A 243,793-nucleotide genomic window follows, 5' to 3' on the forward strand; every position below is an offset into this window, starting at 1 on the left:
GGTCTGGGAGCAGGCACCGTCTCTACGGGGATGGGGTAATAAGGGGATGGCAGGGGGAGAGAAGCTGCAGAGAGGTGTATAAGACCACAGCTCTGCCTCCTGGTCCCAACGCTAGACAGTCACAGTTTGGAGGATCCAAGAAAATTGGCCAGATTTCCAGAAATGAGAGCTGCTCCCTCTAAAGTGGGATGGATGCCGTCTCTCCTAACAAGACCAGGTTTTCCCCAGAAGCTTTGCCAATTATCAATGAAGCCCACCTCATTTTTTGGACACCACTCAGACAGCCAGCAATTCAAGGAGAACATGCGGCTAAACATGTCACTCCCGGTCTGATTGGGGAGGGGCCCAGAGAAAACAACAGAGTCCGACATTGTTTTTGCAAAGTTACACACCGATTCAATGTTAATTTTAGTGACCTCCGATTGGCGTAACCGAGTGTCATTACTGCCGACGTGAATTACAATCTTACCAAATTTACGCTTAGCCTTAGCCAGCAATTTCAAATGTCCTTCGATGTCGCCTGCTCTGGCCCCCGGAAGACAATTGACTATGGTTGCTGGTGTCGCTAACTTCACATTTCTCAAAACAGAGTCGCCAATAACCAGAGTTTGATCCTCGGCGAGTGTATCGTCGAGTGGGGAAAAACGGTTAGAGATGTGAACGGGTTGACGGTGTACACGGGGCTTCTGTTTAGGGCTACGCTTCCTCCTCACAGTCACCCAGTCGGCCTGCTTTCCCGACTGCACGGGGTCTGCCAGGGGGGAACTAACGGCGGCTAAGCTACCTTGGTCCGCACCGACTACAGGGGCCTGGCTAGCTGTAGAATTTTCCACGGTGCGGAGCCGAGCCTCCAATTCGCCCAGCCTGGCCTCCAAAGCTACGAATAAGCTGCACTTATTACAAGTACCGTTACTGCTAAAAGAGGCCGAGGAATAACTAAACATTTCACACCCAGAGCAGAAAAGTACGGGAGAGACAGGAGAAGCCGCCATGCTAAAACGGCTAAGAGCTAGTAGCTACGCTAAGCTAGCGGATTCCCAAACAGGGAATCCGACACTAGACAGGCTGTGGAGCAGCACAGGTAACGCACGACAACAGTGCTAAAATAAAATAAAAATCCACTAGACAGGCTGTGGAGCAGCACAGGTAACGCACGACAACAGTGCTAAATAAAAATCCACTGGACAGGCTGTGGAGCAGCACAGGTAACGCACGACAACAGTGCTAAAAAAAATAAAATAAAAATCCACATGTCAATCACATCACTTTTTTTGAGATATGAAAACACATTTCTTGTATCAAACACTGAAACAAAAGTTGCAGTCTCACACACGTCTTTGCCAATATTACAGCTCTTCTTCACTTTTTGCAAACCTGGTTTAAAAACTATGCTTTTGTGCATGATTAGTGGCATCAAATTTGAGAGGGAATGAGCAACTTTTGCGTAATTTGTCAATAGGAAACATATAGATTGCAAAAACATGTGATGTGATAGAGGAAATCTGATCTTAGATTCGGATTCAGCACCCCAAACATGACCCTAAATCAGCTCTCAAAGTCCATGCTGCCCAGTTTTGTGCCCCCCTTTTTTTCCTAAGCCTTGGGGGGGATGGATGTTTACCTTTGTATATTTTTGTTGTTGTTGCTGTTGTTGGTATGTTATGTATGTTCAGTTAAATGTGAAAATAAGAAAATAAAGTGTTAAAAAATGTTGACCAGTGTGATTAACCCCAAAAGAATTCCATTTCAAAAATAAAGTGTAATCAAAGAAAATATTTATTTTGTTTAGTTTTTAATGACGAGTACTTTTTATTGTCCTTTTATTGTTTAATATCTTTGCACTGACATTCATGCCTTTAGGTCCTCAGCCTTTGCGATTGAGAGATTCACAAAACACTCACAGAACCTGTTTATACAATACTGTGCAAAAGTATTCGGCCTCTTGGTATTTCACACATTTTAATATATTTATGCCATTTCAAATAGAAAAAGTCAATCAGGCTTCTCAATATAAATATTTCTAAAATTATCTTCCTTAAATTCAAACTCAAAGCAAATCTCTACAACTTCATATAAATTAATTAAAAATATAAAAGCCAAGATGATGGATTGCATAAGTAATGGGCCCCTTTGATATAATACCTGTATTTCATCAGTTTTATTGCCAGTTTTCTTCAGAGAAGTCAGGGGATGAACACATGAACATTTCCAAGACACTGAATATGTCTTGGACTTTATGTGCATCCGTTATGAAGAAATACAAACAGTATGGCACCTTATTGTAAATCTGTGTGGAGCAGACAGTTCTCAAAAACTGAGTAACTGTGCAAGAAGGAGAAGAGTGAGGAAAGCCACCAAGACCCCCAGACAACCCAGAAGAAGTTATATACTTCTGTGGCTGTGACTGGAGAAATTATGCACAGTGCATGTTTTGCATTTTGTATCCCCAGTTATACTCGTACAGCTTCATGATGAAGTGGTGCAGAGGATGATTTTCTTTAAAAAAAAAAGACCTGAAAGTTCAGCTACAATTTGCCAGAAGGTACATCTGAAATGCAAGCCTAGATTTGATGTTTTGGTGAAAGAAAATCCTCCTCTATACCTTTTCATCATGAAGCTCTATAAGTGGCGATCAACATAAGATGCAACGAAGCATTGCTGATTTTCATGCACGTGTTCACCAGGGACTCAGAGTGAGGATGTGGTCAATGGTTGACTTCTTGTTTGCAAATCCACACTGGTCCGGGTGCTGTATGGCAAGTAAGTTGGTCTGAATCCTGTTAAGATTAATCTGTGCACAAAGAGCAATGCACTCTGGAAAGGACAGGGTTTCTACCAGACTGTACAGATGATACCTGTATTCCAGATTGAACAGCATCTCCACCTTCCTGGAGGAGCACAGCTCCAATACCACATAGACATGGAACTTTCCTGGCACCTCACTTCTTCTGTGCTGAGGTCTCCTTGTTTACTCTCTCTCAGGGCCATCACAGCCCATTTTCTGAGGTCCTGACTCAGCCTGGACTTTCCATCAAGCCATGATCAATGATTGCCTTGCATCAGTGAGAAGTTGGATGTCTAGAAACTTCCTACTTTTAAACTCTGATAAGACTGAAATGATGGTTCTTGGTCCAGTGTGACATCGGCATCAATTTAACACTCAGCCTAGGCTCGTGTGTCATACATCAATCACACTGACAAAGTGAGGAACTTTGGGGTAATTTTTGATCCTACATTGTACTTTGACCTTCACATTAGAAATATTATGAGGACTGCTTTCTTCCACCTGCGAAATATAGCAAAAATTCATCTCATCCTGTCTGTGGCTGATGCTGAGACCCTGATCCATGCATTTATCTCTTCTAGATTGGACTACTGCAATGTTCTATTTTCTGGTTTATCACAGTCCAGCATTAGGGTTCTCCGATTGGTTCTAAATGCTGCAGGCAGACTTTTGACACGAAGCAGAAAGTTCGACCACATTACACCCATTTTGGCATCCCTTCAACGGCTTCCTGTCCCAGTGAGATCAGATTTTAAAGTTCTGCTACTAGTCTATAAAATTTTTCACGGACTGGCACCTCCCTACCTAGCTGACCTAATTAAACCTTACGTACCTGCCTGGGCTATGCATTCTCAGGGTGCAGGACTACTTTGTGTCCCTAGGGTGAATAAGAAGTCTGCAGGTCACAGAGCTTTCTCTTATTGTGCCCCTATTCTGTGGAAGTTTTCCTAATATGGCTATATATAAGTCTTGACTTTAGAATGATCTCCCTGCATCAATAAAACAGTCAGATTCTGTAGAGACTTTCAAGTCCAGACTAATGTTGGGAAAGTGTAAGTACACGGACCCACAACAGGGGGCGCAAATGAACGGACAATGGAATAGGTCAAATAACAACACTTTACTGTTGTGAACGTGCACAACCAATACAACAAATTACAACAATGGACAAAAGTCAATTCACAAAGGTGTCGTGTGGGCAGGCTCGAAGATAGGAGACGCCTCTCCAAAGTAGAACCGGAACCACACGGTTTCCTCCGCCACAGGACCCCGGGAATACTGGAGCCACCAAGTTCCGAACTCCCAGGTGGCCACTGCCTCCGCGTGTCAGACCTGGTACTGCTGGCGAGGAACAAGAACACAATTAAACGTGGGCGCATTTGCACCCAGCAACCTGCACGGCAGGGAAGCTACCTCCACCTCTCGTTGGAAAAAAAGTCTGCAATCACTCACAAAAATCACAAAGGTTACTGTCAAGCAGTCAGCTGAGATTATTACCTTCCAGGTAGAACGATATCTCGGCAAAGAGGTGGAGACGTCGTCCTGCTGATATACCCCTGCCGATCAGATGATTGGTAACAGCTGTTGCCGGTGATGCGTGACAGCTGTCACCCTGGCTGCTCCTGTGAGGCGGCTGCGCCCTCTGGTGCCTGGAGCCCGCACTCCAGACAGGGCGCCCTCTGGTGGTGGGCCAGCAGTACCTCCTCTTCTGGCGGCCCACACAACAACTAAAGACGCACTTATTTTCCCTTTTGTATGGCTAGCATACTGGCATTAGTTCTGCGCTTTTTATTCTTTTAATTCATTTTATTAAGAAACGGAGCGTGCTGCGGCCTCAACTTTACCTAAATTCTGGGTCTTTTAGTGAAGCTTAGTGCTAGTGGCCCGCGATCACCTTAGTATTTGCTGTTTTTCTTGTTGTTTAATGCTGGCAAATTATACTGTATTTCTTGTCTTTCTGATTCCTGATTATGTTTTTTCTCTCTGTTTAAGGTGCAGCTCCATCCAGAGATGGGTGTGGTATTTGTACTGGAATACCGCCTGCCCTGTGCACCAACAGCATTTCCTGTATATTTATTTTGTGAATTGTTCTGTAATTTATGTCTGTAGAATGGCCCAAGCAGAGGGTCACCCCTTTGAGTCTGGTCTGCTTGAGGTTTCTTCCTCAGAGGGAGATTTTTCCTTACCACTGCTGCTCTGGGGGTTAGTAAGGTTAGACCTTACTTGTGTGAAGCGCCTTGAGGCAACTCTGTTGTGATTTGGCGCTATATAAATTAAAATAAATTGAAAATTGAAAAATTATCTTTGACTCCTCTGGATGATATTCAGAGTGCAATCATGAAGGAAACATCTCCTCCGATGGACGCCGGTAATTTCAATTCAGTCCCCTGCAACTCTTAGGCTCTTGTCATGGAGGAACTCTCAACACCCATTTGAATCAAAAGTAGACGATTTTGTTTAGTACCAAAACTGTCTTGGGCCAATACTGATTGCCAATCACCAAGACCAAGCAATTTGCTTTCTTTACTTTTAATAAAGAAATAATGACTAATAAAAATAAATAAAAAATAAAAAAATCTATTTACTGTATTTGTTCTCTTCTAACTGGGATCATTATTCTATGCGAACAGTAGCACAATATTACAACAAAAAGTACGCCATCATACTGAGCAAAAGTTTTCAATCTAACATTAAAAATAGGCCAGTATATTGGTTGTTAAGGCATAAAATATATTTATTTTGGACAGTGATTATTTCAATATGTAATGAGAACTCTGAAGAACTTTAAGTGTCAAGAACATACTTGTTCAGGTAGATTTCACAGTTTGATCAATTTACTGGTCCAGCTGTGTTTGTGTATTACTTATCCACCAATTGTTTTAACAACTGATGCATTAATGTCTAGACTCTGGATCAGGTTAAACATGGGTTTGCATGATTTTTGCATAAATTATTGGAATGGTATATCCTTATATAATGTGTCCAAACAAAACATGTCAAGAAGTCACAATTTTGAGGTTGTGGATTCTACAACCCCTGGCAAAAATTATGGAATCACCGGCCTCGGAGGATGTTCATTCAGTTGTTTAATTTTGTAGAAAAAAAGCAGATCACAGACATGACACAAAACTAAAGTCATTTCAAATGGCAACTTTCTGGCTTTAAGAAACACTATAAGAAATCAAGAAAAAAAGATTGTGGCAGTCAGTAATGGTTACTTTTTTAGACCAAGCAGAGGAAAAAAATATGGAATCACTCAATTCTGAGGAAAAAATTATGGAATCACCCTGTACATTTTCATCCCCAAAACTAACACCTGCATCATATCAGATCTGCTCGTTAGTCTGCATCTAAAAAGGAGTGAACACACCTTGGAGAGCTGTTGCACCAAGTGGACTGACATGAATCATGGCTCCAACACAAGAGATGCCAATTGAAACAAAGGAGAGGATTATCAAACTCTTAAAAGAGAGTAAATCATCACACAATGTTGCAAAAGATGTTGGTTGTTCACAGTCAGCTGTGTCTAAACTCTGGACCAAATACAAACAACATGGGAAGGTTATTAAAGGCAAACATACTGGTAGACCAAGGAAGACATCAAAGCGTCAAGACAGAAAACTTAAAGCAATATGTCTCAAAAATTGAAAAATGTACAACAAAACAAATGAGGAACGAATGGGAGGAAACTGGAGTCAACGTCTGTGACCGAACTGTAAGAAACCGCCTAAAGGAAATGGGATTTACATACAGAAAATCTAAACGAAAGGCATCATTAACACCTAAACAGAAAAAAACAAGGTTACAGTGGGCTAAGGAAAAGCAATTGTGGACTGTTGATGACTGGATGAAAGTCATATTCAGTGATGAATCTCAAATCTGCATTGGGCAAGGTGATGATGCTGGAACTTTTGTTTGGTGCCTTTCCAATGAGATTTATAAAGATGACTGCCTGAAGAGAACATGTAAATTTCCACAGTCATTGATGATATGAGGCTGCATGTCAGGTAAAGGCACTGGGGAGATGGCTGTCATTACATCATCAATAAATGCACAAGTTTATGTTGATATTTTGGACAATTGAAAGGATGTTTGGGGATGATGAAATCATTTTTCAAGATGATAATGCATCTTGCCATAGAGCAAAAACTGCAAAAACATTCCTTGCAAAAAGACACATAGGGTCAATGTCATGGCATAGGGTCAGTGTAAATCAGCAGATCTGATTTGATGCAGGTGTTAATTTGGGGGATGAAAATTTACAGGGTGATTCCATAATTCTTTCCTCAGAATTGAGTGATTCCATATTTTTTTCCTCTGCTTGGTCTAAAAAGTAACCGTTACTGACTGCCACAATCTTTTTTTCTTGATTTCTTATAGTGTTTCTTAAAGCCAGAAAGTTGCCATTTGAAATGACTAGTTTTGTGTCATGTCTGTGATCTGCTTTTTTTCTACAAAATTAAACAACTGAATGAACATCCTCTGAGGCCGGTGATTCCATAATTTTTGCCAGGGGTTGTATACACCAACACAGAGAGATGAATGATGACCACAAGCCAACAGACTCCACCTCACCAACACTACCTTATCCACCATCGCACCTAAAACATCACTTCTTGTTACTAAGCCATAACACAGTCTAAGGGCCCCTTCACACATAACACGATTCAAGCTAACTAGCGCACGAAGGAGGAATTGCATGCCATTCATGTAAAATCACCTCATACATGTGTCGCTACAACTATTCGGACACACCAGCGGCTGAAAGAGAGAGAATGCCCTGTGAGAGCTCAACTGACCCCTCTCCTGGCAGGTGTCGGCCTGACACTTAGAAAATATTGACCATTTGCGCTGTTAGCATGAAAACAGTGAGCAGATGATCACTTTTGCGCTGGATGTGAAATTTGTCTGTACCACAAGTCTGGCGTTGCAAAAAGAAACACACATGTGGTGCATGTGTCTCGCATGTATGCGCGTGTCATGCCGCCCCGCCCCGCTCCCTTGGAACACATGTGGCGTATGTGTGTTTCGCACCCACCCCCGCCCGCTCTCCCCTAGGATCCGCCCTGCTCTCCACCCCCTCCCCTGCAGAAAATGCTTATATGTACATACAGACATGAACACATGCGGGGCCGGACAGCCAGGTGGGTGGCATTTATTTTTTTTCACAGCAACATGTGGTTACACATGCTCCAGTTGCTTGCACTGTTTTCCCACTGTGATTGTTTCATGCACGAGTGTGCACAAAACCGTTGCAGGGGATCGTTCATGCCTGCCCGACCACGTGTCCCTCACAACGTCGGCTCGATGTTTTCGTGGTTCTCTCATACAAGCTGTTTCGCCATGATTTGCCCACATTTGTAGTTATTCGTACTATGTGTGAATGGGCCCTAAACAGTGACCACAAGTACATTTGGCACATCCAGTTCCACTCTGCTATTTACACAGTATGTAATTTCAGTACAAGGTAAGATGCGTGGTGGAGAAGCAGTTTACTCATCTCATCATGTCCACATCTGCTAGTGCGTGTCCAGCTGGCCCACGTGTCTTGTGGATGGCACGCCGCAGGACTGACACTGTGTCATGTGTAACAGAGCTCACGTGGGTGACGTGACAGTCAGATCACTCGCTGCGTGTTATGATCTGACAGTCCGTTTCAACCTGGGGGCAGCCTGTCAAGACTGCAGCCCGTCACCACAACGATATATGTTTTTATTTATGTCCACGTGATGACAGCAAGCAGATACGCACGTCACAGTGGGCAGTTGTTAGTCCATGTCCATCCAAACAAAGTATGTGTTGTCCAGTTGGGATGTCCAGAACAACATATCTCCACAGCCGCTTCCGTTGGCGGCCACACCTCCTGTCAGTTCAGTGCATACACCAAAGCCACACTCGTGGGGCACTTAGACAAATTTCACTGCCAGCACGACAGTGATTGTTTGCTGACTGTTGTGTTAATAGTGCGAATGGCCACACATTTTCTAAGTGCCAAGCGAGTGGTGTTAAATGTTCGTGTGTGTCAGCTGGAATTTGGCCGACACCTGCCGTGGGAGGGTTCGATGGGCTCTCACAGCGCACACTCTGTCTTTCATCCACTGGTGTGCGCAAATAGTTGTAGCGACAGGTGTACGAGGCAGCTGCAATTTTACACATTTTGCACGATTCCTGCTTCATGCGCACTTTATGCGCAAATCGACCAAATTCGCACTATGTGTGAAGGGGCAGTTAGACATAACAGCTGAGTTGAGTTGAGTGCTCTTGTAAGTTAAACAATGTGGACACTGTGCGTAAAAATTACAGCTGCGTTATTCAGAAACCAGCACTATTAGTTTCATGGCATTGCAGCAGAGGTAAGACAGTGCTGACTGTATTTGTGGAACACACACACATTAGCTTCACTGATGACATATACACACTTTGGTTCTGTGACAACAAACAAGTTTTCATTGAGCTTCAGTGTTTGCTGTTTGCCTAACTTATAAAAATCTTCCAACATTTTTTTTTTTGATTCATCCACATTATATATACTCAACAAAAATATAAACGCAACACTTTTGGTTTTGCTCCCATTTTGCATGAGATTAACTCAAAGATCTAAAACTTTTTCCACATACACAATATCACCATTTCCCTCAAATATTGTTCACAAACCAGTCTAAATCTGTGATAGTGAGCACTTCTCCTTTGCTGAGATAATCCATCCCACCTCACAGGTGTGCCATATCAAGATGCTGATTAGACACCATGATTAGTGCACAGGTGTGCCTTAGACTGCCCACAATAAAAGGCCACTCTGAAAGGTGCAGTTTTGTTTTACTGGGGGGGGGGGGAAACCAGTCAGTATCTGGTGTGACCACCATTTGCCTCATGCAGTGCAACACATCTCCTTCGCATCATCCGTGAAGAGAACACCTCTTCAACGTGCCACACGGCAGCGAATGTGAGCATTTGCCCACTCAAATCGGTTACAACGACGAACTGGAGTCAGGTCGAGACCCAGATGAGGACGACGAGCATGCAGATGAGCTTCCCTGAGACAGTTTCTGACAGTTTGTGCAGAAATTCTTTGGTTATGCAAACCGATTGTTTCAGCAGCTGTCCGAGTGGCTGGTCTCAGATGATCTTGGAGGTGAACATGCTGGATGTGGAGGTCCTGGGCTGGTGTGGTTACACGTGGTCTGCGGTTGTGAGGCTGGTTGGATGTACTGCCAAATTCTCTGAAACGCCTTTGGAGACGGCTTATGGTAGAGAAATGAACATTCAATACACGAGCAACAGCTCTGGTTGACATTCCTGCTGTCAGTATGCCAACTGCACGCTCCCTCAAATCTTGCGACATCTGTGGCATTGTGCTGTGTGATAAAACTGCACCTTTCAGAGTGGCCTTTTATTGTGGGCAGTCTAAGGCACACCTGTGCACTAATCATGGTGTCTAATCAGCATCTTGATATGGCACACCTGTGAGGTGGGATGGATTATCTCAGCAAAGGAGATGTGCTCACTATCACAGATTTAGACTGGTTTGTGAACAATATTTGAGGGAAATGGTGATATTGTGTATGTGGACAAAGTTTTAGATCTTTGAGTTCATCTCATACAAAATGGGAGCAAAACCAAAAGTGTTGCGTTTATATTTTCAGGACTTCCTGTTCCGGAGCACAGCGGTGTTCTGCTGTATCTGTTAGCTGTTTGAACTGAGCTGTTTGAGTTCTTTGAATTAACAGTCTTTTTCAAGACTTTTTTACTTTTTTTTACTTTTTCACTGTGCTCCAACGCCTAAGGAAGACCTCTAACGGTCGAAGCATCGCGACGGAGCTCTTTTATCAGCTGGCCTTCATCAGCGTTGGCAGGCTAACTAGCTTGCTAACGCTTTCGTTTTTATTTTTGTTTTATTTTTTAGCACTGTTGTCGTGCTGCTCCACAGCCTGTCCAGTGGATTTTTATTTTATTTTTTAGCACTGTTGTCGTGTGTTACCTGTGCTGCTCCACAGCCTGTTCAGTGGATTTTTATTTTATTTTTTAGCACTGTTGTCGTGCGTTACCTGTGCTGCTCCACAGCCTGTCCAGTGGATTTTTATTTTATTTTTTAGCACTGTTGTCATGTGTTACCTGTGCTGCTCCACAGCCTGTTCAGTGGATTTTTATTTTATTTTTTAGCACTGTTGTCGTGTGTTACCTGTGCTGCTCCACAGCCTGTCCAGTGGATTTTTATTTTATTTTAGCACTGTTGTCGTGCGTTACCTGTGCTGCTCCACAGCCTGTTCAGTGGATTTTTATTTTATTTTTTAGCACTGTTGTCGTGTGTTACCTGTGCTGCTCCACAGCCTGTTCAGTGGATTTTTATTTTATTTTTTAGCACTGTTGTCGTGTGTTACCTGTGCTGCTCCACAGCCTGTTCAGTGGATTTTTATTTTATTTTAGCACTGTTGTCGTGTGTTACCTGTGCTGCTCCACAGCCTGTCCAGTGGATTTTTATTTTATTTTAGCACTGTTGTCGTGCGTTACCTGTGCTGCTCCACAGCCTGTCCAGTGGATTTTTATTTTATTTTTTAGCACTGTTGTCATGTGTTACCTGTGCTGCTCCACAGCTTGCCTAGTGGATTTTTATTTTATTTTAGCACTGTTGTCGTGTGTTACCTGTGCTGCTCCACAGCCTGTTCAGTGGATTTTTATTTTATTTTTTAGCACTGTTGTCGTGTGTTACCTGTGCTGCTCCACAGCCTGTTCAGTGGATTTTTATTTTATTTTTTAGCACTGTTGTCGTGTGTTACCTGTGCTGCTCCACAGCCTGTCCAGTGGATTTTTATTTTATTTTTTAGCACTGTTGTCATGTGTTACCTGTGCTGCTCCACAGCTTGCCTAGTGGATTTTTATTTTATTTTAGCACTGTTGTCGTGCGTTACCTGTGCTGCTCCACAGCCTGTTCAGTGGATTTTTATTTTATTTTAGCGCTGTTGTCGTGCGTTACCTGTGCTGCTCCACAGCCTGTTCAGTGGATTTTTATTTTATTTTAGCACTGTTGTCGTGCGTTGCCTGTGCTGCTCCACAGCCTGTCCAGTGGATTTTTATTTTATTTTTAGCACTGTTGTCGTGCGTTACCTGTGCTGCTCCACAGCCTGTCCAGTGGATTTTTATTTTATTTTTAGCACTGTTGTCGTGCGTTACCTGTGCTGCTCCACAGCCTGTTCAGTGGATTTTTATTTTATTTTTTAGCACTGTTGTCGTGCGTTACCTGTGCTGTTCCACAGCCTGTCCAGTGGATTTTTATTTTATTTTTTACCACTGTTGTCGTGTGTTACCTGCGCTGCTCCACAGCCTGTTCAGTGGATTTTTGTTTTGTTTTTTGGCACTGTTGTCGTGCGTTACCTGTGCTGTTCCACAGCCTGTCCAGTGGATTTTTATTTTATTTTTTACCACTGTTGTCGTGTGTTACCTGTGCTGCTCCACAGCCTGTCCAGTGGATTTTTATTTTATTTTTTGGCACTGTTGTCGTGCGTTACCTGTGCTGCTCCACAGCCTGTCCAGTGGATTTTGATTTTTATTTCATTTTTTTTTAGCACTGTTGTCGTGTGTTACCTGTGCTGCTCCGCAGCCTGTCCAGTGGATTTTTATTTTATTATTATTATTTTTTATTTTTTTATTATTTTTTTTTTTTTTAGCACTGTTGTCGTGCGTTACCTGTGCTGCTCCACAGCCTGTCCAGTGGATTTTTATTTTATTTTTTAGCACTGTTGTCGTGCGTACCTGTGCTGCTCCACAGCCTGTCCAGTGGATTTTGATTTTGATTTTTATTTTTTATTTTTTTTTGGCGCTGTTGTCGTGCGTTACCTGTGCTGCTCCACAGCCTGTCCAGTGGATTTTTATTTAGCGCTGTTGTCGTGCGTTACCTGTGCTGCTCCACAGCCTGTCCAGTGGATTTTTATTTTTATTTTATTTTATTTTTTAGCACTGTTGTTGTGCGTTACCTGTGCTGCTCCACAGCCTGTCTAGTGGATTTTTATTTTGTTTTAGCACTGTTGTCGTGCGTTACCTGTGCTGCTCCACAGCCTGTCCAGTGGATTTTGATTTAGCACTGTTGTCGTGCGTTACCTGTGCTGCTCCACAGCCTGTCCAGTGGATTTTTATTTTGTTTTAGCACTGTTGTCGTGCGTTGCCTGTGCTGCTCCACAGCCTGTCCAGTGGATTTTTATTTTTATTTTATTTTTTAGCACTGTTGTCGTGCGTTACCTGTGCTGCTCCACAGCCTGTCTAGTGGATTTTTATTTTGTTTTAGCACTGTTGTCGTGCGTTGCCTGTGCTGCTCCACAGCCTGTCCTGTGGATTTTTATTTTTATTTTATTTTATTTTTTAGCACTGTTGTTGTGCGTTACCTGTGCTGCTCCACAGCCTGTCTAGTGGATTTTTATTTTATTTTAGCACTGTTGTCGTGCGTTACCTGTGCTGCTCCACAGCCTGTCTAGTGTCGGATTCCCTATTTGGGAATCCGCTAGCTTAGCGTAGCTACTAGCTCTTAGCCGTTTTAGCATGGCGGCTTCTCCTGTCTCTCCCGTACTTTTCTGCTCTGGGTGTGAAATGTTTAGTTATTCCTCGGCCTCTTTTAGCAGTAACGGTACTTGTAATAAGTGCAGCTTATTCGTAGCTTTGGAGGCCAGGCTGGGCGAATTGGAGGCTCGGCTCCGCACCGTGGAAAATTCTACAGCTAGCCAGGCCCCTGTAGTCGGTGCGGACCAAGGTAGCTTAGCCGCCGTTAGTTCCCCCCTGGCAGACCCCGTGCAGTCGGGAAGGCAGGCTGACTGGGTGACTGTGAGGAGGAAGCGTAGCCCTAAACAGAAGCCCCGTGTACACCGTCAACCCGTTCACATCTCTAACCGTTTTTCCCCACTCGACGATACACTCGCCGAGGATCAAACTCTGGTTATTGGCGACTCTGTTTTGAGAAATGTGAAGTTAGCGACACCAGCAACCATTGTCAATTGTCTTCCGGGGGCCAGAGCAGGCGACATCGAAGGACATTTGAAATTGCTGGCTAAGGCTAAGCGTAAATTTGGTAAGATTGTAATTCACGTCGGCAGTAATGACACTCGGTTACGCCAATCGGAGGTCACTAAAATTAACATTGAATCGGTGTGTAACTTTGCAAAAACAATGTCGAACTCTGTTGTTTTCTCTGGGCCCCTCCCCAATCAGACCGGGAGTGACATGTTTAGCCGCATGTTCTCCTTGAATTGCTGGCTGTCTGAGTGGTGTCCAAAAAATGAGGTGGGCTTCATTGATAATTGGCAAAGCTTCTGGGGAAAACCTGGTCTTGTTAGGAGAGACGGCATCCATCCCACTTTAGAGGGAGCAGCTCTCATTTCTAGAAATCTGGCCAATTTTTTGGGATCCTCCAAACTGTGACTGTCTAGCGTTGGGACCAGGAGGCAGAGCTGTGGTCTTATACACCTCTCTGCAGCTTCTCTCCCCCTGCCATCCCCTTATTACCCCATCCCCGTAGAGACGGTGCCTGCTCCCAGACCACCAATAACTAGCAAAAATCTATTTAAGCATAAAAATTCAAAAAGAAAAAATAATATAGCACCTTCAATTGCACCACAGACTAAAACAGTTAAATGTGGTCTATTAAACATTAGGTCTCTTTCTTCTAAGTCCCTGTTGGTAAATGATATAATAATTGATCAACGTATTGATTTATTCTGCCTAACAGAAACTTGGTTACAGCAGGATGAATATGTTAGTTTAAATGAGTCAACACCCCCGAGTCACACTAACTGTCAGAATGCTCGTAGCACGGGCCGGGGCGGAGGATTAGCAGCAATCTTCCATTCCAGCTTATTAATTAATCAAAAACCTAGACAGAGCTTTAATTCATTTGAAAGCTTGTCTCTTAGTCTTGTGCATCCAAATTGGAAGTCCCAAAAACCAGTTTTATTTGTTATTATCTATCGTCCACCTGGTCGTTACTGTGAGTTTCTCTGTGAATTTTCAGACCTTTTGTCTGACTTAGTGCTTAGCTCAGATAAGATAATTATAGTGGGCGATTTTAACATCCACACAGATGCTGAGAATGACAGCCTCAACACTGCATTTAATCTATTATTAGACTCTATCGGCTTTGCTCAAAAAGTAAATGAGTCCACCCACCACTTTAATCATATTTTAGATCTTGTTCTGACTTATGGTATGGAAATAGAAGACTTAACAGTATTCCCTGAAAACTCCCTTTTGTCTGATCATTTTTTAATAACATTTACATTTACCCTGATGGACTACCCTGCAGTGGGGAATAAGTTTCATTACACTAGAAGTCTTTCAGAAAGTGCTGTAACTAGGTTTAAGGATATGATTCCTTCTTTATGTTCTCTAATGTCATATACCAACACAGAGCAGAGTAGCTACCTAAACTCTGTAAGGGAGTTAGAGTATCTTGTCAATAGTTTTACATCCTCATTGAAGACAACTTTGGATGCTGTAGCTCCTCTGAAAAAGAGAGCTTTAAATCAGAAGTGTCTGACTCCGTGGTATAACTCACAAACTCGTAGCTTAAAGCTGATAACCCGTAAGTTGGAGAGGAAATGGCGTCTCACTAATTTAGAAGATCTTCACTTAGCCTGGAAAAAGAGTTTGTTGCTCTATAAGAAAGCCCTTCGTGAAGCTAGGACATCTTTCTACTCATCACTAATTGAAGAAAATAAGAACAACCCCAGGTTTCTTTTCAGCACTGTAGCCAGGCTGACAAAGAGTCAGAGCTCTATTGAGCTGAGTATTCCATTAACTTTAACTAGTAATGACTTCATGACTTTCTTTGCTAACAAAATTTTGACTATTAGAGAAAAAATTACTCATAACCATCCCAAAGATGTATCGTTATCTTTGGCTGCTTTCAGTGATGCCGGTATTTGGTTAGACTCTTTCTCTCCGATTGTTCTGTCTGAGTTATTTTCATTAGTTACTTCATCCAAACCATCAACATGCTTATTAGACCCCATTCCTGCCAGGCTGCTCAAGGAAGTCCTACCATTATTTAATGCTTCAATCTTAAATATGATCAATCTATCTTTGTTAGTTGGTTATGTACCACAGGCCTTTAAGGTGGCAGTAATTAAACCATTACTTAAAAAGCCATCACTTGACCCAGCTATCTTAGCTAATTATAGGCCAATCTCCAACCTTCCTTTTCTCTCAAAGATTCTTGAGAGGGTAGTTGTAAAACAGCTAACTGATCACCTGCAGAGGAATGGTCTATTTGAAGAGTTTCAGTCAGGTTTTAGAATTCATCATAGTACAGAAACAGCATTAGTGAAGGTTACAAATGATCTTCTTATGGCTTCGGACAGTGGACTTATCTCTGTGCTTGTTCTGTTGGACCTCAGTGCTGCTTTTGATACTGTTGACCATAAAATTTTATTACAGAGATTAGAGCATGTCATAGGTATTAAAGGCATTGCGCTGCGGTGGTTTGAATCATATTTGTCTAATAGATTACAGTTTGTTCATGTAAATGGGGAATCTTCTTCACAGACTAAAGTTAATTATGGAGTTCCACAAGGTTCTGTGCTAGGACCAATTTTATTCACTTTATACATGCTTCCCTTGGGCAGTATTATTAGACGGTATTGCTTAAATTTTCATTGTTACGCAGATGATACCCAGCTTTATCTATCCATGAAGCCAGAGGATACGCACCAATTAGCTAAACTGCAGGATTGTCTTACAGACATAAAGACATGGATGACCTCTAATTTCCTGCTTTTAAACTCAGATAAAACTGAAGTTATTGTACTTGGCCCCACAAATCTTAGAAGCATGGTGTCTAACCAGATCGTTACTCTGGATGGCATTTCCCTGATCTCTAGTAATACTGTGAGAAATCTTGGAGTTATTTTTGATCAGGATATGTCATTCAAAGCGCATATTAAACAAATATGTAGGACTGCCTTTTTGCATTTACGCAATATCTCTAAAATCAGAAAGGTCTTGTCTCAGAGTGATGCTGAAAAACTAATTCATGCATTTATTTCCTCTAGGCTGGACTATTGTAATTCATTATTATCAGGTTGTCCTAAAAGTTCCCTAAAAGCCTTCAGTTGGTTCAGAATGCTGCAGCTAGAGTACTGACGGGGACTAGCAGGAGAGAGCATATCTCACCCGTGTTGGCCTCCCTTCATTGGCTTCCTGTTAATGCTAGAATAGAATTTAAAATTCTTCTTCTTACTTATAAGGTTTTGAATAATCAGGTCCCATCTTATCTTAGGGACCTCGTAGTACCATATTACCCCATTAGAGCGCTTCGCTCTCAGACTGCGGGCTTACTTGTAGTTCCTAGGGTTTGTAAGAGTAGAATGGGAGGCAGAGCCTTCAGCTTTCAGGCTCCTCTCCTGTGGAGCCAGCTCCCAATTCAGATCAGGGAGACAGATACCCTCTCTACTTTTAAGATTAGGCTTAAAACTTTCCTTTTCGCTAAGGCTTATAGTTAGGGCTGGATCGGGTGACCCTGGACCATCCCTTGGTTATGTTGCTTTAGCCGTAGACTGTGTTTCATAATTATTGTATGGCCTTGCCTTGCAATGTGGAGTGCCTTGGGGCAACTGTTTGTTGTGATTTGGCGCTATACAAGAAAAAAGTTGATTGATTGATTGATTGATTTTTGTTGAGTGTATGTCCGTGTCTGTGGTGTTATATGTACATTTAGAATGTGTGACTTTTCTCCAGTGAAATGATTTTGGATAAATGCGACTGTGTATGAAAATATATTTTAATATTTTCTCAAAATAGTGACCTGAATTTTTTTTTTTTTTTTTTTTTTTTTTTTAAAGTGTATTTCCTACTTTGGATGCTCCTTGGATACTGCTGGACTTTGTCCAGTGGTTACATTTGCAGACTTGACTGAGTCATATTACTTGCAGTGAGAGGGAACATCAGCTACATTTTGGAATTTGGTGCTTTTCTTCATACGTAGGTGCCTCAGTGTTGAGGACTCCAGCAGCTAGAGAAGGCCAAGAGATGCCCAAATTCTACCTGGTAGTTAGATTACTTTTGAGTTGCAGGGATTGATCGGTTGTCTGCCTGGGTAATTGCTATCCAGGGCCCAAAGTGGTTCCGTGATATAGTAGATGTGGCAAAGTGCATCCTCCCAAACCCTTCTTAAAGCACTGTGTCATTTTTGTCATTTTTTTATTTTATTTTGAATAGTGTTATGTCACATTATGGTATTAGTAATCCATTAAAAAACCTAACTGAGTCAAGTGTTGAAGTCTAAAACATTGTTTTATAAATGTTATATTTTATCCCAATGATGACTTTTCAGTGACATGTAAATGTTTTAGGCACATTAGAATTTTGTTAGAAATGTCATATTAATGTTTTCTTAAAATTTATATAACGGCTGACTGGATCCTTGTCATTTGATTGGTGCTTGTATGCCACGTGACATGAATTATTCGTCCCATTTGTGTTGCGTTGCATTTAGAGTGCAAATTTGGTTCCATTTAACATGTAAATTTGGTTCCATATGTTTTGTACCATTTCACGCTGCCAACCCCGCCCATGCACACACTAGTGGGGGTGGTGTTTTGCTAAACATGGCAGAGTTTATTTTGCTGACGGACGATGATTTGAAAGAGCTAACTGATGGACTGATGGTGCTAATTCTTCTCACACACACACACACACACACACACACACACACACACACACACACACACACACACACACACACACACACACACACACACACACACACACACACACACACACACACACACACACACAAAAACCCAAATCCACTAAGTCATCTAGAGCCATGAAGAGCCTGTAGAGGAAGAAGTTTGGATGAAAACTTGGATAAATTTCTGACACAGTTTTTCACTGGACTGAGGAAGTACACAAAGTCTTTTTTTTTTTCTTTTTGGAAGTACACAAAGTCAGTGCACAGTATCATGGACTACATCGTCAGAATTATTTTTGAACTATTTTTTTCCAAGTTAACTGAGAACAATTTTGGACTCTTATTTAAAATTCGTGTGGACTGTTGACGTCAAAGCACCAGTGACAAACACCAAAATATTAGTCCCTTTTCTGTTGTTTATAAATTAATATAATATCAAATGACAAGGATCTATTTTAACTGTTATATAAAACAAATAATGAATGTATTTACATTCTTTCAATGTAACAAATATTTATGAAATACTTGTTACATTGAACTCATAAACATTTGTTATTTGTGGAACCATTTCAGTTTCAACAAAAAATCAAATGTAAGGTTAAAAAAGAAAAAACAAACAGACACTGTTGGACATGAAACATCTATGGAAATATATATACAGTTTTGTATAAAATACTTTTTTCTGTTTCATTAAAGAAAAATAAACTTAAATCATTGTCAAGTTACAACCACATTAAACAACAACAGTGAAAACAGATTTTTTTTTTGGGTGCACTGCCTGGAATACAAAAAACATTTATCATTCAACTGTAAAACAAATGCTAAAACTGGATGAAATGCACCCATTTATATAAAAAATTGCAGAAGACCTCAGAAAAGAAATGGTACATTTTCAGAAGTGAAAAATGTTCACATATTTATCATCTTCTTTTCTTTTAAATGTATTTTTGTAGCTATATTGTGGCTTTTTGACATTTTGAAAATCTTCAGGCAGATTGAATGCGCGTCAGTCTTTTGCACAGTCCTCTATGTGCTGTGACTGGCTGACAGCTGACCGGACACCTCTGGAGGTCACTTCTGAATGTTTGGTGCTGAGGAGACGAGCTGCAGGCTCACTGTGGCACAGACCATCCTGGTTTCAGGTGCTTGCTGATTTTTCTTTGTTTTAGTGAACTTTATGAGCTGACTGAAGGTCAGCATCTACTGTGTGACTTGTCTCAGTTTGTTAAGAGCAACGTCATCACTAAAGACGGATTAACGCCCAGCACCTCAGCTTCCTTGGATACCAAATGCAAATTAGTGAGCATGGAAATGTTCTGCACTGACACATGAGGGAATTTAAAGCAAACACAGGTCATTGTTTTCCTTTTCTCAGTTGACAGGCTGTGGCTCACATCCTGACACTAACTGCCATGATGAATGATTCTGTCGTGTAACAATAAATATTTAAATGCGACAAGACACACAAAGCTCACAGCCCTATGTTAACAAATAATGTTTGTAGTTTCATATTTATATGAATTCATTTGGACTTAATAATGTCATCAGTCTGACACCACAGTAAGTAAGGTCATGATTTAGAACTAGAAATTTTGGGGGGGGGCAAAGTGCGAGGCCCGCACGCCAGAAATCACTGACTGCTCTGGTTTTAAACGTGTCACCAATATTTTAAAGCTAGTCAAGCAGTATTTTATTTATTATATATTTTAAGAACAAAGATAGGGAGAAGATGTCTTGATAAAAATCATGGTGATAAACTCTACAAACTCAAAGGTTTTTAATTCAAACACAACATTCAAACCATGATGACTAAGTTTTCTTTTTTTACAATAAAAAATAAAATAGGCCTCTCTTGTTAACAACAGTCTATCAAAATCATCTTCTAGGCAAGGGGACTTTCCATCCTAATGTATGAATGATGAATCTGCATGTTTCACCTCCATACAATGAGCTACATTTTAAATGCAGAAGTAGACGGACAAAGCAATAAGGAAAAGTAAAAGTACAAAAATGTTACTATCAAAATATATTATAAGTACAAAAAAGTAAAAGTACTCATTATGTACAACCCAAATTCCAATGAAGTTGGGATGTTGTGTAAAATGTAAATAAAAACAGAATACAATGATTTACAAATCCTCTTCAATCTATATTCAATTGAATACACCACAAAGACAAGATATATAATGTTCAAACTGATAGACTTTTTTGTTTTTGTGCAAATATTTGCTCATTTTGAAATGGATGCCTGCAACACATTTCAAAAAAGTTGTATGGACATAAATTACAGAACAACTCACAAAACGAATATACAGGAAATGCTGTTGGTGCACAGGACAGGAGGGTCTCCAGCACAAATACCACACCCATCTCTGGATGGAGCTGCAACTTAAACAGAGAGAAACAACAGAATCAGGCATCAGAAAGACAAGAAATACAGTATAATTTGCCATCATTAATCAAAGAAAATACTAAGGAAATACTAAGGTGATCGCCGGCAACTAGCCCTAAGCTTCACTAAAAGACCCAGAATTTAGGTAAAGTTGAGGCCGCGGCATGCTCCGTTTCCTAATAAAATGAATTAAAAGAGTAAAAAGCGTAAAACTATACTATGCCAGTATGATAGCCATACGAAAGGGAAAGTTAGTGCGTCTTAAGTCTGGACTTGAAAGTCTCCACAGAATCTGACTGTTTTATTGACGCAGGGAGATCAATCCAAAGTCCAGACTTATATATAACCATATTAGGAAAACTTCCACATTGTGGACAATAATTTTTTCATATTGTGTCATATTGTACCGTACTGTATCGCATAATATTATTGAATTCATCATCAGGTCGAGGTAGCTTGGTCCTCCACCAAATTCAAGAGGAGACATACAGTGTCTGAGCATAGTTGCCCATATAGGTTGTTGTTGGCCGACCAACATGGGAGCAACCTTGTCTAGTCGTACAGAGCAAAAGGTTGCTAACTAGCTCTTGTTTAGCACACCAGCAGTGTCCAGCAAAGCTCTTGAGACTTTCAATAATAACTGATATGGCTGGAAATTCTCCATATAATTTGTTCTTTGTGGGGTTCCTTCTCCATGTAACACTGAGTACAACTCTGAGCATGCTGGCATTACTTCAAGGTGTTAGAGTACATGCCGTTGTACCGTCTAACAGAACTGTTTCAATAGTGGCACAGAATAAGATGCATTTAAGATTATCTGGTAGATTCAATTTTCATACAATGTTTGATTTATTTAAGGCTGCCCATGCCTTGGGGATTTGAAGTGTGACATCTTTTTCTTGATAAAAGGATTATTAACCAAGTGCGACATCTGTACGGGACAATATCAGACTGAGGTGTAAGTACGGGCCAAACGTCAGTGACGTCTGTGCGAAAAACACCAAGTTTGATAATCCCATGCAAACCGAACAACCAAGGTTAATAATTCATTTATTATGTGGCTATTATATATATACAGTTGTATGTAAGGTTTGGGCACCCCTGATGGTTTCCATGATTTTCCTCTATAAATCATTGGTTGTTTGGATCAGCAATTTCAGTTAAATATATCATATAGCAGACAAACAGTGATATTTGAGAAATGAAATTAAGTTTATATGATTTACTGAAAATGTGCAATAATTCTTTAAAGAAAACTAGACAGGTGCATAAATTTGGGCACCCCAACAGAAAAAATACATCAATATTTAGTAGATCCTCCTTTTGCAGCAATAACAGCTTCTAAATGCTTCCTATAACTTGCAATGAGAGCCTGGATTCTGGTTGAAGGTACTTTGGATCATTCTTCTTTACAAAACATCTCAGGTTTGTTGGTTTCCAAGCATGGACAGCCTGCTTAAAATCACACCACAGATTTTAAATAATATTCAGGTCTGGGGACTGAGATGGCCATTCCAGAATGTTGTACTTGTTCCTCAGCATGAATGCCTTAGTACATTCTGAGCAGTGTTTAGGGTTGTTGTCTTGTTGAAAGACCAGCCCCCGTGCAACTTCAACTTTGTCACTGATTCATGAACATTGTTCTCAAGAATCTGCTGATTTTGACTGGAATCCATGTGACCCTCAACTTTAACAAGATTCCCAGTAACTGCACTGGCCACACAGCCACACAGCATGATGGAACCACCTCCAAATTTTACTGTAGGTAGCAAGTGTTTTTCTTGGAATACTGTGTTCTTTTTCAACCATGCATACAACCCTTTGTTATGTCCAAATAACTCAATTTTAGCTTCATCAGTCCACAGCACCTTATTCCAAAATGAAGCTGGCTTGTCCAAATGTGCCTTAGCATACCTCAAGCGACTCTGTTTGTGGCGTGTACGCAGAAAAGGCGTCCTCTGCATTACAGCATCATACAGCATCTCTTTGTGCAAAGTGCGCTTTATAGTTGAACGATGCACAGAGACACTATCTGCAGCAAGATCTTGTTGTAGGTCTTTGGAGCAGGTCTGTGGGTTGACTAGGACTGTTCTCACCGTCCTTTGCTTCAGCTTATCTGGGATTTTTCTTGGCCTGCCACTTTGGGCCTTAACTAGTACTGTGCCTGTGGTCTTTCATTTCCTCACTATGTTCCTCACAGTGGAAACAGTTGAAATCTCTGAGATAGCTTTTTGCATCTTTCCCCTAAACCATGATCTTGAAAAATCTTTGTTTTCAGGTCATTTGAGAGTTGTTTAGAGGCTCCCATGTTGCCATTCATTAGAAGAGATGCAAAGAGGGGCAACATTTACAAATGGCCACCTTAAATATCCTTTCTCATGATTGGATTCACCTGTGTAAGGAGGTCAAGGGCCAATGAGCTTACCAAACCAATATCAGTGTGTTTGTCTGCTATATGATATATTTAACTGATATATATATGAAAACTGCTGACGGCTCGTAGTCAGACCTATTCACTTCACCTCAGTGAACAATTTGCTAACAGATGGTCTGGTCGCTAGCTGTTAAGCTTTCAATCTGTGTTTTTTTCCTGTGCTGTTCAGATATTTATGTTCATGTCTGACTTGGTTTTTCTCATCGCGTTTTTAGCTTTCTGGTTCATAACGAATGGGATACACGTTTCAGACTGATTGTCATGAAAATTCAGTAAGATATATCATCTATTATACATTCCAAATCTAAGGTGGAACTCTACTAGTGTATACTAAGGTACACCTAAATATCTTTTTTTTTAAAAAGAGAGCAGAGCCACTTAGGTGCCTGGTCTTGAGAACCAGGGATGGTAGGTTTCTATCCCATGGGAACTCTCCCTACCCACATAAGCAGCTCAAGAATATGGACAGCATGTATATAAGTGACATTTGCACAATCAGAGCAGTAAACAACATATACAAGAAATATAGTTATTACATAATGGTACATCATGGTAACCAGTTGGATATGGGAAAATATCAGACTGGAAATCAGCCAATCAGAGCGCGTGTAGTATTTGCACTTCATGTTATGACTATGCACAATGCAAATACCGTTCTAATAAAGTGGAATGGAAATTTACAATGAAATCATTTTGAATCAATTTCTACATGACGTTAAAAGCACAATGTCATCAAAATGTTCTCAGCTTTAATTTTAATTTGCAGTAACGTATGTAAAATATTGCAATATATCGCAATACTGTACACACCGTGCAACAATATATCACTATCAGGTTTTATCCTGGTTCATGTGTGGTGATGCATATCGTATTATAGTGTCCCTTCTGACACCCACCCTTAATCTAGGGATTCATTTACATACATCAACTATTTTGTGTGGACACAGGTTTCCTCATTTTCGGTGCAGTTGTCAGTGGATTGGTATTTTGATATTTACTCATTTTTAAGATATTCAGCACTTTGTATCAATATTGTGATAATATTCATAACTGTGATAGTTTTCATTCTGATAATCATGATATGAAATTTTCTATACCTGCTCACTCCCATTAAGGGCAACGGGGGGACTGGAGCCTGTCCCAGCAGTCATAGGGCGTGAGGCAGGGTACACCATGGACAAGATCTATCGCAGGGCTAATTGCAACATGATAGCATTCATTGTTTCTGAGTTATTGTCTACACAAGCAGGCTGGGATGAAGCCACTCATCCAGTCATTTACATTTTTCTAACCAAGCTCTAGGCTCTTACCACCTCAGGGAATTTAAAGTTTAGAAAAATGTGATTTGATTTGAAAATGTGATCTGCTACAGGTTTCTTGTTGATATTCATGGATTTCTTTTTGAGCAGTTTGTGAATTTGAAATTGTTAAAGGTGAGGGAGAGCACTCTAGATGCTTGATTTCTAACAATGTGGCAAAAAAGTAATTTTTTTCTTTAATATCTTTAACGTGAACTGAAATATTAATAAAGAGTCTCATGGAATGCCAGTATCATTAAGACCAGAAAAACAGAACTTTTATGGCTGGTTCCAGCTTTCATGTGTTGCATCCTGTGTAATGAATGGAAGTGTCAGTGACTGAAGTAATTAGACCTTGTTTTGGTCTGTCAAATATTTTACTGTTTGGTCTAAAGTGTACACTGTACAGGTTATGATCTTCTGTTGTTTGATCATCATAACAGACACTTCTACTCTGAACTGGGGTTCCAAAACCAGACTGCAGAAAGCATTTAGACGAGTTGTGAAACATGTTGAAAACTAAAGCAGGAAGTCTTGCTACTTCAGAAATCATGTAGTAATTTGGTGTGTGTGTGTGGGTGTGTGCGTGTGTGTGTGTGTGTATGTGCGTGTGTGTGTGCAGAAGGTACACTTACTGCATCGGTGCAGTCAGGATGACAGTGAAGTGTTACACATTTTAAACAGAACTCAAACCACGTGAGGGACGTCATTCATCAGAGGCCAGGTTACATATGCAACAGTACACGCAATGTGTACTCTCATTGTTATTATACTCTAAATTTTAGCACCATGAAGCTCTAAAAGTACTGAACAGATTTTCTTGCAACTGCTACCAAAAAGAAAGAGCCACTCATATATGGAGGTATCAAAATTGCACTTTAGGGTCATGGGTTGGGGGGGGGTGTGTGTGTCTGTAGCTGGAGCAGTCATGGGCTACGTTTACATGCTGTTAATATTTGGGATAAGGTCAATATTCCGGTTTCTGAATCATTAGGAATAACTTGTTTACATGCTTAAGCAGACAGAGTTACTCCTGTATACATGGTCATTGGTATAATTTGGAATATCCCCACCCAGCGACGCACGTCTTTCACCGGTGCTTGATTTGGTCTGGCGTTCCTGCAAATCCTGCTTCGCGTAACTTTTCGGCCACCTTCTTGTAAATGTTGCTATCTCGGTACTTTCTACCGTCAATAAAAGACATTATATTTATGTCTTTCACGATACTAATGAAGTACTCGGTTTCCTCCTCGCTCCAAAAGTGTGGTGCTGTGCTGCCACGTCTGGATTTCCCCATGCTTGTTTACCTCTGATTCTGTGGTGTCCGGTGGGTTGCGCGTGCCGCATACAAGTAGTTGCCGTACTCAAAAGACCAAGATTCCTTGCAGACAGGACATGCACAGAACACAAAATAATGTTCCTTTCTATGGGGATATTCCGATGCACGTTTATATGACCTGATATTCGGGTTAGAAAAGGAGTAACCCAGGGGTCATATTTGGGTTTTTAAAAACCGGAATATGAGCATATTCGGGTTTTTGCGGGTGTTTACATGGCCGTGCGCAACCGGGTTATTGCTAATATTCCGGTTATGAAAGGGTTATTGGCTGCATGTAAACATAGTCATGGTGCGTGAGGCAGGCTACACCCTGGATAGGATGCCAGTCTGTTACAATATTAATAGTAGGTAAGCAAGTAAGTCCCTTCGGCTGCTCCCCTGTTTGCACTTGAGGTCGCAGAAAATCTGAGGTGGATCTGCAAGTTTTACTCCGGATGCCCTTCCTGATGCAACTCCACATTACATGGAGAAATGTGGCAGGGGTGGGATGTGAAACAGGAACATCCGCACTGAAACCAACTGCACTAATCACTTGGCCGCCATTGTGTTGTTGTTGTTATTATTATAGTTGTTGTTATTGGTATTGTTGTTGTTTTCTCTATGACTCTTTTGTACAAAAGGCACTGGGATGGTACAGTAAATAGTGCTGGACCAATATTCTCCAGTCTTTGTCCCTTTAACCCTAACCCTAACCCATGCTTGGTTTAGCCATAACGCACCCGTTAACATTTTTGGACATTATGTACTATCTTCTGAAGTACTCCTCTGATTTGCACAAAACTGCCTGCAAATGTCATGTAAATTAAAAGTGAGCATTTTTGCTTCTAAAATATATATGATCAGATGTAGAAGTATTTCACAATGCCCTTGTGTTTTTTTCCTGTAAATTTGCATACGATGGCTGTTCTTGACAAAAGCAGTACCAAAAACAAGCACTCCCGAGAACTCATAATATAAGATATGTGACTCACATTGTGAACCAAACTTTACCTGGATCTGGATTCCACAATACAATGCAATAATTGAATACCAATCCAGAAAGGTCCGACTGATCAAGATGTTGCTATCTGATATTTAATTCAAAAGTGTTTTCCTGATCTTGGGTTTACATCGTGATGTCGCATCAGTGAAGAAGTTTTGACGTAATCCTTCAAAGCCTATATAAAGTGAAATCATGATCCAGAATCCGGATCCGGGTCACCTCCAAAATTTAATGGAGTCTTCCATGACCTAATATCTATCTATGGCATAAATTTGGTGAGAATACGTGAAGTCCGTTTTTTTAAACGTAATCGTTCAAAGCCTACAAAAAGTGAAATCTTGATCCAGAATCCGGATCCGGGTCACCTCCAAAATTTAATGGAGTCTTCCATGGCCTAATATCTATCTGTGGTGAAAATTTTGCCAAAATCTGTGCAGTAGTTTTAACGCTTCCCACCTATTTTATACCCCCCCCCCCCCTTTTATTGTTTTTGCAAAAACGTTGGGTTTCCAACACTCAAAATCTTCAACACTGATATCGCTGTCAGTGCTTATAGTATGGTTTTGGGTAGTTGTGAACTTTGACCCAGCCCAGCATGCACCGCATAAACTGAGATGCTGAATTGGCTTATTAGTCATTTTCAGTTGCACTCTGTGTGCTATTTTTGTTTCCTTGCACCACTCTGGCAACACAGTAGCAAAGCTCCAGTTATACTATTATTTTTGGTGACTGTTTTTTTTTTTGGGGATTTTTTTTTTTTTTTTGTCCAAATTGCTTGTGTGTGTGTGTGTGTGTGTTTGTTGTGGGGCTGTTGGGTATATGCTGCTGATGGATGTCCTTGCATCCTGCCTTGCGTGACTGGTTGGCCAGATAGCCATCAGTACCCAAATAAGTTCAGGTCAGGCCCCCGTGCTTCTTTCCAAACCTCATTTGGTATGCAAATGAAAAACCTAAACAAAGCAAACCTTTCAAAGCAATTTACTAACTACTACCTCTGATGTCCAGTGAAAGACAAAAGATATAATAGGTTACTTATCAAACTGAAGAACTGAATTTCTTGTATGAATAAATAAGCCTTTCTCTGTGTGTCTGACAAACTTTAGGAAATAATACAGTTATAATATAAACAGTTTGTTCAGGTCATTTAAGTGTAACTTCAGTATATCAGTACTTTTCTTCTCTGCATTACAGGAATGTTTCATAAATATTCTCAGTATGGTTGGAAAGCCCAAATTACAGGAGCAATACAACATTTTTCTCATTAAGACTTATACGAGGTCTCTTAGATAATAAACCGACCCTTTTATTTTTTTTTTAACTATATGGATTTGAATGACATGCGATTACACCAATCATGCTTGAACCCTCGTGCGCATGCGTGAGTTTTTTCACGCGTCGGTGACGTCATTTCCCTGTGGGCAGGCCTTGAGTGAGATGTGGTTCAGCCCTCTCGGCTGAATTCCTTTGTTTCACACGCTGCTCGAGACGGCGCGCGTTACTTTATCAAAATTTTTCTGGACCTGTGAGGAATATCCGAGTGGACACTATTCGAGAAATTAAGCTGGTTTTCTGTGAAAAGTTTAACGGCTGATGAGAGATTATGGGGTGTTTCTGTCGGTGTAAGGACTTCCCATGGAGCGGGACGTCCTGCAGCGCTTCCAGGCGATGTCGTTGACCTGTTTCGAGCTGAAAACATCCTAATTTAAGGCTTAATTCACCCAGGACATCGTGAGAGAACAGAGAAGATTCAGAAGAGGCCGGCATGAGGAATTTATGCGGACATTCCACTGTTTAAGGACATTTTTTTAATGAAAGACGTACGCGCAAATTCGCCGAGTCGTTTCTGTGACGACTCGGCAAATCTGTGTGCGCCGCGACAGGAAAAACACCTCCGTGTTGAAAACCATTTGTAGAATTCAGGCGGCTTTTAATGGCTTTCAACAAGTGAGTAACTGAGAAATTGTTTAACAGCTTGGGCATGTTCCAACTTGCCCGTTAAGATTTCCAACGGAGGTGTTTTTCCTGTCGCGACCCCCCGCGGTCGGGTCCAGCCCGACATGCGACTCTGCCCGCACGTTCTTTCATTACAAAATGACCGTTAACAATGGAATGTCCGAATAAACTCCTCATGCCGACTTCTTCTGAAAGTTCTCTGTTCTCTGACGACTTACTGCGTCAACAGAGCCTGAAATGTGGAAGTTTTCAACTTGAAACGGCGAGACGCTGCCGCCTCGAAGCGCAGATCGCCGTCAGGCGCCGTGGACCGTCCTTAAAGCGACACTACCAGACCAAAATCTCTCATCAGCCATTAAAATTTTTACCGAAAACCAGCTGAATTTATTGAATGGTGTCCACTCAGTTGTGCCTTACAGTTTTGAAAAAATTTTTATCAAACAAAGCAACAGTCTCTGAGCCATTCCTAAACAATGAAAAAAATCGACGAGCGGGTGGACGACTCCTCACTCAAAGACTGCCCACAGGCGAATGACGTAACCGACAGGCGTGAAAAAACTCTCACATGCCCACGAGGGTTCAAGCATGTCTGATGTAATCACACGTGATTCAAATCCATATGGTTTTTGAAAAAATAATAAGGTCGGATACTTTTCTAATAGACCTCGTATACCACCAGAGCCCAGATCTGCTCATTATCTGCTAAAAATGCAATCTACCATTGTGAATCAACTTCAGTTTTGTTCTAATTTAATGGAAATATATGTTTTTTCTCCAAAGATTACAGTACAATAAAAAAAAAAAAAATGAAAGTCATAGTTGTCTATACATAACATCTGACTATTTTACTGTTATAACAGATTCACAGCAGCATTTCAAAATACAAATTTGTATTTTGAAATGCTGCTGTGAATCTATAATGTGTTTCAGTTGCATTATCCACGGTAAGTTTGTGAACTAAGGCTAAGCATTATATCACTGCCCTTTCCAAGTACTGAAAACTTAATGTTTTATCATTTATTTGATTTTAATACCAAACTTCAGTAAAAATCCCCTCACCTATATTGGCCAACTGGTGCCACGCCCAACATGAAACAGGATATGGCGCTGGCATTGTGCTCATTGTTCACAGGCTAATCCTGAGAATTACACCTCAAGACCGAAAGTGGCTGCCTTGCCCACCATTCAACCAGGCCTTGGGCAGATTTGGATTATGCCCTGTACCCTCTGGGGGCAGAGAGATCAGTTTCAGTCCCCACCAGTCCTTGGTCCCATTTCTGCAACAGGTTAGATGGCCTTTACAGGTTGCAGGAACGTCTGTCTGAGGTATTGCTCACCTGCACTTTGTTCACCTGTCACTGCTGTAACCCAGTCGGGGTATTGTTGAGTTAAAATAGGTGTGTGGAAATAATGAGCGGTACACGGACATAGCAGAGCAAAGGGCAAGTATTTCAGGTTATTGCAGACTTCCACAGTTGAGAAATATGTCTGTGAAGTGCTATCACATGTGTAATCTTTAGCCTGTGATATTGAATCACGTTTCAGGCTTCACAACTGATTTCCTGAGCTGGCTGTGCACGGTCAGAATGGCGGTGAACAGCAGTTGGGGATGATGATTTTTTAAGGTGTTGTAATAGGAATGGAGGAGGTTGTTCCCACAGAAGCCTGAGCTGACATCATGAAAAACACAACAAGGTACCTGGGGGCTGATGGGGAGGGTGGAGGTGAGCGAACCGGTGAGCTGGGAGGGCGTGGAGAGGTTTCGTCTCAACTGCTATTGGCTAAAGACAGTGCGTTGGACACACCTGTGAGTGCCAGAGGCTAAGGAGATTGGCTGCGACCTGAAAATTACACCTGTGGGGGGGGGGAGGTGGGGGGTAGGCTACATGTAAACCCTTTACATATTCTGTGTCTGTCTTGTTGAGGAGCTAAACCGCCGAACGCCACCACCGAGAGCTCTTGGAAACAACCAAGTTGTGATCAAGCGACAGAAAGATAGCTGACGCGCTACCAACTGGTTGATTTTTTTTTTCCGGGTATGGCTGACGCTACGGCTGCATTTGCCGGAAAGGGATGGACTTTTTTTCTAACTCAGCAACAATTCAGAGGTTGACCCTCCTTCACCAAAACAGGAAAGAGGAAGACCAGCCAACGAGGCGTCAGGCACCCTCACACAATGATGCCTCTTGTCTTGGGTTTCTGGATCGGTGATCGCACCTGGAAAAGACGGGGTAAATTCACAAACGTGATCCACTCGTTGTCTTCATTCTGCATCTTTAAGCTGCTGTCATAACCTGTTGATCAGTGAGGACGTGCTTAAAAACTTAAGGACATTTGTTCTTTGACCAAGATCAGGAAAGTAATTAGGTCATCGCATAACAAGCTCTTTGACTGTGTGCTAGAAAAGGAGGGTCTAGGTAGTTTCGATGGGAAGCGAAAATCATGCGTATCAAATTCCAGCTCTTTTTAACCAGGGAAAAAGAAGAGGAAACAATAGAAGCCAACGCTCATTCCTAAACTGGATAGACCAGTAGGGGCAGGTACAGGCAGAGTGCCAGACTTGTCAAAGAAAATGAAGACAGGCTGACTCCGTCTGTTGAGTGCTAAAAATGTTCTTTACCTCCATGAAATGACGGCACAAAGCACATTTAAAAAATCATATGATAACATTAACTGCTTTGCTTGAAGAGCGCAGTGTTACTTGATAAATCAAAGTAATTACAAGCATTTTGGGAGCTTTTCCTTCCAACCTGTTGAACCATAAGTTGGATTGTTTGATGGTTGAGATACTTTCTTGAGACTTTAAGGTTTAATCCTGTTGCTGCTGTTCACTTTAGGATATAAAAATATATATTTGATGGAACAGTGTCTGGTCAGCACGCTGTTCACGGTGTAAAAATGGAAGTCTTTGATGAAGTGGATAAGTGCGGAATGGAAAATGTCTGCTCATCTGTTTTCATAGCTTCTGAGGCTCGGCTGCAAGTTGAGACAGACTTATCACAGGCAAGAATCTTTACTAGAAGGTACACTTTGTGGATGTTTCTGAGCTCCGTTGTAATGTTTTTAAGCACAGTGGAAGTCTGGGAAGGAGAAGCGAAATGGAGGGAAAATGTCGGACACTTACTGTACTCGGGCGAAGGCAGAGTGAGGTGGAAGGCTGTGATTGGTGGAAGGAGAAACATTTGTTCATTTCTTTCATTCCCATGAATAAGTAGAAGTCACGTGAGTGCTCGATGCCGTGCCACCTTGGTAACAGGGTAGGAAGGACAGAGCAGGATTTGAACAGCTAGTGAGACAAAATGGTGGACTGATGTGACACCTTTGTTGGTGTTTGAATGACACAGCTGAAATGAAAGGGAACTTGCTGCTGTTATCACCTGAGGTGGTGAAAGGTGAACTTAAAGCTGCCAAAGGTCTGGTAGCATGAATGACACAGCATTATAGGCCAGGACCATTGAACACCATTTAATCTGATTAAGGCTATGATCACACCGTTTAAAATTTTAAGGCTATGTTAACACCATTTAAGATGATTAAGGCTGTGTTAACACATTTAAACTGATTAAGGTTATGCTCACACCATTTAAAATGTTTAAGGCTATGCTAACACTATTTTAAACATTTAAGGCTATGCTAACACCATTTAAACTGATTCAGGCTATGCTAACATAATTTGAAATGTTTAAGGCTATGCTAACACCATTTCAAATGTTTAAGGCTATGCTAACACAATTTAAACTGATTATGGCTATGCTAACACCATTTAAAATGTTTAAGGCTATGCTAACACCATTTACACTGATTCAGGCTATGCTAACATTATTTGAAATGTTTAAGGCTATGCTAACACCATTTAAACTGATTATGTCCTATGCTAACATTATTTGAAATGTTTAAGGCTATGCTAACACCATTTAAACTGATTATGTCCTATGCTAACACCATTTAAAATGTTTAAGGCTATGCTAACACCATTTAAACTGATTATGGCTTATGCTAACACAGTTTAAACTGATTATGTCCTATGCTAACACCATTTAAACTATGTCCTATGCTAACACCATTTAAAATGTTTAAGGCTATGCTAACACCATTCAAACTGATTATGGCTTATGCTAACACCATTTAAACTGATTAAGGCTATGCTAACACCATTTAAAATGATTACAGCTATGTTAACACATTTAAACTGATTATGGATATGCTAACACCATTTAAAATGTTTAAGGCTATGCTAACACCATTTAAACTGATTAAGGCTATGCTAACACCATTTATAATGTTTAAAGTTATGTTAACACCATTTAAACTGATTAAGGCTATGCTAACACTTTTTGGCATCAATTACGACAACTTTAAGACATATACTGGTACATTTTGTGGCATACATGGAGATGCTAATATGCTAATTTTAATATTGTATTTATCAATTGTTTTAATTATTATTATTGCATTATTATTAATTTAACATACAGAAAACACTTAAGCTGCTATTAACATTCAGGAATGAAGGGAAAATCCAGGTTACGCTGATAAGAAAATTAGCTGACTATTTGAATCCTTAATTTGACATATTCAAAGAAAAGATCTGGGAGGGGCGGAGCTATGCACTGTGATGTGACACATGTAAATCTAGTTTGTGTGTTTAGAAACACTTTGGAGTAACAGCAGTAGCACTGGCGATAAGGTGCTTCACGGCCTAAACGTCACTGTCAACAGGCCGCTCCTCTTCCCTACGAAGGCCCAATTAGGCGGTGCTAAGATAAGGCGCGGACTTAAATAAGGTTTTGGGTTTCCCCACCTTTGTTTTCTCACAATGACAGCAGCTATTGATTAAGGGCCAGGCTGGTTTACCTATCGGGTTGTTGGCTTCTCAGTGGAGTTGCATTCCAGCGCAGAGGGCAGAGTTACCTGATCACGCCTCACTTCCAACAGGAAAAAGTGCTGGCAGCTGCTTCAGACTCCCACTGCAACACAGCGCCATGCACAACAATGGGAAAACTGTGCATCAGCTAACCGTAACTCGGACCAGACAAGGAAGTATTTATAGACAAATGGAGGACAATCACAAAGGAAGTTTTTTGGTCGGAGTGGGGGCTATTCTTTGAAAAAAACTCGGAAGTTGCTCTTCTTTGATCAGGTATTTTTATTTTATTGGTGGCTACCATCTTGAATTTTCTGGGCTAATCTTTTTCACTCTTTCTCTGTCCCTCTTTTTTTCCTCAGCACGCCTGCAGCACTGGTTTATAATGCTGATGATTAACTAAATAGAGTCTGGGCGAGCAGGTCTGCTTGGTTTTCTCATTTCATGTGTCCTGACTGACCCGGAGGAAGACGTCGACTTCTCAGGCTGGAAATTCAAGACCTTTTTCCTTTTTCTTTTTCATCCCACTCCCTCTTACACTGGTTTTGTTACATTCTTTTTTTTTGGGCTACCTTTCATGACGGTAAGGTTACAGGTGTATTCTCATTTTCCTTCTCCACCTTCTTGCCCTGAACTATTCCCTCCCTTATACACTTCTCCTGCTCTTGCTCTACCTCCCCCTCTAGCTATTCTACTTTTGCTTACAGGATGACAAAAAAATAAAAAGCAAAAACCTTTTTCTCTTAAAATAAAACCCAGTAACGCTCCAGTTTTAAATTTAGCCCTTTAAGGACGAGAATGTTCCACAATGTTAACCTTTGACTAAAATAAAGAACCTTCTACTGACCCATGTTAGTGGACATGGTGTAGGGAATATTTAGGTTAAACATTATGTTATTTTCACCATGTTCTATAAAGTAGAATAATATTTGGATACCAGACTTGTGAAGGGCAGCATGGGGGTGAGGACTTGTTGCGGTTTACCTGAGAATGAGCTGTTATTCAGTAAAGGAGGGCTGTGCCGCTGACCTTCTGCATACAGAGAGTCAGCTCAGGTCGGGCTGAGCAGCATTCCATCAGCCTTTCATCACTCGGCAAACACAAAGACAACTGGCCGAGAGAACAAACCAAAATCTCCTTCTCCTTTCTTATGGTCCACAGAACCTCTGTTGAACTGGACTTAAAAATGCAACTTTAACGGACCTTAAACTTTGTGTTGTAACGTTAAATCCGGGATGCTGTAGTGCAACAGAAATAACTCCCTCAGGCAGATGCTTGACTTAGTGACATTGTGGTGAGGAGGTACACGATGTGCAACGTCTGAAATTCGTAAGGGTCATGTGTTATGTGAAAAACAGCCCTCCCAGACTTGCCAGGCCATATATTTAGACCAGTCACAACAGGTTTGGGCAATCATTAACAACTACTCTGGCCCAGTCTTCTGTGACAATGAGTTTAAGCTCAAAATCTCAACAAGGGCTCAACAATGATATGACACAGAGATGGCTTCCAAAGGTGGACTTCCAGTTTTTTTCTCCGTCACAAAACCAGATTTAACCAGGAATATTTTCCCTGAATTAGTTAAACCAAGCGACCAAGCATGCGTACCTAAGGTAAAATTCCTTTTGTTAGCTTCACATTAGACGACACTGTCTCTTCATGACTATGCGCACATGCACATAGAAGAGGTATAGCATTAGATGTTTGGGTGATGATCTCCATCTTACGAGGCAGCATTGGATATCATCAGTTTTTCTAATACTGCCTGGTAATGATGATGCTAGTCATCCGCTGACTGCACCATACCAACCACTTTAGCTTCGTTCGCATCTTGGGCATTAAGAGAATTGGCTCTCAGGATCCATCTTACCTGACAGTGCTGGATTGTACAACTGTTGTTCTAACACTGTCTGGTAACGATGTTTTCTGGGTGGTCACATTTCACCGTCTGACTGAAAACCTGCCCTAAAGCGTTGGCATATCTCTTTCTCATTGTGTGTGGTTGCGACGTCAGATTTTCAACTCCAGAACAAAGTAAGTTAATGGCTGTTCAAATCTGTGAGGTCCCTGTTGCCATCAGTATCCAAGGGAGTGCACAGATGGGTACAAGTCAATATTAGGTGTCGCAATACAGAAAAAGAAAGACAGGGACACTCTTTAAACTTTTATCCAAATACACTCCTAAAGGCCAAATATTGTGATCCCTGCCCCTATGTCCCTTTTGTAAGTTATATTGTTGCCCCACCCAACCCACACTAAAGAACAGCAGTCGGTTGATGGTTCCACCGGTCCAGCAGGCCCTTATTTCCTTGTTCCCTCCCCTGCACAGTGTTGGTCTTTGTACTATGAAGCAGTGATTGGTCCAACTAGCCTTACCTGCGTGGCACATCCTGAAACTGACACTGCGGCTCGCCTCAGACAAGGGCTGCAGACTCTGCAGACTCCTCCTCCCAGCTTCCAAAGGGTTTTAACCTCAACGGGACAAACAAATGATGAGAAAATAAGGACATTCTGCAACAAAATACTAATTTTACACGCATCAGATATGTAAACTGTACACTGATTTTTAGTATTCTTCCTGTAAAATAACAGATTAAAACCTAAACAAGCGAAATAAGTTGTTTATTTGGTGTTTTCTTGTGTGCTTGGGCAGAAATGTGAATTTAATGGGTAAAGCCTTCAAACATACATCAGAAACAAATGCAAATAACAGTTGTGGAGCTTGCACAAACCTAGTGTTTGTTTAAGGAGGGAGAATTACCCCGCAAATATTGAGCCGCGCCTTTATTTGCCCACCCAGCTCCATTATCCGAGGCACAGAGACATGAAATAGCAGTGTTTTTCCCCCGCTCGGCCGCCTCCTTTGTATTAACCTCACATATTTGTGTATTACCGTACTGATGTAGAGTTTACCCTGCTTACTTTTTTCCTCAGTCTGTTTGCCTTTGGCTTTATCCTCTCTCTCTCTGTGTGTGTCTGCACGCATGGCCACGACATCGTACACGTTGTGATTGTGACAAAAGAGGAAGTGCTCATTTCAAACTGTTCCTGCCACACTGTTCTGCTCTCCCTTCTTCCTCTTTGCACAGGTGAAAGGTGACAGAGGTCGTCCTTCCAGCCTGTTGATAGGCGTCTTACCAGACATGGTTAGATGTAATAAATGGTATCTAATACTGTCTGGTAATGCCGTCCATTAAATGGCGTTACCTGCTGCTGTCTCACTTCCCCCTGTCGCTCTCATGCCTCTCACATGCAACGTGTTGACAAAGGCCATTCCAGGGACACGCTTCAACATATTAATAGCGGCAGCAGACGGGATGGCCGATGACGGGTTTGATGAATATGAAACTATGATCCCGGCACTGGAAGAGTGGTCGATTTAATTTGGGTTTCTTCCATGTGTCTTGAGTCAGAGTTTCTGTGTTAAGCAGCGGTCCGCACCAGCCAATCAGATCCCGTAATACACTGTATGTATTGTAAATGAGGTGCTGGGAATATTAACGTGAATATTATGTGTAAAAAGAAAAAGGAACTGCTGCCTTCCTCTTAGCTCAGTGACTGAATTCCTCCTGCTAATGTGGTTTTTCTCTGGACAATTTTAGAAAACCCATGTTGTACCTGATTTCATGTTTTGTGAAAAGATGCAATAAAATGAGCTAGAATTTAAAACATCTTGTCATGTTCTCTTTCTGACATCTTCTCCATCAGCAAAATTTTCACTTGATTTTTGCAGCAGGTTTTCCCATCAGTGCAAACTCTTCCCTGGGTCAGACCGGAATGCAGAGCCCCAGTCAGGTGTGGATCAAATTACCAGCTGAACAGAGCTCCTATTTAAATACCTCAATTTACCCACCAGGTCTCCCCCCTGACCAGCTAAGCCCTCATTGTGTCCCGCTCTATGGCAGCGCACAGTAGGCCGGCTTGATAAACGGGGACACACAAGGTGCGTTTTCACTGCTTGGACCCGAGTGAATCCACCGCACACTCGGCTGCTTTTGCTCGCTGAAATCCATACACTTATTTTACATGCTCACTGGTTACTTTTCGTTTTTTAATGAGTGCTGCTTTTCTCCTATCTCCGCTTCACAGTAACTCACAGAGCTAATAGCATTTGTGAGGCGTTTAATTAGGCCGGCTCACTCTGGGCTTCAGTTGACTGCTTAAATGCAGCTCTGATTTTATCAGTTGGAACACAACAAGAAAAAACGTTTAGCTATTTAGCATAAGAGGCCCCAGGCCTCTGTGAGCTGTGGGTGCCAGGAGGCTCACATTCATTTATTTTCACATTTAAGCGACAAAAAACAAACAAACAAACAAACAAATATAAAACCAAAACAAAACAAAAAAACAATCTGAGACAAAACGTTTTTCTGTTCATGACATTATGATTATTTCAGTTTATTTCACATTTATTTTCAATCAAACGTGTGTCCTTTGTGCAATAAAATCATTTAGGCTGTTTCAAAATTTGCTTTTTGCCGTTCACCACTTACAAACTGAATGAACTTTTAACTAGAGGTGAATTGATTAATTGATTGACAGAAAAATATTTTGATAATTGTTAAAGCTTTTTATCCAAGAAAAATATTGCATTTTGAAGTGTGACAGCTTATCAGTGTCTGTTTTTGGCTTTGTAAATTAAAGATATACCAGTTTTTCACTGTTAAAGATGTCATTTTCATCTGTGGAACTGTTATGATGTGACTTTTTTGAACAATTAAATTAAGTATTCTTTAAAAATGTTGCAATGAATAATTTACATTCACTATAAAAGATCTAGTTCGCAACTAGATCTAGTGTGGTGGATGCAGAGGGCAGCACCAGTGAATGCTCCCAGACACGACTTGTGTCAGTGATTCACAGCATCACATCCTGAAAACATTATGACGTACATCATTTTATTGAGCTACTATGAAAAAAAGAAAGACAGAAAAATTAGCATATGTAAAGATGATTTCAAATTGTACTGATATTATAAAATGTTCAGTTGGTGTAAAACGGAGCAGCAGAACTCAACCTGAAGCATTCAGATCTGGACTTCAGTCCTGACTCAGTTAGTTCAGGGTTGCCAACTCCCTGAAAAATAAAAAATAAGGGACACTTTGTTAGCAAGGCCGGTTGACCCGATTGCCTTCACCCCTCCTAGCATGGTGAATTTTTTTCTTATTTTTTTGCCTTTTTTGTGTGTGTGTGTGTGAAATGATTTTAAAACTATTTGACACACACTTTTGTTTCTAAATGTGGGACAATTCTTTTTTTCAAGGGATGGTTGGTAACCATAGCAGTCATTAAAGTGTCCAGATCCTGTGGAAATACGTTGAAATCACACCAATATTCCATTCAGGCATATATATAAGAGTTTGAAAATTAAACAGAAAAAAAAAAAAATACAGCACTTTTTAAAAACATATCCCCAAGTACCTCTGTGATGATTTTCAATTTTTTTTTTACTGCAGTGGTTTTTGATAGTTGCAAACTAAAATCATTTGCTGACTCCACCACATTTTTGGAACAGCATGTTTTGAACAAGTTATTTGATAAATTTCAACTTGTTTTACTACAGTATTTTTTTAAATAATTACATGCTGAGCTAATGCTTTGATTTGATTTTAAAAATGGAATGCACATACATATTGTGTATGATTTTTGCCTTTAATTATTAAAATAATTCTGCAGTAAAACCACGTGCCAATCACTACAGAGGCCATTGGGGACATGCTGTACAAGAAAATAGTACTTATAATGTGATTAGATTTTTTGAAATGATTTTTTAAAAATCTGCCTATGTATAAATGCTTAAGATATTTTGATTTTAAAGTGTAATTATTAAAAAAAATGTTCCAGTAAACAAATTGAAAATCATTACAGTGATACTTGGAGACATGCTGAACAGTACTTTTTTTAAACACTACAACTTTCCTTTTAAAAAATAGAATTTTAAAATAATTGCCCACAGGCTGTCTCTGTGGGAAGGAAAATGCAGGTATTAAAACTTTGAAAGAATTATCTGAAGGTGATAGAATGATGCCAAATATAATCTACCTCAAACAAACTTTTTTTAGGTTCCTGCAATTTTCATTCAGTATCAGACCTGGGCGTATATTTAATTTGGAAATGTCACCAAATGAACTATTACTGAATAAAATATGTAGTAATAAGTTTGTAGTAGACACTGCAATGAGGCCCTTTATAAGTCCAGTAAAGTAAATGTGCAAATCCTTCAAATGTGGGCTCAAGATCTTGGATTGGAGCTAGATGAAGCTACAGGGACGTATATGGGACTGTGGTAGTAACATATCTAATAGAACAAAGGAACTGCAATTCAGGGTACTGCACCGTCTTCAGATATCACCTCAATGTTTACATAAAATGGACCCAGAAAACTCAGATATGTGTGTTAAGTGTAGTAAGGAGATTGGTAGTTATATACACACGATATGGACCTGTGCCCATATTCAGGATTTTTGGGTAAAAGTAGTCTCAAAGTTAAATCTAGTTTTCAATAAAGATACTGGTCTGGATCCAGTATGCCTTCTTCTAGGTGTGGCACACCCACAAATCAAAGGGACTTACAGAAGAAAACTGCTGTATACACTCCAAAAAAGGAACTGCTATCTCAACGAGAATTGATTGATGTAACAATTTGCATAGATTTTTTAAAAAGTTATTTCAACTTAGTTATTTCAACTTTCAAATGAGTTAATGCCACTAGACTTCTCTAGTTAAGTTGGAAAAACCTTAGTTAAGTTGAAATAACTTAAAAAAAAATTTTATAGTGTATGTTAACATACGCCGCACACAACAACATATTGTTAAAATTGATATCAAATAACACGCAAACACTCTCAGACTGGCATAAGATCTACTCATTGAATACCTGATGTACTGGGCTAAAGGTAAAATTGGTATATTTTATGCTATATGGACTCCATTCTTTAATTATGTGGGATGTAGGATATCTAGTATATTCAGTAAGACACTTCCTAAACCACGGAGTGATGATTGAATTTTTAAAGGAGCCTTGGTTGTCTGTAATTCGCTTTTTCTTTCACTCTGTTTTTTGAGAACATTATGTGTAACTACACTATAGAAAATGAACTGCTGTCTCAATGAGAAAAACTGATGTAATAATTTGCATATATTTTAAAAGTTATTTCAACTTAGCTAACATTATTTCAACTTAACTAGAGAAGTCTTATGGTAGTAACTCAGTTGACAGTTGAGATAACTATGTTGAAATAACATAAAGAAAATTGATGAAAATTGTTACATAACAATAAAGATATGTTTTTTTTTTTTTTAAATATTCACCCACATAGGCCTAAATGGGAAATTGTCATTTTTTTCATGATTTTTTAAAATTAACTAATTATTAAATATGCTCAAATGAAGGAATGTTAGCGGCAGTTTTTGTATTTAAGCTGGAAAACAAGAGCAAAGAAAAGTTAAACATCCCCATTTTAAATAAGCAGTAGTGAATGTATTATGGACATCAGTCATGAGGTCCCCTGAGTTCAGTATTGAGGAAACTATAAGGTGTCGCAATTTAAGCAGTTGAATAAACTGAAATTAATTCAAATTTATCCATGCTTCATAACGGGCTTGTCCTAACCAAATGGAAAATTACCAACCAGCTGTAAACGTTAGTACTGTGAGTATATGGTTACTGGATCACTACATTTATTTATTTCACAAGAACATATAGTGCACAACAGTGAACCCAAAAGAAGATAGGATGTTTATGAATAGAAAAAATGGCTTAATTTGAGAATAAATGTAATAAATGCCACAAATAATCTTAATTATCTGCTCTTAAAAGTGATTTGTCAAGCTGTCGTGCATCTGATTGAGTGTGAAGTTGTTGTTTTTGGCAAACAGACACACTGACATGGAAGAAGCCCTCACACAGAGTACAAGATCCCTTCCTTGCTGCGGTGACATCACAGGGCTCAATCACATTCCTGTCGGGCAGAGAGTGTGTAAAGGATTCCTGCATTCCTGCTGGCTACGGATGAACACACCGTGCTCGAAGGGGTGGAACCGCAGCACAACAGAGGCTCAACGGCTGCGGCATACCTGGAACAGGCGTGCTGACGTAGGCTGTCACACACTCACAGAGGGAACTCCTTCACGTTCCACAGGTGTGGAGAACACGTGGAATCCAATAAAATCAACTCCAACTGCCAAAACGTCTAAACCTGTTATATATATATATATATATATATATATATATATATATATATATATATATATATATATACGAGGGTAGGCTGAAACGTTCTAAGGCTCCCCATGAAGGAGTAATGCATTAACTGCATTATAGTGAGCCTTAGAACGTTTCAGCCTACGCTCGTATATATATATATAAGTACATTCCCACTAATATGAAATCACTTTTTTTTCAAGTTTAAACAGATCACCTTGACAATCTGGCTCCCGACCTAAAGCGACAGTGACACATGCTGCATCTCAATCTTAAATCTAGCCTTTCAAAAATCAATCATTTTTACAACACATCAGTTAAACGGATCAAAATGATACCTGCCAGTCTGATGGGTAAATCAACACAGCCGCCAACACTTTGTGAGGGCTGGTCCCAAAGCAGGGCTAAGCACAGGCAGCAACAGCGAGGCCGCGCTCACAGAGTTGGCAGAGCTTGGCACGGAGTTGGCAGAGCTTATTCAGACTGCCCAATTTAGAGTGTTTGGTAGATGATATGTAGAATGAAGCACATCAAGTCTGTATGTACCAGAGCAGCTTCTGAACTACTTCACAGCCTTCATTTCAGTACAGTTTATTTTATTTATAAAGTGTCAAATCACAACATAGCTGCCCCAAGGTGCTTCACATGGGTAACCCCCCCCGAGCAAGCACATAGGCAACAGTGGTAAGGTAAAACTCCCTCTGGCAGTCTTGAGGAAGAAACCTCGAGCAGACCAGACTCAGAGGAGTGACCCACTGCTTAGGCCATGACCCTGTTTAGCCTTAAAACCATTTGTTGCAATGACATGCAGGGTATGCATTGCTCCTCTGATACCCTTCATCATCATCATCATCAACATCATCATCATCAATAGTAGTAGCGGTACTAGCAGCAGCAGCAGTAGTAGTAGTAGTAGCAGTAGTAGCTGCTGTTCAGCTACAGTGAACAACACAGTGTAAGACACGATAAGTCCCAGTGTCCAGCACAGTGTCTTAGTGGTTAGCACTGTTGCCTCACAGCGAGAAAGTCCCAAGTTCACGTCACAGCTGGCCCTTTGTGTGTGGAGTTTGCATGTTCAAACCTTGCTTGTGTGGGTTCCCTCCAGGTGGCGTGCCTTCCTCTCACCTCTAAACACATGTAGGTTATGTGACTTTGAGAGTCTAAATTGACTGTAAGTGTGTATCTATATTCTAATAGCCAAGTGGCCTCTGTGTGTGTGTGTGCATGCGTGCGTGTGTATGGGTTCAATCATAGAGAAACTGGGGAGAGCTGGTTTACCGGTTGGTATGCTTATGTAGTTTGAGTCAAGGATGAACGCTGTGAAAATGGAAAGTTGATAGGAGAGAAATTAGTGCATGGGACTTCGGGGTCAAGACCACACAGAACACTAGATTATGGTAACACTAATTTGCTAAAAATGAATTCACATGACTTGCTGTCAAAAATATAAAGCTTGAGTGTCTCTGATGACCTCTTCTCCTTTTACACTGTTAATACTTTATATTGTGGTGGTCAACAGTGGCAGCAGTGAAATTCAAATAACAGTTAACACAAAGAGAGCAAAAGGAATAACTGCACGTCCTCCTGGTGTAGTGATGCAGAGGAAGTGTTAACAGAGCTTAACAACATCTGCTTAGTGACTCCATTAGAAAGACTTTATTGAATGCTGATCTTCAAATATTCCAGGAACTCCAGGATTGTGATATAAAAATCTAACCAGCTGTCTGGGAATTTCAACAAAATACCATTCACACTGTGGCCAACATTCTGAGGGACTGCCAAGGTGCACGTGAATGTCAAAGCTTTAAAAAACTTCCTAATGAATCGTGCTTCATTACCCGAGGCCATCATATATGGTCATTGGGTATTGCGAAGACTTTGTGTCAGAGAACAGAGAACATTTTTGGGACAAAGACCTTGAACAAGTTCAAAGAAGGCTAACCTTGACCTATTTTAAGTGGTATTTTAAGAGGTTAAAAAGTCACATTCTGTTCCTTTTTGTTTTCGAGGGACGGGGTGATAGCCAATCAAAGTAGAGCGGCACTGTGCTGTCAGTGGCTGGTCTAGCTAAATGCAAACTCTGTTTCGTTTGTGTGTAAATATAACCTGTTTGTCATATATTATGTAAAGGCTAAAGAGAAATAAACACTTCTAAAGCTGAAAACGCTGTTTTTCGAACCTGATAACACCTCTGAAGTTATTTACAAGACATTTTGCGGACATTAGCGTGGTGACGTCACAGGTTGGACTATAGCTACCTGCAAACTCTGTTTCGTTTGTGTGTACATATAACCTCTTTGTCATATATTATATTAAAGCTAGCAAGAAATAAACACTTGTAAAACTGAAAATGCTGTTTTTGTAACCTGATAACACCTCTGGGGTGATTGACAAGACATTTCGTGGATGTCAGCGTGCAGTGTAACATAACAAAATGTAGAAAAAGTTAAGTGCTGGGAATATTTTCCAGATGCCCTGTACCCTGTGCTGTCCGCTGCTTGTCCCAGGTGTAACACAGGACCCAAAATCTTTTTCTGCATTGAGAAGCTTACTTACGATGGCAATGGAGAACTTTGGATCTGATCTTGAAAAGTAGGGTGTTTGTCATTCATTTGGACCAACATTCATCAAAGATGTGTGAAATTTTGACTCACTGGGCCTCATGTATCAACGTTGCATACGGCGATATTTGAGCGTATGTGTGTACGCCAAAATGGCTGTGCTACTTGGCATTTATCAATGTGGTCGTTGGCGTATGCTGCGCTGAAAATATACACCAGGTCGAGAGGTGGCGTAAATATACACCAAAATGAACCAGCGCTGGAATCCACATAAAAATGATCAACATGATAAACAGTGCGATTATACAAATCAATGCATATGTTACATAAATAACACTTTCCTGATTATACTACATAATAATCAATACAAATCCCGCTTTTGCGGGATTGTTATGGAGCACGATCCGTGGTTACAGCGCTGACTGCAAAGATAGCGCTGCTCACCCTTTTCTCCAGACTTCGAGCCTGGAGCAGCGCTGAGCTTAACTTCATGTGGTGTGATCGTTTTAGACTATGAAATTGATAATAACAACTGTAGTTTCGTCATTCCCTTAATTCGCCCGTGCTGCAATCAGGTTTTGTCGTCTCCATTCGGTTGTCACAATAAAATAAATACAGAAATACATTTAAAAAATAAAGAAATCTGACAGATTAGGCGTGTCTTATTAATTGAGCGAGCAAATATCCACATGTCAAGAATTATTGACATGTGAAAAGAGAATACAGTGGTCCCTCGCTATAACGCCGTTCACCTGTCAGGGCCTCGGAGTCTCGCGGAGTATTTAGTCCAATTTTGCATGCCTTTTTTTTTTTTTACAGTGTTCTGTGTTCTGCGTATCTGTTTATAAGAATCTTGTCGCCCAGAAGAAAAAAGAGCGCCAACAACTACTCATAACTGTGTTTGTCACATGGAAACAAACACCTGCAGCCAGGTGTGAGTGGAAAAAGGCGCAGCGTCAGGACGCAGAGGCCCGATCTGTAACATACTGGTCAGTCACTATTAATAATTTCTTATGTGTCCGACCTCGTTCGTTGATCGTTAAAATTAATTCGTTAGTTCTAAATGCCATCATAATTATTTATAGGAAAACGTTCTATTTTTATTTCTCAAACAAATGTTTGGGCCTGAAACAGTTTGGTATTATTTTCCTACTAAGGTTTGAACTTTGAGAGTGTTTACACACGAGAGAAAAGTGAGAAAATGTTCATGCCTGATTGAGAAAGTGTATAAACTGTGTAGTGAGGGGTTTTACAGCTTTGAAACGTCTATAATAATTGTAAAAAATAACGCTGCCTAACGTCGCGGTTTTGCGTATTTCGGGCTATTTTTTAGAACATAACTCCAGCGATTAATGAGGGACCACTGTAACACTTTATTGATTATATACTACAAAACAACTGATACGACGGCCGCTTTTGATGCTCTATTGGCACGCGTCGTGATTGGTGAAGTTCTTTTTCATTGCCATCTTCCTGGCTTCTATGTCATAAGATGAGGGTGTGTCTGAAGCAGAGTCTGAATATTTATGGGCGTGTTTATTATAATTACGATCGTTTCCACCCGCCGCATTTATCAAGATCACGTCAGGCGTACGCCAGAAATGGGCAGGTGCGCACTGCTTGATACATGTCACGGCGACTTTGGTGTATTTCAAGTTTATGCCGTAAATTTATGCCACAAGTGCGCAACATTGATACATGAGGCCCACTGAGTGCAATGTTGAGAAATGTTGGTTTTTCAGAATGCAGAAGATGGAGAACCATGCCCTACTTTGTCTCGGTGAGGCTCAAAACTTCTCAGTCAACCACTGTATTACAACAAGTATTTCTACAGTTTTGTTTGAGTTATGTTGCCAGCAATAGGCTATCATACAGAACATATTTTGGGTGGTGTATGGCTTTTCCAATTTGATTTGTGGTGAAATTTGATTTCTTACCACCTCAGCAGTAGCTAAAAGGCCCTGGGAACACTGAGTTGCCTCCGAACCTAACACCCCCTCTACTGAACCGATGTAATTCTGTAAGGAAATCATGAATAGAGGGAGCGTATTGAGATGAGCCTTTCTTTGTATTGTAACTTAACTCCGTTTCTTCCACGCAACATCTCGATGAGAAGAATCCTTCCAAATAATGGGTTGTGTAGGAACATCATTGCTGCAGGCTGCAACCTTGTAATTGCTGAACGCTTCCTGATGGAGGAGGATGTTGAGATGACATGGGAATGGATGTGTCCCAGAAACACACGCCTTATCATGTCATCACCCTGAGACACCTTCTGTAATTTAACCTTCAGAGCTGGACTGGGACAAAAATTCGGCCCGGACTTTTTGGCCCACACTGGCCCACCACTACAATCTGCGTGCTTATACTGTGCCAAATTGCCCCTCCACTGAAGTTCATATAAACACACAAGCCCAATAACACTACGATACCGAACAATATCCTTTTTTATTATGTGGCTGTGACCCTACGTGTGCATTGATTGGCTGATTTCAAATCTGATATTTTCCCATATCAGATCATTACCAGGACAATTGGTCCGGATCGCGTATCAGATTTGCAACTTTGTTTACAATTTTCACTGTGTGAAATAAAACAAAACAAAAAGCAGACAAAGAAAATGGAGGCATTAACAGCAAACAAGCTCAAAGTGGATGTGCAAAATGAAATGCAACAAGATGGAAACGCAACTCCGAACAGTCATAAACTGATTGAAAACTTTGCTACAAACCAGAAAGCTAAAAACACGATTATACAAACCAAGTTGGACGTGAACATACTCCATAAATACTGTATCTAAAACCATCAGAAAAAACACACAAATTGAAAGCTTACCATGACCGGTCCATCTGTTAGCAAGTTCTTCAGGGACATGAAGAAATCAAACAGATCTGACTACGAGCCCAAAACTGGCAGCACCTTTCATATTCGGGTGATACCAGAAGTTCATATGTTTCTATGTATATAATATGTATATGTCTTGGACATGAAGGAGTGAAGGTCTTCAGCATCTCACCATGTCATTTGGGTTCTTCTGACTTTTTTTTTCAGTAAATGCTTTTGGGGAGCATTAGCATGACTAGAAAACTTTAGCTTTTGGTGGGCTTCCCCCCCCAACTATCACCCTCTCAACCCTCTTATCATCACCCCCTTATTTTAACTGTAGATGCAAATTAATTTTCAAACTTTTCAGTTAGTTGACAGTAGTGCTGCACAATATGGCCAAATTATTATATCTCAATATTGAAGCCAAATATTATATCTGTATTGATATGATATACGATATGACTATGATTTCACACAAAGTGCAGCAACAGTGAAAATTAAGCATTCTTAAACAAAACAGTAATAATACCACACTCATTTTGCACTAATCATATGGTTAGGATCCATCCATCCATCCATCCATCCATCCATCCATCCATTTTCTTCCGCTTATCCTATGTCGGGTCACGGGGGCAGCAGCTCAAGCAAAGCCGCCCAGACCTCCCGATCCACACACACACCTCCCCCAGCTCCTCCGGGGGATCCCCGAGGCGTTCCCAAGCCAGCTGAGTGACGTAGTCCCTCCAGCATGATCTTGGTGTTCCCCGGGGCATCATCCCGATGGGACGTGCCTGGAACACCTCTCCAGCGAGGCATCCAGGGAGCATCCGGAAAAGGTGCCCAAACCACCTCAGCTGGCTCCTTTCGATGTGGAGGAGCAGCGGCTTGACTCTGAGCTCCTCCCGAGTGACAGAGCTCCTCACCCTATCTCTAAGGGAGCGCCCAGCCACCCTGCAGAGGAAACTCATCTCGGCCGCTTGTACTCGCGATCTTGTTCTTTTGGTCATGAGCCAAATCTCATGACCATAGGTGAGGGTTGGAATGTAGATCGATCGGTAAATCAAGAGCCTTGCTCCCCTGCTCAGCTCTCTCTTCACCACGACAGTCCGATACAGCGACCGCATCACTGCAGACGCTGCACCTCGAGGGACACGGTCAAACGCCTTCTCCAGATCCACAAAGCACATGTGGACTGGTTTGGCAGCACCCGATGGAGGGTGTAGAGCTGCTCCAGTGTGCTGCGACCAGGACGAAAACCATACTGCTCATCCTGAATCCAAGGTTCAACTGGTTAGGATACAGTGCCCTCCAAATGTGGATTGCTTGGTATTTCACACATTTTAATTTGTTTATGCCATTTCAAATACAAGAAATACACAATAATACTGTATTAAAAATTAAAAATTTCAAAAATTATCTTCTTCAAACTCAGATGGAAAGCAAAGCTCTAAAACTTGATATAAATTAATTAAAAATATAAAAGCCAAGATGATGGGTTGCATAAGTAATGCTACGCTTTGGTATAATATCCGTAAATACGAGGTCTGTGAGAAAAGTATTGTACCTTTTTATTTTTTTCAAAAACTATATGGATTTGATTCATATGTTTTTACGTCAGCCAAGCTTGAACCTTCGTGCGCATGCGTGAGTTTTTCCACGCCTGTCGGTTGCGTCATTCGCCTGTGTGCACGCCTTGTGGGAGGAGTGGTCCAGCCCCCTAGTCGGATTTTCATTGTCAGGAAATGGCGGAATGATTTGGGCTGATGTCCAGCTCTTGTGATAACCAGAGAAATTGCTCACGACGGTCCCGGCTCCACACAGCCATCTATTTAGAAATGATCTGGTGTTTTCTGCCTCTCGATGGAGGCTTGGAGCGCGGCGCGCCGTGCGCCATTGTGGGGCATCCTTAAAGCTGTAGCAACAGTCCTTATTCTCTGTGAAGCCCGTAAAATTTTCACCAAAAGCCAGATACATTTTTCAAATAGTTTCCAGCTGCTTGTCTCTAACAGTTTCTGAAAAAATTCTGATGGAAATAAAGCCCAAATCATTCCGCCATTTCCTGACAATGAAAATCCGACGAGGGGGCTGGACCACTCCTCCAACAAGGCGTGCTCACAGGCGAATGACGCAACCGACAGGCGTGGAAAAACTCACGCATGCTCACGAAGGTTCAAGCTTGGCTGACGTAAAAACATATGAATCAAATCCATATAGTTTTTGAAAAAAATAAAAAGGTACGATACTTTTCTCACAAACCTCGTAATAATCAGTTTTTTTTTTGCTATTTTTTCTTCAGACAAGTCAGGGGATGGATACATGAACATTTCCAAGTCACTGATGTCTTGGACTTTATTTACATCAGTTATGAAGAAATACAAAATTTTCTTTCACCAAACATCAAATCTAGGCTTGCATCTCAGACGTACTTTCTTGCACTTTCTTGAACTTTCAGGTCTACTTTTTAGGAAAATCCTCCTCTGCACCACTTCATCAGGAAGCTGGATTTTATATTTTTAATTACTATGTATCAAGTTGTAGAGATTTGCTTTCAGTTTTTTTGTTTAAGGCAGATAATTTTAGATTTATTTTTTGAAATGGCTTAAACAAATTAAAATGTGTGGAATACCAAATGTTCCAATACTTTTTAGGGCAATTGAGAAACACTCAGGGGCATGTGTATTTTTAAGTGAAACTGCATCATCCAGGTGTCACTCAGAGAGCAAAATTAAAATGTTTTTTTTTTAAGTCCTTCAGAGAGCAAAATTAAGAGGTTATTAATAAAGTCCTTGCAGTCCTTGTTGGACTTATTCTTCTAGATCGCGTTTCTTCAAATAATTAAACTAACTGTCTTTACTTATCAATAAAAGACTCAACTTCGAGATGTGTTGTCCTGTTGAACGTAACCGCTGAGAAACAATCATTAAATAAGGTGTTACTGATCTAATTCACTGTATTTCTTATGGTCACCACTCACCTCGCTCCACCACAGCTTGTAACACAACAGAACTGTGGTGAAGTCCAGAGCTTTTATACAGAACAGAGGAGTAAAGTAGCTGTATTTCATTCAGTCCGAGCATCTTACATGTCATATAAACCAACAGAGCATGAATCATCTGGCTGTCTGGTAGTTTTATTAATCGAAAATCACAGGAGTAACATGTACATATAAGAAAACCAGAATTAAAGGAGAAATACCGCTTTTAACAATCTGGACCTCATTTCTGGCATAAAATACAATCATTTACTCAGCGATATAACTTTGGTGTCATTAGGAGTCTGTGGTTCAGACGACATGTTCAGGTTCAAATATGGCTCAAAGATTTTTCTTTTTCTACTTAGGTGGATTAGAACGTTTTGTGATATACAGCACCAACTACTGTACAGGAGGGACTTAGCAGTCAGTATGTGTCACCGATTTCAAAATGCAGCTGGCTCTTTTTTCAGAAACTTTACTAAAAATAAGTATACAATCAAGTATGCAAACATAGAAAACATAGAACAAAGGAAGAAAAGATGGGGGTCTCAAACAAAACTATTCAATGAGGTACATATAGTGACAGTTTTTATTGCCTTTTGTTTGCTTGATTTAGAAATTAGTTTGACATATTGTATAGTCTGCAGCTGGCTCTTTTCAACCAGACGTGTGGGGCTGTGACATGTCAATCATCTGAGGTGGCACCTGGGGTGTCGAATTAGATTTCAGGGGAGTCCAGTGCCATCCTGGCTCCCCTCTAGCTCCACCCATGCAAGGAAGTGTTCAATATTTGACATTTCCTATTTCAATCTGGACTCAAAATTTGACACTTCCTGTACAATTATTAACCATGCTTGCTCGGCCTGTATGGGAATATCAGCTCTCTGTGTTTTTTTCATGGACTGGGCATAGCAAGCAGTGGTGGGCACAGTTCCGCTAATCATCAAAGATAATGTTTTTATTATCGGATTAACTTTTCAGATAACTTTGAAAACCATCATCAGACCAGTTATCTTCCGATAAGTTTTGGTCCAATAATTTTTAAGCCACTAACATTTTTGTAATCATAGGTTTTTATAGTAGATGTGCAGGTCTATCCTCTACAAACAGAGAACAGCTGGTTGGTCATAGAAAAGAAAAAAACTCATTTCTTTTGACCCCATACTAATATGCTGGCATTAGTACCTAAGTCATCCAGAGGCATACAGTTTTAACTTATGGTTAAAATTTTAACCAACTAATTTCAGACAAGTTATTTAAATTAACGTCACATCTGAAGTTTTATAAAGTGAAAATATCACATATATGTTTTAGTTTTAAAGTAATGCACTAATTTTGAAGGTTTTATTGTGGACAAGCAGCTGTGCCAAGTGCATTATGGGTATTCACGACATAAGAAATGCATTTGAGGTGCTCTGATCAGGCTCCACACGGACAACAGCATTAAACTTTGTATACTGTGCCTAAAACTCTTGTGAATATATTCTCTGGGTTTATAGACGTTATTGTGTTTGTTTTATGTAAAAATGCCAGAAGAAGCCCAGGTTGTGTCTAAAAAAGCTGAAAGTCTGTTCAACTGTGATTCAGGCCATGTGATATAACCGGCATCAAAATGCATAGAACACTGCCATCTATTGGCAAACGGTTATATCACAGTGTTGTCGACCTCAGGATTTTAAAATTATCTGTAGGTTTTCAAAACCTGAGACCACACACGTGGAGATAAAAAAAAAAAAAAAAAAAAAATCATAAATCTGACAGGTTTAGTTGTACAGTGTGTGGTGTCAGCTGCACGGTTAAAATAACACACACAAACAGATTTCACACACACGAACCTTCCCAGGTCAGACACCTCGCTTTCTGATTGGCTGCATGTCACATTTAGCTCCTCATGTCCTTCCAAGCAGATCAGAGGGCTCTTACAAACCACACATAGCAGGAATATCTGATAAGCTTATATTTAGCCTCATCACGATTGTCAGGGCGTCCTTACGATTGTCGGAATGGTAAGATCGGGTCCGATATCAGCCTAATTATCTTGCCATGTGAACCAGGCTTGATGTTATGATGCCTCACGGAGCAACTGATTGATCTGTTATAACACCGCACCGAATGAAAAAAAATGACATATTTTACAAAAGCACATTTATTTGTAAACACCAACACGTTACATTGATTCAGTTGTGTTGGTTTTTACACAGAATGAATGAATCAACCAATCAGTATGAGCGGAGGATTAGTTACCCATAATCCCCTTTGGGCATCTATGTGTCAATGTTCAAATCTTCAGAATTAGTGCATTATTTTAAAATTAACAGATATGTGTTATATATCACTTTGTACATTTTAAGAGTTTACATTAATGTAGTTATTCTATCTGGAATAATTTTATTTTTAAAGCAAAAGAAAACAAACAAACAAAAAAGAAAACAAAAGAACTCTTGCACACTGCCTCACTTGCAACACAAAGGTGAATTTAATCATGCAAAGTTTCGGCCATAATTTCCATGAATGAAAAGCCATCTTAAATAGGGTGTGGCTGATTACGTCACAGGATGTTGTCATAGAAAAAACATAACCTTTTTAATATACACATCCATAAAACTCATACAATAATGTATATAAAATAGATATATACCTATATACCACAATGAAACGTATTACATACATAAAAAACATGGATATATAAGACAGCTCAATATACATACACACATACACACTTGTCAAGAGACCTGCCTCAATAAATAAGCTAGACAGAGGAAATGGAGCGTGTACCATAGGACACAGTAGATCCCCAAAAGAAACATACAATGGCGATCTTCATTGACTTAAAAAAGGCGTTTGATACTATTAACCACAACATATTATTACGTAAATTGGAAAAAATTGGCATAAGGGGTAATTGCACTAAATTGGCTCCAATCTTATTTAAACAACAGGCAACAATATGTACAAATAGGAGAATATAAATCTTTGTTTAAACAGATACATTGTGGAGTTCCACAAGGGTCCGTTTTAGGACCTAAACTTTTTTTAATTTATATTAATGACTTGCAATTCATCTCTGAAAAACTGAAATTTATCCTCTTTGCTGATGACACAACGATAGTATGTTCTGGGGAAAACCTGGAACAACTTGTGATCGAAATGCAAATAAAAATTATTAAATTAAAAAATTGGTTTGATAGTAATAAATTGTCACTTAATATTTCAAAGACAAAATTAATGCTCTTTGGAAACCAAGAAATGAAAACAAAAGTAAATCTTAAAATTGACATGGTTCCTATTGAAAGGGTTAACCAACATAGATTTTTAGGAATAATAATTGATCACAGGATGTGCTGGAAACCCCACATTGCTAGCATACAATCCAAAATGGGCAGAAGTATTTCCATAATGGGGAAAGCCAAACATTTCTTAGATCAGGAGTCCTTATATATTATTTATTGCACATTAATATTACCATATATTAGCTATGGCATTGAGGTATGGGGTAATACATATAAAAGTAATGTAGACACACTTTTTAAGTTACAGAAAAGGGCAATAAGAATCATCCATAATGTAGGCTTCAGAGATCATACGAGTACACTGTTTTTACAATCCAAAATACTAAAATTTAGAGATCTTGCAGAATTTAAAACTTTACAAATTATTTTTAAAGTGAAACAAAACCTACTATCAGATAACCTCCAAAAATTGTTTAGTGAAAGAGAGGGAGATTACAATCTAAGAAGGAAATATCATTTAAAAAAACAGTATGCTCGTACAACAATGAAACAAATGTGCCTTACGAGACATGGTGTTATGTGTCGACGTGGGTTGAGGAACGGACCTGCGTCTGACGGAACCCAGCGCTAAAACAACCAGAAAGCGGTTCCAATAACAAAACAAGTTTATTTTTCCCCCTTCTGTGCAATACAAAGTGTACAAACGTAAAACTGCGTCAGTCTGGCGGAGTGAAGGACGGCACGCTCTCCAGCGCCCAAAAGGATCGAAGCCCGGCGCTTCTGGACCCACGTTCACCGCCAAACACCCCCCAGGTGGACACGACAAACCGACTCTGCGAAGGATAGAAAAGGTGAGGTAAGTCAGCAGCTACAACTAATATCCTTCAAAGGCACACACTATCAGCAACACATTCAGGTCTGAATTTAAGCTTTATGTAAATGAGCAGCTTCTCACAACAGGTGGAGGATCATCAGTCCGCACGCCACGGCAGTGAGAAGCGAGCTGCACAATTCTCATCAATGTTCAAATATACTGCGTAACAAAATACCAAGTTACTATTAACGATTATTCAGACAATCAATCACCTCTGATGTGTGCTGACAGCATGTGTCCCTCACCCGTCCTCCTTCACAGGCACGATGTGTCAAACCCAGGCGCGGTCCTCAGCGTCTCACAAATGAACATCACAAGGTCGAGTTCCCGGCAATTCTGCTTGAATCACACATGGCTTAAATGCAGAACGCCATCTCATTATCTGCTTCAGCTGAAAGTCTTTAAGGTTGCACGTGAGCACCATCCACAGGTGCTGCACATTATGTTGATGAGGGTGAAGGACTCTTCTGCCAGCACCTTCTCCACAGACAATAAATCAGTGTGCATACCACCTGGAGAGCAAAGAAAAGAAAAGAACACCCAAATGTCCAGCCAAACCCCCCAACACACAACAGTACCCCCCCTTTAACGGGAAGCCTCCCGGCGACCGAACAGACCAGGCCCGAGAACAGCACTTTCCCTCCAGGGTCCTCGTCAGGAAGCAGACAGTGTAACGCTCCCAAGGTCCTCCGCGGACAGCAGGACAGGGCACCGCAGCTGGAAGGCCGGCTGGCTTCAAACAAAAACCCCAAAACAGTCCCTGATACAACCCAACATACAAGAAAAAACATAAAACCCACCCAAAACCTCCCCAGGGGACCGTCCCATCCAACCCCGGGAAGAAAAGAAAAACTCCCAAATGCAAAAACCCAACACAGCCCCACAAACACAATACAAACATAAATGCACAAAGAAAATAACAAATAACTCCCCCAGAATGACCTGCAGAGCCCAACACCCCCCAGAAGGCTTTCACCGCCAATTCCAGGAGGAATAGCCAAAGCCGGAATCCCACAGAGGTCCCCAAGTACACATGGAGCAAACGGCGCCCCCCAGAGGACCGTACCATCAAACCCCAGGAGGCACACTCCCCACAACCCAGGAACCCCAGACCCGGCCACACTTGGCTAGTCGGCCCCACAAGCCAATTCCCCCCCAGAGGACTGTCCCATCAACCCTGGAGGTGGAACCTGGAAGGAAACAAAAAACACAAAAGTCCAACCCCCGGAGGACTACATTAAACAACCCCGGGCAAATAAAACAACCGATAAACCCTGTTACCTTCCCCAGCACCCCGAAAGACCCCAGATCCCTCCCAGAGCCTCTCGGCGGCTCAATTTCGGCAAATGGCACAAAACATCAAGCCGGGGAAGGGAACAGGAAAAACTAACCCGGCCCAACCCCAAGGCGCAGCGGAAAACCGGAAATACGTCCGGTGTCTCAACCCGACCATACCCCAGCCTATCGGGAGGGGTGGAACTACCGAAATGGCGAACGGCAACAGATCGGCCCACCCCTCCGACTGAGGTATGTTCCCGCTGCACCACACCCCGGCAACACCAATGACGAACGGTACAAAGGCCCACTGAGGCTGGAGTGGAACCGGGCCCTAACTAAACCAGAAAAAACACCCCTAACAACCCCCCCCCCTAGGTGCAGAGGTCTTCTGAAAATGCTCAGCGTGACCAACCTGCACCACCCCACAACCCACAAGACGAACGGTCTTGGGGCGAGTGAGGTTGGGGTTAGGGAAGTAGGGAAATAAAAAACAACAAAACAAAACGACCCCAGACCCAAACAGAAAATACCTAAATACACATAAAAAAAACAACGATCAACTGAGTCCAGACGGGCTTCGAACCGCCTGTCGTTCACTCCACCAGAAACGCCTCTGACTCCCCAAACAATTTATAACCTCTTTCAGAAAAAAAAAAACATTAGCCCAAACAATTTTTTTTTTTTTTTTTTTGTGTGTGTATTATTTTGCCTGTCCCAGAACACCTGGAGAGACGTCACCACTATTTTTCTTGACGCTTATATGACGGGGCAATATAGCGGCTTCAGCTCGTCCGAGCTGCATTGGCTCATCTGCAAGAGGAGCCAGAGGTCCCGTCGGAGGAGTCTCAGTGGGGCGAAGAAGAGGCAGCCCAGATCTGTGTCGGGGAAAGCCCCGAGACGAAAAAACCCGTTCTGATGGCCGCCCTCTCTCGCGTCCATGCTCCTTCATCCGATCATCTAGACGAATCACCAAAGATATTAGCTCATCTAAATCGTTTGGCTCGTCACGGACTGCTAGCTCGTCTTTTAATGACTCATTTAAACCATCCACAAACACTCCTCGTAAAGCTGCGGCATTCCAACCGGACTGAGCAGAAAAAAATCCGGAAATCCACGGAATACTCCGCCGCACTCCGCCTCCCCTGCCTGAGATTCAGCAACCGTTGGGCAACGGTATTCATTTTCACCGGATGGTCAAAAACCAGTCGGAACTCCCGGGAGAAATCCTTAAAGGATCCTAACAATGGCGAGTTATTACTCCACAACGCAGTGACCCAAGCTAAGGCGTCACCTCGGAGCAAATTTGTCACATATGAAACACGGCTACCATCAGAAGAGAAGGAAGCCGGTCGCTGAGCAAAAACCAGAGAACATTGCATCAAAAACGAAGCACAGGCTTCAGCGTCTCCCGCATAAGGCTCCGGATGACAAATAATCGGTTCGGACGCCGAATCTCTGGGGGACGGAGTTATCTGCACCGGTATCGATGGTGCCGCAGCTGGAGCAGCAGGAAGCGGAACGGCTTGCGCTGCAAGCTCCGTAACACGGGCATCTGTTTGTTTAATTTGGTTTGCGAGATGCTGTAATTGCTCCCATATTTTCTCCAAGTGTTCTTGAACTCTTTCGGCAAACGGAACTGCCTCTGCCGCTGGGTCCATAATGGAATGGCCGGGAACTACTGTTATGTGTCGACGCGGGTGGAGGAACGGACCTGCGTCTGACGGAACCCAGCGGTAATACAACCAGAAAGCAGTTCCAATAACAAAACAAGTTTATTTTTCCCCCTTCTGTGCAATACAAAGTGTACAAACGTAAAACTGCGTCAGTCTGGCGGAGTGAAGGACGGCACGCTCTCCAGTGCCCAAAAGGATCGAATCCCGGCGCTTCTGGACCCACGTTCACCGCCAAACACCCCCCAGGTGGACACGACAAACCGACTCTGCGAAGGATAGAAAAGGTGAGGTAAGTCAGCAGTTACAACTAATATCCTTCAAAGGCACAGACTATCAGCAACACATTCAGGTCTGAATTTAAACTTTATGTAAATGAGCAGCTTCTCACAACAGGTGGAGGATCATCAGTCCGCACGCCACGGCAGTGAGAAGCGAGCTGCACAATTCTCATCAATGTTCAAATATACTGCGTAACAAAATACCAAGTTACTATTAACGATTATTCAGACAATCAATCACCTCTGATGTGTGCTGACAGCATGTGTCCCTCACCCGTCCTCCTTCACAGGCATGATGTGTCAAACCCAGGTGCGGTCCTCAGCGTCTCACAAACGAACATCACAAGGTCGAGTTCCCGGCAATTCTGCTTGAATCACACATGGCTTAAATGCAGAACGCCATCTCATTATCTGCTTCAGCTGAAAGTCTTTAAGGTTGCACGTGAGCACCATCCACAGGTGCTGCACATTATGTTGATGAAGGTGAAGGACTCTTCTGCCAGCACCTTCTCCACAGACAATAAATCAGTTTGCATACCACCTGGAGAGCAAAGAAAAGAAAAGAACACCCAAATGTCCAGCCAAACCCCCCAACACACAACACATGGGGTGGATTTATGGAATAATCTAACTGAGGACATCAAAGTATGTACTACAGTACATCAATTCAAAAGAAATTTAAAACTCAAAATATTAAAAAAATATGAAACTGAATAACATAATTCTTAGTATACATACAGGTGTGCATGTTTGTGGATCTAAACTGTTATATTATTTGGGCATGACGAACGTATGGGAAATATGAATGCACACGAGTTGCCCATGATACATGTGTGTGGGGGAAAAAAAAATTAATATATCATCAAGTTTAATTGAATATAGGTAAATGTGCGTGCATGCATGCATGGGCTGGGTGCCCATGGGTGCATGTATGTGGGTTAAAAGTGTTATACTGTCAAATCTCATTGAATCTAGTGTGTGTATTGGTGTATGCAAGGGTATTTGTGTATAGAGGTAGTGTATTTATGTAAATACATGTTGATATGTATAATGCAAGGTGTGTGTTTATATAGGTATATATGATCTCTTTTTTTATTTATTCTTGTCTGCGTAGTCGAAAATAAAACGTGAAAGGGGGTAGAAAATATAAGTTTTACTTCATTCTACTCCCTTTGAGTAATGTACGGATTTTCAAAGATGAATGTGTGCAATGTATAAATGTTTTTAACTTGCTCAATAAAGTATTCATCATTCATCATTCATCATTCATTCATAATATAAAAATGTCATAAAAAGATATTGAGAATCAGTTCATCATTAAGCCCCTTAGGTGCCAAAGTTTGTAATGTTTCAATCCAGTAGGCCTCTCTTTTTTCAAAAGTTTATCATGGTCTCCCCCTCTAAAGGGAGGAGGGACCTGTTCAATGCCACAAAATGAAGGGTGCTTACATTATGATGTGCATCATTGAAATGAACAGCTACTGGATAATTCCTATCGTTCCTATCGAGAGTTTTTGTTTTCTTGTTTAGTAGCTTTTGTGCCTTCTCTCACACACCTGTCGTCAAGGGATGTGTGAAGTGATTTCTCTTTTTTTTATATTTTTAAAGCAAAACCATAATTCAATCCTGCTTTCCATTTCAAGACCTCTGCCTCATCGCAGGACCTCTGTATCCTGTCAGGTTCAATGATGTTTTCCTACAGCAGGGGGCAGAGTACACAAAGACAAGCACTGGCTCATTGGCTGTTTGGGTTTTTGATCACCATTGGTTTTATTAGAAGCTTTGGCGGTGTTTAGACTCAAAGTCAGCTTCTTAGTAGCTGCGAATGTATGGGAGGCAGAATTTAAAGTTAGCAGTTATCTGTAGCTTCTGATAAGTTTATAGGCAGTTTAGTGTTAAAAAAGATAACTTTTCAGTTATCAAAGCTAACGTTTTGGTTAGCTGTGCCCACCACTGCAAGTACGTAGGTGTCAGTAGTGTCTAATGAGGCTTGAAGTAATGCAGCTTTTAGTGATGCAACTGGCCTGGGGGCTTGATCAACAAGGACTCATTGTGCCATAGACTGCTCTGTGACAGTTTTTCTGTGGTCAGGTTTCTATTTATTTCCAACAATAATTGTTTGCCACAGGTAGCATCTCTGGCTGTATTGCAGGTGATAGCATAGTGCAGTGTCTTACTAGCACTAGCTCACACTGTAAGCCTGAATAAGTTAGCAGAACTCAAAAATACTGAGGCAATCAATTCATAAACTTAAAAGTCAATTGTTCTTGGAACTTAAAAGTTTCGATTATATGCTACTTATACATCGTGATTCCAATTAAACCGAAGTGTTCATTAAGTAAAAGTACGTCACATCAGCTGCTCTCTTGTTTTCCACTTGGGGTCGCCACAGCAGTTCTAAGGTGAATTTGCACATTGAGCACAAGTTTTAAGTTGGATGTCCTTCCTGATGCAACTCCACATAACATGGAGAAATGTGGCAAGAGTGGGGTGTGAACTGCAAACCTTCTGCACCAAAACAAACCGCTGGGCCACCACCCATACTAATACTAATGGTTTCATAAATAATTACTTAATTCTTTTAAGTTGTGCTTAAGTTATGCTTTGACATTTTACTTACTTAATATACAATCAGTTGAAGCCAATCAAAAATTGAGTTTAATTTATTCAAAATGCAAGACCACATTACACAGCCTTGAACTATTTAAGTATTCTGTCTTCTGTGTTTGGTCAGATTTGATGGGCAACCTGGTGCGAAGACACTTTGACCTGTTGTTTTCTAAAGTCTTCCTTTCTCAGCCACTCCTTTTAGGGGTCACCACAGCAGATTTATCATTTCCATCTCACCCTGTCCTCTGTATCTTCCACTGTCACACCAACCACCTACATGTCCTCCCCCTGCACATCCATAAATCTTCTCATTGGCTTCCCATCCTCACGTGGGAGGCCAAACAGGCTCCATCCTTACAGGCTCCATCCTCCGAACTGTCCCACCTGAGCTGTCCCTCAGATATGTTCATTCCTAATATTGTCCATCCTTGTCACTCCCAAAGAGAATCACAACATCTTCAGTTCTGCCACCTCCAGCTTTGCCTCCTGTCTTTTTGTTAGTGCCACCGTCTCTAAGCCGTACAACATAGCTGGTCTCACTACTGTCTTGTAAACTTTCCCCTTCACTCTTGCTGATATTCTTCAGTCACAAATCACTCCTGCCTCCTTTCTCCACCCACTTCACCCTGTCTGCACTCTCTTCTTCATCTCTCTACCACGCTCTCCATTACTTTGGACAGTCAGTTGACCCCAAGTATTTAAACTCATCTACTTTCACCACTTCTTCCACTGGGCTCCCTCATATTCACACACATGTACTCAGTCTTGCTCCTACTGACTTTCATTCTCCTGCTTTCCAGAGCATATCTCCACATTTCCTGGCTAGACTCAACTTGCTGTCTACTCTCACTGCATATCACAATGTCATCTGCAAACATCATAGTCCATGAAGACTCCTGTCTGATTTCATCTGTCAACCTGTCCATCACCACTGCGAACAAGAAAGGACTCAGACCTGATCCTTGATGTAATCCCACCTCCACCTTGAATAAGTCTGTCATTCCTACTGCACATCTCACTGCTGTCACACTATTCTTGTACATGTGCTGCACTACCCTAACATACTTCTCTGCCACTCCAGACTTCCTCATACAATACCACATCTCTTCTTTTGGCACCCTGTCATAAGCTTTCTCTAAATCCACAAACACACAATGTGTTATGGTGTGCTCATTATCCATGTATATGTCCTCTTCTTAGTGTTCTTGGTGTACTGTCCCCTGTCTGTCTCTGTGGTTAGCCCTTTGTCTTTGTTTATGTTTTACTTTTCATTGTCTTCTGTCAGTATCATTTTGTTAGTATTCTTTGTGTTCTCGCCAGTGTCTTTGCTAATCATCCGTGTTTGTCGTCCTTGTGGTCTGTCCCCTGTCCGTGTCTGTAGTGTGTCCATGTCTGTTGTCATTGTCTTCGGGAGCTGTCCATGTCTCTGTCTTGTGTATCTTTAGGTCTTCATTATGTGCTCTTTGGTTTATCATGCTTTGTTTCCCTGTTTGCACTTTTTACACTTTTGAGTTCCATGTTTGTTTTATGCCTTCTGTTTTTTTGTACTTGGTTTTGTATTTTGGTTTTGTGATGTCCTTAGGTTGTATTTTGTTATCTTTATGTTTTTGTTCTACTAACCCTTGAGCTTCTGTTTAGTTTTAGTCACCTTTTGCATATTCAGTTCCGCACATGTGTTTCGACCCGCTCTCCCCTATTGTCATTCACACTCCACACCTGCTGCTCGTTTGTTCATTTCCCCTGTGTGTTTAAGCCTGCAACTTTTCCTTGCTTGTTCGCCAGTTTCTTTGCGTTGGTTCTCTCCCATGTTGTCACTGAGTACACTGAGTATCGAGTTTTTGTCTTTTTGGTCATTGTGGTACTCTTCTTTTTGGATGTCCTTTTGTATTGTTTTAGACTCCTTTCACCCACATTTCCCACACAGTTTGTTGGGCTGGATTCATGTATTGTTGGCCAGACAAATCACCTGTGTTTTCACCTTAGCTCCTGCTTGGTGGCTGCCTGCATATTTGGGTTCATTGTGACACTACTAAAGATAACACACTCGCACAGTGGCTGTCTTTCAGCCGCTGGTGTGCGCACATAGTTGTAGTAACACTTGTACAAGGCAGCTGTGATTTTACACATTTTGCACACGATTCCTGCTTCATGCGCACTTTAAGCGCAAATCAACCAAATTCACACTATGTGTGAAGGGGCCCTTAGCTACACTCTCCCCGCCACCACCTTATAATCTCCAGTTTCTTTTTGCTTGCATCTTCTACAAAGAATGTAGTCCACCTGTGTCCACCTTCTTCCACTCTTATATGTCACCCTGTGTTCCTCCCTTTTCTTAAAGTACGTGTACACCACAGCCATTCCCATCCTTTTTGCAAAATCAACTACCATCTGTCCTTCCACATTACTTCATTATTACCTCTGTTCTGTTCACCAAATGACCACTGAGGTCTGCTCCTATCACCACTCTTTCATGCTTGGGCACACTCTCCACCACCTCATCTAACTCACTCCAGTCTTCATCATAATAATATTCATCATCGACTCTTCAATTTCCAACTTCACACTTATCACCGTCAGACACTCGCTTAACCTCCAACACACACACTCTTAACATGCTTTTCCTTTAAAATGACCCCAACACCATTTTTCTTCCTATCCTCACTATGATACAACTTGAACCCACCGCCTGTGCTCCTGCTCTTACTTCCCTTTTACTTGGTTTCTTGCACACACAATATGTCTCCCTTTCTCCTCTCCATCAATTTGCTAGTGGCCTTGTTGTCTTGTAATTCATTGACCCAATGCTATTTACCTTGCTCCAATAAAATAAAATCATGATGTCTTTTTCAGTCCAAATTCCTGCAAAGCCACCAATGCTTGTATTAAACTGTGGTAATGCAATAACAACAGGAACACAAAGCATACACTTGTACACGTTTCTAGGTGTATTTCAGCTAGACTCATGAGTTGGAGGCCTCTTGGCAGATGGTGTAGCATGAGGTCGGCAGGGCTGTAAAACAAGACTGTTTCCTTTGTCCACCGTGTGGCACTCTGCACAGTATGTTGATCAAATGGCAGCTCTTTATCAAGGTGTGGCTGACTCTGGCGCTAAGCCAGTGAAATACAATGCTCTTTTAAAGAGGAATACGCAAAGCCTGCTTTTAATATCCAGGGTGTCTTTGCTGGAGACAGGATGCTGTCTTTTCACTGCCACTTTCAAGACCTTCTAGATGAGGCAGAGAAAACAAAATAGCAGAATAGAATAGCAGTGGGGTGGTGTGGGGGTTGGGGGCAGGGAAAATATATATGCCCACTGTTATACACAGTCGGGCAGCAGCATGTAGATGGTTTTGGTTGTTTCATCAACAGATAGTATCCTTTATGTTTACATAATTCTAAATATCCATCATACTAATTAAAAAAATATATTACAGAGCTGAAACTCCATCCTACTAATGTACTTATGTATGTAAAAGTGTTTCTATCCTACCTCAAAACACAAAGTTTGGGTTCGCAAAACAGGCCATGTTTAATTTCTGGCTCCATTGATACGCAGAAGTAGAACGGGCCAATCAGAGGCCAGCTGACAATGAGGATCCCAGTCAACAGCACTTGACAAGAAAAGTACAAATCTTTTGAGATATAATAAATCTCTATAAAATGATCAACGTTAACACGTGAAGTGCTGTAGACTCACCAAAACCTGCTATGTACTAAAGACATAGCTCATGTATTGATCTCATGACTAAAAAAATTGATATGAGAGAAAGTGCTAAGTCTGGGGTAAAGGAAATAAAATTCCCAATACTGTTGTCAGGATTATGAATTACAAAGCCTTCCGCTCTCTTCAAACTTGGTAGATATCGCATTATGGAGCAATTCTTCAACTGAATAAAGTCCCTTCAGCTTCTCCCTTGTTTCCTCTCAGGGTCTCTACATCAAATCTGAGATGGGTTTGCATGTTGATTTAGCGCAAGTTTCACACCAGACACCCTTCCCGACACAACCCTACATTACGTGGAGAATGGGCACGGGTGGACTTGAACTGGTAACCTTCTGCACTGGAAAGAAGCACACTAACCATATGGCTACCACCCCACCCCTGTGCAACTGAATGAGAGGGAAAGTTTGGCTACACATTATGTCATTAATTGTAAATGTGTTTGGGTTTATTGGCCAATACCAACATGTGAAGAGATGTATTAGCTATATAAAAGTCTTAAAAACCTACTCTTTGTCGGCATGAAACCATTTTGCTGCTCACAAAAAATTTTGTCCACTTAAAGTTGAAGTGGCCTTATGTGTGTGTGGCTTTGACTGTGGAGAAACTGGGGAGAGTTGACACTTGCCGTTTGGTATGATTATGTATTTTGGGTCAAGGAAGAATGCCACCAAAACAGAACATTGATAGGACTAATATTTTTGGATATTTTTGGAATTTAAGGATATTAGCAAACAACACTGAACAATGAATGTTGATGATTACATTCTGGACCATTTCAAATCATTATTCACCTTATTCATTAAGTCAGGGAGGGCGGCTCCATTCTGTCAAACAACTTCCGGTTTGTCACTGCGTCTAATGATTAGTTCAGCCCAGTCTCACGTTCTTTTCGTGATCCCGTCACGAAATGATTCAAATTTTCGTGAAGGGTGTTTTTTTAACTCACTATTACTAACCCTACTCCTACCCCCAACCCTAACCTTAACCACCTGACCCCCACCCCGCCACTTCACTTTTAATTTCGTGCAGCCATCACGGAATGAATTAGAATGAATTTGTGCTGCTGTGATGTAAATGAGGTGCGTTTTGTCACAATATCACAAACCAGTAGATTAATGTATATTTCGTGCTGCTGAATCATGACTTGCGGTGTGACTGGGTTGGATTAGCTATGTGGGAACACATTATGTTAAAAGTGTCCAAACATGAGCAGCAGTTCAGTTCGTGGGTGCAACAACAACTGGAACCAGCATTTAACTTGTTCCCTCCTCCATTGAAAGATGAGGATCTCCGGTGCTGTCTAAAGGTGCTGAATTTGAAAAATCCACCCAAACGTCCCTACGTCTGTTCTTTTCATTTTGTGGAGAAAAAAACCCACACCACTGCATCCTTACCCAGAGAAATGGTTGGGCTACAACGCTCTGTTGAAGAAGCTACGGCAGATGCTAGTGAGCCAAATGGGTAAGCTGTGTCTGTAGCATTAGCTGCTATCTAATTTACTCATTTTCTGGCATTTGATACAAACAAGCGCTACATGAAATAACACCATACGTATATTAATGCTGTGTTCACACTGGACAACATGCGAGCGACAGCATCGACAAGTTGCCATGTAATCCCTATGGAAGGATGCATTGTGGTGCCACAAAAGTTCAAGCCAGGCAATGCTACGCAATGGACGCCAATGAAGTGACGTGAATGAAGCAATTTTGAGTGATTGGTGCGTTTGTGGTGCGATATCGCTTCATGTTGCCCTCCTCCCCAAGTTGAAAAATCTGAATTTTATCATCTTGTCACATCACAATGACCAATCAGGGACTGGATATGTAGTGACGTGGAGATGTCTGGAGTTTATACTTGATGTGGACATGTCCTGTGTCTGTCAGCCAGCCTGTGAGCAGGACTTATGTCCCTTTTTTCCTTTATTTCACAATTATGACAGAGTTTGAAGGGAGAGCGAGCAGCAGCGGCAGCAGCCAGTTTTTTTTTTAACATGCGCGCGCAAACGACTCGTCCATGAAGATTATTTTATCTATTAACTACACCGATGTATAATAAAACAAATGGTGACTGGTTTATAACACAATTATGACAGAGTTTGAGGGGACAGCGAGTAGCAGCACCGCAGCAGTGGCAGTAGCCAGTTTTTTTTTCACATGCGCACGCGAATGAATCGTCCGTGAAGATAATTTTATTAACTACACAGATGTATAATAAAACAAATGGTGACTGGTTTATGACACAATTATGACAGAGTTTGAGGGGAGAGCGAGCAGCAGCAGCAGCAGCCGCCAGTTTTTTTTTAACCCTTTGGGGCCGACGCCATCGTATATGACGGCTAAGACCAAGCTTTACTAAATTATAAATAACTTTTGAATGATATGAGATAGAAACTTACTCTTTTTTTGCTGAAAAGTTAACTCTGCGGACTTTCGAGCCAGCCATCGGCCATCTTTGTACTCCTCATAGAAGCTGTGTGATGACATGCGCAAAGTGGGTGTCCAATTGGAATTGGTTCACAGTCACATGGTTTTCCAAAATCCAATTGTAGGGCAGATTTACCTCACGTGAAAAGCCAAAGATCGTTTTCAGGAGTGATATGTTACTAGTTGGCCCGTTTGAATAGCCCCCTGCGCGGAATTCCTCCGCACGTCTGTCTCAATGTGCCGAAAAAGTGCTGATGTCCACGTCTTTTCACAATTCCTGTGCTAGTCGACATCCCGGATAAAACACAGCGTCCAGTTTGGAAATGAACGGCACATTCCACTGTTACAGGAGTTTTTGTCATGGAAAGAGAGATGAAGCCTCACGGGACATGTTCTGGCATGTCCAGGCACATCCACAATTTCTCGGATAATCACTCGATGGAAAAACCACCGACAGCTGTCTGAACGCCATCTCAAAGCTGTCCTGTAAGACCAAAACGGAGGTGGTTTTGTCTCGCTCCAGTAGCGAAACCATCGTGACGCGTGAAGCCTCCGCTGGGCTTTCCATGACAAAATCTCTTGTTAAAAGTGAAATCTGCCAGAAAATGGTTGATGTCCAGCTCTTGTGATAACCAGAGAAATGGCACACGATGGTCACGGATCAGACAGCCATCCATTTAGAAATGAAATGGTCGTTCAGCCTGTCGATGGCGGCTTCAGAGCGCGTCGCGCCCCACAGCCACTGGGGGCCATCCTTAAAGTGACAGTAACACTCCTTATTCTCTACCAAGCCCGTAACATTTTCACCGAAAGCCAGATAAATTTTTCTAATGGTTTCCAGCTGCCAGTCTCTAACAGTTTCTGAAAAAATTCTGATGGAAAAAAAGCCCAAATCATTCCGCCATTTCCTGACAATGAAAATCCGATGAGGGGGCTGGACCACTCCTCATTCAAAGCCTGCTCACAGGCGAATGACGCAACTGACAGGCGTGGAAAAACTCACGCATGCGCACGAGGGTTCAAGCTTGTCTGACGCAATCACACGTGATTCAAATCCATATGGTTTTTGAAAAAAATAATAAGGTCGGATACTTTTCTAATAGACCTCGTATGTCTGTCCCTTTGTAAGTATTTGTTGTGTCCTTTCCCTGGTCCATGTCAGTCATCCTTGTGGTATGTAATGTAATGGTAAATGGACTGCATTTATACAGCCGAGTGCTTTTCCATCTGCATCAGATGCTCAAAGCACTTTACAAATGTCTCACATTCACCCTGATGTCAGGGTGCTGCCATACAAGGCGCTCACTACACACCGGGAGTAACTAGGGGATTAAGGACCTTGCCCAAGGACCCTTGATGATTTTCTGTCTCAGGCTGGGATTTGAAATGAGGATTCTCTGGTTTCAAGCCCAGTGCTTTAACCACTCGACCATCACCTCTGTTAAGTTTTGGTATGTCAAGTTCAGCACATGTGCAGTCATAGGGCGTGAGGCAGGGTACACACTGGACAGGATGGCAGTCTCGCAGGGCTCAGTACATATCATGATACATAATTGCATCACTGTTCCCACTAATTACACAGAAAGTAATCTGTGGTGAATGTTTGAACTATAAAGGAAACAACTGTATTCTTCAGTATAAATTGAAGAAAATAAAAAATAAAAATAAAAAACAAATATCACAAATGACAGCATAATCTCACACTGGGGAGTTGATGCCCTGGTACACTGCGAGTGGTATTAATAAAATCTGTTGTCTTATTGTGATCATCTATTGTGACTACTGCACACTGTAACCCTAATTTTAAAAAAAAAAAACCCTCCACAGCAGAGTGCACAGCTGTGTATTTCCAGATAGTCACCAGGATTGTGTCAAGGCACAAATCTGAGGAAGGGCACAGAAACATTTCTGCTGCTTTGAAGATCCCAATGAGCTCTACCTGCAGCAATCCACCAATCAGTTCCTGTATGACAGAGTGGCCAGACAGAACTCTGGTGTGAATGCCAGGCATCATCTCTACAGTGAAGCATGGTAGTGGCAGTATCGTGCTGTGGGGATGTTTTTCACCGGCAGGAACTGGGAGACTAGTCACAATTGAGGGTTTGTGATTGACGCCATCCACACGCACACATGGGTGATTCTTAGACTACGGGCACTTATTATGTCCTTTGATCATATTGTATGAAAAACAGAAAAAAGGGGAAATTTCACACTTTTATAGTTATCTTTACAATGAAAGTGTGTTGAGAAATTTGTTCTAGTAGTCTATGATGACTTTTTCACCTTTTTTCAGCATCATTATATGCAAATATTGCCGTTTTGTGCTTGTCCCACACCCAGACTTTTGATCTTCAATGATAAAAAGGAATGGTAAAGAAACATTTTTTCTAATGTTTTAAAATATCTCTGAATAAAATATCAGTAAAATAATCAAAACATAATTGGGGTATTCAATGTCATTCAACTGTTGTGATTTTTTTTAAACAAAATGTAGTTGTCCCACACTATTGCTGTAATTTCCACCACAACACTGTAATGTCCCTAAACAGTTTGTATGAAAGATTGTTTGGATAGTTTCTATGTAGATAAACAGTGACATCAGAGCACATGTATATAGCGCCAAATCACAACAAACAGTTGCCCCAAGGCGCTTTATATTGTAAGGCAATGGTGTGGTGGAAATTACATTTACAAGGCCAATAGTGCCCGTAGTTAAAGAACTTGGCTTTTAATTTACAGATTGACAGTGGACCTGTCTGAATAGCACCTCCTGTTCTGTTTGCACACTCTGAATCACAGACATGGAAGAATTCTTTTTAGTAATCGTTTCTGTATCATTCACAGTTCTCGACAGAATGCCAGGTATGGTTGCGTGTGTCTAAAGGAACCTCCCTGCACATTATTATGCTGCTGAGGTGAATCGAGGAGATTAAATGTAATTGAAAACTGTGGTTGCTCTGGGTGGTTCCCCAAAGACACAAGGTGATTAGTGGATTTCCCCTTGAGCAAACAAATGTTATGTTGCTCAGCTGCATACCTGCATTTTGCAGTTGAGAACGTATGAATAATTACCATCACTGTCATAAAATAATCATCATGTTTTTCAGTTAATAACAGCAGTAATAATTGATGTTTTGAAAAATGCTTGATAGAGGTATTGGACCCATAGCCAGGCTTTTCAGACGGGTTTGAAGGGTTCTTTACTGCTTGATCTACTTTGTGTTTGTTGGCTTTTTTTTTCAAGGATTCCACTCCTGTGTGGATCATTGCTCACCACCTAGCTCAGTTCGTTCTCCCATGTGTTCTTCTCAGGCTTTCCAGTCAGTGGAGCAGCTTTTACACACACACACACACACACACACACACACACACACACACACACACACACACACACACACACACACACACACACACACACATATATATATATATATATATATATATATATATATATATATATATATATATATATATATATATATAGGTTGAGCACTCATGGAAAAAATTGCTATGGACTGGTTGTAAAAATATAAAACAGATGGTCAACCTTTGCTCCATTGTTCCCAAAAGAGGCAGACCCTTAAGAAGAAAATGTTGCAGTTCCCTGACTGGCCACTTGAGGCTAGTTCCAAAAGTGAGCAGTTTCCCATTGAACTCCATTTTAAAATGTCAAACTTTAGCACAGATATAAACATGTTTATAGCCTGGTACACAAAACTGTTTTAACTCTATACATAGATAGTTTCCTCCTCCCTGACAACTGTACTGGGGGTGAAGGAGGGTTCATGAATTCTCCAGGTCCATGAATTCTGCCAGAAATTGTTGAACATGTGTAAACCTTATAGTGTGCCGTAGGGGCCTGTCATATAGAGCCTACATGACCGAAAGAAATAGATCGCAATTACAAGCAGCCGAAATGGGCTTCCTCGGGAGGGTGGCTGGTGTCTCCCTTAGAGATAGGGATGAGAAGTTTGGTCATCCGTAGGGAGCTTGGAGTAGAGTCGCTGCTCCTTTGTACTGAAAGGAGCCAGCTGAGGTGGTAACTTCAGGGTCTCTGCAACTAAAAAAGAAACATAAGTGATTACAGTGGTCCCTCGCTATAACGCGGTTCACCTTTCGCGGCCTCACTGTTTCACAGATTTTTTTAGTCCAATTTTGCATGCTTTTTTTTTTACAGTGCATTGTGTTCCACTGCCTCATCAAGCAGCCGGTCGCAACACCGCGAAGGGAGAGCACGCGTATTGTGTTCTGCATGTCTGTTTATAAGAATCTTCTCACCCAGAAGAAAAAAGAGCGCCAACAACTACCCGTGTTCTACACTCGGAAAAAGACACCTGCAGCGAGGTGTCACTCAGTGGAAAAAGACGTGAAAGAGCAGCGGCGCCAAGACGAAGAGGCGCGATCAGAGGAACTGTGAAATACTGGTCAGTCACTATTAATAATTTCTTATGTGTCCAACCTCGTACATTGATCGTTAAAATTAAATTTGTTAGTTCTAAAAGCCATCATAATTGTTTATAGGAAAATGTTCTATTTTTAGTTCTCAAACAAATGTTTGGGCCTGAAAACAGGTTGGTCTTATTTTTCTACTCAGGTTTGAACTTTGAAAGTGTTTACACACAAGAGAAAAGTAAAAAATGTTCATGCCTGATTGAGAAAAGTGTATAAAGTGTGTAGTGAGGGGTTTTACAGCTTTAAAACGTCTATAATAATTGTAAAAAATAACGCTGGCCACTTCGCGGATTTCGCCTATCACGGGCTATTTTTAGAACGTAACTCCCACGATAAACGAGGGACCACTGTATTAAGTTTGTAGCATTTAAGGGTCAAACCAAATGTTTTAAATGTTGTCTTTTTTTGGGGGGACACCCTATATATATATATATATATATATATATATATATATATATATATATATATATATATATATATATATATATATATATATATATATATATATATAGGGTGTCCCCTATATCCCCAACATTTAAAACATTTGGTTTGACCCTTAAATGCTACAAACTTAATACAGTATATATATATATAAAAAATAAGATTTTTGGATAAATTTGTAGTCATCAGCAGGTTCTGGCACCAACAAATCTGGCAAAGACCTGAATTGTGGCTGACAGATAGGAACATGACTTTTAGTTTGCAACCATTATTCAATCAGAATAATGCCTATAGATCTGCCAAGCCTCGGTAATGAAGTGAATCAGTGAAACATTTTGATGAGAAATCTTGATTCCAAACCATGTTATGACAGAGTGAGAAAAAAAAATACATTTTGTACCATCCAGCCTTGTACATCATGTTAAAAGTAACTTGTAACAGATGAAATTCAAAAAAATGAATCTCACTGGAATTTGACGCATATAAAAATCGAAAACAGGTAAGTCAGCATCTTCAGCATCATGAAGTTAGTAGGGTACTTCATTCTTTTCCGAGCTCCACATGGAAGTGAAAGTGAAGTACTGCCACCTATCAGTGACAGATGTAATTATATCATAGCCTCTGGCATCCCCAAAACCCAATTTTGACCAGACAAGACATCCCTGAGGTGGTTTCATCAAAAGGTGTGGCCAACAGTACATTTTCTTTGTCACAGCACTTCCAGTCAGCCAGTTCACTTTGTCATACCAGGAGAGCTGAAAAGACCTGTTACTGAAAAGACCTGTTATGAAGAGGAAGTCTTTAATTACGGCAAAAAGAGCCATAATAACTGACAAAACGGCGTTGGTTACAGCGTATTTTTGGTGATAAGTGACTGAAAGTGGCGTATTTGTCACACTGTTGGCTTGTAGTGCTGCGGCGTACTGGCTGCTGCCTCTGTGTTTTTAATGTTACGTTAGTTTTTTCATGCTAACAGCACGGATGGCCACACATTTTGTCCAGTGAGCGGTGTTGGATGTTCATGTGTGTCACCTGGAATTTGGCCGACACCTGCCGCGAGAGGGATTGAATGGGCTCTCACAGGGCACGCTCTGTCTTTCGGCCGCTGGAGTGCGCAAGTAGTTGTAGCGACAGGTGCATGAGGTGTTCGAGGCAGCTCCGATTTTTCATGACTGGCATGCAATTCCTCCTTCGTGTGCTAGTCGGCTTCAATTGTGTTATGTGTGAAGGGGCCCTTAACATTGTCTGCCATTGTGTCTGCACCTTGTTAGCTGCTTAGTTTACTCCGACCTAACCAACATTATGAATGGCTGATTGAACAAACTAACAAAACAACATTAATCTCGTAAAACGAAATCTTGATATTATTATATCGAGATAAGTGGGTTGTTATAACAATAACAGACTGGGAGACGACCTCAATTTTATGGCTGCTCTCATGCCCCTAAACACCACATGACACCGAGACCACACCCTGTATCATTAAACACTGACATTGTGCGCGTGCTGGTGGTAGGTCATTAGCTGTGCTAACATTCACACTCATGGTGTGACAAAACAAATAGTTCAGGTTACAACGGTAACTCAGAAGATTGCATAAAAGACATAAAGAACAGCAACAGCGATGAATGTAAATCACATGTGAGAAATGGCATTAACTGGTAGTAGTTAGGGTGACCAGATATACATTGTGCTGCAAATTGAGATGGTTTCCAGTGTTGTTATTGACAGTTAAGCTTCAGTTTTGAAATATGTGTTTTATAAATGTGTGTTTTAAACACGCATTTCAAAACTGAAGCTTATAATTTGCCAACTTTAATCTTTATATTTTACTGTTTTGCAAGGAAGCATGGCCAACAGACCTAGAATAGCAAGATTTACAGCTGCACAAGCATCAAGACTGTTTCTTGATGCCCAGAGTAAGGATATAAAGGATGATTGACAAATATATTAGAGAGTGAAATAAATATGAAGAACCCTAAAACAATAATTTATATAGAAGTAGTCCAATATAAAGTCAATGGGGTCATAAATAACCCCACTCTGTCATATTAGTCACTAAAATAGCTTGGTCACTTGAGGGTTAAACTCCTTAGTTTATGATGTTTTCAGCTATAAAGTTATGAATAATTAGGGGCATGGTCACTTTGAGGGGAAATTTATTATCAGTATTTGTAATACACTCAGAAATATTTACCCTAACTTTTAAGATTTATGTAATTTTATTACATGACTAATTCCCATTTACTTTTGTTTTTTTTATATACTTTTAATACAAACCTACCAAATAAACCTTACATGATGCATATTCATTACTGTAATAAATCCTATTTATTTGAAATGCATAATCCTCAGCTTTATGTATTTAGTATTAACAAAATATAATTACTCTAAATCAATAATAATCACAGTATTTATTTAAAATGCATAAAGTATATTGTCTGAATTGCATAATAATTATGTTACCTATACAAGATAAATGGCAAAGGTAACATAATTATTATGCAATTCAAACAATATACTGTATGTATGTATGTATGTATTTTAAATAAATACTGTCATTATTATTGATTTAGAGTAATTATATTTTATTAATACTAAATACATAAAGCTGAGGATTATGCATTTCAAATAAATAGGACTAATGAATATACATCTTGTAAGGTTTATTTGGTATGTTTGTATTAAAATTATCTAAAAAAAAAAAAAAGTAAATGGGAATTTGTCATGTAATAAAATTACATAAATCTTAAAAGTTAGGGTAAATATTTCTGTGAGTGTAATATGACATGTATGGTGAAACATCAAGATTCATGATGGTAGGTCTAGTTCATCCACAATTACGATGGAAATAAGCAGTTCATAATTTTTAATGCCCACACAAAATCAAACCATTATGAGAGCCATCTCTCAGTACCCAAAAAACATGATTTAATAAACACCCAAACTGAGGTTAGCCTGTTAGCTTAGCTTGGGTTTCGACTTAAAATTGGCGGTATGGTCGGACTTCATTCATCATGCCCAGGTCATGCACAGCACCCCTGCACTGAAGAGTGACATCATGCAGGGTCTACAGGTCTATGTAAAGTACCTGATTGAGGGATCAGTCTTGTGTCTTGATAAATAGTGTGGATGTCTGTTGAATTCAATTCACTTCATTTATGTAGTGGCAAATCACAATAATGCTTCCTGCTGAGTAAAATAGAGTAACATCAGGCACATATATTGTAGCACAAAAGATTCCAGCTACAGCTCAACAATACAACGTGTTCCACTAGCACATTGTTCACTTTAAATATCATGAAAATGTGCAAAACATAGAGCTGCTCTGCCCTGTAAATTGTGATTTTGTCTGTTATCTTAACATATTATTCTATGTCATTAAGACACATGATTACTGAGGTTGTTATAATAACATGAAATTATTAGTTTAAAAACATCTCAACTACAAAATAAATGCTAATTTGAAAATCCAGGCCCAACTGAATTAGAAATGTAAGTCAACTTGACTTTGGAGATAAAAACACCTGCATCATCATGCTTTTCTAGAAATGCATTGTGGGAATGCAGCTGCGGGCGGGTGAACATGTGCTCCTTTCCTCCCTTCCTCCATTTTGGACGCAAGTTGGAGGGCATTGTCGACCGCATGTTTCTTCGGAGGTAAAACTTTCACTCGGTGAAATTAATCGATTTCATTTAAGTGTGTGTGTGTGTGTGTGTGTGTGTGTGTGTGTGTGTGTGTGTGTGTGTGTGTGTGTGTGTGTGTGTGTGTGTGTGTGTGTGTGTGTGTGTGTGCAAATTCAAATCACAACCAAGCAGGTCAATCAATTAATAAATCCAAGTCAAGTTGACCGACACAAAAGGTTTACACAACTTACAGTTTTAATTAAAATGAAACAGATTTGCTAGTTCAGACAACTACCCAAAATAGTTAAATCAACTGACAAATCCAAGTCAACTTAACTGAAACAAAAGGTTTCTAGAACTGACCATTTCAGATTCAAATAACTACCTGAATGAGTTAAATCAATTATGAAAGATAAATCAACCCAAACTAATGCAGGTGTTTACCTGACAAGGAATATCTAACCTAGATAACAACTTATTTTCTTTCACTTAACTTGAAATTTTAAGGCAGCCCTTTCACTTGTATTTTTAGATTGAAACAACACGTTAGATTTTACAGTGTGTGAAACGTCTTTGTGTGTGGGTATAACAGGTTGGAATACTGCCAGATCTATTTTGATTGACATACCCCTCTCATGTTTCCATGGCCCTCACACAACTGAAGCTTTCAGACCGTTAATATTGCATGACTGTGAACTTTGAGGTGGGATTGTTAGAGGATGCACATCCTTGAGTAGTTTGTTTTGTGTTGCCGTTGTTGAAAGATTCAATCTACAAGTGGCAGCTGTTGCTAAGTGTCCCATTACGCAAGTCACTGGTCTTTGTTTTCTTTGTTCTACTTTGAGTTTGCTTACTTGCAGTTTGAGAAAAGTCCAGCGGTTAGTCTGCAAACAGACCACTTGATTTCACCCGATGTCACCATCCTGCAGTTGAACTATAAGGTTGAATTCAGATGTTGGAGGAAGAACAGGTTGAGTCATTTTTTATGGAATCTCGCTGTTCATTTTTGTGATGCTCAGGTTTGCAGGTAAACTGCTTTAGTTCCATAGTCATCCACAGTAATGTTAGATTTAAGGTCCAAATGTTTCCAGTGCAAAATATTAGCACTTTCTTTTCACAATGCACTTTTAAAAAACATTGTTCTTTGTCAGCAGTAGAAATGTTATATTGAATTTAAACAATGCCATTGAAAAGAAAAATAAAAAGCCTGTCACATTGGGTGACCTTGATCACAACTTAGAATTAAAAAAGAAAAAAACAAGAAACATGTTTACAATTATTGGTCTAAAACAGAAATGATTGTCTGAAAAGTAGTTGATTCCATGGAAGACTCCACTAAATTTTGGAGGTGATCCAGATCTGGATTGGCGGATGTCAGAAATCTGATTGCTCTTGTTGCATTGTGTTGTGGAATCCAGATCCAGGTAAAGTCCAGGTCACGACGTGAATCGCGTCAGAATTCTCCTATTGCTCTTGTTAAACATAAATTTATGGCTTAAAACATCTTAAACAAAGAAGTAAAATAATAATAATAATTCACCCCCTGTACAGTTGTTAGAACGTTTTCTACCTCCAGATGGGCTTCAACTGAGACCATCAAAGCTTACTGCTTGGAAAAAAGAGATAATTGTTTCTCCAGTTATTTTAAGGCTATACCATGGTCAGTGAGAATTCCATGTCTAACTGGCGTGCATTATTTTTGTGTATATGCGCACGTAGTTCGGCGAGTTAAGTCACTGTAATATCACTCCGCTCTGGTCATCACCACAGCAAGCAAATCAGCTGTCGCAGATCAGCTGTGTTTTGACAGGTGAATGACAGAAACGTGATAAAACATGGATTTCCAAGTGAATTTTAATATTTTTGGCCAAAATAAAATGTTTGAGGAATGGAAAGAGGAGGAGAGCAAACAAAAAGAATGGCAAAAGCAATGGCATAAAGATTTAACATCAGACAAACTGGACAATATTGAAGAAGGGAAAGAAGAAGAGAACGGTTGCCAACGATGAAAATATCTTGAGACTGACATAAAATAGTCCCAAATACTTACGCATTTTTATCAAGTTCTGTTAACTTAAAGAAATATTTGTGTGTTAGCTCACTGTGTGGGACCATGGTATAACCAGATTAAACAACCCGAAGCCGTGCATTATATGGTTTGAATGCACTTCGCAGACTAACTAACTTCGCGTCGTGGTGTTTTAGACTCGTGTCGTGCATTCAAACAGTATAATGCATGGCTTCTCATTGTTTAATCCTTACTTAAATGATATCGTGTGTGACTGCAGTTTCAAATCAAATGCAGTATAAACTGGGCAGTCACCTGTAATGTGCCTTGACAAATGCCTTGTTGGATCTCTTCTGGACTACAGGGTCACTGCATGCCAAACAGCTCCACATTTCTTCTTTGCTGGAATATTTCTAAACCGTCCAGACAGTTTACACAAGATGTGAATCCTCAGTTGAACCCACCAGTGAGGAGAGCAGACTGCCAAGGAGACCAAACTGCTGAGGAAACCAGGCACCAGAGTCTACAGAGGAGATCAGGGTGCACTCAACACAATGTCAAGAAAATGAGAAGGAGAAAACAGAACTACCCAGTAGAGTCAAATTGTGCATGGGAGGAGTTAGGAAAAGACAGCCTGTGCCATCTCACCACCGTGACGTGGAAGGGACACCAAAAACAGTCCAGAACAGAAAAAGCAGAGAAGAAAACAGAAGAAAAGGAAGTTTACACACATGGCTGTCAACCAAAAGAGCTTCAGGTACAGTATGTGAAGAGAAAAAACTATGTCATGTCGCCCACGTGAGCTCGGTTTCACATGATGTGGTGTCTGCCCTGTGGTGCGCCATCCACAAGACACGCATGTCAGGCTGGACACGCCACCAGCAGATGTGGACATGATAACAGCGCCCTGCGTCTCATTCATGTCATTTCATGACTGTACGTCTGTGATCATGGGTCATCTATAGAGGAACAGACAGATCATACTTGTATAAGAGAAATTCAATAAAATGCAGTGTTTTTATATGGTGTGTGGTTTTATTTTTATTTTTAAATACGTCCATGTCCTTCTTGATATGAGGCACTTTCCCGCACCTTTTACAGTACAGCGATGGTAGCTCAGTGGTAAAGTTTCTGACTGGCAAGCAGAGCTTTTGGAAAGTGCAGGTTTGAATCCCGTGGGTGGCACGTAATTATTATTTTTTTTTTATTATTTTCACAGCAGCAGTGTGCTGTGGTTACGCATCACACTGCCACTTGTACTGTGTTCCCATGTGCACGAACTGTTGCAGTGACATTGTGCACGCCTGCCCGTCAGCTCGATATTTTTGTGGTTTGCTTATATGAGCTGTTCCGCTGTGAGTCGCCCTGAGTTGTACTTATTCGTACTATGTGTGAAGGGGCCCTTAAACACTGCACTTCATGACTAAAAATGAAACCACAGTATTTGTTGAAGAGGCTGATTAGGTCCTGAAGCTTTGGCAGTCCGGTGATCTTTTGTCAGAGAGGGTTAGAAATCCACTGCTGGTTCTGAGCTGTAAAATGGAATTACTTTAATTGAAGAGTAGCACCATCACAAATTGCTCATGATGTGCTTTTAAGCATTCATTCAAATCTATTTCTTCTTCTTCTTCTTTTGGTGGCTCCTGTAGGGGTCGTTACAGCACCCTGTCCTCTGTATCTTCCTCTGTTACCAACCACCTGCATGTCCTCCATCACCACATCGACAGACATTCTCTTTGGCCTCCCTCTTCTCCTCTTACCTGGTGGCTCCTTCTTCAGCATCCTTCAATTTTTCAGTTCAGTTTTATTATATTTATATAGCGTGAAATCACAACAAAGTCACTGCATGATGCTTCACAAGTTCAGGTTTCATCAGCAGCAGAACCAGCTCAACTCTGACCACCTCAACAACAAGAAGAAACAGTTAAAATACAAACAATTAGCATAAGCTGCTCAAATATGTAAAAAGTTACTTAAAAGCCAACTACAGCACCACTCTTGTAGAGCACAAACCTCTGCCAATGCTAGCTTCCAATTCCACAAAAATTTTACTTTGGAAGAATTTTCAAGGTCAAAATCCTGTTAGAAGTGACTTTGCACAAGCTAAATGTCAGGTGTATGTATTTAGTTCATGCACTTAAATAAAAATTTTTTTGTGGTGTTGTCAGGTTTCTGAATTCTTTTTCAGATAATTTTCACAGAACATTGGTTATTTCTGCTATGCACAATTTGTCATTCATTTTTGGCACTTAATTTCTGACTGATAATTGGAAGATAGATAAGCACGCATAAAATTGGAACCTCCATCCAATTTTGGTGGTGGAGGTAAATCCAAGAGTGACTGAGGCACTTTTGAATGAGATATATTGTAAAATGTACACCAAATGGACTTGTCAATATTAAATTCAAATATCCACAAAATCCACAATCTGGATCAGATCTAGACTGAACTTTGTCAGGCGATAGTGAGTACCAGTCTGCACCTCACTTTCAAATCTGAGAGTGATTGTGGCACATTATTTAACATATAATGTAAAATGTACATTATATGGGGTTTTCAATGTTAAATTTAAATGGCCACAAAATCTGGATCAGATCCGGATCAAACGTTGTCAGTCAATAAAGGGTACCATCCTACATAACTCTCTCAAATATGAAAGAGGCTTTGACCTTTGACCTATGACCTTGAAAATTCAAGCAGTTCTTGCCTATCATGATATGAATCTTCAGTAAAAATGTCATAACAATATATGAAAAACTGTGGGCTCCAGGCTGTTTACAAACAAACAGACAGACTCAGAACCAGAATAGCCTTTATTCGCCAAGAATCCACAAGAATACAAGGAATCTGGCCTCAGTTTGAGCTGCACTCTCTCTGTGTGGCATGTATAAATATACACTCAACAATGAATAATTCACAGTAAAAATGTGCATGTAAAATAAAATGTACACTAAAAAAAAAAATTTGGGAAATAGACAAACAGACTGAGGTTGTATATAAGGTATATGAATTAGTGAGTTTTTTGTCAGAATGTCCCGAGAAGCACTGAGCAGCCCCTACCTACAGTCTGACATAGACATGGTTTATTTATTACCTCCGCCAAGGAGGTTATGTTTTCAGTCACGTCCGTTTGTTTGTTGGTTGGTTGGTTGGTTTGTTAGCAAGTTTACTCAAAAAGTCCTCAATGGATTTCAACGAAATTTTTATTTCCATGTGACGTCAGTGACCCTATGGCCTTGGCGGAGGTTCTAGTTGGAGGTTCTAGTTATTATTATTTTGTAACCATTTCTAGCTCTAGTATCCCAACTTTTTTCAGAATGTGTTACAGGTCTTGGAGGAATGGATGTTAACAAAATGTTGTCAGTTCTGCCGGTCTGTTTTTACCTCCACCAAGGAGGTTATGTTTTCGGTCACAGCAATTTGTTTGTTGGTTGGTTGGTTGGTTGGTTAGCATGATTACTCAAAAAATCCTCAACGGATTTCAATGAAATTTTTACCAGGGGTGTATCTTGGCCTAACTTAGAAGTCATTAAATTTTGGTAATGATCTGGAACACAATCCGGATCCAGTAATTTCTTTAAGGATTCTTTATCATTGCAGGATAGGGCCAATTTCAACATTTTTGCATCTAACTTCATGAAGACAGGTCACAAAGGCTGAACAAAAATTAAGTTACGACACAACAATAATTTAGCATTTGTTTAACCACTGAATCTGAAACATGACGGTAGATGCGTGAAACGACGTGGAATAAGTCTCTTTGCCAAAGGATATTCCATGTGACGTCAGTGACCCTATGGCCTTGGCGGAGGTTTGCGCTCTCCGAGTGCTTCTAGTTTTTAAATTTGTGTTCAGTCCTGTCTTGTTGTGTATATTCAGTGTATGCGTTCTGTTTTTCAATGTGTAGTTGTGTGTGTGTGTCCTACGCTGTCTGTCCTCAATATGGGTCCCTGTCGTGTGTGTGCCCGCCGCTGTCTGTCCTCAGTGTGGGTCCCTGTTGTCTGTGTGTGTGTGTGTGTGTGTGTGTGTGTGCATGTGTGTGTTTGAAATACATTGTGTTCACTCACGTGTGTTTGTCGTCCTTGTGTTCTGTCTTCTGTGTCTGTAGTCTTTTAGTCTTGGTTCTTGTCCTCGGCCCTCTGTCTTTGTCTTCGTGGGGTTTGTCAGTATATATTATTTGGTTTATCGGGTTTGGTTTCCCTGTTTTGGCACTGTGTTTACTTTTGAGATCCATATTAACTTTCCGCATTTGTCTCTTGGTTTACTTGATCATTGTTTGAACTGTTTCTCATCTATCGTATTGTCTTTTAGTTCCACAACTTTGTGTAACTCTTGTATATCTTTGTTTTGTTCTTTCACTTTATTCATGTATTTCTTCAGTTGCGTTTTTGCTCATTGTCTCATTTCACCCCTGTAGTGTGTTTTGTCTAATTAGCATCAGTGTAAAAAGCCTTCATCTGGTCCCACGTTTTTGTGGGTTCTTATGTTTCTGTCTTGTGTTTGTTTGGTAATGCTCCCTTGGTGTAAGCACTCTGGTTCATTAATTCATCGGTGACGGCTGCTTTGTTCTTTTGTCCGTCTTAGTTGTTTCCCTGTCTCCTAGTCATTATATAGTTTGCGGGTTTAGTATTGGTGTTGTATTTATTTTCTTCTACTTTTTTTCTATGGATTCCCATTTCATTGGTTGGATGTTGTTTTCACAATTTTGGACATTTTGTATTCATGTGACTGCTCATGGGTGTGGACTTGGACAATAAATGACTGGCATTTAATCATACCTCCCATCTCAGCTGTCTGCATCTTGGGTTCAATTTGTAACTGTGACAGCAAACGTAACAAAAGAAATGAACTTGACCACATAAACCATGAAATATCTTAAATTTGTGTCTACAAAGAAAAACAAAACCAAGTAATTGTTGGAATCATTCCTAAGATATTTTATTCACATTTTACAGTGGGGTAAAAAAGTATTTAGTCAGTCCCTGATTGTGCAAGTTCTCCTACTTAGAAAGATGAGAGAGGTCTGTAATTTTCATCACTTCAACTGTGAGAGACAAAATGAGGAAAAAAAAAATCCAGGAAATCACATTGTAGGATTTTTAAAGAATTTATTTGTAAATTATGATGGAAAATAAGTATTTGGTCAATAACAAATGTTCAACTCAATACTTTGTAACATAACCTTTGTTGGCAATGACAGAGATCAAATGTTTCCTGTAAGTCTTCACCAGGTTTGCACACACTGTAGGGGGTATTTTGTCCCATTCCTCCATGCAGATCTCCTCTAGAGCAGTGATGTTTTGGGGCTGTCGCTGGGCAACACGGACTTTCAACTCCCTCCACAAATTTTCTATGGGGTTGAGGTCTGGAGACTGGCTCGGCCACTCCAGGACCTTGAAATGCTTTTTACGAAGCCACTCTTTCTGTTGTGTGTTGGGGGGGGGGGGGGGCGTGGCTGGATGTTTTGGTGTTCTTTTCTTTTCTTTGCTCTCCAGGTGGCATGAGGGCTGATTTGTCTGTGAAGAAGGTGCTGGCTGAAGAGTCTTCACCCTCATCAACATCATGGAAAGCACCTGTGCTTGGTGCTCACGTGCAAGCTGGACGACTTGCAGCTGAAGCAGATAATTGGATGGCGTTCTGCATTTAAGTCATGTGTGATTCAAGCAGAACTGCCGGGAACGCGACCTTGTGACGTTCGTTTGTGAGACGCTGAGGACCGCGCCTGGGTTTGACACATCGAGCCCGTGAAGCAGGGAGGGGTGAGGATACATGCTGTCAGCACACACGAAAGGTAATTAAGTGTTTAAGTACTTGTTGATAGTAACTTGGTGTTTTGTTACACAGTGTACTGGAATTGTAAAGAGAATTGCGTAGTTTGCTTCTCACTGCTGTGGCGTGAAGGATAAGTGATCCTCCACTTGTTGTGAGAGGCTGCTCATTTGCATAAAGTAAAAAAAAGGACACTGACCTGAGTGTGTTGCTGGCAGCGTGTGTTTATTGGAAGATATAGTTGTATCTGTTGATTTACCTCACCGTCTCTTTGCTTCACAGAGAATCAGTTTGTCGTGTCCACCTGGGGGGTGTTTGGCGGTGGTAGGAAGTCCAGGAGCGCCGGCTTTAATCCTTGCGGGCGCTGGAGAGCGAGCCGCGGATCACTCCACCAGAGGGACGTTGTTTTTTTATGTTTTTACACTTTTAAACACAGGTGTATAATAAATAGTTTTTGTTTGGAACCGTTTTCTGGTTATTTTTAGCGCTGGGTCCTGTCTGACGCAGGTTCGCTCCTCAATCCGCGTCGACACATAACACTTTCATTGCCTGAGCAGTGTGTTTGGGATCATTGTCATGCTGGAAGACCCAGCCACGTTGATCTTCAATGCTCTCACTGATGGAAGGAGGTTTTGGCTTAAAATCTCATGATACATGGCCCTGTTCATTCTTCCCTTAACACGGATCAGTCATCCTGTCCCCTTTGCAGAAAAACAGCACCAAAACATGATGTTTCCACCCCCATGCTTCACAGTAGATATGGTGTTCTTGGAATGCAACTCAGCATTCTTCTTCCTCCAAACACAACAAGTTGAGTTTTTACCAAAAAGTTCTATTTTGGTTTCATCGGATCACATGATATTCTCCCAATCCTTTTCTGGATCATCCATATGCTCTCTGGCAAACTTCAGATGGGCCTGGACATGTACTGGCTTAAGCAGGGGGACACGCCTGGCACTGCAGGATTTGAGTCCCTCTTGGCGTAGTGTGTAGCCTTTGTTACTTTGGTCCCAGCTCTCTGCGGGCCATTCATCAGGTCCCTCCGTGTAGTTCTGGGATTTTTGTTTACCGTTCTCATGATCACTTTGACCCCATGGGATGACATCTTGCGTGGAGCCCCAGATCGAGGGAGAGCTTGTATATCTTCCATTTTCTTACAGTTGCTCCCACAGTTGATTTATCCACACCAACCTGCTTGACTATTGTAGATTCAGTCTTCCCATCCCAGTACAGGTCTAAAATTTTCTTGCTGGTGTCCTTCGACAGCTCTTTGGTCTTGGCCGTGGTTGAGTTTGAAGTCTGACTGTTTGAGGCTGTGGACAGGTGTCTTTTATACAGATAACGAGTTCAAACAGGTGCCATTAATACAGGTAACAGGTGGAGGACAGAAGAGCTTCTTAAAGAAGAAGTTAAAGGTCTGTGAGAGCCAGAAATCTTGCTTGTTTGTGGGTGACCAAATATTTATTTTCCACCATAATTTACAAATAAATTCTTTAAAAATTCTACAATTTGATTTCTTGGATTTTTTTTTTCATTTTGTCTCTCATAGTTGAAGTGTACCTATGTTGAAAATTACAGACCCCTCTCATCTTTCTGAGTAGGAGAACTTGCACAATAAGGGGCTGACTAAATACTTTTTTGCCCCATTGTACATGCTGTCCCAACTTTTTCTTATTTGGGGTTGTAGGACACAAACTGCCAGTCCCAACATCAGACAGGGCACAAGAACCCCTGCATCTCCAGGTGACCCATACTCATTCCATTGTGCCATAGTATAATTGATTGTTTCATGGCACAATGGCTAAAATGTAGCACTTAAATCAACAAGTGATCGACCAAAACCATTTATCATGAATTTAACAAAGATACAAATGGACACTTGGCAGAATAATCAGGTGACAATAAAAATTAATGATACTGTCTGAAAATATGAGGGATACAGTGTGGCTCAGCAGCACGGGCAGCAGATTTCCCGTTGGGGTGATGGTGCAGTAGAGCTGCTGCGAAACCACAAAAAAAAACTGTCCCCTGTATCAATGTGGACAAGGTGAAACTCCACAGAATGTGCTGCTGGGCTATAATTGGATCACATAAGTGAGACACAAAATGAGCTCTATACATCATTACATCATTATGTAAAGGATCTTACCATGTGGGCTCAGGAATACTTCAGAAAACCATTGTCAGTTAACACAGTTCATCGCTACATCTACGTACATCCAGATTCTTACCAGTGCAAAGTTCAAAATCTAGCATCTGTGATGGTATGGAGGTGTGTTAGTGCCCATGGCATGGGCAACTTACACATCTGTGATTGCACCATCAATGCTGAAAGGTACATCCAGGCTTTTTGGAGCAACACATGCTGCCATCCAAGCAACGTCTTTTTCAGGAATGTCCCTGCTTATTTCAGCGAGACAATGCCAAGCCACATTCTGCATGTGTTACAACAGTGTGGCTTCGTAGTAAAAGAGTGCGGGTACTAGACTGTCCCGCCTGCAGTCCAGACCTGTCGCCCATTGAAATGTGTGGCGCATTATGATGCGCAAAATATGACAACGGAGACTCCGGAGTGTTGAACAACTGAAGCTGTACATTAAGCAAGAATGGGAAAGAATTCTACCTACAAAGTTTCAACAATTAGTTTCCTCAGTTCCCAAATGCTTATTGAGTGTTGTTAGAAGGAAAGGTGATGTAACACAGTGGTAAACATACCACTGTCCCAGCTTTTTTGAAATGTGTTGTAGGCATCCATTTCAAAATGAGCAAATATTTGCACAAAACAAATAAAGTTTATCAGTTTGAACATTAAATATCTTGTCTTTGTGGTGTATTCAATTGAATATAGGTTGAAAAGGATTTGCAAATTATTGTATTCTGTTTTTATTTACATTTTACACAACGTCCCAACGTCACTGGAAGTGGGGTTGTAATATAGTTTGGTAAAAATGTTACGCACACAAAGGGTGTGGTCGGCTCATCAAAGCTTACCATAGCAACAGCGTCTTCATCTTCTTCTTCTACTTCTTCGTGTTTAATGGTGGTTGGCAACCTCTCGCTCTCAGCTGACAGTGCCATTATTGACAGCTGCATCGCAATACATGCAGACAGGGCACGGAGTAACACATTAAGTGTCAGTTTTAATATTTTGCCACCGTTTACATGATATTTTATGGTCTGAAATCTCACACGATTAACCGATCAGATTTGCGGAAAAAGTGCAATTGTATTAGAATCAGTGTAGCATCATCTGGTTGCTCATGCAGGCTAACAAGTTTGGGAACTTTCATTTTTGTTTGTCATGAGAGTAGGCAAGGGAGCATAAATGCCCATTATCAAAGAAGCAAAACATGATCTGAAATCTGCAACCTCACCACTAGGATGGTACTCAATCTGAAACACTGTAGCTTTTAGGGAGGGGGATGAGAAATTCGAAAGACAGAAATGTTGATTAAAGATAGCTTCATTGATTTCAGCTCTTATTGTTTGTCTGTAGCTGTTTTTATAAGAATGTGAAGCTTTTCTGATCAATTCTGTGTGCATGTTTCATATTCCACATTTTATTGTGAATGTGTCATGCAGTACAGGACTTGCAATGGTGTGGTCCTCGTTTTGATTCCGTCTTGCCCTGCATTGGTCTTGGTCTTGCTACAGTCTTGTCTTGGTCATGGCTTGTTTTGGTTTAGACCCCCGTCACACATAGTACGAATGCGCATGGACCAGGCCAACTGAGGCTGAAACAGCAAAAATGGCAGTAATCGAGAGGCAGTCAGGAGGGACAGACAGTTGAACAGCTTTGTAGGACTGCCGGATGACCATGTATAATGTGTGATCCAGTCCAGACTGAGTCATGCACACCCGCACGACCACAGCCCAAACATTGTTGGTCAACAGTTCGAAGACACAGACTGTTGTCAGACTGCACCAAGATCATAAATAAAGTGCTCAGACTGCTAGATGGATGCGCTCAAATGCTCTCACTCACTCACTGATTGGCTCGCCCACTCTCTCCCTCGTGCCCACTGACCTCTGAACAGGACATTGTGCCGCAGGATGGACATGTGTGTCCCACACGTAATCCATGTCAGCACCGCGCTCATGGACACAGCATGGCAACGCGATGTGATGAGCATACGGAGAGGCTGTGTGCCATGCTGTCTGGTCGGATCAGTACACGGCGCAGCCGGGGTGAGAGGGACTTCAGTATAGGCTGCAACCCCTGGCTGTGGCCCACCCTGCGCTGTGACACGTACCTGGGGCTGTACCGGAAGTGAGCTTACATTTTTATTTATGGTATCATGGGCTGGCAAAACAGTTCCACCATCATTCCTCTGACAGACTTTGATGGTGAACATGTCATATTATGTCTATTAGAGGGGTGACATCACTTTCAGCTGCATTGTGGGCGTCGCGCTGAGCCCCTGGTGTGCACAATGACGCATTGACATTACCTGATGGCCATATATTGGCCTTGGGTAAAAATGTACAGTTTTCAAGTCCATACTTTGCCCTGATTACATCCCTGCCATGTTTTCACAGTGCCTAATACCTTCCCACTAATTTCTTACCATGTGCACAGTCACATGCAATTCATTCTCACAGTGTTCTTTCCATAAACCATTACATCGCACATGTGCATACCACATTCCCACTGCATCTGTCCTGTCCTTATCAATACAACATCATGCACTGTCATGGTCTGCCTTTGTCCTTGCCCTTTTTAACCTCTTGTGCATAGTTTGTCTGTTTTCCCTCTAGGTGGTGCGCTGCAGAGCCAAGGAACACCTGCAGCTCATCATCTCCTTGCACGTGACGCACATGCGCTCCTGATCATAAGTCGGCTACTTAAACACTGGCTCTGAGCTCAGTGTTGGCCAGAGTCTCAGTGATCCTCACCCACGAGAGTGTATGAGAAGCCTGCATCCACCATTCAACAACCTCCTAAGTTTGCATTAAGCAAAAGTCATGAAATTCTTCAAAGAGGAACCCATTCCAACTAAGACATGGGAAATATCAATTGTCAAAAGGAGGCTTTCCTGACCATAGCACAGGATGGCCAACTGTTATCAACCCCCACCTCTAATAGGATTTAAAATTCTTTAAAGTGCATTCCTCACGGAGCTGTGAATCCCCTTATCAGCCTGAAACCAGTTGTTGCCAACTCCTTTCTCATCTAAAAAACACAGAAAGACCTACTTTTTCCCAAAGTCTAACCTCTATGTCTTTACAACAAGATTCAAGTAAAACCATACCACAGACAAACTGCCATCAACTTGGCAATCACACTGCAGTTTGTCTGGTTCAAATCGATGTAGGGTTGACAAATATAATATTTTTCAATGAAATCCAAAACCCAGTCCCTTCCAGTCCGTGAACCAAGAGTGACTCCTGTTGGACAAATTGGGGAAGGGCAGGTAACTAACTTGTACAGTATTATAAAATTTAAACACCTTTAAAAAGTGTACTTTGCTGTTGTAACCAGAAGAAAAAAAAGAGGAAAAGGAAACAAAACGTGATTGTTTAACCTCACACATGAAACTGATATATCTGGTATTTTGTGCTCTGATCATAGATTGTAGAAAGTTTATCCAATGTGCTTTTGATATATATAATTGTGTTGGGCGGTAGTTCTAAGGACATTGTTTACTAGAGTTTTGCAGTATAGGACTTGCTTGGATATAAGCGGGAATTTAAGAATAACAGATGCTGATTTATTATAAAACTAGACAAAGGAATGAAGAAGAAAACTACAGTACCCAGAATTCTTGGGGGTGGAGCTTTTAACCCTTTAAAAGCAGGTGCCCCAGGGGAATCGCTCTTGCTCCTCTTCACTCTTCCTCTTCCACTCTCTTCCTCTTCTCTCTTCCTCCATCTCTCTCTTCTTGGGTCTCGAGACACTGCCTAGCCATCTGAATTTTTTTACGACACTTTGTCTGCTACCACGTGCTGTGTAAACTTATTTCTTGTTTGTGCGCACCAACAAGAAGTTACTTTTTCCTTTTTTCTACAAATAACTTTTGCTCAACTTTTGTAAAGTTAAATGTGTAGGCGCATTTAACTTCCTTTTGTGATTTGTCAAATTAAAGCCTTTTTTTCTTGAACTCCAAATTCATCTTGCAAACATTTTTCTCACAAAGTCAACTATTTTTGTATCGATTTTTGTGATTTGATCCGGCTTTGAAGACGACGATGGAAGATGAATTTTTTTGTGTTGGCGAATAGAAAAATAAAGACACTCAAGCATTTAATCTGATGATCCCAGACTACAAGCGCTGCAGAGATAAAAACATCCAGGTCAGCTGAGACGTCAACAGCGATTTGAACAACGGAAAGTGTCCCCGGTAACCAACGAAACCGGGTGGGGTGACCGGCAGAGTTTCTTTGTCAAGGTCCCTGAAGCAGCTGTGTGATGGATGGATCATCGACTGAAAACGAGACGATTCCCAGCATATGACCTACGGAGACTGATTTGCACAGCATCCAAGTAAGACTGAGCTACAGTGTCAGATAAAAACAGAGTGGCATTTATTTAAATTCTGTTCACCTTCACTATCTCACATTAATAAATACCAAAGTAAATTCCCTGATGATTAAGACGGAATTCATTCTTAAACCCCCATAACTAAACCAAATTATCTGAATGTCATACAATAATTGCTCAGTGAAATTCATCATCCTCAGAGTACTTACTGTGATGTGTCCTGTTATTTAACTCCTGCCTGAGTTAAATAAATATTTTAAATGTGTGAAGTTGTCTGTGATTTTGTATGTTTTACAGAGGGGGTCGGACTTGACATGTAGAACTTGCAACTGTAAGATTAGAGACTGATTTTAATATTTCCTCTTGACTGACCCTAAAATCATTGATATTATAACCTGGTTATAATATCATTCAGTCATAGGTGGTTCCCCCAGTATGTGAGGTAAAATTATCCACAAGTGATAATTTCAAATATCCTAAAACACATATTATATTCTTCCTGATGCTACAAGAGTCTTCCGTTACTCTCTGTGACTTTCCATGATACTCCGTGAGCCTTCCATGAGAAATTGGAGTTCAAGACAAATTTCCCGGAAGGGACAATAAAGTGTATCTTATCATAATTCATGACCCTGTCTACGCTGACGCTTCCATGCGCTCTGACGTCTGAGTTTCCTGCAGCTCATCTCAAGGTAACCTGGCCACCTCTAATTCCTGTATTAGAGCTTGTTGATTTTTTGGTGTTTCCAGACGCTTTCCTGCGTGGCTTCCACGCTGCATGCTCCTAGCTCCCACACCACCTTCTGCACAACGTAACTTTGGAACTCATCTGCTCTCAGCCTAAGAGCGCATAGCTCTGCCACATTCATCTACGTTCCTGCATGTCTGTGAGATCCTGTTCTCACGCTGCTCCTATATGTGGCTGTGCATGACCAAGAACTGTTTCCAAGAACTGTTTTCCAAGAACTGCATGAGCTCAGATGCAGAACCACTAAGAACTTTCCAAGTCATTTCTAAAGTCAAGTCCAGCTTAATTGGAACTGTGTCACAAGGCGCGCAGCGGCTGACCTCTAACCTCTGAGGACAATTCATGAACTGTGAATGTTCCTGCCTTGAGCCTACAGTGAACTGTTGTGTTGAGGGCTTCCAGTGTTATGAGTGCAATCACTCACCTCTGTTCTCCTCCGTCCTCCTAGTTCCTCATCCTCAGCTCTATGCATCCCACTTGGCCCCGGTTCCAGCTCCATATACTCCAGGAGTCCAGCTCATTCTCAGACTCCCAAGTCAGTCCCTGTGTGCACTGCGGCTCCTGAACCTCCGCCACTATACGAGGTCTGTCCAAAAAGTAACAGACCTTTTTATTTTTTTCAAAAACCATATGGATTTGAATCACATGTGATTGCATCATCCAAACTTGAACCTTCGTGCACATACGTGAGTTTTTTCACGTCTCTCGGTTGCGTCATTTGCCTGTGGGCAGGCTTTGAGTGAGCACTGGTCCACCCCCCTTGTCGGATTTTTTATTGTCAGGGAAATGGCTGAGAGACTGCCGCTTTGCTCCATGAAATTTTTTTCAGAAACTGTTAGAGACAGCCAGTTGGAAACCATTCGAAAGATTCAGATGGATTTCGGTGAAGATTCTGTTGGTGTCACATGGATTAAGGAGTATTAAAACCTTTTTAAAGACAGCCCACAGTGGCGGAGGGCACGCGGCACACCGAGCGGCCATCGACAGGCTGGAACAACCAGATCATTTCTAAACTGAATGCTGTGTTGATCCGGGACATCGTGTGACTACCACAGAAATGGCAAGAGAGCTGGACATAGCACTTTTGTGGCACATTCCACTGTTACAGGAGATTTTGTAATGAAAGATGTGTGGAGGATTTCGCGCGTCGGCACGGAGCCGCTCATGGCGCACAACAAAAAAAGCACCTCCGTGTTGGAAGTCTCACAGGACATGTTGTGGCATGTCCAGCTGTTACACAATTTCTCGGATACTCACTTGACTGAAAAGCCATCGAAAAGCCGTCTGAATCTTCTGAATGGTTTCCAACACGGAGGTGTTTTTTTTGTTGTGCACCATGAGCGGCTCCGTGCCAACGCGCAAATGGCTCTCTTGCCATTTCTGTGGTAGTCACATGATGTCCCGGATCAACACAGCGTTCAGTTTAGAAATGATCTGGTCGTTCTAGCCTGTCGATGGCCGCTTGGTGCGCCGCGCACCCTCTGCCGCCGTGGGCCGTCTTTAAAAAGGTTTTAACACTCCTTAATCCGTGTGACGCCGACAGAATCTTCACCGAAATCCATCTGAATCTTTCGAATGGTTTCCAACTGGCTGTCTCTAACAGTTTCTGGAAAAAAATTCATGGAGCAAAGCGGCTGTCTCTCAGCCATTTCCCTGACAATAAAAATCCAACGAGGGGGGTGGACCAGTGCTCACTCAAAGCCTGCCCCCAGGCAAATGACGCAACCGACAGGCGTGAAAAAACTCACGCATGCGCACGAAGGTTCAAGCTTGGCTGATGCAATCACACGTGATTCAAATCCATATAGTTTTTGAAAAAAATAAAAAGGTCCGTTACTTTTTGGACAGACCTCGTATGTGGGCCTGGACTTGGCTCAGCAGGCCTCCTCCAGCTCAGCACCTCAGTTATTTATTATTGTAATTAAAGCTCTTTTTGTTCACAACCTGTTCTGGTTCTTGCTCCATAGTGTTTGAGACCATCACCTGTACTGGTCCAGTTCCATCCAGAACTCTAACCACAACAATGCACTATGCTTTTTTTAAATTTATTCAGCCAGTGTTCTTGTGTCCACAGACGGGAACTCACTGCACCAAAGCAAGTCCTGTTACTTCACATACATTGCATCCAGAACGTACTCACAGTGCTTCTCATTTTCCACATTTTGTTATGTTACTACCTTATCCCAAAATGGAATGAATTAATATTTTTCCCTTAACATTTTACTCACAACACACCATAATGACAACATGAAAAGTTTTTTTTTTTGAGTGCCAAGATGGCGCCGTTGTGTTCTGGCTGCTCGTCTGCTGCTCTCCAGTCTGTTTGTTATTTTATTGTTTTTAACTTGTGCTGTTTTTGAATCAGAGTCACTGCGGGTGTATGATCGCCAAACGCTGCTGGATCTCCAGCCCCCGGTTCGGGGTGCGGTGCGGTTATCGGCGGGTGGACAGAACTTTCCACCCCAATTTTTATCGTAGGTGCTGGCTTTTGTGCAGTGGCGGTTCTAGACCAATTTTACTGAGGGGGCCTGGCTGGGGCCAGGGGTTTTGTCAGAGGGGCACATTCAACCTGGGGCAAAAAAGACAAAAGATTTAAAATGTTATTTGATTTATTTTTATTTTCTTAAAACTACTGATTAATGATTATAACCAAAGTGAATGATCAAAATATTACATTTGAGACACAAATATAAAAAATATAACATTTTACAGACTGTACTGACAAGAGAAAATAATCAGCAGATGAACTGATATTGAAAATAACTGTTAGGTGCAGCCTTGGTTCAGTTTCTCAGTCCAAAATTAAATAAAATAAAAATGAAAAGACACTGGCTGCCCTACTATTACAGCAACTGTATTCTGCGGTTTTCGTGGTTTCTGGCAAACTGATCAAAAAATGAGTCAAGACTCAATGCCTTTGCCCTCCTAGACTCGATGCTCAGTACACCCAGATTGCTTAATCTCTCGTCATTCATGGTGAATCTGAGGTATGTTTTCACAAGCTTTAACGTAGAAAAACTCCATTCACAAGAAGCGATACTCAGTGGAATTGCAACTCCTATTTTACAGAGTCTGTAGAGCTCAAAAAACACTTCTTTATATGGCTCAATAAACTGTTCTAGCTCTACTGTACTGGAGGGTCTCTGCATCCCAGTCTGTATTTTCCTGTCTAATATCCTTCTGAACTGATGTAGTTCATGCCAATATTTGAATCATACAATCGAGCAAATGAAAACAGAGCTGTCTCTTTCAGGAATTTAGAGCCTGGATGCTATTCATTATGTCATGGTTTCTACTAGAAAATCGTCCTTCAAGCTCACTGAGCATTAGGTCAATGACAGGGTAGAAAAGGTTTGTACAAAACCCATCTTTATCTCGTTCTGACTCTCTCTGCCCAACAGTGGTCGGTACACAGTGCTCACTGAGTTTAGAGCTTAGCGTTTTTTGGCGTTTTGCAGTTGGTGGTGTTGGTTCACACTACCCAAAAACATTTTACACTTTATCCCACACATCAAAAAACGACTCCTGCCTGAAATCATTCAATGTCTGAACTAAAGCTTTAACTAAATCTACAGCTTTTGAAATGTCAAGTGTTGAAGACTGTAGCATATCAGACAGACGTTTTGTTTCTCCAAACACTTTACGGAGTGTGATAAGATGAATTCAAAATCTATTTGTGCCAGCAGACCTCGAGCCTCAACAGATCTTTCCTCATTACATTCTTCGGATATCTCTTGCAGTAGTCGCTTAAGGGCAGGCAGTCTATCCATGATGTTACGTAGAGCTATAAATCAACATGCCCAACGAGTGTCACTTAAACGCTGGAGCTCTCTTGGTGCACCTTCGTACATCTCTCTTTGTATAGCTAGCCATTTAGGATGGACAGCTGATCCAGATGTGAACACATATAGTTTTTCTAGTAAGTAGAACTCCTCTACCTCTGGGACAGCTTTAACTGTATCTACTAAAACTAGACAGTGGGCAGTGCAATGGATGTAAAAGGCATATTTTGCCTCCTCTTTGATTCTTGCCTGTACCCCAGAATGCTTACCGCTCATGACAGAAGCCCCATCATAAGCTTGGCCTACAAGGTTTTTTTTTTGTACTCTAGACCATGATTTTTCAGTATGTGTATTATTTTCTCACTAAGCCCTGCTGCATAAAGCTTCTCTGTGGATTCAAATGGAGAAAACTTTCCTGGATAGTTCCTTTGTCTTCTTTGTCTTTCGGGCTGTTCCCGTTAGGGGTCCGCCACAGCAGATCAATCGTTCCATCTCACCCTGTCCTCTGTATCTTCCTCTGTCACACCAACCACCTGCATGTCCTCTCTCAGTACATCCATGAACCTCCTCTTTTGTCTCCCTCTTCTCCTCCTGCCTGGTGGCTCCATCCTCAGCATCCTTCTCCCTATATACCCTGGGTCCCTCCTCTGCACATGTCCAAACCATCTCAATCTCGCCTCTCTGACTTGTCTCCAAACCGTCCCACCTGAGCTGTCCCTCTGATATGTTCATTCCTAACCTTGTCCATTCTTGTCACTCCCAAAGAGAATCTCAACATCTTCAGCTTCTGCCACCTCCAGCTCTGCCTCCTGTCTTTTGTTAGTGCCACTGTCCTCTAAACCATACAACATAGCTGGTCTCACTACTGTTTTGTAAACTTTCCCCTTCACTCTTGCTGATATTCTTCGGTCACAAATCACTCCTGCCACCTTTCTCCACCCACTCCACCCTGCCTGCACTCTCTTCTTCACTTCTCTACCACACTCTCCATTACTTTGAACAGCTGACCCCAAATATTTAAACTCATCTACTTTCACCACTTCTACTCCTTGTAACTGCACTATTCCACTGGGCTCCCTCTCATTCACACACATGTACTCAGTCTTGCTTCTACTGACTTTCATTTCCCTTCTCTCCAAAGCATATCTCCACTTCTCCAGACTAGACTCAACTTGCTCTCTACTCTCACTACAGATCACAATGTCATCTGCAAACATCATAGTCCATGGGGACTCCCGTCTGATCTCATCTGTCAACCTGTCCATCACCACTGCAAACAAGAAAGGACTCAGAGCTGATCCTTGGTGTAATCCCACCTCCACCTTGAATGAGTCTGTCATTCCGACTGCGCATCTCACCGGTGTCACACTATTCTTGTACATGTCCTGCACTACCCTAACATACTTCTCTGCCACTCCAGACTTCCTCATACAATGCCACAACTCTTCTTTTGGCACCCTATCATAAGCTTTTCTAAGTCCACAAACACACAATGTAACTCTTTCTGTCCTTCTCTGTACTTTTCCAACAATATTCTCAGAGCAAACATTGCATCTGTAGTGCTCTTTCTCGGCATGAAACCATATTGCTGCTCACAGATCTTCACCTGTTTCTAAGCCTAGCTTCTACTACTCTTTCCCATAACTTCATGCTGTGGCTGATCAGCTTTATGCCTCTGTAGTTACTGCAGCTCTGCACATCACCCTTGTTCTTGAAAATAGGAACCAGCACACTTCGTCTCCACTCCTCAGGCATCCTCTCACTTTCCAAGATTTTATTAAACAATCTGGTTAGAAACTCCACTGCCATCTCTCCTAGACATTTCAATGCCTCCATTGGAATGTCATCTGGACCAACTGCCTTTCCACTCTTCATAGCAGCCCTCACTTCTTCCTTGCTAATCTCTTTTACTTCCTGATTTACTCTCACCACATCATCCAGCCTTTTCTCTTGCTCATTTTCTTTATTCATCAACTCTTCGAAATATTCCCACCTTCTCAGCACACACTCCTCACTTGTCAGCACATTACCATGTGCATCTTTTACCACCCTAACCTGCTGCACATCCTTTCCAGCTCTGTCCCTTTGTCTGGCCAATCGGTACAAGTCCTTTTCTCCTTCCTTACTATTCAACTTCTTGTACAGCTCGCAATATGCCTTTTCCTTTGCTTTTGCCACTTCTCTTCTCGCCTTACGCCGCATCTCCTTGTACTCCTGTCTACTTTCTTCATCTCTCCGACTATCCCAAAACTTTTTCGACAACCTCTTTCTCCTTATGCTTTGCTGGACCTCTTCATTCCACCACCAAGTCTTCTTGTCTTCCTTCCACTGTCCAGATGTCATACCCAGTACTGCCCTAGCTGTCTCCCTCACCACATCTGCAGTACTCTTCCAGTTGTCCAAAATTGCTTCCCCTCCAACTAGTGCTTCTCTCACCTGCTCGCTAAATTTCACACAACAGTCTTCCTCCTTCAGCTTCCACCATCTGATCCTTTGTTGAGCTCTCACTCTCTTCTTCTTCTTTACCTCTAAAGTCATCCTACAAACAACCATCCTATGCTGTCTAGTGACACTCTCTCCTGCTACCACCTTACAGTCTGTGATTTCTTTTAGCTTGCATTGGTAGTAGTACCTTAGTATGAGAGAGATCTGTTCCTTTTCTTTACATCTTTTGTTTCTCTACTATGATGCTGAAGACCTCACTGTTTTTCACTTCTTCTGTAATTTCAGTTTGAACCATGTCTGCTAAACAATCCAGAACCTCATTCTGAATGATTTTGCTTGTGTACTTTGCATTATGAATGGAAGTCAACCTTTTTTTAACAGCTTTGTCATGGTTAGCGATTGTGTCTAAAATTGCCCTGAAGTTCCCTTTATTATCTGAGTCTGCAGACTCATTGTGACCTCTTTGAGCCATGTTTTGAGTGGCAGTAAGTAACAGCACTTCCCCTATTGTTTTTATGTATTCCCGATTTTCTTTGACCTGTCTGTTGTGCTCCTTGTTTAAGACTAGGGATGGATATTGATAAGATTTTATCGATATCGATGCCATTATCGATTCTGCTTATCAATCCGATTCCTTATCGATTCCCTTATTGATACTTTGTGAATTTTGTACTAAAAGTAGGCTTTACAGGTTTTCTATGTATTTCCTTGAGTCTTAAAGTAAATAAATATGAGGTTAGTCAATGTATCCTTGATCTCTGGACATAAAAAACAAAAAACAAAATGGTGTTTCGCTTTGAAGTTATTAATTCAGACTGGATTCTATCGTTCTATCTTGACTTGTCAGAGAGCCGTGCAACGTTTGGAGCTGTGTGAACATAACGGAGGACGATTCTCGTTTCTTTCTCGCAACGAGACAGGAGTCCCAGTTAGTAACTTTAATCAGCACAAAAGTGAATCACAACTCATATTCAGGGATTAAAGTGGTGAAAAACAAAAAAAGCTGAAACCCATAATTACCCCCCAACACCACCTGCACGAAAATGTTTCAATTCTAGAAGCTCTGAAATGCAATCTGGGACTATTCCAGACAATAAACTGGAGTATCCATTTTGGTGAGAAAAAAACCAAAACAACTTTCCTTATTCGGATTCATTCCAGTAGTATTCTGCTCTTACTAGGATGCAGCAGTTTCTAGTTTGGCAGATAGTTCTGGAGGAAATCACTGAAGAAATTAACAAACAGAAAATATGGTTTGACCAAAACAAACTGTCATTAAACTTAAATAAGACAGGGATGAAATGGAGGTGTGAGTGTCACTAGGTGTTCACAGGAAACATTTATTTCTGTATGTATTTATTTATTTATTTATGTTAGTTGCTATTATATATTTTCTGTTGTGTTTCTATTTAGGTTATTTTTGTCTCTTTCTCTAAAATTGTATATAATAATCATTAGATTATTAAAATATAAGCAAAAATAAATTTAAGGAATATTACAATTTGAAAACAAATGCACCCGAACGTGATGACGGCTGCAATTGCTAAATGCTAACTTTTAACATTGAAAATGCCATAGACATGCTAACGCGTTAGCATCGCTCCCGTTTTTAAGTTCTAAAATACATCTATCAGCTGTTTCAGAAGACCATAACAGGTCGGTTTAACATAGAAAAGGTAAATAATGCGAAAGAAATAAACGAAGCAGTCGACCGAAGCATTGCTTCAATCTGCGAACCACGCTTCGATTGGTTCAAGGTTCAAAGCAAAGCCGCGCTGCAGGGTCTGTAATCAATGTAGAGAAATGATCATTTCCTTACAAACACCCGCCAAAACAACGGCCACTCTGAAGGACCGATAACAGAATCGTTAAGCACAAAGCTTACTGATGTCGGTGGATCAAATCATTTCTTAACGATACCTGAAAGGAACCGGTTCTCGATACCCATCCCTATTTAAGACATTGACCAGTGTTGCATTTGTCGTGTTCGTGTTTCAAGGATGAAGAATGAGGCTTTTATATTTGCCAAATAAAAGAGAAGGCGGCTGTTCTTTTAATAATCAAACCTGCAGGTGCAACCATTACACACTCCGAACACACTTCTTCCACTACTCGCGCTGCTACCAGCGCCCTCATGTGGGACCACATATAATTACAACTGATCATTACATCCCCCTTTCTTTGAAGATAAATGCTGTGCATTAAACAGAGGAACATTGTTTTTTTTTCATATATATGTGTAGAAAACATTAAACAACTAATACTGGCACAAAACAAGTCAACTCAGAAACATGCTGACAACAAATATTGTCCAATGAATGCATTGAACAACTTTATCTCTTTCTGTGTTTATTCTTATAAGTTGAGTCTGTCCGGTCTCTTTATTTCTCGAGTTGACCTTCTTAGATCAGGTTGCTGTGGTAAAGTTTCTGTGTTACAACTTGTTGGTGGAGTCGTAACAGGCAATCCTTCATCACCTCCACTGTCCACATTAGTGATTGGTGATGTCTTTAACAGACTGCGTCTGTTACGCCTGAGAGTTTGACCATCCTCGGTCTGCACTGTGAAGGATCACGGTGCCACTTCCTGTAACACAGTACCTTTTGTATTCCATCCGTCGGCGTCCTCAATTCACACTGGGTCACTGCTTGCCAGTGGAGAGTAGTTTGGCTGAAGTATCATAGAACGCCTTTTGTCTCATTTTCTGCTGTCGTAGCCTATTTTGGATCTTGCCGCATTTCTTTTGTCTGACCTTGTTGCTTACGTAGCTTGGCAGTGTAGTATGGAGCTTTCTATTCATCAGTAGTTCTGCAGGTGATAGTCCGCACTGAAGAGGAGATGCTAGGTAGCTCAGAAGAGCTAGATATGGATCTGAGTTACTATCTGATGCTTTCTTTAGAAGCTGTTTCAGAATGTGAACTTCTTTTTCTGTTTGTCCATTTGATTGTGCATAGTGTGGACTTGATGTGACATGATGAAAGTCGTATTGCTCCGTAAACCTTTGCCATTCACTGCTCGTGAAACATGGACCATTGTCACTGACCACAGTGTGGGGAATGCCGTGTCTGGCAAAGATGGATTTAGCGTGTGTTATGATGCATGCTGATGACATGTTTGTTAGCAAAGCTATTTCTGGATAGTTTGAGTAATAATCGATTGCTACAAGATAGTCTTTACCTTTGAGATGGAATAAGTCCATTCCCACTTTTTGCCAGGGTGCAGTGGGCAACTCCATTTCCACCATTGGCTCTTTTGTTTGCTTGCTCCTGTGTCTTTGACATGTTTCACACTTGCTTACTAGTGTCTCAATGTCTTTGTTTAGACCAGGCCAATAGACTGACTCCCTCGCTCTCCTTTTACACTTCTCAATCCCGAGATGGCCCTTGTGGATCCTGTTAAGCACATCTGATCTCAAACTCTCCGGGATAACAATCCTCCCCTGTCTGAGTAACAGTCCATCCACCGAGCTTAGGTCACCACGAACATGGTAAAACTGTGGACATGAACCAGCAGGCCACCCCTCCTCAACATTGTGAAGGACATGCTGTAACTCTGTGTCCTGTCTGGTAGCCTCTACTATTTGTCTTGACTTTGTGTCTGACACAGGCAACATTGTAGACACCATGTTCACATGACATTCAATATCCTTATCAGTTGTGCTAGCACAGTTGCTCTCAGGTGCTCTGGATAGAGCATTGGCAAAAATCAAGTGTTTTCCAGGCATATAAACAAGTTCAAAGTCATATCGTTTGCATTTTCATCATTAAGCATTGGATCCTTGGGGACATTTCATTTAGATTTTTCTTGATTATGGAGACCAGTGGTCGGTGGTCAGTCTCCACAGTGAAAGACGGCAGTCCATATATGTAGCTGTGAAAACGCTCTAAACCATAGGCCACACCCAAACACTCCTTCTCTATCTGGGCATACTTGCCTTCTGAGTTGGTCATGGACCTCGATGCATAGGCCACAGGTTTCCAGTGCTCGCCCTCGGCCTGGAGGAGAACGGCACCGATACCATCTTTCGAAGCATCAGTTGACACTTTGATCTTTTTAGTGTGGTCATAGAAAGCTAAGACAGGTGCTGTGGTTAATGTCTTTTTAATCTTTTGCCACTCGTTCTCATGTTTTGTGGTCCATTTAAAATCACAGTCATTGTGCAACAGTTCACGAATGCAGGATTTCTTTGCAGTGAGAATGGGAATGAATTTACCAATAAAGTTGATCATCCCCATAATGCGCAACACACCTGTCTTGTCTGTTGGCGTAGGCATGTTCAGTATCGCCTTTATTTTCTCTTGGTCTGGTTCAACACCTTGAGCTGTGAGTTTATCTCCAAGGAAGAGTATTTCCTGTACTCCAAACTTACACTTGTTTCTGTTGAGTTTTAGTCCGTACTTTTGGATGTGCTATAACACTTTGCAAAGTCTTTGATTGTCCTCCTGGAGAGTGGAGCCCCAAATGATAATGTCGTCAATATAGACTCGAACTCCTTCCAAGCCCTCAATGATTTGTTCCATAGCTCTGTGAAATATTTCTGGAGCTGACTTTATCCCAAATGGCAGTCGGAGATAGCAATACCTCCCAAATGGTGTTTTAAAGGTACACAACTTTGTACTGCTTTCATCTAGTTTTCATCTTGTGATGCATCAAGCTTTGTGAAGTAGGTCGCTCCTGCCATTTCACTGATGATTTCGTCACGTGTGGGTATTTGGTAGTACTCTCTCTTTATATTCTCATTGAGATCTTTTGGGTCTATACATGTTCTCAACTCTCCATTCTGCTTCTTGGTACTACCATTGAGTTGACCCAGTCTGTAGGCTCTTCAACTTTTCTGATCACACCTAGTTTGGTCATTCTGTCTAGCTCTTTCTTAAGGGCTTCACGTAGTGGTTCTGGCACTCTGCGTGGTGCATGTATAACTGGCTGTGCACCTTCTTTGAGCTGGATTTTGTATGTGAAAGGGAGTGTACCAAAACCTGTAAACACATTTGAGAAGTGCTGTACTATTGCTTCTACAGAGTCTGGTGAGGCGCTTGGCTTTGCACCGATACAGTACACTCTTTTCACTAGCCCTATTTCTTCACATGACTTGTCACCCAAAAGGGATTCACATCCTTGGTTTACAACTGAAAACAGCACATGGTGCACTTTGCCTTTGACCGTAATATTTAACTTACAAGTGCCTAAACATTGAATCGGCTGCCCATTGTAGTCTTTTAGTTCAGAGCCTTTGCAACGTATTTGTGGCTTTGTCTGCATCTCCCTTATGTCTGACATACTCAACAAAAATATAAACGCAACACTCTTGGTTTTGCTCCCATTTTGTATGAGATGAACTCAAAGATGTAAATCTTTTTCCACATACACAATATCACCATTTCCCTCAAATATTATTCACAAACCAGTCTAAATCTGTGATAGTGAGCACTTCTCCTTTGCTGAGATAATCCATCCCACCTCACAGGTGTGCCATATCAAGATGCTGATTAGACACCATGATTAGTGCACAGGTGTGCCTTAGACTGCCCACAATAAAAGGCCACTCTGAAAGGTGCAGTTTTATCACACAGCACAATGCCACAGATGTCGCAAGATTTGAGGGAGCGTGCAATTGGCATGCTGACAGCAGGAATGTCAACCAGAGCTGTTGCTCGTGTATTGAATGTTCATTTCTCTACCATAAGCCGTCTCCAAAGGCGTTTCAGAGAATTTGGCAGTACATCCAACCAGCCTCACAACCGCAGACCATGTGTAACCACACCAGCCCAGGACCTCCACATCCAGCATGTTCACCTCCAAGATCGTCTGAGACCAGCCACTCGGACAGCTGCTGAAACAATCGGTTTGCATAACCAAAGAATTTCTGCACAAACTGTCAGAAACCGTCTCAGGGAAGCTCATCTGCATGCTCGTCGTCCTCATCGGGGTCTTGACCTGACTCCAGTTCGTCGTCGTAACCGACTTGAGTGGGCAAATGCTCACATTCGCTGGCCTTTGGCACGTTGGAGAGGTGTTCTCTTCACGGATGAATTCCGGTTCACACTGTTCAGGGCAGATGGCAGACAGCGTGTGTGGCGTCGTGTGGGTGAGCGGTTTTCTGATGTCAATGTTGTGGATCGAGTGGCCCATGGTCGCGGTGGGGTTATGGCATGGGCAGGCGTCTGTTATGGACGAAGAACACAGGTGCATTTTATTGATGGCATTTTGAATGCACAGAGATACCGTGACAAGATCCTGAGTCCCATTGTTGTGCCATACATCCAAGAACATCACCTCATGTTGCAGCAGGATAATGCACGGCCCCATGTTGCAAGGATCTGTACACAATTCTTGGAAGCTGAAAATGTCCCAGTTCTTGCATGGCCAGCATACTCACCGGACATGTCACCCATTGAGCATGTTTGGGATGCTGTGGACCGGCGTATACGACAACGCGTACCAGTTCCTGCCAATATCCAGCAACTTCGCACAGCCATTGAAGAGGAGTGGACCAACATTCCACAGGCCACAATTGACAACCTGATCAACTCTATGCGAAGGAGATGTGTTGCACTGCATGAGGCAAATGGTGGTCACACCAGATACTGACTGGTATCCCCCCCAATAAAACAAAACTGCACCTTTCAGAGTGGCCTTTTATTGTGGGCAGTCTAAGGCACACCTGTGCACTAATCATGGTGTCTAATCAGCATCTTGGTATGGCACACCTGTGAGGTGGGATGGATTATCTCAGCAAAGGAGAAGTGCTCACTATCACAGATTTAGACTGGTTTGTGAACAATATTTGAGGGAAATGGTGATATTGTGTATGTGGAAAAACTTTTAGATCTTTGAGTTCATCTCATACAAAATGGGGGCAAAACCAAAAGTGTTGCGTTTATATTTTTGTTGAGTATATAAGATTTGCTTTGGCACCTGTGTCCAGTCTCACTGTAACTATTGTGCCATTCACCAGTAAAGGAGCTATCCATTTATCTTCTTTGGCAATGCTGTTCACTTTTTGTGGCTCGTCTCCACAGTTAACAATGCCAACAAAGAAAGTGTCACTTAAGTCTGTATCCTCAATCACATTTACAGACTTTCCTCTCTTTCCCTCCTTTGCTACCGAAAAGCATTGTTTGGCAAAATGTTTTTTCCCTGACATTTGGAGCATACTTTGCCAAAGGCTGGGCACTGTCTTGGTTTATGTTGAGACCCACAGCGCTTGCAGATGTACTCTGTGTCATCGGTCCCCTGTGCAGTCCCAGTCCGGTTGCGGCGCCTCCTTTGGAATTTCACTGCACCGACTGCTGTAGCTGCTCCATCACGTGTGCGCCGACGCAGTCACTACATCTCCAAATGTCCTCATATGCTTTTGGGACATTTCATTAGCTTGGCATATCTTTACAGCCCCATCAAGCGTCAAGTCGGTCTCACGCAACAGTCTCTCATGCAGCTTTTTATCATAAATGCCAAATACTATTTGGTCTCTCACCAATGAGTCCTTAAGTGTCCCAAAATTGCAAGTCTGAGCCTTTAGACGTAGGGCTGTCGGGAAGTTATCAAATGGTTCACCCTGTAGCTGCACACGAGATCTAAACATATATCTTTCATATGTCTCATTCTTCTTCGGTGTGCAGTGGGCATCAAATTTATGAAGCACAACATCCAACTTATCTTTGTCGTCTGGCGAGTCAAACACGAACGTATTAAACACTTCAATGGCCTGTGGCCCTGCTAACGTTAGCAGTAGTGCTACTTTCCTCGTGTCCGGCTTCGTGTCCAGACCCATGGCCGTGACATACAGATTGTAGTGCTGCTTGAAGGCACGCCAATTTTCATCGACATTTCCCGTCAGTTTCAAGCTGTCAGGTGGCTTCAAATCTATGTTGGCTCACGTCTGATTTCTTCAGTTTTCTCCTGGTACCATGTCATGTTGGTGTTTCAAGGATGAAGAATGAGGCTTTTATATTTGCCAAATAAAAGAGAAGGAGGCTGTTCTTTTAATAATCAAACCTACAGGCGCAACCATTACACACTCCGTACACACTTGTTCTACTACTCGCGCTGCTACCACAGTATGCCGTAGCAGCGCCCTCATGTGGGACCACATATAATTACAACTGATCATTACAGCATTAGCTGTTGTAGCTCTCTTATAGTCCCTCCATGTAACCATGGCTTTTGTGTGCTGCTCAGACCATGCATGCAATGCAAACCTCCCCCTCTTTGTAAGATGCTTTTTTCTAGTTTTTGAAACCAGGTGAGTCAAAGACTGTGTCTGGGCTATTGGGAGGGCTAAAATGTCTGCAAGCGTAACAATACGCAGAGTCCAACTGTTTTGAATATTCAAGCCAGGGGTGGAAGTGGTACTAGGCTGCCTTGAAGCTCCTCCTCCTGTCCCCCATCAAGGTCCTTGGAAACAACTTTAGGTCCGGCTGCATTGGCGAGTCTTCTTTACATTTGCTGATGTCTGTGGAGAAATACAAACCGAACATATGTAAATAAACATATATTCTGCATGGACACAGCATATAAACTGCAGTTAACACTGACACTGCTTAAGCACACACACTATTGTCTAAATTGATTCACTGTATTTATTTATTAATGTTATTTATTCATTGTATTAATTAATTGCATTTGTATTGTATTCAGTACATTCTTTCATTGTATTCTAAACCCTGACCAAGGACTAAGACTGCAAATTAGCTGAAGGTAGACATCTTCTAAGCATCACATTTTCCCATTTTTTAAAGGCAGTGTTGTATGTATCGTCCCTATTAACTAAACATTAAAATAAAAAGTAACACACACTAAGCAAGCAACTGTTCTTTTTAGTATCACAAACCTGATGATCCAGTGCTTGTGGACGCACATATATTCTCTGTAGAGCCGGCCCAAGGCATACGCCAACTACTCGGTCGCTTAGGGCCTCCACGCCACCAGGGGGCCCCGAGAGCACTGAGACGTTGTGATAAAAAAGTAAATACATACATGAAATTAAAATAATATTGAATAATTTAAACGAAATTGTATTACACCCGAAAAAAATAAATTCATTTTGACAAAATACCAATACTAGGTTAATTGATGCCTCCTGTTGGCTGCTGCCACCGTTGGGCAAATTTAGATGCACCGCTTGGGTCAGGTGGTCGATGACTAATCGTGAGGAAAGAAGTGAGTGAAAGTCATGGAGCGGAGAAAAGAAATTATCCCTCTGGAGCGGAGAAAAGAAAAAAGAAGAAGTTGGAAGACGAGAAAAAAACAATAGTAGGTTTGCATGTCCAATATTACAATTTTTGTTGTCATTATTTGCGAAATGCTCCGTTCGTTTAGTGTAAAGTGCTTTAGGTGTCTTAAAGGCAGAGGCGATTGCTCTAAGACTGCAAGGGAAGCTCAGCTTCCCCTAAAATGTCAAAAAACAAGTGATCAAATATATACTGTTGTGTGTACATGTCATTGACTAAATATGCGCTACAACGCGCTCAACTTTTGTTCAGAATCAGCTTCTTATCACTGGTAAAGACGCGGCTTTCCTCTCACTCAAACCCGCAGCTTCACAGTGCTTTAAACAGTGTGGACGCTGAGCGTCCACAGACTTCAATAGCGACACAAAGCATGCAGCGAAACGAGACGAGTCATTGGATAAATGCTGGGCTTTGTCCCGCCCATCGGACGCTCAGAGTGTCTGGAGGTCTATGGGGCAGTGGGCCGGCCTCGGCTGGCCCGGACGCTCAGTTACTGCATGATGATTGGATGATCTGTCTGAGGCTGAATCCCTTTTTGATTGACAGCGAAATGAGCGAATCAGCGATCATTTGGTGTAAACATCCGTGGGAGCATTTTCATTGTTCTGAGTTGAACCTGAGACTTTCCTAATCCTCTTAGCGGCATTTTCTTTGTTAAAAACGATTACCGACAAATCGAGCTTCTATTTCTGGTGTGTTTTTTTTTTTTTTTGTAGCTGCTTGTGTTTGGAGACTGACTTCTATCACTCATTCTGACTTCTATCGCAGTTTCTGTCCCTACCGAGCAGCGGGTGCTGCTGAGCTCCTCCACCGTCACAAAGCACTCACAGGCGGACAAACTTCACACTAGCCTCGCGCCGGTCCCAGCTAGCGAGCTAGCTAGGTAGCAAGCTGCACATGATGGCAGACAATTTGAATGTTGTGGACCGGATTTTGGTGAAGCCATTTGATAGTCTTCCTTACGAAGAAAAACTTAGAGTTAAACAGCAGGGCAGATCAACTCAGATTAATTTGGTGCAAAAGGTGGGGAAAAGTAGCTCAGCTCTCAATGGTTTGCAGGCCAAAGTTAAAGCAATAGCCCCCAGTGCAGTGTTTGTGCATTGCTATGCACACACATTGCTGTTATCTTGTGGATTTCTACGTTCATGTTGGAGATTATTTATTATTTAAGTATTTAATTTTGATTACAACTTTATTTTTCTGTAAGATAATGTGAATGTCATTTGATTCTATTTTGTATTTGGATATTGAACATTTTGCACACCATTGCACATCTGAAAGAAATTAAACTATTTAACGTGTTTACTATAAATGCAGTCTCCTGACTGCTGATGTTACTTTCAAATAGTTAAATTAATGAGCCATACGTATACATCACTCTGTATGTAGAAGTTAATTAAAACATATTTATGAGTTTGCTACCCCTTTAAGGTTAAAAACAAGAATGACACCTGTATGATGTAAGATAATTACAAATAATGCTAATGATTGTGGGTACGTTACACACATAACAGTGTAGCCTATGGAATAATGAGGCATCTGGTGCTGAGGTGATGGTAGGGGGGCCCCCAAATGAAATTCTGCTTAAGGCCCCATAAAGGCTTGGGTCGGCCCTGATTCTCTATCTGTGACTCACACTCCTCTTGACTCTCACTCTCAGGATCTTCATCTGTCTCTCTTTCCTGCTCTGTGCCCTCTATCTGAAAACCAGTGTCTTCCAAGTCCTCTGGCTCGCTCTCTGTGACGCTCTCAACTTGCTTCTCTTCAGGTCTCTCAGTACCATCATCTGGCTCTGTCTCAATGTCTGCCTCATTGTTATTCATCTTTTTCTTGCAGAAATAGGATGTAATGTCCTTTTTTCTCTTCATTTTGAACTATAGACAAAAAGCAATGGAGAGGAATACACAACACTTCAACAACCCAGTATATAAACAATGTTTGTTATAATAGGCTACTGTTGCGGGCTTGCTTGGTTTTGTGTTGTGGTGTGGTAAGGTTAACTAACATTAGCTAGAAGCATGCAGTCAACTCAAGCTGGCATTAACGCCTGGTCTGGCAGGCTGCTAAGTTAGCCAACAACAAATCTTGACCAGACGTCTTACCTTGTAACAATATTGTTCGTCGTGGCAATGGTCGTGGTTCCTTGCTTCTGACAGCCTCTTGTCGGGTGGATGGTAACACCACGCTTGTCTTTTTCTCCATATATCAACAAAAATGACCGCCGTTTCTTCTTCCTCGTAGTAAACCGCTGCTTTCAGTGATGCAGCACACTAAAGGATCCGACTAGAATGTTGAGCCACGTGCATTAGTTCCGCCTTTTGTGTCAACGCAGTATCACAATTTTAATAAGTACTATATAATCTTTGTTCGGAGGGGGGCCACAGGGGGGTCCAGATTCAGTGTTACAGGGGCACTGGCCCCTGCTGACCCCCCCCAGAACCGCCACAGCTTTTGTGTGCTGTGCTCCTGCGCTGACTTTCGGCCAAAAGCGCAATCGTTGCTGTGAGAGACAAAGTGGCCGACTCATGAAGCTGAAGCACTGTTTGGCCTGCTGCTTGGCGTCTGGATGAGCTGTGCACAGAATTCTGGTGGGATCTGTGCTGCCCTGCGCCTTGTGGATCCAGTTAAAGCCTACGTGGTGCCGCTGATCAAGTCTGAGGACTGTCGGCCTGACCTTCCACGTTGACCCGGATTGATGTGCGCCAGTGGCACTCGTGGAACCTGGGCTTGCTTCACCGGGTTCCAAACAGTCAGACTGTCATCCCCACTGAGGTCCTTACCCTGGGTCTCCTGAACATCAGATCACTGTCCTCGAAATCTTTGTTGATTAATGATCTAATCATGGATCACCATTTAGATATGATTGGCTTATGCGAAACCTGGCTCAAACCCACCAATCTCCTTCCTCTGAATTAGGCCTTTTCTTTATTAGGTGTTGGGGTCATAAATATAATTCCTTTGAGCATCTGACTCTCCATTATGCCTGTGATGCTAAGTACTGTCAGGGTCATAAAACTGGAGTTCAGCTATGTTATTTTGTCACTGTATATAGGCCCCCTAGCCCATACTCTGATTTCTTAGATGAATTTGGTACGTTCATCTCTAGTTTGTCAACTAGTCCAGATAATATTTTGATTATTGGTGACTTTAACATTCATTTAAATAAGCCCTCTGATCCCCTTAGCAAATCATTTATGCAAATTGTGGATGCATTGGGATTCCATCAATGCATTCAGGACCAGACACATATTAGTAGAAATACCCTGGATCTGGATCTTGCACGTGGGTTTGCTGTCACAAATATCGACATCTTGCCTCTCGCATCTAAAGTCTCACACCATTCTCTTATCAGGTTTACATTTACGCTGCCATGTTTAGTGGAACAACAACCTTGTCTACTACTGCGGAGTCGTGTTAAACCCTCAACTATTACTGAATTTGAGGCTAGACTACCTGATATTTTAGCTTTGATTCTGGAGAATGCTAAATCAGTAGACAGCCTTGCGGATAGTTTAAATTTAGCACTTAAAACAATACTTGATAAGATTGCGCCTCCTCTTTTAAGGCCACGCCCTCCCAAGGCACAGTCACCTTGGTTCAGTGGTTACTTGCGTGACCTCAGGCAGAAGGATAGATGTTTGGAACGGAAATGGCGTAGTTCCAAATTAGAGGTGTTCTGCCTTGTGTGGTGGGATGCTATTTTAGATTATAAGTATGCACTACTGGCCACAAAGCGGGCCTATTACTGTGATTTGATCAGTAAAAACAAACATAACTTAAAGTCTTTGTTTTACACGGAAGCATTTCTTATTCACGGCAGCCACCTGTTAGTCTCCCTTTTCAGCGCAGGATTTCTTGGATTATTTCAAGAAAAAAATAGAAGATATTAGGCTGACCATATCTCAGCACGCCTTGGCCCAACCATTAAGCCCTGCTATGGAGGTGGGTGTTACTACTGAGGTGTTACCTAGTTTTGCAGAATTGAATAGTATTTCATTAGGCGAGCTGACGAAACTCATGGCGTCTATAAAAAGCACAACCTGTTTGTTTGATGCTATACCAACAAAACTATTTAAGGACCTGTAGCCCACTCTTGGGCCGACTGTGCTGGAAATTATCAATCTGTCATTAACCTCTGGCTCTGTTCCGAAATGTTATAAATCTGCAGTGATTAAACCATTACTTAAGAAATGTAATCTTGACCCTAGTGTATTGAAAAATTACAGGCCAATATCAAATCTATCATTCTGTTCCAAAATTTTAGAAAAGGTGGTTTCACGGTAGCTCATAGACCACCTCACTGAGAATGATCTTTTTGAGCCACTGCAGTCTGCTTTTAGGAAATATCACTCCACAGAGACAGGGCTCACTAAAGTAGTGAATGATCTTCTGCAAGCAATGGACTCAGACACCACTACGGGACCGGTCAGCGCGTCGGGACGCAGCCGGCGCGGTGCGGCGGCACAGGAAAAACACCTCCGTGTTGATAACCATTTGTAAAATCCAGGCGGCTTTTGATGGCTTTCAGTGGAGTGAGTATATGAGAAATTGTTTAACAGCTGGACATGTTCCAACTTGTCCTTAAGGCTTCCAACGGAGGTGTTTTTCCTGTGGCGGAGCGTCACGGCGGCTGCGAGCCGACGCTGCAATCCGCCCGCACGTCTTTCATTAAAAAAATCTCCTTTAACAGTGGAATATCCGGATAAAATGCTGAAACCGACTTCTTCTGAAACTTCTCTGTTCTCTCACGACGTCCTGGATCAATAGAGCCTGAAATGTGGAGGTTTTCAGCTTGAAACAGACTGACGACGGCGCCTGAGAGTGCTGCACGACGTCTCACTCCGTGGGAAGTCCTTAAAGCGACAGTATCGCCTCAAAATCTCTCATCAGCCATTAAAATTTTCACCGAAAACCAGCTTCATTTTTCGAACCGTGTCCACTTCAATGTGTCTCACAGGTTTAGAAAAAATTTTGATCAAACAAAGCGCCAGTCTCTCAGCAACTTCTCAGACAAAGGAATTCCGACAAGGGGCTGGACGACTCCTCTCACAAGGAGTGCTCACAGGCGAATGACGTCACCGACAGGCGTGGAAAAACTCACGCATGCGCACGAGGGTTCAAGCATGTCTGACGTAAAAACATATGAATGAAATCCATATAGTTTTTGAATAAAATAAAAAGGACCTATACTTTATGGACAGACCTGTATATACTGCTGTTGGTGATGAGTGTCAGGTGAGGCAATCAGCTCCGTGGCACGCCAACTGGAAACACAGAGGAGGAGAAGGAACCAAGTGGCAAGTCTGCTGTCCAAAATGAGGCACATCAGGAAGAAGAAAAGTTGCAGTTTGTTGTATGGCTGATTCTGGCTGTCTCCAGAAAGAAGCACATGCTAAAGTTTACATTCTGGTACAACAAAATAGTTTTGGTCTCTGTAGCTAGTTTAACATACTATGACAACAGTACGAAGCAGAGGGAGGTGATTTCAATATTTTTTTTATTAACGCCCTAGTTTAAGACATATTAGGGCATAAGGTTCTGCATAATTAGGGGCATGGTCACTTTGTTTGACAGGTACGGTCCTTAGTGAAGCTCAGAGTTCTTGCCACACAGAAGCTGCTAGCTCAGGCCACTAGGTGTTGTGGAGGACCATGTCTGTAATTTCTAGACATTTTATTTATTTGTATTATTTCAGTGAAATCTTTGTGTCATTACCTCGGCCAACAAAGTTGGAGGAGGCTATGTTTTCGCCCGTTTGTTTGTTTGGCTGTCTGTTTCTTTGTTTGTGAACAACCTGGAGCCCACAGTTTTTCATATATCATTATGAAATTTTTACTGATGATGCATATCCTGATAGGCAAGACCTGACTCATTTATCAAGGTCATAGTTCAAAGGGTAAAGTCAGAAAAAATCCCGGGAAACTGGGAAAATCCCTATCTTTAACATTGAACGAATGTTCAAAAATGTATAATTCTGTCAAAAAAGACCAGTGCCCATATGCACGAACAATCTCAAAGCCCTCTCAAAGAACTCCTAACTTAGTCTAAAATTTCCTGGCAAGGAATCTTAGCCTAAGAGTGAGCCAGCAGGTGTCTGAGAGCGAGTCTGAGCAAGAAGGAGATTGAAACTCCTATCTTAGTGAGGAGGCGGGGTTGACCCTGTTTCTAGGTATGACGTGGTCCTGCAAGAGCTGTAATTGGTTGTCACGGAAAGGGAAGGGAAATACAAAAATAAATGCACTCTGTGCTCCTACATATGAATGAGCAGTAAAATCAACCGATGATATAACTGATGATGTTATGGGAGGTGATGGTCTAGTGGTTAAGGTGTTGGGCGTGAAACCAGAAGATCCTGGGTTCAAATCCCCGCCTGACTGGAAAATCACTAAGGGCCCTTGGGCAAGGTCGTTAATCCCCTATTGCCGGTGTGTAGTGAGTGCCTTGTATGGCAGCACCCATTATTGTAAAGCGCTTTGAGCGTCTGATGCAGATGGAAAAGCGCTATATAAATGCAGTCCATTTACCATTTATAACAGCTTTAAGAAATGGATAATCGTGAAAACAATTTATTGCCATAATGATGATACTTAGCAAAATTAAACTGGAGTGATGCCGGGGCGGTCGCTAAACCGGTAAATTCTTGTGCTGCAATGCATTATGGGAGATTTGGGTTTAGGGGTTTTAAATGTTGCAATTGTGGTTCATGTTAGTTTAAAAATGTTGTTAGTGTTGTTGATTTTTTTTTTGTGTGTGTGTTTTTGTAGTTCAATTGGTTTAGTGATTTAAGTGTCACCATGTTGTCACCATAAGTGAAAAGTGTATCATATTTGCTGCTGTCCCTCTGTTGTTTTATTTGAAAAGTAAGAGTTCCTCCTAGTGGAAGAGTGCCAAAAAACAAAAAAACAAAAAAAACAAAAGCTCTTGCTTGTCTTTCATTATTTCAAGCAGGTCACCACAAAATGAATTGTTACACAGCTTGAACATGTTTGAACATATCTTATTCACGTGCTGCTTATCTATGTACATATCAAAAGTGTGCATTGGTGTGTGAGTTTATTAAAAAGTTCAATGTAAATACATAATATAAATGTAAATATGTTAAAACTGCATGCATGACACAAGAAAGTGAAAACACTTATTTTCATTGTTGTTCCATTTTCCAATAATGCTGATAATAACAATAATAATGATAATACTAGGACTGCAAGCAGTCATATACGGGCCCTCGTTCCGCGCGGCCACCTACCCAGGCCAGCGCGTCCCCTTGTGACCAGATGTGGGCATGTGCATACAGGGGCAACCACTGATCCCACATTTCAAATTTCAAGCATATCACACAATGAATGAAGAAGTAATGACATGTTGATGGTTCATCCACTAGGGGGTACTCAGAGCACAAACAGAGGGGGCAGATGTGTTCAGGGGCCAACTGTCATCACACATGTAAATTTTCAAGTCCATCAGGCAAAGCATGAAGGAGTTATCATGACTTGATGTTCCATGGCGAAGGGCCAAAATGGCGGCACCATAGTGGCCACACCCTTCAACATAGAGAAAAGCGTTCGATAACTTTTGGTCAGTATCATGTCTGGATGCTGTGAAAGAAATTTGAAGTGCATTGGACAAAATCCTTAGGAGGAGTTTGTTCAAATACAACGTGTGGAAATCATGGCAAAATGACAAGAAAATTCAAAATGGCCGACTTCCTGTTTGGAGTAGACCAATGGTGCAAGAGACGTTTTTGTACATCTATGCAAGTCACACGTGTACCAATTTTCATCTCCTTACTCCAAAAAACCCCTATGGGAAGGGGTTTTTGAAAGATTCAAGGGGGCGCTATTGAGGCATTTTGCCCCGCCCATGGGCGATACCCCTATTAATTGTAAGAGGTTGTCGTGCTTGACCTGTATATCAATTTTCATGATGATATGACAAAATTAAAGCCGTCAAAAGGAAGAACATAATTTCTTGGTGAATGGGCAATATCAAAATGGCCGACTTCCTGTCGACATTTCACCATGACGGTAAAATACTTTTTTGTGCGTCCTAGCATGGTAAATATGTGTACCGAATTTCGTGAGGCTGCGATGAAAAAACCCCAATGTGGAGGGGTTTTTGAAAATTTCTAGGGGGCGCTATTTTGCGATTTCGCTGCGACCATGTGTGACACCCCCAAAATATTGAATTTCGGATCCGGCCGGATGACTTTGCAAAGTTTGGTGAGTTTTTGAGCATGGGAACAGGCCGAAATTTTGATTTCAAGAGTGAGAATAATAATAATAATAATAATAATAATAATAATAATAATAATAAACAGCGCAATTACAATATGGTCCTTGTAGGACATTGTCCTACTTGGGCCCTAATTAATGTGTGTATATGATAACAAGAACCTAAACAATTTATAAATACATTAAGACAGTAAATTAACATAAAATAATTTCGTAGATCAAGCTGGTTGCATGTTACTGACACACTTTCCTACAGATGGAGAATATCTCTGCTTCCTCTCTGTCTTTTCCACCAGCTTGTCTGACACTCTTAGGCTTCTTAAAAGTCCTCCTCACTACTCTTACCAGTTTGGCACCTTAGCAGCTATCTTAAGTCTTAAGGTGCTTTGTGGACAACTTTCTTCTTACCAACGGAAAATTCTAAGAAATGTCTAAGAATTTGAGAAATTCTAAGATTTTTCTTAGAATAATGTCACTAGGAGTTATTTTTAGCCTTAGGCTGCTTCGTGCATACCGGCCCAGATTTCTTTCATATTTGAGAGCACTGTGTAGGATGGTATCCTGTATTGACTGACAAAGTTTGATCTGGATCTGATCCATATTAAAGATTTTGTGGTCATTTAAATTTAACATTGAAAACCCTGTTTAATGTATATTTTACATCATATCTTAATCAAACAAGCCCAAATCACTCTCATATTTGAAAGTGAGGTGCAGACTGACGCTTTCAATGAATAGATTAAGTTTGATCTGCATCTGATCTGTATTGTGGATTGAGCGGATATTTTTGATTTTAACATTGAAAAGCCCTTTTGATCGATATTTTGTATTATATTTTAATCTTATGAAAAGTCACTTCTAACAGGACTTTGACCTTGAAAATTTTTCCAAGGCAAAAATTTGTGGAATTGGAAAACTAGTGTTAGCGGAGGTTTGTGCTCTATGAGAGCGGTACTCTTGATACGTCCGCCAAGGATGTAATAAAATTGCCTGCGTTTATTTGTCTGTCTGTCTGGTAGCACAGATTTTGATGAAATTTTCACCACAGATAGATATTAGGCAATGGAAGAACCCATTAAATTTTGGAGTTGATCCGGATCTGGATTCTGGATCAAGTTTTGCTTTATATAGGCTTTGAAGGATTACTGGTAGCAGGATTACGTCAAAACTACTGCACAGATTTTGACAAAATTTTCAACACATATTCATATTACGCCATGGAAGACTGCTTTTAAAATCTGGAGGTGTGTTGTGTGGGCCGCCAGAAGAGGAGGTACTGCTGGCCCACCACCAGAGGGTGCCCTGCCTGAAGTGCGGGCTTCAGGCACTAGAGGGCGCTGCCGCCTCACAGGAACAGCTGAGGTGACAGCTGTCACTCATCAACTGTGACAGCTGTCACCGATCATCTGCACTTCATCCCGGATAAAAGCAGGATGACACCTCCACCACGTCGCCGAGATATCATTCTTCTAAGGAGGTAATATTCTCTGCCGTACTAAAGGAATTATAACTTACGTGTGCTCTGTTAGCAGCCGTTGTCCTGTGGAGCCTTGTCAGCTGATTGGTGGTTTGTGAGAGTGCCGACGTCTTCGCCTCTCACTCTTTCCAGATAAGTGCTTAAACAGGAGCTGCACGAGTGTGTGATTTGAGGTGGAGGTGGAATTCCCACCGTTGCTGTTACTGGGTGTACACACACCCACACTTGACTGTCTTTGCTCTTCGCCAGCAGTACCAGATCCGACACGCGGAGACGGTGGCCACCTGGGGGACTCGGGACCTGGCGGCTCCAGTATCCTTCGGGTTCGGTGGCGGAGGAAATCGTGTGGTTCCGGTTCTTCTCTAGACGGACGTCTCCTATCGTCGAGCCTGCCCACACGACACCTTTATCCATTGACTTTGTATCATTCTATAATCTGCTGTGTATGGTTGTGGCATTCAATCAATCAATCAATCAATTTTTTTTTTATATAGCGCCAAATCACAACAAACAGTTGCCCCAAGGCGCTTTTTTTTGTAAGGCAAGGCCATACAATAATTATGTAAAACCCCAACGGTCAAAACGACCCCCTGTGAGCAAGCACTTGGCTATAGTGGGAAGGAAAAACTCCCTTTTAACAGGAAGAAACCTCCAGCAAAACCAGGCTCAGGGAGGGGCAGTCTTCTGCTGGGACTGGTTGGGGCTGAGGGAGAGAACCAGGAAAAGACATGCTGTGGAGGGGAGCAGAGATCGATCACTAATGATTAAATGCAGAGTGGTGCATACAGAGCAAAAAGAGAAAGAAACAGTGCATCATGGGAACCCCCCAGCAGTCTACGTCTATAGCAGCATAACTAAGGGATGGTTCAGGGTCACCTGATCCAGCCCTAACTATAAGCTTTAGCAAAAAGGAAAGTTTTAAGCCTAATCTTAAAAGTAGAGAGGGTGTCTGTCTCCCTGATCTGAATTGGGAGCTGGTTCCACAGGAGAGGAGCCTGAAAGCTGAAGGCTCTGCCTCCCATTCTACTCTTACAAACCCTAGGAACTACAAGTAAGCCTGCAGTCTGAGAGCGAAGCGCTCTATTGGGGTGATATGGTACTACGAGGTCCCTAAGATAAGATGGGACCTGATTATTCAAAACCTTATAAGTAAGAAGAAGAATTTTAAATTCTATTCTAGAATTAACAGGAAGCCAATGAAGAGAGGCCAATATGGGTGAGATATGCTCTCTCCTTCTAGTCCCCGTTAGTACTCTAGCTGCAGCATTTTGAATTAACTGAAGGCTTTTTAGGGAACTTTTAGGACAACCTGATAATAATGAATTACAATAGTCCTGCCTAGAGGAAATAAATGCATGAATTAGTTTTTCAGCATCACTCTGAGACAAGACCTTTCTAATTTTAGAGATATTGCGTAAATGCAAAAAAGCAGTCCTACATATTTGTTTAATATGCGCTTCGAATGACATATCCTGATCAAAAATGACTCCAAGATTTCTCACAGTATTACTAGAGGTCAGGGTAATGCCAACCAGAGTAAGGATCTGGTTAGACACCATGTTTCTAAGATTTGTGGGGCCAAGTACAATAACTTCAGTTTTATCTGAGTTTAAAAGCAGGAAATTAGAGGTCATCCATGTCTTTATGTCTGTAAGACAATCCTGCAGTTTAGCTAATTGGTGTGTGTCCTCTGGCTTCATTGATAGATAAAGCTGGGTATCATCTGCGTAACAATGAAAATTTAAGCAATACCGTCTAATAATACTGCCTAAGGGAAGCATGTATAAAGTGAATAAAATTGGTCCTAACACAGAACCTTGTGGAACTCCATAATTAACTTTAGTCTGTGAAGAAGATTCCCCATTTACATGAACAAATTGTAATCTATTAGACAAATATGATTCAAACCACCGCAGCGCAGTGCCTTTAATACCTATGGCATGCTCTAATCTCTGTAATAAAATTTTATGGTCAACAGTATCAAAAGCAGCACTGAGGTGTAACAGAACAAGCACAGAGATGAGTCCACTGTCTGAGGCCAGAAGATCATTTGTAACCTTCACTAATGCTGTTTCTGTACTATGATGAATTCTAAAACCTGACTGAAACTCTTCAAATAGACCATTCCTCTGCAGATGATCAGTTAGCTGTTTTACAACTACCCTTTCAAGAATTTTTGAGAGAAAAGGAAGGTTGGAGATTGGCCTATATTTAGCTAAGATAGCTGGGTCAAGTGATGGCTTTTTAAGTAATGGTTTAATTACTGCCACCTTAAAAGCCTGTGGTACATAGCCAACTAACAAAGATAGATTGTTCACAACATTCACAACAGTAAAGTGTTCAAAGTTGACTCCTTCTATTGTCCGTTCATTTGCGCCCCCTGTTGTGGGTCCGTGTCACTACACTTTCACAACAGAGGTGAGCTGTATCCAGATCTGGATTCTGGATAAAGTTTCATTTTATACAGTCTTTGAAGGATTATGTCAAAAGTACTTCACAGATTCTCATCAAATTTTCACAACGGATACATATTAGGCCATGGAAGACTTCAGTAAATTTTGGAGGTGATCCAGATCCATATTCTGGATTAAGATTTCACTTTATATACACTTTGAAGGATTATGTCAAAACTACTTCACAGATTCTCAACAAATTTGCACCACAGATACATATTAGGCCATGGAAGACTCCATTAACTTTTAGAGGTAATCTGGATCTGGATCCAAATTCTGGATCAAGATTTTACTGTATATAGGGTTTGAAGGATTACATCTTTGAAGGATTATGGCAAAACTACTTCACAGATTTTCACCAAATTTGCACCACAGATAGACGTTAGGGCATGGAAGACTGAATTTTGAAGGTGATCTGGATACAGATTGGCGGACGTCAGAAATCTCTTGTTGCTCTTGTTCCATAGTGTCACTGTCCTGATATTCTATGGTGTTACTGTCCTGTCATTCTATCAATCAATCAATTTAATTTATTTGAAACTGCATGGAAGACTCCACTGAATTTTGGAGGTGATCCAGATCCGGATCTGGATTCTGGATCAACATTAACTTTATAAAGGCTTTGAAGTATTATGTCAAAACTACTTAACAGATAACATACATATTAGGCCATGGAAGACTCCATTAAATTTTGGAGGCGATCCAGATCTGGATTTGCGGATGTCCGAAATCTCTGATTGGTCTTGTTTAATTTTGTGTGATAGTGGCACTAACACATTTAGCCGCTATTGGTAGCTTGATGTTAGGTCATTAATCTACGATTACTAAGGAATTAAGCAGGTCAATTTTTGACAACCACACTCAAGCAAACAGTTAAGAAAACTACTGTCAAGTCCCCAAAAATATGCTTTACTAAACACCTGAACCAAGATTAGCCTGTTAGCTTAGCTTGTTTGGTAACGAACACTACTAAGAAGTAGTGTTCACACTTTGTCCCACCCAGGTCATGCGAGGTCTTGCCCACACATCACCTCTTTATCCATTTATGGGCTGGCCGTGATGGAGGCAGAATAAGTGCTGCCATCATGGTGACTCTCAGAGCAGCAATTTTCGGCTTTTAAAAAGGCTATTTTTGGTTTCTGTAGAAAACCTATGGGTGACGTCAAGCAGTCTATGTATTGGTCCTCACGCAAATACATCTTCCCTTAAATACCCCTTTTAATACAACATGTTCCTATAAGTGTACCATCCCAGATTCAGGAAATGCCAATCTACATACCTGTAAATAACTCAAATCTCTGTGTGACCACCCCCCCCGGGTTGATATTAGATTTTTTCCAGGTGGAGCGTTGCCATCATAGACCTGTTCCTGGGGGCCCAACCATTTACTCCTATGTGAACAGGCAGAGGGAGTGGCAGGCCAAGGAGCCCCAGAAGCCCGGACCTTTCTACTTCTTTGGAGGTTTCAATGGGGCTGAAATGTAAGTAGACCAATAAGAAATCAAGGACACAAAAAATGTCAGTAAGGCACTATTTTCATACAGCATTTCAAAAATATGGTCAGATTCTAGCTTCAGCATTAACAGCTGCAGTCAGGGTTGCAGCCCTTCAGGAAGAAACTTGTTGGCATGCTTTATAAATCATTTTGGGGCCCTTTATCAGCGGGGGTCTCATCTGTCATGGTTCCCTGACCTCTGGATTGTTATATGATTAAGCAGACGTGTGACTGGTTTCTTCTGGGACTTTTCCTCCCAGAGTCAGCAATTACTGTGAGAGCAGAGGATGGAGGAGGATTTATGACAAGCACCGGGAAGATTTCAAACTCAAGTGGTGTGAGACTAGATCACCTTCCAACTACCACAACTTCAGGCCAGGTAGTCATTGTGTGCCTGCACATTAAACCTTTCTAATAACCTCCAGCATCTGGGGGAGAGCAAAGGTCATGTGATCACAGATGACGTCTTAAGGTCAGGGTAATTATATTTTGGTGGGGATGCTGATCTGCTTCATTTTTGTTTCTTTCTTTAATGCCTTAAAGAATTATGCTTTTTAATATACTTGGCTTATGATGCCACAGATGGCTGAAGTCTGACCTCCCTTCACTATCAGTCACCAAAGATAACACTGAAGCTGGTTATGATTTATGACATTCATCAAAGCACTTGTCCTGATACTGTATTTAATATATTTTCTACAGTCAGTAGTCACTTCTGGCAGAATAAAATCAAAGAATGCATCATAGTCCATGGGCTGGGTGGGCTCACTTTGCACCCCCCCCCCCCCCCCAAAGTGATGAAAGTTGATGTAGGTTGTAGTATTAGATCTATATTTTCATATTTTCCATGTTGCCACCGAAAATATAGGGATTCAATGACACTCCTGGGGTATTATTTGTGAACTTGGCTCCAAATTTTCCTTCGGTCAGTTTTGGGGTAGGGGAAATCTAAATTGACATAACTTTTGAATGGGTTGTCACAGGAAAGTGTATGACCCATCAAACTGTTTGTCTTGGGCCACTATAATGTTTGAAATCATCAATATGCAAATTATGTCCATAGTTAGGTCAACAGAGGTCAAAAGGTCAAGAAATTTAGGGAATACCTAAAATCTGTAAGTTGGGCCTGTAAATGTTCCCTGAAGTTCCCAAATAGGAAAGTATTCACCCAGGACACCAAAAAATCTCTTTCTAACATCCCTTTACATGTTTTAACCCACCAGTGTTTAATTATTTTCTAAAATAATGACTCAATATTTTACGCAAAAGGGGCAAATTTTAGAAAACTCAAAATTATCAGAGATTTCAACACAGTAAAGGTCTCACTGCTTATGAACAAAGTATGCCACAACAAATAACTCTCAGCATGAGATATGCTATAAACAAAAATACTGTATACAGATGCAGGCAAGGTGTATGTATAGGAGTACACACATGGGTTTGTATGAGCTCACCTTAATACCTACAGATCTTTGTATTTACAATGTAGGCTATTGGGTTGTGTTGTTTTATGAATATTAGAGTTAAACAATATCAGTGTAGAACTTAAATAGTGTAGAAAAAACAGGTCAATTCTCCAAGTGTATAATGAGTACATCCTTAGATGACCAAGTTTCACCAATTAATGGTGCCATTCTTGCTTATTTCAGGTCGCCTGACATCAGCAGAATGCCGAAAAGAAAGGCCAGCACTAAAAGACCAGCACCCTGCAGCAATGACATCTGCATCATTCATAACAGCAAGGCAAACACAACTGACTTTGTACGCTTCTCAAATCTACCAAATGCCCAGGAACGATTTGAAAAAATACTTGAAGTCAGGCATAAGAGACTAGCTCAGCCGCCTGAGTCGGTACATCGGCGTGATGCCATTTGTGCCCAAATTCCTGAGCAGCTTGGGGAAAATCACAGTTACCATCGTGAATGCCACTCGAGTTTCACCAATCATCTTAGCCGCCTGAAGCCGACTAATGCTACTGATGAAGAACAGCCAACAAGACAGAGTCGTCGCAGTTCAACTGAAAGTTCATATTTGACCAGAACTGCATCTTCTGTAAAAGCTATGGGCGAAAGAAAGTCCTCGTCAATGGGTCTTGGACCACAGAAGGTTTGTCACACTTTGCCCATGGTGGTGGGGACTCAATACGCCCTCTGGCAGAGACCCCAGTTTCAGATATGAAACCACCCCATCCTCTGAAAGCCTCTGATTTAGCCAAGGTACCCTCACAACCAGGAGAAGACAACTGTTTGATGGTCATCTGGGGGCTGTTCCTCTGATTGATGAAACAAGGTGGTAGACTGTCTGGTTCACTGATGTCCAAGAACCTCCTTCCTGTCTTTGGTACTGTGGGGATAAGTGGATCAGAGACGACTTCATCCTTCCGCACGTTCTGCAACATAATGCCATGGGCAGTGTGTACCGATCCACTTCCTGCAAGATCATTGACATATTGGTCAAAATTGTCAAAGTCGCTGTGGAACAGGGAGGGGCCTACAGGGTTGCGCACTATGTGGGGAGTAAGGACACTAGAAGCCTCTTCGAGAGCAGTGGCAAGAGTGGTCTCCAGTTCAAGAGAGAAGGAATAATTCTCTGCATGCCCAAGTCTGTTCATGAGAGTATTGAGTTGAGCACTGCGGAAGAGATGGCACAGAGTCATGCACACCAAAACATGTTTTGGTAACTTCCATTCTCCTCTTGTCACTGCACAGCCAGATGTCTTGACCAAGGGAAGATACAAGCCACTCTGTCTTCTCCGACGATGGCAATGAGCTTTTACCACAAATCAGATGGCGAAGGAACTTCTGCAAACTCTCAGGCACTGGGCTTTCTAATGTTTGTAGATACCCAGCAGTGGGTGGCCATGGCATGTCACCAGCTTTCAGAAATGCATCCTTGATTATTTGGCGTAGTAGAAGAGCAACATCATCAATTTGATCTGAGCTAGGCCTATGCAAGCAATAACTATTTCGAACAGCAGTAGCAAGATCAAGATCATTGCTGAATACCAAAGCAGACTGCAGCCTCCCACCCATTCTATCAAGGGAAACAATACTAAGTTTTTATGAATATATTTCATGCTTTTCCAACCTCATTTTTAGTGTCTCTGTTCGATAGTTTGGATTGGCAAATGGTGTCTCTGACAGCTGTTCAATGTACATGTCTCTTAGGGCAGTCATTTTCATTACTTCATGGCCAATGATTATTTTCTGATCAATACCTTCACATATTTTCAAGAAACAAAGTTCATGAGTCCTTTCAAGGTCTTTGACTTCCTGCTTGTCGCCTTCATCAGTGCTCTGCCATGTGATCTATCAACGTATTTCTTACGACAATGGTTATGATAGCGTGCCTCTGTGGCAAAAAGATCATAACCTTGAACACGGGTGGCGAGTTCTTCATCGCTTCTTCGCTCTGCCAGAGGGCGTAATGAGTACCCACCACCATGGGCAAAGTGCGACAAATCTTCTGTGGTCCAAAACCCATTGACGAGGACTTTCTTTCACCCATAGCTTTTACAGAAGATGCAGTTCTGCTCAAATATGAACTTTTCAGTTGAACTGCGACGACTCTGTCTTGTTGGCCGTTCTTCATCAGTAGCATTAAATCAAATCAAATCAATTTTATGTATATAGTGCCAAATCACAACAAACAGTTGCCCCAAGGTGCTTTATATTGTAAGGCAAAGCCATACAATAATTACAGAAAAACCCCAACGGTCAAAACGACCCCCGATGAGCAAGCACTTGGCGACAGTGGGAAGGAAAAACTCCCTTTTAACAGGAAGAAACCTCCAGCAGAACCAGGCCCAGGGAGGGGCTGTCTTCTGCTGGGACTGGTTCGGGCTGAGGGGAGAGAATCAGGAAAAAGACATGCTGTGGGAGAGAGCAGAGATCAATCACAAATAATTAAAAGCAGAGTGGTGCATACAGAGCAAAAAGAGGTGAATAAAAAGAAACACTGGGTGCATCATGGGAAACCCCCCAGCAGTGTATAGCAGCATAACTAAGGGATGGTTCAGGGTCACCTGATCCAGCCCTAACTATAAGCTATTTCAAAAAGGAAAGTTTTAAGCTTAATCTTAAAAGTAGAGAGGGTCATAGTCCATGGGCTGGGTGGGCTCACTTTGCACCCCCCCCTCCCCCAAAGTGATGAAAGTTGATGTAGCTTGTAGTATTTTAGATCTATATTTTCATATTTTCCATGTTGCCACCGAAAATATAGGGACTCAGTGGCACTCCTGGGGTATTATTTGTGGACATGGCTCCAAATTTTCCTTCGGTCAGTTTTGGGGTAGGGGAAATCTAAATTGACATAACTTTTGAATGGGTTGTCACAGGAAAGTGTACGACCCATCAAAATGTTTGTCTTGGGCCACTCTAATGTCTGAAATCATCAGTATGCAAATTACGTCCATATTTAGGTCAACAGAGGTCAAAAGGTCAAGAAATTTAGGGAATGCCTAAAATCTGGACGTTGGGCCTGTAAATGTTCCCTGAAGTTCCCAAATAGGAAAGTATTCACCTAGGACCCCATAAAACCTCTTTCTAACATCCCTTTACATGTTTTAACCCACCAGTGTTTAATTATTTTCTAAAATAATGACTCAGTGTTTTACACAAAAGGCGCAAATTTTAGAAAACTCAAAATTATCAGAGATTTCAACACAGTAAAGGTCTCACTGCTTATGAACAAAGTATGCCACAACAAATAACTCTCAGCATGAGATTTGCTATAAACAAAAATACTGCATACAGATGCAGGCAAGGTGTATGTATAGGAGTACACACATGGGTTTGTATGAGCTCACCTTAATAACTGCAGATCTTTGAATTTACAATGTAGGCTATTGGGTTGTGTTGTTTTATGAATATTAGAGTTAAACAATATCAGTGTAGAACTTAAATAGTGTAGAAAAAACAGGTCAATTCTCCAAGTGTATAATGAGTACATCCTTAGACGACCAAGTTTCACCAATTAATGGTGCCATTCTTGCTTATTTCAGGTCGCCTGACCAGCACCCAGCAGCAATGACATCTGCATCATTCATAACAGTAAGGCAAACCCAACTGACTTTGTACGCTTCTCAAATCTAACTGCCCAGGAATGATTTGAAAAAATACTCGAAGTCAGGGATAACAGACTAGCTCAGCCGCCTGGGTCGGTACATCGGCGTGATGCCATTTGTGCCCAAATTCCTGAGCAGCTTGGGGAAAATCACTGTTACCATCGTGAATGCCACTCAAGTTTCACCAATCATGTTAGCCGCCTGAAGCCGACTGGTGGTTGGCTCTCACTGCGGTATTGTATCACTTCCTGTTCTGGAGCACAGCATCACCTCTAAATTATTCACACATTATTCACTTTGTGTGTTTTTAGGAATCCGCTAGCTTAGCTCAGCTACTAGCTCTTAGCCGGTTTAGCATGGTGGCTTCTCCTGTTTCTTCTCCTGACTTTTATGCTCTGGGTGTGAAATGTTTAGTTATTCCTCGGCCTCCTTTAGCAGTAATGGTACTTGTAATAAGTGTAGCTTGTTCGTAGCTTTGGAGGCCAGGCTGGGCGAATTGGAGACTCGGCTCCGCACCTTCGAAAATCCTACAGCTAGCCAGGCCCCTGTAGTTGGTGTGGACCAAGGTAGCTTAGCCACCATTAGCTGTCCCCCAGCAGATCCCAAGCAGCCGGGAAAGCAGGCCGGCTGGGTGACTGTGAGGAAGAAGCGTAGTTCTAAACAGAAGCCCCCTGTACACCACCAACCCGTTCACATTTCTAACCGTTTTTCCCCACTCTGCGACACACCCGCCGAGGATCAAACTCTGGTTATTGGTGACTCTGTTTTGAGAAATGTGAAGTTAGCGACACAAGCAACCATAGTCAAATGTCTTCCGGGGGCCAGAGCAGGCGACAGTGAAGGAAATTTGAAACTGCTGGCTAAGGCTAAGCGTAAATTTGGTAAGATTGTAATTCACGTCGGCAGTAATGACACCCGGTTACGCCAATCGGAGGTCATTAAAATTAATATTGAATCGGTGTGTAACTTTGCAAAAACAATGTCGGACTCTGTAGTTTTCTCTGGGCCCCTCCCCAATCGGACCGGGAGTGACATGTTTAGCCGCATGTTCTCCTTGAATTGCTGGCTGTCTGAGTGGTGTCAAAAAAAAAAAAAAAAATGAGGTGGGCTTCATAGATAATTGGCAAAGTTTCTGGGGGAAACCTGGTCTTGTTAGGAGAGACGGTATCCACCCCACTTTGGATGGAGCAGCTCTCATCTCTACAAATCTGGCCAAGTTTATTAAACCCTCCAAATCGTGACTATCCAGGGTTGGGACCAGGAAGCAGAGTTGTAGTCTTACACACCTCTCTGCAGCTTCTCTCCCCCTGCCATCCCCCCAATACCCCATCCCCGTAGAGACGGTGCCTGCTCCTTGACCACCAATAACCAGTAAAAATCTATTTAAGCATAAAAATTCAAAAAGAAAAAATAATATAGCACCTTCAACTGCACCACAGACTAAAACAGTTAAATGTGGCTTATTAAACATTAGGTCTCTCTCTTGTAAGTCCCTGTTAGTAAATGATATAATAATTGATCAACATATTGATTGATTCTGCCTTACAGAAACCTGGTTACAGCAGGATGAATATGTTAGTTTAAATGAGTCAACACCTCCGAGTCATACTAACTGTCAAAATGCTCGAAGCACGGGTCGAGGAGGAGGATTAGCAGCAATCTTCCACTCCAGCTTATTAATTAATCAAAGATCCAGACAGAGCTTTAATTCATTTGAAAGCTTGACTTTTAGTCTTGTCCATCCAAATTGGAAGTCTCAAAAACCAGTTTTATTTGTTATTATCTATCGTCCACCTGGTCGTTACTGTGAGTTTCTCTGTGAATTTTCAGACCTTTTGTCTGACTTAGTCCTTAGCTCAGATAAGATAATTATAGTGGGTGATTTTAACATCCACATAGATGCTGAGAATGACAGCCTCAACACTGCATTTAATCTATTATTACACTCAGTTGGCTTCGCTCAAAATGTATATGAGCCCACCCACCATTTTAACCGCACTTTAGATCTTGTTCTGACATATGGCATAGAAATTGAAGACTTAACAGTATTCCCTGAAAACCCCCTGTTGTCTGATTATTTCTTAATAACATTTACATTTACTTTAATGGACTACCCAGCAGTGGGGAATAAGTTTCATTACACTAGAAGTCTTTCGGAAAGCACTGTAACTAGGTTTAAGGATATGATGCCTTCTTTATGTTCTTCAATGCCATATACCAACACAGTGCAGAGTAGCTACCTAAACTCTGTGAGTGAGATAGATTATCTTGTCAATAGCTTTACATCCTCATTGAGCACAACTGTGGATGCTGTAGCTCCTCTGAAAAAGAGAGCCTTAAATCAGAAATGCTTGACTCCGTGGTATAACCCACAAACTCGCAGCTTAAAGCAGATAACCCGAAAACTGGAGAGGAAATGGCGTCTCACTAATTTAGAAGATCTTCATTTAGCCTGGAAAAAGAGTCTGTTGCTCTGTAAAAAAGCCCTCCGTAAAGCTAGGACATCTTACTATTCATCACTAATTGAAGAAAATAAGAACAACCCCAGGTTTCTTCTCAGCACTGTAGCCAGGCTGACTAAGAGTCAGAGCTCTATTGAGCTGAGTATTCCTTTAACTTTAACTAGTAATGACTTCATGGCTTTCTTTGCAAATAAAATTTTAACTATTAGGGAAAAAATTATTCATAACCATCCCAAAGACATATCTTTATGTTCGGCTGCCTTCAGTAATGCTGGTATTTGGTTAGACTCTTCCTCTCCGATTTTTCTGTCTGAGTTATTTTCATTAGTTACTTCCTCCAAACCATCAACATGTCTGTTAGACCCCATTCCTACCAGGCTGCTCAAGGAAGCCCTACCATTAGTTAATGCTTCGATCTTAAATATGATCAATCTATCTTTATCAGTTGGCTATGTACCACAGGCTTTTAAGGTGGCAGTAATTAAACCATTACTTAAAAAGCCATCACTTGACCCAGCTATCTTAGCTAATTATAGGCCAGTCTCCAACCTTCCTTTTCTCTCAAAAATTCTTGAAAGGGTAGTTGTAAAAACAGCTAACTGATCATCTGCAGAGGAATGGTCTATTTGAAGAGTTTCAGTCAGGTTTCAGAATTCATCATAGTACAGAAACAGCATTAGTGAAGGTTACAAATGATCTTCTTATGGCCTCAGACAGTGGACTCATCTCTGTGCTTGTCCTGTTAGACCTCAGTGCAGCTTTTGATACTGTTGACCATAAAATTTTATTACATAGTTAGGGCATGTCATAGGTATTAAAGGCACTGCGCTGCAGTGGTTTAAATCATATTTATCTAATAGATTACAATTTGTTCATGTAAATGGGGAGTCTTCTTCACAGACTAAGGTTAATTATGGAGTTCCACAAGGTTCTGTGCTAGGATGGGACCTGATTATTCAAAACCTTGTAAGTAAGAAGAAGAATTTTAAATTCTATTCTGGAATTAACAGGGAGCCAATGCAGAGAGGCCAATATGGGTGAAATATGTTCTCTCCTTCTAGTCCCTGTCAGTACTCTAACTGCAGCATTTTGAATTAACTGATGGCTTTTCAGGGAACTTTTAGGACAACCTGATAATAATGAATTACAGTAGACCAGCCTAGAAGAAATAAATGCATGAATTAGCTTTTCAGCATCACTCTGAGACAAGACCTTTCTAATTTTAGAGATATTGCGCAAATGCAAAAAAGCAGTCCTACATATTTGCTTAATATGCGCACTGAAGGACATATCCTGATCAAAAATGACTCCAAGATTTCTCACAGTATTACTGGAGGTCAGGGTAATGCCATTCAGAGTAAGGATCTGGTTATACACCATGTTTCTAAGATTTGTGGTGCCAAGTACAATAACTTCAGTTTTATCTGAATTTAAAAGCAGGAAATTAGAGGTCATCCATGTCTTTATGTCTGTAAGACATTCCTGCAGTTTAACTAATTGGTGTGTGTCCTCTGGCTTCATGGATAGATAAAGCTGGGTATCATCTGCGTAACAATGAAAATTTAAGCAATGCTTTGTAACCTGTGAGGCACATCGAAGTGGACACGGTTCGAAAAATTAAGCTGGTTTTCCATGAAAATTTTAACGGCTGATGAGAGATTTTGAGGTGATACTGTCGCTTTAAGGACTTCCCACGGAGCGAGACGTCGCGCAGCGGTCCCAGGCGCCATCGTCAGCCTGTTTCAAGCTGAAAACCTCCACATTTCAGGCTCTATTGATCCAGGACGTTGTGAGAGAACGGAGTTTCAGAAGAAGTCGGTTTCAGCATTTTATCTGGATATTCCACTGTTAAAGGAGATTTTTTTAATGAAAGATGGCGCGGTGTGGCGGCACAGGAAAAACACCTCCGTGTTGATAACCATTTGTAAAATCAAGGCGGCTTTTGATGGCTTTCAGTAGAGTGAGTATATGAGAAATTGTTTAACAGCTGGACATGTTCCAACTTGTCCTTAAGGCTTCCAACAGAGGTGTTTTTCCTGTGGCGGAGCGTCGCGGCGGCTGCGAGCCGACGCTGCAATCTGCCTGCACGTCTTTCATTAAAAAAATCTCCTTTAACAGTGGAATATCCAGATAAAATGCTGAAACCGACTTCTTCTGAAACTTCTCTGTTCTCTCATGACGTCCTGGATCAATAGAGCCTGAAATGTGGAGGTTTTCAGCTTGAAACAGGCTGACGACGGCGCCTGGGACCGCTGCGCGACATCTCGCTCCGTGGGAAGTCCTTAAAGCGACAGTATCACCTCAAAATCTCTCATCAGCCGTTAAAATTTTCACCGAAAACCAGCTTAATTTTTCGAACCGTGTCCACTTCGATGTGCCTCACAGGTTTAGAAAAAACTTTTGATCAAACAAAGCGCCAGTCTCTCAGCAACTTCTCAGACAAAGGAATTCCGACGAGGGGCTGGACGACTCCTCCCACAAGGAGTGCTCACAGGTGAATGACGTCACCGACAGGCGTGGAAAAACTCACGCATGCGCACGAGGGTTCAAGCATGTCTGACGTAAAAACATATGAATGAAATTCATATAGTTTTTGAAAAAAATAAAAAAGACCTATACTTTATTGACAGACCTCGTACTAACCCATGTGTGTACTCCTATACATACACCTTGCCTGCATCTGTATACAGTATTTTTGTTTATAGCATATCTCATGCTGAGAGTTATTTGTTGTGGCACACTTTGTTCATAAGCAGTGAGACCTTTACTGTGTTGAAATCTCTGATAATTTTGAGTTTTCTAAAATTTGCCCCTGTTGTGTAAAATACTGAGTCATTATTTTAGAAAATAATTAAACATTGGTGGGTTAAAACATGTAAAGGGATGTTAGAAAGAGGTTTTATGGTGTCCTAGGTGAATACCTTCCTATTTGGGAACTTCTGGTAACATTTACAGGCCCAACTTCCAGATTTTAGGCATTCCCTAAATTTCTTGACCTTTTGACCTCTGTTGACCTAAATATGGACATAATTTGCATATTGATGATTTCAGAAGTTAGAGTGGCCCAAGACAAACACTTTGATGGGTCATACACTTTCCTGTGACAACCCATTCAAAAGTTATGTCAATTTAGATTTCCCCTACCCCAAAACTGACCGAAGGAAAATTTGGAGCCATGTCCACAAATAATACCCCAGGAGTGTCATTGAATCCCTATATTTTTGGTGGCAACATGGAAAATATGAAAATATAGATCTAAAATACTACAACCTACATCAACTTTTATCACTTTTAGGGGCAGGGGTGCAAGGTGAGCCCACCCAGCCCATGGACTATCAGTCTCTGTCAGTCTTTATTTCCTGTGATTAGCAGGGCAAGCATAGGATTAAAGCCTTGTTCTCAATTTCATGGCTATGCACCCCAGAAGTCACATTTTCTCACAAATGTTATGTGGCACATGGTTTGGTGACGAAATACACTGGACTTGCACCACACTTGGACATGCAAGGGATTACCAATGTATGTCAAACTCCTGAACAGAAAAATTACATTTTTGAACATCTTGAAAAACCTGGCACAGCTCAAACAAGACCATAATAGGATGGTTAAACATTCCAGGCCATCATGGATATCCTCAGTGAATATGAGCGTGGGGTTTAATACACAACAAAATCATCAATCTTAAATAAACACTATATGCATCTGCTCTTGTCAACACTTCTGAGTGTTAATTGTTAATAGTCACCTAGAATGATTTCAACAATATAGAATGATAGGACAGTCAATCTGTAGAATATCAGGACAGTGACACTGTGGAATGACAGGACAGTAACACTGTAGAATAACATGACATCAACACTATAGAGTAACAGGACAGTAACACTGTAGAATGACATGACATTAACACTATAGAATAACAGGACAGTAACACTGTACAATGACATGACATTAACACTGTGGAATGACAGGACAGTGACACTGTGGAATGACAGGACAGTAACACTGTAGAATGACAGGACACCGTGGAATGACAGGACAGTAACAGTGTAGAATAACATGACATTGACACTATAGAATAACAGGACAGTAACACTGTAGAATGACAGAACAGTAACATTATAGAATAACAGGACATTGACACTGTGGAATGACAGGACAGTAACACTGTAGAATGACAGAACACTGTGGAATGACAGGACAGTAACACTGTAGAATGACAGAACACTGTGGAATGACAGGACAGTAACACTGTAGAATGACAGAACAGTAACATTATAGAATAACAGGACAGTAACACTGTAGAATGACAGAACAGTAACATTATAGAATAACAGGACAGTAACACTGTAGAATGACAGAACAGTAACATTATAGAATAACAGGACAGTAACACTGTAGAATGACATGGCATTAACACTATAGAATAACAGTACAGTAACACTGTAGAATGACAGAACAGTAACATTATAGAATAACAGGACAGTAACACTGTAGAATATCAGGACAGTAACACTGTAGAATATCAGGACAGTAACACTAAAGAATAACAGGACAGTAACACTGTAGAATGACAGAACAGTAATATTATAGAATAACAGGACAATGACACTGTGGAATGACAGGACAATAACACTGTAGAATGACAGAACACTGTGGAATGATAGGATAGTAACATTAGAGAATAACAGGACAGTAACACTGTAGAATAACATGACATTAACACTATAGAATAACAGGACAGTAACACTGTAGAATGACAGAACAGTAACATTATAGAATAACAGGACAGTGACACGATCGAATGACATGATAGTAACACTAGAATATCAGGACAGTAACACTAAAGAATAGGAGAGTAACACTATAGAATATCAGGACAGTGACACTGTGGAATATCAGAACAGTGACACTGTGGAATGACAGGACAGTATCACTGTAGAATAACATCAATCAATCAATCAACTTTTTTCTTGTATAGCGCCAAATCACAACAAACAGTTGCCCCAAGGCGCTCCACATTGCAAGGCAAGGCCATACAATAATTATGAAACACAGTCTATGTCTAAAGCAACATAACCAAGGGATGGTCCAGGGTCACCTGATCCAGCCCTAACTATAAGCCTTAGCGAAAAGGAAAGTTTTAAGCCTAATCTTAAAAGTAGAGAGGGTATCTGTCTCCCTGATCTGAATTGGGAGCTGGTTCCACAGGAGAGGAGCCTGAAAGCTGAAGGCTCTGCCTCCCATTCTACTCTTACAAACCCTAGGAACTACAAGTAAGCCCGCAGTCTGAGAGCGAAGCGCTCTAATGGGGTAATATGGTACTACGAGGTCCCTAAGATAAGATGGGACCTGATTATTCAAAACCTTATAAGTAAGAAGAAGAATTTTAAATTCTATTCTAGCATTAACAGGAAGCCAATGAAGGGAGGCCAACACGGGTGAGATATGCTCTCTCCTGCTAGTCCCCGTCAGTACTCTAGCTGCAGCATTCTGAACCAACTGAAGGCTTTTTAGGGAACTTTTAGGACAACCTGATAATAATGAATTACAATAGTCCAGCCTAGAGGAAATAAATGCATGAATTAGTTTTTCAGCATCACTCTGAGACAAGACCTTTCTGATTTTAGAGATATTGCGTAAATGCAAAAAGGCAGTCCTACATATTTGTTTAATATGCGCTTTGAATGACATATCCTGATCAAAAATAACTCCAAGATTTCTCACAGTATTACTAGAGATCAGGGAAATGCCATCCAGAGTAACGATCTGGTTAGACACCATGCTTCTAAGATTTGTGGGGCCAAGTACAATAACTTCAGTTTTATCTGAGTTTAAAAGCAGGAAATTAGAGGTCATCCATGTCTTTATGTCTGTAAGACAATCCTGCAGTTTAGCTAATTGGTGCGTATCCTCTGGCTTCATGGATAGATAAAGCTGGGTATCATCTGCGTAACAATGAAAATTTAAGCAATACCGTCTAATAATACTGCCCAAGGGAAGCATGTATAAAGTGAATAAAATTGGTCCTAGCACAGAACCTTGTGGAACTCCATAATTAACTTTAGTCTGTGAAGAAGATTCCCCATTTACATGAACAAACTGTAATCTATTAGACAAATATGATTCAAACCACCGCAGCGCAATGCCTTTAATACCTATGACATGACATTAACATTACAGAATAACAGGACTGTAACACTGTAGAATGACAGAACTGTAACATTATAGAATAGGACAGTGACACAATAGAATTTCAGGACAGTGACACTGTGGAATAACAAGATAGAATAACAGGACAGTGGGCAGCACGGTGGCTTAGTGATTAGCACTGTTGCCTCACAGCGAGAAGGTCATGGGTTCGATTCCTGTGGCCTTTCTGTGTGGAGTTTGCATGTTCTCCCTGTGTTTGCGTGAGTTTCCTCCGGTGCTCCGGTTTCCTCCCACATCCAAAGACATGCTGGTTAGGTGGATTGGAATCTTTAAATTGTCTGTAGGTGTGTGTGTCTGTGTTTGTTTGTCTGTTTGTGGCCTTGCGACAGACTGACGTCCTGTCCTGGGTGTACCCCGTGTCGTGCTCTATGGCCGCTGGGATAGGCTCCAGCCCCCCGCGACCCTTAATTGGACTAAGTGGTAGAAGATGAATGAATGAATGAATGAATAATTCAATTCAATTAAATTTTATTTATATAGCGCCAAATCACAACAAACAGTTGCCCCAAGGCACTTAATAATGGGACAGTAAGATGACAGAATGACAGGACAGTAACATTAAAGAATAACAGGACTTTAATACTGTAGAATGACAGCATAGTAACATTACAGACTAATAGGACAGTGACACTGTGGAATAACAGGACAGTAACACAGTGGAATAACATGACAGTAAGATTGTAGAATATCAGGACAGTAACACTAAAGAACAGGACAGTAACACTATAGAATATCAGGACAGTAACACTGTAGAATGACAGAACAGTAACATTATAGAATAACAGGACAGTAACACTGTAGAATGACAGAACACTGTGGAATGACAGAACAGTAACACTGTAGAATGACAGAACAGTAACATTATAGAATAACAGAACAGTAACATTATAGAATAACAGGACAATAAAATAACAGGACAGTGACACAGTGGAATAACAGGACAGTAAGACTGTCGAATATCAGGACAGTAACACAATAAAATAACAGGACAGTGACACTGTGAATATCAGGACAGTAACACTGTAGAATAACATGACATTAACACTATAGAATAACAGGACAGTAACACTGTAGAATAACAGGACAGTAACACTGTAGAATGACAGAACAGTAACATTATAGAATAACAGGACAGTAACACTGTAGAATGACAGAACACTGTAGAATGACAGAACAGTAACATTATAGAATAAAGGACAGTAACACTGTAGAATGACAGAACACTGTGGAATGACAGGACAGTTACACTGTAGAATAACATGACATTAACACTATAGAATAACAGGACAGTAACACTGTAGAATGACAGAACACTGTGGAATGACAGGACAGTTACACTGTAGAATAACAGGACATTAACACTATAGAATAACAGGACAGTAACACTGTGGAATGACAGGACAGTAACACTGTGGAATGACAGGACTGTAACACTGTAGAATGACAGAACAGTAACACTATAGAATAACAGGGCAGTTGACACGATCGAATGACATGACAGTAACACTGTAGAATATCAGAACAGTAACACTAAAGAATCGGAGAGTAACACTATAAAATATCAGGACAGTGACACTGAGGAATATCAGAACAGTGACACTGTAGAATGACAAGACATTAACACTATAGAATAACGGGACAGTAACACTGTAGAATGACAGAACAGTAACATTATTGAATAAATCAAATCAAATCAATTTTATTTATATAGCGCCAAATCACAACAAACAGCTGTCCCAGTGACACTGTGGAATATCAGAACTGTGACACTGTGGAATGACAGGACAGTAACACTAAAGAATAGGAGAGTAACACTGTAGAATATCAGAACAGTGACACTGTAGAATGACAGAACAGTAACATTATAGAATAACAGGACAATGACACTGTAGAATGACATGACATTAACACTATAGAATAACAGGACAGTAACACTGTAGAATGACAGAACAGTAACATTATAGGATGACAGGACAGTAACACAATAAAATAGCAGGACAGTGACACTAAAGAATAGGAGAGTAACATTATAGAATATCAGGACAGTAACACTAAAGAATAGGAGAGTAACACTATAGAATATCAGGACAGTAACACTAAAGAATGGGAGAGTAACACTATAGAATATCAGGACAGTGACACTGAGGAATATCAGAACAGTGACACTGTAGAATGACAAGACATTAACACTATAGAATAACAGGACAGTAACACTGTAGAATGACAGAACAGTAACATTATAGAATAAATCAAATCAAATCAATTTTATTTATATAGCGCCAAATCACAACAAACAGCTGCCCCAAGGCGCTTTATATTGTAAGGCAAGGCCAACATAACTAAGGCATGGTTCAGGGTCACCTGATCCAGCCCTAACTACAAGCTTTAGCAAAAAGGAAAGTTTTAAGCCTAATCTTAAAAGTAGAGAGGGTGTCTGTCTCCCTGATCTGAATTGGGAGCTGGTTCCAGAGGAGAGGAGCCTGAAAGCTGAAGGCTCTGCCTCCTATTCTACTCTTACAAACCCTAGGAACTACAAGTAAGCCTGCAGTCTGAGAGCGAAGTGCTCTATTGGGGTGATATGGTACTATGAGGTCCCTAAGATAAGATGGGACCTGATTATTCAAAACCTTATAAGTAAGAAGAAGAATTTTAGATTCTATTCTAGAATTAACAGGAAGCCAATGAAGAGAGGCCAATATGGATGAGATATGCTCTCTCCTTCTAGTCCCTGTCAGTACTCTAGCTGAAGCATTTTGAATTAACTGAAGGCTTTTCAGGGAACTTTTAGGACAACCTGATAATAATGAATTACAATAGTCCAGCCTAGAGGAAATAAATGCATGAATTAGTTTTTCAGCATCACTCTGAGACAAAACCTTTCTAATTTTAGAGATGTTGCGCAAATGCAAAAAAGCAGTCCTACATATTTGTTTAATATGCGCATTGAATGACATATCCTGATCAAAAATGACTCCAAGATTTCTCACAGTATTACTAGAGGTCAGGGTAATGCCATCCAGAGTAAGGATCTGGTTAGACACCATGTTTCTAAGATTTGTGGGGCCAAGTACAATAACTTAAGTTTTATCTGAGTTTAAAAGCAGGAAATTAGAGGTCATCCATGTCTTTATGTGTGTAAGACAATCCTGCAGTTTAGCTAATTGGTGTGTGTCCTCTGGCTTCATGGATAGATAAAGCTGGGTATCGTCTGCATAACAATAAAAATTTAAGTAATGCTGTCTAATAATACTGCCTAAGGGAAACATGTATAAAGTGAATAAAATTGGTCCTAGCACAGAACCTTGTGGAACTCCATAATTAACTTTAGTCTGTGAAGAAGATTCCCCATTTACATGAACAAATTGTAATCTATTAGATAAATATGATTCAAACCACTGCAGCGCAGTGCTTTTAATACCTATGGCATGCTCTAATCTCTGTAATAAAATTTTATGGTCAACAGTATCGAAAGCAGCACTGAGGTCTAACAGAACAAGCACAGAGATGAGTCCACTGTCTGAGGCCATAAGAAGATCATTTGTAACCTTCACTAATGCTGTTTCTGTACTATGATGTATTCTAAAACCTGACTGAAACTCTTCAAATAGACCATTCCTCTGCAGATGATCAGTTAGCTGTTTTACAACTACCCTTTCAAGAATTTTTGAGAGAAAAGGAAGGTTGGAGACTGGCCTATAATTAGCTAAGATAGCTGGGTCAAGTGATGGCTTTTTAAGTAATGGTTTAATTACTGCCACCTTAAAAGCCTGTGGTACATAGCCAACTAAAAAAGATAGATTGATCATATTTAAGATTGAAGCATTAATTAATGGTAGGGCTTCCTTGAGCAGCCTGGTAGGAATGGGGTCTAATAGACATGTTGGTGGTTTGGAGGAAGTAACTAATGAAAATAACTCAGAACAATCGGAGAGAAAGAGTCTAACCAAATACCGGCATCACTGAAAGCAGCCAAAGATAACGATATGTCTTTGGGATGGTTATGAGTAATTTTTTCTCTAATAGTTAGAATTTTATTAGCAAAGAAAGTCATGAAGTCATTACTAGTTAAAGTTAAAGGAATACTCGGCTCAATAGAGCTCTGACTCTTTGTCAGCCTGGCTACAGTGCTGAAAAGAAACCTGGGGTTGTTCTTATTTTCTTCAATTAGTGATGAGTAGTAAGATGTCCTAGCTTTACGGAGGGCTTTTTTTTATAGAGCAACAGACTCTTTTTCCAGGCTAAGTGAAGATCTTCTAAATTAGTGAGACGCCATTTCCTCTCCAACTTACGGGTTATCTGCTTTAAGCTGCGAGTTTGTGAGTTATACCACGGAGTCAGGCACTTCTGATTTAAGGCTCTCTTTTTCAGAGGAGCTACAGCATCCAAAGTTGTCTTCAATGAGGATGTAAAACTATTGACGAGATACTCTATCTCACTCACAGAGTTTAGGGAGCTACTCTGCACTGTGTTGGTATATGGCATTAGAGAACATAAAGAAGGAGTCATATCCTTAAACTTAGTTACAGCGCTTTCTGAAAGACTTCTAGTGTAATGAAACTTATTCCCCACTGCTGGGTAGTCCATCAGAGTAAATGTAAATGTTATTAAGAAATGATCAGACAGAAGGGAGTTTTCAGGGAATACTGTTAAGTCTTCAATTTCCATACCATAAGTCAGAACAAGATCTAAGATATGATTAAAGTGGTGGGTGGACTCATTTACATTTTGAGCAAAGCCAATTGAGTCTAATAATACATTAAATGCAGTGTTGAGGCTGTCATTCTCAGTATCTGTGTGGATGTTAAAATCGCCCACTATAATTATCTGAGCTAAGCACTAAGTCAGACAAAAGGTCTGAAAATTCACAGAGAAACTCACAGTAACGACCAGGTGGACGATAGATAATAACAAATAAAACTGTTTTTTGGGACTTCCAATTTGGATGGACAAGACTAAGAGTCAAGCTTTCAAATGAATTAAAGCTCTGTCTGGGTTTTGGATTAATTAATAAGCTGGAATGGAAGATTGCTGCCAATCCTCCGCCTCGGCCCGTGCTATGAGCGTTCTGGCAGTTAGTGTGACTCCGGGGTGTTGACTCATTTAAACTAACATATTCATCCTGCTGTAACCAGGTTTCTGTAAGGCAGAATAAATCAATATGTTGATCAATTATTATATCATTTACTAACAGGGACTTAGAAGAGAGAGACCTAATGTTTAATAGACCACATTTAACTGTTTTAGTCTGTGGTGCAGTTGAAGGTGCTATATTATTTTTTCTTTTTGAATTTTTATGCTTAAATAGATTTTTGCTGGTTATTGGTGGTCTGGGAGCAGGCACCATCTCTACGGGGATGGGGTAATGAGGGGATGGCAGGGGAGAGAAGCTGCAGAAAGGTGTGTAAGACTACAACTCTGCTTCCTGGTCCCAACCCTGGATAGTCACGGTTTGGAGGATTTAAGAAAATTGGCCAGATTTCTAGAAATGAGAGCTGCTCCATCCAAAGTGGGATGGATGCCGTCTCTCCTAACAAGACCAGGTTTTCCCCAGAAGCTTTGCCAATTATCTATGAAGCCCACCTCATTTTTTTGACACCACTCAGACAGCCAGCAATTCAAGGAGAACATGTGGCTAAACATGTCACTCCCGGTCCGATTGGGGAGGGGCCCAGAGAAAACTACAGAGTCTGACATTGTTTTTGCAAAGTTAAACACCAATTCAATGTTAATTTTAGTGACCTCCGATTGGCGTAACCGGGTGTCATTACTGCCGACGTGAATTACAATCTTACCAAATTTACGCTTAGCCTTAGCCAGCAGTTTCAAATTTCCTTTGATGTCGCTTGCTCTGGCCCCTGGAAGACAATTGACTATGGTTGCTGGTGTCGCTAACTTCACATTTCTCAAAACAGAGTCGCCAATAACCAGAGTTTGATCCTCGGCGGGTGTGTCGCCGAGCGGGGAAAAACGGTTAGAAATGCGAATGGGTTGGTGGTGTACACGGGGCTTCTGTTTAGGGCTACGCTTCCTCCTCACAGTTACCCAGTCGGCCTGCTTTCCCGGCTGCTCGGGATCTGCTAGAAGGGAACTAACGGCGGCTAAGCTACCTTGGGCCGCACCGACTACAGGGGCCTGGCTAGCTGTAGAATTTTCCACGGTGCGGAGCCGAGTCTCCAATTCGCCCAGCCTGGCCTCCAAAGCTACGAATAAGCTACACTTATTACAAGTACCATTACTGCTAAAGGAGGCCGAGGAATAACTAAACATTTCACACCCAGAGCAGAAAAGTGCGGGAGAGACAGGTGAAGCTGCCATGCTAAACTTGGCTAAGAGCTAGTAGCTGCGCTAAGCTAGCGGATTCCTAAAAACACACAAAGTGAATAATTTGTAAATAATTTAGAGGTGATTCAGCAGACGGAGTGCTTTAGTTAAGGCAGGTGAAGATTACACTGTGAAACAAATCGTTATCTAGATCAATCTAACTGCGCAGATTAAACAGCTAACAGATACAGCAAAACACCGCTGTGCTCCGTAACAGGAAGTGATACAATACCGCAGTGAGAGCCAACCACCAGTAGAGGCGCTATGCACCAGCTCCAACAGGACAATGACACTGTGGAATGACAGGACAGTAACACTGTAGAATAACATGACATTAACACTGTAGAATAACATGACATTAACACTATAGAATAACAGGACAATAACACTGTAGATTGACAGAACAGTAACATTATAGAATAACAGGGCAGTGACACGATCGAATGACATGACAGTAACACTATAGAATATCAGGACAGTGACACTGTGGAATATCAGAACAGTGACACTGTGGAATGACATGACATTAACACTATAGAATAACAGGACAGCAACACTGTAGATTGACAGAACAGTAACGTTATAGAATAACAGGGCAGTGACACTGTAGAATGACAGAACAGTAACATTATAGAATAACAGGACTGTAACACTGTAGAATGACAGAACAGTAACATTATAGAATAACAGGACAGTGACACAATAGGATATCAGGACAGTGACACTGTGGAATAACATGACATTAACATTATAGAATAACAGGACAGTGACACGATCAAATGACATGACAGTAACACTGTAGAATATCAGGACAGTGACACTGTAGAATGACAGAACAGTAACATTATAGAATAACAGGACTGTAACACTGTAGAATGACAGAACAGTAACATTATAGAATAACAGGACAGTGACACAATAGGATATCAGGACAGTGACACAATAGGATATCAGGACAGTGACACTGTGGAATAACATGACATTAACATTATAGAATAACAGGACAGTGACACGATCAAATGACATGACAGTAACACTGTAGAATATCAGGACAGTGACACTGTAGAATGACAGAACAGTAACATTATAGAATAACAGGACTGCAACGCTGTAGAATGACAGAACAGTAACATTACAGAATGACAGGACTGTAACACTGTAGAATGACAGAACAGTAACATTGTAGAATGACAGAACAGTAACATTGTAGAATGACAGAACAGTAACATTATAGAATGACAGAACAGTAATACTGTAGAATGACAGAACAGTAACATTATAGAATAACAGGACAGTAACGCTGTAGAATGACAGAACTGTAACATTATAGAATAACAGGACAGTAACGCTGTAGAATGACAGAACAGTAACATTATAGAATAACAGGACAGTAACGCTGTAGAATGACAGAACAGTAACATTATAGAATAACAGGACAGTAACACTGTAGAATGACAGAACAGTAACATTATAGAATAACAGGACAGTAACGCTGTAGAATGACAGAACAGTAACATTATAGAATAACAGGACAGTAACACTGTAGAATGACAGAACAGTAACATTATAGAATAACAGGACTGCAATGCTGTAGAATGACAGTATAGTAACATTATAGAATAACAGGACAGTAACGCTGTAGAATGACAGAACAGTAACATTATAGAATAACAGGACAGTAACGCTGTAGAATGACAGAACAGTAACATTATAGAATAACAGGACAGTAACACTGTAGAATGACAGAACAGTAACATTATAGAATAACAGGACTGCAATGCTGTAGAATGACAGAACAGTAACATTACAGAATAACAGGACTGTAACACTGTAGAATGACAGAACTGTAACATTATAGAATAACCAATCAATCAATCAATCAATTTTTTTATATAGCGCCAAATCACAACAAACAGTTGCCCCAAGGCGCTTTATATTGTAAGGCACGGCCATACAATAATTATGTAAAACCCCAACGGTCAAAACGACCCCCTGTGAGCAAGCACTTGGCTACAGTGGGAAGGAAAAACTCCCTTTTAACAGGAAGAAACCTCCAGCAGAACCAGGCCCAGGGAGGGGCAGTCTTCTGCTGGGACTGGTTGGGGCTGAGGGAGAGAACCAGGAAAAAGACATGCTGTGGAGGGGAGCAGAGATCGATCACTAATGATTAAATGCAGAGTGGTGCATACAGAGCAAAAAGAGAAAGAAACAGTGCATCATGGGAACCCCCCAGCAGTCTACGTCTATAGCAGCATAACTAAGGGATGGTTCAGGGTCACCTGATCCAGCCCTAACTATAAGCTTTAGTAAAAAGGAAAGTTTTAAGCCTAATCTTAAAAGTAGAGAGGGTGTCTGTCTCCCTGATCTGAATTTGGAGCTGGTTCCACAGGAGAGGAGCCTGAAAGCTGAAGGTTCTGCCTCCCATTCTACTCTTACAAACCCTAGGAACTACAAGTAAGCCTGCAGTCTGAGAGCGAAGCGCTCTATTGGGGTGATATGGTACTACGAGGTCCCTAAGATAAGATGGGACCTGATTATTCAAAACCTTATAGTAAGAAGAAGAATTTTAAATTCTATTCTAGAATTAACAGGAAGCCAATGAAGAGAGGCCAATATGGGTGAGATATGCTCTCTCCTTCTAGTCCCCGTCAGTACTCTAGCTGCAGCATTTTGAATTAACTGAAGGCTTTTTAGGGAACTTTTAGGACAACCTGATAATAATGAATTACAATAGTCCAGCCTAGAGGAAATAAATGCATGAATTAGTTTTTCAGCATCACTCTGAGACAAGACCTTTCTGATTTTAGAGATATTGCGTAAATGCAAAAAAAGCAGTCCTACATATTTGTTTAATATGCGCTTTGAATGACATATCCTGATCAAAAATGACTCCAAGATTTCTCACAGTATTACTAGAGGTCAGGGTAATGCCATCCAGAGTAAGGATCTGGTTAGACACCATGTTTCTAAGATTTGTGGGGCCAAGTACAATAACTTCAGTTTTATCTGAGTTTAAAAGCAGGAAATTAGAGGTCATCCATGTCTTGACAATCCTGCAGTTTAGCTAATTGGTGTGTGTCCTCTGGCTTCATGGATAGATAAAGCTGGGTATCATCTGCGTAACAATGAAAATTTAAGCAATACCGTCTAATAATACTGCCTAAGGGAAGCATGTATAAAGTGAATAAAATTGGTCCTAGCACAGAACCTTGTGGAACTCCATAATTAACTTTAGTCTGTGAAGAAGATTCACCATTTACATGAACAAATTGTAATCTATTAGACAAATATGATTCAAACCACCGCAGCGCAGTGCCTTTAATACCTATGGCATGCTCTAATCTCTGTAATAAAATTTTATGGTCAACAGTATCAAAAGCAGAACTGAGGTCTAACAGAACAAGCACAGAGATGAGTCCACTGTCCGAGGCCATAAGAAGATCATTTGTAACCTTCACTAATGCTGTTTCTGTACTATGATGAATTCTAAAACCTGACTGAAACTCTTCAAATAGACCATTCCTCTGCAGATGATCAGTTAGCTGTTTTACAACTACCCTTTCAAGAATTTTTGAGAGAAAAGGAAGGTTGGAGATTGGCCTATAATTAGCTAAGATAGCTGGGTCAAGTGATGGCTTTTTAAGTAATGGTTTAATTACTGCCACCTTAAAAGCCTGTGGTACATAGCCAACTAAGAAAGATAGATTGATCATATTTAAGATCGAAGCATTAAATAATGGTAGGGCTTCCTTGAGCAGCCTGGTAGGAATGGGGTCTAATAAACATGTTGATGGTTTGGATGAAGTAACTAATGAAAATAACAGACAGAACAATCGGAGAGAAAGAGTCTAACCAAATACCGGCATCACTGAAAGCAGCCAAAGATAACGATACGTCTTTGGGATGGTTATGAGTAATTTTTTCTCTAATAGTTAAAATTTTGTTAGCAAAGAAAGTCATGAAGTCATTACTAGTTAAAGTTAATGGAATACTCAGCTCAATAGAGCTCTGACTCTTTGTCAGCCTGGCTACAGTGCTGAAAAGAAACCTGGGGTTGTTCTTATTTTCTTCAATTAGTGATGAGTAGAAAGATGTCCTAGCTTTACGGAGGGCTTTTTTTATAGAGCAACAGACTCTTTTTCCAGGCTAAGTGAAGATCTTCTAAATTAGTGAGACGCCATTTCCTCTCCAACAATAACAGGACAGTGACACAATAGGATATCAGGACAGTGACACTGTGGAATGACAGGACAGTGACACTGTAGAATAACATGACATTAACATTATAGACTAACAGGACAGTAACACTGTACAATGACATGACATTAACACTATTGAATAAGAGGACAGTAACACTGTAGAATGAGAGAACAGTAACATTATAGAATAACAGGACAGTGACACTGTGGAATGACAGGACAGTAACACTGTAGAATAACATGACATTAACACTATAGAATAATAGGGACAGTAACACTGTAGATTGACAGAACAGTAACATTATAGAATAACAGGGCAGTGACACTGTAGAATGACAGAACAGTAACATTACAGAATAACAGGACTGTAACACTGTAGAATGACAGAACAGTAACATGATAGAATAACAGGACAGTGACACAATAGGATATCAGGACAGTGACACTGTGGAATAACAGGACATTAACACAATAGGATATCAGGACAGTGACACTGTGGAATAACAGGACATTAACATTATAGAATAACAGGACAGTGACACGATTGAATGACATGACAGTAACACTGTAGAATATCAGGACAGTGACACTGTGGAATGACAGGACAGTAACATTATAGAATACAGGGCAGTGACACTGTAGAATGACAGAACAGTAACATTACAGAATAACAGGACTGTAACACTGTAGAATGACTGAACTGTAACATTATAGAATAACAGGACAGTGACACAATAGGATATCAGGACAGTGACACTGTGGAATAACAAGATAGAATAACGGGACAGTGGGCAGCACGGTGGCCTTAGATGATTAGCACTGTTGCCTCACAGTGAGGAGTCGTGGGTTTGATTCCTGTGGCCTTTCTATGTGGAGTTTGCATTTTATCTCTTGTGTTTGAGTGGGTTTCCTCCGTGCTCTCGGGTTCCTCCCACATCCAAAGACATGCGGGTTAGGTGGATTGGAATCTTTAAATTGTCCGTAGGTGTGTGTGTGGGTGTGTCTGTGTTTGTTTGTGTGTTTGTGGCCCTGCGACAGAGTGGCGTCCTGTCCTGGGTGTACCCCGCGTCGCGCTCTCTGGCTGCAGGGATAGGCTCCAGCCCCCCGCGACCCTTAATTGGACTAAGCGGTAGAAAATGAATGAATGAATGAATGAATAACGGGACAGTAAGACGATAGAATGACAGGACAGTAACATTAAAGAATAACAGGACTTTAACACTGTAGAATGACAGCATAGTAACATTATAGACTAATAGGACAGTGACACTATAGAATATCAGGACAGTGACACTGTGGAATGACAGGACAGTAACATTATAGAATAACAGGACAGTAACACGATCGAATGACATGACAGTAACACTGTAGAATATCAGGACAGTAACACTAAAGAATAGGACAGTAACACTGTAGAATATCAGGACAGTGACATTGTGGAATGACAGGACAGTGACACTGTAGAATGACAGGACAGTAACACTATAGAATAACATGACATTAACACTATGGAATAACAGGACAGTAACACTGTAGAATGACAGGACAGTAACACTATAGAATAACAAGACAGTGACACTATAGAATATCAGGACAGTGACACTGTGGAATGACAGGACAGTGACACTGTAGAATAACATGACATTAACACTATAGAATAACAGGACAGTAACACTGTAGAATGAGAGAACAGTAACATTATAGAATATCAGGACAGTGACACTGTGGAATGACAGGACAGTGACACTGTGGAATGACAGGACAGTGACACTGTGGAATGACAGCACAGTGACACTGTGGAATGACAGCACAGTGACACTGTAGAATGACAGGACAGTAACATTATAGAATATCAGGACAGTGACACTATAGAATATCAGGACAGTGACACTGTGGAATGACAGGACAGTGACACTGTGGAATGACAGGACAGTGACACTGTGGAATGACAGGACAGTGACACTGTGGAATGACAGGACAGTGACACTGTAGAATGACAGGACAGTGACACTGTAGAATGACAGGACAGTAACATTATAGAATAACAGGACAGTAACACTGTAGAATGACAGGACACTGTGGAATGACAGGCATTAACACTGTGGAATGACAGGACAGTAACATTATAGAATATCAGGACAGTGACACTGTGGAATGACAGGACATTGACACTGTAGAATGACAGGACAGTTACATTATAGAATAACAGGACAGTAACACTGTGGAATGACAGAACAATAACATTATAGAATAACAGGACAATGATACTATAGAATATCAGTACAGTGACACTGTAGAATGACAGGACAGTAACATTATAGAATAACAGGACAGTGACACTATAGAATATCAGGACAGTGACACTGTAGAATGACAGGACAGTAACATTATAGAATAACAGGACAGTAACACGATCGAATGACATGACAGTAACACTGTAGAATATCAGGACAGTAACACTAAAGAATAGGACAGTAACACTGTAGAATATCAGGACAGTGACATTGTGGAATGACAGGACAGTGACACTGTAGAATGACAGGACAGTAACACTATAGAATAACATGACATTAACACTATAGAATAACAGGACAGTAACACTGTAGAATGACAGAACAGTAACATTATAGAATAACAAGACAGTGACACTATAGAATATCAGGACAGTGACACTGTGGAATGACAGGACAGTGACACTGTAGAATAACATGACATTAACACTATAGAATAACAGGACAGTAACACTGTAGAATGAGAGAACAGTAACATTATAGAATATCAGGACAGTGACACTGTGGAATGACAGCACAGTGACACTGTGGAATGACAGCACAGTAACACTGTAGAATGACAGGACAGTAACACTGTAGAATGACAGGACAGTAACATTATAGAATATCAGGACAGTGACACTATAGAATATCAGGACAGTGACACTGTGGAATGACAGGACAGTGACACTGTAGAATGACAGGACAGTAACATTATAGAATAACAGGACAGTAACACTGTAGAATGACAGGACACTGTGGAATGACAGGCATTAACACTGTGGAATGACAGGACAGTAACATTATAGAATATCAGGACAGTGACACTGTGGAATGACAGGACATTGACACTGTAGAATGACAGGACACTGTGGAATGACAGGACATTAACACTGTAGAATGACAGGACAGTTACATTATAGAATAACAGGACAGTAACACTGGAATGACAGAACAATAACATTATAGAATAACAGGACAATGATACTATAGAATATCAGGACAGTGACACTGTAGAATGACAGGACAGTAACATTATAGAATAACAGGACAATGACACTATAGAATATCAGGACAGTGACACAGTAGAATGAAAGGACAGTAACATTATAGAATAACAGGACAGTAACACTGTGGAATGACAGGACACTGTGGAATGACGGGACAGTAACACTGTAGAATAACATGACATTAACACTGTAGAATAACAGGACAGTAACACTGTAGAATGACAGAACAGTAACATTATAGAATATCAGGACAGTAACACTGTAGAATATCAGGACAGTAACATTATAGAATATCAGGACAGTAACACTGTAGAATGACATGACATTAACATGCCAGAATAAGACTAACCTACCTGCAAATCTAGCTGCCATTTGATTACTCTAAACCAGCCTTTCTCAAAACGTTTATGGACTTCCTGGTATTCCATGAGCAACCCTAGAGGTCGAGCTGAATATTTCCCAAATCTTTAAAAATAACTTGAGTTTAGCACATAAGAGCATATATGTATTATTGTCATTTTTACCTCAACTTGTCTGTAAATTAGTATTGTTCTTGGGTATTTTGTGGAGTTAGGTGGTCCGCCTCTATTTTCTTTTTGTTGGTGGTCCGTCTTTATTTATTTTTATTGTTTAAGTGGTCCTTGATCTGAAAATGTTTGAGGAACACTGCTGTAAATTAAAATGAAAGGATGTTCCATAGAATTCCACTCAGCTGAGCCTCACAAATGTATCTGATGTCAAATTGACCAAATTTCACCATTCTTGATCATCAAGGTGACATAAAATGTGCATCATGCACATGAATGCCATCCCCTTAAACGCATATTACGATAATAATAAACTGATGGTACCCCACCATATAGAAAACAATTTTTTCAGTAAATCTAGAATTGTATTTTTCTCTTTGAGGACTCTTACACATTCTAGGGGAAAAGGCTGGTGTATCAGATCTCCCGAACAACACGGTGCTAACCCACAAAGGTGGCCCTGCTCAGCAGCCTGCGGGAGTACGAGCGAGGGTGCAGCAAAATGAGCCACGGAGGAGGGCCGAGGTGACACCTTATTGACTCGCTACGTGGGCGTTGCCAGCTCCTGCCTTTGTCTGCTTTTCATTTCAGTATTCAGACAGGCAACGAGAACTCAAAAATGTGAACAGATAGCACAGTTGTTTTGCTTTAACGTCAACTAGCAACCATTGAGAGTGGAACATGGAGCTTCAAAAGATGCCTGGCTCTGTAAATATGAACTGAAAGACATATCAGACTGGGATAAGGTTTAATAAACACCGCCCAACTGCACGCTCACAATTCACGGCTTCAGTGACGCTGGAAAACCATTTCAAAATGTGATCACGTTAAGTCGCACATTATATGTCTGGCGAGGAAAAATAAGACTCAGATTGCTGCTTTAGATCGCAATGCACCAACAGGTGATCTTATGTTATTTTAGTGGTGTGTTTTCATTTCTGCTGGTGTTCATGGTAACAGATGTTTTACATGAGCACAGAGCACAAAGCACGCAGGCTTTGTATAAAATGAACTTTTACAAATAGCTACTGATAATATAAATTTGCACTCACCCGCATGTCAGTCTTATTGCAACGATGCACTCAAACAATTACTCATGCACAAATTTATAAGGAACAAATTCATGCACTCATACAGAATAAACGCATACATACATTGATGAAATTGATCACTTTTTCTTTTGAGGAAAAATTCATATTTTCAAAAAAAAGTAGGCAGAGTGAATAGAATTTGAAGCATTTGGTGATTGCACAGGTTTTGAAACATTCCTGAACAGTGTTTGAACTTTTCCATCACTAATCTTCATGACAGATGAAAAGTTTTGGTATCAACCCCAGTAGACAAAAACTGTTCAAAATGTCAAATGTTACAAAATCTTTTGGGCCACATGTTGTTCTTGTTCCACTAATAAAATAAAAGATCTGTGCCAAATTTGATTGTAATCACACATTGTTTATGCTGCATTACACATAACAACAGCAACTCACGAATGCCACGAAGTATACATTCTTGGTTGCTGATCATGAATGTGATGATTCGGGGTAGAGGCGTCAGGTGTCCTCAGGAACTGCTGCAACCTGTTACCACGTGTTACGATTAATGGCACGTGTTGCTGGAGAATCATCAGGAACCATTACGCATGGTCAAGAATAATGTTCCGCGTTGTTGTGCGCTATTGTGTGAAACAGCGGCATTCTGTCACATTGGTAATGAGGTGAATTGTCTCCACACACACACCCCAATATTCATCCTACCATCAGTTGCTGAACAATTCAGATCGCTCCAGTTTGCTCCTCAAAATCCACGGCAGAAGAACTTTGTGATTGCATGCTTAGTTGGGCTCTGTGCCATGGAGTGGCGCAGAGAGGAGAGGAGAGAGACAGATGAGTGGCTACACATGGCTCTCATCTCGCTAATTTTCCCAAACATCAGCCACATGCAGCAGGTGGAACACCAGCAAGAGCAAGCTGAGGAGCATTAGAACAAGGCTTTCAGCTGACTTGGCATCACTGTCCTCCTTCAGCATACTGTAGCAATGAAACTGAATGTGGTGCAGCAGGGTTTAATTGTGAGCATGTCAGAGAAGAATGCTGTCACGCTCTATTAAGGCTCACAACTAATCAAGATGGATCGACATACTCAGTTACAACATGAGGCGAAATGAGGGTGATATGTGACATTCTTGGAAGATTTTTTGACAGCCAAAAACATGCGCCACGAAAATCACAAATATCACACACCAACACGCAGTATTAAAAAACCTTTTCAGATGCGTTAAGTCACGTTAAGAATGTCAGGAATGTGCCACGAATGACACAAATATGACATTCGGAACGCATCTTGCCTATGTGTAAATGCACCACTAGGGGTCCTCCACAAACCAACAATTTTCCCCAAACAAGCAATGTAGTAATCCAGTAATTCCAGTAATGTTCTCCTCTGGGTGACCAATCAACCACCACTTTTTTTGATTAGAAGCCATCACACCTGTAAAAGACAAATAATGGCATCAGAGTCTTCTTCCGTTAGGGTGTCGTTGCTTTTCCAGCAGAGGGAGAAGAAAATGTGTCACTCTGAGGGACCTCTAAATCTTATCTGAGTTCAAATTTGGTCTGCATCTATAAAACCCCAAGTGGAACAAAAAAAACATATGGCCTGAAGTCTCTCACAACTTTTATTTTTTCATTATATAACATGAACAGCCCTAAGCCCCAGTCACCCATTCTATCTATTCTTCAAAGTCCAGTTTTCCTTTGCTGTTCTGTTGTATACGTTTTCACACATTGTCCCCACACAGAGGGCGTCATGTTTGTCCCTGCAGTTGCTAGAATAAATTGTTAGCTAATGTTTGTGTGAAAGTGGGCGCGGTGGTCAGAGCACACCAAGCAGCAGATGACGAGATCTGTGTTCAGGAGGCGGAAAACAAATTACATTTAAATTCAACCACAGCTGAGCAGGTTAGAAACCTCTGTGTTGTGTGGGCCGCTGAAGAGGAGGTACTGCTGGCCTACCACCACCAGAGGGCGCCTGCTTGAAGTGCAGGCTTCAAGCACGAGAGGGCGCTGGAGCAACAGAGAAGGACAGCTGTCACTCATCAACAGCACCTGTTGTCACTCATTCTACTATCATCCACATCATCATAAAAGCCTGACCGCAATTCCACCTCCCCGCCAAGAAATCAGCTACACTCAGGTAACCTTCTCTGCTGTGACTTACTGAGACTGAATATTGTTCTGTGTGCAGCCATTGTCCTGTGGATACAGTCTTCTGCTGGATGGCGTATAGTGTGGGTTTGCGACGTCTTCGCCTCTCACTCCTTCCAGAGAAGCGACTGACAGGAGCTGCACGGGTGTTTCTGTTTCTGGAGGTGGAGGTTCTCCCTCCCGGAGGAACTGAGTACGGAGAGATTACTGGGTGTGTATTCACACACCCACCATTAACTGTTTCTGTTTCTGCCAGCAGTACCAGGTCTGACAGCTGGAGACGGTGGCCACCTGGGACCCAGGACTTGGCGGCTCCGGTGTTCTTCAGATCCGTTGGCGGTGGAAGCCGTGTGGGATCCGGCGCTTCTCTGGACAGACGTCTTCTATCCTCGAGCCTGCCCACACGTCACCATGTGTATGATTGACTGTACTTCTCAACTGCAATTGTCTGTATTCCGTTGTGCAATTCACAACATTAAATTGTTACTTTTTGGCTTAAATCCATTGTCCGTTCATTAACGCCCCCTGTTGTGGGTCCGTGTCACTACACTTTCCCAACACTGTTTTCCTGGATCAGGACCTCAGGTTTGTTGTTGTCCTTTCGGCTGCTCCCATATGTTTGGGCTCACCCCAGCAGACACAGCCAGACCCGCATTGGTATTTGGCACAAGTTTTACCCTTCCTGATGCAACTCCAGTTTCACCTGGAGAAACACACACATCTCCTGGTGATCCAAAGAGGTCTCCCATTCAAGTATTAACCAGGCCCCACACTGATTAGTGTTGGAGATCTAACGGTATCAGGCTTACACAGAGCAGACCAGCTGCATCAGGACCTGTATCCACTATTCTATTCTATCCTATCATCTTTGAAATATATCAAAAGTAAAATGATTTATATCTCTGATAGATTCTGAGAAACTGATTCATGCTTTCCTTTTCATAAGATTAGATTATGGCAGCACTCCAACAGGATTATCAAAACACTTAAAATAGACTTTGACTTATTCGGAATTCAGATGCCAGAGTACTCACATAGACAAGAAAAGGTCATCACATTACCCCAAAACTCAAATCAAGTCACTGGTTTCTTGTTCAGCAAAGAATTAATTTTAAAATACTTTTGTTAGTTTTTAAATCATTACATGGTTCAGCTCCAGAAGTACTGACCTGCTCACTGGCTGCAGTGCACTCCCACCAGAAAGCTGCAGTCTTCAGACTGTGGGTTTCTGCTCATATCCCGAGTAGATTCAGCAGCAGATAAAACTGTATTTAGTCACTGTGGACCTGCCTTATGGAATGTTTATGGAATCCTTTATTTTACCAATCATCCAAAAAATCGTGTGTGTGTGTGTGTGTATTTTTCCATACCTGTTTCTTCCAGTTAATTCTGATGTGTGAAATGATTTTGTAATTGTATTTTTGGTTTCACTCTTTTCTGTATATTTTGTTTTATTCTGTATTTCTGTGTCTTGCAAAGCACACTGGAGTTTTCGGTAATGAAATGTGCTTTACAAATAAATATTCTGTGCCTTTTTTTTCCTGTACTTTTCTGAATCTTCTTGGAGAAGGTGTGTCAACCAGCAGAAGTGTCAAAGCATAAAACACGTGTGTTTGTTGTCTTTGTTGTGGTGCAGGAGGCTGAAAATTGACAAGTTTATTCCAACTACATTCCGCCTGGATGTGAAGAAAGAGAGAGAGGCGTTCTTTTCCCGACATGAGGGTAGAACACAAAGCACTAACCTGATATTACATGAGTTGAACTGGATTTGTGTTTTGTTGTGTGTTCTGGTGTTCAGTAGCTTGTAGGTCCAAGAGTGAAGCATGAAAAGACATGCAATAGTGCGTGTGTGTTGTTTGGAGATTGTTCAGTCAGGAAGTTGGAAAATAATGCACTTCAGCTCCCATAAGGCCCTGATAAAATCACCATGGGAACATGTTGTTTCCATAGCGATGAGTCAGCAGAGGGCAGGACTGAGACGCAAATATCGAGGAACCAACACAATCAAGACATGCTGCTGCAGTAGTGTCAAAGAAAGCATTTTAGGATTAAATCACAGAAACTGATGTTCAGAACTGAAGAGAAAATATCTCATTTGTTTTAGTATTGTTCATAAATCAGCCACATGAAATCAGAACAAGTGGTGCGCTCTGCATTTAGACATGTTTATCACTAAGTACACAGGAAAACACACAGCTGCTGAGATCTCCAGGTAACCATCCATCCATCCATCATCTGCTCTCCAGTACTCCAGTGAGTACAAGGAGATACACCCATATACAAATTAGTACAGCACACCATGACTTAAAGCTGCTTTGATCAACTCAGCAGGGCTATATACAGTAACACCAAATAGTGTTGAATCAACTCTTCACTAGTGTTAATTCAGCTCCAGCACAGTGTTAGGCCATCTCTAGCATAGTGTTCAATCGTCTCTATATTGTATTAAATCAACTCAGTCATACTATTAAGTCAGCTCTATCATAGTGTTAAATCAGCTCCAGCATAGTGTTAAATCAGCACCATCATAGTGTTAAATCAGCTCCAGCGTAGTGTTAAATCAGCACCATCATAGTGTTAAATCAGCTCCAGCGTAGCGGTACATCAACTCTATCACAGTGTTACATTATCTCTATCATAATGTTCAGTCATCGCTATCATTGTGTTAAATCAGCACCATCATAGTGTTAAATCAGCACCATCATAGTGTTAAATCAGCTCCAGCGTAGTGTTCAATCAGCTCCATCAAAGTGTTGAATCAATTCAAGTAGTGTTACCTAAACTCTATCAGTGTCACATAATCTCTATCATATTGTTAAATCAACTCTATCAGAGTGAAACACCAGCAACATCATAGTATTAAGGCTTAGTCCTATTTGTCCACCTGTAGCCCTACCCCTTGTTTTGGCATGTCTCCTGCAGGTTGATAGGGTTCTTCGGGAATGGAGTGACAAGGGAAAGTGGGAGAAAACTTTCCCTCAGAACTGGCACACCACTTGTTAAGGTTATGTCTGTAGCTGACGTCATATGTCTCGCAGCGATGCTTCTTACCGCAATGTTGGTTGGAGTAGGTTTTGTCACTTACTATATGGGTTGTAAAAATTATAATGTAAATAGTTCACAAACACCTTTTTTGCCACCTTTATAATAGTTCTAGGGCTTTCTTCCCTTTCCCAATTATCCCCCACCCCTGTGTGTGTCTTCTTTTGTACTACATTGTATTTACTTTTCAAACTGTACATATGACAGTAAATTTAAACAAAACACTTTCCTGTTTTATTGAGACTTTATTTGTATCAACTAAATATTTACAAAACAAGCATGAAAATTGGCATTACTATTTGATAATTTGCATGCAAAATGTTTTCAAATATGCAATATATATATATATATATATATATATATATATATAGTTAGGACACTGTTTATAGCTGCAAATTTTGGGCAATACTGTGGAGGAAGTCCCTGTGATCTCTCTCTTGGTAGTCAGCCACAATGGTTTGAATTCTGCACGTGATGGCCCGGTACCCTTGGCATTGTGGTGGGACAGGCTCACCGGCTCCCAACTGCTGGATGACGACGCTGTTCATTGCTTGTTCCTTGTTTGTTCCTTGTTTAGTATATCAAAGAATACCCAGATGTTCGGATGGTAACAGCTGACATTAGCAGCCATGTGGAGGTGCCAGCCTGATACATTCCAGACAGCAAGGTTGAAAACTGGACCCCTGCAGTTACTCCTAATTTGGTGACTGATGAAGGTGTCCTCAAAGAATTCCTCAGACAGTTGCTCCTGAACCAGCTCACATCTTCTGGTGACACAAAAGCCAGAGCAGACTCCATCCTGGTTACAAGGGAGAGCTCAGCATCAGCAGCATAGCTCTCCTGGAACCCTTCCACCTGCACCCAATGGTACACAAACTGGGCCAAGTGGTAAAGGCACCCTTGTGGCTCTGCTTCTGGGAAAGTGGCGCAGACTGCACTGAGGGCTGTCTGCTCAAAATCTATCAAGATAGTGACTGGATTTAACTTGCCCTCTGCCTGCTTCAGAGCTGTGAAAAGGAAATTAACAATTCCTCCTGTTTGTTCGGAAGCAGAGCATAGATGCAAGGGATAACCTAGCTGTTAATCAAAGCATGGATTGTGCAGAGTTGGATAAATAATTCCGGCATAATTTTGAAAGTTTCATCCATGAACCACTGATTACCCTGTACAAGGGGATGTAAATCTGATTCAGCAGAAAATACAGAAGTCATGGACCATGTATGCTGCTGTCAAGAAGAAGAAATGGCTGGCTGGTGGAGGTCTACCTGTAATGTGGAGGCAGATGAAGGTCTACAATGTGCTGAGGTACTGGGTGGGGATCATTGGTACGCTGCATAGCCCTGCATACCAATGACGGAAGGGGAAAAGGGCCAGGGAGAAATTAAATAGTGGGGGAGAAAGGAAAAAGTGTGTGTGTTCACAGGGAGAAAAGACCAGGGGGGAACCTAGGAGGGATATGTCAAGGGGAGAAATGTCTGGGGGGAATGACTGGGGGGAAATGCCCTGATACCATTTATAATACAAGAGCGTTTAATAAAAACAAATGTGCATATATTAGTGATTTACTTATATAGCTAATGGAAATATACAGTATAATCACAATATATTGGGTTATGTTTAGGGGTCCGGACAGAACCGGACTGTTTCAGGCAATGGACCCAAATGCAGGGAACTGGACACAGGAAGGAGTACAAAGGAAAATAGATTTATTTACAAATAAAAGGTGCTGCGCTGGGGTGCCTGCAGTATGGAGAGAACACCCACCTCCTTGCGGTGAAAATAGGGAGCTGCAGTATCCCGAGCCAGTCTTGAAGGAGAATGAATACTAAGGTTAAAGGACCAGGACCAGGTGGACGCTTACCTCCGAAACCAATAACTATGGGGAATAAAGGCATACAGGGTGAGTGAATGCACTTGTAATGCTGGCGCCTCAAAACAGTCACAGTTCACAAAAGCTTAACACAGGTTGCTTCGGAGGTGAGGAAATAATGTTCTCTTCTCAAGAAATAAGGTTTACTGTTCAGGAATTGTTCACAAATTGTATCCAGAGGTCAGAGGTCAAGTGCTGCATGTTGTGACGCAGTTCCAATTAAGCAGGACTTGATACAGCTGGGTTCTTAATTGTTTGAAATCCTGACAATATTGTGGTTAGAAGAATCAGCAATGAATGTCACAAACAAGACATCTTTATAATAGTTTTAATTACTAATCATTTTATTCTTGCAAAGCTGCAATTCACTCACTCACTCACTCAGCTTTAACTGCTTGTCTGGGAATGGGTCACAGGGGTAACAGCTCCAGCAGAGTACCCCAAACTTCCCTTTCCTGGGCCACAATAAGCATCTATAACTTGATACTGAGATGTTCCCAGGCCAGTGTGGAGATATAATCTCTCCACCTAGTCTTGGATCTTCCCTGGAGTCTCTTGGACATGCCTGGAACACCTTCCTACGGAGGCACCCTGGGGGCATCCATACCAGATGCCCGAATCACCTCAGCTGGCTCCTTTCAACATGAAGGAGCAGCGGCTCTACTCCGAGCTCCTCGTGGATGACCGAGCTTCTCACCATATCCCTAAGGGAGACACTGGCCACCCTCCTGAGGAAAACTATTTTGGCCGCTTTTACCCACGACCTAGTCATTACCCAACCCTCATGACCATAGGTGAGAGTAGGAACAAAGATTGACCTTTAGATCGGAAGCTTCACCCTTTGGCTCAGCCCTCTTCTCGACACAACAGTATGGCAGAGCATATGCAGTACCGTCCCTGCGGTGCCGATTCACTGGCCAATGTCACGGTCCATTGTCTATTGTTGTGAACAAGACCCAGATGTACTTGGAGCAATACCTCGTTCCTTACTAGGGGAAGGCAATCCATCGATCTCCTGCTGAGAACCATGGCCTCAGATTTAGAGGGGCTGATCCTCAGCCCAGTCGCTTCACACTCAGCTGCGAACCGACACAGTGAGTGCTGGAGGTCACAGGCCGATGAAGCCAACAGGACCACATCATCTGCAAAGAGCAGTGACGAGACCCTGAGCCCACCAAACTGAAGGCCCTCCTCCTCCCAACTATGCCTCAATATCCTGTCCATGAATATCACAAACAGGATTGGTGACGAGACACAGCCCTGGCAGAGGCCAACCCCCATTGGAAACGAGTCAAACTTACTGCCAAGAATCTGAACACAGCTCTTGCTTTGTGAGTACAGAGATTGGATGACCCTGAAAAGGGACCTCCTCACTCCATACTCCCCCAGCACCTTCCACAGTATCTCCCAGGGTACCTGTTTATACGTCTTCTCCAAGTCCACAAAACGCATGTAGACTGGATGGGCATACTCCCAGGCCCCCTCCAGGATCCTTGTGAGAATGAAGAGCTGGTATGTTGTTCCACGGGGGCAGGACGGAACCTGCATCATACCTCTTCAATCTGAGGTTCAACTATGGGCCGAACTCTCCTTTCCAGCACCCTGGAATAGACTTTACCAGGCAAGCTAATTAGTGTGATGCCCCTGTAATTGGCACACACTCTCTGATCCTCTTTTTAAATATGGGGATCAACACCCCAGTTTGCCACTCCTTAGGCACTATTCCAGACCTCAATGCAATGTTGAAGAGACATCTCATCTTAGACAGTCCCTCCACACCCAGAGCCTTCAACATTTCTGGATGGATCTCATCAACCCCAGGGCTGTGCCACTGCGGAGTTCTTTAGCTACTTCAGGGACTTCCACCAGGGAAATTGATGATGATCTCCCATCACCTTCCAGCTCTGCCCCTACTATAGAGCACACTCCAGTTTGATGTAGGAGTTCCTCAAAGTGTTCCTTCCAGTGCTGAATGACCTACTCAATTGAGGTCAACAGAGTCCCATCCTTATTGTAGACAGTTTGGATGGTTTTCTGTTTTCCTGTCCTGAGATGCCTCACTGTCAGCCAGAAGCTCCTTGGTGGTGAGCAAAAGTCCTTCTCCATGGTTACTCCAAAATTCTCCCACATCTGATGCTTTGCCTCCCTTACAGCAGAGACTGACACTTTTTGAGCCTGTCGGTACCTTGCAGCTGCCTCCACAGTCCTCTAAGATAACATATCCTGGAAGGACTCCTTCTTCAGTCAGATGGTTTGGCTGACCAATGGTGTTCACCATAGTGTTTGAGGGTTGCCGCCCCTTGAGGCACCTAAGACGTTCAGGCCACAGCTCCCTGGTGTAACATCAGCAGTAGAAGTTATGAACATTGCCCATTCCTTTTCAGTGTCCCCAACCTCCACAGGTATGCCAGAAAAGCTCTTCCAGAGGTGTGAGTTGAAGAGCTGTTGAACAATGGGCTCCTCCATACATTCCCAGTTCACCTGCACTATCCGTTTGGGCTTACCAGGTCTGTCCAAAGTCCTCCCACACCCTCTTATTCAACTCACCACCAGATGGAGATCAATTGACAGCTCTGCCTCTCTCTTCACCCAAGTGTTTCAAACATGCAGCCTCAGATCAGATGATTCAATTTCAAAATTGACCTGCTCTGGTACCATGTACAATTATGAGCAGCCTTATGTTCGAACATAGTGTTTGTTATGGATAGCCCATGACTAGCACAGAAGTCCAATAACAAATGACAGCTCAGGTTTAGATTAGGGAGGCCTTTCCTTGCAATCGGGTCTCACCAGGTGTCTCTGTCATTGCCCATGTGTGCGTTGAAGTCCCCCAGCAGAATAATGAAGTCCCCGACTGGACTGGAGCCTGATATAGGACTCCATTCAGGGACTCCAAGAAGGCCAAATATTCCAAACTGCTGTTCGTTGCATATGCACAAACACAAAAACAGTCAGTGGTTTCCCCCCCACCTCTTGAAGGTGCTTGGAGGCAACCCTCTCATCTACCAGGGTAAACTCTAGCGTAGCGACACTCAGCCGCGGACTTCTGAGTAAGAGTGGCTGTGCATTGACGCGAGGCCCACCAGATCTAACTGGTAGCACTCCACTTCCCACACAAGCTCTGACTCCTTCCCCCACAGCGAGGTGACATTCCACAACTCCAGAGATAGCCTCTGCCACCTGGGTCTGGTCCATCGAGGCCCTCGACTTACACTGCCACCCATGGGACAGCGCACCTGACCCTAGTGGTTCCCCCTGTGGATAACTAAAATATTCTTAATACTAAGTCCCTTTGGCTACTTTCTCATTTTCATTCAGGGTCACGACAGCAGATCTAATGTGGATCTGCATGGTGATTTGCCACAAGTTTTAATCCAGATCTTGCTCTCTTTCCTCGTTCTCCTCTTTTCTTCTGGGTTTTTTTGACAGTTTTTTTTTCAAAGACTTCCACTACTGTGTGGATACACTTGCTGCTTGAGATCTGCAGGACAGATCATTTACTGACAATAACCAGGAAGTTAAACACTTAGGTTATTACAGTGTCATTCTGCCTGTGGACCTTTCAGCCCTGTGCTGTTAATGTTTGTCCTGATCTGCAGGAACTAACTGTATTATTTATTGACAATAACCAGGAAGTTTAACACGTTGACTATTACAGTGTAGTTCAGCCTGCCGAACGTTCAGCTCTGTGCTGTATGATGCACAATGGTGTAGATGAACAAAGAAACACCAAAAGATGAGTTACCTGTATTCATAAAGCTTGATTCTTCACTGGGACTGAAACTGCTAAATTTATTTATTCATTTATTTATTTTTACATAAACTCTATCATAGTTTTACATCAGCTCTATCGCAGTGTTACATCAGCTCTATCAGCTTTACATCAGCTCTATCATAGTGTTACATCACGTCGTCATCATTATTTTTTAATTTTGCACTTCAAATACACCTTTTCCATTCTGTTAAATTTTATATTTATTTCCTTTCTTTCCCAGAACTTAATACCGCCATCACACATAGCTGGAATCATGCAGAATGGTATCAGACTTATGAATTGGTGCACATCAGAAAAGTGTCGGATTTCAGTTCCTAAACATTGTGACAGCCATCTGCGGAAGTCGATACAGTTGGTCAAAGTCAACCGATGGCCCCGAGTGTGATGCACATGTTCAAAACTCTCCGGGCACCGTTGAGATGGGACAACTATCTGACGATGATCCATGTATAATCTTACGACCATCTGATCGCAATTTACATATTCTGACAGCATCAAAACAGCATTTGAAACGATCTGATCGTAGCTGATTGAGTTCTGACATCGATCGGTCACAGCAAAGCCTGCAGATATGCTGTGCCATGTTTGTCCACCTCCACTGGACCCGGCCAGGGAGGACGAAGGAAATGTTATGTAATAACATGTATGTGGCACTCTGCACGTGTCAAAGGCACTGTTCAGTGCCGCAACGCAGCTGAACGGGATGTCACCATTGTAATGCAGGTATTATTACATGTTCACCTCCTAAGTCTAAACATCTACCGATTTAAATTAAATTGATATGGTGGTGGTAAAACAGGTCATTGAATGGATTGTAGAACCATTAACATACATCTGTAACTTATCATTTCAAACCGGTAAATTTCCCAATCAAATGAAAATAGCTAAGGTTGTGCCGCTGTATAAGACTGGGGATAGACACCACTTCACAAATTATAGACCTGTTTCTTTGCTTCCACAATTTTCCAAATTATTAGAAAAGTTATTCAATAATAGATTAGACAAATTCATAAATAAACATAAATTACTTACTGATAGTCAATATGGATTCAGAGCACATAGTTCAACATCACTTGCATTAATAGAATCAGTTGAGATTACAAACGCCATAGACCACAAATTACATTCAGTTGGAATATTTATAGACCTTAAAAAGGCTTTTGATACAATCAATCATGACATATTAATCAGTAAACTTGAACAGTATGGGATTAGGGGGTTGGTGTTGCACTGGGTGAGAAGCTACTTAAGTAACAGAAAACAGTTTGTGAAGTTGGGGGAATATACATCATCATGCTTGGACAATGCTTGTGGCGTCCCACAGGGGTCAGTATTGGGTCCAAAACTGTTTCTAATTTATATAAATGATATTGTCAATGTTTCCAAAATATTAAAATTAGTATTATTTGCAGATGACACAAGCATTTTTTGTTCAGGGGGGGATTTGCAGGAGTTACTGAGGAGGATCAGTATAGAAATGGGAAAATTGAAAATATGGTTTGACAGAAACAAATGATCATTAAACTTAAGTAAAACAAAATACATGTTATTTGGCTATTGTAATATAGACATACAGATTCAGTTACAAGTCGAGGGGGTAGATATTGAAAGGGTACATGAAAATAAGTTTCTGGGGGTGATAATAGATGATAAGATAAACTGGAAGACTCATATAAAACATATACAAAGTAAACTGTCAAGAAGCATTTCAGTTCTAAACAAAGCGGAACATATTCTGGACCACAACTCACTCCGCATTCTTTACTGCTCACTGGTTTTACCATATTTACAGTACTGTGCAGAGGTATGGGGTAATACTTATAAAGGTACAACACAATCACTATCAGTAATGCAGAAAAGAGCTATAAGAATTATTCATAATACTGGCTATAGAGATCATACAAATCCACTATTTTTACAATCCAAATTCTTAAAATTCACAGACTTGGTTCATTTTCAAACAGTACAAATCGTGTATAAAGCAATAAACAATTTACTTCCAGCAAATATTAAAAATATGTTTTTTTAACAGATCAGGGGATTGCAGTCTGAGGGGGAAATTTAATTTAAAGCATCAGTGGGCACGAACAACATTAAAAGGTTTCTGTATTTCTGTCTGTGGGGTGAGGATGTGGAACAGATTGGGAGTGGGGCTCAAGCAATGTCCAAGCATGAACCAGTTCAAACAGCGGTACAAAAATATGTTTTTTTCTAGGTATAGGGAGGAGGAAGGGTAATGAGGGTTAGGGTGTTTTTGTTTTTTGCTTCGGCTTGTAAATATATAGTATTTTGTATGTAAGTAGGTATGTGTAGGTGTATATTTATGTTTGTGTATATATGTGTGTATATGTGTATGTGTATATATGTGTATGTATATGTATGTATGTTGAGATATATATATATATATATATATGTATGTATATATATATATATATGTATACATATATATATGTATACATATATATATGTATACATATATATCACCCTACCCCTTTTCGGACATGTTGGGTACACAGTAGGAACTTTTTTGTTGTTGTCTTTACTGATCTATCTTGTAATTGTTGTTGTATCAAATGTTCGAAATAAACAGTTTTCATCTTCATCAAGTCTGTAGCAGGTATGATGTGGAAATGTTGATGACATAAATAAACATGTATCTCACCTCCAGTACCTCTCGCTCCACAGTGCAGCGCAGACAGCTGGTCAAGTCCCTTTCACCCGCTGCGCTGTGTGCTGGCAGCGTCGATCAGCTAATAAAAGCATAATCCACCTCTGGTATGAATAAATCCCATGTGAAGCGCTGTCCCACAACGATAATCCAACTACAGTTGTGTTAAGATTGTATCAAGTAAAATGACAACAAAAAAAGAGTTTAAAAAAAGAGAAAAGAGAAAGTTCACTGGCTGCATCTGAAAGATGCTCGCAAGTGGGAAGTTGGCGCACTGCCAGCACAGTCCAACAGCAGTTATGGAGTCCAGCTGGGCAAATAAAATCTAGCAATGCTATTATATACTGATCAAAAACCTAAAGGGATTTATCACCGGACTAACAACAGGCGATCACTGACAGCTGCCAGCCTGTTTGTGGCACTCCGCATGCGCCCATGGGGTGCACCTGCGCATGCAGAGTGGGTGGTACAGCGTTTATGGACACATATACGGGCGATTCTTTAACTACGGGCACTATTGGCCTTGTAAATGTAATTTCCACCACACCATTGCCTTAGAATATAAAGCGCCTTGGGGCAACTGTTTGTTGTGATTTGGCGCTATATACATGTGCTCTGATGTCACTGTTTATCTCCATAGAAACTACCCAAACAATATTTCATACAAACTGTTTAAAGGGACATTACAGTGTTGTGGTGGAAATTACGGCAATAGTGTGGGACAACTACATTTTGTTTAAAAAAATCACAACAGTTGTATGACATTGAATACCCCAATTATGTTTTGATTATTTTACTGATATTTTATTCAGAGATATTTTAAAACATTAGAAAAAACGTTTCTTTACCATTCATTTTTATCATTGAAGATCAAAAGTCTGGGTGTGGGACAAGCACAAAACGGCAATATTTGCATATAATGATGCTGAAAAAAGGTGAAAAAGTCATCATAGACTACTAGAACAAATTTCTTAACACACTTTCATTGTAAAGATAACTATAAAAGTGTGACATTTCCCCTTTTTTCTGTTTTTCATACAATATGATCAAAGGACATAAGTGCCCGTAGTCTAAGAATCACCCATACATGCAGCTGAGTGAACATTTCAGCCACACACTCACACACTGCTTTGATCAGCTGTTCTACACACGTACACGCATGCACTCCGTCATGTGAGACACACACCGATGAGAGGTCAGTTTAGCGCTGGGAATGTGAGGACGAGAGGAGATTTGATTGTGTGGGTGAGTGAGTGGGTGAGTGACAGCACCAATGTCAGTGCTGTCTGACAGCAGTCTGTGTCATCTGACTGTTGTCTGAAATATGTTTGGGCTGCATCCTGCAGGTGTGCACGAGGCAGTCCGGATGCTTTCGGACCACGGCTGACCACGCCTCTTTTCCTCCCGTTTGTGTCGGATTATGGCAATATTTGCTGTATCAGCATGGTTCCTCCATAAGCTTGTTACAACGGCAATAAAGTATCTGTATCTGTACACAGTGGTGGGCACAGTTCTGATAACCAATAATTATCGAAGATAATTTTTTCATTATCGAATTATCTTTTTAGGTAACTTTAAAAAACATTATCAGACTAATTATCTTGCGATAATTTTTTTGTCCGATAACTTTTAGACCGATAACGTGGTAAACAAAGCTGAAAAGATACAAACACACTAAAATTTAAAATTAGTTGAGCACCTACCTGTTAAATGCTTCGTAGCAGATGTGTAGTTCTACCCTCTGCAAACAGAGGAGAGCTGTTTCTAGAAAAATCTGCTCTATCCTCTGCAATCAAAGGAGAACTGGTCACACACACAAAAAAACCCTCATTTCTTTTAACCCCATACTGATATGCGGGCAATATCACCTAAGTCATCCAGAGGTATACATTTTTAACTTATGGTGGAAATTTTAACCAAACTAATTTTGGACAAGTTATTTAAATTAACGTCATGCCTTATGAAGTGAAAATATCAGATATATGTTTTAGTTTTAAAGTAATGTGCTAATTTTTAAGGTTTTAGTGTTGACATGCTGTGCCCAGAGCATTATGGGTATGCTAGGGTAATCTCAGTACGTTCACGACATGAGAAATGCATTTGAAACACTCTGATCAGGCTCTACGGAAAACAGCATTAAACTCTAGTGCCTAAAACTCTCATGAATATATTCTCTGGGTTTATAGACATTATTATGTTTGCGTTTATTAAATTCCACGCATCTTAAATGTAGCAAAGCAGACACGGATTATCTGGAATTTTGTTTTGGCAAGTTTTTACGGTCTCTACTGCCATCTACTGGCCAGTAGTGTTCATGGCAGTATTGGCCCTGAAGCTGGACTAATATTTTTAATCACTGTACTCGGTTACAGCTCAAACTGTACCACAGAACCACATGGTATAAAAGTTCAGAGCGCATGATTTATGTTCTCACACACGTACATTGTACGTTCAAAAACCACATTTCGGACTCATCTTTCCAGAAGCATAACGTAAACAGAGGTTTTTTTTCAAACGTAATTTACATTTCTTATTTTTTGCAAAAACTCTCGATGGGAGACATCAAAGTTAAAAAAAACAAAACATTACAAGGCAGGTCTGCGGTGTTTGCACAGGCACAGTGCGAGAGGTTGGATGCTTGTAGCACTTCAGCAGCGGGATACCCTCATGACGAGCGACCAGAATATCAAACAGGTTTGATTTTCATCTGACGATACGATAGGCGATCAGGAGGTGGCCGAGATGTTAAACACAGCTTGCTACTCCATGTATACTAAATGATGCAGGACGCGCGATTAACCTGAAACTCGGTGCAATCCAAAAAAATTCTTGCACAAATGAAAAATCAGCTGTAAAAGGGCCAAAACTCGCACTGGCACCAATAGATCATCATGGCAGTGTTCTATTTATTTTGACACCGGTTATATCAGACGGTTATCTAATTACAACTTGGCTTTTTTTTTTTTTTTTTTTAAATGCTTGTTTTTACAAATTAAAAAATTGAATATTTTAGAAAATCACATTTATCTGTACCAACACACAACGCACGTCACATTAACGTGCTGGTTTACATAATAAATGACTCAACCAATCAGTGTTTAGCGGAGGCACATTTTACCCAGAATCCTTTGCGATCTGTCTGTGTTTGTTACAAAACTTCAGAATTAGTGCAGTATTCAACATTAAAGGATATTGTTGTATTTTAACTTTGTACAAATGACAGAATTGACACTAATGGAGTTATTCTATCAGTATTCATTTTATTTATACACCAAACCATAACTCACCATTGCTTTATTTTCCAAGACCTCCGCCTGACGGAGTACAGAGTTGAGCTCCTCATGGCTCCTCTCAGCTTTGCTTATGTGCTGGAAGCCATGTAGTAAACTGGAGCTTCTAGCAGGGGCAAGATGTTCAAAGACAGAAGTGCTGACTCATTGTTTGGGTCTGTTGTCACTTTTGATGTTACCAGAAGTGATCGTGGTGTTAAAACACAAAATCAGCTTGTTAGTAGTTGTAAGTGTACCAGAGACAATACTGGAATTTATCGGTTATCTGTAACTTCCGATACATTTTTGGGTGGTTTATCGTTTTATCTTTATCAAAGATAACTTTTAAGTTATCTGATTATCTATTATTGAAGTTAATTTTTTGGTTATCTGTGCCCACCACTGTCTGTACATTAGCTCTGTTGTAGTGTTACATCTGCTCTATCTTACAACAGCTCTAAGATAGTTTTACATGAGATTTATCACAGTGTTTCATCAGCTCTATCATAGTTTTACATGAGATTTATCACTGTTTCATCAGCTCTATCATAGTTTTACATGAGATTTATCACAGTGTTTCATCAGCGCTATCATAGTTTTACATCAGCTCCATCACAGTGTTCCATCGGCTCTATCATAGTTTTACATCAGCTCCATCACAGTGTTCCATTGGCTCTATCATAGTTTTACATCAGCTCTATCACAGTGTTATATCAGCTCTATCATGCTGTTACATCAGCGCGATCACAGTGTTACATCAGCTCTGTCAGTTTTACATCAGCTCTATCACAGTGTTACATCAGCTCTGTCAGTTTTACATCAGCTCTATCACAGTGTTGCGTCAGCTCTACCACAATGTTAGATCAGCTCTATCACAGTGTTACATCAGCACTATTACCGCATTCCATCATCTCTATTATAGTCTTACATCAATCAGTCATTCAATCAATCAATCAATTTTTTATATAGCGCCAAATTACAACAAACAGTTTCCCCAAGGCGCTTTATATTGTAAGGCAAGGCCATACAATAATTATGTAAAACCCCAACGGTCAAAACGACCCCCTGTGAGCAAGCACTTGGCTACAGTGGGAAGGAAAAACTCCCTTTTAACAGGAAGAAACCTCCAGCAGAACCAGGCTCAGGGAGGGGCAGTCTTCTGCTGGGACTGGTTGGGGCTGAGGGAGAGAACCAGGAAAAAGACATGCTATGGAGGGGAGCAGAGATCGATCACTAATGATTAAATGCAGAGTGGTGCATACAGAGCAAAAAGAGAAAGAAACAGTGCATCATGGGAACCCCCCAGCAGTCTACGTCTATAGCAGCATAACTAAGGGATGGTTCAGGGTCACCTGATCCAGCCCTAACTATAAGCTTTCATCATCAAGTTACATCAACCCAAAGTGTTGCATTAGCTCCATTGTAGTGTTGCATCATCTCTATTATTGTTACATCAGCTCTATCATACTGTTACATCAACCCGGACAAAGTGTTACATCAGCACAGTCACAGCCTTACATCAGCTCTGTCATGTTGTTAGATCAACTCTATCATTATGTTACATCTGCTCTATCCCAGTGTTACATCAGTCCTATTATTGTGAGACATTAACTCTGTCACAATCTGTCCCACTCTGTTACATCAGCTCAAGTACAGTGTTACATTAGCTCAGTCACAGTGTTATATCAGCTCCATCTTAGTGTTATAACAGCTCTATCATTATGTAACATCTGCTCTGTCACAGTGTTACACTGAGTCAGTGTTTCATCAACTCTGTCAAAGTGTTACATAAGCTCTATCATAGTTTTACATTAGCTGTATTACAGTGTTTCATCAGCTCTATCACAGTTTTACATCAGCTCTATCACAGTGTTTCATCAGCTCTATCATAGTTTTACATCAGATGTGTCACAGTGTTTCATCAGCTCTACTACAGTGTTAGATCAGCTCTATCACAGTGTTACATCAGCGTTATCATAGTTTTACATCAGCTCTATTACAGTGTTTCATCAGCTCTATCACAGTGTTACATTGGCTCTATCATAGTTTTACATCAGCTCTGTCACAGTGTTACATCAGCTCTACTACAGTGTTAGATCAGCTCCTTCACAGTGTTACATCAGCCCTATCACAATGCTACATCTGCACTATCATCGCGTTCCATCATTTCTATTATAGTCTTACAACAACTCAATCAAAGTGTTACATTAGCTCTGTCATAGTGTTACATTAGTTCCATTGTAGTGTTGCATCATCTCTATCACAGTCTTACATCAGCTCTATCATACTGTTACATCAACCCGATCAAAGTGTTACATCAGCACAGTTACAGTGTTACATCAGCTCTGTCATGCTGTTAGATCAACTCTATCATTATGTTACATCTGCTCTATCCCAGTGTTACATCAGCCCTATTATTGTCACACTTTGTGTGTTACATCAGCTCAAGTATAGCGTGAGCTCGATCACAATGATATATCAGCTCCATCATAGTGTTATACCAGCTACTATTATTGTGTGACATCTGCTCTGCCACAGTGTTACATCAGGTCTATCTTAGTGTTACAGCAACTCCATCAGTGTTACATTTGCTGTCTTAGTGTTACATATATCAGCTCTATCATTATGTTACATCAGCACCGTGATTGTGTGATATCAACTCTGTCACTGCTACACAGATGTATAAATTGGACCCAAAATGCAGACACAACTTTAAGATAAAGCTGAGCTTTTAGATAAAGCAATTTATTGTACTAAAAATACAAAGTTCAAGGTGGTCCAGTGTTGGTTCCAAGCAAGGTGGTGGTGGTGAGCAAAGTTGTCCTTGAAGGCCAGTGAGCCTGAAGGCTCCAGCATTGGCAAAATGGGTGGTGAAGCTGGGCATGGCTGGCACAGGAGATAAGCCAACGAACTGGCAAGGAGTGGATGAAGAAGCCGGTCTTCTAAAGTGCACTGTAGTGGATGACTGTTTGCATGTGCCAGTGGCAAGCAGGTCAGCCACGCCCAGCCTAATACTCAAAAGACAGAGACATGCATGGGGAGGGGAAGCGCAGCAGATGGTAAACAGAAAAAGGTTAAATCCTCACAATCACATAATTACATCAGCACTACCACATTCTTACATCAACTCTAATAAAGTGTTACATCAGCTATAATCACAGTGTTAACTCAACTCTGTGATAAAGTTAACACTGTGATAGAGCTCAAGGTGTCACAGGTCAAACTTGACTGCAAAACATGTACAATGTGAAATAATTTAGCCAACCTATATATACCTATAAAAATCCACCCAAATTGCATGGCGTCATCAATGTCTGTCTTTTTTTGGCAGACACAAACACTTCTTGTAACATTAGAATGGTGGTAAATTTTGCTTAGCTGCACCTGGCTAATGTGTTTTATTATTTTTAGTGTTTATTTATTGTTTCACATGCATTAGCTCAAAGTCTGTCATCATGGAAAAGCATGATAATTTCAGGAACATAACGGTCCGACAGCTGAAAAAAATTCTTTGAATAAGTCGTATCATTTAACACACACACACACACACACACACACACACACACACACACACACACACACACACACACACACACACACACACACACACACACACACACACACACACACACACACACACTCATCTTCAACCGCTTAGTCCAATTAAGGGTTGCAGGGGGCTGGAGCCCATCCCAGCAGCCATAGAGCGTGAGGCGGGGTACACCCAGGACAGGCCGCCAGTCTGTCACAGAGCCACAAACAGACAAACAAACACATTCACACCCACTCCCACACCTACGGACAATTTAAAGCTCCAATCCACCTAACCCGCATGTCTTTAGATGTGGGAGGAAACTGGAGCACCCAGAGGAAACCCACGCAAACACAGGGAGAACATGCAAACTCCACACAGAAATGCCACAGATGGGAATTGAACCCATGACCTTCTTGCTGTGAAGCAACAGTGCAAACCACTAAGCCACCGTGCTGCCTGTATCATTTAATAAATAAAATTAATTTAAAATCACTCAAAATTATTTTGTTTATTTCTGACTGACAAACTCAACAATGGTAGTAGTAAAATGAGAAACTTATGACCAATAACTGGATCCTTGAGTCTGGCGGGGGCCAGCTCTGTCTGTGCCTGTATGGGTGCCTGGTATATTGTGGGGTTTTTCCTTTTCACATCATTTGACCAGTACAAGAAGCCTCACAGAAGTAAACCATGATGGTAACTTGTGAATAAAAACAACTGTCATCATAAGTGCAAATGAATGAATACAATGTGTTTTTAGCCCTGCAGCGGGTCTGTAATCGACTTTTCTGCAGCGCGGCTTTGCTTTTGAACCTTGAACCAATTGAAGCAGTGATTCGCAGGTCGAAGCAGTGCTTCAATCTACGATTCGTGGATTGATTGCTGTATTTCACTTTATCCTAATTTTTCCCCGCTAAAACCCTGAATAAAGAGCATATGTCTGTAAGTAATATTTAATACAACCAACTTGTTATGGTCTTCTGAAACAGTTGATAGATGTATTTTATAACAAAAATGACCGATACTAATGCGTTAGCATGTCTATGGCGTTTTCAATGTTAAAGTTAGAATTAAGCTGTTCGCATCAGCACATTTGTGTTGATTTGTTTTCGGTATAATTAATGGCTCAGCTTTCGTTGTCGTAAAAGAGTCAAATTGTAATTTCTTAAATTTATTTTTATTCATATATTATAGCAACAACAATAATAGTCTACATAATAGACAATAATAGTCAATAATAATAGAGTAATAATGTTACAATACAATTATAGAGAAACAAACAGAACCTAATGAGACAAAACACAACAGAAAAGATAAAACCATGTAACAATGAAAATAAATAAATAAATACATATAGAAATAAATAACTGTTTCCTGTGAACACCTAGTGAGTATCCTACTCTCATTTAGGTTTTGAAACCTTGTTTCTGAAGTGTTTTTGTGTGATGTGCACAATACTACCAGTCATTTACAAGCCTAGATAAACTTTATATAAAAAAATCAGTCCATTTTTGATTATTAACATTTACTTGTACGTTTACTTTCAATACTTGAGTACATTACAATACGTGAGAAAAAACCCAACTTTCCTTAATCAAATTCATTCCAGTAGTATCTGCTCTTACTAGGATGCAGCAGTTTTCTAGCTCGGCAGATAGTTCTGGAGGAAAACACTGAAGAAATTAACAAATTGAAAATATGGTTTGACAAATTTTCATTATACTTAAATAAGACAGGGATGAAGTGGAGGTGTAAAAGTCACTAGTTGCTCACAGGAAACATTTATTTCTATATTTATTTATGTTCATTGTTAGTTGGTTTTATATTTTATGTTGTGCTTTTTTAATCAGGTTCTTTTTGTCTCTTTGTATTGTAGCATTATTAGTTATTATTACTATTATTGTTGTTGTTGCTGTTACTATTATTATTATTAATATCTAAACAAAAATAAATTTAAAAAATATTACAATTTGTAATACATTTGACTCTTCTATGACAACAAACACTGAGCCATTATTATACAGAAAACAAATGCACACAAACATGTTGCGATGCAAACAGCTCAATGCTAACTATAACATTGAAAATGCCATAGACATGCTAACGCGTTAGCATCGGTCTCGTTTTTAAATTATAAAATACATCTATCAACTATTTCATAAGACCATAACAGGTCGTTTTAACATAAAACAGGTAAATATTGCTCATAGACATATGCTCTTTGGGGTTTTAGCAGGGAAAAATGAAGATAAAGCAAAATAAAACCAACAAAGCAGCGGGTCAGATCAATGCTTCATTGCTTCAAGCTTCAAAGAAGAGCCGTGCTGCAGAAATGGTTGATTACAGATCCTGCAGGGGTTCTGTAATCAATGTAGAGACATTATCATTTTCCTGACAAACACCCCCCAAAACAATGGCCACTCTGAAGGACCAATAAGGGAGCCGTTAAGCAAAAAGGCTACACTGAAAAAAGAGAATGTTTGAACCAACTTTAAAAAGTGTTACAATTTGTAAAAAACCTGAATGAATTAAGTTGTTTGAACTTAAGTTTGTAAGTTAGAGTTGATTTAACTTTCAAACTTAAGTTCAAACAACTTAATTCATTCATATTCATTCATGTTCGTAACACTTTTTAAGTTGGTTCAAACGTTCTCTTTTTTCAGTGTATTGATCTAGGTAGATTGAATTATTTCTTAATGATACCCGAAGAGAACCGGTTCTTGATACCCAACCCTAGTCATGTCCCACCCCGAGCACCACGAATATGGCATGCAAGTGTTGTGTCCCACTCAGCACTATGAATGGTGTGTGAGTGTGCCTTGTCCCCCCCAAGCCCCACAAATGCTGTGTGAGTGTATCGTGTCCCCGCCGATCCAACATTGTTGATGTGTGGCTGAGGTGGTAAAAGCTTGAATGGCGGTTGAAGTGCAGTGCGATCGCTGTCCAGTGCAGCGTGCACATCTGGATGGGCTGTCATATCTTTGATGGACATCATTTAACACATACGAGGTCTGTCAATAAAGTAACGGACCTTTTTATTTATTTTTTTAAACTATATGGATTTGACTCATATGTGTTTACGTCAGACAAGCTTGAACCCTCGTGCGCATGCGTGAGTTTTTCCACGCCTGTCGGTGATGTCATTCGCCTGTGAGCACGCCTTGTGGAAGGAGTGGTCCCGCCCCCTCGTCGGATTTTCATTGTCTGGAAATGGCGGAATGATTTGGACTTTTTTTCCATCAGAATTTTTTCAGAAGCTGTTAGAGACTGGCACCTGGAAACCATTTGAAAAATTTATCTGGCTTTCTGTGAAAATTTTACGGGCTTCAACAGAGAATAAGGACTGTTACTACAGCTTTAAGGACGGCTTTAAGGACGCTCGGTACGCCGCGCTCCGAGCTGCGGCGACGAGGCAGAAAACTCCAGATCATTTCTAAGCTGATGGCTCTGTGGATACGAGACCGTGGTGTGCACTTTCTCTGGTTATCACAAGAGCTGGACATCAGCCGTTTTCTGGCAGATTTCACTTTTAACAAGAGATTTTGTCATGGAAAGCCGCGTGGAGGCTTCGTGCGTAATGACCGATTCGCTGTTTGAGCGAGACAAAGGAACACCTCCGTTTCGGCGTGCCAGAGGACAAGTTAGGACAAGCCCAGCTCTCCACAATTTCTCTGATACTTACTGGACTGGTAAGCATTGAAAGCTGAGATAGACATGTCCCAACTTGTCCCAATTGCTTCTGCTACTGTGAGAGCACAATGTGGATATCACACCTCGCACCGTGTCGCATTGTGTTCATGTGACAAACTTATAACTAGGACATGTGTGATTACAAATAATGCCCCTATCACAGACTGTGCTTGTTTGCAAAATTTTCTAAAGCTATGTTGAAAGTAAAACTTTTCTCCACCAGTTACATCCAAAGGCCACTGCTCCTGAAGGGGAGAAAGTCTGACGTGCGCGCCTATCTTCTTATCGCCTGTACTGCACCCTACATGGTCTTCTTTCGCCATGGTTACGTGCGATTGACCTGCGACCTCTATGACCCGAGTACCAACAACCTGTCTACTCACCTGACCAATCAGGTAGGACATCAAAGAGGATTTGACAAATAAACAGATTTAGCCACAGTAGGACCAAAGTTTAATCCCTGTACACATCTGTGATAATGTTAGCGTGTGAGCAAGCTGAAATCTCTATGTTCAGTGATGCAGCCAAACAGAGTGCAGGTTCATATAGCTGGACATGCTGAAGGTGACTTTGACTGTCAGAGGACATGAGAGTTGAAAAGTTATCGTCACCCATGTGCTGCTACAACCTGATAATCTCCACCACCCGGCAGCGGGCGGTTTTGCGCAAATTATTTTTAAGTCCAAAACTGCACAGTATATATGAAAACAATTCCAACTTGTTATACCTCTTTGGAATCAGGACACCTTAAAGAAAGTGACCACATAATCCAAACAAAGTCAACTATCCACCACAAAAGCCAATAACCAATAATTTGTGATGAATTTACGATTCATAATTTAGAACTTCTTACGTTGTCCAGTGTTCTGAAGGTCCATATCGGTCCAAATCCGGGCATGACTGGGCTCATTTTGTCCATAACAATCCACGGAAAAAGAATATGTAGTTGTAGTTTCCATAAAGTAAGATTGTTTGAAGAAAGAATCCATCAAAGTACATTTTTTGTCATGTTTTTTGTAAAAAAAAAAAAAAAAAAAAAAAGATGAGGAAAAAAACAAGAGTGTTTCTCATTGTTGTACACCAGTTGACGCATTACTGAGTTATGACAGGTACGCTCGATTTCCTACTGCTCTTGGCTTCAAAATGGGTGCATGGAGTTACCCGGCAGAGCCCTATGACCAAAACAAGCGCTCCATAAGAACAATGGTGTAATGCCTGTTATCCAATCAGCGCACGAAAAAAATAAGTCATGTGTGGAGCATTTGGGCTACGTAGGGTTGTAGAACAGGAAATCAGCTTTCCAATGCATTATGGGACTTGTAGTCACGCATCCAGAGGCCGCTGCTATAACTGCGTAACAGGCCAGGCGGAGGTCAGAACGCATGTGGGGTATTAGAAAGTGCATAGTCACAATGCAAAAATATGAATATTTGAAAAAAGTGCTAGAATTGAAATTTGTAGCTACCAAAACATGAAAATGTGTTTTTTATGGTCTAAGAAAACATATAATGCAAATAAAGCAATTTGGCACATTTTGGCACAAAATTGGCCCAATTGTGCCGAATGGACTATTTCTCACAAAAAGTCTCATAGAAGCAACATGCTTATGACTAGAGACCGGTTATTTCACACAGTTGTTACCAACAACATGAACAACAATTGTAGTGAGTCTGCTGTAAAGTATGTCCAAGCTAAAGGCTTTTGACGTGCTTTTTTTCGAGAATAAAAACTAACATTTTTAGGCATGTTTGAAATGATATAGATAAAGTTGTGTAGCACTCACATGGTTCTTATACACATCTTCAGAAACTAGAGATCCAGATCTTTAAAATGAGCCATATCATAAGCATGTGGGAGGTACAATATTGTCTTAGTGAGCAATGGAACCTGGATATGCAAGACCATTATGCACAAGACAAAAACAGTTTTTAATTGATATGTGTCCTCTTTTGTCAACAATTATGTTCCATTAGATATACAGTGGTCCCCCTTTATTAAGGCCACCTAAACTGCAGACTAAAAGTGGCCACATCAGAGGAGCAGCCTTTGTTGAGGGGGAGACAACATCCAGCATGTGTACATATACATTATCATGTGATGAGATATATTTATCACATATTCCAATAAAAATAAAGAACAAGAACCATATATCATACAGATGAATCATGACTTTGAGTGATAGCTACCCACAGACTCAAATTTAACACAATATTTTCTGCAGAGGTGTAAAATTCCAGCTTCAGAAAGTAAAAACCCTGTCATGTGTTGCTTCTACCTGTGCACCTAAAACAGGTGATCTCAATAATTAGCTCGTCAACCTGCCTGAAGAGCTCAACTAATTACAATCAGCTTGTTTATGATTTATCAGCCCTATTTTGTGTTGTATGTCATGAGGACTGGTTTACTAGTATAGGGCAGATTTTTGTTGTAATATGTGATAAAGTACACTACATGATAACATATTAGTATAAGCATGAATTATGGGGAAAAATATCATAGATTTAATGACTACTGTACTGTCAGAGAAAACTCCACTCAATCTAAATTCAAAACATCACGGCAAAAGAACTGTATCCTTTAAAGCAGTGGTGTCCAGATGGGATGAGTTCACAAACACTGAAATCAACAGCTGGGAACCTTCTCCTTTCTCATTCAAACAAATGACTTTTACCTTTTCTTCTAACATTAAAACTTTTATTTTCTGTGATGCAGACATTTTGCCAACAGGAGCCATTTTTCTTTGTTCTTTTATTTACTGGAGTAAATTTGCAAGCTCATGTTTGAGGGCAAGTTTTGTCTTCTGTGGGAAGACCTGGTTGGGAATTTCCACGGAATGACTGCTGTTGAGGGGATTTTCATCCTTTTGAGTGGGCTGCTGGCTGCGTTTGAGGGGTGGCCTCTCTCGAATGGTCAAATCAATAGAAAGACAGTTGTTGCAGTAGAAATGTGGCTGTAAATGAGGAGTGGCCTCTCCTCGAGAGGGGCCACTAATGAGGAGGACCACTGTATGCACAAATTCTCCACTCACAGCCACTGAAGACTGTAACTCCTCTAGAGTTGCCATGGCACCTTGATGGCTTCCCTCACAAGTTTCCTTTGGGCATGAAGTCTTAATTTTTTACCTGCTACAACATTTAGTCTTTCAATTTCTAATGATCTATTTACAGTTGTAACTGAAAAGGAAATGTAACACTGAACTCTTGATGTTTTTCTGATGCTTTGTCAATTAAATAATGATCGGATTGTAGACACATGGCCATAAAATGTCCCAGCAGCAAACCTTTGGTACAAAGTACCATAATTCTCATGCTGATTTGGATAAAATGCTGGTTGTTGAACCTATTATGGTGTATATGTGTAAAATCTAACTGCAGTTGTGTATTTTATGGTAAAAAATGCATAATTTTACACAGACATTGCTTGATATATAATAAATAACAATGAGATATCAGGCCAATTTCCCCCCATCCGCCACCGTCCCACTGTGGTTAATAGACAGCAAAATCCAAGTTGGCCATCATGCTGTTCTGGAATAACTTCAAAATGCTGTTTTTTTGCTGTATGTCATACAAACACATTTGAACAGTTGTTTTTGTTATGTTTTATTGCATGCTGAATTGATTCAAACCACAATTACATCAATAAAATGCACAACAAATGTTTTTTAATGGTTTAATACAAGATGGCTGGAAGCCAACTACCACATGGCATTATATACAAAACCATAATACATGTGTGTATATATATATATATATATATATATATATATATATATATATATATATATATATATATATATATATATATATATATATATATATATATATAACTGAATCACACTGCATTCATATTATCAAGCTAATACCTGACCCATACGTGCATAAACATGATACATACGTGCATGAACATGATACACTGCAAAATTACTGATTTAAACATCAGAACTGCCTGCACAATGCATATTTTGGAAACAATTTGTGCCTGTATCACATAAAGTAATAAAGACAGAGCATTTTGAAAATATTCTGGAATGGCACAGTGAACATCTTGGATTTTGCCATTTATTATCTTCAGGGAAAACACTGGGGATCTTTTTTTTTAATTGGATATATCAAACGTATGCACAGAATTTGGTATTCATGTAAATTTTTTCCTTTAAAGATTTAATATCCTGTGATAGATGGCTATATTTTACAGAATACTTTGTAGTCTTGAATTAGTGGTCATGATTACCTCACAGTAATCAGTGGTGAAAAGAAGATAAGTACATTTTTCCAGGCACTGTACTGATTGTGTGCAAAGCAGCGCCCCCTTCAGTGTTTTTCCAGTCCTGTATTTCAAAACAAATACATTGTCCATCCATCCATCCATCCATCCATCCATTTTCTTCCGCTTTATCCGGAGTCGGGTCGCGGGGGCAGCAGCTCAAGCAAAGCCGCCCAGACCTCCCGATCCACACACACCTCCCCCAGCTCCTCCGGGGGAACCCCAAGGTGTTCCCAAGCCGGCCGAGAGACGTAGTCCCTCCAGCGTGTCCTGGGTCTTCCCCGGGGCCTCCTCCCAATGGGACATGCCCGGAACACCTCTCCAGCGAGGTGTCCAGGGGGCATCCGGAAAAGATGCCCGAGCCACCTCAACTGACTCCTTTTGACGTGGAGGAGCAGCAGCTCGACTCCGAGCTCCTCCCGAGTGACCGAGCTCCTCACCCTATCTCTAAGGGAGCGCTCAGCCACCCTGCGGAGGAAACTCATCTCGGGCGCTTGTACTCGCGATCTCGTTCTTTCGGTCATGAGCCAAATCTCATGACCATAGGTGAGGATCGGAACGTAGATCGATCAGTAAATCAAGAGCTTTGCCCCCCCTTTAACTCCCCCTCTAGCTGCCACCTTATCGTGGTGGGGGAGTTTGCGTACCCGGATGATCCTAGGAGCTATGTTGTCGGGGGCTTTGTGCTACCTGTAGGGTGTCCCAAGGCAAACAGGTCCTAGGTGACGGGTCAGACTAAGGGCAGTTCAGAACCTCCATGACCAGTAAAAGATCAAGGACCTTGATGTTGCCCGGTATGGCGGAGCTGGGGTCCCACCCTGGAGCCAGGCCTGGGGTTGGGGCTCGCGCGCGAGCGCCTGGTGGTCGGGCCTTAGCCCATGGGGCCCGACCGGGCTCAGCCCGAAAGAGTGACATGGGCCCACCCTCCTGTGGGTTCACCACCTGCAGAGGGGGCCATGGGGGTCGGGTGCAGAGAGGATTGGGTGGCGGTCGAGGGCGGGTGGCCCGGCGGCCCGGTCCATGCTCACAGCCCCTGGCTGTTGGGACATGGAATGTCAAATACACTGTCATAAGGCTGAAAACCAAACTTATTGTGCTGTGTAGCTACATCCCATCAAAAAGAAATAACACTTGTACTTCATTTGTGGATTTCTATATTGTGCTACATTATAATTATATTGTAAAATATTTAATCAGGAACTACAGACATTCTCTGTCTCCTTTTCTTTAACAGATAAGGAATTGATGATTAGCACCCAACATGTTAGTCCGAGGACAGTTTACCATATCAAACAACAGTAATCTAATGTTGGTTTTTGAAGTTTGAACTGATCGGTCATTGTTTTCTACTCTGATGTGAAATCACAGATTAGTCTCTGTTTGTGTATCTTGAGTGTCTACTCTTTGACACACAGCACTTTTGGCTACAGTAATCCGCGCTTATACATCTTGAATCTGTGACATCCAGGGCTTCCAAAGTCAGAAGGTCAGCTAATGACAGTGAATACAAGCTGGTACTCAGTGCACATAGTCTCAGAGTACTACTTTATTTCCAGTGTGACAGCAGATATGTGTAGCTGTGCTTTGTGTGACTGATTGTATTCTCTTGGACTGTGCCTGCTGTCCAACCTGCAGTATGTGCAGAAGAAGAACCCTCTGTACAGCCAGCTGAAAGAGGACACTGTGTGGTCCATGGAGGCCTTCAACACCTACGTCAACCATGAGTGTGCTGGTCCTCAGGGCGTGCCCAGAGACTGGGTGCTAGCAGCCTTTACGGTGAGTGCGGTCGCTGGGTCCGAGCTCTCAGGGACCAATTACAGCCAGTGTTGGTATCACTGGCTGCTAAGAGAGGGTGTGCAGTCATCTTTAGGATCATATTGATATACCAGCTTTGCTGTTACTGAAAATGTGACAAGGGTACGATTAAAATACTGGGTTTTCACAAACCTAGCACTGTATACAGGACTTACATCAGACAACTGTAATTAATAAAAATTACAAATCATTTTAGTCCCATTGTAAAAGGTGATATGGTTATGGTTATGACTCATGGTTATATTGAAGCTGATGCAATTAAATATAATAAAAACTATATTTCCATATAGATATTTTACAAAAAGTGAGTTCATTCATATCCACAGTGGACTCAAACAATGACAAAGACATGATATATATAAAGCTATGCCATGGTCTTCATACAACCAGTAGGGGGCGATACATTCCCATACCAAAATTGTTTGTAGGCAGTTTAAATGTCTTATGCATTGTGTTTATATAGGCATTATGTCAAATATGTAGTAATGCTATACCAAACATGAAGGGAATCCTCCAACGAGTTAGCAAGATCTTGACTGAAAAATTCTGAAAAAGTGCTGAAAAATGAATTATTTTAGGTCCATAAAATTGGCTAAGTGCCATGTATTCAATTTTTGATATGACAGGCATCATACTAGGCTCTTTGTTTGTTGTTTATTTATTGTTTTAAGTAACATTGTGCAAAGTTAAAGTAAATCCACTGAGCAGTAGATGAAATCCAGCCCTGCACAGATTCTTCTGCGAATGATCCACGGGGGAGGGCCTATTTGACTGTTCCCTGTCTGAGGGTGCAGCGTGTCTCAGAAAGATTTTGGATGAAAACTGCTTAAGGATGAGAACTTGACTTTTGTTTTCATTTTCTGTTCTTGGTTGCATGTTTATAATTCTTTGATGTACTTTATTTGATTTTTGTTATTGTTCATATTGTCTAATAAGTTGACCACCCCTCTGAATCTGGTCTGCTTGAGGTTTTTTCCTCAAAAGCTCAACCAAGGGAGCTTTTCCTGACCAATGGTGCCTACAGTAGTGTTCAGAATAATAGTAGTGCTATGTGACTAAAAAGATTAATCCAGGTTTTGAGTATATTTCTTATTGTTACATGGGCAACAAGGTACCAGTAGATTCAGTAGATTCTCACAAATCCAACAAGACCAAGCATTCATGATATACACACTCTTAAGGATATGAAATTGGGCTATTAGTAAAAAAAAGTAGAAAAGGGGGTGTTCACAATAATAGTAGTGTGGCATTCAGTCAGTGAGTTCGTCAATTTTGTGGAACAAACAGTTGTGAATCAGGTGTCCCCTATTTAAGGATGAAGCCAGCACCTGTTGAACATGCTTTTCTCTTTGAAAGCCTGAGGAAAATGGGACGTTCAAGACATTGTTCAGAAGAACAGTGTAGTTTGATTAAAAAGTTGATTGGAGAGGGGAAAACGTATAGGCAGGTGCAAAAAATTATAGGCTGTCCATCTACAATGATCTCCAATGCTTTAAAATGGACAAAAAAAACAGAGACGCGTGGAAGAAAATGGGAAACAACCATCAAAATGGATAGAAGAATAACCAGAATGCCAAAGGCTCACCCATTGATCAGCTCCAGGATGATCAAAGACAGTCTGGAGTTACCTGTAAGTGCTGTGACAATTATAAGACGCCTGTGTGAAGCGAATTTATTTGCAAGAATCCCCCGCAAAGTCCCTCTGTTAAATAAAAGACATGTGCAGAAGAGGTTACAATTTGCCAAAGAACACATCAACTGGCCTAAAGAGAAATGGAGGAATATTATGTGGACTGATGAGAGTAAAATTGTTCTTTTTGGGTCCAAGGGCCGCAGACAGTTTGTGAGACGACCCCCAAACTCTGAATTCAAGCCACAGTTCACAGTGAAGACAGTGAAGCATGGTGGTGCAAGCATCATGATATGGGCATGTTTCTCCTACTATGGTGTTGGGCCTATAAATCGCATACCAGGTATCATGGATCAGTTTGGATATGTCATAATACTTGAAGAGGTCATGTTGCCTTATGCTGAAGAGGACATGCCCTTGAAATGGGTGTTTCAACAAGACAATGATCCCAAGCACACTAGTAAACAAGCAAAATCTTGGTTCCAAACCAACAAAATTAATGCCTCGCAGATGTAAAGAAATCATGAAAAACTGTGGTTATACAACTAAATACTAGTTTAGTGATTCACAGTATTGCTAAAAAAGCAGTTTGAACATAATAGTTTTGAGTTTGTAGCGTCAACAGCAGATGCTACTATTATTGTGAACACCCCCTTTTCTATTTTTTTTTTTACTAATAGCCCAATTTCATAGCCTTAAGAGTGTGCATATCATGACTGCTTGGTCTTGTAAGATTTGTGAGAATCTACTGAATCTACTGGTACCTTGTTTCCCATGTAACAATAAGAAATATACTCAAAACATGGATTAATCTTTTTAGTCACATAGCACTACTATTATTCTGAACACTACTGTATGTGCTTACTCAAGTGGTTGGTAAGGTTAGCGCGTACCCTTGCGATGCACCTTTGGATGACTTATGTTGTGATTTGGGGATATATAAATAAAATAAATTGAATTCAATTGACAGATAGACACATAACAGGTTCATCAACACTGCTGAAAATGGACAGAGACTAAAAAAGGGGACAGAAATGACGGTTGAAAACAGTTTGCGTTACTTTTTCAGTGAAAGAAATTACACCTAAGGTAATAACTTCCAATGTTTTGAAAGAGATGTACTTGTCTTTTGAAATACAACTCAAAAGGTTGATGTGGCAACCTTTTATAGCCACTCCCTATCTGAAAACATGCTGTGCATTCTTACAAAAAAGACAGAAAGAAACAAGCATTATTTAAAAAAAAAATAAATGGGAAAAAAACAAGACCTAATCCAGCATCAAATTTTATAGACCAGTGACCTTAACCTGGGTCCAGAAAGGGCTAAGAGGCTGCAGGTTTTCATTGTATTTGCAGACAAATGAATCCAATGATTAGCGCCAATTTTGATAAAGGGGAGCAGTTTGTTGATTAAACTGTGCAGAGATGTACTTAGTAGAAATGAAAAGTTGCATGCACTTTACCCTTTTTGCATGCATTTTGAGACCACTGCTGTAAACCAGGGCTTTCCCAACCTCAGCACCCCTCAGACGTCATGCATGTAAAGAGGTTACTTAAAGTTATATTTTAAAAGAAGAAAATCAATCTATTTCCATATCTGTAAGAAGTAACCTGATTCTGTACATGTTGCTTATCTACTTCTGCCCCATCCACTCTCCAAAGGAGCAAAGTAAAAGCTCAGCACACAGAGTGCAGAGCAGCTCAGTGGGTCTCACAGACCAACCTGGAGTCCAGATACAAAAATATGTTAAATACATCACTGAAGTCTGGAACAATCCATGTAAGGCTTTATTACACCTGCCAAGGACGTAATAAAATTATCAGTATTTATTTATTTGTTTGTTTGTCTGTTAGCAGGATTACGTCAAAACTACTGCACGGATTTTGACTTAATTTACACCACATATAGATATTAGGGCATGGAAAACTCCACTGAATTTTGGAGGTGATCCGGATTGGCGTACGTCAGAAATCTCAGATTGCTCTTGTTTCTTAATTATTGATATTGATATATTCATTTACTTGAAAATGTTCATGTTTAAATTATCTGATGTGTCTTCAGGAACCTGACTGTAAAAGTGTGGATTTGTGAAAATAATAACATGCATGTTTATTATGAACAGTTATAATTCCTAAATGCTTAATGCAAAATCTTTGTTAAAATCTTTGAGTTAAAGCTGCTCTGTTGGTAAAATCCTGCTCAGTTTACTTCAACTCAGTATCTCAACCAGTCCAAGAAATCTTTGTTTAAATAGGAAACAGAATATCTATTCATATATTAATTTTCTATATCTGTTTATTCCATTTAAGGATCCTGGGGGGGGGGGGGGGGGGGGGTGGGGGGGGCTGGACAAATATCACACAACAAATCTGGTCAAAGAAAGGCTTCTTTGTGGAAATAATATGTCTTGTTTATTGTCGAAATAGGTGGTAGGAGTGGTCTGACTTTGTTATGAAATCATGTCACCCTCCAGAACAGATGTCAATCAGTTGACATCTGAAGCACTGATTGGATGTTTCCCGTTTCAGCGGCGCATGCAGCAGATCATGACCCAGTGTTTCCTTTCAGTCAAATCCAAGTTAGACTGTCGGCTGGGATTCTTTGACCTGATTGGCTGTGACTTCATGTTTGATGCGGACTTCCAGGTAACAGAGAACTTGCTGTCTGTATTGCTACATGCACTATTGTTTTGGTTTTCATATTCTGTGCTGTGGAAATGCAGAGGTATCAAATTATACTTTCAAAATTATTTTTTAAATTAAGTTATTGTTTTATCCACGAGTGACAGTACGAAATGTACTATGGTAGAACAACCTTTGTCACTTTACCTGTATGTTCAGAAGCAACTTGTTCGTCAAAATTTGGTTATTAACAGAAAGTAAGCTAAATAGTATTAATATAAAGGTGTGAATTTGGGCATGACCCCAACATAGAGAATGAAGCTGATGTCCAGAGTCCATTATTTTACAAAACACAAACAGTCCAGTGTCATTAACTGAGGACAGGTTGAGTGGTAACTCAGGGTTTTACCAAAACAGGATTACTCCAGGATCAGTAACAGGTGAAAGGCTGAATAGTAACTCAGTTTATAAGAAATGTTGAAGAACCCAGAAGATCAATCTAATAAGGGTGACAGTGTTTTAAAGTAAACAGCGGAGGGCTATCCAAAATCAGGGAAAGGTCCAGTAACTTAAAGTTTTCATAATAAGTGGTCAGTTCAAAATGGCAGGCAAGAAATCAGGAATATAGGACATCAGCAAAGAAGTGCAACATGATATCACTAATGTGGATGCTAACAGTAAATAAAAAGAGGTGACAAGACAGGAAGACACTAGTTTACTGATCTACTCTGAAATCACATAAAATGATGACAGTGCATATAGCAAACATAAGAGGGCTTGTGTAGAAAATGGACGCTAGAGGGAGGCAGAGACCAGACAGCAAGGGAACAGGGAACACTGAAATTCAGAAATGATGATATGCCAAAGACAATTGAAACAGAGGAATGACAGCCACAGGCTATAAACTATGAGGGGAAATAACCAGATAACGTGGGGAGAAATACAACACATGAAGAATGACACTAGAGATCTGATAAGGTAGAGACTAAACCCAAACACCAAAATGTGACCCATGACAATAATCACAAGGGAAGTTCCACCTGCTCTGTGCTCCGGATGCTGTATATAAAATAATTATTTTGTACTGGATTATAATAATTTTCTGCCAAACCTTGGATGCTGAAAACACCTCTAATTGCTTCTGGAATCACAGAGGACTGTTTCTTTTTTCCTCTCTTTCCTACTTCATGAGGAAACAGGTGTGGGATGGTTGTAGGAGGAGTGGAGGGTAGGACCAAACGTGTGTTCGTGCACCGATGTCGCATTACACGGCACTGCGTGGCTCATAAGTGGCTTAGCGTGGCTGATACGAGCTCAGTAGAGGCTGCTACGTGGCACATGTGGGGAGAGAGGCACATATAGGTGCCTTAGTAGTAGATACGTGATAGATGAAAATGTGGGTCATTCTTCGAATAATCACTACACACCCATGCGTGGCTCATTATTCATGTCTTATTATTCGATGGGACTGAGGCTTTACTGAAGACAGAATAATGTGGAGATAAAAACCAAAACACTAAAATGTAACCCATGATAATTTTGTATTATTAAAAAAATTGTATTATTATTTGTATTAAATTTGTATTATTATCTACAGTAAAGTAAGATACATCTATAATCTGATATGACATTTTAAATAGTAATGACATGTATTAACAGAAAAATACAGAAATAATTGTCATAGGTCTTACAATGAACTGTAGCACTAACAGTACGTATCCATTTATGTTGAATTTATGTTTTAAGTATAAAAACACAGTATTTTCTGTCTGGGCAACATGGGGCTTAGTGGTTAATACTGTTGCCTCACAGCAAGAAGGTCACGGGTTCGATTCCCACCTGTGGCCTTTCTGTGTGGTGTTTGCATGTTCTCGTGTTTGCGTGGGTTCTCTCCGGGTGCTCCAGCTTCCTCCCACATCCAAAGACATGCATTGGAAACTTTAAATTGTCCATAGGTGTGTGTGTGTGTGTGTGTGTGTGTGTGTGTGTGTGTGTGTGTGTGTGTGTGTGTGTGTGTGTGTGTGTGTGTGTGTGTGTGTGTGTGTGTGTGTGTGTGTGTGTGTGTGTGTGTGTGTGTGTGTGTGTGTGTGAATGTGTTTGTTTGTCTATATGTGGCCCTGGGACAGACTGGTGTCCTGTCCAGTTGAACCCCGCCTCATGCCCTATTACTGCTGGGATAGATTCCAACCCCCCCTGACCTTCAATTGGAGCAAGCAGTTGAAGATGAGTGAGTATTTTCTGTCCTTGAAACTACATGGCCTTCTATTGTGGCCAGCCTAAGGCACACCCGTGCATTAATAATGCTGTCTAATCAGCATCTTGATATGCCACACCTGTGAGGTGGGATGAATTATCTCTGCAAAGGATTGAGATAGATTTGTGAACAATATTTGAGAGAAATAGGCTTTTTGTGTATATAGAAAATGTTTTAGATATTTTGAGTTCAGCATTTTGTTTTGTCCCACGAATTTGCTCAAATCAAACAGGAATTTGTGCCAGTCCCTGCTATCTTAGTATCATATCTGTTGTTATTGTTGTTGTTTGTAGCAGTGTAAGTTAAAAACCCTCTGGGCCTGACGCTGTTGTATACGACGGCTAAGACCAAGCTTTACTAAATTATAAATAACATTTTAATGATATAAGATAGAGCCTTAGTTTTTTTTTTGCTGAAAAGTTAACTTCGTGGACCTTCGAGCCACCCATCGGCCATCTTTGTACTCCTCATAGAAGCTGTGTGATGATGTGCGCAATGTGAGTGTCCAATCGGAATTGGTTCACCGTCACATGGTTTTCCAAAATCCAGTTGTAGGGCAGATTCACCTCATGTGAAAAGCCAAAGATCATTTTCAGGAGTGATATGTTACCAGTTGGCCCGTTTGAATAGCCAACTTTGATTTGCTTATGTACGAGGTCTGTCAATAAAGTAACGGTCCTTTTTATTTTTTTCAAAAACTATATGGATTTCATTCATATGTTTTTACGTCAGACATGCTTGAACCCTCGTGCGCATGCGTGAGTTTTTCCACGCCTGTCGGTGACGTCATTCGCCTGTGAGCACTCCTTGTGGGAGGAGTCATCCAGCCCCTCGTCGGAATTCCTTTGTCTGAGAAGTTGCTGAGAGACTGGCGCTTTGTTTGATCAAATTTTTTTCTAAACCTGTGAGACACATCGAAGTGGACACGGTTCGAAAAATTAAGCTGGTTTTCAGTGAAAATTTTAACGGCTGATGAGAGATTTTGAGGTGATTCTGTCGCTTTAAGGACTTTTCACGGTGCGAGACGTCGCGCAGCGCTCTCAGGCAGCGTCATCAGCCTGTTCAAGCTGAAAACCTCCACATTTCAGGTTCTATTGATCCAGGACGTCGTGAGAGAACAGAGAAGTTTCAGAAGAAGTCGGTTTCAGCATTTTATCCAGATATTCCACTGTTAAAGGAGATTTTTTTAATGAAAGATGTGCGGACGGGTCCGCACGTCGGGACGCAGCCGCCGCGACGCTCCGCCACAGGAAAAACACCTCTGTTGAAAGCCTTAAGGACAAGTTGGAACATGTCCTGCCTGTTAAACAATTTCTCATATACTCACTCCACTGAAAGCCATCAAAAGCCGCCTGGATTTTACAAATGGTTATCAACACGGAGGTGTTTTTCCTGTGCCGCTGCACCGCGTCGGCTGCGTCCCGACGCGCAGACCCGTCCGCACGTCTTTCATTAAAAAAATCTCATTTAACAGTGGAATATCCGGATAAAATGCTGAAACCGACTTCTTCTGAAACTTCTCTGTTCTCTCACGACGTCCTGGATCAATAGAGCCTGAAATGTGGAGGTTTTCAGCTTGAACAGGCTGCCTGAGAGCGCTGAGCGACGTCTCGCTCCGTGGGAAGTCCTTAAAGCGACAGAATCACCTCAAAATCTCTCATCAGCCGTTACAATTTTCATTGAAAACCAGCTTAATTTTTCGAACCGTGTCCACTTCGATGTGTCTCACAGGTTTAGAAAAAATTTTGATCAAACAACGCGCCAGTCTCTCAGCAACTTCTCAGACAAAGGAATTCCGACGAGGGGCTGGACGACTCCTCCCACAAGGAGTGCTCACAGGCGAATGACGTCACCGACAGGCGTGGAAAAACTCACGCATGCGCACGAGGGTTCAAGCATGTCTGACGTAAAAACATATGAATGAAATCCATATAGTTTTTGAAAAAAATAAAAAGGACCGTTACTTTATTGACAGCCCTCGTAATATACCAATACTGCCACATACTGGATGATTGGAATATGTTGTTTGGATGATGGAAATTAGTAGCAGGTATAAATGGATTTACATGTCGCTTGTCTGCCACCTGCTGAAAATGTCTGGGATTGTTGCAAAGTATAATCTCATCATTACATGCATGATGGAAATTAGGAGCAGGTGTCCTTAATGATACATGTATAACTTGAAATGAGCTTGTTTGTCAGTTTTTGTTAGAAATAAGAATAACATTAGTTTCTGTTGCGACTGTGCTTGTGTGCTCTTTAACAGGTGTGGCTGTTAGAGATGAACTGCAACCCGGCTCTTCACACTAACTGTGAAGTACTGAAGAAGGTGATACCCGCAACTGTTGTGGAGATATTGGGTGAGGGCAGAACTCACACTTTCTTCACACTGTTGATGTTCCAAACAGATAGGGTGATGACTTCTCTTCCTGCTGGTCTTTAGATCTAACACTGGAGACCTTTACAAAGTGTCGCCTTGGCCAGAGGATCCTTCCTTTGGCCAGTCAGAGAGACTTTGTGCTGCTGTACACTGAGCCTGTCCTCCCACGCAGCAAGAGCTATGCGCTGACAAACAGACAATTCAACCACAAACCCACCAAAAAGCTTCAGAAGGCCACACAAAATGAAAATGGTGAAAGAGGGAGTGGTTCAATGGCTGGTTCCTGTCCCACAACCTACACATCACCTCTTCAACAAAGTTCTGCAAGAAATAAAGATCAGTCAGTGCCGCCACCTGATGACACACAGACCATGAGAGACCAAAAACTCCAGCCTCAGGGGCAGAAGAAGCTCAAAACATTACAAGCGGTCACTTGTGTGTGTGACGCACATAAAAGCAAAGAGGAAACTAGTGAAGACAAAATCAGAGAGCACTCAGACGTGTCAACCTCCGAAAGGAAAGAGCAACTGTGAGGCAGCTGTCATCTACACAAATGGTTTCATCTGTAGGCAAAAAAATGGAATAATAAATAATCAAGTCATGATTTTAATAATGTTGACTGTGCTTTATTCAGCAAAGAGACATTTACAAAGAACCAGTGAGTAAATGCTTAAAGACTGAGATGAATGATTTGTTGTAAGACACAAACAGTCAGTGACTAACAGATTAAAGCAAAATCTACAGTGAAGGAGGAATCGTGTGAACACATGTGAGTCTGTTCTCCTTTTCTATCTCACACAAAAAGGTGGAACAAATATGACTGATCAGTACTCATATAGTATTAAGGGCCGGCTCATAACACATGATGCAGGTGGTTTGGGGGCATGTCCAAGCTGTTATTTCTATCTAGAACAGTGCTTCCCGATCCTGGTCCTCAAGGACCCCTGACCAACACATCTCTACATGCTGCTGATTGGAGGTAGCTCCTGATTGGCTGAGCATGCACAGATGAGCTAATCAGCTTTTTGCAGAGAAGGGAAAGATGAAGTCCGGAGTTAGGAGACACTGACCTAGAGGACACATACTGAGCAAAAAAGGTTCACACTGGAGGCGAAGGGGTTAGGGTTTATTGTCTTTATTAGCCAAGGGTGTTTTATGGGCCTTAACATAAATTCAACCATCCAGAGTGTCACCAGTCCTTCCTTTTAACACTCACATGACCTAACTACAGTATTTTAGCAAATAAAATGGTAGAGTGGTGTCATTTATGTGTTGTGTGGGCCGCTGAAGAGGAGGTACTGCTGGCCCACCACCAGAAGGCGTCCTGCCTGAAGTGCGGGCTTCAGGCACGTGAGGGCGCCGGAGCACCGGGAGTGGCAGCTGTCACTCATCTACAACACCAGCTGTCACTCATCATTATCATCCACACCTCCATAAGAGCCGGGCAGCATCTTCACCTCACTGCCGAGAAATCATCTACCGTGAAGTAAACGTCTCAGCCTTTGATTTATACAGTAGTAACGTTTTTACTTCTGTACGTACTGACAGTATTCTGAATTTGCAGACTGTTAATTGTTACTGCAGGATCTGTACAAACTCCGTGATTGAGAGGTGGAGGTGCTTTCACCTTCATGTTGAACTGTTTGCTGGGTGTTCATACACCCACCATCACCTGTCTGTTCTTTCTGCCAGCAGTACCCGATCTGACAGCCGGAGGCAGTGGCCACCTGGGGACCCAGTGCTTGGCGGCTCCAGGATTGGTTCAGGTCCGGTGGAGTGGAAGGCGTGTGGGATCCGGCTTTTTTCTGGACGGGCGTCTTCTATCCTCGAGCCTGCTCACACACCACCGTAACTTATTTGACTGGTGATCTCAATTGTGTTGTCTGTTACTCTGTTACTCTGTTGTGCACATTCACAACATTAAATTGTTATATTTGGCTTATTCCATTGTCCGTTCATTTGCGCCCCCTGTTGTGGGTCCGTGTTCCTACACTTTTCACAACATTATGACCCCTTTATGTTTTCTACTTCCTTTATCTATGTCAGATATTCTAAAATGTCGTAAGTAATTATTGATTGTGTACAATAAAATTACACCTTGTAATGTTAAAAAAACACATCTTTTTGGGGTCATTCATGACCAATCTGGTCTCACGGCAGGTCATGATTCAGCAGCACAAAATATACATTAATCTATTGGTTTGTGATATTGTGATGAAAAGCGCCTCATTTTCATCACAGCAGCACAAATTCATTCCGTGATGGCTGCACAAAATAAAAAATGAAGCGGGGGGGGTGGGGGGGTTATGGTTAGGGTTGGGGGAAGGACTAGGGTTAGGTTATGGTTAAGGTTAAGGTTGGGGGTAGGAGTAGGGTTAGTAATAGTGAGGTTAAAAAAAAAACCCCCGTCATGAAAATTTGACTCATTTCGTGATGGGAGTACGAAAAAGAGAATCTATACGGAGAGAGCATGTGGTGGACGTTCCTATGAGAGATGGCATATGTGAATATTGCATCCATTATATCCACTGTCATATTCTCTGACCACCATGCATGGCTGTGCAAGTAATGTAATGGTTGTAGCCCCACAGGGACCCTACAGCAAGAGCCAACAAAGTAAGGTGAATAAAACAGTCTTTCTTCTAAAATGCAGAGCAGCCAGGGGTCACCCTACACAGTCACTCAACCAGATCTGGGTGTCAAGAAGTTGGCAGCTCCATCATGACAATGTACCCGCCCATTCTGCTCAGCTGATTCAGGTTTTCCTGGCCAAAGACAACACTCCTGTGATTTGTCAGTCTCCCTACTCTCCTGACATGGTTCCCTTGAATTTTTGGCTCTTCCCCAAGAACAAAATGACACTAAAAGAGACTCAGTTTGAGTCATGAGAAGATATCATGCAAAATGCAACGGCCCAGCTGGACACCATAACAAAAGAGGCTGACCAGAAATGCTTCCAGCAATGGCAGAACCGCTGGGATATGTGTGTGCAGTCCCAAAGAGACTATGTCGAAGGGGATTAGAATTTCAGACTCCCACGTGACAGATTCTATTTTTCACAGCCAAAGGTAGGATACTTACTGCACCTAGTCTGTCACTTATCCATTTCCCATTTTTGTTATTCGGTAATGTTATTTACCCTCTGTAGGTTCAACTTCAGCATTTGCTTCATAGTTACCCTAAGCCTAAAATTGCTTTTTTTATTATTCCATTTAGAATAACTTAAAAAAAATGGGTAACGTGATTAGCATTAGTAAACATAACTTGTTGCTTGTGGCTTAATAGCATTTAAAGTTATAACAATAATTTTTTTAACAAGGGTGAGTACTTTAGTCATGGGGCGGATCCAAATATTATAATATTTGTACCCACAGGTCATACAAATATTGTGTGAAAATGATGTCTGAGTCAGTCTGATTTCAGCACAGATGTGTTTACTGCAGTCCGACCACATGGTTTACTCCCTGTCAGTTAAATTTAACCTCACTGACCAAATGTTTTGTTTTTTGATTTGCTTTTTTAACCTCAAATCGGCAGCAGCTGTGAATGAAAAACTGAAAATTCATCAATCACTCATCTTTCGCCTAGTTGTGTTGCTTACAGAGGACAGAAGCGTGCACCGCGTGGACAACCAAAAATCAAACATCAGTAGTGCAGAAGCAGGAAGAGCCACGTGAGACTACATTCTGCAGTTGTTGAGGCTTGTTGTTATGACTGAAACGGTTCACCTCTCACTTTCATAACTCATAATTACAACAGTGTTCTGACTCCATGCATGCAAACACAGGCAGGCATGGTTCCGACTTTTCCCAACACAGGGCTTACTTCATCTGCTTGCTTCATCAAACATATGCTGACAGTGTCAGAGGTGCCTGATAGTGCCACGTGGACTATCATCTGCATGGGAACCACTCCTATTTATGAGTTAATGCGTCAACAGGTTCCCAATGTCAGCTTAGTGTCTGAAAAACCAAAGCGAGGAAGTCCCACAGCCGTCCGCAGACAGCCAACTGACAGGAAGGAAGGAACAACCACGCGGTGCCTCCGTGAACACATCTCACTGCTTTTATCTTCAATTCCTCCTCCGTCTGCAGCACCTTTTGTTCTGAAGGTTTTGTGAAAACACACACAACTTGCCGGCAAAAAAGGAGGAACTAGGACTTAACTGGCCACCCCCCCCCCCAACCCCCCAGTGCACAATATCCTCTTTTGGAGCACAGCAGACCTGTTTTCATTTCATCTCTTAGGTTTTAGCGCAGCGTGCAGACAGTGGGGATGGGTGTCGGGGCAGATGGTGTTCAGCTTGGCCCCCAGAAGCTGAGGCCGAGTTGAGGCGGAGAGGAACACAGGCTTCTGTCATGGGATGCTGCAGTGTGACGCAGAGGCATAGCGGCGTGGACGAGGTGGGCCCCGATGAGATCGAGCTCCTGGAACTCAGTGGAGAAAACTCAGGGTAAGGATCAAACACACTGTTTAAAGAGCCATAAAGTCAGACTTACACAAATCCACATCTGTACATGAGCAACTGTTTGTTGTGATTTGGCGCTATATAAAAAAAATTGATTGATTGATTGATTTATGGAACAAAATGTCAACAGTACGACAGTGGGAGGGGCTGTAGGTGATCTTAGGTCATGTTTTAGGCTTGTTGAACTGCAGTTTGGTATATTGGTGTGTTGTAGATTAGAGCTGTAGCTATTAATCAATTATTAATCAACAACTATTTTGGCTATAGTTTGCTGTGTAGGTCCCAGTTTTGTTTTATTTTTTACTAGTTTGGGAGGTCCTGTCACTTCCTCTCCAGTGCAACTTATATACCATTTTGAGTACATTATTATTACTGTGCTTCTGCTTATGATAATAACAATAATGATAATATTAATGGGTAAAACTGTGGTTTCACACTGTTGCATCACAGGGAATAAGGTTGTGGGATCGCGTCCCACCTGGTCCTGTCTGTGTGGAGTTTGCATCTTCCCCCATCTTAATGTGGGTTCCCTCTGGGTGCACCGGCTTCCTCCCACATTCCAAAGACGTGGAGATTAGGTGAATTGGAAACTGTAAATTAAATGTAGGTGTGAGTGAGAGTGTCAGTGTGTTTGTCTGTCAATATTTGGCAGCTCCCCAATAACATTTAGTTGGGCTAAGCAATTTGTAGAAAATGAAGGAATGAATGAATAATAACAATAATAATAATAATAACTATGGCTTTCCCATGAATCAAAGCACTAAACAAGATAAAATACAATAATAAAAGTACATTACAACAATTCACAAAAATCCCAAATGAAAGAGCTAATGAAACAAACAAACAAAAACAAAATCAAGTGTATTCACATTTTTATTGTAGTGTTTCCAACACTGTAGGTCAGCAATCCATGCTCCTCTGTGTCAAATAACATCCAATATTTTGTCCAGCGCACATTTATTTGTCTGTCTTTCTTAGTTTTGGAATTTGAAAGTCCTTTTGGGACACACCACAGGCAGAGGTCTTCCTGCAAAAATCCACTGTTCACGTCTGCATCCGTGTCCCTCTGATGTTTTCTGTTGTCCAAACTGCATCAGTTAATGTCCAATATATTGTCCAATGCACACTTACTTGTCTGTTTTGCTTATTTTTAGAATATAAAAGCCTTTATGTAAAGTAACAGGACTTGCCTTGGTGTGGTGAGTTCCTGTCTGTTGTTGAACTTTCCTCCAGGGAAACACTGTGTGGAAAAAGTCAATTCCATGTACAGAAAAAGGGTGACTTATATATGTTTTTCCTCTTCAAGAGGCATTTTTTTGACAGGTGACGTTTATATTCTAGAACATATGGAAATCATTTTCAGTGACTTTTGCTTTTTCCAAGAAAATATACAAATTGTCTGATTTCAGCTTTGTGAACTTGAATATTTTCCTGTTTATTCTACTATCCTGCTTCTCTCTGGCAGACAACTCAATATTCCTGGGTTGGGAACACACATTTGAAGGCATCATCTTGGGGTCTGGAAAACACTCATCCACATTTTTCACAATTTTATGACATTTTATGCACCCAACTTCTAATTGATGAATCAAGAAATGAATCAATTATGAAACCGGTCATTAGTTGCAGCCCCATTGTGAAACAGGAAGTGTAAATTGCATTTCCTGCAATAAATGTTACTTTCTTTTGCGATTTTCATTCATTGGCACTGAAAAAGGAAATAAGAGCTGGCCTCCTGCACAACCCTGCAGAGTTGTGAACTGTCGCCATCATCAGGATGTCATTTACATCAAAAATGTGCTTCCAGGAAGAAGCAGTCTACTTCCTGTGTCCAACAGAAGTTCAATTAGAAACAGACAGGACAACAGATTGCATCCATATGATTTAGCAGAACAACTAATTGGCTCTTATTTGCTCAACATGAACTTGGGGATGCAGTGATGCTGCGTTCATGTGATTATGAGATTACTGTAATCCAGAGTGGGCAGGACAAATCCAGGCTCACTGCGAGACTGTGGGATTAGCAGGAGTTAATCACAACAGTAATTACTGCTTGTTAATACATGCTCAGTGCTTGTTTAATGATTATCATGGAATTTTCATGGCTGTAATGTCAACACATTTTTGCAGATGATGTAAAGATACAGATGTATTGTGATGCATTCGCTGGCATACAAAAACACAGACAAATGTGTATCTGCTTTGGAGTTGAGGGTCAGATGGTGCGTCTGCTGTAATCTGATTATGTCTGGCTGCTGCTCCAGACAGGAGCAGATATACTAGCAACAGATTGGTACCTGACACCACACTTAGGCCCATACGTATTTGGGCAGTGACACAAATTTTTGTATTTTTGATCCTGTACACCACCACAATGGAGTTGAAATTACATGATTACATGAATGAAGCTGTGCGCTCATATCATGGACACATCAGCCAGCACCGTGTGTCCAGGTGTCCAGTGAGCAGCGCGACAAAGGACACTGTGTCATATTGTCACGAAAATGTGACTCATTTCGTCATGGAAGCACGAAAAAAAAAAAGTGAGACTGGGCTGCCATAACTCACGTGGTGGATGTGACAGTCTGATTGCCAGCTGAGTGTTCACATGATCACACAGAGCTTTTCACATGGGGCAGCCTGCCTGATGTTGTGAGAGATGATGCAGTCACTGCTGCCTGTCGCAAAGGCGAGATATATATATATATATATAGAGAGAGAGAGAGAGAGAGAGAGAGATAGATAGCAGAGGGTCACCCATTTGAGTCTGGTCTGCTTGAGGTTTCTTTCTCAAATCATCAGGAGTTTTTCCTGGCCACTGTCGCCTGTGAATCGTACAGTAACTGCTGTGTGCTTGTCTTCACTGAAACATGGTTAAATGACAACATTCCAGACTCTGCTGTACAACTGGAGCAGCTAGCATGCTATTGAGCTGACCAGGCCATCGTAAACAGAGGAAAGACTCATGGCGGGGGCCTGTGTGTCTACGTTCGGAATGAGTGGTGCCAGGACGCTGTGGTGGTGTGCAAACACTGCACATCACTAGCGGAGTTTATGATCATTAAGTGCCGTCCCTTCTATCTGCCCAGGGAGTTTACTGTGATTTTGCTGGTGTCATTCTACATCCCCCCCCACAAACAGCAGCAGTGATAGAAATGCAGCACTCAGTGAACTGGACCAGGCTATCAGTGAACAACAAACTGCACACCCAGACGGTTTTATCATCCTCACTGGAGATTTTAATCATGCTGATCTCAAAACTGTCCTTCCAAAATTTCACCAGCATGTTGATTTCCCAACAAGGGGAAAACAAGGGGAAAAAATATGGACTTGGCTTACAGCACACACAAAGGAGCATGCAAAGCCCCCCCCCACACACACACATCGGACTATCTGACCACATCACTGTTATGCTAATGCCAGCATACAGACAATCTGTGAAAGTCATCAAATCTGTTAAGAAGCAGGTAAGAGTGTGGCCAGAGGGGGCCACCTCTGCTCTCCAGGGTGCTTCAACACAACTGATTGGGAAATGTTAAAACACGCAGCAACCTACAACAACAACACTAACATTGAGGAGTACACAGACACTGTGACCTCCTACATCACAAAGTGCATTGATGATGTGACCCACACAAAAACCATCATCAGCTGGGCCAACCGGAAACCATGGCTGACAGGTGATGTCCACAAGCTGCTGAGAGCCAGAGACAAAGCCTTCAGAGCCGGGGATGAATCTGGCTTGAGAACAGTGAGAGCCAACCTGTCCCGTGGCATCAGGAAGGCAAAATAGGACTACACACAAAAGATAACGTCCCACTTCAGAGACCGCAAGGACGCACAGAGCCTATGATGAGGCATTCAGGCTGTCACTGACTACAAGCCAGCACCACAGAGCTGTGAGAGCAACACCTCTCTGCTCAACAACCTGAACCGCTTCTTTGCACGCTTTGAAGCACTGAACACCACACAGCCACAGAAGGCCCCACCCCCTCCCCACGACCAGACCCTATGTCTCTCTGTCGCCAGCGTGATGAAGACACTGGTGGCCATCAACATGCTGCTGGAGGACTGCACAGAGGAGCTTAAGGATGTCTTCACAGACATCTTTAACACTTCCCTGAAGCAAGCCGTTGTTCCATCATGCTTCAAAACTGCCACCATCATACCTGTGCCAAAAAAATCAGCTCCATCCTGCTTCAATGACTACCGTCCGGTGGCACTGACACCCATCATCATGAAGTGCTTCGAACGGCTAGTCATGTCACACATCAAATCCATCCTCCCCCCCCCCCACCCTAGACCCTCCCAGTTCGCATACAGAGCCAAGCGTTCTACAGAGGACGCAATCTGCTCAGCCCTGCACCCAGCCCTCACCCATCTGGACAAGAAGGACTCATATGTGAGAATGCTGTTCATAGACTTCAGTTCAGCGTTCAACACCATAATACCTCAACAGCTCATCTGCAAACTGGACAAACTGGGGCACAGCACCTCCCTTTGCAACTGGCTGTTGGACTTCTTCACCCAGAGGCCACAAGCAGTCCGTGTTGGCAACAACACCTCGAGCAGCATTGTATTGAACACAGGGGCTCCCCAAGGCTGCGTGCTCAGTCCACTGCTCTTCACATTACTGAAACATGACTGCACAACAACCCACAGCACAAACCACATAGTGAAGTTTGCGGACGACACAACTCTGTGGGGCCTATCACCAAGGGCGATGAAACTCACTGCAGGGAAGAGGTCAACCTTCTGACCACGTGGTGCAGAAACAACAACCCCCTGCTGAATGTCAACAATACCAAGGAGATTGTTGTTGCCTTCCGGAAAGGTCACACCCAACACCTGCCACTGACCATCGAGGGTGCTGCTGTGGAGAGAGTGCGCAGCACCAAATTCCTGGGGATGCAAATCACTGAGGACCTGTCCTGGACCACCAACACCGCATCACTGGCAAAGAAGGCCCAGCGGCGTCTCTACTTCCTGTGCAAACTCAAGCGGGCAAGTGCTCCACCAACCATCATGAGCACTTTCTACCGTGGCATCATTGAGAGCATCCTTTCCAGCTGCATCACTGTGTGGGGCGGAAGCTGCACTGACGACAACAGGAAAGCCCTGCAGCGCATAGTGAATGCAGATGGAAGGATCATTGGTGCCTCACTCCCCTCTCTGCAAGACATATACACCACCCACCTCACCCGCAAAGCAACCACAATTGTGGGCAATGCAACCTGTTTAGCACTCTGCCCTCCGGGAAGAGGTACAGGAGCCTCCGGTCCCGCACCACCAGACTCAGAAAGAGCTTCATCCACAAGGCTGTGAGATTATTGAAATCTCTCCCCCCAGCTCCACTGTGTCATATCGTCATGAAAATTTGACTCATTTCGTCACGGAAGCACGAAAAAAAAGTGAGACTGGGCTGCCATAACTCACGTGGTGGATGTGACAGTCTAATTGCCTGCTGAGTGTTCACATGATCACACAGAGCTTTTCACATGGGGCAGCCTGCCTGATGTTGTGAGAGCTGATGCAGTCACTGCTGCCTGTCGCAAAGGCAATATATATATATATATATATATATATATATATATATATATATATATATATATATATATATATATATATATATATATATATATATATATATATATATATATATACGAGGTCTGTCCAAAAAGTATCAGACCTTTTTATTTTTTTCAAAAACCATATGGATTTGAATCATGTGTGCTTGCATGAGCCAACCTTGAACCTTCATGCACATGCGTGATTTTTTTCACGCCCGTCGGTTGCATCATTCGCCTGTGAGCAGGCTTTGTGTGAGCACTGGTCCTCCCCTCTCGTTGGATTTTCATTGCGATGTGGAACGATTTGGAGCTTTGCTGCATCAAATTTTTCCAGAAACTGTGAGAGACAGCCAGGTGGAAACCATTCGGAAGATTCAGACGGCTTTCGGTGACGATCCTATGGGCATCACACAGATTAAGGAGTGTTACAACCGGTTTAAAGACGGCGCACAATGGCGGAGGGTGCGCCGCGCTCCGAGCGGTCATCGACAGGCTGAAACGACCAGATCATTTCCAAAGTGAACGCTGTGTTGATCCGGGACGTCGTCTGACTACCAGAGAAATTGCAGAAGATGTGGACATCAGCACTTTTTCGGCACATTCCACTGTTACAGGAGATTTTGTAATGAAAGACGTGTGGAGGTTGGAAGTCTCACAGGACATGTTGTGACATGTCCAGCTCTTACACAATTCCTCGGATACTCACTCAACTGAAAAGCCACTGAAAGCCGTTTGAATCTTCCGAATGGTTTCCACCTGGCTGTCTCTCACAGTTTCTGGAAAAAATTGATTCAGTGCTGCTCCAGTTGTTCAGACATTTTCCTCGCAATGAAAATCCAACGAGGGGGGAGGACCAGTGCTCACTCAAAGCCTACTCACAGGCGAATGACGCAACCGACAGGCGTGAAAAAACTCACGCATGCACACGAAGGTTCAAGGTTGGCTCATGCAAGCACACGTGATTCAAATCCATAAGGTTTTTGAAAAAAATAAAAAGGTCTGATACTTTTGGAACAGACCTCATATATATATATATATATATATATATATATATATATATATATATATATATATATATATATATATATATATATATATATATATATAAAATATCTGTTGCCCATGACAATGTCCTGCACTGATTCACTTTATCACCACCACAACACTTGCACAAAAATCTGCTGCTGCTACAAATACTGAATGGTTTGCACTACTGCACTTTCCACTTTTACTGTTACCTCAGACACTACTGTAAATACTAAATACTTGTCCTTATTGTCAAAATGTCTTGTCCTGTCATCACCAAGGGAAGGTGAGAAAAGAAATTTTGATTCCTTGTATGTCTAGTACATGTGAAGAATTGACAATAAAGCCGACTTTGACTTTGACTTTGACTGTGTGCTTGCTCTTGAGGCGACTTTGTTGTGATTTGGCGCTATGTGAATGAAAATAAATTGAAAGAAATTGAAATTTGAAATATATCTTCAATTCTATGTTATGTTTGCCATTTAAGTGGCTTTTCCATTACCGGTACTTAAGAAATTTAACCTTGACCCTAGTGTACTGAAAAACTATTGGCTGATATCAAATCTATCATTTTGCTCTAAAACTCTGGAAAAGGTGGTTTAACAGACCACCTTACTGAGAATAATCTTTTGAGGCGCTGCAGTCTGCTTCTAGAAAAACATCATTCCACAGAGACAGCTCTCACTAAAGTGCTGAATAATCTTCTGCTTGCAATGGATTCGGACACAACTATGGTTCTGGTACTGTTAGATCATCATAGTGCTGCGTTTGATGCCGTGGATCAACGTATTCTAATTGATAGGCTGGAGAATCATTTTGGGATTACTGGGAATGCCCTTGCATGGTTGACATCATACCTGACCAGTCGTTCTCACTGTGTTTTGTACGATAACACTACCGCTAACCTTAGTGACACAGAAATTTGGGGTTCCACAGGGGCCTTTCTCAGGCCCCTTGATTTTCTCCCTTTATATAGCACCCCTTGGTCACATATCGCGGCATTTTGGGATTAGCTTTCATTGCTATGCTGATGATACTCAGTTATATATGCTGATAACTGCTGGCAATCTCATCCACATAAAATCTTTAGAAGATTGCCTTACATCAATGTAAAGCTGGATGTCTAGCAATTTTCTCCTTTTAAACTTTGATAAGTGTTGTGAAAAGTGTAATGACACGGACCCACAATGGTCAATGGAAATAAGAAGTAACAATTTTAATGTTGTGAAATGTGCACAACGGATACAGATACAATTCAATACTAAGGTCAATTATAAAGTTGGTGTCATGTGGGCAGGCTCGAGGATAGGAGACGCCCGTCCAGAGAAGAGTCGGGACCCACACGATTTCCACCGCCAACGGATCTGGAACACTCCAGAGCCGCCAAGTCCTGAGTCCCCAGGTGGCTACAGTCTCCACCTGTCAGATCGGGTACTGCTGGCAGGAAACAGAAACAGTCAAGAGTGGGTGTGTGTGCACACACCCAGTAAAACAGTCAGCTGAGTATTCCTGATGGAGGGAGAAAACACCACCTGCCAATCCCACTACTTCCTCTGGTTATCCGTGCAGACTCCACTACACAAGTATAAGAGTGAAGAGTGGAGAACGCCACCTCTTACCACTCCCTTCGACTCGGCAGTCAGTGGAGAAGCTGCAAACTCAGAAGGTAAATTAGCTACCAGTACAGATGTGAAAAAACGTCACAACTTAGCTGATTCAGTGTTACGGCTGAGTGTCTACCTGAACGATTCAGACGATTTCTCAGCAGAGGTGTGGTGTCTTCTCCAGGCTTTTATGGGTGAGGTGTGATGAGGTGATGAATGACAGCTGTCAACTCCGGGCTCCTGGTGCTCCTGGTGGCGACTGCGCCCTCTGGTGCCTGAAGCCCGCCTTCAGGCAGGGCGCCCTCTGGCATTGGGCCAGCAGTACCTCCTCTTCGGGCGGCCCACACAACAATAAGACTGAAATGATGGCTTTTGGTCCAGAGAGACATCGGCATCAATTTGACCAGCATAACTTAGCCTAGGCTCATGTGTCATACATCACACTGACAAAGTGAGGAACCTCAGGGGTAATTTTTGATCCTACGTTGTCCTTTGACCTCCACATCAGAGATATTATGAGGACTGCTTTCTTCCACCTGCAAAATATAGCGAAGATTCATCCCATCTTGTCTATGGCTGATGCTGAGACCCTGATTCATGCATTTGTCTCTTCTAGATTGGACTACTGCAATGTTCTGTTTTCTGGTTTTCTTACAGTCCAGCATTAGGGTCTCCAATTGGTGCAAGTAAAGCTAGCACATAAGGGAGAAATACAGTTCCCAGTACGTGGAAAAATATGGAAAGAAATATATAACAGAATGGATAAGCAACATTTAAATAAAAAAAATAGAACATGAGGCTGGTGATAGTACAAACCAAATGTTTTTTTCATCAGTACTGCAAATTAGTGATGAAAAAATTGGAACACTGCTTTGAAACATTTTGAAATCTTGAATTCACCTGGGTTTTGAACATTATTCCAGACTGTGCATGAAAAGGAAGACAGTCACATCACATGCTATGCTGCCACCTGGTGAACAGTGGCTCCTGTTGGACAGCACAGGAATGAGCATCCTCATCAAATTATGAATTTCACATTTAAAAACTACAGCCAGCACCATCTCTACATGCACTAGCACACATGTTGATGTGTATTCTGAAATGCAACATAAAACTAACAGGAAGGAAATTAAAACATGTTTTGTTGTACTGAATTATGTATTTTATACAGCACTTTGAGGACACACAGACATAGGGGCAGTTCATGGTCTCCTGTTTGCTTCAGTCTCATGTGTTTATCCAGAACTGAAGCAAAAACGGTATACCACTGTCCCATCATGCTTTACTGCCGATCTGTGACAATGTAATCTGATTACAGGCTGTGGAGTCTGGGAGAGACCAGGCTCCAACTGTCAGTGCACAATGGGAGAGACGAGCCACCGCTGCCATCACCGCCACCGCTGCCAACCTGCCCTTCAGTACAACACCTGGGACAAGAGGTCAGTACGTGTGCTCTGGGTGCATTCACTGAAAAACAAAGTCTGGATTTATATGATTTCATGATGTACTTCGCTGTAGTTGCTGGTCAGAATGTGTCCAAATAACATCATAACATCATGACATCCTTTTCTTTTGTTTGTAATTATTTGAACACCTTTTGATCATGTGCAACCAATATACACTGAGGCAAATAAGTATTTCATCCACAGTTGATTTTGCAAGTTTTCCCACCTACAAAGAATGGAGAGCTCTGTAAGTTTATCGTAGGTCCACTTCAACTGTGAGAGACAGAATCTAAACAAACAAATGCAGAAAATCACATTGTATGATTTTTAAAATCATTTTATTGGATGAAATAAGTATTTGATACAATAAAAAATAGACCTTAATATTTGGTACAGAAACCTTTGTTTGCAGGTACAGAGGTCAGACTTTTCCTGTAGTCCTTTACTAAGTTTTCACACACTGCAGCAGGGATTTTGGTCCACTCCTCCATGCAGATCTTCTCCAGATCTTTCAGGTTTTGAGTTTCAGATCCCCCCAAAGATTCTCTATTGAGTTCAGGTCTGGAGACTGGCCAGGCCACTCCAGGACCTTGAAATGCTTCTTATGGAACCCCTCCTTAGTTGCCCTGGCTGTATGTTTCAGGTCATTGTCATGCTGGAAGACCCTGCCATGACCCATCTTCAATGCTCTTACTGAGAGAAGGAGATTCTTTGCCAGAATCTCATGATACATGACCCCATCCATCCTCCCTTCAATACAGTGCAGTCGTCCTGTCCCTTTTGCAGAAAAGCACACCCAAAAATGATGTTGCCACCCCCATGCTTCACTATTGGGATGGTATTCTTGGGGTTGTTCTCATCTTCCAAACACAGTGCGTGGAGTTGATACCAAAAAGCTCTGTTTTGGTCTCATCTGATCACATGACCTTCTCCCATGCCTCCTCTGGATCATCCAGATGGTCACTGGTGAACTTCAAATGGGCCTGGACATGTGCTGGCTTGAGCAGGAGGACCTTGCTGCCCTGTTGGATTTTAAACCATGACAACATCATGTGTTACTAATGTAATCTTTGTGACTGTGGTCCCAGCTCTCTTCAGGTCATTGACCAGGTCCTCCTGTGTTGTTCTAGACTTCCTCATAATCATCCTTATTCCACGAGGTGAGATCTCATCGACCGAGGGAGATTGACAGTCGTCTTGTGTTTCTTCCACTTTCTAATAATTACACCAACAGTTGTTGACTTCTCACCAAGCTCCTTGCCTGTTGTCCTGTAGTCCATCTCAGCCTTGTGCAGGTCTACAATTTTGTCCCTGGTGTCCTTCGACAGCGCTTTGGTCTTGGCTATGGTGGACAGGTTGGAGTGTATTTGATTGTGTGTGTGGACAGGTGTCTTTTGTACAGGCAACAAGTTCAAACAGGTGCAATTAATACAGGTGACGAGTGCAGAATAAGAGGGCTTCTTAAAGAAAAATTAACAGGTCTGTGAGAGCCAGAATTCTTGCTGGTTGGCAGGGGATCAAATACTTTTTCATGCAATAAAGTGCAAATTAATTATTTAAAAATCATACAATGTGATTTTCTGATTTTTAGATTCTGTCTCTCACAGTTGAAGTCTACCATAAAAATTACAGACCTCTCCATTCTTTGTAGGTGGGAAAACTTGCAAAATTGACAGTGGATCAAATACTTATTTGCCTCAATGTGTATATTGGTGTTTCTTTTTTCAGTGAGTGAACAGAGACACATCTCTGAACCTGGACATTTACACAGCAGTGTGTCAAATTATTTTTAATACATTTCAGAATAAAAACAGAGTATGGTGAGATATGGCTGATATGCACATAAAGAGTTTCCGCTCAGAGCTGTTACTTGTGTTGAGACTAGTCACACACACTCTCATGTGCATGTGCACACACAGTAGGAGTTTCCATGACTACGATGGTAAAAGTGTGTTTGTGGTTCGCACTTTACAGTGTGTACAGGAGGAAGGACAACTGATGTTGTCAGTTGTTGACTTCTTGGATGTAGAACTAGACTCTTCCTGTCACTGAGCAGCGAGTAATTGGGGCTGAATCCTGTTCAGAATAACCATTAAAAGTACCTTTCCTGCCACATGGAGGACAGTGTAGCTGTTGGAATCCATGTGATGACCCTTTCTTTTTCAGAGTTCCAGCGTTCCAGAGTGCAACACAAGAACCCTCACACCAGAAACATCTAACATCCCATTTTGGTCTAGAGTACGACGGAGTTTTAGGGCCACATTGAATTTCTTTTTTTTTTGGACTTCGAGAATAAAGTCGTAATATTATGAGAAAAAAGTTGTAATATTATGAGAAGAAAGTCGTAGTTTTACGAGAAAAAAGTCATAATATTACAAGAAAAAAGTTGAAATACAATTAAAAAATTAACTGGTAAAATTATGACTTTATTCTCATAATATTACGACTTTTTTTCTCGTAAAATTACGACTTTATTCTCATAAAATATTATGACTTTATTCTCGAAGTCTTAAAATTACAACTTTATTCTCGTAATATTATGACTTTATTCTTGTAATATTATGAGTTTATTCTCGAAGTCTAAAAAAAAACTAATTCTATGCGGCCCTAAAACGCTGTCGTACGAGAGGACCACATAGGAAATAAATGTTTTTATACTTTAAATGTGTATCCTCTGTTTTATTTCTACCTGTTATTATATAGGTGTGAATTTTACCAAATAAATCCATCTATCCACCCAACAGCCCTGCAGGAGCATGGCCCTTGTAAAACTGCTCAAAGTAGCCAGCCCAGCGGGACAGCACATCGGACTGCCTTGACTCATTGTCTGCCATGACTACAATGTGACAAAGTGTGGGTTTTAGGGAACTAAGTACTTTGAGGCTTCTGTTACCAGATCAAGCTGAAACTTCTCTGGAAGATGCTTAGAACTTAAAAGCAATCCTCCACAACCTTAAAGGTCTGGTTGCAGAACTCCCACATTACATTTTTGTCATCATTTCTGCGTAGGTCGGTATGTCTGCCTGTCAGATGGTATGCAAACTCCCTCAAACCAATCTGATCTTGAAGTCTAACCACATTTCATCTTGGTTACTAAGCAGACAGAAATTTGCAAGCTACAACAAATCTGTGGTCAGAGTTCTGCAGAGGATGCCGGTGTCTTCCCACAAAAACAAGATCAGTCTCCTTAGCAGCACCAGTGCTGTTAGAATACCATATCCAACATGGCCACTTTGGACATTGAAATCAGGATCTAGCAAAATGTAGTCTCAGATTGCAAAGTTGAGGAACATGGAGCCATTTTCACCATGCTCACCAGATCTGTGCTGATCAGCACAGTCCTTCTAGCCACTCTTTTGAGTGTAAGTGGTTACACTGACATCTTCCAAGACCAGTCGAATGTCTCCTCTGGGACAGTTATCCATCACTGAGTGAAGCCGCGAGAAGAAATTCAACTCTCTTTATTTCTCACTGTGGTCAGCACGTAGACAACTGACAAAACAGCTAGAGAGTGCTAAAGTTTGAACAGGTTAATACCCGTTTGACAGAGGCGACATCTGACACGATCAGAACAAGCTGATGTACCACCACCGCAACAGCCATTCCTTCAGGTATACACAATAAAATCAAATTAAAAATAGTCATTTGTCATAATAAAAGTCGAAACACAGAAAATACAAAATTTCACCTCACTGCTTCGCTGCTTCAGGGACCTTTCATGACTGCTGTCTCCTATCTGATACATTTGTGCAGAAAGGTTAACTGGATAGAAAACCGCTCACTTTCTAAATAGCAGTGTGTGTGTGGAGTGTCGTGGAGTGTCAAACACACTCCATCTTTTACAGTGGATTACAATTATAATTTTTTATAATTTAATTATAATTTGTAATTATAATTTTATGTTACGCCAAAAACACACCCATGAATAATTAAGAGAATACATCCAACCTTTTTGTGTCCAGCACCCCATTTCAAGCCCAGCTTGCAAGCCTTCTACATAGATAAATAGCTAGCTATACTATTCTAAAGGTAGTTACACACACCCAAAAACAGATCTGTGGCCATAAAGTGTAAACCAAACATACAGATCATGAATTGAAATTCCATACTGGATTGGTCAAGGCACCGATTAACAATCACCGCAACTGCTGCTGTTGCCCAACAGGGTGCCATTGGAAACTGGGCTACTGTTGGACAATGAAGAAGAAGAGGATGGGAATGGAGGCAGTGGGACAGGAGGAAAATTAGGAGTGTGAAAGTGAGAGTCCAAACTTGGCAGTATGACTGGTAAAGGGTGAGCGAGCTGATCTGATGGAGAGGAAAAAGGTAGACATACTGTGTGTACAAATGATAGGGATGTAAGGCGAGGAGCATCAAAGGTGGACTTCAACATCATGGTGTGGATGGGAGGAGAAATGGTATTGGAGTCATTCTAAAAGAAGCATACATTAAGAGCATGTTGGAGGCTAAGTGAGTGTCTGACTGGGTGATGAGTGTGAAGTTGGAAATCGAAGGGGTGATGATGAATATCCTCAGTGCATATGCCCTCAGGTAGGTTGTGAAATGAAAGGGCAAGAGGATATCTGGATTAATTTCGATGATGATTGCGAATGTGCCTAACGAAGAAAGAGTAGTGATTGGCACGTCCGTTAATGGGCATGATGATGAAGAGAATAGAGGCGATGAGTAAGAAATGGCTAGACATGGTGTCAAGGAGAGGACTGTGGAAGGGCAGATGGTGGTAGATTTTGCAAAAAAGATGAAAATGGTTGTTGTAAATACTTATTTTAAGAAGATGGAGGAGGACATGGTAACATATAAGAGTAGAGGAAGGTGCAAACAGACACACTACATGCAGCAGATGCAGCGTAAAAGAAACTGGAGAATGTAAGAGCCTAGTAAGACACCATGGGTGGTTTCTTCTGTGAATTTGGAGGTGAAGAAGAGGAAGAGAGTGGGAGCTAAACTAAGGATCATATGGTTGTTTTGATGGACGCTACAACCACAACCTGTGAGGAGTTTCTTCAGTTTTTTATTGATAAGGTTTCATCAGTCAGACAGAACGCTGATCAGAGCTGTAATGTTGAGTTGTCTGCTCCTCGTGCACATTCTGCTGTGCTCGAACAGTTTGAGCCAATTTCTTTTGCATCTCTTGTCCTTTTGATGTTGTTCCAGCTAAGGTGCTGAAGGAGGTTTTTAATACTGTTGGGGCGGGTCTCCTAACTTTTATCAATGCTTGTCTTAGATCAGAGTCTGTTCCAGCTGCTTTTAAACATGCTGTGGTTCGACCTCTTCTTAAAAAAACCTCACCTGGACTCATCAATTTTATCCAATTTTAGACCTGTGTCTCATTTGCTATTTCTATCTAAGGTTTTAGAAAAGGTTGTCTTTTTACAGTTAGAATCATTTTTAGAAGACAATCTCGTCCTTGAAAAATTCCTATCTGGGTTTAGATCGCGACACAGCACTGAGTCAGCACTTTTAAAAGTTCATAATGATATTACTCTGTCGGTGGATGCAGGGAATCCTGCTGTGCTGGTTCTGTTGGACCTCACAGCAGCCTTTGATACTGTGGATCACAGTACTTGTTTCCCGGTTGGAACATTTATTGGCATTCATGGTACTGCACTTAAGTGGTTTAGATCATATTTGGCTGAAAGGAGCTTTTCTGTGATGATTGGGGACCTTTCCTCATCAACTGCTCTTCTATGCTGTGGAGTGCCGCAGGGATCTGTCCTTGGGCCGATTCTATTTTCTTTGTACATTCTGCCATTGGGGTCAATTATAACCCAGCACAACCTGTCCTTTCATTGTTATGCAGATGATCTGCAAATCTATCTGCCTGTGAGGACTAATGGGAGTGATGCTTTGTCATCATTATTTAATTGTATTCATGATGTAAAGCAGTGGCTGTCCCAAAACTTCCTTTACCTGAATGATGGTAAAACTGAGATCATGGTGTTTGAGTGCACTGGCATAGCAAATGTGGTAACACCAAATTTTGGTGCTTTGGCTAACTATGTAAAACCAGCTGTCAAGAATTTGGGAGTGATATTTGACAGCTGTTTGAGGTTCGATCAACAGATAAATTCTGTTGTCAAAGCTAGTTTTTTCCAACTTCGCCTTTTGGCTAAAATAAAGCACTTTCTCAGTAGACGTGATCTTGAGACAGCCATTCATGCTTTCATCAGCTCCAGACTTGATTATTGTAATGCACTTTATTCGGGCATTAATCACTCGTCTCTTGCACGTCTCCAGTTGGTGCAGAATGCTGCTGCTCGTCTTTTGACAAACACTTTTAGACGTGAGTGTATTACGCCCGTCCTGTACTCACTCCACTGGCTGCCAGTTCGTTTTAGAATTGATATTAAAATTTTAATGTTTGTTTTTAAAGCTATTTATGGCCTTGCACCTCCCTACTTGTCTGAAATTTTAACTTTGTGCACCTACAGTAGGACATTAAGGGCGTCTGGCCAGCTTTACTTAGATGTTCCAAGGTCAAGATATAAACGCTGGTAGCTGGCCCGAGACTGTGGAATGAGCTACCTCTTGAGTCACGTACTATTCCTGACCTAGCACTTTTTAAATCTAAGTTAAAGACTTATTTATTTAAACTGGCTTTTAACACTTAGTGGGGAGGTGACATGTTCTGTTATTTTTATGTTCTTTTTTATGTGTTGTTTTAAAATTTTATTTTATATGTGTTTTATTTTTTGTAAATTTGTGTTTTTAATGTTAAGCACTTTGGACACCAGTCGGTGCTGTAAAGCGCTTTATAAATAAATGTTGATTGATTGATTGAAATGTTGAAGCTGAAGGAAACAGACTGTTATGTGAAATTCACAGAGGAAGTGAGACAGGCACTGGATGGGGTAAAGTGATTCTAGACAACTGGACAACTACCTCAGATATGGTGAAGGAGTGAGCTAGGAAGGGCAGAATGAATTGCATTGTGTTTGTGGATTTAGAGAAGACTTCGAGCAGGGTGCCAAGTGAAGAGTTGTGGTATTGCATTAGGAAGTCTGGAGAGGCTGAGAGGTACTTGAGGTTGGTGCAGGGTATGTGCAGAAGATGAGGCTAAATACTTGGTTTCAGCTGTCCAAAGTAATGGAGACTGTGTTAGAAATGTGAAGAAGAGAGTGGAGGCAGAGTGAAGTGGGTGGAGAAAGGTGTCAGGAGTGATCTGTGACAGAAGGGTATAGCCAAGAGTTAAAGTGAAAGTTTACAAGATGGTAGTGAGAACAGCTAAACTGTACAGCTTAGAAGCAGTGGCACAAACAAAAAGACAGGAAACACTTGGTTAGGATTAGGAATGAACATATCAGAGAGACAGAACAGGTAGGACAGTTTGGAGCCAAGGTCTGAGAGGTAAGATTGAGATGGTTTGGACATGTGCAGAGGAGGGACCTAGGGTATATAGGGAGAAGGATGCTGAGGATGGAACTACCAGTCAGGAGGAGAAGAGGGAGGCCAAAGGGGAGGTTTATGGCTGTGGCAAAGGACGACATGCAGGTGGTTGGTGTGACAGAGGAAGATGTAGAGGACAGGATGAGATGAAGATGAATGATCCGCTGTTGTGACCCCTTACTGGAGGAACCAAATGAAGAAGAAGAAGAAAAGGAAGAAGCTATAGTCCAAAAATCATGCCCTATATTGCACGATTTTGTATGTTGCTGAGGGCCATATGAGTTATTTAAATAAAAAATCAAACTAACTTGAGTGATTCAAAAAATTCAGAGCTAAAATTCACAACCACGTCCACTAACAACATGTGAGCATCCACCTGAGTGAATAACCAATGTCATTTTACTTCAGCAACATGTCATCAAAGCACTGCCGAGCTTCAGCTTTAGTGACTAAACAATTCACATAGTTAACTCAGTATGTAATTCTATGTAGGACACGTGCTGTGCATGAGAAAGAGCAGTACATGTTTAAAGTCACAGTGCTCAGTGCACCATGAGCAATACTTTACGTAAGTGTGCTGCAGTGCTGAATGAGTTAATATGGTTACAATCACCTCAAACTGAGCGAGTGTGATCGAAAGATGTGGACTGACAGTTTTGTGTCTGTAGGTGGTGCTGTGGGGGCAGAGCAAAGATGAGCTGCACCATAGGATTTACTCCCAACAGCCAATCAGGGGCTGGGAGGGTCATCCTGCCCACACCTACGGAGAGATAATTCACTCCTCCCTGGTGTCTCTGTGCAGCAACTACACACAGGTAACATGGAAACACACACTAGGAGCCGCCTGCCCCCCTGAGCCAAGTCGTGATAGTGCTGCCACTTGGCTGAGCCATATACCACTTCATCATTTGGCTCATATACCACGCCAACTGTTGGCTAATGTTACAAATATATGTTCTACATTCCATCCTCTCACAGCAGATGATGAAAGGATTAGGGTTTGGGTTTGTCTCACAACTGCAAAGTTTGTAAGTGAAATGAATCAATGCACCAGTAGCCTGACCTACATATGCAGCCCGAATGCTTTACTTTATCCATGAACAAACATTTCCATGAACAAGGAACAAAAGATGATAAATCTTGTAAACATTGTCCCTTATATCATAAATTCATAAAAAAAAATCCATCAACTTCCATAATTCCAACCCCAACACCGTCACCTCCTCAGTCACCAAACATCATTAATAGTGACATAACTGTCTTACATTTCAGCAGCTGCATTCATTTTTCTTCTAGTTTACTGTATTCACTCGTAAAAATTTATCCTTATACAGTTTTGTTGAACTTGTAAACATTTGTACATTTAATTTCTTCAGTCAGTGCATTCCAAAGCTTAACTCCATACACAGAGGGACATTTCTGTTTCATAGTAGTTTGTGAGTACTTAACCCGAAAGTTATATTTTCTTCAAGGTCAAGTGGCCTGTGTAACAACACTGAATAAATTTTGGACTTCATCTGGTAAAATACTACACTTAGCTTTCCACATAACAGCAATTTGTGAGTCAACAAACTCTTTAAATTCTAATCCAATTACATTTTTTCCGCAAATCTGATTGGTTAATCGTGTGGGATTTCAGACCATAAAATATCACATATACGGTGGCAAAATATTAAAAACAGTTTTACTTTTAATGTATTAGTCCGTGCCCTGACCGTGCGCACTGCTGTGCAAATGTAAATAATTGCGCTGTCACCTGAAGGCGACAGAAACTAGTGCAGCGAGGACGATGCTGAACTGCGTGGATTTAACTGGATTGATTAATGGATTTAACTCAGTGCAGCTGATGAGATGGAGAAATCTGTGGATCTGCTCACAGAATTTCTCTAATTAATTAATTAATTAATTAATTAATTTGTCTAATTAAGAGTCCATAATAAAACCAATAAGCTAAAAAAGACTGATAAAATGGCAAATAAAATCACTCAAATAAACAACAACAACAACAACACAACTCAAAACAACACAAAGTCATGCAAATAAATTAGACACAGTTTGAACAATGCTTTTTTTTTCTTTTAAAGGTAGCTGGCTCTGTGACATAGGCTCTTTCTTTTTTGTTGACTATTCTTCAGATTAGTGGTACTGTTATATGTATTTCCCCAGACTTCAGCTCAGTAACTGAAGTATGGGAGAATCATTGAGCAACACAACATGCACAACAAATTACTTTCAAACAAATCTTTTACTTTAAATAAAATACCAATACTTTTACTAACTTTCTTTGTCATGTAATCTATGTGGGCTTTCCAATTAAATTTTTCATCCAACAATACACCAAGAAACTTAACTTAATTAACTCTTTCAATAATAACTCCATCAACAGTAATTTTCACATCATCATTCTTCCTTCGATTACCAAAAATCATATAGTTCCACATCCTGTTATTCATCCTGTGCCTTGTGATATTTGGCTCAGGAGGGCAGATGGAGCCCAGCAGCACGTTCAGAAAGGTGAGCCAAGGTACAACTCACGTTTCCAAAGGGAAAGAGGAAAAAAAAATAATAATAATTTTCTAGATTGTTAGCTATGATGTACTCTGTCTCTGTGGGAAACAAGACCGCAGGCCATGCCTCAGTCACTCCCATCCAATCATCTGTGTCCGCCTATCCTAAACATCTGTTCATTCATCTGTTTTCATATGTTCATTTGTACTCAAAGGAGACCAGTGAACACTTCCTGGTGTTATTCTCCTTCCACCTCCTGATCCTCTCTGTGGACCACTCACGGCAAGACTTCAGTTATCAGGTACTTTGTCTGTTTCCATGTTGACATATCATTTCGAACTTTGAAATCCATCCATTTTCTATACCCGCTTACTCCAATTAAACTGTTGTACAGTGCTCAGACCTGGCACTTGACTGTAAAAGAAGTTGCACAGGCCAAGGTGGTTTGGAGCAGTTTTTTGAGGACGATGGGAGGGTATAAACAACAGAAGGATGATGGGGTTGGGAGTGTGAACGGCAAAAACCAGCAGTGGAAGTTTAAATTCTCAAATGCGAACCTGCACCGTATTACTGGAACATCAGTCAAGTCCTTTTGCTTAAAACAGCAATTAAAATACCTGGTGCACGTCTGCAGGATGCACAACGGCTGTATTAGAAAACAAATATTGTTTGATAAACGTTCCCTGAGTTGGGCCAGATTAGAAAAACTGCTGGGTATGGATGCACAGCAGTTGAGGAGAAAAATGATGGACAGAACAAAACTTTCACCTCCTACTGGAAACTACTGGAAAAGTAGATGCATGCTAAGGAGCTACGTCTCCAGACAGGGGAAGTTGATGACTATGAATTAAAGGTCACAGGGGGGTGGAGCCTATCTCCGCAGTCATGGAGCATGAGGTTGGGTACACCCTGGACAGAACACCAGTCTGTCACACATATAGACAAACACATTCACACCTGCAAGCACACCTACAGACAATTTAAAGTTTCTAGTCCACCTAACCTGCATGTCTTTGGATGTGGGAGGAAGCCAGTGCACCCGGAGGGAACCCACACAAGCATTGGGAGAACATGCAAACTGCACACGGAAAGGGCGGGAAGCAATCCCATGACCTTCGTGCTGTGAGGCATCAGTGCTAACCACTAAGACGCCCATCACACCAAAACCCCGTCACACATAGTAAGAATGCGTAGGAACCACGCCGACACGGCAAAAATGGCCATAATCAGGATGCAGTCGGGAGGGAAAGAGGCATGTTGACTGTGGGCGGATCCCTTCCAGAATGTCTCATTCACACCTGCACGGTCGCATCCAAAGCATATTTAGACAACAGTTAGATGACAGACTGCTGTCAGACAGCCATAAAAAGTGCCGAAGACTGTCCGATGTACTGAACATCGGAGTACATCCAACGTATGGACCAGATTCACACCATATGTGTCAAAGTCAGTATTGGTGCTGTCACTCACACACTCCCATGTAATCACATCTTTGCTCATCCTCTCTTTCCCAATCGCTCACTGACTTCACAGCAGGAGACTGAACACGTGGGTGCGTGTATAGAACATGTGATGAAATGATGAAACGATCGCTCAGCTGTGTGTGTGTTCATAACGGCTGAATGAGCCACTATGTGGGCATACGGGCTGCACATGCACACGTGTGCACTGCTGTCAGCGCTGGCTCTCCATTTAGAGTACACAAAAAGGCTGCAGAAAAGGCTGAAGAACATGACAGTTCTGATACCTGCTTCTGTGAAACAGCTGGAGATAAAGAGGAGGTGCTGAACATTTTGTCCCTTCACTGTCCTTGATCACCTCCTGGTGTACACTCCGGCGAAATCAAATCAAATATTTATTTATATAGCACCAAATCACAACAAACAGTTGCCCCAAGGCGCTTTATATTGTAAGGCAAAAGCCATAAATAATTATATTGTAAGGCAAAAGCCATAAATAATTACGTAAAAACCACAATGGTCAAAACGACCCCCTGTGAGCAAGCACTTGGCGACAGTGGGAAGGAAAAACTCCCTTTTAACAGGAAGAAATCTCCAGCAGAACCAGGCTCAGGGAGGGGCAGTCTTCTGCTGGGACTGGTTGGGGCTGAGGGAGAGAACCAGGAAAAAGACATGCTGTGGAGGGGAGCAGAGATCAATCACTAATGATTAAATGCAGAGTGGTGCATACAGAGCAAAAAGAGAAAGAAACACTCAGTGCATCATGGGAACCCTCCAGCAGTCTAAGTCTATAGCAGCATAACTAAGGGATGGTTCAAGGTCACCTGATCCAGCCCTAACTATAAGCTTTAGCAAAAAGGAAAGTTTTAAGCCTAATCTTAAAAGTAGAGAGGGTGTCTGTCTCCCTGATCCGAAGTGGGAGCTGGTTCCAGAGGAGAGGAGCCTGAAAGCTGAAGGCTCTGCCTCCCATTCTACTCTTACAAACCCTAGGAACTACAAGTAAGCCTGCAGTCTGAGAGCAAAGCGCTCTATTGGGGCGATATGGTACTATGAGGTCCCTAAGATAAGATGGGACCTGATTATTCAAAACCTTATAAGTAAGAAGAAGAATTTTAAATTCTATTCTAGAATTAACAGGAAGCCAATGAAGAGAGGCCAATATGGGTGAGATATGCTCTCTCCTTCTAGTCCCTGTCAGTACTCTAGCTGCAGCATTTTGAATTAACTGAAGGCTTTTTAGGGAACTTTTAGGACAACCTGATAATAATGAATTACAATAGTCCAGCCTAGAGGAAATAAATGCATGAATTATCAGCGTCACTCTGAGACAAGACCTTTCTAATTTTAGAGATATTGCGCAAATGCAAAAAAGCAGTCCTACATATTTATTTAATATGCGCATTGAATGACATATCCTGATCAAAAATGACTCCAAGATTTCTCACAGTATTACTAGAAGTCAGGGTAATGCCATCCAGAGTAAGGATCTGGTTAGACACCATGTTTCTAAGATTTGTGGGGTCAAGTACAATAACTTCAGTTTTATCTGAGTTTAAAAGCAGGAAATTAGAGGTCATCCATGTCTTTATGTCTGTAAGACAATCCTGCAGTTTAGCTAATTGGTGTGTGTCCTCTGGCTTCATGGATAGATAAAGCTGGGTATCATCTGCGTAACAATGAAAATTTAAGCAATGCTGTCTAATAATACTGCCTAAGGGAAGCATGTATAAAGTGAATAATATTGGTCCTAGCACAGAACCTTGTGGAACTCCATAATTAACCTTAGTCTGTGAAGAAGATTCCCCATTTACATGAACAAATTGTAATCTGTTAGATAAATATGATTCAAACCACCGCAGCGCAGTGCCTTTAATACCTATGGCATGCTCTAATCTCTGTAATAAAATTTTATGGTCAGCAGTATCAAAAGAAGCACTGAGGTCTAACAGAACAAGCACAGAGATGAGTCCACTGTCTGAGGCCATAAGAAGATCATTTGTAACCTTCACTAATGCTGTTTCTGTACTATGATGAATTCTAAACCCTGACTGAAACTCTTCAAATAGACCATTCCTCTGCAGATGATCAGTAGCTGTTTTACAACTACCCTTTCAAGAATTTTTGAGAGAAAAGGAAGGTTGGAGATTGGCCTATAATTAGCTAAGATAGCTGGGTCAAGTGATGGCTTTTTAAGTAATGGTTTAATTACTGTCACCCTTAAAAGCCTGTGGTACATAGCCAACTAATAAAGATAGATTGATCATATTAAGATCGAAGCATTAATTAATGGTAGGGCTTCCTTGAGCAGCCTGGTAGGCATGGGGTCTAATAGACATGTTGATGGTTTGGAGGGAAGTAACTAATGAAAATAACTCAGACAGAACAACCGGAGAGAACGAGTCTAACCAAATACCGGGATCACTGAAAGCAGCTAAAGAGAACGATATGTCTTTGGGATGGTTATGAGCAATTTTTTTCTGTAATAGTTTAAAATTTTATTAGCAAAGAAACTCATGAAGTCATTACTAGTTAAAGTTAAAGGAATACTCGGCTCAATGGAGCTCTGACTCTTTGTCAGCCTGGCTACAGTGCTGAAAAGAAACCTGGGGTTGTTCTTATTTTCTTCAATTAGTGATGTGTAGTAAGATGTCCTAGCTTTACGGAGGGCTTTTTTTTATAGAGCAACAGACTCTTTTTCCAGGCTAAGTGAAGATCTTCTAAATTAGTGAGACGCCATTTCCTCTCCAACTTACGGGTTATCTGCTTTAAGCTGCGAGTTTGTGAGTTATACCATGGAGTCAGGCACTTCTGATTTAAGGCTCTCTTTTTCAGAGGAGCTACAGCATCCAAAGTTGTCCTCAATGAGGATATAAAACTATTGACGAGATAATCTATCTCACTTACAGAGTTTAGGTAGCTACTCTGCCTTGTGTTGGTATATGGCATTGGAGAACATAAATGGACAATAAATGTCCATTTAGGTTTTTTTTATCAGTATATACCTGCATTGCCAGATTTTATTCATTCCAGTGGACTTCTTTTGCTGGCAGTGGGCCAATGTTCCTCATGCGCAAAACATTCGTCAGATGCAGCCATTCTAGCGAACTTTATTTATTTTTTATTGGCCACTCCAGCATACGCAGCACAACACAACTCTGTACACCACAATGTCTGGTTGGATTATTGGTGAGTGGCATGTCACATGGGATTTATTTATGCCGTGGTAGATTCCAGCACAGAGCACAGCCAGGTGAGAGGGTTTTCACCGTAGGCTGTGGTCCCTGGCTCCTGTCTGTCCTGCACTGTGAAATGCTCCTGGGGCCATGCCGGAGATGAGATTCAAGTTTAATAATGTTGTCATGGGCTGGTGAAACAGTTCCACGTCATACCTCCTACAGAGTTAGAAGGTGATCAGGTAATATGTATATTATGTACGAGGGCTGTCAATAAAGTAACGGTCCTTTTTATTTTTTTCAAAAACTAAATGGATTTCATTCATATGTTTTTACGTCAGACATGCTTGAACCCTCGTGCGCATGCGTGAGTTTTTCCATGCCTGTCGGTGACGTCATTCGCCTGTGAGCACTCCTTGTGGGAGGAGTCATCCAGCCCCTCGTCGGAATTCCTTTGTCTGAGAAGTTGCTGAGAGACTGGCGCGTTGTTTGATCAAAATTTTTTCTAAACCTGTGAGACACATCGAAGTGGACACGGTTCGAAAAATTAAGCTGGTTTTCAGTGAAAATTTTAACGGCTGATGAGAGATTTTGAGGTGATTCTGTCGCTTTAAGGACTTTTCACGGTGCGAGACGTCGCGCAGCGCTCTCAGGCGGCGTCATCAGCCTGTTCAAGCTGAAAACCTCCACATTTCAGGCTCTATTGATCCAGGACGTCGTGAGAGAACAGAGAAGTTTCAGAAGAAGTCGGTTTCAGCATTTTATCCGGATATTCCACTGTTAAAGGAGATTTTTTTAATGAAAGACGTGCGGACGGATCCGCGCGTCGGGCCGCAGCCGACGCGGTGCAGCGGCACAGGAAAAACACCTCCGTGTTGATAACCATTTGTAAAATCCAGGCGGCTTTTGATGGCTTTCAGTGGAGTGAGTATATGAGAAATTGTTTAACAGGCAGGACATGTTCCAACTTGTCCTTAAGGCTTTCAACAGAGGTGTTTTTCCTGTGGCGGAGCGCTGCGGCGGCTGCATCCCGACGCGCGGACCCGTCCGCACGGACCCGTCCGCACGTCTTCATTAAAAAAATCTCCTTTAACAGTGCAATATCCGGATAAAATGCTGAAACCGACTTCTTCTGAAACTTCTCTGTTCTCTCACGACGTCCTGGATCAATAGAGCCTGAAATGTGGAGGTTTTCAGCTTGAACAGGCTGATGACGCCGCCTGAGAGCGCTGCACGACGTCTCGCACCGTGAAAAAGTCCTTAAAGCGACAGAATCACCTCAAAATCTCTCATCAGCCGTTAAAATTTTCACTGAAAACCAGCTTAATTTTTCGAACCGTGTCCACTTCGATGTGTCTCACAGGTTTAGAAAAAATTTTGATCAAACAACGCGCCAGTCTCTCAGCAACTTCTCAGACAAAGGAATTCCGACGAGGGGCTGGACGACTCCTCCCACAAGGAGTGCTCACAGGCGAATGACGTCACCGACAGGCGTGGAAAAACTCACGCATGCGCACGAGGGTTCAAGCATGTCTGACGTAAAAACATATGAATGAAATCCATATAGTTTTTGAAAAAAATAAAAAGGACCGTTACTTTATTGACAGCCCTCGTATATGTATATTACAGTGGTGAATCCATTCAAGTGCGAGCCTCTGACACATGCAATGATGCATTGATGTGCACAAGACAGCCCATGGTGTCACAGATATGGCACAATATTTTACATTATTTATGTCACCCATGGGAAGGGATGGAAATGTATCTCTACTGTAAGGTCTAATATGGATATAACAGCCTATAATGCAGTAGTACTCGAGATGCGCTCGTGGTGTGTTCAGGTGCATTCAGGATATTCGGCCCATGACAGAAACATACCGAACGTCCCCCAAATGTGATCAAAATGTGGCAGACCAAACGGTCTCCCCCCTAAAAATTGGTCTGCCCTGCCTCCACTGCGCATGAATCATTTGGGACCACAGCAGCTCGTCTGGGAAAGAGTCTGTTCACCCAAAGCGATCAAATGGATTAATGGGATTATTAACCATCGCATGACAAGGTAAGGTGTCAGTTTTTAGCAGAAACAAGGCCGTTTTAAGCAGAAACAGGTGAAATTTTGTGACACTTTGAAATGAGCAACATGCAGCGAATGCAGCAGCTAGCAGCTTGTGTAGCTGCAGTGCTCTGATCGCTTCCTCTGTCTTTTATGATGAAATGATTGTTGTACAAAAGCTTCAGATATGTGTCACTAAGATAGATGATGAAGCAGAAAAGAAGTGATAATAGGTGAACCACGGCTAATGATGCATGCGCAGTGAAGGCAGGACAGGCCGATTTTTAGGGGGGACCGTTTGTTCAGCGACACTGGTTTCACGCCATCTGATTGTTTAGAATATGCAGTCAGGCTGTGGTCAGATGGTACTTCGACTGCCGTTCGAAATTTTTCCACTTTGATTGCGCCAAGAATGTTTTGAACATGTGCAAAACATTCAAGGTGGCCGCATGACTGTGCCTGACTGTTTAGACTGTGCTCATAATGCTGTCCGATGGCCACGAATGCACCTCGACACCTCCTGAATGTAGGTCGAATTTCCATTTGGACAGGATTCAGGCTCATTCGCCCTCTAGTATGATGGGGGTATAAGGCACCGTGCCACCCTAGAACTTTGAAATGTAGCAGTTATTTATAACAGACTTGATGGCAATAATAATCAGTGTTGTAGTCAAGTCCACCTCTCCCAAATTAAGGAACACCATTGAATGAGTGTTAAACAATAACTGCAAAGCTGTAAAAATAAAGACAGAAAACTGTGGTTTTGGGTGGTTCAGTGGGCAATGTTCTTGTCAAATTCCTCAAAGTCTGCAGTCAGAATTATATGTGCAAAACACGAATTATGAAGCGCAAAATACGACAACGGAGACGCCGGACTGTTGAACAACTGAAGTCGTACATCAAGCAAGAATGGGAAAGAATTCCACCTACAAAGCTTCAACAGTTAGTGTCTTCAGTTTCCAAATGCTTACTGAGTGTTGTTAGAAGGAAAGGTGATGTAACACAGTGGTAAACATACCACTGTCCCAGCTTTTTTGAGAAACATTGCAGGCATCAATTTCAAAATGAGCAAATATTTGCACAAAAACAATAAAGTTTATCAGTTTGAACATTAGATATCTTGTCTTTGTGGTGTATTCAATTGAATATAGGTTGAAGAGGATTTGCAAATTATTGTATTCTGTTTTTATTTACATTTTACACAACGTCCCAACTTCATTGGAATTTGGGTTGTAGCATGTCATATTGATGCGATTGAGAAGTTTTGAGTCTCACCCACAAAAAGTACAGCATGGATCTCTATCCTTTTCATTTTGACAAACCATCATTTCTTAAGATTGTGTGTTTGACTCACTGGATGCAATGTTGAAAAATGATGGTTTATGTATAGGGTGTCTCAAAAAATGTACTCAGAAGTACTCTGAAATATGAATACCGGGAAATGATTTTACTGGGCAATAATGGTGTTTTTCTCATTTCAGGAACCCTAAAGTTTGTTCTGCAAGACAATAAACTCCAGCAAAAATGCTGCAGTTGACCCTAATTCAGAGAACAAAAATCATTGGCTGACTTACATCTTTTCCATTCAGTCTCAGAGTGAAGTAACTCCCTAGCAAATGGTGGTTTTCCGGAAAACTGGAGACAGATGATTTGTTTCTTGGGAAATTTCAGGCGAGGAGGTTACATTTATCATGTGGTGTAAAAGATAAAGGGTTAAAACATCAAAAAGGAAAGACTGAAGTAAAAACTGTGCACTGGGGAGAAAGAAATTACATGCTTCGGTCACGTGGTCATGCAGAAAATGTCTGATAATATTGATTATTTTTTCTGTGCTGTCAAAATACTTTTGGGTACATTTTTTTGAGCCACCCTGTATACATGTGAATGTACAATGCTGCCAACTGGCTACTTGGCGGGCTGATCGGGCTTACAGGGTTAAGAGAACCCAGTGGTTCCTATAAAGTTCATTATACTGAATGTTTTGGAACATACTATAATACTGACAGAATACAATAATGTAATGTCTGATGTGTCTGCAAGTTTGGCACAAACATCAACCTGCATCAGTACAAACAGTAGATGAGTCGACTGTGACACAGTGACATGATCTGATGCCCTCTGCCGTTTTTGGAGCAGTGACCATACTTTTCCATAAAGTCTGTCTTGACTGTTCCTGCAGGGCGTCCTTCCTCTTTCTGGACTTTCCTTCAGAGTTGTGTCCACGGATTCTGACACGCCACATTCACCACACATGTTTGAGATAAGCAGTGAGTTGGTGGAAAACATTAAATGCACCTCACATTTGCTAACACCACAAAAAGCACCCAACACCTTTATGACTCTTCTTCCATCCAGGTCCAGTTGTCGAGTCCAAGATATTCAAATGTTCCAGTGCTGCAGAGTTACAAAAATGGATGGAGCACATAGAAGAGAGGACATACAAGTCAAAGATACTACCCATGAGCCCCTCCCATTGCCCTCTGTCCTATCTGGTACCAAATTGTTTTAAACACAACACAGAAAACTGAAGATTTGTCCACATCACATTACAGTGACACTGTTATTGCTGAAGTCCCTGAAACGACTCAACACATTTCCAGTTACCCTGTGATGAGCACTGGAAAAGAGAAGAGCTGAAGAAGTACATACTCCAAGCTCCAATCTGGCAGTGGGAGGGTTCCCCCATACAGCACATGGGACCACCAGGATACTTATCCATAGTTCACATCATTAACTCACACAGACAGGTAAGAAATATGACAGTACCACAGCGTTCATTCTGTAACACCTGGACATTTTGAAAAATTGTATGTCAGTCTTAATCTTGTGTGTCTGTTAAAGTTGCATTCGCCTCCACCGAGTATGTCACAGCATGTTTCAACCTGTACCCGTTACTCATTTTATTTATGTATTCATGCATGCATGTATGTAAAATTTTGACCCTGTGTGGATTAGAGAGGACCCAAAATAAATTCAAGCTTCATGTTTTTTAAGTCATTAATGATGTTTGCTGTATAATAAGGGTCATTCCATGTCAATTCAAAGAATATTTGAGGGGCCTCACACACTTTGTCTCAGATTTTCTTTAAATTTTAATCAAATATTCCCAGACTATTCAGAACAACAAATCTGACGTTTGAGGCCTGTAGGCCAAGTAGTTTCTGAGAAATGGTCAATTTAGTGTGCATGGGGTTTGCTGTTTTTAGGCAAAAATTATGGCCGTCATTTCTGGAGCCATGTTCAAGGTAGAATATCTCAGCAAATAATGGACTTAGAGGCCTGAAATTTTCTGTGGCAGTTGTCATGGACACCCAGACTTGGACTATAGTCAAACAACAGACATTGACACTAAACTGTGAAGTTTATGTATGCTCAAACTATGGAAAATATTACATTGACTATTGTGAGCATTCATGTTTGAGACACTGAAGTAACTGTTTACCACAGATATGCCAAATTTACATATTTCATAGCCGGTATAGCTGGCATTAAGGAGCCAAGAAATGGAAAGGCTTCTTTGAGGGGAATGGTATGTGTCTCAAACATGGATGCTCACAATAGTCAATGTAATATTTTCCATAGTTTGAGCAAACATAAACTTCACAGTTTATTGTCAATGTCTGTTGTTTGACTATAGTCCAAGTCTAGGTGTCCATGACAACTGCCACAGAAGATTTCAGGCCTCTAAGTCCATCATTTGCTGAGATATTCTACCTTGAACATGGCTCCAGAAATGACGGCCATAATTTTTGCCTAAAAACGGCAGACTCCATGCACACTAAATTGGCCATATCTCAGAAACTACTTGGCCTACAGGCCTCAATCTTCAGATCTGTTGTTCTGAATAGTCTGGGAATATTTGATTAAAATTCGAGGAAAATCTGAGACAAAAGGAGTGATAGGCCCTCGTTGAATTGACATGGAATGACCCATAATTTCTCCCTGACAAAAAGAACAGTTCAAAGAAAAGGCCAAAAATTACATTCATGTCCACTGTGAGTATGTAAACGCCCCACCACAGCTGTACATGAGGATTTTAATTGTTTTGAGACAAATTGCAGTAACAAAATGCATAATTCTACAACCATTGTGTTTTAGGAGCTCTTTGCTTCCAAATCATCTGTCTCCAAATGATTGATGGAAAAAAATACAGTACAATGTGTAATAAATATACTCCACGTTTCCCCAAACATTTGCTTGCTACTGTAATAGTAAGTGATGAACATGTGAAGCTCCAGAGAATACAAATGCTGAACCATAACAGCTGAATGTTGTGTTTGAAGCATGGCCTTCCAGCTTTAGGTCAGAGATGTTTCATGTAGATGGCGTCCTTTTGTTTTTACACAGTCTGACGGACATCAGGTCAAGTAATCAGTCCATACTTTATTTATCCCAGCAGGGGAATCCAGTTGTCCAGTAGCTCAAACATTTCCATAAAATTGTTAAAAACTGTCATAAATTAATAAAAGATTTTTAAAAAGAACAAAAAAATGGGGGTGGGGGTGATGTTAGTAACAGTTAGTAACTCCCTGGTCTCGACAGTAATGTCTTGCAGCTGATTTCTCGTAAAGATCATACGTGACTGTATGATATGAAACAACACGTGAGCCATTGTTGTTTGTGGTTACAGGGTCTACAGGAAAGGCTGATGGTTCTATTCCCTCAGGACGTGCTGCTGCTCTCAGTTGACAACAAACGTCTGAATCTCACTTATGAGGTTGTGTAAAATGGCATCATAGGAATATTTCTTATTTTATGTTGAGCCACTTTTATGTTGAGCCAAGAATGTAATCTGAACTGGAGAGTGTGGAACTTTTAAATGTGACGTTTCTTCTGGGTTCTTTGGTGCGATTCCTGGTGATTGTCATACCAACGTACTTCTGTGTGTTTGTGTGTGTGTGTGTGTGTGTGTGTCACAGGGCAGGTTGGCCCGACAAAGCGTCAGAGCAGTGGAGAGGTCGGCCTCGCCGTCACGCCTGCAGTTTGAGCTGATGGGTAAACACACACATTTGAACACACACAAAGCTCCAGTTACACTTTGAACCACCCAGTAAAACCAGTTTGTTCACTGGATTCAAATTCACTGGAACACCGGATGGCCTTGCTCAAAGGCACCTCAGCAATGATAATGATGGAACAGTGCTGCTCTTTAAAACTGATCTTGCCCGTTTGGAGGTTGAACCAGCAACCTTTCAGTCACCGATTGTAATTGGTAATATAAGAAAAAAGTAACATATGCATATGAACACAGACACACACACACACACACACACACACACACACACACACACACACACACACACACACACACACACACACACACACACACACACACACACACACACACACACACACACACACACAAAGAGTTGATACACAGGCATACAATATTTACTTGCCTCAAAAAATGTGAATTTACAATACGATCAGCTAAAAATAGTCAGAAATTAGGTGATGGGGAGGTGATGGTCTAGTGGTTAAAGCATTGCGCTTGAGACCAGAGGATCCTCGGTTCAAATCCCAAGCTTACTGAAAAATCACTAAGGGTCCTTGGGCAAGGTTCTTAATCTTCTAGTTGCTCCTGGTGTGTAGTGGGCGCCTTGTATGGCAGCAGCCTGACATCGGGGTGAATGTAAGGCATTGATGATGTGTGAAGCGCTTTGAGCCTCTGATGCAGATGGAAAAGCGCTATATAAATGCACTCCATTTACCATTTAGAAATGTGCATTGATTAGATCAGACACGCTGTGTATAAGCAGGTAAATAAAACACAATAGTCTAATTTATTACTTGTTGAGTTCATGCAGTTTTACTAAGGTTGATGAGTAGTGTGTCAAAGAAAAGAGCAAATGATGCGTTTCATCAATAATTAGACACACGTGTATTTTTTTAACAAAGTGTACTTGACTACCAAATAAATAAATAAATATATATATAAAAAAATTAAAGGTGAAAAGTGAACACATATTTTAGATGTTTATATTTCTAAATATTAGATGAGTTGATTTTGGTGAAAGTAAATGTGACTGAAACATTTACACAGTCCTGCAGTTGGTATTACAGTAATTGTTGATGACAATGTTTTGTATCATGCACACCAATTGTCCTATATTTTATTCAACACCATCTTTAAAGACAGCTTAACTTTTCTGAAAGACCTCAAGTAAAAATGTGCAAAACTCACTGACACGTTGCACAAAATGACCACACTGTTTATTGTATTATGAGAATTGTTTTGTTAAAAAAAGTACATCAAATGAAATAATTATATTAAATAATAATCAGACAGGACAGGAGTCCCCATGGACTATGATGTTTGCAGATGACATTGTGATCTGTAGTGAGAGTAGAGACCAAGTTGAGTCTAGTCTAGAGAAGTGGAGATATGCTTTGGAGAGAAGGGGAATGAAAGTCAGTAGAAGCAAGACTGAGTACATGTGTGTGAATGAGAGGGAGCCCAGTGGAATAGTGCAGTTACAAGGAGTAGAAGTGGTGAAAGTAGATGAGTTTAAATATTTGGGGTCAACTGTTCAAAGTAATGGAGAGTGTGGTAGAGAGGTGAAGAAGAGAGTGCAGGCAGGGTGGAGTGGGTGGAGAAAGGTGGCAGGAGTGATTTGTGACCGAAGAATATCAGCAAGAGTGAAGGGGAAAGTTTACAAAACAGTAGTGAGACCAGCTATGTTGTATGGTTTAGAGACAGTGGCACTAACAAAAAGACAGGAGGCAGAGCTGGAGGTGGCAGAGCTGAAGATGTTGAGATTCTCTTTGGGAGTGACAAGAATGGACAAGATTAGGAATGAACATATCAGAGGGACAGCTCAGGTGGGACGGTTTGGAGACAAAGTCAGAGAGGCGAGATTGAGATGGTTTGGACATGTGTAGAGGAGGGACCCAGGGTATATAGGGAGAAGGATGCTGAGGATGGAGCCACCAGGCAGAAGGAGAAGAGGGAGACCAAAGAGGAGGTTCATGGATGTGCTGAGAGAGGACATGCAGGTGGTTGGTGTGACAGAGGAAGATACAGAGGACAGGGTGAGATGGAAACGATTGATCTAATGTGGCGACCCCTAACGGGAACAGCCAAAAGACAAAGAAGAAGAAATAATAATCTTATTTCCACATTTTGGTCATTTATATATGAATAACAGGATACAGGAGAAAAGGTGCCTAGAGGCACCGAATAGAAACATGGTCTCTTGTATAAAGTAAAATATACGCAAAAAGCAACAGTTTCAGTTCAAACCACAAACCGCTGCTGAGGCTAAACAACCTGTGAGAGCAGTTGCAGTGTTTAGTCATGTGACACATTTCACTTTGAAGCAGGTTCCATTTGATACTGTTGTTATCATTGCTGCTTCAGTAACAAGACACCTGAAACAAACACTAGTTTATTAATACCTTTACACACACACATACACACATGCAGGCACACACACCAGACCTTTGAGAATATTCTAGTAACTAGTCAGTGTATACAGTGATACATGGAATTTTCATTGTAGGACATTTAGCTTCTCTCTCAAGAAAAGCTTCAAGCTCATAACACTATAGAAGTTATGAGAAGAAGTTATATAATGGCTGAGTGGATCCTTGTCATTTGATTGGTGGCTTGTATGTCATGTGACATGGATTATTCATACCATTTTGCCGTTGTGTTTCATTGACCGTGCAATAGTTCTTAGCATGCAATTTTGGTGCTACATGAAATATGCTATTGCTCACACTACCGGGGGTAACGTTTAGCTAAACATAGCGGAGTTTGTGTTGCTAGCAGATGACGGTTGGAAGGAGCTAATTGATGCTGCTAATTCTTATAACACACACACACACACACACACACACACACACACACACACACACACACACACACACACACACACACACACACACACACACACACACACACACACACACACACACACAAATGAAAACAAATCCACTTCGCCATAAGCTATCTGGAGGCATGAAGACCTGTTAAGATGAAAAGCTGGACAAATTTCTGATGTTTTTTGCCAGACTGAGGAACTACACAAAGTCTTTTTTTTTTTTTTTGAAGTACACAAAATCACTGCACGGCATCACAGACTACATTGCCGTAATTTTGGACTCTTTAAAGTTCGTGTTGGACAGCTAAGCACCAGTGGAACAGCAAAATGTAAGTCCCTTTTCTGTTGTTTATAAATTAATACGAACAAAGCGACGCACAGCGGCACGAAGCTCACTCATGATACAGGGAGTCCCACAGAGGAAGTGCCAAATTTTGTGTCCACAGTGAAACGGGAAATGTCAAATGTCAAACACTTCCTGGATTGACAGACGAGATCTCATGGAATCTCACGGGAACTTAGTGGCAAGTTCACACTGAAACAGAAACTGCCAAATTTTGAGTCCACAGTGAAACAGGAAATGTAAAATATTGAACACTTCCTGGAATGGGTGGAGCTAGAGTGGAGGCCAGGGTTTCACTGGACTCCCCTGAAATCTGATTGGACACAGATGATTGACATGTCACGGCACCACACGTCTGGTTGAAAGACCTGCATTTTCAAATCAGTCACATTGACTGCTAGGTTCCTCCTGTCCAGTAGTTGGTGCTGTGTACCACAAAAAGTTCTAATCTACCTTAGTAGAAGAAGAAAAAATGTTGCCTCAGATTTGAACTGAACACGTCGTTTGAACCGTGGACTAATAATGACACCAAAGTTATATTGGTGAGTAAACTACCATATTTTACACCAGAAATGCGGCCCAGGTTGTTAAAAGCGGTATTTCTCCTTTAATTCGTGGGGCCTTTATATATTTATATATAAATGTTTTCCAGTGATTTTTAAACAAGCAGACAGCTTTTGATTAAATAACTTCTTAATTTTGCTGTGTGACACACCAGTTACTATACAACTTTTGATAAATAAAACTAAAGTTATCTTCCTTAAACTGTGAAAAAGTGAAAGCAAATGTCTACAACTTGATATAAATTAATTAAAAATATAAAATCCAGCTTCCTAATGAAGTGGTATAGAGGAGGATTTTCTTTAAAAGAAGACCTGAAAGTTCAGCTACAATCTGACAGAAAGCACATTGAGATGAAAGCCTAGATTTGATGTTTTGGTGAAAGAAACTTTTGTATTTCTTCATAATTGATGTAAATAAAGTCCAAGACATATTCATTGACTTGGAATTGTTACTTGTGTGAAGAAAACTGGCAATAAAACTGATTATTATTTACAGGTATCATCAGGTTTTAGAGATTTGCTTTCAGTTTGAGTTTGAGGAGGATCATTTTAGAAATGTTTACTCTTTATATTTTTATTTCTTAAAAATGGCATAAACAAATTATAATGTGTAAAATTTCAAGTGTTCCAATTTTTTTGGATGGCACTGTATCCTAACCTTGTTATAAGTGCAAAATGAGTGTGGTATTATTACTGTTTTGTATAAGAATGTTAAATTTTCACTGCTGCTGCACTTTGTGTGAAATCATAGTCATATCGTACGTATATCATATTGATATGACAATATTGAGATATGATAATTTGGCCATATTGTACAGCCCTACAGTCAACTAGCTGAAAACTTTGAATATCTACATCTACATTTAAAAAAATGCTAAAGTGGCAGCGGGTCAAAAGAGCGGTAAATAAGGGGGGCTGGCGGGGGGCAGTACTCCCCAGAAGCTGAAAGGGAAATAAAGAAAAATGCTTAAAAAGGTGGGGGGTCTGGGGGAGGGGGTGGAGCCATGCTAAAGTTTTAGCCATGCTAATGCTCCCCTGAAGCATTTGCTCTAAAGCAGTCTGAAGGACCACAATGACATTGTGAGATGTTGAAGAGCTTTGCTCATTCATATGTGCAACATGTACATATTAAAATATCAAATGACAAGAATCTATTTTAAAACAAATAATGAATCAAATAATGAATGTTTTTCATTCTTTCAGTGCTACAAATATTTAATGCGGTGAAAGTTGGAATGTTCCATTTAATGAGGCCTCGTTGAATGGAACATTCCAATTTTCACCAAGTTAAATATTTGTTCCACTGAACTCATAAACAATAGCAAGAACTACAATTGATAACTGCTTATTTTTAACACATTTAAAGAAAAACATGTGTCCACACTACCATTTCACCAAGCAAACAAAATCCCCAGAAAGCAAACCATTTTCACTTTGATTGTGAAGACGAGTCATTTTCTGTGATGTGTTTCAGGTGAGCTGTTGGAGCCTCTGCAGGTTTCTTGTACCTGTCTGGACGATTACCAGAAGTGGATTTTCCAATTGCAGCAGGTAGACTGACGTGGTTTTTATTTTTATTTTTGACAGGTTACGAAAAGATTTTGAAAATTCTGAACAACATAAAGTACCAACTGCCAAAACATAAATATGACCATCATCCACTCCACCTACAGTCCTGTCACTGTGCTTAAACGTTTGGCAAAATCTTGAAAATTTGCTAGATATACAATATGATTAATGACCACTTTACACCCTTAAAATCAGATGATTTATGGATTGTGATATATATAAGCAAATCAGTTAGTTTTTAATCAGGTTTGTATAATTATTTCATTGTTGAGTGACAAGCTGCGGCTGACATTGTGACGTCACGTACTGGCCAGTACATCAACAGATTTTCTTTTCAATCACTGATGATAACAGCATCAAAACTATTTTGTAATGAGAATTCTTGAGTGTTTAGAAGTTTCAGACAGTTCTGTGTTCAGTATAAATGATGAGTGTAGCTTCTTCCATGTTGTTTTGTAATTTGTTCAGCATGTTTAACTTCAGGGCAGCACAGTGGCTTAGTGGTTACCTCTGTTGCCTCACAGCAAAAAAGTCATGGGATTTATTCCCACCTGTGGCTTTTCTGTGTGGAGTTTTCATGTTGTCTGTGTGGTTTCCCTCTGGCTTCCTCCCACCACTTTCCATCCAAAGACATACAGGTTAGGTAGATTGGAATTTTTAAATTGGCCATAGGTGTCCATGCGGGTTTGTGTTTGTTTGTCTGTATGTGGCCCTGTGACAGACTGGCGTCATGTCCATGGTGTACCCCGCCTCATGCCCCATGACTGCCGGGATAGACCCCAGCTCCCCTCTGACCAAATTGGAATAAGTGGTTGAAGATGAGGGAGTGAGTGAGTGAGAAGTCTTGCAGCACATGAGTGACATCTATTGGCCTTTGAAAATACTGCAGCAAATAGATCTTGAAGCATATTCACTATTTTGACATTTGGGCCTAATATATACGATGAGCACATAATGCTGCTGTCAACCTTTTTCCACATCACACATCTTAACCCTTTTATTACAGTCTGCAATGATAATAGTTAACCTTTCAAAGCTATTAATGCAGTAGCATATGAAGCATTTTTGTTGCCTCTTTCCAGCATTATGTGCCAGGATGGAAACACAATTTTTATGACATTTTTATTGTGCAAAACACTCCAGCCCTTGGGATGGACTGGCGTAGTGTCCAGGGTGTACCTCGCCTATTGCCCAATGACCGCTGGGATAGGCTCGACCTCCCCCGTGACGCTTAAATTGAATAAATGGATATTGAAAATGAATGAATGAACAACACTGCAGGGTACTTTCACACCTAGCCTGTTTTGTTTCATTCAAAGCTAAAAGTTCAATTTGTTCAGGGAGTTGTGGACACTCAAATACTGGTGTGGACCCACCAAGTGGACCATAATCCACTTGTAAAGGTTGCGCTTAGTCCAGTTCCAAATGCATCATGGTGCAGTTCACTTATGATGAAAATTCAAAACAAACTAATGGACAAAACAGGAAAAACAAGTCTGAACTTCACACATTGTATAGTTTTTTTGGCATGATGTCTGGCACTTCAGAGTAAATTTTGGATCGATATGTAGTCAGTGGTGGGCACAGCTCCGATAATCCGATAACAGATAATTATCGAAGATAATGTTTTCATTATCGGATTATCTTTTTAGATAACTTTAAAAACCATTATCGGACTAATTATCTTCCGATACATTTTTGTCTGATAGCTTTTAGAAGCTGAACAGCAGCAAACATTTTTAAAATTTAAAATCAGTTGAGCACCTATGTATTAAAGTTTCCTAACAGATGTATAGTTCCACCCTGTGCAAACAGAAGAGAGCTGCTTCCAGGAGGACCTGCTCTATCCTCTGCAGGCAAAGAAGAACTGGTCACACACACAAAAACAAAAATGACTTCCTTTAACCCCATACTGATATGTTGGAAATATCACCCAAATCATCCAGAGGCATACATTTTAAACTTATGGTTCAAATTTTAACCAAACTAATTTTGAACAAGTTATTTAAAATTACTGTTATGTCTGAAGTTTTATAAAGTGAAAATATGATATATGTTTTAGTTTTAAAGTAATGTGCTAATTTTTAAGGTTTTAGTGAGCACATGCTGTGCCCAGCAGTGCATTATGGGTAGGATAGGGTAATCTCAGTACGTTCACGACAGGACAAATGCATTTTAGACACTCTGTTCAGGCTCTACGGACAACAGCATTAAACTCTAGTGCCTAAAACTCTTGTGAATATATTCTCTGGGTTTATAGATGTTGTTATTGTATTTGCTTTTGTTAAATTCCACGCATCTTAAATGTAGCAGACATGGATTATCTGGAATTTTGCTTTGGCAAGTTTTCAAGGCCTCTACTGCCATCTACTGGTCAGTAGTGTTCATGGCAGTATTCGTCCTGAAGCTGAGCAGACACTGTATGATATTTTTAATCACAAGTTTTTTCAAACTTAATTTACAAAAACGCTTGATCAAATCAAATCAAATCAGTTTTATTTATATAGCGCCAAATCACAACAAACAGTTGCCCCAAGGCACTTTATATTGTAAGGCAAAAGCCATGCAATAATTACAGAAAAACCCCAACGGTCAAAACGACCCCTGTGAGCAAGCCCTTGGCGACAGTGGGAAGGAAAAACTCCCTTTTAACAGGAAGAAACCTCCAGCAGAAGCAGGCTCAGGGAGGGGCAGTCTTCTGCTGGGACTGGTTGGGGCTGAGGGGAGAGAATCAGGAAAAAGACATGCTGCGGAAGAGAGCAGAGATCAATCACTAATGATTAAATGCAGAGTGGTGCATACAGAGCAAAAAGAGAAAGAAACATTCAGTGCATCATGGGAACCCCCCAGCAGTCTAAGTCTATAGCAGCATAACTAAGGGATGGTTCAGGGTCACCTGATCCAGCCCTAACTATAAGCTTTAGCAAAAAGGAAAGTTTTAAGCCTAATCTTAAAAGTAGAGAGGGTGTCTGTCTCCCTAATCCGAATTGGGAGCTGGTTCCACAGGAGAGGAGCCTGAAAGCTGAAGGCTCTGCCTCCCATTCTACTCTTACAAACCCTAGGAACTACAAGTAAGCCTGCAGTCTGAGAGCGAAGCACTCTATTGGGGTGATGTGGTACTATGAGGTCCCTAAGATAAGATGGGACCTGATTATTCAAAACCTTATAAGTAAGAAGAAGAATTTTAAATTCTATTCTAGAATTAACAGGAAGCCAATGAAGAGAGGCCAATATGGGTGAGATATGCTCTCTCCTTCTAGTCCCTGTCAGTACTCTAGCTGCAGCATTTTGAATTAACTGAAGGCTTTTCAGGGAACTTTTAGGACAACCTGATAATAATGAATTACAATAGTCCAGCCTAGAGGAAATAAATGCATGAATTAGTTTTTCAGCATCACTCTGAGACAAGACCTTTCTAATTTTAGAGATATTGCGCAAATGCAAAAAAGCAGTCCTACATATTTGTTTAATATGCGCATTGAATGACATATCCTGATCAAAAATGACTCCAAGATTTCTCACAGTATTACTGGAGGTCAGGGTAATGCCATCCAGAGTAAGGATCTGGTTAGACACCATGTTTCTAAGATTTGTGGGGCCAAGTACAATAACTTCAGTTTTATCTGAGTTTAAAAGCACAAAATTAGAGGTCATCCATGTCTTTATGTCTGTAAGACAATCCTGCAGTTTAGCTAATTGGTGTGTGTCCTCTGGCTTCATGGATAGATAAAGCTGGGTATCATCTGCGTAACAATGAAAATTTAAGCAATGCTGTCTAATAATACTGCCTAAGGGAAGCATGTATAAAGTGAATAAAATTGGTCCTAGCACAGAACCTTGTGGAACTCCATAATTAACCTTAGTCTGTGAAGAAGATTCCCCATTTACATGAACAAATTGTAATCTATTAGATAAATATGATTCAAACCACCGCAGCGCAGTGCCTTTAATACCTATGGCATGCTCTAATCTCTGTAATAAAATTTTATGGTCAGCAGTATCAAAAGCAGCACTGAGGTCTAACAGAACAAGCACAGAGATGAGTCCACTGTCTGAGGCCATAAGAAGATCATTTGTAACCTTCACTAATGCTGTTTCTGTACTATGATGAATTCTAAAACACAATATTGAGTGCACCTTTTACAACATCATCAAACGTGCGCACGGCACTAATAAAACGTGCGCACATTCTCTCCACATTCAAAACATTTTGCGAAGACACTTCCAGGGCTCTGTAAAAATGCCTGTTTTTACAAATAAAAATGGAATATTTTACAAAACCACATTTATCTGTAAACACAACACACAATACACGTCACATTAACGTGTTGGTTTACATAATGAATGACTGAACCAATCAGTGTTTAGCAGAGGCACTTTTACCCAGAATCCTTTGCGATCTGTCTGTGTTTGTTACAAAACCTCAGAATTAATGCATTATTCAACATTAAAAGATATATGTTATATTTTAACTTTGTACAATTGACAGAATTGACATTAGTGTAGTTATTCTATCGGTATTAATGTTATTTAGAAATCAAAACCATAAGTCAGCATGACTTTATTTTCCAAGACCTCCGTCTGAACGGAGAGTTGTGATTATTAGAGACCTGGCTTTGTGGCTGCTCTCAGCTTGCTGCTGTGCTATAAGCTGTGTAGTAAACAAGAGCTTCCAGCAGGGGGCAGCATGTTTAGACATAGAAGTGCAAGCTCATTGTTTGGGTCTTTTGTCACTTTTGATGCTTTCAAAAGTGATCATGGTGTTAAAACTCAAATTCAGCTTGTTAGTAGTTGCAAATGTACCAGAGACAATACTGGAATTTATCGGTTATCTGTAACTTCCAGTACATTTTTGGGTGGTTTATCTTTATCAAAGATAACTTTTCAGTTATCTGATTATCTGTTATCGAAGTTAATTGTTTGGTTATCTGTGCCCACCATTGTATGTAGTACATGCTGTATATGCTGTATGTGTCTAAAATGATGAGACAACCCCCGGAAAAATAAACACAGAACTTCTGTCCAATATGGTTTTTATCTACGTTGTTTTGTCCGCTGTGATGTATTTCCATGTGAAAGCAAATAGAGCCAAGGATCAATCAAACACACAAATTGTAGCTGTTAAAGTGCCCTAAAAAAGTACCAGCTCACAACTCCACTCATCTCTGCCAAAAGCCACATTATAGATGGTGTTATAAATGCAATAAAAGGCTTTATTTTTTCATCAGTGCCTCTTGTAATAAATAATGCCTGCCAGAATGTAGATTGGGCAGCTCAATTATGTTGATGATGCCAGGCTGCAATGTTCAGGGCCCCTTCACACATAACACGATTTAAGCCAACTAGCACACAAAGGAGGAATTGCATGCCATTTGTGAAAAATCATAGCTGCCCCCAACGCTTCATACACCTATCAGTACAGCTATTCGCGCACACTAGCGGCTGAAATACAGAGAGTGCCCTGTGAGAGGTCATTTGATCCCTCTCGCGGCAGGTGTCAGCCAAATTCCAGGTGACACACATGAACCTCTAACACCTCTCATGTGACACTTAAAAAATGTGTGGCCATTCACACTGTTGACATGAAAACAGTGAGCAGATGATCACTTTCGAGCTGGATATGAAATTTGTTTAAGTGCACCCACGTGGTGCACGTGTGTCGCCCCCCCCTCTCCCCCTGAAACACATATGATGTATGTGTGTTTCGCGCTCCCCCTACAATTTGGCATGTATTGGGGGAGGCACACTTGTATAAAATGCTTATATGTATGTACAGACATGATCACATGCAGGGCCGGACAGCCACATCAGAGCGCACATGGCACGGTGAGCCGCCTGTCAGCTGATCATAGCACACTGACAGCTGGATGATGGCTCACATTAAAAACACAGAGACCACAGCCAGGACAGGTATATTACTAAGTACTACTCTACCTACATACACAATTACATAACAAATAACTAAAAAAGAAATGATCACATAATACAGACACAGAGTGACACATTGGTATGTATTTGACAAGGGGTGTGTCCACCCACAGGAGCAGCTGTGGAGATCTCTGGCTCTGGACATTCCAGCTGGAGAGCATGTACCATGTTTTGACGGACATGAATGAACAACTGTCCACTGTGATGCACGTGTCTGCTTGCTGTCATCACGTGGACATACATAAAAACATATATCGCTGTTAAGATGGGCTGCAGCGACTGCATGCACGCCGCACACATTGACAGGCTACCCCAGGTGAAATGGACCGTTAGATCATAACACGCAGCGGGCGGTCTGAATGTCAAGCCACCCACGTGAGCTCTGTTCCACATGACGCCGTCCACAGGACACGTGTGTTGGGCCAGACATGCATGCAGGGATGGCTGGACATGCTAGGCCAGCAGATGTGGACATGATATATTGCACTGCTTGATTCATGTCATTTCATGACTGTACGTCTATGACCATGGGTCATCTACAGAGGAACAGACAAATCATACTTGTATTGTTCACTCAATAAGAGGGATTCAATAGAATTCTGATTTTTTTTATGGTGTGTGGTTTTATTTTTTAAAATACGTTTATCTCCGTATTGATTTCTGGCATTTTATGCATCTTTTTATAGGACAGCGATGGTAGAGCAGTGGTAAGGTTTCTGTCTGGCAATCAGAGCTTTTGTAAACTGTAAGTTTGAATCCCGGGGGTGGCATGTATTTTTTTTCCACAGCAGCTGCACGATGTCATTCCACATGCTTCAGTTGCACGCACTGTGTTCCTGCTGTGACGGTTTAGTGCAGGCGCACAAGTGTGCACGAAACTGTTGCAGTGGGATCGTTCATGCCTGCCCAACCGTGTGTCCCTCGGCTCGATGTTTTCATGCGGGCTGTTTCACCCTGATTCCTGCTAATTCATGCTACATGTGAAGGGGCCCTAACATAAAGTAAAATTAAAATACAATGCAGATTGTGTAATTTGTGGTGGTCATGTGCTCAGTGTGTGTGCAGTTCAAAGACTCACTGTTCGCTGACCTCCTCTGGAAATACCATGCACATACATAATCCTATGAAAGACATGCTGCACTCTTCAGTAGAACACAGTGTTCGGCAGTGATCTGGTGCTTAATGGTGTGACACATAACTTTACACTGCTGTTGTGGACATTCAGGGTACGTTTTGATGATGGAGCGCATTTCTGCATTTACACAATCCCACAAAAAAAAAAAAACACCAAAAAATTAAATGAAAGTACTTAATTTACTCATATTTACAGTGAATCTGGGTCAGACCGCATAAATCTCATTGATTGTGCAGCTAAGGCAAAGATAATGTTAGCCGATTCAACTGGTGCACTAAACACCATAGAAGAAGAGAGAGTGCACTTGATTTTATTCACAGGCACATTTTGAGAAGGAATGGGCCAACCCTGTAATCAAAATAATGGTTTCAAATTAAAGGTTTTGAAAAATAATCAAATAATAAATAAATAAATAATTTCATAAAAAAAGATGCATATTATCATGCCATGTGCAAACCATATCCGAAAGCTGAGGCCAATCTGACAAACAGACAGAGAGAGATGTGAGCCACATACACACAGATGCTTCTTGCTTTATAGATAGACTTGTGCCTTTCAGCTTCCTTCCCTGCTTGAGTAATTCAACTTTGTGCCTTCTGTTAAAATGAATGATAATAACTGGAATGAAAGGCTTATCTTTCTGAGTCCAAGCCAGCAGAGTGTGACAGGCATCTAGTTTTTGTTATCAATGTCATTATGCTTGCTATGAAGGAATGCAGTCACCTGTTCCAGTTTCCTCGTGTCCAATACCGTCCTCAGCGCAAATTCCTGTCACAGCCTCTGAAAAATTCCTTGCTTTGATTTTTAGTCCAGAAATGATGACATTGTTCATCCGAGAGTGCTGCTCCAAATCAGACACCCAGTTTTCCAGATATATACAATTATCTGTTCTTGTTCAGAATTCTGCCGTGTCAGCTGTTTGATTTCTCCCAACAGTTCTGTAATGATGTGGTTCTGCTTCGTCAAAGATGCCATTTCCATGGACATCATATTCATGGACTCCTTTAATTCTTCCATGTCCCTTTTGTTATTTCCTCCCCCAGTTCTTTCCCCTACAAAGTGCAAACTCCAACTATTCTGCACTTCTAAATTTAATCAAAGTCACAGCAAAAATAATCAGGCCTGGGCCCTGCAAGAACTTCTCTTACAGACAAGTTCCGCTCTTACAGAACCAAGAACAGTGGATACAAGCAGTTTTATACAGGATTACATATGCGTGACAGAGGCGGAACTTATTTCGCAAAATCTTTCTCTTATTGGCCTCCTGTGAGCATTCAAGGGAGGTCCATCCCCCTTCCCGAGGCCCACGCAATAACGGGAGACATTTGATTTATAATTGTAACCTAACTCTCTTTGTCCTAAGTGGTACAAACTGGTAAAATCTAGTTCTACATGCACATACCAAGAGAGAACAAAGGAAAGTGAGAATAAAAATGAAAACTAAAAGTATAATCCTAAATAAGATAGCTACCTTAATACCAAAACAAGTAGAGAAAACAAATGAAAAAATCCATAATTGAACACAGAAATATATCTAACACTTTGAAGGATTTTTAGAGTCATGTTGGTTTCACTTCGTAGTGGATCTAGATTAAAAGCAAATCACACTACTAGAGTCCTGAACACCGAAAGCTAGCATACAGCAAAGCTCGCTGGAGGTAGCTAGCAAGCTGCTACTGCCGGGGCCCGCGATCAAACAAACAGCTTCACCGACCTCTGGCTCTAGCAAACCAGTGCGGGAAACAAGAGAGCTGGTCTGCAGTCTCCCGGAGCCCCCACTGCTCTCCTTAGTGTCCCTGAGTTAGCCCCACAGCACAAGGGTCAAGCTTCTTTTCATTGCAGAGAGACCACAAACACAGACCTGAGAACTGTAAGATTAGAAATGTCAAAAAAAAATATTCCAAATTCCTGTTTTAAAGGCAAAGCACAGACTCTCATGTCCATGTTAATACCTCTGGATCACTCAACAGATGAGCAAACTAAAACTGGTGTCTCCATCTTACCACTCCATGCCATGGGGTCCTATCTTTCTGTGTTGAACCACGATGGTGGTGGCATTATGCTGTAGGGATGTTTATCAGTGGCAGGAACTGGGAGACTAGTCAGGATTGAGGGAAAGATGAATGCAGCAATGTACAGAGACATCCTGGATGAAAACCTGCTCCAGAGCACTCTTGACCTCAGACTGCGGTGACGGTTCATCTTGAAGCAGGATAATGACTCTAAGCACACAGCCAAGATATCGAAGGAGTGGCTTTAGGACAACTCTGTGAATGTCCTTGAGTGGTCCAGCCAGAGCCCAGATCTCAATCCAACTGTACCATGACCTACACAAAAATGTATGATCATCATCCCAGGGTGGTAGCTGTAGCCAGGTAGGAGTCAATGAAAAATTACACAGAGATCAAAATTAAAAATGCTCCAATCATATTGAAAAGTACAAAGGTATAGTTTGCACTATCTACGATTGAATGTTATGGAGTTTTGGGGTAAAAACAGCAAAATGGTGACAAAGGTCAATTTCAGTTTGTACAGGGGTCAAAAGTTAAAATTGCTTCAATTTTTGAAAAATGTGATGCAAATTATTGGTTGAGTTAATAGGGTTTGAAAAAGAAATAGTTTGTACCATGTATCATGCTTAGTTATCACCCTACGGGGTAACATAGATTATATGTCATAGAATCCAGTGGACACTCACCTTATTTGGCCTTTACTTTGGAGCCTAAACACTCAACACAGTCAAAACTATTACATTTATTAATCCTTTTAGTTCAACCAATAATTTGCATCACTTTTTTTAGAGCAACTTTAACTTTTGACCCCTACAACTCTGGTATGGCTATCATACATTTTTGTGTAGGCCATGGTACACTGAGGCTGGATTGTAAGTGTCCTTTAGTCCCCTTAAGTGATACTGATTTGGTCAAAATTGACTACTGGCTTATGGTCTAGTGTTTACAGACAACCCTCCAGAAAGGATTTTGTATGAATTTAACCAAGAAAGAAGAAGATAGCATGGGACATGGTCAAGCAGAGCACTGAGTGAACATGTATGTTCAGAGAGAGACTGTTTCAGCACTGAAATGTTGTAAATCAGAGAAGAAACCATTAATTGCTGATCACTGAATAATAATTCCTAATGTTGTAAAACTGAGTAGTACACACAACCTTGTGGAAAGGACTTGGTGTGAATGTGGCATCTTCCTTCCTTCTTTCTCTCGCAATATATGGATGGCTCAGGTTACATGCGGCTTAAAATGTGTTTGTATTTAAATTTCATTTTCAAAGCCTAGGTTTGGTGGCCACCAAAGCCACCACTGTTTGTGCTAATTATATATTGAACTCAACATGAAAACTGTTAATAAAGTGCTGGCTCACATATTATCTAAACAACTCAAATTTGCCATTGCAGAGCATGAATGGTTTAGACAGATTAATATCGCCTTACATGAGAGGCACCAACAGAACTTTGTGTGTGTGTAGCCCGACGGGAGCAGCTCCATCACTGTCAATCGCAGCGTCCCTCCAATCATGCCGAAGCTGCGGAGGAGCAGGAAGGAGTCCCAGGAACCAATGTTAACAGCCGACCAATGTCACGTCAATGGACACAGCTGACAATGATTACAGGATGAATGTCGAACGTGTAGATAATATGGAGTGTGCACATCTATGCCACTGTTAGAAGTCACATGGAAAATGTTCATTTCCAACTGTTAATGTTTTGTTTTCAAAATAAAGATTATTTAATTCTAAGCAAAAAACTGTTTTGAGTTTAAGATTTCCAATTATCAATTAAACACTTTAAATGTGACATATCTGCATTTATTTCACAGGTTAACATTCCAGTATATGCTGAAATCCAGTAATGTTCCAGTGTATTACAGTTTTTGTGGTATTACAAATTCATTTCTTGCAGGGCATTGTTTTGCAACACAATGTTTGTCTCATCTTTGTTTATATAAATTGCAGTCATGAAATTATTCTACTACCACACATGTGCATCTACAGGAAAGTACATTTACATTTTATTGTGTGTGATAAACACACACACATGCACTGCCACAGCAAACACTTAATTACCGCCGCTCAGTTATGAACCACTTATGAACCAGTTATGAACGTAACTCACTGCTCAGTGTACATGAGTTTATCCAGTGAGAAGAATTTAATGGTGCAACAAAATATTAGGTGGGGGGATGAAAAAAGTGATTTTGCATATAAAGGTGTCATATGTTTATAGTTTAATAAACCATCATCACTTGATGATGAAACATTAATTATTCTGAGAATAAATTATAATATATTTTGCAAAGAAATACAACAAATGCGGGGCACAATCAAACAAGAGTGACTGGACTCTGCAAAAGGACACGAAGGAGAAAGAGGATCCAGTTAAATACTAATTTAGTTTGAAAGACTCTTCACCCATTCACAAAAATTAACACCATAACATCAAATTATTGTCTGCCAGCACAGGCTGTTGCTGCTGCTGCCACACCCTCTCCCTCTTTGGAGAAGGGCATGTCTTCCTTTGTTTTAAAGACCAGGTGGACGTGTCATACGGACTACACATGACCTCAGGTGTGTGACAGCAACAGATGTGCAGATATGGGCAGATGTGGGAAGAATTTGGACATGCACAGTCATAGAAATGTGGGACTTTGGAGATGTTTAATGTGAAACAACAACCATCTGTAACTAAATTGTAGACAAAAAAGAGACTTTCTACAGTTGGATCACTTTAAGACTTTATACAATATTTTCCCACTTTTTTTTGCTTTTATTTTAATAACATTTAGACTTTGGGTCTTGAACTCATAACTTTATTCTCATTTTGACTATGTTTCTTCAAATTAGAACTTTTTTGGCATGATGAATTAGTTTTGTTTCTCAACACATTTATTTAAAATTCAAAAAAAATATTCTCAAAATTTGAATTATTATTATTATGAATAATAATAATAATAAGCAATTCTAAAACTAAGGACCTTTGGACTGTGTTAATTATTACACTGTTCCGTTACAGTGCCATTTTATTGAATATGTATTGAAACAGAAGCTTAGCTGTGATCCAGCAATAAAAGCACAAGTCCCATCGGCTGCTCCCTTGTTTGCACTCAGGGTCGCCACAGCAAATCTAAGGTGGATCTGCAGGTTGAATTGGGACAAGTTTTACGCAAGATGCCCTTCCTGACCCAACTCCACCTTACATGGAGAAATGTGGCAGGGGTGGGATTCGAACCGGGAACCTTCTGCACTGAAACCAAGTGCATTAACCACTTATGAATATGAAAGAAAAGGATCTGAATCAGTGTATCGTTTGTTCTTGCACTCCTGGATCCCCTCCTGCTTCATTCTGGACCCTGACCTAATCTGGGACTTCCATGTTGAACATCCTGACACTCCTGGGCCATCTGGAGTCAGCTGCTGGGGGGGTGTACTGTCATGGCCTGAACCTTTGCATTATATTTTGTCATGCTGCTTAGTTTAGTTTTGATTTGTTTTTCTGGGTCTGTTTTCTCTTGTTGGGTTTTTCCTGCTTGGGCTTTGTCTTTCCCTATCTCTCCTGGTGCTTGGCGGTGTACACTGTCTGGGCCACACCCTATTCTGGAGCTTTCCGCACACCTGCTTCCAATCTGTGGCTCATCACCAGGGTGTATATACGCTTCACTGGTTCCACTAGTTCTCGGCCAGATCACTATGCTTTATGCTTTTGCTTCCAGCTCTGTTCATTTCTCTTAGTCCTGCTTGCCATGTGTTTTTGACCAACTGCCTGTTTTTTCGACCATGCCTTATCGCCTGATGTTATTGATATGTTTGCTGATCTTGGACTCCTTTTTTGTGTGCCAGACCTGCTTTACCAACCAGTAAATGATCTTAAACTACAGAGCTGAGAGTCTGAGTCCTGCATAAGTGTCCAGACGTCTCTGTCCACTCAACCTGATAGTTCTTTGGTTTATATTTTAAACTCAAATCAGAAAAACAAAAAACTTATCATTTTTTGTTTGTTGTTCTGTCTTAAAACTACCCCCCAAATAAATAAAATGCAGTGCAGTTTGAAGCAGAAACTATGTATTAATTGGTGAACCGTGGCTAATGATGCATGTGCAGTGAAGGCAGGGCGGACCAATTTTAAGGTGGGACAGCTCGGTAGGCGACACCGGAACTGTATGCATTTATTATTTGGTTTGGTTTGGTTTTTCCCAAACATAAGTTTTCCCAAATTTGCACTGTAATGTAGGGGTGCAAAAAAAATTTTTCAATTTTTTTTTCATTTATATAGCACCAAATCACAACCGAGTTGCCTCAAAGCGCTTCACACAGGTAAGGTCTAACCTTACCAACCCCCAGAGTAACAGTGGTAAGGAAAAACTCCCTCTGAGGAAGAAACCTCAAGCAGACCAGACTCAAAGGGATGACCGTCTGCTTGGACCATGCTACAAACATAAATTACAGAACAATTCACAGAACAATTCACTGACAAATACGAGGTCTGTTAGAAAAGTATCCGACCTTTTTATTTTTTTCAAAAACCATATGGATTTGAATCACATGTGATTGCATTAGCCAAGCTTGAACCTTCGTGCGCATGCGTGAGTTTTTTTCACACCTGTCGGTTGCATCATTCGCCTGTGAGCAGGCTTTGTGTGAGCAGTGGTCCACCCCTCTCGTCGGATTTTTATTGCGAATAAATGTCTGAACGATGTGGAGCTTTGCTGCATCAATTTTTTCCAGAAACTGTGAGAGACCTCCAGGGGGGGTCATCACGGCGTTGCCTTGCGCCATGCGTCACGGCCGCAACGCGCGGAATTCCTCCGATCCTCTTTCCATGACAAAAACTCCTGTAACAGTGGAATGTGCCGTTCATTTCCAAACTGGATGCTGTGTTTTATCTGGGACGTCGTCTGACTAGCAAGACTGCATCAATTTTTTCCAGAAACTGTGAGAGACCTCTAGGTGGTAACCATTCGGAAAATTCAAATGGCTTTCAGGGACGATTTTATGGGGATTACACAGATTAAGGAGTACTCCAGCCGGTTTAAAGACCGCCCACAGCTGCTGAGAGCGCGCCGCACTCCGAGCGCCGATCGACAGGCTGAATCAACCAGATAATTTCCAACGTGAAGGCTTTGTTGATCCGGGACGTTGTCTGAGTTACACAACAATGGCAGGAGACGTGGACATCAGTACTTTTTCGGCACATTCCACTGTTACAGGAGTTTTTTTCATGGAAAGAAAAGCGGACGGATGAGCCACGGAGCCGCTCACGGCGCGGCACAAAACCACCTCCGTGTTGGTCTCACAGGACGGCTTTCAGACGGCTGTCGGTGGGTTTTCAGTCGTGTGACTAACCAAGAAATTGTGGATGAGCCTGGACATGCCAGAACATGTCCTGTGAGGCTTCATCATGGCATTGCATTGCGCCATGGGGCTCCACCGCTCGCGCTCTCAGCAGCTGTGGGCGGTCTTTAAACCGGCTGGAGCACTCCTTAATCTGTGTAATCCCCATAAAATTGTCCCTGAAAGCCATTTGAATTTTCCGAATGGTTACCACCTGGAGGTCTCTCACAGTTTCTGGAAAAAATTGATGCAGCAAAGCTCCAAATCGTTCAGACATTTATTCGCAATAAAAATCTGATGAGAGGGGTGGACCACTGCTCACACAAAGCCTGCTCACAGGCGAATAACGCAGCCGACAGGCATGAAAAAACTCACGCATGCGCACGAAGGTTCAAGCTTGGCTGATGCAATCACACGTGATTCAAATCCATATGGTTTTTGAAAAAAAATAAAAAGGTCGGATACTTTTCTAACAGACCTCGTATATAAGAAATGCTATTGGCGCACAGGACAGGAGGCTCGCCAACACGAATACAACTCCCATCTCTGGATGGAGCTGCACCTTAAACAGAGAGAAAAAACAGAATCAGGCATCAGAAAGACAAAAAAATACTGTATAATTTGCCAGCATTAAACAACAAGAAAACACAAGAAATACTAAGGTGATCGCCGGCCACTAGCCCTAAACTTCACTAAAAGACCCAGAATTAGTAATAAATGAATTACAAGAGTAAAAAGCGTAAAACAAAACTGTACCAGTATGCTAGCCATATGAAAGGGAAAATAAGTGCGTCTTAAGTCTGGACTTGAAAGTCTCCACAGAATCTGACTGTTTTATTGATGCAGGGAGATCATTCCACAGAACAGGGGCACGATCAAATCAAATCAATTTTATTTATATAGCGCCAAATCACAACAAACAGTTGCCCCAAGGCGCTTTATATTGTAAGGCAAAAGCCATACAATAATTACAGAAAATCCCCAACGGTCAAAACGACCCCCTATGAGCAAGCACTTGGTGACAGTGGGAAGGAAAAACTCCCTTTTAACAGGAAGAAACCTCCAGCAGAACCAGGCTCAGGGAGGGGCAGTCTTCTGCTGGGACTGGTTGGGGCTGAGGGAAGAGAATCAGGAAAAAGACATGCTGTGGAAGAGAGCAGAGATCGATCACTAATGATTAAATGCAGAGTGGTGCATACAGAGCAAAAAGAGGTGAATAAAAAGAAACACTCAGTGCATCATGGGAACCCCCCAGCAGTCTAAGTCTATAGCAGCAT

At 41.2% G+C, this 243,793-nt stretch overlaps 2 protein-coding genes and 1 long non-coding RNA gene across 4 annotated transcripts; all 3 read left to right on the plus strand.

Annotated features, from left to right (window-relative positions):
• The first annotated feature begins 30,593 nt into the window (after positions 1 to 30,593).
• LOC117512009 lies at positions 30,594 to 37,910 on the plus strand. The gene is made up of 2 exons (XR_004561181.1): positions 30,594 to 31,081; positions 34,077 to 37,910. It is a non-coding gene; the product is annotated as an uncharacterized LOC117512009 (long non-coding RNA).
• An 80,872-nt stretch (positions 37,911 to 118,782) lies between these two features.
• ttll10 (tubulin tyrosine ligase-like family, member 10) lies at positions 118,783 to 187,630 on the plus strand. The gene is made up of 8 exons (XM_034171463.1): positions 118,783 to 119,000; positions 119,275 to 119,393; positions 147,479 to 147,611; positions 172,354 to 172,525; positions 178,032 to 178,172; positions 182,371 to 182,487; positions 186,984 to 187,077; positions 187,161 to 187,630. The coding sequence occupies exons 1-8, from the start codon at positions 118,783 to 118,785 to the stop codon at positions 187,628 to 187,630; spliced, it is 1,464 nt and encodes a 487-aa protein (XP_034027354.1).
• Positions 187,631 to 190,904: 3,274 nt separating this feature from the next.
• LOC117512005 (probable pleckstrin homology domain-containing family N member 1) lies at positions 190,905 to 238,925 on the plus strand. 2 transcript variants are annotated; one of them, XR_004561180.1, is made up of 11 exons: positions 190,905 to 191,550; positions 201,084 to 201,204; positions 209,286 to 209,432; positions 211,340 to 211,426; positions 219,991 to 220,078; positions 220,167 to 220,303; positions 220,412 to 220,558; positions 222,442 to 222,528; positions 222,736 to 222,806; positions 228,018 to 228,094; positions 238,659 to 238,721. XR_004561180.1 is itself a non-coding variant. In XM_034171937.1 (11 exons), the coding sequence occupies exons 1-11, from the start codon at positions 191,456 to 191,458 to the stop codon at positions 238,788 to 238,790; spliced, it is 1,194 nt and encodes a 397-aa protein (XP_034027828.1). In that variant the 5' UTR covers positions 190,905 to 191,455; the 3' UTR covers positions 238,791 to 238,925. The 2 variants fall into 2 exon arrangements, 1 of the variants encoding a protein (XP_034027828.1); XM_034171937.1 differs by having other exon boundaries at positions 222,731 to 222,806; positions 238,659 to 238,925.
• Positions 238,926 to 243,793: the final 4,868 nt, after the last annotated feature.

Source organism: Thalassophryne amazonica, chromosome 6, assembly GCF_902500255.1.
Source record: "Thalassophryne amazonica chromosome 6, fThaAma1.1, whole genome shotgun sequence".
NCBI classification, from domain to species: domain Eukaryota; kingdom Metazoa; phylum Chordata; class Actinopteri; order Batrachoidiformes; family Batrachoididae; genus Thalassophryne; species Thalassophryne amazonica.

Coding starts and splice junctions, on each gene's coding strand:
- LOC117512005 (XM_034171937.1), top strand. CDS start 191,456: ATGGGATGCTGCAGTGTGACGCAGAGGCATAGCGGCGTGGACGAGGTG. Junction 191,551..201,083: donor CTCAGTGGAGAAAACTCAGG/GTAAGGATCAAA, acceptor ATCTGATTACAG/GCTGTGGAGTCTGGGAGAGA. Junction 220,304..220,411: donor ATTGCCCTCTGTCCTATCTG/GTACCAAATTGT, acceptor ACACATTTCCAG/TTACCCTGTGATGAGCACTG.
- ttll10 (XM_034171463.1), top strand. CDS start 118,783: ATGCCAATCTACATACCTGTAAATAACTCAAATCTCTGTGTGACCACC. Junction 119,001..119,274: donor GGTTTCAATGGGGCTGAAAT/GTAAGTAGACCA, acceptor TTTTCCTCCCAG/AGTCAGCAATTACTGTGAGA. Junction 119,394..147,478: donor CTACCACAACTTCAGGCCAG/GTAGTCATTGTG, acceptor TACACATTCTAG/GGGAAAAGGCTGGTGTATCA.